A 254,158-nucleotide genomic window follows, 5' to 3' on the forward strand; every position below is an offset into this window, starting at 1 on the left:
TTACTTAAGTAACAGAGTTGCTTACTTCTCCCAGCACTGGCAGCATCTACAGAGCAGATCAAAGTGTTGCAGTTACAGTTGTGTAAGACCCCATGCTTGAGCTGTTTCCACTTTGAGCAGAGTTGTGCAAAGACCACAGCACCACCTGAGGTTATTTTTACACTTCCTCCACAGCTCTGCAGAGCAGCACTCAGCACTTTGTCCTGTTTTGGTCAGTTTTCTGATTACTGAATGTAGGACAGGGGTTTGTGACCTGAAGCTCAGGGGTTTCAGAATCTCCCCATTCCCCGAGCAACTCGCCTAGAGATTTGTGAATTATATTTTTGTACTGAAGAACTCAAATGTCATTACATTTCACTGTAAATGTGAATTTCTCAGAGCTGTCTGTGTGTAGTAGCACCATGGTTTAACACGGGAATGATCTATGTTTTATGTTGTTATGTTTTTTAACTGTACCATTTAACTGGCAGTTTCATTTGCTGTTCCAGTCTGTATCCACCCAGCTCTTCTGATATGACTCTGTGTTCTGTTCTTGGTGTTGTGCTCTAAGTGTAGTGTTCTGGGTGTTATGTTTTGGGTGTTGTGTTCGGGGTGTTATATTTTGGGTGATGTGTTTTGGGTGTTGTGTTCCGGGTGTGTGTTTTATGTGTTTTGTTTCAGGTGTTGTGTTCTGGGTGTTGTGTTGTGAGTGTTGTGTTCTGGATGATAGGTTGTGAGTGTTGTGTTCTGGGTGTTGTGTTCGAGGTGTTGTGTTGTGGGTGTTGTGTTCTGAGAGTTGTGTTGTGAATGTTGTGTTCTGGGTGTTGTGTTCTGGGTGTTGTGAGTGTTGTGTTCTGGGTGTTGTGTTCTAGGTGTTGTGTTGTGGGTGTTGTGTTCTGAGAGTTGTGTTGTGAATGTTGTGTTCTGGGTGTTGTGTTGTGAGTGTTGTGTCCTGGGTGTTGTGTTTTGAGTGTTGTGTCCTGGGTGTTGTGTTCTAGGTGTTGTGTTCTGGATGTTGTGTTGTGAGTGTTGTGTCCTGGGTGTTGTGTTTTGAGTGTTGTGTCCTGGGTGTTGTGTTCTAGGTGTTGTATTGTGAGAGTTGTATTTTGGATGTTGTGTTCTGAGTGTTATGTTTTGAGTGTTGTGTTCTAGGTGTTCTGTTCTGTGTGCTGTGTTTTGGGTGTTGCGTTCTAGTTGTTGTGTTCTGGGTGTTGTGTTCTAGGACTTGTGTTTTGAGTATTGTGTTGGGAGTGTTGTGTTCTGAGGGTTGTGTTTTGGGTGTTGTGTTCTAGGTGTTGTGTTTTGAGTGTTGTGTTTTGGGTGTTGTGTTCTGAACGTTGTGTTCTGGGTGTTGTGTTCTGAATGTTGTGTTCTAGGTGTTGTGTTCTGGGTGTTGTGTTTTTAGTGTTGTGTTCTGAGTGTTGTGTCCTGAGTGTTGTGTCCCGGGTGTTGTGTTCTGAGTGTTGTGTTTTGGGTGTTGTGTTCTAGGTGTTGTGTTTTGAGTGTTGTGTTTTGGGTGTTGTGTTTTGGGTGTTGTGTTCTGGGTGTTGTGTTCTGAATGTTGTGTTCTGAGGGTTGTGTTCTAGGTGTTGTGTTCTGGGTGTTGTGTTTTTAGTGTTGTGTTCTAAGTGTTGTGTCCTGGGTGTTGTGTTCCAGGTGTTGTGTTCTGAGTGTTGTGTTTTGGGTGTTGTGTTGTGAGTGTTGTGTTCTAGGTGTTGCATTCTGAGTGTTGTGTTCTGGGTGTTGTGTTCTGGGTGTTGTCTTCTGAGTGTTGTGTGTTTGTGTTGAGCATGTGTGCCCCACGTACAAAAAGCACAAATAAAACACCCCTAAACTCTGACAAGGAAGCTGTCAGATCTCATAACTTAATAAAAATAAATAAATGTGCCGCAAATGAACAAAATGATAAGTGTGTAAAATGTGGACTGCTAAACATCAGGTCTCTTTCCTCCAAATCCCTTTTAATAAATGAACTAATTGGCGACGTTAATATTGATCTGCTAGCCCTAACTGAAACATGGCAAATGATTATGTTAGACTAAACGAATCTACACCATCAAGTCACATGAACTTTCAGAGTGCCTGGAGCACAGGTCAAGGTGGTGGTGTGGCCGTCATCATGCCTCACAGCAAGAAGGTTTGGTTCGATCCCCGGGTCGCCCAGGCCTTTCTGTGTGGAGTTTTTCATGTTTCTCCCCGTGTTTGGATGGGTTTCCTCCGGGTACTCCGGTTTCCCCAATCAACCAAAACATGAACGCCCTTCGAGACAACTGTTGTTGTGATTTTGGGCGTTACAAAAATAAAATGATTTGAATTGTTGTGTTCTAGGTGTTGTGTTTTGGGTGTTGTGTTCTAGGTGTTGTGTTGTGAGTGTTGTGTTCTGGGTGTTGTGTTGTGAGTGTTGCGTTCTGGGTGTTGTGTAAATACTTTTAGACTATGAGCCCAAAAGTATTTGGGCTCATAGTCTATTTTAATCAGTGGTGTAACGTAACAAAGTAAAAGTAGTAAATTACTGTACTTAAGTGCACATTTCAAGTATCTGTACGTTACTTAAGTACATTTTACAGTGTGTACTTTTTACTTTTACTTCAGTACATTTGAGAGCAGTATCTGTACTTTCTACTCCACTACATTTTTGAACTGGACTTAAAAGTATTGCTATTATTGTCTGAGACCTGCTGAAAAGGCTGAGGGTTTATTTTAAACACGTTCATAATTTGAACAAAACAAAATATATAGATAAAACAGATAGAAAAAAAAAAACATTGATTCAATTGTTTTTGTTCTGTATGAAATATTTTTTACTTTTTACTCTTTAAGTATATTTTAGACAGGTACTTCCATACTTTTACTTAAATAGATTTTTCCATGTGAGACTTTTACTTTTACGTTGGTATTTTTTGCTCTAGTATCTGTACCTTTACCAAAGTATCAAACTTGAGTACTTCTTCCACCTCTGATCTCTGCTCTGTGGGCTACTTACTCCTCTTAAGTCAAGGCTGCCCCCTAGTGGTCGTTGGAGTCTAACATTGTACACGTCGTCGTAGTGGGCGGCCTACATTTCCCATAGTGCCCCGCGCAGAGGTTGGCAGTCATGCGGATGGAAACAGGCGTGGACATCCGCTGATGTGCACATCCATGCAACCGCCGCTCTGCAACAACTAAACTGGAGCAAAGATGCACGAAGAGGAGGACGGCGGCGAGCCGAGTCCGCGCGGCTCACTGCGGATCGGCTCCTCCAAGTCCCTGGACGTGCCCGAGGCGGAGGGCGGGAAGGAGCAGGCCTCCAGACTCTGCGGATACCTCCACAAACTGTCCGGGAAAGGGCCTCTGAGGGGCTACAAGCCGCGCTGGTTCGTCTATGACCCCAGAAAGTGTTACATGTATTACTTTAAGACTCCGCAGGACGCGCTGCCCCTCGGACACATCGACATCAGCGACGCGTGCTTCAGCTACGACCTGGACGGAGAAGAGGGCCAGTTTGAGGTCCGGACCGCGGGGAAAGAGTTTCTGCTCAAGGTAAACTTCTGCCCAAGAATCTGACCTTATTGTAGCGAGACACTGACTCACTGCACAGCGTGACAAGAGCCGAGTGTGTGTATATCTCTGTGTGTGTGTATATCGGGGTGTGTGTGTAGGGGTGTGTGTGTGTGTGTATATCTGTGTGTGTATGTATATCTGTGTGTGTATATGTATGTATATCTGTGTGTATATATATATATATATATATATATATCTGTGTATGTATGTGTATGTATATCGGGGTGTGTGTGTGTGTGTGTGTGTATATATATATATATACATACATATATATATATATATATGTATGTATATCTGTGTATGTATGTGTATGTATATCTGTGTGTATATGTGTGTCTGTGTTGCTGTGTGTGTCTTTGAGTGTGTCTGTATCTTTGTGTGTGCGTGTGCCTGTATGTGTGTCTGTATGTCTGTGTGTGTATATGTGTGTCTGTTTCTGTGTGTGTTTGTGTATGTATCTGTGTGTGTGTTCATGTGTTTGTATGTGTGTGTATATGTGTATTTGTCTGTGTGTCTGCATCTGTGTGTATATATGTGTGTCTGCATCTGTGTGTATATATGTGTGTCTGTGTCTGTGTGTGTCTGTGTGTGCTTCCTCTAGAAACTATTTAAAGGGGCACTGTTTTCAGATCTATATTATGTTTCCTCATCACAAACTTAGACATCACATGTTTAACACACAAACCTGCAGGTTTAGACTGAGTTCTTCTCTCAATCTGAAAACAGTCTGTCTACATCTCCAAAGCTCAAAATGTTCTGTTCCACCTTGTGATGTCATCATGTGGTAATACAGGAAGTGCTCCACTGTGTTTTAAACTCCACACACCACTAGAATCATTTGGATCATTTCAGATGTGGAATTTCCAATCTCTACTGAACTAAAGGTAAAAGGAGCTGTTAACCACTTTATGACATCACAGCGTGGAACTCTGTAAGATTCAAGTTCATAGTTTAAACCGTTGACCACTGCCCCACGGCCTTGACCCTTCTTTGGTCTATAATGTCTGTGCTGCTTCCAGAAAAACATACAAAAGAACAAATGTTAAATGACCTCAACACACAGACACACATACACACACACCCCCACACACAGATACACACACACAGACACACCCCGGCACACACAGACACATGCACACATACAGACACATACATACACACGCACACACAGACACACGCATACACATACACACACAGACACACCCCTACACACCCCCACACACCCCCACACATACACATACACACACAGACACACACACACCACTATGATAAGTAGGCTCCATTTGTGGATTTCTTGTTAAAGGTGACATTTGGAGCCATTTTTTCACCATTCAAAATATATAATATTTTTGTTTAAGAATGTTTGTTTCTGGTGTAAGTGTCAAAGACCACCAAGAGTCTAAAATATAATGTCAGCAGGGTTTAAATGAGTTTCACACAGGTGAAGTGGACAATGAAGCAACAGACTCTACGGAAAGGATGAAAGTCATGAGATGTGCATGTTCAGTTAGTGCCGGGGTGGGTGTGTGTGTGTGTGTCTGTCTGAGGGAGGATCCTCTTCTGGTCAGCAGAGTGCTATCTTCGTGAGCTCCCTCACAGCAGCAGGTCCGCAGGAGCTCACAACTCTGTCCTTGACTCCAAGTAACAGTGTCTCCTGTTGTATTTCATGTATCTGCATTTGACCAGTATTCACATGTTAACTTTAGCGTTAGTACATTGAGATACAAGTTTAAAGTAGCACTCTACAGAAATACTCTACAGGCAACAGTCCTCATTTTTCATTATTCTGAAGCCCACAGACACATTATAAACCTATAGGATGTTGTGATGTCATGTAAGAGTCTATTCATGTTTATTTGTCTGGCACATGAAAACCTCAAGATATCCTGTTGAGCTAGTGTTAAATGCCAGGGATAATTATTATAATGACTTATTAATTACTGCTCACTTGACAGATATAGATTCATGCAGCTAACACGCCCCCTATGAACCAGTTGAGGTGTTACACAGGTCAAGACGTCTGACAGTGTTGAGTCAGTTGGGTTTGGTAACATTCCTAAAAACATGGGTGACAGTGGCTCAGCTGGTAGAGCGTTTGTCCACTGACCCACAGGTTGGCGGTGTGATTCCAGCTCCCACAGATGAATGTTGTTGTGTTCTTTGGCAAGACACTTAACCCCCCCCCCCCCAGTGTACACTGGTGTGTGAATGTGTGTGTGAATCGGCGAGTGGTTCCTTGATGTGAAACGCTTTGAGCCTTGAAGGTGGAAAAGTGCTGTATAAAAATGTGAAGACCATAAAAGCCCACTGTTTACATCCAGTAAAGATCAATTGGCATGCTCACACATGACACACTGACCTTTCACTCCGGGTCTGCAGTCACATGGCTGTCACATGACTGTCACAGCAGGTGCCAGTTTTCGCTTCTCTACCTTCTATATCTGTAAGACTGAAACTGAAATGGAAAGGGGGGTCATATTGATAATTTGCAGCTGATGCCATCAACATGTCCTGGGGGTGTTAAGCTATCTGTAGGTACTGCTACTGAGGCATTTTCTTTTATACGTAGAGCTTTAATTTAACACAATCTGCCCATAAAGAACTGACTTAGTTGGAGTTACAGCAGGTGAGCTGATTTGGCTGTCCCAAGTCCCTCTCTAATAACGATACACTCACAAGCTAGCTAGCATTAGCCAACAGTTTTTCAGTTTGTCAAATGTAAACTCAAACTTAATAGGACCATGAATGCTCGGACTGACCACAGACTCCTGAAAACGTGCTCTTTAAATCACTTTTGCTTTTGAGTTGAGTCTTCAGAATTCTCTTGAAACTTTTTGTCAGTGTTTGCCAATGTGTACATTGTGTCATCATGGTAACTGTAACTGAAGAACAGCTATAGAGATACATGCAGAACTCCCCCCCAATAACGTTATCCAGTCGTACAGGACAGAGCTTTTGTTAGTGTGTGTGTGTTGTGCTGTTTCCAGGCTCCAAACAGGCAGGTGATGCATTACTGGCTCCAGCAGCTGCAGCAGAAGCGTTGGGAATACAGCAACACACGAGGTTCCGGACACAGAGACAGCTGGAGCTCCCCCATCATGGCCCACCCCCCCACAGGTCTGGTGGCCAAAGACAACGGTGAGTACTGCTCCACATCTGTGTGAAAGATGACCTCTAGATGTTTGTTCAGGTTCTACATTTAAACAGTTATAATACTTAATGTTTATTCAAATCACATTTTCTGCCATTTGTTAGAAAATATTTTGTGACATAAATTTCAAAAGCAGTTCTGTATTAAATGTGTGAAAGTAGCTTGGTATCGAAACACTGGTGGTGAATGTCTCTGTAATCCCTCAGTCGTCCGGGTCTGATCCATAGTAAAAAACAAAAGTAAAATCTGTCAATTGGCCAAATCGTTCGAGGAGTGAAGACGTTTCACTGCTCATCCAAGCTGCTTCTTCAGTTCTGGTCAGATTACTGCTGGACACTATATATCTGTTTGAAGGGAGGAGATAACTACACTGAAACTGGAACCAGCTGTTGTTTACAGTTTCTGTTTGTAGGCTAGATCTATTGAGCTACACTAAGTGTGCACTGTGCCTGGTATCGAGTATCGGCTCCATGAGATCGCTTCAGCTGATATTCTTGTTGGGCTTTAACTGGATGCAATGAGACACACAGTGAATGACAGTTACATAACACAACAGATTTTCAGCCCCTACGCTTGAATTGGTTGATACCGATTATCAGCCATAGTATCTATATCGGCATCAGGACTGAAAAAGCTGGATTGATCCAGATGTATTTATTTATCTTTATTTATACAGGAGAACCCAACGAGAACACTTGGGGTCTCTTTTTCATCAGTGCCTTGTTTAAAATAAAAATAAGTTACAAAAAATAAGTTAAATAAAAAAACTTATGCGGTTGCAACAAGAATAAAGTCGTAGCATTTCGACATTGAAGACGTCATTTTACAAGAATAAAGTTGAAGCCAGAAAAAGTCATAATATTACGAGAATAAAGTCGTAATATTATGAGAATATAGGCCACTGTGCATGAATGAGTAGACTAGTGCATTATGCATTATGGAGAATTTGGAGCATTTTGTTCAGATATACTTTCAACTGGGGTTTACACGCGATGAAATACTGTCTCTTTTAGCCCACCAGAGCTGTCCAGAGAGGATTTGGTGTTTCTCAAGAAACTGTTCGAATTTTACTGAAAATATTGGATCCAAATTGGGTAGAGAAGGGTAGAGAAGCATCTTTGGTGAAGATAGTACAGTGTAAGGGGGCCAAACGTATTGTGCCATTTGGATTCATATGATAAATTGAAGCCATATGGTATTTGCATAAATGGCTGTATTGATGGCTTCAGTCGTCACATTATGTGGATGGAGGCATACGTTACCAACAGCAATCTGAAAGTAATTGCGGATTACTATATCAACAGAGTGACTTACATTGGAGGGTGCCCCCAAAGGCCCCGGGTGGATCCAGGTACAGAAAACGCAACATGCAACTGTTCTTGCCCTGAAACCACATTTCTTGGGGATCAAAGCTTCATCTATGGATGCAGCACCGCCAATCAACAAATAAAGTCTTGGTGGGGAGTCCTGCGTAAACAATGCATTCAATTTGGGATGGACATCTTTCAAACTCTAAAGGAACATGGACATTTCACCCCTGCAGTCAAGTCAGTTCCTCTTCCACAAAAATAGAAATTTCTTCCAAATCTATATGGTTCCTTTGACGAAACAAACTTGAACGTTTGCAATGTCGCTTCAAAGCACTTATACTGATGATAGTGTGGCGATGATGGGCTAAAAGACACAATATTTTGTCGTGTTGAATGTATATCCGAACAAAATGCTCCAAATTCTCCATAATGCATAACACACTAGTCTACTCATTCACGCACAATAGCCTATATTCTCATAAAATGACGACTTTATTCTCATAGTACTATGACTCTATTCTCGTAAAATGACGTCTTTAATGTCGTAATACTACGACTTTATTATTGTAGCGCCCTCATAATTAATTTTATTTAATTGACCCTTAAACTCCGTCGTAACAATACAAGCAGGAAAACAAACTAAACTAATGCCTGTGTAGTCCCTCAGTCGTCCAGGTCTGATCCATAGCAAAAGATGGAATTTAAATCAATCAACTGGACAAATCTTTGTAGGATTGATACAGCAATTTGTCCAGTTGACAGATTTATATTTCATCTTTTGTTAACTAAACAAAAGAATATATAAGTTCATATAAAGCATTAAAACAGGTGCAGATGTGTGTATAAGTTCGTTACCAGATTATTAAATCGCCAAAGTCTTCAATTTTGCTTTTCCTTGAACTGTGTTCCATTTTTATGAAGCAAAACAGCTAAAAGCCTCATTCCCATCTCAGTTTTGGTGCGGCTCGTCCTTAGCCTTATGCAGTCATGTGATCTGGTATTAAATGTTCCAGTATCAATGATTAACAAGCAGGTGAGGGATTCTCTGGGTTTTTGAAGTAGTCCTTTATAGATAAATTTCTTGCAGTGCTTTTCTCTTCTAACAGACAGCGATGGCCAACCCTCTTTTCCATAGAGAATACAGTGATGGGGTTAACAATTATTACTTAAAGGAACCAAGTCGTCAACTAGTCCTGAATAATCCACTTTATGCCTGTGTGTGCCAAGCTGCACATGGGACTGTACTGAAATCAAATGGAATCTAACTGTGCCTTAAAAGTGCATCGCCCCCAAACAACATCTGAATGTCACTTCATACTGTCTCATTTTCAGATGGTGTGATCTTTGAGAAGCTGAACGACAGCATGGAGAAGGTGCGCAGTGACTTTGCCATGGAGGCTGAGGCCGACAGCTCAGTGGGGGACAGTCCCTTGTCCAGGGGTCCCTCAGGGTCACCCGCCAACCCACTCAACACACTCAGAAACTTTGGCACTGAGCTTCGGTATGGGCAGAACATCTTTTAAATTATTCTGTTTGTTTACTGAAGTGTATGTTATATTGCCAAGTAAACATGCACTATGGATGTTTATTTTATTTTCCTGCATTTGACAGAACTTACACAACCTTATAACACGTAGTCTAAAGAGATGTTTTTGGAAGTTTTTATTGCACTAAACACACATTCTTACTCTGAGCACGCAGGCTTGCATCTCCACAAATGTTACTCTTAGTTGTCCTGCGGGGGGAGCGCTTCCGGTTTATTTTTCCTGTAGAAATGCTGTTCCTTTGGCTATAATATTCCACATCATAAAGTTCATTTATCACCATGGAGAATGTTTCAAAGAATGGTTTTAACATTCTATATCCCCAGAAAGTTACACAGTGTTGTTTTAAATAGTCTCACTTGTTTATTGATACCACACATGAGCTGTATTTGGGCCCCTGAGACTCGATTTGCACTTCTGGTTTATTATTTTGGTCTGGTTTAAAATCATTATTGCAGGTTACTATTGTGAGAAAGTGCAAACAGAAGGTGCAGTGTGTTTACTGTGTGGTCTGCCTTTATATGCTGTTGTTTGTTCAGAGTCTTTGTTAATCCACCACATCAGATGATATTGCAAAAATCTTTTACTTTTGGCCTTTAACAGTAGCAGTTCAAAAGGCTCCTCCCACATGTGTCCTTGAGCTTTTCCATTTGTACCTGTGTACATGTGTCCCTAAGTCGTCCAGTTCTGATAATAAATAGGAAAAGAAAAATATAAATCTGTCACTGGACAAAAAGTTGTAGCTGCTCATCCAAGCTGCTTCTTCGGTTCTAGTGAGATTACTGCTGGACACTGGAAGGAGCTACTGACCATAACTGCTAACTACACTGAAGCTAACACACTTGTTTTTTACAGTTTCTATTTGTTTGCTCGGTCTAATGAGCTACACAAAGTGTAAACTGTGGATGAATCATACTTGGCATACTGGCTATTAGCATACTGGCTATTAGCATACTGGCTATTGGCATACTGGCTATTAGCATACTGGTTATTAGCATACTGACTATTAGCATATTGGCTATTAGGATATTGGCTAGCTCTCTTACGTTTGTATAATATTGCCTGCATCAGCTCTCTTAGATTTCTATAGTATTGCCTACATTGGCTCTCTTAGATTTGTACAGCGTAGCCTACATTAGCTCTTGGCTCTTTCAGAAACTCCATGTCATATCTTCGGGCCGGGCGCGACAGCCGGAGGAGTGTGTTCTACACGGCCAACAGCAGCACAGTGGATGAATGGGAGCTTCTGGACGCTCCTCCCAAAGACGTGCCCATGGACGTCAAACACAATGAGGCCCACAGACGTAAGTGCCAATGAGAAGACGTTTACGTATGTGAAAACGGGGGTAGATAGACAAAATGGTGTCTTGAAAATACTCGATTAAACATTACTCAAGCATGAATCACTCCAAATACAACTTAAAAGGCTCAATGAGAAGAAACGAGTAGAACCTGGTCAAAGATCTGAAAAGAACAGTTTGAAGAACTGGGCGGATTTAAGATAAATATTGTAGAGTCAGTGACAAATGACTTCCTCTTGTGTGTTACCACAGACACAGAGTTTGTGGTTTTGCCCAAAATGTGTCTTCAACTTTGAACTGTGAAAATGTGTCAAGATGCCCAGAAAATCTGACTTTATATTAAAAAAATGCTTTGATATTCTGATGTAATTTTGTAAATATTAACGACAGTTGAGTCCTGATATGAATTCTGAATCTCGTTTCAGATTCCTTCGGCTCGGCGTTCACTTTTGACTTTGGGCGCAACTCTGGTCGAAATAAGAGGCCACTGTTGCCGGGGCGACTGGGGCGGGGCAGTGCGGACATATCTGTGGAGTGTAACGGCAGCAGACCTGTAGACCTGCACCTGCGACTCCAGAGCCAGCAGGAGGAGCTGTGCCGAGTACAAGAGGAGCAGGCGCAGCTCAGAGAGGAGCTGCTTACTCACAAGGTATTCCACTCCAGACCGGGGCAGCTGATACTCTGCAGCTGATGTCATCAGCATTCCGTGGGGGTGTGATGCTAACTGTAGGCTCTGCTCTGTCTGAGGCTCTCTTAGACTTTAAAGGGCACATATTGCACTGTTTTCTGATTTATGTTATGACATTTTTTCCTCATCAAAATGAAGTTTTGTTTCATTCACACACATTTCACACATGGGTGAGCTTGTCTCAAATGGAAAGCACTTTGCTCCACCTTGTGATGTCATGTGGTAATACAGGAAATGCTCCACTGTGTTTTTAAACTCCATACACCTTGCCAATATCTGCTAAGCGAAAGGTAAAGGGAGCTGTTAACTTCAAAATTACCACTAAATTACATCACAAGGTGGAACAGAGCATTTTGAGCTTTGGAGATGTAGACAGACTAATAGTAAAGTGTTACTCAAACATGTGCGAATGAAACAAAACACAACTCCAGGTCTGTTTTTGAGGAAGGAAGGGGGAAGGAATAGCATTAGAACATGGATTAAAGTTTTGAGAGTCACTTTTGTGTAATCCTTCCCTCACTCGTGAACAAGACCCCGAGATACTTGAACTCCTCCACTTGGGGCAGAGACTCACCACCCACCTGGAGAGAGCAAACCACCTTTTTCCGGTCGAGAACCATGGCCTCGGATTTGGAGGAGCTGATTCTCATCCCAGCCACTTCACACTCGGCTGCAAACCGCCCCAGTGCCTGCTGCAGGTCCTGGCTCGAAGAAGCCATCAGGACAACATCATCTGCAAACAGCAGACATGAAATCCTGTGGTTCCCAAACCAGACCCCCTCCGGCCCCTGGCTGCGCCTAGAAATTCTGTCCATAAATATAATGAACAGAACCGGTGACAAAGGGCAGCCCTGGCGGAGTCCAACATGCACCAGGAACAGGTCTGACTTTTTTGTGTAATTACCCTTACCTATGGTCATGAGCTCTGGGTAATGACCGAAAGGACAAGGTCGCGGATACAAGCGGCTGAAATGGGCTTCCTCCGTAGGGTGGCCGGGTGCACCCTTAGGGATAGGGTGAGGAGCTTGGTCACACAGGAGGAGCTCGGAGTAGAGCCGCTGCTCCTACACGTTGAGAGGAACCAGTTGAGGTGGCTCGGGCATCTGCTCAGGATGCCTCCTGGACGCCTCCCTAGGGAGGTGTTCTGGGCATGTCCCACTGGGAGGAGGCCCCGGGGAAGACCCAGGACACGCTGGAGGGACTATGTCTCTCGGCTGGCCTGGGAACGCCTTGGGGTCCCACCGGAGGAGCTGGAGGACGTGTCCGGGGTGAGGGAAGTCTGGGAGTCCCTGCTTAGACTGCTGCCCCCGCGACCCGGCCCCGGATAAGCGGAAGAAGATGGATGGATGGACTTTTGTGTAATATAGGACCTTAAATCTAATCTGCATTTCAACAGCCTTGCTCCACATTGGTTCTGTGGTTGCTATTATATTTGGATAGTCAGAATTCCAAATATGAAACTCTGCTCCAAATTGGCTCCTATAACTGCTAGCCTCAATGAGCTTCATTTGACTGGAGCTGAACGCTGTGGGTGATGTCACACTCACTTAGTTCATTTCTTTATACAGGCTAAAAGAACAAAGACAAGATGAAACTCTTTGTTCAGCAGAGATTGGAAATTCCAGGGCTGAAATGATCCAAATCATTCCATTGAAGGTGTATGGACTTTAAAAACACAGTGGAGCACTTCCTGTATTACCACATAATGACATCACAAGGTGGAACAGAGTGTTTTCAGTTTGAGAGAAGAACTCAAAGCCTAAATATGCAGAGTTTGCGTTAAACATGTGCGAATGAAACAAAACACAACTCCAGGTCTGTTTGTGATGAGGAAACAACATTAGAACAGAGATCAGAGAATACTGTCATATGGACCAGACACAAGATATGCTACAGTTTGAGCTGGTGTTGTTTTGTTTTAATCACAAATATGTAATTGAAATAGTAGTTTTGGTTTAGTTGGCTTTGAGCTACAACAAATCACTAAACAGGAAGGAAGTCAGTTTCATAAAGAAATTTCCCATGAGCCAATAATGTTTCAAACTCAAAATTCTGAAGAAGTAACTGAGACACGAGACATGAGCCGCTGTAACTTCAGAGAGAAACGTTTTGTAATGTTGTAATGTTTTGGACAGATTTACCATTAAAATGTTTATAATGCCTATATGCTTGAAATGTTTTAGTAGTGTATACACTTGGTGATGAGGTTGAAGTCATCGACATTCCCGGGGGGTGTGATGCTAACTGCTCTGTCTGAGGCTTGTTAGACTTTATGGTCAGACTGTGTTAATACAGTTCAAATCAAAAAACTGACTTAGCTGGAACTACATTAGATGCCCTCACTGTGTGTGTCAGATGCCCTCCTTCCTCCCCTCTCAAATAACATTATAGTCACAAGCTAGCTAGCATTAGTCAACAATTTTTCAGTGAGTCACTCTCACTTTTTTGTGTAAAATCAATCTCCTAAACAGGACCATGATCACAGGCTCCTGAAAATGTGCCGTTTAGATGCATTTTGTATTTTTTCTTGAGTCTTCAGATGATCCTAAAACCATTTTGGCCTGTGCTTGCTAATGTGCGCATTGTGTCAACGTGTTAACTGCTGAATATTCCATCATACACATACTGTGGCTTGCAAAAGTTTTCATCACCCTGGAACTTTTTCAAATTTTGTCAAGTCATAACCACAAATTTTAATATTTTTTAATTAGCATTTTATGTGAATAAGTAGCACGAAATGGTACATAAGTGTGAAGTAGAAAGAAACTTATACATCATTTCCAGATTAAAAAAAAAAAAAGAAAAGAAGAAAAACTGTAAAGTGCAGCATGCAGAAGCATTCAGCCTCCCCTAAGTCAGTACTTTGTGGAACCAACCACCTTTGACTGCAATTACAGCTGCAAGTCTTTTGGGGTATGTCTCCACCAGCCTTGCACACCTACAGACTGAAATTTATGCCCATTCTTCCTGGAAAAAACGTTCAAGTTCTGTCCGATTTGATGGTGATCGTTTGTGAACTGCAGTTTTCAGATCTTGCCACAGATTCTCAATCGGATTTAGGTCCGGACTTTGACTGGGCCATTCTAACACATGAATATGTTTTACTTTAAACCATTCCATTGTCACTATGGCTTTGTGTATAGGGTCGTTGTCCTGCTGGAAGGTGGACCTCCGCCCCAGTCTCAAGTCTTTTGCAGATTCCAACAGGTTTTCTTCCAAGATTGTCCTGTATTTAACTCCATCCATCTTCCCATCAACTCTGACCAGCTTCCCTTTTCCAGCTGAAGAAAAGCCCCCACAGCATGATGCTGCCACCATGGTTTTTGACTGTGGGGATGGTGTGTTCAGAGTGATGTGCAGTATTAGTTTTCCTCCAAACGTAGTGTTTTGCTTTTAGGCCAAAAAGTTTGATTTTGGTCTCATCAGACCAGAGCACCTTCTGCCGCATGTTTGCTGTGTCCTTCAAATGACTTCTAGTGAACTGTAGACGAGACTTCTTCCATAAAGACCAGATTTCTGCAGTGCACGACTAATAGTCGTCCTGTGAACAGATTGCCCCACCTGAGCTGTGAATCTCTGCAGCTCTTCCAGAGTCACCATGGGCCTCCTGGCTGCATCTCTGATGAGTGCTCTTCTTGTTCGTTCTGTAGGTTTTGGTGGACGGCCATGTCCGTGTAGGTTTGTAGTTGTGCCATACTTTTTCCATTTCTGGATGATGTATTGAACAGTGCTCCTTGAGATGTTCAACGCTTGGGAAATTTTTTTTAGATCCAAGCCCCTCTTTAAACTTCACCACAACATTTTCTCTGACCTGTTTGGTGTGCTCCTTTGACTTAATTTTGTAGTTTGTTCTCCAACACTCTTTTAACAAACTTCTGTGGCCTTCACAGCACAGTTGCATTTATACTGAGACAAGATCACACACAGGTGGACTCTTTTTAGTCCTTACGTCAACATTCAATCTTTCCAAAATCATCAGGCAACTTCTAAAAGCAATTGGTTGCATTCAAGAAAAAGGGGCTGAATACTTTTGCACGTTGCGCTTTTAAGTTTTTTGTTTTTTAAAAATTTGGAAATCTTGTAAAATATTTCCTTCCACTTAACACACGTGCCATTTTGTGTTACTCATTCACATATAATGCTGAGAAAATGTATTTAAATTTGTGGTTGTGATGTGACAATATATGAAAAAGTTCCAGGGGGATGAATACTTTTCCACTGTACATGCAGAACACCCCCAGAATTATGTCACTGCAAAGTAGCAGTTGGTTGTTCCTTTGCGATTTTTATTAATATTTTGAATTTTTAGGAGCTGGTTAGACTTCTGCAGCAGACCCTCAGATCGTCTCAGTGTGACTGGCTCCGCACAGCTCAGACCTCAGCTCCTTCAGACCCAAACGCACCGCACCCTGACCTGACCGAGCCTCCTGCTGTGACCCCAGAGGCCCTGTCCCAGCTAGAACGCCTCCTGCAGGACAGAGACACACAGATCCAGTCTCTGTGTGGACACATGGAGAGGTTAGCTTTGGAGAAGGACAGTCTACAAAAGGAGCTGAAGGGGCTGAAGCTCAAAGTGGGAGAGATGAACGAACAGCTAGGGATGCTTATGGAGACCATCCAGGCCAAGGACGAGGTCATCATGAAACTGTCCCAGGAACAGAGCTCGGAGGGCGGACACAGCGAGCCCGGCTCCCCCCTCTCCAGCAGAGAGCAGAGCGAAGTGGATATACTCAAGGTGCACTGCCATGTGTGGTTTTCATTAGGGAGGAAACAAGAACTAAAATACTGTGATCTTATATCATTAAAAGTCCCACAGTAATATCATGGGCCGGCATAATGTTTATCAAATCACAAGGCTCTTTGCTTAAATTTGTTGTTTTGGTACAGCAGCTAAAAACAGAACTACATAGACCGTGATCTAGAAATAAGTAGGAAAGACTTTGGATTATGATAGAACCAAAGTCTTGTCAAGGCATTCCAATCAGTTTCATCTGGTCTTCTGTTAATTTATTGTAATAATTAAACATATAAAATAAAATAAAAATAATTTAATTAAAATAAAACAAAAATGAAAAGATTTTATTTATTTATTTTTTTTAAGGCATTTTAGAAGGAAAAAGTAGAATATTTACAATGTTGTAGCCTACAGAAAATACTACAATAAATATTGTGAGAGATTTAACTGTCAGCCATGTTTTCACACTTTATGCTGGTGCCATACTCAAACTGTTGATTAGATATACTGGTAATTAGATACATTTTAAATAAAAAATTCCCAAAGAAACGCAAATGTAAATCCAGTTAACGTTTTTTTTTTTTATTAATTTTAAATATTTATTTAAATTAATAAAAAATAAATATTCAGTTTAAATCCTTGTTTATTTAGCTCTTTTTGCTTATTGGAAATTCACATAATAGATGATAATAATTTGACCCATTGCCCACATCTACAGTCTGTCTGAAACCCCGTCATTCACGCTGTCCATCTTTTGTGTTTGAATTAACCTGTTTTTCCTTGTTGTGTATTTTAGGACAGCCTTCAGGGATACAAAACTCAAAACAAGTTTCTGAACAAAGAGATTCTGGAGCTGACAGTGTTACGTCGAAACGCAGAGAGCAGAGAACGGGCTTTGGAGGCAAAGGTGACTGAAAGAGGATGTGTGAATGTGTGTGGTGTTTACAGGTGGATCTGGGTTCATGTTTTTCTGTTGTGGTGCTGTAGACTGTATATTTAAATATATAGCTAACCTGCTAGTCGCCGTGTTCTAAATAGGAAATGAGCATGGTCGTTCTTCTGGCTCGATCGACTCTCTCCCCTCCATCGACTCTGGACCCTCTCTCTGTAACTGTTGCTGTCAGATTCGTCAAAAATATAAACCCGCTCTACATGTTCTTTTTTTTTTAAATTTCACGTCTGTAAATCAAAATATGAACATTGATAACAGACAAATCAAGTGGTTTCTTTCCTCGAAAACGCTCACATTTGCGTTAGCAACAGGTTTAATTGACAGCGTTGCCAAGTGCCTGCTCTGTGCTAAACCAGTGGTGCAGACGGGAAGGAGTGTTACCTTTGACAGCCTCACTCCTGATTGGCTCTTTGGTTGCTGTGATACTCTTGGTCAGAACTCCCAATATGGAACTGGGCTCCAAATTGGCCGCTATAACTGCTCTAGCCTCGATGAGTTTCATTTGACTGGAGCCGAACGCTGTGGATGACGTCACACTCACTTAATCCACTTCTTTGTACAGTCTGTGTGTAGAATGTGGCTCTGAGCTCATGTTTTTTCTGTTGTAGTACACATCTCTGGAGGCCAAGCTGTGCCAAGTGGAGAGTAAGTACCTGGTGCTGCTGCAGGAGATGAAGACGCCTGTGTGCGGCTCCTCAGAGAGTCCAGCTCGAGAGGTCATCTCTAGACTGCTGGAGGACGCTCTACAGGGAGAGACCACAGAGCACGACCAGCTCCTGCTCAAGCCAAACACTGTCAGGTCTGTAGAAGCAATAAAACTATACACACGACTGTACACACGAGTGTACACACAAGGCATATTTATTTGTAAAGCACAATTGTTACACAAAGTAATTCAAAGTGCTTTGCAAAATAAGAAAGACATTAAAATCACAATACAACAAAAACATAAATATCATCATAAAATGAACATTAAAATAGAAGTGGCAGAATAAAACCCTTTCAGTCATATACAGCTAAACAGAACCGTTTGTGTCTGGATTTAAACATTGTCAAAGTAGAGGCCTGTCTCACATCTTCAGGAAGACTGTTCCAGGTTTTAGCTGCACAAAACTCAAACGCTGATTCCCCCATGTTTAGTCCTGACTCTGGGCACAGGTGGCTAGGACTGAACCGGGACTACACCGGGAGGCCGGTCCCTGAGGTCCTCAGAGTGAGATGGTTCTTATGGTAGTGCCATAAGAACCAACCACACTGTATTAAACTATACTCAGTTTCAGTCTCTTTTCTTTGTTCCTTTTTACGCTCTCATGTTTTTACTCTTTATACTGTGCATGTGTTCAGACTGTGAAAACATCTGGCCTTGGGCATTGCAGGTGTAACCACCATAACCCTTAGATCAAACTTTCCAGATAAAAAAGTCCCATTGTTTGTCACTCCAGACAGAGAACTGGCATAAAAGCATCGTCACTGACACCAGACTGGATGAAACTGGACGAAACCGAACTATCAAACGTCTGTCTTGTTCTTAAGTCTGCATCTCATCTTCTTTAACAGCATTTAACTACAAGTTCAGACACATTTTAAGGCTTAGCACAGACTGTATAAAGAAATGGACTAAGTGAGTGTGACGTCACCCACAGCGTTCAGCTCCAGTCAAATTAAGCTCATCGAGGCTAGAGCAGTTATAGGGGCCAATATAGAGCCAAGTTCCATATTTGGAATTCTGACCCCGAGTATCATAGCAACCAATGAGCCAATCAGGAGCGAGGCTGTTGAAGGTCACCCCCTTCCTGCACACACTGCTGGTTTAGCAAGGAGCGGGCAGTTAGCAACGCTGTCAATCAGACCTGTTGCTAACGCTAGCAGAAGTGACCTCTGGGAAAGAAGGCTCCTGATTTGTCTGTTATTAATGTTCATATCTTGATTTACAGACACAATAGTGAAATAAAAAATATCATGTAGAGCAGGTTAATACCAACATTTTAAGACCAAAATGACAAGTCTGACATCAGCAGTTACAGAGAGTGGGGACACAGGTTTTCAGTAGAAAGGGAATTGGAGCCATAGTTCCTATTTAGAACGCGGCGGCTAGCAGGTTAGATATGTCCATTTATACGAGGCCTACAGACAATATCTTTGTAGTAGTTGTTATAATGATTGTTCCACTTGAAAAAAATCCTCACAAAAACATGAGGGACTGATGTGGTCGTCTCCATAGAGATACATGTGTTTAATGCCATACTGTTGAACATTCCATGTCAAGCAATAACATCACCCTGGAGACAAACAAGTGGTTGGTTTCAAATGTCAAAATATACACATGGTAAATATACTTGTTTTTCTTTTTTTTTTTTAGTGAATATGACGTGTTTGGCTTCAAGACGGTCCCAGAGGAGGAGGAAGAGGAGGAGAAGTTGGTGGCGAAGGTGCGAGCGTTGGAGCTGAAGTCCTTGTCGTTGACTGATCAGGAGGTGTCTGTGGGGGTGAAATGGGAGAATTATTTGGCAGGAACCATGAATCGGAACCTGACCCGCTCACCAGAACTAAAGAGCCTGGTCCGCTGCGGAGTCCCTCATGAACACCGCTCCAAACTGTGGCAGTGGTCCGTGTCCTTCCACGTCAAGAAGCTACGGGACCACATCGCCCCTGATTATTACGAAACCTTACTGAATGTGGCCAAAGAGAAACCGAATCCGGCTTCTAAACAGATCGAGTTGGACTTACTGCGAACTTTACCCAACAACAAGCACTATTCCTCTCCCAGTGCACCAGGAATACAGAAACTCCGAAATGTCCTCACGGCGTTCTCCTGGAGGAACCCGGACATAGGATACTGCCAGGGACTTAACCGGTAAAGCCACTGACCGCTCCTTTGAAGACAGTGAGGTCAGATTTGAGACAGAAAAGGCATGGTTTGAAAGGGGAATTAAAGACGCAATCTTTGTTAGGAAAGACAATCTAAACAAGGAGTGCAATAGAGCTAGCCAGTATGGTAATAGCAAGTATGCTAATAGCCTGTATGCTAATAGGCAGTATGCTAATAGCCCGTATGCTAATAGGCAGTATTCTAATAGCCCGTATGCTAATAGGCAGTATTCTAATAGCCTGTATGCTAATAGGCAGTATCCTAATAGGTATAAGAGAACCCATTAGGGGCTTGAATGATTATGCTAAATTTGACTCCGGCATAGTGTAGTTGGTGTAACTCATTAGACCTAGCCATCAAACAGAAACTGGTGTGTTAGCTTCAGTGTAGTTAGCTCGTCCCTTCAGACAGATAGAAGGCAGTCTCCAGCGGTGATCTGACCAGAACTGAAGAAGCAGCTCGGAATGTCAAAAAGTTTGACAATACCCTCTCATTTAAAGTGTTTTTCCCTTCATGTTTACCCCTTCTACAAAAAACTTAAATAACTCTGCTAAATAGTTTTTCCAAAGCAAAGGGAGGATACAGACGATCACACATTTTGAAGTATGAAATATCACTACAGAGAAATATTGCGATAAATAATGGCATTAAGTATTTTAAGTTTTTTGTTAAGTTTTATTAATGTTGTACAATCCCAGTAAACATATATAAATAGATTATATGGATTATTATAGATTACCGGTAGTTTTATTAAAAGACAAACAGCAAAATATACCAATAATGAGCCATAAAAGAGACTTATTCACCCTCCACAGCTCAAATATGGTCATATCACAACAAAAATACCCAAATTCTCCCCAGTTTTGCAAAGAAAAAAGCTCAATCTCCTGTTCCAGCTCATATATGGAACGGTAAGTCGATATAGTGATTATGATGACAACTACTTTGAGGATTTGAATATTTAAAAACAAAATAGTTGAGTTATTATTACTCCATATATCTTACTTACATGTATTTGATATCTTCTGTGTGTAAAATGTAGAAAGTAGTAAAAAAAAAAAAAAGCACTGAATGAGAGGGCGTGTCCAAACCTCTGACTGGCCGTGTAAGTGTTACCAGGGGCTGCACGATTTGTGAAAAATGTTATTGAGATTTTTCTGAGAAGCATCATGATTTAAATTGTAGATTTATGTTTTAACAATATGATACTGTTAAAAGTTCATATTTTAAACACAGGCATCTGACACACAGGCATTTCAGACCATGTTTGTACAGATAGAGGTTTATGCAGAATAAGACTCAGGTAGGGCATCTGACACACAGGGAAGGCATCTGTTTGTGGAGGAAATTCTGAAACTTCAAAACCTGCATTCTTTGTGTGATCGAATTGCGCTTATTAAAATATCTTTCTGTTTGTGATTCATCTCACAGCCTTCGTGTCACTGTAGTTTTTCTTTTGTTGGTTCAGTATTTCTCTTACTTAAAATAATAATTGATTTCAGATTGGCGGCCATCGCTCTGCTCTATCTGGACCAAGAGGACGCCTTCTGGACACTCATCGCCATCGTCGAAGTTTTCATGCCGAGGGATTACTACACCAAAACTCTGCTTGGCTCACAGGTAAACGTGCCAGGTTTAGGCTCGGTGTTTACTCACACTTATAGTAGTAGTGGTCAGGTTAAATGTATTCATAAAACACCCACAGCTGCACAAAATGCTGCACAAAGGCGATATAATGTGAGATCCTATAAAACAAAACAATAGAATCCCGCTCAGCTCGAGTTTAAACCCAGTCTCGACAAATGATTTTTCAACAAAGATTTAAAAATATTTACAGATTGGGCTGTTCTAATACACAGAGATTGTTCCAGAGTCTGGGACCAGCTACAGCAAAAGCCCCGCCCCCTCGAGTTTTGAGTCTGAACCTCAGAACATCCAAAATCCTCTGGCGCTGATCTCAACTTTCAACGTTCAAGAGAGGGAGGGGCCAAACCCATGCAGACATTTAAAATAAAATTCTGACTGAAGAGTTTTGGCTGAAGTCAAACCAGTTCTGAACGGCTCACTCTGTTTCCACATGATGACAAGAATGTGACGGTCAGCAAATGACCAACATTTTTCTTCCAAATCGTCCATTTTATCAACATTTACCCTATAGACATTTATTTAAAGCTCTACTGTGTAACTTTCCAAACCAAATTATAGACTACTACTACTACCACTACAGTAAATGCATGTTTTTGGTTTTTTTTTTCATTTTGGGTGTTTTAAGTTCACTGAAAAACATGGAAAAATCTGCATTCAAGATATTTATTATTGTTGTCAAAGAAAACAACTAAATTACATTGAGAACAACACGTACTGTAGAGTTTTGATGAAAAGTACGATACCAAAGGTGCAAGAGCTCATCTCATAATAACCCCATAAAAACCCCAATGTGAACATTAGCATGATAATGACAACAAAGCAGCACGTGTTATAAACAGGGACAGCTGATTTAAACTGTAACTGCTGTTTAAATAAATATTTCAATTGTGTATACAGGTGGACCAGCGTGTCTTTAAGGACCTGATGAGTGAGAAACTGCCCAGACTCCACGCTCACTTTGAGCAGCACAAGGTAGACTTCTCCCTCATCACCTTCAACTGGTTCCTGGTGGTGTTTGTGGACAGTGTCGTGAGCGATATCCTCTTCAAGATTTGGGACGCCTTCTTGTACGAGGGCCCGAAGGTATGGCCCGGAGGGCGTTTCCTCTTCCACCACAGCTTTGAATAAACCCCATGTTTATGTACTGCACACAACAAGTCCAGACCTGCCCCTGTCACTGGAAAGGCCACTGTTTGAGCATTTACACAGGCATATCTTGATTTACAGACACAGTAGTGAAATAATAACCCCAGGATCATGTAGAGCGGATTAATACGAACATTTAAGACCAAAATGACGAGTCTCACAGCAGCAGTTCCAGAGAGAGGGGACACTGTTTTTCTCATGTAGTGAATTGGAGCCAGAGTCGATGGAGCCATAAGTGCGCCCATTATCATTTCCTATTTGGAACGCAGAGGCTAGCAGGTTAGCTATGTGCATTTATACATACAGTCTATGCTCCAGCCACAGCAGTGCTTAAACACACACCACATTCAAACTAATAGCCGTTATTGTCATGAATCACTGTGAGCTGTGCAGGTGTCAGCAGAGCTTCATCTGGATCAAGTGAAGTCATTCTGTGCAGTAAACCTCATAATGTTTTACATCTGTTTTGTTTTCAGATCATATTCCGTTTCGCCCTCGCTCTGTTTAAATACAAAGAGGAAGAGTTTCTGAAGCTGCAGGATTCCACCGCCATCTTCAAGTATCTCAGATATTTCACCCGCACCATCCTCGACTCAAGGTGAGGGTCGTCTCATTGTAATTCTAAGATAAAGATCCATGTATAGTAGTATTAGTGTGTATTATATTAGGATTAGTGTTTATAGTTACAGTATTATTTTGTCTTTAAAGGAGACTTGTGCAAAATTAACTGAGCTTCTAATCTCGTATAAATCATGTTTCTTATTAACTTGCTCAGAGTTTTATTTTGATACATGTTTGAGTAATAATGCTGTTTTCACCTACCCCCTATTCTCACCCTTAGTTGTGGTTAGTCAAAAATTCAGATAAAAACACTTGAATGAAAATCTGCTGCTTGATGAAATGCCATTATGAAGACCCAGGGCCTCAGTGCTGCAGGTTTCAACAAGAAGTTTGTTTTATTAAGGCATTTTAAATTAGTTTTGTGGTTTAAAATGTAAGGTGATGATCTACAATAGTTATGCTAATGTCTTTTCTTGCTCCTTAAAGTGCAAATATTAAACTGTTTTCTGATCTCTGTTGTGATGTTTCCTCATCACAGACCTGGACTTGTGTTTTGTTTCATTCACATGTTTAACACACAAACCTTATTTAGGCTGAGTTCTTCTCAGACTGAAAACACTCCACCTTGTGATGTCATCATGTAGTAATACAGGAAGTGCTCCACTGTCTTTTTAAACTTCATATACCCTCTCTAGAATCATTTGGATCATTTCAGCTCTGGATTTGCCAATCTCTACTGAACTAAAGGTATAAGGAGCTGTTAACTTGAAAACTACCACTTCACGACATCACAAGGTGGAACAGCGTTTTGAGCTTTGGAGATGTAGACAGACCAATAATTAAGTGTGAATGAAACAAAACACAACTCCAGGTATGTTTTGGGGGAGCATTGCAACATGGATTAAACCTCACATGATTCAGTTTTGTGTGATATAGGGCCTTTAAGTTGTTTGCTAATGCTGATGTCTATTTGACCCCTCTGTAGGAAGCTGATGAACATGGCGTTTGTGGATATGAACCCTTTTCCAATGAGGCAGATTCAGAGCCGCCGAGCGTTCCATCTGGAGAAGGTCCGATTGGAGCTGAATGAGCTGGAGGCCATCAGACAAACCTTCCTCAGAGAGAGAGAGAGCAGCCAGGATGGGCGGAGCTTCGTCAGCGATGATGATGAGGACAACTGAAGACAACTCAAGACGAGCACACCTCAGAAAATTATTACACAACGCCAAGTGCTGCCACTCAGTGTTAATGCCATAGACTGTATATAGAAATGGACATAGCTAACCCGCTAGCCACTGCGTTCCAAACAGGAAGTGAGCATGGGTGCACTAAATTTCACTTTCTATTGAAAAACTGTGTCCTCTCTCTCTGTAACTGCTGCTGTCAGACTCGTCATTTTGCTCTTAAATGTTCATATTAACCCCTCTACATGATCTTGGGGTTTTTACTTCACTATTTTATCCAAAACTTAGGATATGAACATCAATAACAAACAAATCAGGAACCTTCTTTCCCCAAGGTCGCTCCAGCCTGCGTTAGCAACAGGTTTGAGTGACAGTGTTGCTAAGCGCCCGGTCTTTGCTAAACCAGCGGTGCAGATGGAAAGGGGCGTGACCTTCAACAGCCTCGCTCCGGATTGGCTTTTTGGTTGCAATGATACTCGCAGCCGGAATGCCAAATAATTCCAAAATTGGCCGTTATAACTCCTAGCCTCGATGAGCTTCATTTGACTGGAGCCGAACGCTGTGAGTGACATGACACTCACTTAGTCCACTTCTTTACACAGTCTGTGGTCAGTGCCTCATTATATAGACACTGTATCTGTTGCCTGAGCAGCCAGTCCCTTCTTCCTGGTTGGCAAACCTCCGTCCAATCACAGTCGCTCGTTTGTGTCTTCTTGAAAGTTCTTGCATCAGAACAATAATTCAAAACTCCTTTTACGTGAGGTAAATAACAGTTTGTTGCTTCACTTGTTGATTCCACACAAATCCACGCTGTTTCTAAGGTCATTTTCACACCTTAATGGCTCTGTGGAGTGCCCCCCAGTGGCTCTAGATTTAGTTCCGTTTACTTCACCGTTGTGCTGTGTATGTCAACAAGACCAACACACGCACACTCACGCACACTCACGCACACTCACGCACACTCACGCACACTCACGCACACTCACGCACACTCACGCACACTCACGCACACACGCACTCACGCACTCACACACGCACTCACACACGCACTCACACACGCACTCACACACTGCGCAGACACACCCAACCCATTTGTGCCATACTTTGGACATGTCTTTTGTAAAGTTTTGTCATAGTTTGTGGTTCTGGCTGGACAGGTGGCGGTGCAGTGTGGAAGCTCACGTTCTTAATCAGTTTTTGCACATCTGGCTGTTTTTAAATGATCGGCCATTTTATCTGTTGAAGGACTTTTTATCACTTTTTATAATCTTTGTAATTCTTAATTTTACCCTTTGTTTACCTTGTATTGTTCTGTCGCTGGTCTTTTGTTGCACTTAATCTAATTGTGCTGAATTATTATGTTTGCTGAAACACTTAACGGTCCTATATTACACCAAAGTGACTCTTGTGAGCTTTAAACTATATTCTAATGCTGCTACCTCCTCAGACCTGGAGTTGTGTTTTGTTTCATTCACACATGTTTGAGTAACTTTATTAGTTGGTCTACATCTCTACATCTCTACAGCTCAAAATACTCTGTTCCACCTTGTGATGTCATATAGTAGTTTTTAAGTTAACCACTAGCCTTTAGCTCTTGTTCAGTAGAGATTGGCAATTCAGAGCTAAAATGATCCATATGATTCTAGTGAAGGTATGTGGAGTTTAAAAACACACTGGAGCACTTCCTTTATTACCACATGATGGCATCACAAAGTGGAACAGAGTGTTTTCACCCTAAATTATGTAGGGTTTTTTGTGTTAAACATGTGAATGAAACAAAACACAACTGCAGATCTGTTTGTGATGAGGAAACGGCATTAGAACACAGATCAGAGAATAGTGTAATATGGGCCGTTTAAATAGCTGGTCACGTAACTCTCATATCACGGATCCTTAAGTATGTGACACGGTTAATTATGACTGCTTTATTATGACTGCTGCTTACATATGGAAAGTTGTACTTGTAGGAGTTGGCCATAAGGGGGCGGTAGAGCATCGTCTGTTTGCTGATTCTGGATTACATGTGGACATAAAATGGTGTTGACAGGTACCGGGATACATATGCAGAGTAACTGTAATCTGGTACAGTTACTTTTTCATTTGAAGGTATTGAGATTACAGTTACTTTACTAAATTTAAACAAATACATGGCGGTACTTGATCACAAAATGTAGGCATCAACCTGCACAGAATCAGTGAGAAAAATCAAACTGCTTTGTGATAAACAGAGCAAATAGAGAACAAGCATAGAGCTGTTTTTAATCCTGTGTTGCATTTTTACTCTAAATGCAACTCAATGTAAAAGTGTTTTAAATATAAAGTATTCAGATATTGCTCTGATTGGACATTTTAAGAACTAAATTTCTCATTCAGTTTACTCGTAGACCTCCAGAAAAAATAATAATAATTGTTTGAAAGCTTAGATCTAATCAGCTCTGTGGAACAACTGTGTGACTACAAGACCTGTACTTTTATTTAAAATTTGCCTCTGAAACTTCATAAACCACCAAGTTGTTTTTGGACTTAAAACAACTGCATTATGGATATTGGTTAGTACGTAGCTGGTTAGCCTGTAGCCATTAGCACATAGCTGTTAGCACAAAGCTGGTTAGCCTGTAGCTGTTAGCACATAGCTGTTTAGCCTGTAGCCATTAGCACTGAGCTGTTAGCACATAGCTGATTTGACTGTAGCTGTTAGCACATAGCTGGTTAGCCTGTAGCCGTTAGCACATAGCTGTTGGCACAAAGCTGGTTAGCCTGTACCTGTTAGCAGATAGCTGGTTAGCCTGTAGCCATTAGCACATAGCTGTTAGCACAAAGCTGGTTAGCCTCTAGCTGTTAGCACAAAGCTGGTTAGCCTCTAGCTGTTAGCACATAGCTGGTTAGCCTGTAGCTGTTAGCACATATTTGGTTGGCCCGTAGCCATTAGCACATAGCTGGTTAGCCTGTAGCTGTTAGCACATATTTGGTTAGCCTATAGCTGTTAGCACATAGTTGGTTAGCGTGTATCTGTTAGCACGTAGCTGGTTAGCCTCCGCGATGCCTTCAATATTTGTTTTCTAAAAGTCTATGGGAAAAATGAATGTCAAATTTATTTGTGGGACCAGAGTGAGCTCACCGTTTAGATCCATTCAGGGTTTGGTTTTTTGGGTTTTTAAAAAAATATATTTTCACAGTATTCTTCTCATCACTGTTGAAATCCCAGTGTTAATACAAGTACAGAATTCAAAGAGTTTACATAAGCTCCAAAAGGTACCACAGAGAAACACAGCAAAAGGTAATATCAAGGTTACTCATAATTACTTAAATTACAAATATTTTTACATGATTTGAGTAGATTTGACTGGACAAATCACACGCATAATACGCATTTTCATATTAAGCACAAAAACTCTTGTTCCATTGGTGTCTAGTCAAATCTGCTCAAATCAAGATCAAGAAAATTGTATTAATTCCAGTAGTTAAGGGTATGCTAGACTAGGTTTGCCTTTTTGCAGGGTCCGGCTGTATTTGAGCTGTGTACTATTCCACATACAAGTGCTTTTAAAGTGCCACTTTTTCACAAATATGACTCAACGATGCTGAAAAGTCTTTGTATTGTCTTATATCTTTTATATACACTTGCCATGTGCCTTTCCAAACTTTGCTTCCATAAATGCTGAGTTATATTTAGCACTTGTGAAAGATTGTGAATGTGAAGTAGATGGCTTTGGGAGCAGGTCTCTCAGACAGATGCAGGTTTAGTTAAGAGTTTGTTTGGTTCATTCATGAGCTGTATTTCACATTGAATAAGCTAAATATTACTTTCTATGCTTTTCTTACCACAAAACAGTATTATGCACTTGCCTTTTGTATATCGATCCATTTTGGGAATCATTATCCTTTCTATTACAAAATTGTACTTGTCAATCAATAAATATCAGCTGACTGAATCTTTTGCTTGCTCCTGGCTTTTATATTTGAATTCTTAGAAGTACAGTGGTAAAATGGTCACATTTTTATATAGCTTCTCCATCTTCAAGTCACTCAGAGCCATCCATCATATACCAGTGTACACAAATGACACGGTGACAGCATTCATCTGTGGGAGCTGGAATCGCACCGCCAGCCTGTGGGTCATAGATTCGCCCATAGATTCTTGGATTCTTGTCATAAGAATTATCTGGGATGGTCTGATACTGATTTTTTCCAATGGTACCACTGTCCCAAATCTGTCTTGCTGTTGTGGTCTATCACTGATACTTGCTAATTAATATAAATATTATTCAAATTCTTGGTAAGGATCAAAATTCACATGTCTTTTTCCATTATAACAATGCATATTCTCACAACTAGTCAAATACATGGTCACACCTTCTTTTTCTATATATGTTTTCTGTTTGTTTACAACTTTCTATATTTTTAATGCACACAGAAGACATCAAATATATGAAGCCGGTATATGGAATTATGTAGTAAACAAAAATGAAATAACTAATAAATATTTGTTATATGTCATATTCAGATCCTCAGTGTCCTTCATTTGCTTTGTGGAGCTCAAACTCTTGTTCTTCTCTCACGGAGCTTCATGATGAAGTCCCTGAAATGGTTTTCACTTCACAGTTGTTTCGCATCAGGGTCAAGACATGACAACAGTGCAATCCAGGGCCAAAGTAAAGGGTAAAGGATATTTTTTGTAATCTAAATCTAAAACATCCTGATGTTTGAAACGATTCCTCGATACCCATAATGCCAATTTTAGCGCTGCTATTTTTCCCTTTCCTGTTGAATCCCATAAGGACTACATAGGTTCAATATATTGTCCTATTTAATTCAAGCAAAAATAACAATGAGTGAAATCCCACTGAAGGTGCACTTTGTAACTATGGTGGAGATACTGCTTTACTTGGAATGTTCCACAGTATGACATTATTTCTGTCTATCTGTCTGTGTATGTTTTATTTTTATTATAAACATTTTATTTTATTATTTTTTGTATTTTTTTTATTTCTAAGTTTTATGTTTTGTCATTTATTATTATTTTATTATTTTTATTGCTGTTAAAACGTGCATTCTGTCTATGACCTGTTGCTTGTCTCAATGGACATAGAACATTTTAAAGCCATATTGTGGAAAATTCCAGGCAACCCAATGGCGTCTCCATGAAGAAGAGCAGGTGGCGGACCTTTCCCCAGAAAAGTTACAGTTACACTTTTAACAATAGTATTTTTTATTCCTGTTTCCTGACCTCCGTTCAACCTTGTGTTTCTATAGAAAATGACACTACCTGAAACCCAATGACCGCCTTTACACGAATGAATCTGAAATGATGAAGTTGAAGCGGGAGTTCCTGAAACGCTCAGACGTGTTTGTCAATGCGGTGATGACAGGAGCAGTGTCATAACAGAGCCATGAGGGGGCGGGACCACAACCCACAAAAGACACACAGAGAGAAGGAGGCTGAAGCAGTGAACAGGACGATGCAGTCATGACAAGAGAGACGTACTGGTAGAGACAAGAGAGGACAAAGGTAAGGTTTATATTTAAAATCAATTTACAAGCTTTAATATTTAATTGGCCAACAAGTTTATGTGGTTTGTTCAGTGTTAAAATCTCAGGGCCAAACACACTCCAAATAACAGGCTTAAAGGTGCAGTGTGTAACTTTCTGGTAGAGAGTATCACTTACTTGTTTCCATGGAGATATTAAAGCTTTGACTGCAATGTTCCACATATCTTTGTAGCATTTACATAATTACAAGTTTATTACAAAAAACACTGAAAGACGTGCATTCTGACCTGTAACTCAGCCTATGTTAAAAACATGTTTTAATGCCATACTGTGGAACATTCCAGGCAAGTCATAACATCACCATGGAATCAAGCAGGAGGTGGACCAACTGTCAGTCCATGATGCATCTTTAGTCATTTTAACTGACATTTCACATGTTTTGAGTGGCCCTGTGGTTTGTAACCTGGGCTGTTTGTTGTTCCTGTTTGCAGCGGTGGATCAAGTACTCAGTTTTGTTACGTAAGTAAAAGTACAGATACAGAGGTAAAAGTTACTCAAGTAAAAGTATCACATGAAAAAAATCTGCTTAAGTAAAAGTATTTACCTGTTTAAGAATGTACTTTAAGAGCAAAAAGTAGAAGTATTTAAGTGTTGTTCATTTGTTAAAGCGTAAATGTTGAGATATTGATTTAAAATTACACATATTTTGGTCAACAGTAACAATATGAATCAATTTCTTAATTTTTCTCATGAATTGTGTGTATTTATTTTTGTTTTGCTCAAAGCAGAAGCTTACTTTTTACTTTTCAGTCCAGTTCAGAAATGTAGTGGAGTAGAAAGTACAGATACTGTTCTCAAATGTTCTGAAGTAAAAGTAAAAAGTACACACTGTAAAATGTACTTAAGTAAAGTACAGATCCTTGTTTGTATCTTGTTTACTTCTGGTCTTATCCTGTTGATAAAATACTCAGAAAGTTTAAGAACGCACATACATAAGTACTCTTTAAATACACAGTACTCTTAAAATACTACAGAAACATATACTACAGATGTTGAACCCAAAACTTGCCTGAGGAGCACATTTCGTCGCACTTACTCACTGAATCACTTGTATTTATTTTTTCAGTTTGGGCATTTCACAATCGGAGCAAAGCGTTCAGACTGTGGCCCACTTACCCAAAACAACCTCATATTTCTAATCTTTGAGCCGAGCTGTACAATTCCACCACACTGAGCGCCTTTTGGCTCCTGTTTGTTTGGAGACCTTTACTGCTCCGTGTAAACCTGCAGTGAATACGTGTTTTCAAAGCTGAGGTGAAAGTCTTTACTGCTGGAATGCCTTCTGCTTGTCCCAACTTGTATAACACATTTTGTATCTCTGGGGCGTCAGATTATTAGAGTGTTTCTGCTTTTCAAGGTCAACAAAACAGAAATTGAAGTCGCTGTCATCTCCAGAGGAAAACCACATCAATGAGGACGTCAGGCATGGCTGTTTTTAAGCAACAAAACGTGGAGGATTTCTACGAGATGGGAGAGGCGCTCGGAAGGTAAGACTGCAGTACTGAGACCGTAGACTGTATATGTAAATAGACATAGCTAACCCGCTAGCCGCCGTGTTCTAAATAAGAAGTGATCATGGGTGTGCTTCTGACTCCATCGACTCTGCCTCCAAATTTCTTTACATTAGAAAACTGTGTCCTCTCTCTGTAACTGCTGCTGTCAGACTCGTCATTTTGGTCTTAAATGTTTGTATTAACCCGCTCTACATGATCCTGGGGTTTTTATTTCACTATTGTGTCTGTAAATTGAGATATGAACATTAATAACAGATAAATTGGGCGCCTTCTTTCCCCAAAGTCACTCCTGCTAGCGTTAGCAACAGGTTTGATTGACAGGGTTGCTAAGCGCCCGCTCCCTGCTAAACCAGCGGTGCAGGCGGGAAGGGGCGTTACCTTCAATAGCTTGCTCCAGATTGGCTCTTTGGTTGCTATGATACCCGTGGTCGGAATTCCAAATATGGAACTGGTCTCCAATTGTCCCCTATACCTGCTCTAGCCTCGATGAGCTTCATTTGACTGGAGCCGGACGCTGTGGGTGACGTCACACTCACTTAGTCCACTTCTTTACACAGTCTATAGTAGAGACGCACCAATACTGGTATCAGATATCGGTGCCAATACTCAAACATTTACTAGATCGAATACTGGCTTTCATATATCGGTTCAGTCGATATCCTGGTTGGACATTTAAACAGAAAGTCTCATAATATTTAAACTTTTATTTACGCACAGATGTTATGTCATTACTTGAGAGAGAAATAACAGCTACATAACAGGTCTGGATCAGTTTTGAAGTACATAAATGCTGTTTTCAGTCTCTGCTCTGGTATCGGTTGATCGTATAGTCGACATTGGTATTGTAACTGAAAAACCTGGATCCCTAGAACTGTGTTGAGGTGGACAATATTGGCAAAAATGTATAACTCTGGTTTATAGGGGGTAGTATCTGAATAACTTTAAAGCCACAGTCAATAATTTTTAACCCTAAAATTAACTAAAATAAAAGCTTGTTTTATAAAATGATTGTGTCAGTTGGTTTATTGCACTGAAAAACATAGAAAGAGTGTGCTTGCATCTCCACACATCTGGCTATTATTTGGGTACTCGTTGCCATGGAAATGTTGTTCCTTTGGCTGTAATCTTCCACAGTATCGCGTAAAATCTCTTTCTATTTCCATGGGATTGTGCAGGTGGAAGGTTAGTGTGTAGAAATATTACTTTGAAAGAGTAGAATTTAAACTTGTTCCATTTTTACTGCTAATCTGCTGTTTTTGCTCCACTTTGAGACCATTATCTCCCCAATATTCTAAGCTTGCTTATCGAGCAGTGAGTTCAGATCTGGCCTATTTCTACACTCCGCTTCGTGAGTGTGGGTCCAGCTGGCCTGAGAACAAGTTGACAACATTAGCGACTTTAGCGACTAAACTTGAAGTGTTTTAGAGCGGTGATGTCCAGAGAAACAGAGGAAGTGTTGGCTCATAACTGTCTCATCAAAAGGAACTTGGCAGTCTGCCCTCTTGAGGTGTGGAGTACATAGGTGTGACGGGGCCGCTAACTGATTTACATGATTTTAGACTGAGGTCAGAATGTTTGTGGCTGATGTCATCTATGTTCCCTGGGGCTGTGAAACTGAAAGCACTGCTCAAGATATGTTACTCATGTTAGCTTGATTTCAATGCAATCTGACCAGAAAGAGCTGACTTAGTTGGAACTACAACTGCTGAACTGATAACATTACAGTCACAAGCTAGCTAGCATTAGCCAACAGTTTTTCACTCTCACCGTTTGTGTAAAATCAAACTCCTAAACAGGACCATGAACGCTCAGACTTATCACAGGCTCCTGAAAATGTGATGTTTTTAATTTTTACATCTTAAATCTATGTTAAATCTTTTCTGACACTGTTTGCTAATGTGTGCGTCGCGTCACCATAGTAACTCCTGAACATTCCACCTTTGACATGCATGTAGAACACCCCTTGAGTGATGTCACTTTACAGTATCTATAGAGGACACACCCAGACAGTCGTTAATATTGTGTTGACAAGAGGAGCAGCTGCAGTAACGAGCTCATGAGGAGGAGGGAAAGTCTGCGGTGGAGCAGGAGGATTACAGGGATTGGCCCAGTGAACCCAGAGTTTGGGTCATTCAATTCTCCTCAGAAACAAAACATTAATAACTGTTTGTGTGTTCAAGATATGAAAAAAATGCTACACTCTCTGACGTAACACGTCACAACAAAGCGCCGGATGCTGTCAATGCCCTTATGGAAAGCTGCACATCACACTAGAGCAGCACATTTTGTACCAAAATGACAACGTGATGCTGCCGAATCCTACGAGTATCACCAATTAAGGAAATAAAACTGGAGAAGGAAGTGCGTACGTCACAGTGGGTGTGTACGTCACAGTGGGCGTGTACATGGGGGTAGATCTCCATAGATCTGACCTGTAACTTGGTATGTTGGTGCCGCCTAAAACATATCTATCTCCAATCCGTTTATAGTAATGTCATACTGTGGAACATAACATCCTCATGGGGAGATAGCACCTATAACGTTAACCCCTTATATTTATTCTATCTCTCTCCTCCTCCCTCTCTCTGCCTCTCCCTCTCTCTCTTCGCTCTCTCTCTCTCCTCCTCCCCCCGCTCTCTTCTCTCTCTCCTTCTCCCTCTCTCCGCGCTCTCCCCCCTTCTTCTCATCTCCCTCTCTCTCTCCTCTAAACTCTCTCTCTCACACACTCTCTCCCCCCTCTTCTTCTCCTCTCCTTCTCTCCTCCTCCCTCCCTGTCTCTCTATGCTCTCTTTTCCTCCCCCTCTCTTCTCTCTCTCCTCCCTCTCTCTTCTCTCTCTCCTCCCTCTCTCTTTCCTTCATCTTTCTCTTTCCTCCTCCCCCCCTCACTCTCTCCTTCTCCTCTCCCTGTCTCTCCTCCAATCTCTCTCTCTCTCTCTTTGTTACTTGAGTAAAAAGTACAGATACAGAGGTACAAAAATCTACTTAAGTAAAAGTATTTAAGTACCTGAAAATGTACTATATGAGTAAAAAGTAAAAGTATTACACACATGTTGTTTATTTGTTAAAGTGTAAATGTAGAGATATTGATTCAAAATTACACAGATTTTGTTCAACATAAACAATAAGTTTATTTCTTAATTTCTCTTCTGTGTTTTATTTTGTGTTTTTATTTTTACTCAAAGTAGAAGCTTGAACTCGCAAACTTTAGTCAGGACTTTTCCACGAACAAGGTAAAAATAACCCCTCAAATCATATGAAAAGTACTTTTACTTTTCAGTCCAGTTAAAAAATGTAGTGGAGTAGAAAGTACAGATACTGCTCTCAAATGTAGTGAAGTAAAAGTAAAAAGTACACACTGTAAAATGTACTTAAGTAGTATTTTCATGTATCTGTACTTTACTACTTCCCTCTGACTGTGTTAACAGGGCACCTGCTCAAACTGTTAGCATAAAGCAGTTGTCTGTGTTTTGTGAGCAGGAAGTCGCTCTCCCCTCGTCGTGTTGACTGAGTAAATGTCATGCTCACATACTTACTCTGCTAACATGTTTGACCACAGCTGTGGTCACATCGGCCTGTCCGTGTGAAAGACAACAGAGAAACAAAGATGATATAACACCCCATACATACACTCTATATATAACCCCATACTATAATATAAATATGAAGATGTAATGGTTAAAACTTAAACATAATAAACATGTCCAGTACCAGTCAAAAGTCTGATGTCTCCTCTCCTGTGTCATGTGTCAGTCGTAGTTTTGATGCTTCAGTGAGAATCTACAGTGTGAATAATCCTGGAAATAAAAAAGAAACAGAAATGGAAAAGTCTCCAAACATCTGGCTGGTTGAGTGTAATATTTCTCCAGCTCTTATAATTTTGCATTACTTTGGTTAATTTGCAGATCACTTGTTTGCAGAGAGCGCCCCCTGTAGCGTTCACATTCACATGCTCATGTTGCGTAACCATAAATAATTGTTGGTGAACTGTTTCTGGTTCTTTAAAGGGACATTATGTAACTTCTCTGGACTCTGCCACAAACAAACTCCTTTTCACCTCTGCCTCATGTCCTGACGTTCTGCTACAACTACTGATATTTTATAGCTGATGTCATCAACGTTCTCTGGGCTGTGAAGCTAACTGTGGGCACTGCTCTGTCTGAAGCTCTTTACTCAAGTTAGACATTAATCTGAGCTTTATTTTGTCAAAGTTTAACCAGAAAGATCTGACTTGGTTAAAAGTTGAGCTGATTTGTGCTGTTAAACAAGTTTCTCACATAACATTACAGTCATGTAGCTCGCTAGCATTAGCCAACGTTTTCAGGATTCAGTAGCATCTCGTTGTCATTTTGGTATCTGAGGTGGCGACTCTTTGTTGTAATGACGTTTACAGCGACGTAGGCAATGCTTTTTTCTATCACAGACATCAGTGCACTTGTTTCTTTTATTAAGTTGTTTTAGATGAATATTTCGATTTAAAATGTGCAAATTATAACATAATGATCTACAGGGTCAGAGATGAGAACTATAGAGACACAAGCTCAATAGGACTGATTTAAAGCATTCATTCTTACTATGACAGACTTCTCTACACATCTGATCTGTAACTTGGCACCAACTGCTTGTCCCTATGAAGTTAAACATTTTAACATCTCCCTGGAGACAAACAGGTGGCCAACTCTCCATTAGAAACATTACGCAATGCATCTTTAAAGGTCGCATTTTACACAAACTGACTCTTGTGAGCTTGTGAGGAAACAACATTAGAACAGATCAGAAAACAATGTAACATGGGCCCTTTAAGGTAATATGGGCCCTTTAAGCCTGAAATCTGATGTAATCGTTTTGTTCCAGGACATAGAACAAATTCGTTATTATCAGAGTAGAACAGTGTGGAATGCAGAGGGGACGAGCCGTAGGAGGAACAGGAAGCTTCACTTCGCCTGAGCAAAGCTAAAAACACTTCTAAATCTGATGTCTAAATGTCCCAAATGATCTGGGAATCAGGTCTCGGGGGTTTGGTCTCGAGATTCGCTGATGACCTCACAGTGTCGTCGTTGTCGTTGATGAGGAAATGGGAATATTCCATTTGATCTCTGAATCATGATAAAAATTGTGATTAATCTGTGAACAAATTTTGACTTTAATTTTATGACAAATTCCTGATGGATGATGGGAGTTTTTTTTTTATTTGGAATGCTAGAGAAGTGATACATCTGAGGCCTGTGATGGTGTAAAGTACGGTACTTATCCCCCGCTACGTACAAAAAGGGTTTATAAATATGAATGTGTTTTTATTTACATGTTGTTTATTATTTTTAAAAATGGCAGTAGTATTTGTATTTTTTCCCAAATTTTTGTTTCCCACTAATACAGGGGACTATAGCACCCCCATCAGTAGTGGAAGATGTACTCAATTTTGTAACTTAAGTAAAAGTACAGATATTGAAGCAAAAAAACAAAAACCTCAAGTAAAAGTGGAAAAATCTACACTTCAGTCCAGTTCATAAATGTAGTGGAGTAGAAAGTACAGATACTGCTCTCAAATGTATTGAAGTAAAGGTAAAGAGTACAGCCTGTGTAATGTACTTCAGTAAACTGCAGATACCTCAAGTTTTTACTTAAGTACAGTACTTTACTACTTTACTTCATTACGTTCCACCACTGCTCCCTAGACGACAACCTGGACGACTGAGGGACTACACAGACACCATAATCTTAACAAATTCATGTGACACATTGCTGTAGTAAAAGCGTGTTTTGGGAGTGGCCTGTGCAGTGATGACTCCGCCCCCTAGATATTGTTGTTCGTTTAAGATCGGGGGTTAAATGCTGGACTGGCGCCACATGTCGACGTCGCTCAAACGTGATGGTGCCTAATGATCTTCAGCTGTTCGAGACAGAACGTGTGAGGAGAGATGGAACTCCCAATTTGATTCAGGACCCCCTCACAGACAGAGGGCGCCGGTGTATCCACAAGTTTAATGATACTTTGCAGCTGATGTCATCAACGTTACCTGGGGGTGTGATGCTATCTGTAAGCACTTCTCTGTCTGAAGCTCTGATACTCAAGTTAGACTTTAACCTGAGCTTTGTTTTAACACAATCTGACCAGAAAGAGCTGACTTAGCTGAACTACAACAGGTGAGGTGATTTGTGCTGTTAAACAAGTCCCTCTTAAATAACATCACAGTCGCAAGCTAGCTAGCATTAGCCAACAGTTTTTCAGATGGTAATAAGAAAACTAGCTGCATGAAGTGTTCCAGTGGCTCAGTGAATAGAACATTTGCCCACTAACCTGCAGCTCAGTGGTTAAACCTGCTCAGTGGTTAAACCTGTGCATGCTGTTGTGCCCATGAGCAAGACACTTCACTTAGGTCATCGCTGAATGATCTTTACCACCAGGTATGGAGGGGCTGAATAAAAGATTTGTGTAGCAACTTTGATCGTCTGGAAAATACTGTAAAATTTCTGTAAACAGGACCAATATAACATGTTTAAAGATATCAGCTCTGATTTTTATCAGAATTCCAAAAAAGATGATAATTTTTTCCAATAATGGCCTGAAACGCTCACTTTAGACAGAACCAAGGGCAGCTCTACCACATGAATGCCCCCCTCTACCTCCCCTCTATATCTTCCCCCTCCATCTCTCCCTCCCTCTCTCCTTCCCTCCTTCTCTCCCTCTGTCCTCCATCTCTCCCCTCCTCCCCTCTTCCATCTCTCTCCCTTCCTTCCCTCCCTTTTCCTCCCCCTCCTCCATCTCTCCTTCCCCTCTTCCATCTCTCCCCCCTCCCTCCCTCCCTTCCCCCCCTCCATCACTCCCTTCCCCCTCTTTCCCTCCTGCCTTCCTCTATCTCTCTCTCCCTCTCTCCTCTCTTCCTCCATCTTTCGCTTCCTCTCTCCTCCCCTCCTCCATCCCTTCCCGCCTCTGCCTCTTTCTCTCCTTCCCTCCTCTGTCTCTCTCTCCCTCTTTCCTTTCCTCTGGCGTTTTTGCTGGATGTTTTGTTCTCTGATAAAGGGACCTGGGCTCGTCTCCAGTTCTCTCTTTCTGATAGAGATCTGCAGCAGCTCTTTTAAATATGTCCTCAGGGTAGTTGTACTATTTCAGTAGTACTCTTACTGTAGTACTCGTACTGTATTACTCTTACTATAGTACTGTTACAGTAGTACTTTCTATGTAGTACTTTCTCTCTCTGTAACTGCTGCTGTCAGACTTGTCATTTTGGTCTTAAATGTTTGTATTAACCTGCTCCACATGATCCTGGGGTTTTTATTTCACTATTGTGTCTGTAAATCAAGATATGAACATTAATCACAGACAAATCAGGCGCCTTCTTTCCCTGCTAGCGTTAGCAACAGGCTTGTTTGACAGTGTTGATAAGCGCCCGCTCCCTGCTAAACCAGTGGTGTGGGGAGGAATGAGTGTTACCTTCAACAGCCCCGCTTCAGATTGGCTCTTTGGTTGCTATGGATACTCGTGGTCAAAATTTCAAATATGGAACTCTGCTCCAAATTGGCCACTATAACTGCTTTAGCCTCGATGAGCTTCATTTAACTGAACGTTGTGGGTGACATCACACTCACTTAGTTCACTTCTTTATACAGTCTGTGGGTGAAGTAAAGACACATTAAAAACGCAACATTTATGGCAGAGACTTATTCAGCACACTGAGCTACTGGTGGAAACAAAAAAATTCAGGCTTGAAGAGCCTTATCAACTCAAACTACACTGAAATAAAAACGCTCAGGGGCTGAGAGTGTGCAGCGTTTACCTCAGAATGAAACAAGTAAGAGCAAAACAATAAACCAAAATCATTTTAAAACATTTTAATTTTTTTCATTAGTGAAATAGTTCTGATCTGTCTGAGGAAGCGGAGTGTTTTAGAACATAAATGTGATTCTAGAAAGTATTATTATAGCGAGATTAATAAAAATACTGTACTCATGTGCAGACTGGGGTCAGAGGGGTAGACGGGGGTCAGAGCCTCCATTCTGTCTCTGGTCTCATCATAATGTTGTTGTGGTCAGTCTGACTAAAATGCTTCTCAGGTTTGGTCAGACTTTTGTCAGATAATAAACTGTATTTGTTGCTGATAGATTTGTCTCTAAATAAAACAAAAGCTAAACTGCACAGGGGCTATACTAACTGTAGGCACTGCTCTGTCTAATGCTCTGCTACTCAAGTTAGACTTTAGAGTTTTGTTTTAACACAATCTGACTATAGCAAACTGACTTATCTGAACTAGAAAAAGTGAGCTGATTTGTGCTATTAAACAAGTCCTTCTAAAATAACATTACAGTTGCAAGCTAACTAGCATTAGCATTAGCCAACAGTTTTTCAGTGAGTCACTCTGACCTTTTTGTGTAAAATCAAACTCCTAAACAGGACCATGAACGCTGAGACTGATCACAGGCTCCTGAAAATGTGATTTGTAAATCCATTTTGGAGTTTTTCTTGAATTTTCAGGGTTAGAATTTTTTTGTCTGTGTTTGCTAATCTGTGCATTGTGTCACCATGGTAACTGCTGAACATTCCACCATAGACATACATATAGAACACTCCCAACATGATGCCACAGCAAAGCATCAGTAGTGTTTCATTCTGGTGTTTATTTCTTGCAGCTTTTAGTTTTTTAACAATAGTGTAGATTTAGGATAGTTTTTTGTGGTTTAAATCTGTTTTTTTATGTCAGTGGCATAAATGAGTTTCAGTATTATCGTTTATCGTGTTGCTGTGGCCGGCAGCAGAGGCAGAAGCGCTTTGACCCTTTGAGTTCTGAAAACAGGAAGTCTTCGGTGTTTCACGGTTCACTGACACGTTGCTTCCTTTAAAGCACATTTGTGTCCTCAGACAAACACTTCCTGTTTTTAACTTGGCCAAAGAAATATATAGAATTTGTGTTAAAGGGTTGATGCAAGGATATTGTAAACATTAAAGGTTCTATATCACACAAAAGTGACTCTTGTAGCTTTAGGCAAGGCAAGGCATGACACTTTATGTGTATAGCACAATTCATACACAGTAACTCAAAGTGCTTTACAGAATAAAAAATACATTAAAATCACACAAATTAAACCATAAATCATCATAAAATTAACATTAAAACAGAAGAGTGCAGAATAGAGACCTTTCAGTCATATGCACAGCTGAATAGAAGTGTTTTGAGTCTGGATTTAAACATTGTCAAAGTATTAACGTCATTTTAACACTTAACACTTTATGTTCTAAAACTATTACCTCCTCAAAAACAGACCTGGAGTTGTGTTTTGTTTCATTCACACATGTTTGAGTAACTCTTTATTATTAGTCTGTCTACATCTCCAAAGCTCAAAATGCTCTGTTCCACCTTGTGATGTCATGAAGTGGTAGTCTTCAAGTTAACGGCTTCTTTTACCTTTAGTTCAGTAGAGATTGACAATTCCAGGATTGAAATGATCCAAATGATTCTAGTGAAGGTGTGTGGAGTTTAAAACACAGTGGAGCACTTCCTGTATCACCACATGATGACATCACAAGGTAGAACAGAGTGTTTTCTGTTTGAGAGAAGAACTCAGCCTAAATATGCAGGGTTTGTGTGTTAAACGTGTGAATGGAACAAAACACAACTCCAGGTGCTGTGTGAGCTGTGTGTTTTTTATCGATTTCATTTGTTGTATTATTTTAACCATAGCTTTACATATTTTAATGTTTTTTATTTCATCTTTATTTACTATTTCATGTTGTTTTTCATTTTCTTTTACTTGTGCAGCATTTTGGAAACTATCATGTTTATCAGATATATTGTGTAAATCATGGGGCTTGGATTACCTGTATGTAAACCCCGTACTGAAGCTTTATGTTGTGTTTGTTTTAGTGTTTTAAATGTGTTCTTGGGGTCGTGTCTGTTTCAATCACACATCCCTTCCTCGTGTTGGTGGTTTTCTGATTCTACAATGTGATGACGTCATACTCCCAGATGGGAACAACGGCCGGATTTCCCTGTTGATACTTTGCAGCTGATGTCATCAACATTTCCTGGGGGTGTGATGCTAACTGTAGGCACTGCTCTGTCTGAAGCTCTGTTACTCAAGTTATAGCTTTATTTTAACACAATATGACCATAAAGAACTTGTTTGTCAACTCATTTTGTGCAGTTAAACAAGTATCACATAACATTACAGTCACAAGCTAGCATTAGCATTAGCATTCACGGTATGTATGAAAACTACCACTTCCTGACATCACAAGGTGGAACAGAGCATTTTGAGATTTAGAGATAGACAGACTAATAATAGTGTTACTCAAACATGTTTGAATAAAGCAAAACACAAAACTCCAGGTCTGTTTTTGAGGAGGGAACAGCATTAGAACATGGAGCGCACAGGAGTCAGTTTTGTGTAACATAGGACCTTTAAAGACTTCTATTCTTGCTCTTTCTCAGATGGAGACCAGGAGAGCTCATAAGAGTCACATCTGCGTAATACAGGACCTTTAGCAGTAACTTTATGAAATTGAACAAAACTTTGTTAGTGCCATTTCACGCAAAAACAGTCAAATTTCTCTCTCGAAAGTTTCAACGACACTTGAGCGAATGTGTGGAGTGTGATAAATTAAAACACGTCCAAATTTCAAACTCTGACAAAAAGGCCTGATCCTCAAAACTAATTTCAATTCTGCATTCACACAACATAATGACAGTTTCAATACAAAACAGTTCCTTTAATATTGTCATGTAGTTCTATTGATACTTTGCAGCTGATGTCATCAACATTCTCTAGGGGTGTGATGCTAACTGGAAACACTGCTCTGTCTGAAGCTCTGCTGCTCAAGTTAGACTTTAATCTGAGTGCCTCTCAAATAACATCACAGTCACAAGCTAGCTAGCATTAGCCAACAGTTTTTCAGTTTCACTTTAAATCTATTTAGGTGAGAGTGAGTCACTGAAAAACTGTTGGCTAATGCTAGCTAGCTTGTGACTGTAATGTTATTTGACAGGGACTCACCTGTTGTAGTTTAGATAAATCAGCTATTTCTGGTCAGATTGTGTTAAAATAAAGCTCAGATCAAAGTCTAACTTGAGTAACAGAGCTTCAGACAGAGCAGTGCCTACAGTTAGCATCACACCCCCAGGTAACGTTGATCAGCTGCAAAGTGTCATAGGACAGGTCAACTGTTGCTCTTTCCATATTATGTTTAATCTGGATACATTTGCGACATCATAAATGTAAAAAATAACATACTGTCTTTGTTTGTTCTGTAGTGGTCAGTTTGCCCTCGTGAAGCTCTGCCGGGAGAAAAGCACCGGATTGGAGTTTGCGGCAAAGGTCATAAAGAAGTGTCTGAGCCGAGTGAGCCGCAGAGGGGTCAAGGCTGAGGAGATACAGAGGGAGGTGTCCATCCTCCAAGAACTACAGCATCCAAACATCATCTCTGTCCACGACGTGTACGAGAGCCGGACTGAAGTCGTACTCATCCTGGAACTGTGAGCATCTGTCTCTATGTGACGACCACAGACTGTATGCATAAATGGACATAGCTAACCTGGTAGACGCCGCGTGATCATGGGTGCACTTTCGGCTCCGTAGACTCTGGCTCCAGTTCACATTCTATTGAAAAACTGTGTCCCCTCTCTCTGTAACTGCTGCTGTCAGACTCGTCATTTTGGTCTTAAATGTTCATATTAACCTGCTTTACATGATCCTGGGGGTTTTATTTCACTATTGTGTCTGTAAATCAAGGTATGAACATTAATAACAGACAAATCAGGCGCCATCTTTCCGCGAAGCCGCTCCCATTAGCGTTAGCAACAGGTTTGATTGACAGCGTTGCTAAGCACCCGCTCCCTGCTAAACCATTGGTGCTGGAAGGAAGGGGCGTTACCTTCAACAGCCTCGCTCTGGATTGGCTCTTTGGTTGCTATGTCACTCGAGGCCGGAATTCTTAATATGCAACTTGACTCCAAATTGGTCGCTATAACTGCTCTAGCCTCGATGAGCTTCATTTGACTGGAGCCAAACGCTGTGGGTGACGTCACGCTCAGTCCACTTCTGTATACAGTCTGTGGTGATAACATGAACATTCAAAACTACACGACCAGTCAAAAGTTTGAACGCACCCTCTCATTCTATGTTGTTTATGTTCACAACTTTCTACATTTCAACTTTCTACATTTTAAATACACACAGAAGACATCAACTATATGAAGTAAGATATGAAGTTATGCAGTAAAGAAAAAGTAAACTCAACTATATATTTTTATATATCTAAATCCTCAGAATCTCTTCCCTTTGCTTTGTGGAGCTTAAAGCCTTGTCCTTCTCTCAATGAGCTTCATGATGAAGTCTCCTGAAAAAAAAAAGTGTAAACCAGGGTCTCTAAGCAAAGGGTAAAGGATTTTTTTTTTTTAAATTTAAAACAAGTTTGGAGTTATTTTGAGTTTATTTTTGTTTGCTCCATTCCACGTGTCGTTCATAGTTTTGACACTTAAATGAAAATCTACAGTGTGAATAATCCTGCAAATAAAGAAGAAACACAAATGAAAAAGTCTCCAAACGTTTAACTGGTCATGTATAAAATTGTCATTTTGCAAAACGAAAGTCACTCTGTGCAAATATCACATAGACATCAGAGCAGTCAGCGCCATTTTGATTCTATCTGTTTTTCTATGGCCTCTCTTTGACTTTAACAGGAAGAGGCAGCTATTTATCTAAGAACAGAGAGCTCAAAATGACATAAAGCTGTTGGATTTTCAGTGTATTTTTGTAAAGCTTGATCGACACGATCATGGATTTAACTTACAGAAAGTTCAAAAATCAATGAAACAGACACTGGTCAACAACAAGAAAACAAGCAAATGAAGAACTGTCAAGGAAAAACAAAAACAACAACAACAACAACAAAAACCCCAGTGGGAAAAAGAGAAACCTCGAGGTGTCCTTTCAGACATTAGATACAGATTATATAAAACATAACTTATAAAGTCACCTCTATATGTTTAAGATAATATTTTAATACCATTTACTGCTCAGTTTGTTTAGACTAGGGGACGCCATCATCTCCATTATGATTGTGAAACACTGGGTTATGGTTTAGGTTTGGCTGATGGTAATTACAATTAAAGCTTCAATGCTACACAGAATTAACTCTTGAGAGCTTTAAGCCATGTTAGACCTAACATATGTGAAATTGTGTTTTGTTTCATTCACACATGTTTGAGTAACCCTTCATTATTAGTCTGTCTACATCTCCAAAGTGAAGTGGTAGTTTTGAAGTTAGCATCTCCTTTTACCTTTAGTTCAGTAGAGATTGGCAATTCCAGACTGAAATGATCCAAATGATTCTAGTGAAGGTGTGTGGAGTTTAAATTACCTGCATTACCACATGATGACATCACAAGGTGGAACAGAGTATTTTCAGTTTGAGAGAAGAACTCAGCCTAAATCTGCAGGGTTTGTGTGTTAAACATGTGTGAATGAAACAAAACACAACTCCAGTTCTGTTTGTGATGAGGAAACAACATTAGAACAGATCAGAGAATAGAGTCATATGGGCCCTTGATCAGAGTCTATGAATAAACTTAAGGTAATGTGTCTCCACAGAGCCTGTTTAGCTAACATTAGCGTTGGTGTGAGCATGTTTAGCTAACATTAGCATTGGTGTGTGCAGTGTGTCTGGAGGAGAGCTCTTTGACTTCCTGGCGCAGAAAGAGTCTCTGAGTGAAGAGGAGGCCACACAGTTCATCAAACAGATCCTGGAGGGAGTCCGCTACCTGCACTCCAAGAACATCGCCCATTTTGATTTAAAGGTAAGTCCACAGTGATGGCAAGTAACTGAATACATGTACTGAGGATACATGGGTACACATTTTGAGTAACTGTATTCTGGTAGAGTTACTCAGAGGAAAACATGGCGGTACTTGATCACAAACTTTAGGCTTCAAACTGCACAGAATCAGTGAGAAAAAGATCAAACTCAGCTCTTGTGGTGAGGCAGGTGTGACTTTTCTTTTAGTCAGTGAGAAATAAACACAGAGCAAACAGTGAAACAAACATAAAGCTGTTTTTAATCCTATGTTGTGTTTTTACTTAATGATAATTTAAATGCAACTCAATGTAAAACGCACTCGCAAACTGCAACTGATGCCCTGGACACGAGTCAAGCATTTTTCTCAGACATGAGTCCACGGCGTTCATGACGAGTGTTGGAGGCATCCAACTAGAGGCGTCCAATGCGTTTTTGACTCCCCGGCCTGAACGCAGCATAAGGCAGAAGCCTTATGCTAGTGTACATGCTCCATGTTACATGGTAGTTTATATGCTACATGTTTGATTTAGACAAAACATTATCATGAAACAAAGAAAAGAGTAAAAGATAAAGAAAACTACTGCTGCTTCATTTACAGCCATATTTCTCAATAAAACAGGTGAACAACACTTTTTTGAAAATGTCATAAGAACGACACATTTTTAATCTGATTTGGCCATGTTCCACAGCTGAACCAGCAACGGAAATGCATCTACTTCTAATTTCTTTCTTAGCTCTTGACAAAGGAAATGTACATTTATCATGTAAATCATATCTTTTTTTTTTTCATTTGTACCAAAATGACTACGCGACGCTGCCGAATCCTATGAGTATCACTGATTAAGAAAATAAAACTGGAGAAGGAAGTGTGTACCTCACAGTGGGCGTGTCACAGTGGACATGTACCAGTGGAGGTAAAAAAGGGGGTAGATCGACAAAATGGTGTCTCAAACATGAATCACTCCAAATACAACTTCAGAGGCTCAATGAGAAGAAATGGCTAGAACATGGATAAAGATCTGAACAGAACAGTTTGCAGGATAGGTCTCATTTAAGGAAGAGGAAAAGTTAAATAGTCCTATTCTTTAGCCAAATTATAAGGCTATTGCACAGTCTGGAGGGGACAAAATCTTAGAGGTATTAATTTACTTTGGGACCAATATTCTAATAAATAAATAAATAATATGGAAATTGCAATGACTAAAACTTTAAGAACATTAAAATGTCAACATTTTGGGTTCAATATTGTGTTTTTTGAGTTTTATGTTCGGCCCCCCTCCCTCTTTTATTAAACTGTCCATTCTTGGTTTTTTTTTCTTGTTTTTCTTTCTTTCTTCAGCCTGAAAACATCATGCTGTTGGACCGGAACATTCCTCTTCCTCGGATCAAAATCATCGACTTTGGACTGGCGCACAGGATCGAGCCTGGGGCCGAGTTTAAAAACATCTTTGGCACACCTGAGTTTGTGGGTAAGATTCTGACCTGAGAGAACTGGGCCCTTATTAATATGTGTAAACAAAAAATATTCAAAACTTTGGAATGGAGGCAAAAGGAGCTTAATGTGACTGATTTCAATGGGAATACTGGGATTAACTTCGGAATATCCCAGAATATGAAAAATCACGGGGACTTTGGGAAAGGAAAACCACGCAGATAAATGCGAGCGATATCATAGCCAGTTTAAAAACATTTACAAGTGTGTTTTGTGTTATTTACGTTATTAAGAAGAGATAATTATAGACGTCACAGACTGTATAAAGGTTACTGACCGTCCACCAGAAAAGTTTCATAGGGCAGCTTTAAAGGGCCCACATTACACTGTTTTCTGGTCTATGTTGTAATGTTTCCTCATCACAAACAGACATGGAGTTGTGTTTTGTTTCATTCACACATGTTTAACACATAAACCCTGCATATTTTGGCTGACTTCTTTTCTCAAACAGAAAATACTTTGTTCCACCGTGTGATGTCATGTGGTAATGCAGGAAGCGCTCCACTGTGTTTTTAAACTCCACACACGTTCACTAGAATCACTTGGATCATTTCAGTCCTGGAATTGCCAATCTTAATTGAACTAAAGGTAAAAGGAGCTGTTAACTTGAAAACTACCACTTCATGACATCACAAGGGGGAACAGAGCATTTTGAGCTTTGGAGACGTAGACAGACTGATAATAAAGTATTACTCAAACATGTGTGAATGAAACAAAACACAACTCCAGGTCTGTTTTTGACAACATAACATGGCTTAAAGCTCACAAGAGTCAGTTTTGTGTCATAAAGGTCATATTTTCCTCACTCATTCCACTGCTGTGTTGTTGTTTTCAGCTCCGGAGATTGTGAACTATGAGCAGTTGGGCCTGGAGGCAGACATGTGGTGAGTCATGTGACCTGGGCTGTGAGTCATGTGACTTGGGCTGGTCGCTGTACAATGACAAGACATAATGACATTACGGTGGATTAACTGGTGTTGTCTTTTTTACAGGAGCATCGGAGTCATCACATACATCCTGTGAGTGAACCGTACACAACATGAGTGTCATTATCCAATTTGAGTCAACCCAGTCTGCATCCGTCATGCTAGTTGTTAGCTTGACTTTATTTTTATTATTTGACTCCAGAAACAGTTAAATGTTCTGCCAGTTAAACCTTAGTTCTCCTTCATTTAAGTGTAAATAAACTTTGATGAGGTTTATTTTGATAAAAAAAACTGTTCATCCCGTCAGGCTGTGATCACAAACACATGAAATGTTAACCTCAGATCAGAGCCTCCATGTTTGTCTCTCACCTGTTTGCTCTATAGGTGCATTCACACTTAGTGTTGATGTAGAATGGTTTTGGTCCTGGTTTAGTCCTGGTTTAGTCCTAGTTTAGTCCTGGTTTAGTCCTGGTTTAGTCCTGGTTTAGTCCTGGTTTAGTCCTAGTTTAGTTTTGGTTTACACTCAGATCAGAGCCTCCATGTTTGTCTGCTCTCATCTGTTTGCTGGAGCCTTTTCCCAGTTAAATGCACTGTTAACACCGACGCTGGGCTCACATTCACCTTTAGATAAACACTTAAAGAATCATACAAACACATAGACTATTACATGTAGTTTGTCCCTGTGTGTGTTGCCGTAGTAATTCACATCTGAGCATGTGCAGACCCGATTTTGACGCAAACAGCTCTGGCTCAAACTGGAGACATGGAAGTCTGTTATGATTTACTGTCTTTAAGGTGCACTATGTAACTTTTCTGGTTGATGATATGTCACCAGCTTGTCTCCATGGAGATGTTATTGTCTCGAAATTTTCCTCAGCGTGGCATTAAACGTTATCTCCGTGGACACCTGCTATGGTCAGAGCTACGGGTCAGGACTGGACAGGTGACGCCACTCACAGTACGATGTTTAATACCACACTGCGGAACATTCCTGGAAAAGCTATAACATCTCCATGGTGACGAGTAGACATAATCCTTCCACCAGAAAAATTACACTGTGCACCTTTAAATGTGACTAAGGAAAACATTTTTTACTCTCTTATACATTGTCTGGCCAAAAAGAAGTTGCCTCCTGGATTTAATTAAGCAAATAGATACGAGCCTCCTATTGGATAATTACTGCATGGGCAATTATCTTTCAGCTAGCAACAACTTATTTAACCCCAGCTGGTGCAATGAGTTGCTTCTAATTTCTTAAACAACTATGTCGAAAGACACATTCTGTGCTTGGAAAAGGTGTTCGAGAAAGTCTGTTTGAGAAGGGTCAAATCATTGGCATACATAAAGCAGAGAAAACATCTGAGGAGATTGCAGAAACTACTAAAATTTAAGAACTGTCCAATGCATTATTAAAAGCTGGAAGGATAGTGGGGACCCATCATCTTCAAGGAAGAAATGTGGCTGTTAAAAAAAAATCGGCCATCACTTAAATCTTTGGTGAAATCAAATCGAAGAAACAGTAGAACTCAGGGCTATGTTTAACAGTGAAAGTAAGAGCATTTCCACACCCACAATGCAAAGGGAACTCAAGGGATTGGGACTGAACAGCTGTGTAGCCTTAAGAAAACCACTAATTAGTGAGCCTAACCGGAAAAAGGCTTCAATTTGCTAGGGAGCATAAAGATTGGACTCTGAAGCAATGGAAGAAGGTCATGTGGTCTGATGAGTCCAGATTTACCCTGTTCCAGAGTGATGGGTGCATCAGGGTAAGAAGAGAGGGAGATGAATGATGTGCCCATCATGCCTAGTGCCTACTCTACAAGCCTGTGGGGGCAGTGCTATAATCTGGGGTTGCTGCAGTTGGTCAGGTCTAGGTTCAGCAAAAGTCTGTGCTCAAAGAATGAGGTCAGCTGACACCTGAATATACCGAATGACCAGGTTATTCCTTCAATGGATTTGTTCTTCCCTGATGGCACGGACATATTCCAAGATGACAATGCCAGGATTCATCAGGCTCAAATTGTGACAGAGTGGTTCAGGAGCATGAGACATCATTTTCACACATGGATTGTCCACCACAGAGTCCAGACCTTAACCCCATTGAGAATCTTTGGGATGTGCTGGAGAAGGCTTTGTGCAGCGGTCAGACTCGACCATCATCAATGGAACATCTTGGTCAAAAATTTATGCAACACTTGGATGGGCATAAATCTTGTGACATTGCAGAAGCAAAATTGAAACAATGCCACAGCGAATGTGGGCCATAATCAAAGCTAAAGGCAAATATTAGAGTGTGTGACCTTTTTTTTTTTTTTGGCCAGACAGTGTACGTCCTATTGGTCTTCCCATGCTACATGCTTCACTGTGATTGGTTAACTCTGCCTGTCAGTCAAAACACAGGGTTCTCACACATCCTGGAAAACCTGGAAAATAATTGAATGTCTCCACCTTTTGCTTTACTGTTTATTGGATCAAATTAATAGAGAATTTTACTTCCCCCTGTTTGTGTCACTTCCTCAGATGGACCTTAGTATAACATATGTGTTCTCCTGTATTAAAATTCAACACTGGACTCACAAAGTTCCATTCACATGTGGAGAATGAGTCATGAACACTCACTCATTCAGTCTAAATCCATATGTTTGGGTTCACATGTTCTAATCTAATCTAAATTCCACCTGAAAATATGTTTGAATCATCTACATAACAGAATATAGAGTGTTTGCCTTGGTGTAGTCATTTGTAATAATTGTTTACTTCAGGTACAGACTTAGGTTAGACCTCATCTTTAATATAACAACTATATATGCTTCTAAATGCCATTATTATATAACTACAAAAGGGTCTGGAAAAGTCCTGGAAAATGATTTCAAGCACAGTGTGGGAACCTTGAAAGATGACAGCACCAGGAGAAGGAGGAGGAGGAGTGGGTGGGGAGAAGTAAAAGGGACATGTTTTTGAGCATATACATAGTGGGATTAGGTCAGTGTTATTTCTAAAGCACATTTGCAAACGGCCGTCACTGCCCCAAAGCACAAAATAATAATGAAACAATGATCAGATTCATACTGTGGTACAATCATATCCCCCAGTCCCATTTTAATGTTGGATCTTGTAAATTCCCATGTTGCAGTTTGAGCGGAGCGTCGCCTTTCCTTGGAGAAACCAAACAGGAAACGCTCGGAAACATTTCTGCCGTTAATTATGATTTTGACGAAGAAGTGTTCAGCCACACGAGCGAACTGGCCAAGAGCTTCATCAGACAGCTGCTGGAGAAGGACAAAAGGTACAACACTTACACACAGGCAGAGGCCCAGGAGAAAATGCTCACGCTTACCCTCACTATCACAAGAAAGAATCATTATGACGGATTAAGTGATAAACATAGACTGTGTAAAGAAGTGGACTAAATGAGTGTGACGTCATCCACAACGTTTGGCTCCAGTCAAATGAAGCTCATCGAGTCTAGAGCAGTTATAGTGGCCAATTTGGAGCCAAGTTCCATATTTGGAAGTCTGACCATGAGTATCATAGCAACCAAAGAGCGAATTCGGAGCAAGGCTGTTGAAAGTAATGCTCCTTCCCACCCGCACCACTGGTTTAGCAGGGAGCAGGCACTTGACAACAAACCTGTTGCTAATGTTAGAGGGAGGGAGTGACACAATAGTGAAATAAAAACCCCAGGATCATGTAGAGCGGGTTAATATGAACATTTTAAGATCAAAATGACGAGTCTGACAGCAGCAGTTACAGAGAGAGGGGACACAGTTTTTCAGTGTAAAGTGAATTGGAGCCAGAGTCGATGAAGTCAGAAGTGTGATCATTTCCTGTTTGGCACGCAGTGGCTAGCAGGTTAGCTATGTATATTTATACATTCAGGCTATGGAGAGAAATCATTTTAGAATCAAAGTTCATTTTAATTTGCCCAAAGGAGCAGCCTACAGGGACTGTAGGCTTCAGAAACATATAAAAAGAAAAGACTCCAACCAAAAGAAGTCATTAATATCACTGTCATTACATCTCTGAGTACAATTTTAAATTATTTCTCTGTATCTCTTTTAGAAAACGAATGACAATAGAAGAAACGCTGAATCACCCCTGGATAAAGGTAAACCAGCCTCTGACCTGCTCAACTCCATGTGTTCCACATTTGACCAGTGCTCCATGTCTGACCAGCATTTACAGCACTAACAGATTCCACCAAAATTGGTGCAAAAACTTGTATTTATTTTATTTATTTGATTGGGACAAAGCATGCAAATGAACAGACATGATACAACATGAATGTAAACACACCGGATAATAACCAAAGGCTAATTTCCATCTGTTGCACAGTTCCCATAATTGCACATTCCACTCATTGCACATTCATTGCACTCACTGCACATTACACTCATTGCACAGTTCCCATAATTGTACCATACAAAATATTGCACATTCCATTCATTGCAGAATCCCATTATTTTAGTCAGTTTGGCCCATTCGAGACAATTACAGTTTATACCCACCCTCTTTATGTTTTGCCCAAGCAAATTTGTCTCTATAGATAAGTTAAAGTCACACTATAGATGATGCATGTTTGCTTTGACCATAACCAGTTTTTCATTTGAGCTTTAAAAGAAAAGCTCAAAAATCTTCTCAAACGTCTAAATTTGACATTGCCTCCCATGAATAATGTCCATAGGTTTTTTTTTTACTATTTCAATATTTTATTTACTCAAACGACCAGTCAAAAGTTTGCACCCACCCCCTCATTCAGTGTTTTTTTATTATTATTTTTTATTTATACCACTTTTGACATTTTATTTACACACAGAAGACATCGGATGTGTGAAACAAGATATAGGGAATTATGTAGTAAAAAAAAAGTTAAATAACTCTGTGAAATATTTTTCCACAAAGCAAAGGTTGGCTATTAACAGAAAATATATATTTTTAAAAATGTTATTCCGTGTTTGGAATTCCGATTGTGAGTATCATAGCAACCAAAGACTCAATCCGGAGCGAGGCTGTTGAAGGTAATACCTCTTCACTCCCCCACCATAGGTTTAACAGGGAGTGGGCAAACCTGTTGCTAACGCTAGTGGGGAAGGCAGCTAATTTGTTTGTTACTAATATTCATATCTTGATTTACAGACACAATAGTGAAATAAAACCCCCAGGATCATGTAGAGAGGGTTAATATGAACATTTTAAAGCTAAAATTATGAGTCTGACAGCAGCAGTTACAAAGAGAGGACAGAGTTTTTTCTATATGGAATGCAGCGGCTATCTATGTCCATTTGTATATAGTGTATGGTAGAAAGTTGTAAAAATAAAGGAAAACAGCATTGAATGAGAGGGTGTGTCCAAACTTTTGACTGGCTGTGCAGATAGGCAGTATTTTGGATAAAGCTGATTCTTAACTGTTAAATAGGCTACACTGAGGTCATGTGACTCAGGTCATGTGACTCTGGGTCTGGGTGAAAAAAACATCTAAAGTTTAAGCTCTGATAAAAGTTGATTTGTGTCATAAATACTGATCAGACTGGACTGGCACAAGTCTTTATGAACTAATAATAATCAGAGCTTCTATCTGCTTCATTCAGTCGTGTTGTGTCCAGTTAAAGACCTGTCTCTATCCACTGCTGTTTTTCCAACTCTCCCAATGCATTGTTGTTTGTATTGACTGGTTTGGTGACCACTGATGCCCACTATTTTTCAAGGTGCATAAGGTGTGGGGAAATTTTGAGTGCACTACTTTTTCACTCCTTGGACATTCAGACACTACTAAAAATAGTGTGAACCCTAAATAGTGCCCCCTGTAGGAATAGTGTTTTTATCCATTTATTTATTATTGTATTATTATTATTTTATTATTTATTTTTTTTAATCAGTGGCACAATATTTAGTTTGTTTTTGCACTATGACACTGATCCTCTGCTTCCTTGTAATTCATTACCGAACAAATACCTTTGTTCTTTGGTGGAGGCAGACGAGACAAAGCCCTAAACTGTGCACTCAGTAATTTAAAACTGGATTTCAGTTATATATTTATAATATGACCTGACATATTGTCCAGTTTGAAACGCAGACTATAAAAGTGTGCTTGTTTGTGTGTCTTAGCTCAATAATTCCCCTATAGACCAAAGTGAAAGAGCATTGTGTCTTTAAACCCAAAGAGACGTTTGGGCTCTGCTCTCACACCCTTCAGCTGGAGACTTGCTCTGGCTCGTCTGAGCAGCACCACGCCCTTCTCCACAGGGAGATCCTCACAGCTGACTCAGATTTCACATCACACTGAAGGACAAATATGTTTGGTTCATGTTAGGGGAGGGAAGGGAATTAATATCATGATTCCCTTTGAGGTGAGGTCATCGTTTGGATTTGAGATCAGTTTATTTATCAGATTTATGTGGCCTTGAAGAGGTTCACTGAGCTCTCTGTTTCTCTTCTGAGTGCACACTTGTTTGTGATTGATTACATTTGCCTGTCAATCATTCAGCGCGTGTCACGGACTGGCCAATAGAAGACTGGTGTGCTTAAATTTGAGCATAGAGCTGCAATGATCTAGCAGTCTCTCTTGATGAGATTTGCCTGGAATGTTCCACAGTATGGCGTTAAACATGTAATGTATTCATTTGCAGGCAGTGTTCTTACCTTGACTTGGAACTTGGAAGACTCACTGTTTGTCTCCATGGAGATTGTAAAGCCTTTTGCAATTCTGTGGATTATTTCAGGCAAAACAGACATGACATGACATGACATAGACATGTATACAGTGCTCTTCCTGTAGTAATGGTCAGGATTATTTCATAACTTTGTCCCTCAAATTGTAAACTGGCAGAGCCTGTTTTATGTTAAAATAAATGACTTTATCAATTTAATGAGTATAGGGACAGTAGGCTACATGTCAATGAGCAGACTCTTCTGCAAACTGGACTTTTCAGAGCTTTGAAACTTGTTTCTTCTCATTAAGCCTCTGAAGTTGTATTTGGAGTGATTCATGTTTGAGTTATCTTTAATTGCTTATTTTCAAGACACCATTTTGTTGATCTATCACCGTTTTCACCTCCATCAGTACACGCCCACTGTGACGTACACGCCCACTGTGACGTACACGCCCACTGTGACGTACACATCCACTGTGACGTACACACTACCATCTCTTAATCGCTGATACTTGTAGGATTCAGCAGTGTCGTGTAGTCATTTTGGTACAAATGAAAAAAAATGTTCTGCTCTAGTGTGATATGCAGCTACCCATAGGGGGCACCGACAGCTTTGTTGTGGTGACGTTTATGGCAACGTTAGCTCCCACTGGACACAGCAGTTTTCTAACGCAGAAGTCAACTGACTTGTTTTTTTAATTAAGTTTATTAAGAAATTTAGATGAATATTGTGATTTAAAATGAGTAAATTTAAACATAATGATCCACAGGGTCAGAGATGAGGACTATAGACATAAGCACGATAGGACGGATTTCACCATGATTTTGGTTGACCTCTTTGTAAACCTAATAACTTGGCACTTGACTGACCGAAGACTTCTATCTCTACAGCATGAGTGTGTTTGGAGTGGGGTTTGTATCTATCACTCACTAACTTGGAAGAGTTGGTCCATGTTTGTTTGAGAGCTTCTTCTGACTCCCTGTCCCTCATCCTTTTATCTGAAGTCTCACATGGTCCACCACACCACACCTGGGATGATCGCCCAACCCAAAGAGGACTCCATGCCCCCCCACCCTCCGTCCAGCCCTGACCGCGCCTACGCCAACCTGGAGCGACTCTCACATCTGGCGAAGGAGCTGAGCATGATCGGGTCTGAGTTGGCAGAGGTCGAAGGAGTTCATGACCTGCTACACAGGGACCTCCAAGCTCTGCTCCGCGCCTGTAGTAATGGAGAGGAATGTGTGGCCAGTAGGGGGCAGGTTTCAGAGGCACGCCATGTGTTTGTCGGAGTGGAGGAGATGAGGAGGGCCATACAGGAGAATGTGAAGGACATGGATGTGATTTTGAACACGATCGAAATGAGCTACAAGCTGAGACAGAGGAGAATGGAAACACTGAGGTCTGACTCGAAGGTCCTTCTGTCAACAATGTTGTCTGGAGAAGATCAGCAGACCAAACCCAACAAGGATTAAAATAACACATTAAAGGGCCCGTATTACACTACAAGTTACAGAGATCAGAGAGTAGTGTGATCATAATTCCTCTGTCACTGTGTGTTTTTGTGCTTTTGGTTTCATCCAAACACTTGAAACTTAAAACTTGCACTTTCATTGATTTATTTATTGATATATTGAAAAAAAATATTTGAAGAGTCTTAATTTATTATTTTTTCACTGTGTTTAATGTGTTTCACAAGAATAAACATAATCTGCACTAAATCTGCATCGTCTACATTTTAATGAAACCCACTGCAGCTTCTGCGGCTCAGTTGGTAGAGTACTCATCCTCTGATCAGAAGGTTCGTGGTTCAAACCTAAAAACATCATTGGTAGAGCGGTCAGATCCACTGAGCCACAGTTTGGCGGTGCGGTTCCAGCTCTCAAAGATGAATGCTGTTGTTCTGTCTGTGGGCAAGACACTCAACCCACCTCGCCTCCAGTGTCTCAGTTGTAGCTGCAAAGTTTTGATTTAATTTATTTTAATATTTCATTGCTATTCTATTGTTTTATTTTCAATATTTTGAATATTTAACTCTTTTAGGACTAGTATCAAACTACGCATTTATCTCTGAGTCTAAAATAAATAGTTTAGTTTTATTTATTTTCAGTTGGTAAAAAAAATACAGAATAAGATACTTTATACAATAGAATGTGAAGGACGGTCACCAAAAACCTTCAGGGGGCTTCAAATGTGCTAACCTCCATATAAATGTATAAGGCTCTAATAAAACCATGTAAAATGTATATGTGCAGCTTATAAGAGATAAAACACATCAATACAAACAGTTACACATCGTTCATAATGAAAAGTTAGGGCTGTTGTCATAGCGATTAACTATTTAAAACTAAATATAATATCTTCTGAATGGAGAAAAACCCATGAATGTCTTTTGTTGTTTTTCTGTGCAGCATTTTGGAATCTGTTTTAATAGATTCTTTTTCCAGACCAAGGTTTAGTTTGTTTTCATACCTGACAGTTTGGACTGCTCACCAGCGTCTCATAGTGTTCGCGTGATGTTGCTGTGACATGTGCAGTCAGCTGATCTAAACAAGTTTTGGCGCTCTCTTGCTACTGGTGGTGTATCCCAGGTGGGTGAGGATAAGAAGCCCACAACAAACATCGTCGTTGTACTATAAACAGGGACGAGGGGGCCTTTACTCTCACACACCTGTGATACTGTCCTGAAAAAGTTGGACTGCAGATGGCGCTGTCGTCCTTAGTCTGAAAAAAGAATCTATTAAAATAAATGATCAGAATACCAGATGAACCTCTTTGGACTATTTTGGAAACTGATTTGTTTATAAATGTGCTATAATATAAACACAATAGATTTGAATTTGACCCCCCTCTGTCCCCACAGCCTCTGAACCCTCGACAGGCCATGGTCAAGAGACTGTCTGTGGTCAACCTGGAGAACTTCAAGAGACAATATGCCAGACGTAGATGGAAGGTAAGAAAAAAATACTGCTGGCTAATGCTAGCTAGCCTGTGACTAAAATGTTATTTGAGAGGGACTTGTTTAACAGCACAAATCAGTCACCTGTTGTAGTTCCAACTAAGTCAAGTCTTTATGGTCAAATTGTGTTAAAATAAAGCTCAGAGTAAAGTCTAACAGGGCTTCAGACAGGGCAATGCTTCTAGTTAGCGTCACACCCCCAGGGAACGTTAATGACATCAGCTGCAGAGTACCAACATGCCGTAAAATGTGTCTAAATGTCATTACTCTGGTCTTCTGCAGCTCTCCTTCAGAATTGTAGCGCTGTGTAACCATTTAACTCGCATCATGAAGAAGGGGCCGAAGATAATGGAGGACGGGGTAAGAACTCAGACGCTCCAGTTTTATCATTGAAACGTTCTTTTGAACAGTCAACGTGAACCGAGTCTCCCAATAAAACTACAACCTCGTTATAATGTCTCATCCCAAAACAAAATCTAACCTCAACTGTCATTTATGGAGGACTGTGGAACTATCTCTGGACAGTGGCTTCTGCAGGATGAATGTGTTTATAATGACGTTTATAACACATTCATGCAGGCAGGTCGGAGGCAGACTGATGCCATAGCCCATAACTGCGGTACATATGCTAACATGCTAACATTGCACACATACTAATATCGCAAAAGACAATTTTTAAAGACTATCCATCATCTGTCTCCTATTTAGAACAACATCCTCAGAACTAAACCTAAACGAGGTAAATAATAGTGCTAGCCAGAATGCTAATAGCCAGTATGCTAATAGGTATGAGAGCACTCATTAGGGGCTTGAGCTATTACGTAAAATATAACTTGGGCACAGTTCACACTTAGACCTAGCCAACAAAGAGAAACTGTAAACAAACAGGTGTGTTAGCTTCAGTGTAGTTAGCCCCTCCCTTCAGACAGATATAAGGCAGTGTCCAGCAGTGATCTGACCAGAATTGAATTGGATCAAAAAAGACCTTTTGTCCACTACAGAATAAAATTTTTCATTTACAACAGTTTTAAGAATGAATACGTTTCTGCTAATATAAATTAATTAAAAACGTATTTGCACCAGTACTAAATCAAGGGCACTGTTTTCGCTTAAAACTAGAAATGTGAAAAGTCTGGTCCGCTACACTGTATATATTATGCTGTATTATACTTACACAGAGATGTTATAACTGACCTCTGTGTTATACAGAGAGGTTATAACTGACCTGTGTGCTGACCTGTGTGCTCCTTTAGAGAGACTGTGAAAGTGACCAGGAGGAGGACATCTTGAAGAGGAGGCCGAGGACCCGGAAGAGGAGCAGCACCTCCTGAGACCCGGCTCGTCCCGTCGTCACGGAGACCAGGCTCTGTTACACAGTGTCTGCACACAGTGATTCAGAGCAAACATTCAGATGCCCCTTTGTGTTGATCCTTGTTTACCTCCAGTCAACAGGAGAGATGCTGCAGGCAAATAGGAAAAAAATCTTAAACTTAGAGATATCAAATTGAAACTTCTGCTGTAGTTCACTCATATAAACGTAAAAACTAAATGCATTACATGTAAAATTTTCATATAAAAACAAGCCGTTTTTATGTGGAAAAATGACCAAAATTCACCATATTTGGGACTTGGAAAACAGAAGCATGAAAAGAGCCAGGTTTGAATTTCTTGCCTCATTTGGTGACATATTAGATATTAAAAACACACAGAGGATTTGTTATTATTTCATTTTTGAGTAAACTAGAGCCAACTGAAAATTTGCCTAAAAATTCAAATTTTGGCTTATTTCTTGGAGTTAAAACTTTAATAAATCAGATTCAGATTTAAACAGATTTTGGTGCTTTCTTCCTACCAGTGAAGGCAGGATGACAGCGCCATCTGCGGTCCGACTTCTTCAGGACAGTATCCCAGGTGTGTGAGAGTAAAAAGATTGCCTCGAAGCAAACATCACACCACACGGAATCTGAGATATAAAAATCCTCCTGTAGCTTGGTCAAAATCTTGTTCAGTCCGAGATTGTACAGTCTGGTGTGTGTAGGAGCTACTTTAAGGGCTGATCCTTGTGAAAACAGCCTTTGAAGTTACATTGTCCCATATAACTCTATGGAGGCAGGTCAATTAAATAAAATATTTAAAATATTTAGTTACAGATTGGATAATTATGTGTTGCTAAGAGACTAAACTGAACAAAGAAACAAAAAAATATTTAAAAAATGGTTTTGCCTGTAGCGTCTCTTCTCAACACTGAGCCAGACAGGTCAGGATTTTGTGGTAGAATCTGCCTCTTTAAAGGTCCATATTACACCATTTTCTGATCTCTGTTCTAATGTTGTTTCTTTATGTATGTTTTTGAGGAGGTAACAGCCTTAGAGCATCACTTAAAGCTCATAAGAGTCAGTTTGTGTGATATAGGACATTTAACTGTCAGATGCAGATGTGTTGACCTGGTTTGTTGTTAATATCTCTGTAATTACTGGGCCTATTCAAATGAAACAAACACTGTCTATAAGTTCAACGTCTTACCTGTCAGTATGAATGCAAACTGTACAATAGTGTTATCATAAAAACACGATTCTTGTCCTGAGGAAAGACTTCAGGGCACAGGATTATTTTAAAATTTCTCTCGCTAGCAAAAAAAATGATAAGGTTCAGCATTTGTGCGTTTCCTGTTTTAGTATTTCTTAAGCTGGTACAGTTCTGCTGGCCCCTGTTTTCCATCTGAAATTATGAGTTTAAATGCTAGAATATTTGAACTATAGACTGTGTAAAAAAGTGGACTACGTGAGTGTGACGTCACCGACAGCGTTCAGCTCCAGTCAAATGAAGCTCATGGAGGCTAGCAGTTATAGCGGTGAATTTGGAATTGAGTTCCTTATTTGGAATTCTGACTGCATCATAGCAACCAAAGAGCCAATCAGGAGCGAGGCTGTGCCCCTTCCCGCCCGCACCGCTGGTTTAGCTAGGAGCAGACACTTAGCAACACTGTCAATCAAACCTGTTGCTAATGCTAGCAGGAGTGACCTCGGGAAAGAAGACGACTGATTTGTCTGTTATTAATGTTCATATCTTGATTTACAGACACAATAGTGAAATAAAAAACCCAGGATCATGTGGAGCGGGTTAATACGAACATTTAAGAGCAAAATGACGAGTCTGACAGCAGCAGTTACAGAGAGAAGGGACACAGTTTTTCAATGTAAAGTGAATTGGAGCCGGAAGTGAGCCCATGATCACTTCCTGTTTGGAACGTGGTGGCTAGCAGGTTAGCTATGTCCATTAATATATACAGTCTATTATTTGAATGCAGTCTATTCTAGTGTCTGGTGCCATTCAAACACTTGGACTTTTTACTGATCGGCTGCATGTTTTTTTTACTGGTTCCAGAGCCGATCGTGAATGTGAATTTTATTTCTTCTTTGAATTCTGGACATGTGCCAAACTGCAGAGAGCTTGTGTTATTCTTCCCATTCAAAGTTTATGTGGGCACAGACAGAACTGGCCCAGCGCCTGTGGGTTTCTACACAGTTTTATATTGTAATGTAATTAACATTTTTGAAATAGCACATTTGTGGCACATAAAAAGGCCCATTGTGGACGTGAACTGGGAAGCATCTGCACATCCCCAGAGCTTCCTCTCCCAATGTCAGACGTGACCACACTCTTACAAATGAACAGCGCCAGTGTGCCGCCTCAAACACAACAATACACGTTTACATTCTGCCACAGCCACAAGCAAGCACATGAGTGTTTACCTCTGCTCCATAACCAGAGTCTGGATTCATAAAAGACAGATTCATTAATGTTAGTTTTATATTTATGTTGTAAATAGTGATGCCGGATGTCTTACCTTTGTACTTAAGTGAAAAAAATGTGCCTTTGGTTTGCACTGTCTGTATTAAATATAATTAAATGTGTATCTGAATGGGCCTCTATTACTTCAGTGTTATGACATAATCTGCGTCTTGTATCTGGACAAGTGGTGGAACATAAAGTAAAAGTAGTGAATTACTTACTAACTTACAGTGTATACTCTTTACTTTTACTTGAGTACTTTCTACTCCACTACATTTATGAGCTGGACTGAAAAGTATTTTTATTATTGTGTGAGACCTGCTGAAAAGGCTGAGGGTTTATTTTTAATACGTTCATAATTTAAACAAACAAAAATATAGAAATAAAAACAGATAGAAAACAAGTATTGATTCAATTGTTTCTGTTGAACAACATTCAGCTCAAATCTTTATCAAAATCACCACATTTGAAGCTTAATAAGACTCGGAATCTGTGAGAAATATTTTTACTGTTTACTCTTTAAATATATTTTTAATACTTTTACTTAAGTAGATTTTTTTGTGATACTTTTACTTGAGTATTTTCCTGCTCCGGTAGCTATACTTTACATAAGTAAATGGAGCACTTCTTCCAGCACTGATCTGTACAGTATTTTTTAGCCACCACAGACTAAAAGAACACATTTAACATATATGAAACTTGTAGTTATGTTCACTAACCAACCAGCAGGTGAGTCTGAAAGCTGTTCACGGGCCACTTCCACATCATGAGCATGTTAAAGCCACATTGTGTAACTTTTAAGATTAAAACCAGAGATTTTAACCATTTTTGGTAATGGTTATACATGTTGCTGTGACCAGTCGTCAACACAGAACATGAGACGTGACTCACTGTAAGAACATGAGTCTGAGTTTCAGTTTACACAGGAAACACAAACCATGAACAGGGGACAATTATTTAGATATCACCCTAGGAAAGTTCTACATGTATGTCTATGGCTGAATGAGTGACTAACTGAAAAGCTGTTGGCTAATGCTAGCTACTTTGTAATGAACGCCCTTCGAGACAACTGTTGTTGTGATTTTGGGCGTTACAAAAATAAAATGAATTGAATTAATGTAATGTTATTTGAGAGGGACTTGTTTAACAGCTCAAATCAGCTCACCTGTTGTAATTGTAGTCAGTTCTTTTATTATTAGATTGTGTTAAAATAAAGATGAGATTAAAGTCTAAGAGAGCTTCAGACAGAGCAGTGATGACATCAGCTGCAAACTGTCAATAGTGTCAATATAAAGACAAGAACATGAGCGTAACACTGAGACACACTCTGACCACAGCTCATAACTGAGAGTCACATGTTGTAGATGTTTGACTAATTGTGCATCCGTGTAACTCAGCCCATTCTTACTCTTAAACACAGCCTCATAATGATACAACCATAAGAACATGACCACACACTGACCATATCATCACAGTCCTGTCCACAGACTGTATAAAGAAGTGGACTAAGTGAGTGTGATATCATCCACAGCATTCAGCCAACTGAAGCTCATGGAGGTTAGCAGTTATAGGGGCTAATTTGGAGTCAAGTTACATATTTGGAATTCCGACCGTGAGTATCATAGCAACCAAAGAGCCAATCTGGAGGAAGGCTGCTGAAGAGTCCCTTCCCACCTGCACCACTGGTTTAGCAGGGAGCAGGCACTTAGCAACACTGTCAATCAAACCTGTTGCTAACGCTAACAGAAGCAACCTCTGGAAAGAAGGCGCCTGATTTGTCTGTTATTAATGTTCATATTTTGATTTACAGACTCAATAGTGAAATAAATACTCCAGGATCATGTAGAGCGGATTTATACAAACATTTAAGAACAAAATGACGAGTCTGACAGCAGCAGTTACAGAGAGGACACAGTTTTTACAGAGAAAGGCATTGATGGAGTCCGAAGCACGCCCATGATTACTTCCTGTTTGGAACTATCCAGTCTATGATCCCTATACTGACGAGCACTCCTGCCTCTGAAGTATTTGTAAATCCATCCATTTTCTTTTGCTTATAAGATACGATATGCCTTTATTAGTCCCACAGTGGGGAAATTCCAGGGCTTATCCAAAGCTGGGTCGTGGGGGCAGCAGTCTAAGCAGGGACTCCCAGACTTCCCTCACCTCAGACACTTCCTTCAACTCCTCCAGTGGGACCCCAAGTCATTCCAGGCCAGCTGAGAGACGTAGTCCCTCCAGTGTGTCCCAGGGCCTCCTCCCGGTGGGACATGCGCGGAACACCTCCCTAGGGAGGTGTCCAGGAGGAAACATGAGCAGATGCCCGAGCCACCTCAGCTGTTTCTCTTGAGGTATAGGAGCAGCGGCTCTACTCCAAGCTCCTCCCGTGTGACAGAGCTCTTCACCCTATCTCTACGGGAGCGCCCGGCCACCCTGCGGAGGAAACTCATGTCCTTTCGGTCATTACCCAGAGCTCATGACAATAGATGAGGGTAGGAACATATTGACCAAGAGCTTTGCCTTTCGGCTCAGCTCCTTCTTTAACACAACAGACCACATCAGCAGCATCACTGCAGACGCTGCACTGATCCAACTGCTCACTCCATCCTTCCCTCACTCATGAATAAGACCCCGTGATGCTTGAACTCCTCCACTTGAGGCAGGGACTCTCCATTTATAAACCCAGTTTGTGTAACAGTTAACTACGCACACACTTAGATATAGGCTTAAATGATATGACCATAAGGAAATGAGCGCGCACTGACCACATACCCTGCGCGCGCCTCTCTTGGCACGGCCGGTGACGCGCCTGAGCCGCGTGTTCTTTTGTGGACGCCGTGGCGCGTGGTACAGTGTTACGTCACTGCTTCTATAGTACTACCATAGACTCACCCTGGGCTGTTCCAGTCCATCCCCTACTCCCTCCCCCATCCCCTCCTCTCCTCCCTCCCGGCTTAATCAGCCTTAGACCAAATCCACTGATGCACAGGGACATTACATGGACACAGCAGGAGCTCATTACAGTTTAATAATCAGAGGTGGAAGAATCACTCACTTCTGTTACTTAAGAAAAAGTACAGACACCAAAGCAAAAAATACTCAAGTATCACATGGAAAAATCTACTTAAGTAAAAGTTTTAAAGAATCTGCTTTCACTCCGAGTCTTATGAAGCTTCAAATGTGGTGATTTTGATAAATATTTGGGTTGAGCTTTGTTCAACAGAAACAACTGAATCGATCTTTTTTTACCTGTTTGTATTCATATATTTCTCTTTTGCTCAAATTATGAACGTGTTAAAAATAAACCCTCAGCCTTTTCAGCAGGTCTCACACAATAAAAAAAACACTTTTATTTTTCATTCCTGTTCAAAAATGTAGTGGAGTATAAAGTACAGATACTGCTCTCAAATGTATAAGCGTTTTTACTTAAGTACAGTAGTTCACTTTTAACTTTGTTACGTTCCATCTCTGACCACAAACCACTGGTAAAAACAACTCAAAAATAATTAAAACTGCAAAAATCTACAAGAATGTTCTTCCACAAACATAGCGAACGTTATGCCGATAACAGCAGCAAAACACAAGGTAAATATAAAGTGGATAAAGGTCAAACAGCTGTAGAACTCTTCCAGTGTAAATATGCTCTTAGTCTCTGCCTCCCTCTGGCGGTCACACAAGTCACTGCTGTTTAAATGTTCACAGGAGAAAGGAGAGGTCAGAGGTTTACACAGTACACCTATGTACATGTTAACATCTACAGAAATCATTGTTTTGTTGGAAGGTGAACCTTTGACCCAGACTGAGGTCCTGAGCACTCTGGAGAAGGTTTTCATCCAGGACATCCCTGTACTTGGCTGCATTCCTCTTTCCTTCGACCAGTCATCCTGCCTCTGCAGCTGAAAAACACCCCCACAGCATGATGCTGCCAACGCCATACTACACTGTTGGGACTGTATTGGACAGGTGATGAGCAGTGCCTGGTTTTCTCTACATATCCCGCTTAGAATTAACCATAAAGTTCAATCTTGGTCTCTTCAGACCAGAGAATCTTATTGCTCACCATCTTGGAGTCCTTCAGGTGTTTTTTTTAGTAAACTCCATGTGGGCTTTCATGTGTCTTGCACTGAGGAGAGGCTTCCGGTGGGCCACTCTGCCATACAGCCCAGACTGGTGGAGGGCTGCAGTGATGGCTGACTTTCTAGAAACTTTCTCCCATCTCACAACTGCATCTCTGGAGCTCAGCTACAGTGATCTTTGGGTTCTTCTTTATCTCTCACACCAAAGCTCTTCTCTGACGATTGCTCAGTTTGGCTGGACAGCCAGCTCTAGACAGGGTTCTGGTCATCCCAAACGTCTTCCATTTATGGATTTTGGAGGCCAAGGAACCTAAAATGCAGCAGAAATTTTCCTGTAACCTTGGCCAAATCTATGCCTTGCCACAATTCTCTCTCTGAGCTCTTCAAGCAGTTCCTTTGACTTCATGATTCTCATTTGCTCTGACATGCACTGTGAGCTGTACAGTCTTATACACAGGTGTGTGGCCTTCCTAATCAAGTCCAATCAGTATAATCAAACACAGCTGGACTCCAAAGCTAACCTGACTTAGGTGCACCTGGTTCTTATCCTGTACAAAAGGTAAACGCATGAAATCAATTAATAAGTAAATACTTTTACTGCACCAGTGTTTTTCCCATTGTGCAATACAACTGTAATAAACTATACATTCAATTACTACATCATGTGTCCAAATTTACACAAATACACATATTTTGTGTATGTTTCATATAAAGACTGTGACATCTTTAAACAGAATTATCTAATCAACTGATCCTGATTTCAACCAGTTAAAATCTGGTTTGCACTAGGAATGAACTTGTGGTTGCACTCTGAAATTTACGGTAATTGATCGCTTTGTCCTTAACTCAGACTATTGAGTGCACCTGAATATACACAGCACCAGCTAAATCTTAAAAGAAAATTCATTTTGTACATATATAAGCAGCAATTGAATATAAGCCGTGTGTTGATGGAGGTTTGAGTTTTAATTTAAGACAAGGTTTTTGTTTTGTTTTTTTACAAACTGTGCCTGAAAATCGGCATCAACACGGGATGAACACAGCTGCAAGTTTAAAAAATAAAACTGCATCAACACAGGCCATCTGGATTTATTTCCTCTGAAAGCTTTTGTCATCTTTTTACATTGACCAAGTTCTTCCCGCTACTGCCTGAAACGTCGCACCATCGGTTCACTGATGCCAAGCTTATGTGCAGTGGCTCCATTTCCTTCTTTGATGCCAGATGGATTGCCTTTAACTTAAAAGCTGATATGCATTTCATGTTTTCCATGATGAGGGTGTGTGCATGATGCGTAAAATGACAGTTCAAAATCAAAACTAGTGTATTCTTCAGCACATAATCTTTCCCAACGTCTGTCTCAGTTTTGCATTTATTGCTTTTAATTAAAAATGCATTATAGGTTTTACCATCTTTATTATGACACACACATCTTCAAATTATTGCAGTATAAAATTTCATTATCGTGCATCACAAAAAAAACAACTTTGCATTAAGATATTGCAGTTCCCCACTATTGTTTGCTTGTACTGCATCTAATAGTTTAACTATGGAAGTGTGAACTGCTCAGAGAGAAGATTATACAAAGGTCATGTCCTGGCCAGAGTCGACCCGGAGGTCAACTATGCCAGGTCAGATTAATCAATCATCACAGCAGTCACTCCATAGATTAAAATATTTATAACTGCATACCTTTCCAGAACACCTTAAATGCCTCCTCAGTCAACTTGACCTCCATCTCCAGCTACATATATGATGTGACTTAAGTCTTCTTTCAGGATCTTTGATTGCATCTACAGAGGAAAAGTGTTTTTTTTTTTTCTTCCCCCAAGCTTTTAAAGTAATGGTGAAGAATCTGGCAATGAAGCAAAGTCCAGCCTAAAAACTCAGAAGCCGGTATTGTCTTTGCTGAAGTGCCATGAACAAGGAGTGAAATGTGCATACATTTTGGAATTTTGTCAGTTTTTGAGCAAATGCACACAGGGTTGGGAGATGAGAGGGTAAGTAAGCAGGCTTTTTGTAAGATTGTTATGACTCCAGCAATGAGTTTACTAAAAAAAAAAAAAAAAACAAAAAAAAAAAACACACTTATTAGAGGTGATGACCGCTAGAGGTGCTACTGGCCACATACATGTAGTCAGTGTTCTAGGGCACAGGTGTGTCTCCAGCGTTCCATCTGTGAAAATAAGAAATTGGTGTCTTTTGTGCTTATTCACAGTCTAATGTTGTAAAAATTGAATACAAGACATACTTTGGTTTGCACATGTCCTCGGATGCGTCATCCAGAAGGTTGTTGATGTAGTTGTTGTAGGTCTCAGCGTAGGAGACAAACACACTGTACTAGCTGTCTTCAATCACTGCTTCAGCTTTGTAGCCTTCCACCCATAGAGCCAGCCATGGTGAAGGTTTTTCCACTGCCAGTGACATTTTAATTCTTCTAATCAGTACATACCATTTTTCCCACTGATGAGGTCCTCCACCAGAGGTTTGGCCACACACTCAAAAAGCTCCTTTTGAGATACAGACACTCGAAATACTTTTTCAAGCAAATGCAGAGTCTGAAAAACAAGAGGGATTTTTTTATTAGACAATTATTATAGATAGTGACATTTAAACAGCAAAACACAGCCTACCTCTTTGTCCTCTCCATTTCAATTTACAGTACTTTAAAGCCCTCTGGAGCATGGAGCTGGACTGTGGAGGTGCTGATCACCTCAGTGCATCACTCCTGATCCTCAAGACCCAAGGGTCACATGCGGCAGTAAACCTGACCAAATGAAATCATGCCATTACACAATTACCAATCACGAAGGTATTTCTTTAGCAGAATTGACTGTCATACACAACAAACTCACCCCAACTGGGTCATTCTGTGAGTTAGACGGCTTTTTCTGAGGTCTTCGGGGAGTTTCAACTTTTCTGATAGAACAAATAACATAATTGCTAGCATCAGAAGCTAACAGTGCATCAGCTGAATGTGGTCAGCTAGCTTTAGGGTAAGAAGATAACCTGATTACACAGACATAGCCTGCTACTTTACCGCTATAGGTCCGCAATTAAAACATGAATCAGTCGCGTTTATGGGTTTACTCCACTAAATACATAGTAAAAACATTTGTCGGCTCATTTTTATCGTTCCTCCTTCATCGTTTTCTTCGCGATTTGAATCTTCCCTCTTCATCAATAAAGCCTGATGGGGACAGCCAATCAGAGTCCAGAACAACGGGTCACGTGTTTCCGCATTCCCCAACGAGAACTGTTATCTGAACATTTCTTTTATTGCACTGGAACTAGATCGGTTAAATGAATTTGTACCTACATCAAAGGCGTAAATAAATCATAATTTGTAATTGTAAACCTTTGCCTCAGATGTGGGGGTATTTCCAGCAGGATGTTTCATAATGTCAGTGTGACTCCTAGCGGCCAAACTGTGTCACATCAGGTGTGTTACAAAACATCCACATTTTGAGCTGAACCCAGTGGAGCTGCGCCTGGCCACCTCTGTCAATATCTAACATTGGTGCATAAGGAAAAGTATACAACGTGGTCCATACTAGGTGCCTCATATACTTCATGGGTGGCGTCGGTGAGGTGAGTATTTAGGGACAGACAAAATGAAAGTACCAAAAGGAAACGCTATGAAGTCCCAGGCATCTAAATCAAAAAGTACTACTAGAAAAGGAGCTAAAGCAAAACAATCACTCTCCAGTAAACTACAAGAGAGAAAAGATGCAGACAAGTCTCCCTCAGCCGGTAAGTAAGACTGACTCATTGATTTAAATGTCCAAATTCTTCTGGAGACAGTGACATAATGTGAACTTGTGTTACAGAGGTTGTATCCAAATCATGTGCTGTGATGGTTCAGAAAAAGGTTGGCAATCAGAGTATCCTGCATTATCTTTATAAGAGCACCCTGGGACAAAGCCTGCACACTCAACTCAGACAGGTAAGATTATGACACATGCTGGACAGTTAGGCCTAAAAAGGGCATATAATTGTCTTCAGTCTCCACTTCACTATGTGGCATTTGAATAGAGAAGTAGGCCTAAGCAGCAAAACCGTAAATAATATTGACTGCTACAATATGTCAAATTGTAGGTTTCATTATTTTGTTGCTTGTAATGAGGGCGTATTATGCATCCAACAACAGGGACTGTAGTAGACTGGGCCTGGACCAGGACGAAATCATATGAGCTTTTGCCCCCCTTGGATATATATTATATACTATTAGAATATGACACTAGCAATATTACAAATGTATTATTTCAACAAAACCGTTTGCATGGCTATATTATTGAAATAAGTATGTTACCCCGTTGAGATATATTGTGCATGTACCCTGAAACTGAGACAGCCTTTGCAATCAAAATGTGTTCTTAATCTAAAAACAAAAACAAATAAAAAATTCTCTGTCTCTGTTTCCAGTGTCTCCAGGAGCCTTTTATCCGCTCACTCTCGTCTTATCATTTACATGGAGCTGACAGTCCGTTTGACCGCAGAATCACCAGTTTGGAGTGGCACCCAACTCACCCCTCCACGCTGGCAGTGGGGTCCAAAGGAGGAGACATTTACCTGTGGAATTTTGAAGACACTGCCAGAAAGAGTTTTATCCGAGGGGTCAGTCCTTTTACATTTGATGGGAATGGGAACATAAACCATGGTGCAAGATTATGGCATACAATTGGAAATGTTTTAAACTATTTCACAATAATCATAACCCTAAAATCTGACATTATGGCATCCATATATGCATCACTCACATAAGTAGTTCAGACAATTTCCTACAAGTATTTGGCTTCCCTATATACTACCAGGGATAGTCTCAAATAAATGATAAAAACTGATGAATACAGGTACCAATACAGGGCAATTGCAACCCTAAAGCCGGATTAGATAATCATTAAAATAAATAGTCTAAAATGTTAAAAGACTGATGACACCCAGAAGAAGTCTGTGTACCACCAGTGAGTCACTCACCATAATTTTCAATATTGCTGTAGTATTTTATGTGTGTAGCCTGAAATGATCATCTTTCTAATGGAAAAGACACTTTTAAATGTTTGGTACTTAGAGAGGACCATCCTACTTTAGGTGCATGCTTCTGGAAAGCTTTGTGTGAATATTTGAGTTTCTACTTTGTGGACAGAGTGGAGCGGGGGATTCCATTGGTGGGATGAAGTTTTGCCCAACTGACCTGTCCAAAGTGTATGTAGCCTCTGGAGGTGGGACAGTATCACTGCAAAGCTTTGAGGGCCTCCCCAGCACTGTCCTGTTGGGAATTCACGACTGTGGCCATGAACATCACAATGTTTGGTAAAAAGTTATAACACAAAGTCAAATATTTTTCTTTTATAATCTACAAAACAAAGCATTCAGAACAACTGGTTGGTCCATAACTCTCTCGCAGTATGTGGTATTGCTGTCTGGATTTGTCGGTCAGTCGTCAGATGCTGGCAACGGGAGACAACATGGGGAATTTATTTTTGCTAAGTATGGATGGAGTAAAGGTGAGGAAAAACACACATTTATTATGGGTAGAGACAGGGGCGTCAGACTGTATTTCCACTAAATACAATTGTGCATGACATCTGAGGGCACCATCACCTCTTTAGAAAAGATGCAAATGGTTTGATCCACAAGTGCTGCGTAACTGGCGCTTATATACAAACACATCAGGAGTCTGAAAGGATGTCTTTTCTGAAGGTCAAACTTAAATTCAAATAATTACGACATAATTATGAGACTTAAGCCTATGTATGCTAATCTAAATATTGTATATTTTTTTATAGAAACAATGCAATAAAATGTTTTGCTAAATTCTGGCACTGTATATAATGTATACACTTTAACACAGAAATACCCTACAAATTAGGATGGATATGCTTTATTAATTGGTGAGATATTGTTATGTGCAGAAACCATAATGGTGTTTTTCTTATTCTAAAATGTGATGATGTCATACTCCCAGATGAGAGGCCAGACCTCTGTATTGATTACACTGTGCTTTACCAATATCCAATATGTGAATTCACACTTATTGAACCATACTGAATCATTTCTATTAGTGTTCTAGACAGCAGAACTCACTTTAACAACAAAAAACATTTTAACAATACTCATTTTGGCTGCCCTCATCTGTGTTAAATATGATTTTTCTATAGAATGTTCTAATGTTATCTGAAACCCAGTGATATAGTTCATATTTTATCAGTAGTGTTCGATCACTACAAAAAATATAATATGCTGGGATAAATATACAAGATTTTCTATTAGGGGCCCACCAAGAAAGTTTGTACCCAGGGCCTACAATTTGGTGCTACGCCCCTTGTTAAAGACTCTTAAAATACTGCTTTTTGGCCTTTTGAAAAAGATTTTCAGTCACACAGATTTCTGGACTGCCGATATTATTTTTTTTTTAGATGCAAAGAACATGGATAAACTTCAAATAATACTATAAATCTTTATTATATTGACCATGTAAAAATATCTTGAATTTGTTGGTTTAGATTTTTGGTGAAAAGCTGCACAAGGCAAAAGTGACGCATGCAGAGTTTAATCCTCGCTGTGATTGGCTGATGGCGACCTCCTCTGTGGACCACACTGTAAAACTGTGGGACCTGAGGAACATCAAGGACAAGACAAGTTTTCTCTACAACCTGACTCATGAGAAGGCTGTCAACGCAGGTGCAGTGGCTCTACTCATGTTATGGTCTGGTATGGCTGTGCAATGCAACAGATTTTTTATTAAATCGAGGGACTCTGGAGGAATACACTGGACATTTTTTTTTGTGTTAAATGACATTGATTAAAAGTGCTATGTAACTATTCTGGTGGGGGGACTGCTACCTTGTTTCCATAGAGATTTTATTGCTTTGCCTGGAATGTTAATTTTACAGATTTTTCAGATTCAAACTTCCTAATATGGTGTTTTAATTACCTGGACACAATGATATGCTACTTAAACTTCTATCTACAACGCTCTCCAGTGCCCCCTGTAAAGTTACATTGGGCTGTAAGCATTTATTTCCAACATGACACTGGAAATATTGAACCACATGTCCAGCTAAGGTAGAAATGTAGCTCTCCCACTGTGGTGTGCTATTCCCTGGTCGAGGGTTGCGAGGGCCCTTCATCGCTGCATCGTTGCATCGTTGCAGTTTAAATTTTTATTTATACTTTTTTTTTTATTATGCTCTTTGAGAAGGAATTTGACCCCTTGAACATATTCAAAACTCACAAAATTTTTCCCAAAATTCAGGGCTATTTTATTTTTTTATTTTGCTTAGCTGGGCATAAAACAATGGTGCGACAGCCGGGTCGGCTGAGTGAAGTGCAACCGCAAGGGTCATTTCTTATGCCACAGTGATTGATTAACCCCTTAATATAGTACAATATATTAAAGTATCCTGTATTTGTGTATTCTTTTCAGCATATTTCAACCCAGTGGACTGCTCAAAGCTCCTCACCACAGACCAGTACAACCAAATCCGCATTTACACATCATCTGATTGGTCCAAGCCTCAACATGTGATCCTGCATCCCCACAGACAGTTTCAACACCTCACTCCCATCAAGGTAACTTAATCTATGTCATTCTATATATTTGTGTTAAGACGGGTGCAGGGTTCGGTAGTAACGTGGCAATAGAGATATCGTCATATTAAAATCTTTACAATATGTGAAATGTTGAGCTCTAGGGGGTTTATACGACTGTTATCATCCTGTGGCATATTAAAAAGTAGCACTAACTGAGCCTTTCTGTTGCTCACTCATGCCTGTGAGGCATGAGTGTTGCCACTCAGCCACTGTGCTGCCTACACACAAAAACAAACAGGAAAATCAAACAACAGGAAAAATCAGAGAAAACAAACAAACAAACAACATAGGCGCTTCTCCAGGCAGAGAAACACTTAAGTCCAAAGCATTTCTGAAATTTCTTGCTGCAGAATGTTTCATCGTCATTGTGAGTTTTGTCAGGGAGAGAACTTACAAACACTTCAGAGTCACGCTGTGACCGAACATTTATGTAAATTTGGCTGAACACATTCTGTCCTGTACAGGAGACACGGCACTGAGGAGACTGATGCAAAATGGTCTACAGTCCCTTAGCCAATCAGGACACAGAACACAATGCACATTCATACACTGTAAAAAAGCATGTACAATTGCACTAAAAAAATCTGCGAAAACTGCGAGGCCGCAAAAGGTGAACCGCAATATAACAAGGGACCACTGTATTTGATGGGGACAAGTATGTTTCACACGCTACAACATTTTAAACTTTTACATAAAACATAATAACACTATGAAAAGATTGTCACTGACAATACAATGCAATACAAAAAACAATGCACATAATAAATTGGAAAACAGGCCAGAGATGGTCACATGTCTGACACTTCCGAATAAATGTATGTAATATAAATGGTGTACCATGATGTGTAATAATATCATATTTACAGTTGAAACCAGAAGTTTACTTACACTAGATAAAAGACACATGCACTTTTTTTCTCTCACTTAAAAAAAAATCAGACTAAACTTTTCCCTTTTCAGGCCAATTATGATTACCTAAATAATTTCTATTTGCTAAATGCCATAATAATAAGAGAAGGATTTTTTGGGCAATTTTTCATTGCTTTCTTCAAAGTCATATGTTTACATACATTTGGTACCATTTTCTTTAAACTGTATGACTTGGGTCAAATATTTTTTATATATCCTTCCACAAGCTTCTCACAATAGTTGGCAGGAATTTTGGCCCATTCCTCTTGACAGAACTGGTGTAACTGAGCCAAGTTTGTATGCCGTCTTTCTTGCACAGGCCTTTTCAGATCTGCCCATAAATTTTCAATAGGAATGAGATCAGGGCTTTGTGATGGTCACTCCAAAACATTGACTTTGTTATCCTTAAGCCTCTTTGTAACCAGTTTGTCAGTATGCTTTGTGTCATTGTCCATTTAAGGTTCTTTCCTTGTGATGCCATCTATTTTGTGAAGTTCACCAGTCCCTCCTGCAGCAAAACAACCCCACAACATGATGCTGCTATGCCCCGTATTTCACAGTTGGGATGGTGTTCTCAGGCTGCAAGTTTCCCCCTTTTTCCTCCTAACATAACGATGCTCATTATGGCCAAACAGTTCAATTTTAGTTTCGTCAGACCACAGGACAAAAATGAAGGTCTTTGTCCCTGTGTGCATTTGCAAACTGTAATCTGGCTTTTTAATGTTTCTTTAGGAGTAATGTCTTCTTCCAGCAGAGTGGCTTTTTAGCCCATGTTGGTACAGTCCTCATTTCACTGTGGATAATGACACACTCTTACAGTGGGGAGCCACTGTCTGTGTGAATGGTCATGTATGCAATTTTGTCTCCTTCCTGAGCGGTGTGATGGCTGGACATTCCCAGGGCGTTTATACTTGTGTATAATTGTTTGAACAGATGAACATGGCACCTTCAGGCACCTGGAAACTGCACCCCAGGATGAACCAGACTTGGGCAGGTCCACAATCCTCTCTCTGATATCTTGACTTTTGCTTTTTCCTTGATGTTACACAAAGAAGCAGTGTGTTTCAGGTGTGTGTCAAATAAATCCACAGATGTGTCTGTAATGAACTCAGATATTGTCAATAAACCAATTAGAAGCTCCCAAAGACTTCACATCATCTGGGTTTTCTCAAATAGTTTAAATGTAAACTTCTGACTTTGAAGAAAGCAATTAAAAATTGTATTTAAAAAACCCATCCATCATCCATCCATCCATCCATTTTCTTCCGCTTATTCGGGGCCGGGTCGCGGTGGCAGCAGTCTAAGCAGGGACTCCCAGACTTCCCTCACCCCGGACACGTCCTCCAGCTCCTCCGGTGGGACCCCAAGGCGTTCCCAAGCCAGCCAAGAGACATAGTCCCTCCAGCATCCCAGAACACCTCCCTAGGGAGGCGTCCAGGAGGCATCCTGAGCAGATGCCCGAGCCACCTCAACTGGTTCCTCTCAACGTGTAGGAGCAGCGGCTCTACTCCGAGCTCCTCCCGTGTGACCGAGCTCCTCACCCTATCCCTAAGGGTGCACCCGGCCACTCTGCGCAGGAAGCCCATTTCAGCCGCTTGTATCCGTGACCTTGTCCTTTCGGTCATTACCCAGAGCTCATGACCATAGGTTAGGGTAGGAACGTAGATTGACCGGTAAATCGAGAGCTTCGCCTTTGGGCTCAGCTCCTTCTTCACCACAACGGACTGATACAGCGACCGCATCACTGCAGACGCTGCACCGATCCGCCTGTCAATCTCCCGCTCCATCCCGCAAACCACCTTTTTCCGGTCGAGAACCATGGCCTCGGATTTGGAGGAGCTGATTCTCATCCCAGCCGCTTCACACTCGGCTGCAAACCGCCCCAGTGCCTGTTGCAGGTCCTGGCTCGAAGAAGCCATCAGGACAACATCATCTGCAAACAGCAGAGATGAGATCCTGTGGTTCCCAAACCAGACCCCCTCCGGCCCCTGGCTGTGCCTAGAAATTCTGTCCATAAATATAATGAACAGAACCAGTGACAAAGGGCAGGCCTGGCGGAGTCCAACATGCACCGGGAACAGGTCTGACTTACTGCCGGCAATGCGAACACAGCTCCGGTCATACAGGGACCGCACAGCCCTTAGCAAAGAGCCCCAGACCCCATACTCCCAGAGCACCCCCCAAAGGACACCACGAGGGACACGGTCGAATGCCTTCTCCAGATCCACAAAACACATGTGGACTGGTTGGGCATACTCCCATGAGCCCTCGAGGACCCGATGGAGAGTATAGAGCTGGTCCAGTGTTCCACGACCAGGACGAAAACCACACTGCTCCTCCTGAATCCGAGGTTCGACTGTCAGTCGGATTCTCCTCTCCAGTACCCTGGAATAGACCTTACCGGAAAGGCTGAGGAGTGTGATTCCCCTGTAATTGGAACACACCCTCCGGTCCCCCTTCTTATACAGAGGGACCACCACCCCGGTCTGCCATTCCACAGGTACTGTCCCCGACCGCCACGCGATGTTGCAGAGACGTGTCAGCCAAGACAGCCCCACAACATCCAGAGACTTGAGGTACTCAGGACGGATCTCGTCCACCCCCGGAGCCTTGCCACCGAGGAGCTTGCCAACCACCTCGGTGACTTCAGCCAGGGTGATGGACGAGTCCGCCTCTGGGTCCCCAGTTTCTGCTTCCTCCTCGGAAGACGTGACAGTGGGATTGAGGAGATCCTCAAAGTATTCCTTCCACTGCCCGACAACATCCCCAGTCGAGGTCAGCAGCTCTCCACCCGCACTGTAAACAGTGTTGGTGAAGCACTGCTTCCCCCTCCTGAGGCGTCGGACGGTTTGCCAGAATCTCTTTGAGGCCGTCCGATAGTCCTCCTCCATGGCCTCCCCGAACTCCTCCCAACCCCGAGTTTTTGCCTCTGACTGCCCGAGCTGCGGCACGCTTGGCCCGCCGGTACTCATCAGCTGCCTCAGGAGTCCCACGAGCCAACAAGGCTCGATAGGACTCCTTCTTCAGGTTGACGGCATCCCTTACTTCCGGTGTCCACCGGGTTTGGGGATTGCCGCCGCGACAAGCACCACAGACCTTACAACCACAACTACGAGCAGCCGCATCGACAATAGAGGTGGAGAACATGGCCCACTCGGAGTCCATGTCTCCAACCTCCCCCGGGATCAGGGAGAAGCTCTTCCGGAGGTGGGAGTTGAAGACCCCCCTGACAGAGGGCTCCGCCAGACGTTCCCAGCAGACCCTCACAATGCGCTTGGGCCTGCCAGGTCTGTCCGGCTTCCTCCTCTGCCAGCAGATCCAACTCACCACCAGGTGGTGATCAGTTGACAGCTCAGCCCCTCTCTTCACCCGAGTGTCCAAGACACGCGGTCGGAGGTCAGATGACACGACAACAAAGTCGATCATCGACCTCCAACCTAGAGTGTCCTGGTGCCACGTGCACCGATGGACACCCTTGTGCTCGAACATGGTGTTTGTTATGGACAAACTGTGACTAGCACAGAAGTCCAATAACAAATCACAGCTCGGGTTCAGATCGGGGAGGCCGTTCCTCCCAATCACGCCCCTCCAAGTGTCACTGTTGTTACCCACATGGGCGTTGAAGTCCCCCAGGAGAACAACCCTTCTCTCATTATTCTGGCATTTGGCAAACAGAAATCATTTTGGTAATCCTAATTGACTTAAAACAAGTTTAGTTTGATTTCATGTCAGACTGTGTCTTTTTATGTAAACATCTAGTTTCAACTGTATATCTACTGATTTGGACTGTGTAATTTTGTCAGTCAAAACACACATAGCTTGTGTTCATTACATAGGCTACATGGCATCCGACCTATGACCTAATCATTGCTGGGTGTTACCCGGATGAGCGCGTGTGCCATGGTAACCTGAGGACCATCGACATCTATGACTCCAACTCTGCAGAACTTGTGTATCAGCTGTACGATCCATCTGTACCAGGAATTAAATCTGTGAGTCTAATAAACACGTACACATAGACTGTATATATAAATGGACATAGCTGACCCGCTAGCTGCCACATTCCAAATAGAAAGTGAGCATGACCGCGCTGCCGGCTCCATCGACTCTGGCTCTAATTCACTTTGTATTGAAAAACTGTGTTCCCTCTCTCTGTAACTGCTGCTGTCAGGCTCATTATTTTGGCCTTAAAATGTTCATATTAACCCGATCTAAATGATCCTGGGGTTTTTATTTAGCTTTTGTGTCTGTAAATCAACATATGAACATTAATAACTGACTCAGGCACTTCTTTCCCTAAGGTTGTTCCTACTACCGTTACCAACAGGTTTGATTGATAGTGTTGCTAAATGCCCGCTGTGTGCTAAACCAGCTTCATTTGACTGGAGCTGAACGCTGTGAGTGGGATGACACTCCCATCGTCCACTTCTTTATACAGTCTGTGCATGTACATTACAAAGATGATTGTTAAGTTAATACATTAACATGATTATCTGTGGACATGCAGGTAAATAAGTTTAGCCCAATGGGAGATGTCATTGGATCTGGAATGGGTAAGTTTTCACAAAATGTAACTTGTACTGACATACAGATGTGATGTGCATATCTATCTTTATCTTCCAAAGTAGGGTTGCATAATTTTGGAATCTAATCTATTGCAAAAAAGTATTGTGATTAGATTTTTGATACATGTTTGCAACATGTATCACAAACATTTTTGTAATGGTCTAAATTGAGGCACAAGATTTTTCTATGAAAAGGATATTTTGCTCTTTGCAGCGGACATTCTTTTATCTAAATAACTGCAGCCTTTGCAATTCACTAATTGTGCTATAGCGAAATATTATGCAAGCCCATTTCATAGTAAAGCAGTCAGTCTGATGCAGTGTGTGACTTATGTGATAAATTAAGCCTAATGTTCCGTGCTCAGGTTCGACTGTGCTGGTGTGGGACAGGAATGAGTCTGTGATCAGTGATCGACACAAACAAACAGGGGAGAGCTCGGCTTATGTGACCTCACTGAGGGGCCAACGCAGGACACAGCCACGCTCCAGAGACAGAGCGCCCCCTGTGGACAAAAAACTCATGAAAACACTCCTTTCTCTGGAGGAAGGTCAGACCAAAACCAAGAGTAAAAAAAGTATATAGCCACAAGTGCCAATCACCTACGCCCTGCCCCACAAGGAGAGGGGGCGCTATTGCAACCTCAATTTGTCTCTTTACATTACACCCACTGTCAATGCTCTCGTGCCTTCTCTTCCTCTTTGCCCAAGATTTAGAGATTTGTAAAAATGTCCCCATTTCCGAAGCAAAGTGTGCAGCTGTGCCACAATAAGGCTAAGACAAATAATTTGCATAACTTTTGATTCCCCTCTCCTCTAGATAATTTTCACCAAATTTGAGCGCATTCTGACAAAAGCCCAAAGAGGAGTTTGTCAAAGTCTCATGTGGTAAAAACCTAACACAGATTTAGTGATTTTACCATTGGAATAACATTTGTCATCACAACGGCAAAACCATAAGAAAAGTGGCATGGGTGTCATTGACTTTTTTGTCAAAACTAAATTTTGTGCAAAATTCGGGAATTTTAGAAACTTTTTTTTTTTTTCCTCAACCAAATGAAAGTTATTTTCTCTCTATAGGGGCACTAATGCACCCAATCCATTCTTTCACTATGAGTAAGTTCACAAAGTAAGTTCACAAAGACTCACAGTCAGAATTCCAAATATGGAACTCTGCACGAAATTAGTTGCTATTACTGCTAGCTTCCATGAGCTTCATTTGACTGGAGCCAAACACTGTGGATGACGTCACACTCACTTAATCAACTTCTTTATACAGTCTATGGGTTGAGTGGGTTTACTTTTTTTTTTGAGGGGTTTACTTTTTCTTGTCATCATCTACTTCTACTTTTATGACTCTGTGGGTATTTTTTCGGCATAGTTCCTATCTCATAATGGAATTTTTTTTGTGTAAGGGTGCTGACATGCCTTTTTTTTTTTATTTTCACAAATTTTTGCCATTGTTCAGTGGGTGAAAATGGGAGGATCGGTCACAAGAACAATATTAAGGAGAAAAAGAATAAGAAAGAAAGAATAATATTCCAATACGAAAACTTGTTCCAGTGTTAGATTTTTTTTTTTTTTTTTTAATGTAATAAAGAACATTTCCGGAAAGCACTCGCACATTCCTGCGTCATGGTGAGGGTCCCTGGTCACTGGCGGGCCCTTCACTTCCCATCAGGGCACTTGCTACTCAATACTAAATGCCAGCTTCTGGTGCTTGGGCCTTATAAAGTGTGAAAGAATACAGCATTCTTTTGTACCTGAGTGCTTTTAACTGGCCATGACGGGTGTTTGTTCGTCTTTTATAAATGTTTTAATGTGTTTGTATTATTTTTTTCAATAAAATTACTATTTTGGATGTTTTGTTGTTTTGGAAAGACCATCTAATGAAAACAATAACATAGGTATGTCCTGAAGCACTCACCCCACTTTCCAGAATAAGGGTAATGTTTCTAGAAGCTTTTAGAATGAGTCCTTTGGAATATATTTTAATAAACTTATCCATAATGGGTAACCATAAAGCTGCTAGTTGGAGTAACCTAATCCCTCAGCTACAAAGTGAAAGACAAACAGACCTAGCAGGGCCTTTCTGTGATGAAGACTTTTCCTCTGATATTGAGTCATTACACTGTAACACCTGCAGTGATAGCCCCTGCTGCAAGGTGTCAGCCCTCAGAAAAAAAAAAGCTTGTTTTCAACTTGGCAAGGGTTGCGCAAGCATGTTGGTGCCATATTTAAATTTTGTTTTCAGAAGTTTACATACACTATATAAACATGCTTTTTTTTTTTTTTCTCACTGTCTGACATGACATTAGACTAAACCTTTCCTGTTATAGGTCAATTAGGATTATCAAAATTATTTCTATTTGCTAAATGCCAGAATAATGTGAGAAGGATTTTTTTTTTTTTTTTTTTTTTAAATTGTTTCATTACTTTATTACTTTCATTTCTTCAGAGTCAGAAGTTTACATACAGTAAGACTACTAGGCCATCAAACAATTTGGGAAAATCAAGATGGTGATTTGGAAGCTTCTGATTGATTTAAAGTTTATTGACAACATTAGAGACACACCTGAAACACTGCTTCTTTGTGCAACATCATGAGGAAGTAAAAAAAAAAAAAACAGCCAAGATATCAGGAAGAGAACTGTGGACTTGTCCAAGTCTGGTTCATCCATGGTGCAATTTCCACATGCCTGAAGGTGCCATGTTAATCTGTCCAAACAATTATACACACATATATATGTTTAAGTATAAACACCCTGGGAATGTCCAGCCATCAGGAAGGAGACGGGTTCTGTGTCAACACAAAGCCCTGATCTCAATCCTATTGGAAGTGTATGAACAGACCTGAAAAGGCCTGTGTGAGCCAGGCGGCCTACAAACTTGGCTCAGTTACACCAGTTCTGTCTGGAGAAATGGGCCAAAATTCCTCCCACCTATTGTGAGAAGCTTGTGGAAGGATATCCAAAACATTTGAACCAAGTCACACAGTTTAAAGGCAATGGTACCACATACTAATGAAATGTATGTAAATGTCTGACTTTAAAGGAAGTAAAATAATAATAATAATAATAAATAATCCTTCTCTCATTATTCTGGTATTTAGCAAATAATATCATATCATTATTGACCTAAAACTGGAAAAGTTTGGTTTGATTTCATGTCAGACAGTGAGAAAAAAAATGGATGTATCTCTTTATATAGTGTATGTAAACTTCTGTTTTCAGCAGTACTGGATTAAATTTTACATTGGATTGGAAAACATAATACTGGGAATTGTGTTAATTGTGAGCATGCCTTTATGGAGTGTATTAAATATAGGGAGGTAAAAATAAATAAATAAGTGAAGAAACTTAATAAGGACTTTAAAATTACATTTGAGCTAGTAATTATTACAACAGCATCCAATTAATGGAAGTTTCAAAGTTTTAGTTACGGTTTTGAGAAAGATTAATTTGCTTAAATTGATTAAATATAGTAATTTTACATTATTATTATTATTGCATTTATTGTTAGTATTTATGTAGTAAGATAAGATATGTATATATTGTTATTAGTATTGCTATCCAATTCATACTCCTTATAGATTGGTGGCGGTAATGCAAAAAAGTTGTTTGCCAACCGCCAATAAAATTCTACAAGAAGAAGAAAAGAAGTTTGTTTTCTTCCGGTGTCCGTCCAGCTGCTCAAATGCGAACGTGGTAAAAGAAGGTACCGTGATCACAGATGTGTGCTGCTCGCTGTGTGCAGGAGCAGGTTCTGTTCATTATCAGTCGTAGTGTTCTGATGTGTCACGTGTTCTGCAGCGGCGCTCCTCGCGCAGTCTGAGCTATGCTAACTCTGGGCTATGCTAACTCTGGGCCCTCCGTCTCACATCCGAGCTGCTTTAGAAACCTTTACATTGTGTATGTTCGTTATTGTCAGCACATTGCTAAATAGAGAAATGAATATTAGAAACCTATATAGTGGTGTGCAAGTTGATAATTTCGAATTCCGTTGGATGAAAGAATTATTCAAATATTAGCCTATTACATGTTAACAAGAATGACTCAAATATGTTCTGTTCAGCAATGCCTCATATCAGAGCAATAGACCCCTTGTTTTCATCACTAAACTAAACTAAATACTCTTGGACATATTGAGTGACGTTTATTAATAGTAAATAAAGTTATATATTGCCGTTTATAATTCTGGGCGGGGTGATTGATAGTAAATAATTAGGGTGACAACCAAAAATTGTAGAAAAAGGGACACATGTTGACTGGCGGACTCATAGATAATAACTGCAATAACACCATATGATTTTTTTTGTTTTTTACCGGTCATAATGCACAGAGAGATTAGAATAGCAACACTTACACTATAAAGATTACTTTGCAAGGAAAAAAGCCTTATCATGTATGTCAATTTCTCTTTTTATAATTCATGCGCCATCAATGAAAGAGTCAAAAGTAGGATATTGTCCAAATAAGTGAGATGGGGGACAAGGGATTAAATAATTGTGCAGGTTAAGACAACCAAAAGAGGGACAGGTGGTCACACCTGCTTGAAAAGCTGTTGCTTTGCCTGCCCTGGAATGTTCTTCAATACAAACTTTTCTACCTTTCATTAATCTATTTCAGGTATTTTATTGCCAAAAATACTCAAATCAAACAAATGCTTATCTCTATGGGAAATGTAAAGTTTTATGTCATTTTGTGGAAAACAATAATTTTGAGGCCATCCACCTAAAAAGTTACATAGTGCCCCTTTAAAGGACCCATATTATGCTATTTTCTGATTTATATTAAACACGCCCGGAGTTGTGTTTTGTCATGTGCTAATACAGGAAGTGCTCCAGTGTGTTTTTAAATTCTATACAGCTTCACTAGAATCATTTGGATAATTTCAGCCCTGAAATAGTCAATTTCTACTTAACAAAGGTAAAGGTAATTGTTAACCCGAAAAGTACTACTGCATGACATCACAAGGTGGAACAGAGCATTTTGAGCTTTGGAGATTTAGACAGCCTAATAATAAAGTGTTACTCAAACATCTATGAATGGAACAAAACAAGTCACAACTCCAGGCCTGTTTTTTATGAGGTAACAACATTCGAACCTGGCTTAAAGTTCAATTTTGCGTAATATAGAACATTTAATAATTTTATTCTTGTTTGTATAGCAGAGATGGAGTCCATAGAGGAGGGGGCCCTCAGTGTGGGGGGCTCTGTGGGAGAGGAGAACTATTTTCTGGGCTACACCTTCACAGACCGGTCCCACTCCAGCCGCGTGGTGAAAAACATCATGGACCTGTGCCTGGAGGATGGCCTGTTTGCAGATGTCACCATCATTGTGGACGGTAAAGAGTTCCACTTGCATCGCTTGGTCCTGTCAGCGCAGAGCAGCTTCTTCCGGTCCATGTTCACTTCCAACCTCCGAGAGTCACATGACCGCACCATCGAGCTGAAGGATGTGAGCGCCTCTGTGTTCCAGCTGCTGGTGGACTACATCTACCATGGCACCATCAGACTGCGCGTGGAGGACCTGCAGGTAGGGCTGGGTGATATGGTGATTAAAAAAAATTGAATTGTTCTTGTTCTCATTCCTATGACGATATGCTATTTTTGTGATCTTGTCAGATTGTGATTCAGTAAGGGCTGCAATGATTAAACATCTTATATTACGTAAAATTCAGTCTTGTGAGCTTTAAGCCATGTAATAATGTTGTAATCCTATCAAAAACATACCAGGAGAGTTTTGTTTCATTCACACGTATTAGAGTAATTCTGCATCTACATCTCTAAAGCCCAAAATGCTCAATTCCACCTTGTGATGCCATGACTCAGTAGTTTTCAAGTTAACAGCTCCTTATACCTTTAGCTCAGTAGAGGGCTGAACTGATCCAAATTATTCTAGTGAATGTGTTGGGAGTTTAAAGACACAGTGAATCACTTCCTGTATTACAACATGACATCAGAAGAGCTTATGTTATTTAGCCCTTAAAGACAATATAGAAATACTAAGTGTACATGAATTGTGATCAAATCTAAATCATGATGTGTGCCTCCAATAGAATCATGACATAACTTTATACTCTTGTTTGAGAGATAACATTATTTTAATATTTGTTTAATTATAGGCAGTATACTTGATATTCTAAATTTGTATGTCTCTGAAATGATAATTGCAATATTATTCATTTTTCAATATATTTCTCACGTCTACTTGAAGGACACGTACGAGATGGCTGACATGTACCAACTCACAGCGCTATTTGAGGAGTGCTCTCGTTTCCTGTCCCGAACCGTGGAGGTCAAGAACTGTCTCCAGGTGTGTCCACTCTCTCTGTCCTGCTCTGCTCAGAATAATATTGTGAGAGGTGCAAGATCACAATCAAATAAAAATCACACTTTGGAATGGTCACATTTAGTAAATTGCTAACACTTTAAGGTAAACACTGCATAACTTTCTGGAGGTGGCACATCACCAGCATGATTCCATGGAAATGGAAAACAGTCTCTGGAGCATTCTCCAAGGAGAATCTGTGGGAGGTTATGGCATGTTTTTCATGTTTTTTCAGTGTGGTTAAAAACCCCAAATGAAAATAAAGCATGATTATTTTTGTGCATTTTTTTGCAAAAAAAAATATACATGAAGTGGAGTAACATGATTTCATCCGGAAACAACCAGTTTTTACTCCTTTTTAGATATTACTCCAAAATCGTTCTTAGATACTGAGTAATAAATATGTGTGTTTTTATGGCCAGGTGATGTGGCTGGCTGACAGGCACAGTGACCAGGAGTTATACACTGCAGCAAAGCACTGTGCCAAGATTCACTTGGTTCAGCTTCACCAGACTGAAGAATTTGCTAATCTGCCTTTCTGCCTTCTTTTGGACATTATCAAAGGTAATAAAACAGGGACCTCTCTTAATAAATATAACTTTGACTTACTTTAAGGTCTTGTTGTGCTCACAGTGATTGGTTGGCAGCATTCAACATGCTAATTGGATGTAAAAACAATACAAAATTGAATGTGTTAAGCTTAATATGGTTAGCTGGATCCTATGTTAGTATTCAAATCATTTGAAAACAACCGAGTGTCACGAGTGTGAGAATCCATAAAAACTGACATAAAATTCGACTGAATCTGATACAGTATTATTCATCACTCTTTAATTTGAAAAAAATAAATAAATATTCAGAGCCATGTTTGAACATTCAATGCCTTTAATGGTTTTGTTTTAAGAAGCTTTGAGATCCAGGAGGTATCTAATACTGACACATTTTTGTCTTTAGATGGAGTTCCCAGTTCCCAGAATCCCACTGTGGCTATTGAGTCCTGGATTAACCACAACAAAGTGGAAAGAGAGGAGTTCTCGTCTGTTCTGCGAGAGAATCTCAAGGTAAATGTCAGATCTGTGACAGCTGTCAGATGTCAGATTAAGTTTATTTTACTTGACTCAAACTCTGTTGATCATCAGGAGATTGGAGAGAATGTGCACATCTACCTTATTGGTAAAGAGGAGACTCGGACGCACTCTTTGGCCGTGTCTCTGCACTGTGATGAGGACGATGCCATCAGCGTGAGTGGACAGAACAGCCTGTGCCACCAAATCACAGCAGCCTGTAAACATGGGGCCGACCTGTATGTGGTGGGAGGATCCCTCCCGCGGCGCATGTGGAAGTGTAACATGCACACGATGGACTGGGAGCGCTGTGCCCCTTCTCCCCGCGACCGACTACACCACACCATGGTCTCAGTTCTCAGTGATGATGTCATCTACTCTCTGGGGGGAAAGACCCTTCAGGACACACTGTCCAATGCAGTCATTTACTATACGGTCAAGGACAACATGTGGACAGACACCAGCTCCCTGGAGATCGCTGTGTCAGGTTCAGCGGGGGTCAATCTAGGGGGCACCATCTACCTGCTGGGAGGAGAGGAGAATGACATGGACTTCTTTACCAAACCCTCTCGTCTGATTCAGTGCTTCGACACAGCCACTCAGAAGTGTCAAATTAAACCATACATGCTGCCCTTTGCTGGCTGCATGCATGCAGCGGTGCACATGGACGTGATCTTCATCGTAGCAGAGGGGGATTCTCTGGTCTGTTATAACCCTCTGTTGGAGAGTTTTACACGGCTGCGCTTCCCAGAGGTTTGGAGTTGTGTGCCCTCTCTGTGGAAGGTGGCCAGTTGTAATGGCTGCATATATGTATTCAGAGACAAGTGTAAGAAGGGAGATGCCAACACGTTAAAGTTCAACCCTGCCACCTCTGTCGTGACTGTTATCAGAGGAATCAAAATCCTGCTCACAAACTGGCAGTTTGTTTTGGCCTAAAGTTTTCTCCACAGTCTGCAGTGACAGACAGGTGGGTCACATGACACTGTGCTGTGTTTACTCAGCTGGTGTGCCGGCCCTCTGGAACCCATCTCGCAGTGTGTCACTTTTAGTTTATTAACCATTTCAAAAGTGTTATCATAGTATATAAATTTACATTCTGCTAACATGGTGGTCAGTTTATTAAGAAACAATGTTTTTTTCCAATATTCTCAAAGGTTTGACTGTGAATAAATGCATTCGTAAATCATTATCTTTCACATTCAGCCACTATTTGTATTACTACATTGTGTTCAAGTGATTTTTCAGTGTTACTGGTACTAATTTCCTCCGACATAAATGTTTAAAATCAGAGATGTGGATTTTAATTGATGAAGTTCCACATTCACAAAGTTGATTTGTGAGTTACTGCATTGAATGTTGCCCTTGATGCAGTAAATGGAGGTGAAGGAAAGAAAGCGCCCAGCGTCTGATCCTACTGATGTGAAGGAGGATTGGAGCTGTAACCCAAGCCAAGGAACATGTCAGACTGTGAGAACTATTCTAAGCCCAGTGAAGGCAGAGGAGGAGGTGTGTGGATGTGTTAGGAAGGAGGGGGGCTCCGTCACAAAACCAGGAGCTGTTCTTGTCTGCAAGTGACATTCGGCAAATGGTTCTTTAATTATATGTACAGACACTTCCGCATCATGCACATGACTGCATAGCTTCATTCACCAACGGAGTGTTACTTTTGTAGAAATTTGCTCCAGTCGATTGCTTGGTTGTAGTGACCTTGGTAGCACTGCTGAGGGCAGGACAGAATTCCAAAAGGGACACATGGTCTGGAGTGACAGCAGCAGGAGGAAGGTGGGTGGGAGAACGGGGGCAGAATTCCTTTGACTGGGGTGTGGATATTCTGCATCTATTCTAGCATAGCACAGCTAGCACTTTGCTGGAAAAGGGATTCTTTGGCGTTTTTGCAGAGGAGATCTGAGTTTGTTTGTGGACAGTTGGTGGATGGACGTTGTTGCAGGATTAAGGGTGAGAGCCTTCCTTCAATAGTATTCTTGAGGATCCTGGGGAGAATGGGTGCTGATACATTTTCCTCTGGGCCTGCGCTCAGAAGCTGAGGGTGGTGCTAGGCCTTCAAAGGACTGACCGAAGCTTCTAACCGTCCATGGTCAGGATCTACCATCCTGCCGGCTCTCGGATGTTGCATGGCCTAAACAAATGATTACTTTTATGAAGAAGCTGGCAGCAGAGATGGGCCAGGACCAAACTAAGCAGCAAATTGAGAAAGGCCTGAAGCTGTACCAGACTAACCAGACGGATCGGGCTCTGCAGACTTGGACCCGAGTCCTGCAGAAGACCTCCGATCCTGGAGGAAAGTTCAGGGTGCTGGGCTGTCTGATCACAGCTCACTCTGAAATGGGCAAATACAAGGACATGCTGATGGTAAGGTTCACCACACATGTCTTTAGTGTAAAACATAAAAAGTAAATTACCGTAAATAATGTTTATTTGGTCAGGCTTTTCCAGACCTATGTTTGGTGTTAGTCAGGTTGTGTGAGTGTATTCATGCTTTAGTCCTCACAGCAGCAGTAGTCTATTACATGTGAAATGGGGATCCATTTGCCCTGTTCTTATAAAGCGGGGACTAATCTGTGGCATTCATGTGATGCAGAGTAAATAAGTGCCCTGGAACCTGAGAGCAGAGTGGGATATCTTGTTGACATAATCATCTTTACTCCAGCAGCAGTTCACGCTCAAATAATCTGTGCACAGGCCAGACAGAACATCCAAATGTAAATGGGATTTCTTGTCTTTTTGTTCAAGCTTTTGAAAAAAGCTCAAGTTAGTCAAATTTAATATCTACATAGTGAAAATATATTGCACTGTTGGTGTTATTTTATGACCTGTTCAGTATAAAATGTGTTTTTGTTATATAGATGTCTGTGTAATCCCTCAGTCATCCAGCTAAATTCCATAGCAAAATAAATTTCAGTTTGAATTGACATTTCTTCTGCTTTGTCATATAGAGGTGATGTGATAACAGTTGATGAAACACTCATCCTATTGTGGATATAAGTGCTACATTTGCACCATTACATTCTTTTATAGTAAATACAGTTGAAACCAGAAGTTTACATACATAAAAAGACATCTATGCTTTTATTTCACTGCCTAACGTGAAATCAGACTAAAACCTTACTGTTTTAGGTCAATTAGGATTACCAAAATTATTTGCTAAATGCCAAAATAATGAGAGTAGGATTTTTCTTTTTTATGTTAAAGAGTTTTTTTTATTACTGGTGCTTTCTTCAAAGTCAGATGTTTACAGACATTTCATTAGTATTTGGTACCATTGCCTTGGTTCCACAAGCCTCTCACAATAGTTGACAGGAATTTTGGCCCATTTCTCCTGACAGAACTGGTGTAACTGAGCCTAGTTTGTGGCCGCCTTGCTCGCACATTTCTTTTCAAGTCTGCTGATACATTTTCAGTAGGATTGAAAGGATTGTGATGGCCACTCCAAAACATTGACTTTGTTATTCTTCAGTCACTTAGTCACCAGTTTGGCAGTATGCTTCGGGTCATTGTCAGCTTGAAGACCCATTTTTGCTCAAACTTTAACTTCCTGGCTGATGTCTTGAGATGCTGCTTCAGTATTTCCACATAATGTTCTTTCCTCATGATGCATCTGTTTTGTGAAGTGCACTAGTTCCTCCTGCAGCAAAACAACCCCACAACATGATGCTGCCACCCACGTATTTCACAGTTGGGTTTTTCAGGCTGCAAGTTTTCCCCTTTTTTCTCCAAATGTAACAATGCTAATTATAGCGAGGCAGTCCAGTTTTAGTTTCATCAGACCACAGGACATGTCTCCAAAAATGAAGGTCTTTGTCCCTGTGTGCATTTGCAAACTGTAATCTGGCTTTTTAATGTTTCTTTTGGAGTAATGGCCCATGTCACACGTTCATCTCTGGGACACAGAACCCATCTCTGGTGTGATGGCTGAACATTCCCATGTTCTTTATACTTATTTGTGTTCTGTTGTTTGAACAGATGAGCGTGGCACTTTCAGGCATCTGGAAATTAGACCCAAAGATGAATCAATCCAATCCACTTTATTTCTATAGCTTATTTCACAAACAAATGCAGTTTCCAAAGTGCTGCACATATAAATAAAAACAACTAATTAAGTGAATCAACATTTAGACTAGAATAAAATACCAAAATTAAAATAATAAATATGTATATAAAAGCAATAAAACAATTACCAATAAAATCAAATAAAACAAGCAAATAAAATCAAAAGGAACAAATCCATAAAAGACAACAGAGGACCATACAACTCACGCAGAGTTAAAATAATGATAAATAATGATGATTCTGATCAAATCAGCAGCTTCCAAAGACATGACATCACTGTTAAACTCCGTTCTGTAACCAAACACTTCAATACTCCAATATTCCACTTTGTACATAGATGTAAATAGTGTGTGATTTTTGTGAGGTGATCTATTTATTTATTTTGTTTAACACTGACACTTTAGAAACACTGACACTTTATTTCTTATTGCATGACACCTATTCTTATTGCACAAATTTTATTCTTATTTAAATTACTTTTTATTTTTATTCTTAAATTCTATCTTGTGGTTGTGGCATCTGGTAACTAAGAGAATTTCCCTTCGGGGATCAATAAAAGTGATTCTGATTCTGATTCTGATTAAAAGCCAGAGAGTAAAAGTGGGTCTTAAGACGAGACTTAAAACACTCCACAGTGGGAGCTGTTTTGACGTGAGGAGGCAGAGCACTCCAGAGCTTTGGACCAGCCACAGAAAAGGTTTTAAGTCTCCTCTGGTTTTAAGTCTCGTCTTCAGAATCAGACTTGTGCAAGTCCACAGTTCTCTTCCTGATATTTTGGCTGATTTCTTTTGACTTTCCCATAATATTACACAAAAAAGCAATGTGCTTCAGGTGTGCCCTCAAATACATCCAGAGGTGTGTCTCTAATTAACTCAAATGTTGTCAATAAAACTAATAAAATAATGATAAATAATGATGATTCTGATCAAATCAGCAGCTTCCAAAGACATGACATCATCATCTGGGTTTTCTCAAATTGTTTGAAGTCATAGTAATCTTACTGTATTTAAACTTCTTACTTTGAAAAAAGTCATGAAAATTTGTCTTTAAAAAATTCATCTCTCATTACTCTGTGAGGAAAAAAAGCCTATGTGTCTTTTTAGTGTATGTACATATCTAGTTTCAACTGTAGGTGTGAAGTATTAAGTCAATATGAAAATTCCACAGGGGTTCCAGTCCAGGGCTATCAGTTCGTGGGGGCCTTCAATCCAAGATGCTGTTTAATTTTCAAAACCATATTAAAGAATTTAAATGAAAGAGGCCATAGTTTTGATGACATAGCTTCACCGTAATAGCATTAGTTATAGTTTTGTGTTCCTTTCACAGTGAATAGACAATGCAAGTTTTTTTATGCTGATAGGATTTATGTCTCGATAAAGGATAGTTTTTGTTCTGATTATGTGTTACAGTACATTGATTGATGAGATGGTCCACAGCCAATACTCTGTCAGTAAAAGCATGTAGCTTGGAGCAGAGTTTGGACTTTGGAGGAAGAAGTTGGGGTATTTTGCGTTAAAAGGCTTTGATTCAATGTATTTCTTTTTTATGCCTATGAAATAAATATTTAAAGTCATTATCGCCCAGTCTTACCTCAAAGTCTGCAACTGTTCTCAATCAGAGCATTTGCTGAATGCTGTTTATTAAAGTCCTATCCTCTGGTCCTCAGTACGCCTTGGAGCAGATAGACACTGCTCGGGAGATGGAGGACCCTGACTACCTGACGGAGGGCTACCTGAACCTGGCGCGCAGTAACGAGAAACTGTGCGAGTTCCAGAAGACTGTGTCCTATTGTAAGACATGTTTAAACATGCAGGGCACCACGGTTAGTCTACAGCTCAATGGCCAGGTGTGTCTGAGTATGGGAAATGCCTTCCTGGGGCTCAGTGTCTTCCAGAAGGCCTTGGAAAGCTACGAGAAGGCCCTACGCTACGCTCACAACAATGACGACAAGATGCTCGAGTGCCGAGTCTGCTGCAGTCTCGGGAATATCTACATACACCTCAAGGTAAGCTCAGATAAACTAGTTTATATCAGTAGTTCAGTTGATAAGAGTGTGTGTCCACTGATCCGAAGGTTATTGGTTCAAATCCCGCTCTCGACATAAATATCACTGGTTGAGAGATCAGACCCACTGGCCCACACGTTGGAGGTGCAATTCAAGCTGTCATTGTGTGTGTGAATGGGTGAGTGGTTTCTTTGAGTGCCTTCATGGTGGAAAAGCGCTGTATAAAAATATGACATTTTAAAAATGACACTGTTGCAACGCAAAGTTCAAGAACAACAGAAGAATAACATATAATCAAAATGAAGATAAATAACTTTCAGTTTAGTTTTGTGTGCACAGGAGTGGGAAATGTTGACAAATATTAAAATCTTGATTTAAAAAAAAAATAGTATGGCAATGCATCAAACATGTGCTCCAACATCCAGTAAATGTCTGAAATCCAAATGTTGCACAAAAAGTGAATAGACTGTAAAAAACAAAGTGCAGAAATATCACCTTATACTCTAATATGGAAGATTATCCAGCAAGGTTCTGTCATTTTTATTTTAGACCATTATTAAAATTATTCTTATAGACAATACTGTATACTTAATATTCAAATTGCTCCAAAACAACATTTTTTTCAATCGGTCATTTGATATCTCTCCCACCTCTTACAGACTAACAGCGCGACAGTAGTTATTCTTTTCAGAGGGCTTTTTTTGGAAGATTAAGCAACAGAAAGAACCAACAAGCTACAAAAAGGCAATCACTATCACTATCTATTAGGGCTGCATGATATGAGAAAGACATGTGATATTTGATATCCATGTTTTGTATTACTGTAAGGTCCAAACCTTTGTGAAGCCATAGTGTAAAATGCCCCAAAAGTGAAACAAATCCACAGAATAATCCAAATGTCATTAAAAACTCTTTACTGAGTGTTCACATTGTTGAGGACATATAAATACAAACAAAAAAGGGTAATTTACAGGGTAACAGAAGGTCAAAAAAAAAGTTTGGCTCCACTCCACTTTCCCATGTTGCACCTCTTAAATAAGGAGCCATAGACCACAAAATAATACAAAAAATAAACATTACAGAGGCAAAACTTATGATTAACATGAGCAATAATTAAAGGGAAAATGTAAATATATCAAATTATTTAGTAGGGAAAAAATTACCAATGTGTTGACCATAAAAATTAACCCAAACCTAAATAATTTATTTAAATATTAAATCAAAACAAAATGGTTACGCTGGGTTTAGGTGTGTGTGTATACAGTTGAAGTTTACTCTACATAAAAAGACACATTTTTTCCTCACTGTCTGAAATCAGACTAAACTTACATAATGCATAGCAAAAATCTATGTTTTTTCTATATAATATGCATCTATCCACTTGCTGTACATGCATTTGCTGATTCATATGGGACTATAGAAATACCAGCTTTCAGAAATGAAAAGTCTATTTTTTCCATTATGGCAATTTGTATGAAAATTATATTCTGAAAACAAGTTCCACAAGTCCTAAACATTGTAAATCTGTCAAAGACACGGCAGTCTGACGGGGCAGTGCCTTGTAGTGTTCTAAAGTCCATCATAAATATTAAAAACTATAACTGACTACAGTGTCATTAGTACAGTGGTATTTACCTGGTGGTGCAGTGGTTTGTGCTGCAGCTTCAACTTCACAGGGCCTTTCTGTATAAAGTTTGCATGTTCTCCCCAAGAATCTCAAAATGAGATTCTTTATCTCAGTAGGACTTTATTTAACTCACGGTTAAATAAAGGTCAGTGCAAAATAAGAAACATGCATTAAAACAGAAATAGAAAATATATTGCCTGTTAAACATCCTATGGATCCCCTGCTGTATGAGTAACCCTACTGTGTTAGTAACATCTTTGGATAATGTATGTGAAAAAGAGCAACAGTGTGCTCTCTGTATTCTTCTGATGATTGTGTGAATGAAACTGGATGAAACCCTCTCCTCCGACAAGGACAGAATGGACATAGAGACTAAAACAAGTCTAGATTATGCAACAGCTCACAGCCCAGACTTGCTCCTGCAATGATAGACTCCAGTGACTATATACATGAATAATTGTTAACATAATAACCCTTTGTCAAGGATTGTTCTAAATGCTTGTTTCACTGCTGATCTTAACAAACCAAAGTGAAAATAATACAAATAAATCAAATAAAAAATAAGAGACACCAAGTGCACCTTGGGTTCATGGGGAGTGCCTGTGTTGTGTCAGTGTTTAGTCAGTTCATATAAACTAGACACATGACTTTCTAATGGAACATGAAGCTCATTGTGTCTGTGGCTATGTTCACATGCACCAAAATCTGATTATTATCTAATTTCTGGACATTTTAAGATTACTTAACTGACATGGAAACCATAAAATCCATAAAATATTCAGAGGGACCATTATCAAAAAGAAAATTGATGATTTTGCTGTTTAATAGTCTTATGATAAAAAAAAAATCAAAAAAATCTGATAAACATATTTACTGCATATGTGACCGCATGTGCAGTAAATATTTTTGCTGAGAGCTCAATATTGGAGGAGTTGTGTTTTAGTCATCTTAAAATCAGAAGCTTCTCGCTGGGGCAAGAGAGCAAGAGCGTGGAGTTAACTTGTCGATGTGGTTGCAACGGAGTTGAGTTGACCGTTGTGCTAGATACGTTTAAGGTGCTGATGTGTGCTGATACTGGACTGGCATAGGTGTAACATACCACTATGTGAGGTATTTACTGAGGCAAGTAGTCCTCATCCGATGGGTCATTTGATAGATCATTTTATTGGCTGGTGGTGTAGTGGATAGAATGAATAACAGTATGAAGTGTAAGTGGCGGTCTGGGTGTTTGGTGGGGAAAGTTGCTTTATCCAATTACTATTGATTGTTGCCTATTACTACTTCTGTGTTTATTTCACTGATATGAATGAAGTAACACGATACAAATGTAAGTGTTTTTACTTGAGATTGGGAAGAATTTATATTCAGAACTTCTACTGTTAGTAATCCAGAATAACCTCCATTATGATTATTTTTTTTTTTTTTTTTTTTTTTTTAATGAACTGTGTTGAATTAACCAATGAAAGCATTTAACTCTAGTATGTTTTACTGATTTGTCCAGAACAGTGTTTCTATGTGTGAATTGACCACAAAAAATTATTACCTTCATACTTCCCACTTAATGTTGCTGTTGCTGTAGCTCTCAATAAAAAAAAATAAATTAATGAATTAATAATAATAATAATAATATGCCACTTGGCCATTTCACAGATGAGTTTCAAAAATATGGGAAATATGTCTTTCTTTTATTGTTAATTGCATTCATAAAGCGCAGTGACTGCTCTGCTGTGTGCAGGACTACGAGAAGGCCCTGTTCTTCCCCTGTAAAGCAGCTGAACTGGTCAATGACTATGGCAAAGGCTGGAGCCTTAAGTATCGCGCCATGAGCCAGTACCACATGTCTGTGGCCTACAGGAAACTGGAGCGCCTGCCTGACGCCATGGAGTGTTGCGAGGTATGTGTGATCCTGCCATTAGCACAGTGTCCTTCCTCAGCACAGGGACCCTTACATAAGATCTGTAAGTGTCCGCTCACATTGTTAGATCTGTGCTCACTGTAGACAGTCTGCTGACAGCTGCAGCTACAGTTGTTCTGGCAGAGGAAAACTTAAAACCACTTTATTAACACTCTGGGCATATTTTTGTCCGGCCTAAGTTTATACTGGCTTTAGACATGAGACTGTTCTGGGTCGTGGTGATTTAGAATGAAGCTGGGTGCATTTCCGATTTGTGAAACCTGAGCCTGTACCCAACATTTACAGTTTGGCAGTAATACGTTTATATCCTGTAGCGTGTATCAGGTGACAGAGCTGCTCCAACACTTTGTTTTCAGGAGTCTATGAAGATCGCACTGCAGCACGGCGACCGCCCTCTGCAGGCTCTGTGTCTGCTCAACTTTGCAGACATCCACCGCTGCAGACGAGATGTGGATGTAGGTTTTACATTTTATAACACCCATCATTTTGTGCAGATTAAAGGTGCACTATGCAACTTTTCTGATGGAGGGCACGCCGCCTGCTTGTATCCATGGAGTTATGTTATTGACCCTGCTCATAGTCAGAGTGCAACTATTATACAAAAACACCCATCATCAAATATATGCAGGTTAGATAGGAGTTAATGTCATTTCAAATTGGAACATTTCAAAGCAGTGTAACATCTCCATGGATTCAAGCAAGATGCCCTCCACCAGAAGACTTAATAATGCATAATAATATAATGCACCTTTGAGACAACTTATTATTTAACACATTTTTATTTTCCATTATTAGAAAGCATTCCCTCGGTATGAGTCTGCTCTGGGCATCATGACTGAGATCGGGAACCGCCTGGGACAGGTCTATGTGTATTTGGGAGTGGGAAAGTGCTGGCTGCTGCAGAAGGACTATGATAAGGTCTCTACAATGAAAGACTACTGTTGTATTTGAATTGTGATAAAATTGTATTTGCGACCTAGGCTCTATAGCAAATGCGATTTAATGTTTTGTCATATTGCTCACCCCTGACGTTTACTATGGAAATACAATGTTCTATGTTCATCATCTTGTTTTCTTTTCTTAGGCCCTAGATTCTTTGCAGCGAGCACAGCAGCTAGCAGATGCAATAGGAAATAAGGTTTCATTCAACATTTGAAAATATCTAATAGCAGATATACCGGTAGTTACAGGGATCAAATATGTGACAGATGTTTTGTGTTGGACCACAGCTGTCCACACTGAAGGTGCACTGCATCAGCGAGGGCATCTACCGGAGCAGGGGGCAGCAGGAAGAGCTCCGGGAGCAGGTTGTGAAGTTCCTGCAGTGTGTGGAGGAGCTGGAGCTGTACTGTGGCATGTGTGGAGAGAGCATTGGGGACAGAGACCAGAAACTGCAGGCCCTGCCCTGCTCACACATCTTCCACCTCAAGTGAGTACAAGAGAATGAATGTCAAAATGAAAATACAACAGGGCCATGTGCAAACTGCTGTTACTTATATCAAATAAAAGCTTACAATGAATGATCTTTGTACACTGTCAACATAATAGAAAATGTTGGAAAAGTATTGGTAATTTATTTTATCTGTAACTCAAAATCATCATCTTCTCATTCTCATTTAATTTTCAAAGATAGCCAAATAGCATTAATTAATTTTCAAATGTAGTTTTAACAGTTATAAATGTATAAACAGTTGTTGATTAAGTGAATTGCCCTCTGTGTCTGTTTTTATGCTGTAATGTCACTTTTGATTTTAAGTGATGAGAGTGGAGTGGGTCATTTTTGCACTTTGCATTTTATTCACACATAATATTCCACCATAATCTCTGTTATTACAGGTGTCTAGAGACCAATGGCACAAAGGGTTGTCCGAAGTGTTTCAAATCATCTATGAAGCCTGGATTTGTGTGAGATTTTTCTGGCATTTCACTTGGATCTGCCTGACGGGGGCGGTGTAGAGCCTCTGATTCTCTGGAGCTCATTAGCTCAGGCCTGCCTCAGACTTGGCTCAGTCTGTAGATGCCCTGTGACTGTGGACAGCAGCACACATGAACCCACTAAAGCCACTACAGAACGTTCAGAGAAGGAAGGACTGATGTGTCTCTATACACACACATGCCACAGAGCTGGGGTCTCTTTGTATTGTTCAGAGGGGAAAAAGCATTTACACTCTATTTTTTGGACTACAGTTAGCCTCGTAGCATAATTGTCTAAGTAAGTTTTTTGGTAAAAAAAAAAAAAAGAAAAAAAGAACCTGCCTAAGTCAAGAAGATAATAATACGCACAAATGCATGCAATAAAACTAAATATTAGTAAAAATTAGTGAAAAGCAACCTTAAACGCAACCAAATGCTTATGAAAATAATATGTTTTGAATCTGGTTTTAAACAACAAAGCTAGAGTCTAAGTGTTTGCTGTTGAATCGAAATTCCAATTTGAACGGACGCTATTAGCAAATCGCCAAGTCTTATTCACCATAAAAACTGTTAACTGTGTAGTATCTATTTCAGTGTTTTTGTCAATTCTCTTGAATGCATTTAAAATGTGACTTTTGAACAGAATCTAATCGTTATGCTTGTCAGAAAAATCACAATTAGATACGTCTCTGACAAATGTTTTAAATCGCTGTCAGTTATTGCTGCTATTATGACATATAGTTATTCCAGCACAACTACTGCAGCCAGCTGCTTATAAGGTGGTGGTAATAGTAACGGTACTAACAAATAACTATTCTATATTTGTAATTTATAATGGCAGTAATGAATAATATTGCACATTGTAAAGTATTGTTATTGTTGCATCCAAAATGGCAGCTCACAATAATGATAATATAAAAAATGATAATAATGGTGATGATGATAATAGTGACTATAATGAATGTTCTTATCATTATCTTTATAAAAAGGGAAATCAACACAACCAAATTGAAAATATGTATAAACTGTACCCACCACCTCCTCATCATCCCCCCTTTAATTTTTTTGTTTTTTTGTGTGTGTGTTTCATGTGTTTGTCATACATTCGTTCTGTATTATATAATATTTTGTATTGTATTCTGTGTTTGATAATGTATTATATTTTGTCTTGTCTCTTGTTTGCAAAAATCTGTTGTTGTTTTTTTTAAATTAGATATTTTCCCCAAATCTTTCAGCCTTACTTGACTTAGATGATTTGTCTATGGCTGTACAAAAAGAAAAAATGACTTGGGCAGTTATACTATGAGGCCAGCAATATGCTAATCAATGTTTGGGATGTAATGTACATAACATTATATTTTATGATTTATTTATTTGGAGTGCTTTGGAAACTCTCACTATTTGTCATCTCTTAATGCTTTAGAACTAGTAAGTCTTCTGTAACTTGTATTTAGAAACTCATACATTTGTGTGATCAAACGCAGGATATTTTTGTATTGTCTATTCCAGAGTCGGATAGATACAATATTAAATGACATCTGTGAAATACTGTAATATCAGATACATTTACTGCACAGGCACTTATGGTTTTCATTTAAAATCACATATAGTCATAATTATGTATAAAATGTTCTTGTTCTAGTGTGGCTTAACAGTTAACTACCTCTGCTCCGTCTGTCTCCCCATCGAAGAACTGTGCAACATGTATGTTTTTAGACAATATTTTTAATAATCACTGTAAACATTGAACTCGAACATGTAGAGGCAAAGTCTATTTGTGATTTGACTTTTCAGTTTGCTAATAAAGTGTAATTAAGCAAACAAGCTGTTGATTTTTCTTCCATATGTTGATGATGCCAAAATCTCAGGAAGGCAGAGGCTACTACTTGAAAACAAAATCCAAACTCAAAATTCACAACTATTGAACCTGGTCATTTTCTGTACACAACTGAACTGACAATCCCTTCAATTAATATGTTTCATTGCTCTCAGTTTACACTTGGTAAGATTGTGTATTAGGCCTACCACTGTATCACCACCTCTTTCCACTTCAGTTTTTGTTTCATGCGGATAAGCCCAGTAATTACAGGGATATTAAAAACTAAACTTGCAAACTTAAACCGTATTTACTTAATCAACTGAGGTGGATCAGAAAGCATGAAAGCATTAGATGTAATTCTTGTTGTATTTAAGTCATAAAAAATATATGACAAGTTTGTGGACCCTATTCTCAACAAAAATACATTGAGAGGAGAGGTGAGGGCAGCTATGTGTTTACACTGGTGCAAATAATATATATAATGTAAATTTAAGCCCACTGTCGCCAACTGAGCACATTCAAATCCACCAGAAACAAAGAAAACATGTCTAGTTTGTGTTCTCTGGTAGTTGTGACATTCTGGATGTTTTCAGTCTGATGTTGGTCATATAAACACAAATACGATTAGTCAAGGTGATGAGAACAGAGTCATAATGTGTCAAATGTGAATCACTAATAGCTGAGCCAGGAGACATCTGCTGTCAGGGGCCCCAGACACTAATTCAGCTCAGAGCCCTCTGAAAGCTAGGACCGGCCCTGCATACACTGGTGAATTTTCTTACTGTATTGTTCCTTGATGAGTGATTCATGAGCAGCTCAGACCAGGTCTACAGGTTTGCCAGGATTCACTTTGAGTTACTGTTTAAACCATGTACTTTCCACAGTAGCTCTTCCTGCAGACTGAGAAGTGAACCTTGAACAAAGATGGAAGCACAAGTTGTATTCTGTGATGACGACCTGCTCTGTCCACAGTGCAGTGGTGTTTACAGCTATCCCGTCCTGCTCAAATGTGGACACAATATCTGCCGCGTTTGTCTCCAGACATTTTGGGAATTGAAAGGATCTCGAGAATGTCCGGTGTGTGGAGCACTGTCTGTACTGGGGAGGCCTCCTATAAACCTGCAACTGAAAATAGCAGCAGAAGAATATCGGACACAAAAGGCTGTTAAGTGCCCTGACATCTGCGCTCTACACAATCAGAAACTGCAGGTATTCTGTGAAAATGATGAGGAGGTTATATGCCTGGTGTGTCGAACATCCAAAAGTCATAAAATCCATCAGTGTTGTCCAATGGAGGAGGCAGCTGAAGAGAAAAAGGTAAATTAAAGCTCTGCTGTTGCTGAAAAGATGTAACTATGTAATTTTTCTTGTGGAGGGTATGCCATTTTGTAGACACGGAGATGTTATGGCTTTGCTTGGAATGTTTGACAGTATAAAATAATAAGAATAATGCCTTACACTTGTAATGCACTTCACAGGCTTGTCAAAACCTCCCAAAGCACTACACTATAGTCATTATTCATTCACTTCCACACTTGGTGATGGTAAGCTACAACTGCCCTGGGGTAGATTGACTCATTCACGTGTTCTGGGCAATGTGGGTGACGTGTCTTGCCTAAGGACACAACGACAGAACTTGGTCTGAGCGGGACTTGATCCTCCGACCCTCAAGCTGGGGCACTAACCACTGAGCCACTGATACACTAATAGCCACTAATAAACTGATGGTAGAACATTCAAGACAAAGCAACAGGCTATGATTTCCACAGAGACAAGCAGGTTCCATACATTAGAAAAGTTTCATAGTGCTTCTTTAAATGATGAGGACATGAGCATGGAGCCGGGTTAAACTGTAATGAATTGTGTGGAATGTTCACTATTCACTGAACTGAATTGAGTAGATTATTGTAATTATTCTAATTCATATTCCAGAAAGAAGTAACTTCAAAGCTGGAAAACATGAAGAAAAAGCTTAAGCTGTTGAACAAGAGACATGAAGAATGGAAAGAAACCAAAAACTACATCCAGGTGAGAGTTAATACCTCAAACTGTACCCTCATGAAATCTGGGGTGATGAAGGTAACTTAGTTGTATTTGAGACTTGAATTGTTTCCCCTGACGTTGACACTTAATTAACTTGGACACAACACACTTACAACAACAAAATTCTAGTAAAAGTACAAGGTTATTATTTATGCTGCTTTAGACCCAGACCCTACAGAGTGAGGGAGCCATCAGAGAGGAGTTTGAGAAGCTGCGTGTGTTCCTTCAGGACGAGGAGGAGAGCAGACTCACACTGCTACGACAGGAGAGAGACGTGAAAACGGGGGTCCTCAGTGAAAAGATCCAAGACATCCAAAAGCAGATCAAAAGTGTGGCTGCCCTCATAGACCACATCGAGGCCACACTCAGCCAAAAAGACCTGCCATTCTTACAGGTAAATCCTTGGACACTTTCAGTAAGAACCACCAACATTTGTTAAGTCCAAAAATCTAACTTTATGTTTGTTTTCAATAGAACTACAAGGAGACAAAGATCAGGTAATTATTTTCATTATACACCACAGCAATTACTGGCACGTTTAACTCCAACCCCAAGACCCAACTCATTTTCTTTCTTTGAGTTTTTTTAACTATTGGAAAAATCAGCCTGACACAGCCATTCTGGCAGGGCTGGTCTTATATTACATTGCCTGGAATGTTCCACAGTATGGCATTAAACATATTCATCTCCCATTTATTCAATTTTAGATGTTTTTATTGCTCAGAAATACCGAGAAAACACACCTTACTGTGAACAGGCTTGCCCCTCCACAGACCCGGCCTTTATGTTGGCCCGCTGGCATCACCTGCTTGTCATATGCCAATGTCTGTATATGTATGTGTGTGTATTGATGTAAATGTGTGCGTGTATATATGTGTGTGTGTATATATGTGTGTGTGTATATATATATATGTATGTGTGTATTGATGTAAATGTATATATATATGTGTGTGTGTGTGTGTGTGTGTGTATATATATATATATATATATATATATATATATATACACACACACACACAAACACACACACCTATATATATATATATTGATGATTTATACACACACACACACACACACACGTGTTTGTGTGTATGTAATATGTCATGGTGCCAATGTGAAGTGTATCTTGGACCCACTTGTCATGAAGCTCATTTGTAAATATCATATATCATTTGTAAATATCATATATCATTTGCAGAGCCAAGGAGAATATTCATGAGCCCTTGTGTGTTCGGGACATCTTGATAAACTCGGCTAAGCATTTGGGAATACTCAAGTTTGAGGTGTGGAAAAAGATGGGAAACACCGTCAAATCTGGTAGATCAAATCTTCCTCTTTTTCACAGTGCTGTTTTTTACAACATCATCCTCATCATTTTTTAAACTCACAAAGAATAACAGTAATAAACGCATAAGTCCCCTGCCACTTGTCTCCACCCACTCTAACATACTTGTACAGGCCTCTCAACCTCATCAAATGATCCTTGATGACACAGTATCACAGTCCTATCTTTCCTAAGCTTATAATATTTAACTTGAATGAAACAACAAAGTAATTTATCTTGGCCCCCAGGTTTTCCCGTAAAGTACTTTTTACTGCTAGTTTTAACAGTGGTGGATGGTAAATGGTCACATTTTCTCAAAGCGCTTCAAGTACTCAGCTTTGTTACTTAACTAAAAGTACACAGAGGTAAACACTTAGTCAAGTAAAAGTATCACATGAAAACATCTTGATTGATTAAAACAAAAATAAATAAAAAAATGCATATTTTGGTCAACAGTTGCAGTACAAATCAATTTCCTAATTTTTCTCATGTATTTATTTTAGTTTGCTCAAAGCCAAAGCTTGAACTTGAAAACTCAGGATGTAACCACCACATGATAAAAATACCTAAAAATGTTATTTAAAAACAGCACTTTACTACTAGTTTTAAATTCTCTACCATTATAACAAACTATTATAATAATAAATAGTTTGGGTGTGAGACAGACCTGATATTAAGGTTCTGACACTCATTAAGTTGTAGTGGCACTTTAAAACTTAAGATAAAAGATACTTTTTTGAATGATTCACGGTGCTGATCACGTCCAAGGCCCTCCACGTGGTCTTAAATATGCAACGCACCATGAAAAAAAAGTTTGGACACCCTGAGCTGGATAATAAACCTAATTACAAATGTCAAACAGTTAACAGTAATACAATATAGACCCTGTGCTTCAACCTTGTTTGATTTCAGATGATCTCACAACATTTTACAGTAGCAACAGTAGCTCAGGTAGATATAAAGGTTGGTGGTTCAAATTCTGCGGTCACATCCACTGACCCACAGGTTGGCGGTGCATTTCCAGTGCGCAAAAATGAATGATGTTGTTGTGTCCTTGGGCAAGACACTTAATCCCCCTCGCCCCCAGTGTGTGCGTACACTGGTGTATGAATGTGTGAGTGGTTCCTTGATGTAAAGTGCTCTTAAGAAAGTGTCTTGAAGGAGGGAAAGCGCTGGATATAAATGTGACCAGAGATAACTGTATTCATTAAAGTTGAATACTGAACATTCTAGGCAAAGAAATAATATCCATGGAAACAAGCAGGTGGCAGAAGTTACAAAGTGCACCTTTAGCTAGTGTAAAATTATTTATTCAATTTTCACTTGTGATTTTCCAGCTCCCATCACTTTTGACCCAAACTCGGCGCAGTCCAACCTCAGCTTCTCGGACGAGCTTACATGTGTCCAGTACGGCTGTAGGCAGAGTGTTCCTGACAACCCGGAGCGCTGTGTGAATCGGGTGTGTGTGCTCGGGACCCCCGGCTTCAGCTCTGGACGCCACAGCTGGACCGTGGACGTGGGACAGGGGCGGAACTGGTATATTGGTGTGGCACGGGAATCCATCCAGAGAAAGAACACAGTATTTCTAGACCCTAATGAGGGATTCTGGGTAATTGGGCAGACTAGTGGAGATTCGTACTGGGCCCAAACGCCAAATCGCACTAGTTTGGTAGTAAAGCAAAAGCCAGAGAGAATTACTGTGGAGTTGGACTATGGCAAAGGCAAAGTGGTGTTCATTAACAATACGGACATGACAATAATGCACACATTTAGAGACAAGTTTACAGAGAAGATTTTTCCTTATTTTTCCCCTGGATTGTATGAGAAAGGAAAGATCTCTAGTCCTATCATAATCTGTGCTCAGACTATTAACATCAGTATGGAATAAACTAAAATTAAACATCATGGAAAACTTGCATTCTTAATAAATTCTGTGACTTGATTTGAAATATTTAGATTAACCTTTAAGGTGGGGAGTCTGCCACCTGCTTATCTCGATGAAGATGTTATTGCTTTGCCAAGAATATTCCAGTGTATGGCATTAAACTTATTTGGACCCAAGCAAGTGAAGCTACCACGCAACGTCATTTCTAGGGAGAGGTGAATTTTAAGATTTTCTTAGCAATAAAAAAAGCCTGTAATTGAATACATGTAAATTAAATAAGTTAAATGCCATACTAGGAAACATTCCAGGCAAAAAATGCAATCTACGACAGGGGCGACAGTGGGTAGAGTGTTGGTCCCCCAACCCGAAGGTCGGAGGATTGAGTCCCGCTCGGACCAAGTTCTGTCGTTGTGTCCTTAGGCAAGACACTTCACCCACATTGCCTAGTATGAAAGTGGTGTGTGCGTGAATGATAGGTGGTGGTTGGAGGGGCCGATGGCGCAGATTGGCAGCCTCGCTTCCATCAGTCTCCCCAGGGCAGCTGTGGCTACAATAGTAGCTTACCATCACCAAGTGTGGAAATGAATGAATAATGACTGTAGTGTAGCGCTTTGACAAGCCTGTAAAGCACATTACAAGTGTAAGGCATTATTATTATTATCTACCCTTTCAATTAGAGAGAGTAGGTTGCAAGCTCCTTACCAGAAAGGTTACATAGTGCACCTTTAAATACACCTCACCTGGGAGCATTAATCAAAATATTAAATGATAAACTAAATGATCAAATACACTGCTGGACATTTTTGTAGAGGCCTAAACCTACACATTTTATACTTTACATAATAGTCTTGCTGATTTTGATCATTAAAATTGCAAGTTTATTTATATATTTTTAATACATATAATATTTCTCTTGATTTGTAAAATAGAAGAAAGTCACTTGAAAATTGTAATTGCAACCTTGTAGAGTAGAATTTTATAACTGAAACTGAAAGATCTCTGATCATTAACCCAAATAAGGAATAAAAGCACATAGGTGAGGGGCATTAAGGAAGTTTACTCATGACAAATAAATGACACTCGTTTGAGGAGCTTTACCCATCTTTTTCTTTGTTCTTTGTTTTCCTCTGTGTTGCCATGTCTTTTAATTTGGAGTCCAGTTTCCTCTGCAGATAGGCTTTCTTATTGGGGTCAACTGAAGTGTCCTTTTTCCCACTGCCAGCATAAAGAACTCCCTCTTTACTGATTCTCATCCTGGCGTGAGATTTGGCCTTGTCCCCACAGCCATGGACCTGAAATCATGTTGAGTGTGACAATACTGAACATGTAGTTTTTTAGTTTATAGGTGCTTTAAAGAAGACATAATATGCTTTTTCTGGTATTTAGTAATAAACCACTGTCATTATTTTACATGCTGTTCTAGGTAAATCAATAATAGAACAACATTGTGATTTTAATAAAAGGATTCTAGTCAAAGTTCACAAGTTAAATACGTCCATGAGAATTGACAAAAAAGACTGACACGTGAACCGACAAAATAAGACATTTTAGAACATGTTTGTAAACTACAGAGTTAGCAGTTTTTATCCAGAATTAGAAATGGTATTTTGTTGTTTGATGAGGGAATAAAAACATGATTAAGGGCTCTTTATAGTTAATTTTGTTTAATATGTCTACTCTAGGAAAAGACACTTAAAAGCATATTGTGTGTTTTTTAAGCTTGGTTGTGTTACCTCTGGGATGTGGTGGCTGAGACAGTATTGCCGGTTGCAGAACATACAGAGCTGGCCCAGAGTTAGAACCGAAGCTTTACATTTGATGAAACTGCACACACTGTCGGCCTTCACCACCGCACTGATGAGAGTGTCAAAGTCTGTGTCACTAGAGGAGGCTGCAGCAATCTCACACGCTCCTGATTTGGTCTGCTTCTTAGCTACAAAAATAATTCCACAAATATGTATTAGTACAAATCTACCAATGTCAAGTATTAATTTTAAAGTGCATATGACAGATTTTCATGTTTTTCTATTAATTATTTGATTTGATAGTATCTGAGGTAAATATTTATTATAGTTTTACATCAGTTAATTAGCAGTTTGAGAAATAAAGAGAAGAAAAGTGCAAAAATACAGAAAGTAGCGTTCTAAAATATAATATTTCTACCTATATCATAAACACAGAAATACCATTTTTTGTTTTTAAGTCTAACTTGTGGTTGCCCATGTGAACCAGCAAGTTTTTTTTTTTTTTGTAAAATCTTAAATACAATGATGTTAACCATGTTTTACTGAGAAATCTAACCTGTCATTTGCACTTTAAACTTGTTCCATTCTCACCTTTTGTGGACTTTTTAAACGGTGGTTGCACTGACTGAACATTACTTTGCTGCTTCTTTTGTTTAGCATTTTCCTCACGTTTTTGTTGCTCTCGTTTCATGCGCTCTAAATGAAGACTTTTTAGATCTATGGATGTCTGCGTAGCTGGATCCGTGGCACTTTGTTTTTCCACGACTGTTTGAGGTACTTCCAATTTTGCCTCCACCTCTTCTCTCCTCTTTTCTTCTTCCTCCTCCTTAGCCGGTGCTGTAGTATGTTGTGTTTTAACTTTGGACACAGAAATACTGCGTTCTTTGCCCTCACCTCTACTCTCATGCAGTAGACCCATCTCCTCAGCCATCTGGTGCACTAACATACGATCATGGGAATTCAGCGATGGGGGGAAGTGTTGTTCATTTAGACTTTTGTCATTCTTAAATGTCTCCAACTGCTTTCTTATTTCACTAGATCTGCTCTCGTTCTGCTCCTTTGTAGATGGTTTATGATTCTTGCTACTACTTGCCTCTTTACCACTGGGATCTGCTTTGACTGGCTTGGTCCTGCTTGATGGAATATTTTTCACTTTCTGATCACTAGAGGTAGACTTGACAGCTGCTTTTGGTTTGGTGTCTTTCCGATCGCGAGTATAATTCTGAGGAACAATGTCCTGGAGATATTCAAACGCTGTTTGGACCTCGCCAAACTGGGTGATATGATCAATCAGAGACTTGAGGAAAGGGTGGTTCTGAACAGTCTGAGTGTCGCACACTACGGCGATGTGACGTCTTGCGCGAGTGACAGCTACGTTTATTCTTCGGTTTTCAGCTAAAAATCCAACCTCACCTAAACAAGAAAAGAAAAAGTAGCTGTCAATATTAATAGACCGTGCCTTTGGGCACATTGGGTACATACATTTACATGTTCCGAAAAAAAAACTGTTCAGTAGAATAACAAGATAACCCAATAATAAGAGATATAAGAGAAATCTAATCATCAAAAACACCTGACAGTGTTTTGAATTTTTAGAGTAACAGTTGTATTTGGTAGTGAAGTGACAGACATTGGTTAATTCTCAGGCTACATACACATAATATAACGCTATGAATGGGGGGTACTGTACGATACCTTTCCTGTTGGAGCGGACTAAAGACAGTACAACAGCTTCTTTCTCACGGCCTTGAAATCCATCCACCGACTTGATCTCCAGATGTGGGTGTCGAGCAGACAGCTTTTGCCTCAGAAGATCCACCTGAAATAAAAGAATGAAAAGAACATACAACTGAAATGTAAAACGCTGATAAGATGATCCACACCCACAATTAATGAATAGTTAAAGCTGCACTATGGAACTTTTCTGGTGGATGGTCTGTCACCTGCTTGTCCCTGTGGAGATGTTATTGTTACTTTGACAATGTTTAAATCCAGGCTCAAAACAGTTCTGTTTAGCTGTGCATATGACTGAACGGGTTTTATTCTGCACTTTTCTCCTTAATCTTATGATGATTATGTGTGATTATTTATGTTTCGATTTGTTGTATTGTGATTTTAATGTCGTTCTTATTCTGTAAAGCACTTTGAATTACCTTGTGTACGAATTGTACTGTACAAATAAACTTGCCTTGCCTTGTTTTGCCTACAGTGAAAATGCATGTTTTTCAAAGTGAGCAATAAAAGAACATGTACCTGAATAAATGCAAGATAAATAAGTTTAATACCATACCAGGCACAGCTGTGAATAGTATTGTGAAATGTGGATATCATGATTAGTTTGTAGTATTTTGCTCAGAGCACTGTATGTATAATAAGAAAATTGCATTAAAAGTTAAAGGTGCAATTACTAAATATAATTTACACCCAAGAAAACAAAAATGGTCAGGAATTGCTGCTCTCTTTGGACGCGGAGAAGGCTTTTGATAGGGTCGAATGGGACTACCTTTTCTCTGCCCTGTCGAAGTTTGGATTTGGCCCTACTTTTGTATCTTTGGTCAAGTTGCTGTATGTACACCCGAAAGCATCCATACGAACTAATGACATTTATTCATCCTACTTTCCTTTAGGCCGATCAACAAGACAAGGTTGCCCACTGTCCCCTCTGTTATTTGCTATAGCAATTGAACCCCTGGCCATAGCATTAAAAACAAATGTGGGATATTCTGGCATCATTAGAGGAGAAATGGAACATAAAGTATCTTTGTATGCCGACGATCTGTTGTTATATGTATCGAATTCCGAACGCTCCCTACCAATTATAATGTCAGTACTGAAGGACTTTGGGATAGTATCGGGATATAAAATAAATTTTTCTAAAAGTACCCTTTTTTTAATCAAGAATGTATCTAAACAGCCCTGCCCCCCTCTTAATGCATATCCCTTTACAGTTTCAGATAAATTTAAATACTTGGGAATTAATGTGACACAAGAGTTCTCTGGTCTCTTTAAACAAAATTTTGTAGCGCTGTATGAACAAACGAAACAGAACTTGGACAAATGGATGAGTCTTCCAGTCTCTTTGGCAGGGAGGATTAATATTGTAAGGATGAATATTTTACCAAAATTTTTATTCTTATTCCAATGCATACCTTACTTACATTTTTTTCCAAATTAGATAGTTTGATCTCGCAATTTATTTGGAATAAAAAGACCCCCCGGATTAAGAAAGCATTTTTACAAAGACCCAGGGAACTTGGGGGGATGGGATTGCCCCGCTTCAGATTTTACTACTGGTCATGTAATATACGATCTATGTCCTTTTGGTGTAATGCTGGGGAGGCTGACTGGGTTGAAATTGAAGAAAACAGCGCTCACCCAACTTCACTGCGAGCACTTATTTATGCTTCTTTAAAAGCGACTATTCCCAAATTTAAGAATCTTATCGTTTCCCACTCAGTTAAAATCTTGCATCAAATTAGAAAACACTTTAAATGGAAAGAGATTTCCACAATGGCACCAATAACATATAATCATGAGTTTATTCCAGCACTTTCGGAAATCTCTTTCAATCAATGGACAACCATGGGAATAACTTCTTTGCGAGATTTATTTATCCAAAAAACATTTGCCACCTTTGATCAACTCTGTGGAAAATATAAGATAGAAAAGAGAGACTTTTTCAAATATTTGCAGATTCGCAGTTTTGTAAAATCAGCGTTCTCATCCTTCCCCTGTCAGCCTCCTGAGTATGAACTTAATACTGTACTTTTGAAAGATCCCCTGAAAAAAGGCTCAATCTCCAGAATTTGTAACGGATTGTTGGACTTGGAAGATATGCCTACGCTAGATCATCTCAAGGACGCTTGGGAACAGGACATTGGAGTGGGCATAACTGACAATCAGTGGACTAAAGCCCAGGACAACGTCCACTCTTCTTCGATTTGTGCCCGTCATGGTCTACTACAATTTAAAGTTTTACATAGACTACATCTGTCAAAGGTGCGACTTTCCAAAATGTTTCCTGGAGTGGACACAACTTGTGAGCGCTGTGGGCAGGGCCAAGCCTCACTGGCTCATACTTTTTGGAGTTGTCCAGAAATGTCCCTCTATTGGACAAAAATATTCCGCATGATGTCTGACGTTTGCCAACTTCAGTTAGATCCTGACCCTGTGCTGGCATTGTTTGGTGTACCCTCAGCTGGTGCAAACCTCCGGAATGAACAAAAAACATTTGTCAAATTTGTGACATTATTGGCTAGGAGACTTATTCTGTTGAACTGGAAACAAAAAAACCCTCCAGCCTATACTAATCTGTTGTATGATATATTGAAACATGTCCAGCTAGAAAAAATTAAATTTGAACTTAGAGGGAAAGTGGACACTTTCCACCTGACATGGGATGGGTTTCTGGAGTACTGTGATAGACAGGATAGACAGGTGAATATGCAGGTATAGAATATGCTACCTGAACCCCGCCCCCTCCCCTGTTTTTATTTTATTATTTTATTATTTTTATTAATTATTTTACTTATTTAATTTTACATTTGTTGTCTCGTTTTATGTATTTACTTTGTACATTGCTTTTGTTTTACATTTGTTCTAAAGAAAAACTCAAATAAAAAGAACTGAAAAAAAAAAAAAAAAAAAGTTAAAGGTGCACTGTGTTACTGATCAAATCTGTGGAGAGGTGAAACATCAAGGCATTTATTAACAATAAACACATCTGTATTTCAGTAAACGTCTCTGTAATCGCTCAGTCGTCCAGCTCTGATCCATGGCAAAAGATGAAATTAAATCTGTCAACTGGACAAATTGTTGTAGGAGTGAAGACATTTCGCTGTAGCAAAACATCTTCACTCCTACTCCTTGACAGATTTAATTTAATCTTTTGCTATGGTATTTAAGTAAAAGTAAGATGGGTATATTTCATTCCAAGCAAAGAAATATCATCTCCATGGACACAATAGCAAGCTACATAGTGCTCTATAAGATGCACAGATGACCACTTACTTGTAAATTGTAAGGAGCAATAACTGCGATATCTTTGTCTTTAACTCCAGCGTCTGTCAGAGCCTTTATGTGCAGTTCAACAATGTCCACTTCACCTGGGGGGCAGAAATAAACCTGTGATAACTACTCAACTAATGACATTATTTTATGGTATCACACAGATTTTAACACGTATCTGACCTGTATTTCCTTTGGACAGTTCGTCGGTGTCTTCAGTCTCATTCAGACCACAGCCTGCAGTGTCAATGAGGAGCAGTGGTGTACACGTCACCTCCACTTCACTCACTCCAGGAAGATCTCTGCTCCCAAAGAGGAAATGCGTCAGTCACTTTCATTCAAATGTCTTAGCATGTGACCAGTTTTTGAAATCAAACTTATTGTGTGGAAAAGTAAATGTGACACAAACAGTCTGATAAAAAGCACTTTACAGTTACATTTGTTTGCATTACTTTAATAAATGAGCCTCTACGGAGCTGTGTGCAGTGAGTCTGCCCTGGTACATTTCTTTGGAGGCCCAGTCCATGATGGCACTGTTCATTCTGTACTGTATGGTGAGCATCTGGACCACTGCATCCCCATACAGCTGAATGAGACGCTCCATCAGACTCAGGGACAGGCCTCTGGATGCAGCACTGTATAAGACAAGCATAAATCAAATCAAACTTTATTCATAAACCACTTTTCAGTCATAACATGTAACCCAAAGTCCTTCACATAGACGATTTATCAGTCATGCATTTAATCCAGTTGCATTTTTTTTTTATTTCTCAAAAATACATTGAAAACATGCATTACTACTGTGAGCAGTGTCACCTCTCCATAGTTCTGACCTGTAACTTGTCCTTGTGGACTGGGACAATGTACATGATTCATGAATATAACAAAGTGACACATCCTCTTCCAGAATAGTTAAATAGTGCACTTTTACTATGACATAAACCTTTTTGATATGTAAAGTAAGCTGTAAGCATTTATAACCTCTTATTACAACCCTTTGGTCATGAAAAGTCCTGTGTTTTTATCAATAACTCAAATTTGACTGAATATTCATGTAATATTCAGTGTGATAGTGAGTAGTTCTCCACATAATCTGTTATTTGAAAGTATTTAACTCAATTTGGCCTAAATGTAACTTCCAGCTGTACCTTTGAGACTTGATGGTGGGGGGCAGTTGTTTGTAGTCCCCTGCCAGCACACACTTGCGAGCTCGGAGCAGAGGGATCCAGCAGCTGCCCTCCAGACCCTGAGCACACTCGTCTATCACCACACAGTCAAAGTGATCAGGGGCCAGCTGCTTCAGGGGCCCCTCTGCGTGGGCACCTGCATAAAACAAACATTTATTTACACTCACTTATATTCTTAATTACAAATTGTGAAAGTTTTAAGTCAGGTAAAAAACTGAAACCTCATAATTTTCAGTTGTTGACATTTAAATAGCAAAGCACAGAGGAACTGCAAACAGCACTTTAGCGTTTATAGATAGATATATTCAGTATTACATAGACCCATGTGAATGAAACAAGATTACTCCAGATATAATGATTACACTAATAATAATATATGATAATAATATAATGAAATTGGAACTTCATTATTCAATCAATACAGCGATTGACAAAATGCCTAATTAGTACTGGATATTACACTCCAAGGAACAAGCCCACAACAACATCACTTTTGTTTGAAGATAACTTTGAATGTGCCTTACCTGTGTTTGTGGACAGCACTACGTCGGCTGTCCGCAGAATCTCTGAGATGGCTGCAGCTTCTCGACTTCTCAGCTCTTTTCTCAATTCACCAAGTTCTCTTTTCAAATCCCCTCGCTCACCTTTGTTTTTCTTCAGCCCCAGCTAGACAAAAGATAAATCCAGAAAGGATTTTCACAATAACCAATTTTGAAGTACGATATATTGCTCAGGAAAAATATCACAATACATGATTATATGTTGTGCATATAACAGATTTTAGAATACTCATTTCACCAAAACATAGTTAACACAAGTTTTTCCTTTTTTTTTTTTATTTTGTTGAGAATGTTTTTCCTTGTTTGACCAAGTAATAATTAGAAACATTTGAAAAACTGTCATAAGAACTTAAAACTACTTTATACCACTCACGCAATAACCCTAAAGCAGCATAACATGAACCTTTTTGTAAGTGAGCCATGTTGCAAAAAATGGGGCCAGTAAAAAAATGCTCTACTAGTGCAAAGAAAAGGTACATATGATAATTATTGAGTCTGAAAAACTACCTGTTTTACCAATCACGTATTGAATAAGAAGTTCCTATAGTAAATATCGAAGTATATGTAAAGTTCGAGTGCACTCACAATAGCTTTGTCCATGTCATTGCGGATGTCTGTGATGATGCTAGCGCTGTGGCTGTTAGCAAGCACTGCATCCAAAGAATGCTTTTGAATAGACTCCAGTAATCGGGCAGGATGACCCAGACGCAGCACCTTCGCCTTACACTGGGCCAGTCTCTCCACCAGGTTATCTACACCCACGTTTGAAGGCGCACAACACAGCACCTACATCAAAAACATAGCAATTTGGACAATATTATTAGTTATTTTTTAAAGCATTTGAGCATTTGAAAACTGAATGGTCAGAAGAGGTCCCTCATCCCTGCCTACTTTTCTGTACTTATTTGTAATCATTAAAAAAAAAGGACTCTGGGTCAAACATATAGGTTTAAAAATGTCATCCAGCAATTTTTTCAACAATAAAAACATGTCTGCTGCTTGCTACATTGAAATATAATGGCTTAGTACTAGAAACAGGCCCATTGACTTCCTGTTCAAAACTGCAGAGCTGACAGGTCCCTCCTCATAGTGAAATTTCACCTTTGCCAGTTATGGATTTTCATTTGTTTTTATTGTTGAAAAACAGCTATGTGATACTTTTAACTATACATGCATCACCCACAGTCAGCTTTTTTTTGAATAACTACAAGTAAGTACAGAGCAGTGAGCAAAAGCAGCCTCAAATGCAGGACAGTACAGGATTACTCAAACATGCATGAATTACTATAAATGAAATACAACTAATGATGAGGGAACACTGTTATAGCATGGTTGAAAGCTCATATAAGTCAATTTTACACAATACCCCATGAACTAACCTTGTGTCCCTGTTTAACAAGTTGCAAGATGACCTCTACAACTGTGGTGGTCTTCCCTGTTCCCGGGGGACCGTGGATTATCGCCAGCTCTTTTTGGGACAGAGCAAATGACACGGCCTCTCTCTGAGACTCATCCAGATTTGGGTTCAAGAATTTTATTTCATCTACAAGAATAAAGTTAGTTTTATTAACAGTTCAAAACAAATCGCTAGATTTGTAGTCTCAGGCGAGGTTGGAGTATGAATAAAAATCACTGATGCATTTGAATACAGTACGTCTGTCACAGTAGCACATTTTGAAGTGTGATGTAATGTTACACGCCACTAAATCCTTGTCTAAATGAAACAATGGCTCCAATAAATAAAATGAAAGTAATGAAAATGAAAATAAAATGAAAATTGTTTAGCAACTCGGGGCGACAGTAGCTCAGATGGTAGAGTGTTTGTGCACTGATCTGAACTTGGCAGCTCAAATCCTGGTCTCAACATAATCAGTGGTTGAGCAGTCATCCACTGACCGACAGGTTGGTGGTCCAATTCCAGCTCCTACAGATGAATGCAGTCATTGTGTCCTTAACTCACTCACCCTAAGTATCTGTGTACACTGGTGTGTAAATGTGTGTGTGAATGGGTGAATGGTTCCTTGATGTAAAAAGAATGTAATAGAATGAATGTAATAGTTGGTAAGTTTCTAATGAATATAAATGTTAAATGTTCAACTCTGTACATCCCAAATGTGCTACAAAGTTATGGTAGAAGTTCCCCATTATGCAAAGAACATACAATACTGAGCCCCCAAAAATATTGTTGATCTATCTCTCATACAGACAATACATTTTCTGAGAAAATTAGTTACAAATCCAGCAAGTGATGTTTCATAATGAAACGATCCAAATAAGTAATGGCTCCACAAACACCTGAGTTCTTTGAACTACAGTGGTCCCTTGTTCATCGCGGGGGTTACGTTCTAAAAATAACCCGCAACAGGCGAAATCTGCAAAGTAGTCAGCCTTATTTTCTACAATTATTATATATGTTTTAAGGCTGTAAAACCCCTTACCACACACTTTATACACTTTTATCAGACAGGCGTTAACATTTCAACACTACATAGATTAAAAAAAAAAATAATAATAAGCACAGTATTATAGAATGAAAACAAAGATCAAGACCTGTTTTCAGGCCCAAAATTTGTTTGAGAAATAAAAATATAAATGTCTTCCTACAATATGTGCTAGCGATCAAACATTTATGTAAATTTGGCTGATCGCATTCTGTACTGTACAGGAGACACAAGAGATTGACAATGGTCTACAGTCCCTTAGCCAATCAGGACGCAGAGCACAATGCACGTTCATACACTGTAAAAAAAAAAAAAAAAAAGCATGTAAAATTGCACTAAAAAAATTTGTGGAACAGCAAGATCGCGAAAGGTGAACCGCGTTCTAGTGAGGGACAACTGTATTTCCTTCCTGATGCATTGAACTGAACTGTTTAATTATTATCCGAGTGGATGAACCTACCACATTTTGTGCGCATTGCAGAAGGTTGAGAATCCCCAAAAAGGACACTGATGAGACTGGCAGCTGGTCCATTACTATATCCATTCAACATGTTCAATGCACTGCAAAAAGAAAACATGCCATAGTTTGCATACGATTTGATAGTTCGATTTTGAATGAGCTCTTACTTCTTCATTCGTTTGTATGTGACATCATTTGCTAATTTCAGTATGTTGTAGAGAGAATCGGTCTCTACATTGATGCCGTCTTCAAAAGCCACACTGAGCGATCCCTGGGCAACTCGAGTGACGATACCTGAGCCGATCTGAGAAGAAGCACTGCAGCCTCCACTGTCGTACAAGCCCACAATGTCCCCTGGAGGACAGAAAAAGTAAAGGAATACAAGGAAGTGGGGTGCAAAATATTAGAGGAACCTGAACAGTGTAAAATAATGAGATAGTCTTTGTGTACTCCCAGGCAAAGATCACAAAAATAGGGTGGTACAAAATATGCAATTGTTTGTAATATATTTTCAAATACGATTTTATATATGATCATTTTTAACCCTTTGCGAGTGAAATTAATTTCTATGGGAACAAGCAGGCATGCCACCAGGCCAAGATACTGGTCCGATCTGTGTAGAGGCAACCCTGCTCACAGAATTTATGTTTTAAATAAAATAGACTAGTTTAATGCCATACTGTGAAACATCCCAGACAAAGCAATGACATCTCCATAGAGACAAGCAGATGGCAAACCCTCCATCACTAAAGTAACTAAGTGCACATTTAAAATAAATAGCTAAAACCTGGTCTAAACCTGGCTTGAATATAGTAAGAAGAAAAATATAATTTAGCTACAATGCTGTCCTACAAAAGATCATTAAGTACATGATTTATTGTGTAACATTTGTTTGCTATTACCTGGGCTGAAGCTGTTGCTGGGCAGAGCAGCGACTCCATAATGTTTCCTGGGCTCAAAGATGACCACAGTGCGTCCATAGAGACCAGTGGACTGAGACCCCACCTGCAGCTTCAGCAAACACACACCTTTACTCTGGAGCTCCTTCAGGGACACACTCTCCTGCCACAGTCTGTACGCACCAAGAACACAAGAAACACCTATTTAAACATGTACATGTACAGTCAACTATTGATTGAGTTGATATTTTTGATAGGGATTCACTGATACTGATACTAGCAGTGCGTATCAGCCATTCTTCATTCGAGGTTCATACTGGGATTATAGTGGCACAAAAGGTCCATATTTGAATGATCTCATTTAATACAATATTTTGGGAGTATAAATGTCAAAATAGATAGTATATGTTCATGACTATACTATATTATTATATACTATCATATATGTACTATTAATTACCGTATTTTCCCGAGTATATGTCATACTCAGATGTGATTTATATGTCAAATATATGTTTTTTTCTTCATTAGCCACTTTTTGGCTGGTACAAGTTGCACCCCCGGCCAAATTATGAAAAAAGTGCAACTTATAGTCCGGAAAATACGGTATATACTATACAGAATAATTTTCATTCCCATTTTTGTTCAGCTTGTTTTTAGTCTATGGGGGCAAAGAGTAGACTATAGGGGAGCCACTACAGTCTCCTCCATCAATAGGAAACAATGAACAGGATAGAGACAGATGGTCAGAACATAAAGTTTGAACTTTTTTGCTGTAGTTACCAGATGAATAAAGAAGAGAAAATTACCAAATGAACTATGAGTGTGTTGCCTTAATCCAACTGGCATATATATGTAATGTAGTAAAGTTATAATACACACCTTGTCTCCTGTATCTCTGCCTCTCTCTCCTCCAGAAGCAGCTCTAGAGTCTTATAAACAAACTCTTCCACTGTCATCTTCGCTCACTGGAAAAACACACAGTAAAAAAAATGCAGACTATTACATATTTCACAGTAAAATATAACAGTAAATGACAACAACCTGATATTATAGCCTCTAATTTGTTGCAGTTCAATAACATTTCCATTACATTTTACATGATTCAAATGGAGCCTCTGACCAGTCTGAGCTCAAACACTGTGGCTGGTTTCTGGATGATCTTTGACACACAGGAGGATAACTTACACTTGTGCCAACAGTAGAACAATCAATGGAAACAACTGAACCAAGCTAGCAGTCCTCAATAAGAAACACATCTAAATCCACAGTGCTGGTGCCCTGCATGAGGCTGTGGAGTCCTGAGCAGTGCTAATGAAATGACTGAAGCTAACTAACATGTTTGAGCTAGTGTATTATGTAAATAAGGAAACACTCACACTTAACCAAGGCCCCTTACGACGAAAAACAACATGTAAATCAACATTTATATCACAGCAGTACTGTTTATGTCAAGCAGCATGTTCGGTGCCCAATTTGCTTCTAAAGGCTAGAGGAGTATAATATTCTGTTACCGTGGCAACTTTGGCGGCCATCTTGTGATTGGAGGAAGAGCAAAAACAAAGCAAGAAAATGAATTCATTAAAGGGTTAAATTCTACTTTTCTCTGATGTTTTCTCGAAATTATAAAAAATACAATATTCAACACACTGTACTGGTCCATGTTTTGTTTTGTGTATCTATGGTAACTGCTGAACATTCCACTGTAGAGATGCACGCAGAACACCCTTAGCGTGATGTTAGTATCAAGTGTCAATTTGGAATTAGCTGAGTCATGTTCAGCTATCCTCGCTTTACTTATTCTTATCTATGGTCATGAGCTTTGGGAAATGGACAAGATCACGGATACAAGCGGCCGAAATGAGTTTCCTCCACAGGGTGGCTGGGCGCGCCCTTAGAGATAGGGTGAGGAGGTTGGTCACACGGGAGGAGCTCAGAGTAGAGTCACTGCTCCTACACATTGAGAAGAGCCAGCTGAGGTGGCTTGGACATCTGCTCAGGATGCCCACTCCCTAAGGAGCTGGTCCAGATATGTTCCACCGGGAGGAAGCACCGGGGAAGACCCAGGACACGCTGGAGGGACTATGTCACTTGGCTGGCCTGGGAACGCCTTGGGGTCCCACGGGAGGAGCTGGAGGAAGTGTCTGGGGTGTGGGAAGTCTGGGAGTCCCTGCTTAGACTGCTGCCCCTGCGACCCGGCCCCAGAAGAACATGGGTGGATGGTGTTCAGCTATGCTTATATGTCACAACATGGACACAATCCTTGTTTGACTTTGTTTACTTCACCCCAGTTATTATATTAAAGAATTAATTGTTTACATTAGTAAAGTAATAAATTACTATTTGATAACGTGGAATTATAACGGGAAGGAGAACATTATTTTAGGAGAAAATTAGAATTTTACAGTCAGAACATGGCTGCTGGAACTATTGGTTACCATAGCAAATGTTCCTCTAATTTTATTATAAGAAATTGCCGGGATCACATTGAGCTACTGCTGCCCCCTACCGCTGGGGAGGAGTTTTCTCCACACAAGGCGGAAGTGTTGTGCAGCCGCTCATGCGCTGAGCTGTCATTGTGCACTGGACACTGTTTCATTTTACTAACTTGTGGCTAAAAGAGGAGTCAGCAGCTCTGTGCTCGTTAGTGGATGGTGAAAAACCACAGCGCTGACATGCAGCTGTACTATCTCCATCACAATCAGGAAGGAAGCGCATGTCGGGCATTACAGCTCCACATCTTTGCAGAGACATTTTGAATATTGTACATTATTGACTGGTCTGATTGACTTTGGACATGAGAACCACGTTGGTCCTGGTTCTACTTGCTCTCTGCTGCTGCTTGGTCAATGGCACACTCTCCAAAACGGATGCAAAGAAAAGTCACAAAATTGAAGTTGAGGTAAGCTAATATAAACAAACCTTAAAACTGTTTCCTGTCTAAGTCTGGAGAGCTCGTTGGCCATAAAAGCATGTTGTTCTGTGCTCAGAGCTTCCCTTCAGACTTGCTTGTGGTGGAGAGGGGGCTGGTGGTCTCAGATCCACACTGGAAAGACATAGTGAAGGAGGAGAAGAGGTACTGTGCTCATGTCAAGAAAGCTTTCAATGGACAAGTGCTTGGATACGTCACACCGGTAAGAAGAAAAAAGAAACACTCGTTTTTGTGCATTAATGTTGCACTATGTAAAACTTTTCTGATAGAGGGTCTATCACCAGTTCGGCTTGAATGTTCCACAGTATGGCATTAAATGTATGTATTTAACATTAACAGGTTTTCCATATTGTTCAAAAAGTACCTTGAAAAACATGCATTCACACTGGTTGCAGTCACACTTTGACTTTGACGTTTTCTGTTTCCTGTTCTACTCCGGGTTCAGCCCTGGTCTGGTCCAGGTTCAGCTCTGGTTTAGTTCGGGTTCAGCCCTGGTTTAGTCCGGGTTTAGTTCAGGGTTTAGTCTTTGTAATGTGGTGTTTGTGGGGTGATAGGGTGATTACTCTTAACCTAAGTTACAGTTCAAAAGAGAAGAGAAGACAAGAGAGATTATTTTGTCTCAATATTGAGGAGAAAGGACGGGGAGTCAAAACCTTCAGCTACAACCTCCTTACCCCTTCTGAAGTCTCCACCTCCTTTCACCTCCTTTTATTAAAGTTAGGAACCCTGGTTACAAATGCACTGCCCACTCTCGAGGGAAAGGGGGAAATATATTTAGTGAGCAGTGCGTAAAACAAATTACGACATGCAAATAAAAATACATTCCGTTCCTGCATTTCAAAGGTTATTTCCTTTTGCATAAACACCCTCCCAGGATGTTCAAGAAAAGACTTTGCAAGTTCACAGTGACCTCGACCTCCCCCGTGTGGTCCTGCAAACTTCACAAGACATTTTCTGCAAGACTCAAGAACAGACATTAGTGCAGATTACATAGTGAATATAATGAATATAATGAATATAATAAGAGTGAACATTACATTACCTTTAAGATGCACAGTGAGATTAATAAACATAACTTGAATATATATTTTGAATCCATCATGGGGTTTCAGGTTCACATTTAATGCCATACAGTGGAACATTTGCGTTTTATAGTGCCTCTATGTTCTGTTTAAAAAGTCACCAAATAGTCTTGAGTGCAATGCTAAATGATAACATGTGCTCAGATAACACTTATCTTCATCAGTTTGAGGATGTTCAAGGCCACATTTCCTGAGACACAAACAGTATGTGAAGTATAGACAAATATAACACTATGACACATTCAAGTCAATTCCCTTAAATACATTACTACCTCACTTTACCTCAAAGCCAAAAACTTCTTACTCATCCAGCCGTAATCGTCACATCTGGCAATAACAACATTTTTGAGTCTTACTTTGTCAAATTTGATTGTGAAAGTATAGATATTTAAGTTTATTTGCATAAATTAAAGTTTGGATTCTTTTCTGTGCATCACTCCAATAAAAGAGACAAACTTCAGAAGGATTCATTTCCAGTTAATTCCTTAATTAATGTTAATTCCCATGGAGATTCATTCTGTGTGTTTCTTCTCCAGTGGAACGCTCATGGATACAACATAGCCAAGCTGTTTGGTCCTAAACTGACCTCCGTGTCTCCAGTTTGGTTACAGCTGCGCAGACGAGGCCCGGAAACATTTGACGTCTCTGGACTTCACGATCATGACCCAGGCACATTTCAGTTATAATCAACAGTCATTTGACCTCTTCATGTTACTAAGGTCCACATTTCTGTGCATTTCTAGGCTGGGTCAAAGCTCTACGAAAGTCCAACAAGAAAGTCCGAATAGGTGAGTGATTTTAACCACAGCACTCTTGAGTCAAGGGTCAGACTGTGCATCTTTTATTTGTTTACCTTGGCTTGATGTGAACTCTGTGTTAGATTTTTTTTAAACTATGTCATCACATGAAACGTCACAACTATTCCTAAATTAAACTATTATTTGTCTTATTTTTAATTGTTACTTTTTGAGATCCTTCGGCTGTAATGCATCGTGTTACCACAGGTGTCGTATCATGTCTGTCCATTAATATACACTGTCCCAATTAAATAAATAAGTAAATAAATACATGTAAAATAACCATATACTCAACTCTTTACGACTGTAGTCCTTTAGTACATTAGTTAATTAATCGGTCAGTAGTGTCTAGCCAACCACATTTGTTATTAGATGACTCATTATTTTATTTGTGGATTATAAAGTTTTTATTCTCAACAGCAGAAAGGAGATGAGCAAAAAAGTAATAATGATTTTCACTCTTCCGCTTAGTCCCACGAGTGCTGCTGGACGGCTGGTCATATCAGGACTACATGAGCGTTCTGGGCAGCGAGGACGAGATTGAGGAACTGGCCTCTGAACTGGTCGATGTTGCTAAGGTAAATAACTGTTTACATGTTTAGTCTCTGTTTTAAATCATCTGTTTTTTCTTAATCTTGGGTTTTTCAGACAGAAGGATTCGATGGCTTCACTTTGGAGCTATGGAGCCAACTTGGAGGCAACAAACGAAAGTAAGCAAGGTTCTTTCTAATGTAAATATTTGCCTTTATTGTCCTAATCGTAACTCTCTGTCTTAACAGGGAGCTCGTTCACCTTATCAAACACGTCTGTGAGATGTTAAAAGCCAAGAAACTGGACTGCATTCTTGTCATTCCTCCCTCTATCACCAGGTAAAGAAGTTTGTATTGTCTAATAATGTCAAATCATCAATGTTGTACGGCACATTTGTAATAAAAAAAAATGTTGGTCTAGTTTTGGTTGACTAAATCTACAATTACTCAAGTTAGTCTTTTGCATTTCAATTTATTTTTATTTTTTTATATCCCATGGGGAAAATTAAAAATAATGAATAAATTGAATGTTTTATTTGGAGATTTATTTTTGTCTTTATTTATTTCTTCTGTTAATTTTTGTTATGTTTTTACTATTTTATTTTAATGTTATGTGAACAAAAACTATGAAATCTGTATGTCAACAGCATGAATGTGACTATCTCTTCTGTGTGTGTGTGGTTCAGTGCGGGGCAGCCAGGAATGTTTGGTCCAGAGGAGTTTGAGGAGCTGGCTCCGGCTGTGGATGGGTTCAGCCTCATGACCTACGACTACTCCAGCTCCAGGTACAAGACGCAATTCACCACCAAAATGAACAACCACAATGTCATACACTGCCTGGCCAAAAAAAATGTTGCCACCAAAAAAAGGTCACACACTAATATTTTGATGTTCCATCTTTAGCTTTGATTACGTCACACATTCACTGTGGCATCGTTTCGATTTCGCTTCAGCAATGTCACAAGATTTATTTCCATCCAGTGCTGCATTAATTTTTCACCAAGATCTTGCATTGATGATGGTCGAGTCTGACCGCTGCACAAAGGATGGGTCCCCCACTATCCTTCCAGTTTTTAATAATGCATTGGACAGTTCTTACCCCAATTTTAGTAGTTTCTGCAGTCTCCTCAGATGTTTTGACAGGGTTGACATGGTTGTTTAAGAAATGAGAAGCAACTCAATGCATCAGTGTATTATTCACACTAAACTGCAAACAAGAGGCTGGTTTCCAAAACTTGCCTGAACAGTTTCAACTGGAGATAATTTGCTTATGCATTTTGACCCAGCTTTTATTAATTAAAAGGGAATTTTTATGTAACTGAATTGGAATAGTATGAAAATATTGCCAAAAATATTAGTATCACAAAATGTATAGAATGTAAGAATAAAAAATTAAATCTGAATTTGGTTTCTCCATTAAGGCCAGTCCATTTTAAACTCAGCTATAAAAGATCATATTTGTCTAATAACACACCACTTTGCTTCACGATATATACATTTCTTGACAGGTCTGGTCCAAGCTCCCCCCTGCCCTGGGTTAGAGACTGTGTGATGCAGCTGGCCCCCACCTCTCAGTGGAGACACAAGATCCTCCTGGGACTCAACCTGTACGGCCTGGACTTCTCTGGGCAGGGAGCAGAGCCCATCCTGGGGGGCAGGTGAGGCAGCAGGAGGCGTCTGGCTTGAATTTCAGAAAGATTCAAAGTTTTTCTCTCCAATTTACTACAAATTTACAACAGCTGTATTTATTTATTTATTTATTTATTTTTTATGAAATTGTCTTTATACTCCAAATTTCATAAACAAAATCGAAGCTTTTACAATGTCAGACAAATGTATGCCATTTTCCACCTTTAATCATGTGGAACAAAAGGACCATTGCAAACATTAGATCAAACATTCACCCATTAAAATCAGGGGTGGGTGGCATTGACAAAGATTTATCAACATTTATTTTGCATATCGCCATGAAAAAATCTTATGGCAACAAATGTGCTAAAACATCTTGCACAACTTGTTGCAGGTACATTGAGCTCATCCGAGAACATCGACCGAAACTTCTCTGGGATGAAAATGCAGCAGAGCATTATTTTACTTACAAAAGGTAAATGTACTGTGGATTATTAAGACATAAGCCTACTATTACAAGTATTAACATTTGTAAGATATTTTTTCAGAAACAACGCAGGTAAACATGTGGTGTACTATCCTACATTAAAGGTATGCACTGCCTCTACATTTTTATTATTATTATAAAATGATCTGCCTGATTGATCTGTGTTTTTCCTCCTCAGTCCATCTTCAAGAGGATTTCTTTGGCCACTGAACTGGGAACTGGCATCTCTTTGTGGGAGCTGGGTCAAGGACTGGATTATTTCTATGATCTACTATAGAGCATTCATGGGTTTTAGCTTCTTGTTTGTAGGTGCCATTCTGAGGACTTTTCATCTATAAGACATAATTTGATTGCTTTGAATTGTCAATTGTTAGGGATACTAGGCAAATTTTTTCCATCATTCTGAAAGCCATGGATATTATAGAGCACCTTATGCAGTGGAGAGCTGGACTTTGTCTTTTTTTTTACACTTTGAAACATACTAGTCCTTTTAAGATTATGAACAATAAAACACAGGTAAGTTTTTGTTTGCAATCATAACAGACAAGTGGATAGGACAGGTATTCTGTTATATTGAGACATAATATTATTATTATTATTATATAAACATGTACAAACACAATAATAGAGGATGAGGGTGTCAATAGTATATAATCAATAGTATTGAAAATCAGATACTAATCAATACTAAAACTTGCAAACTACACACTCATTTGAGCAAGTATAGATACTAACCAGACAGAAATGTCTAACCAGACAGAAATGTACCTTTTCTGAATCACTTTACAATGATCTTGGGATGTATCAGATCTAGTATCAGACACATAGACTAGTATACACCCATGGACCACCATGAACCTGCCCCGAAGACTCAGCGATTACACAGACCGCATAGAAATATAAAAGAAAGTACTTTTATGTTGAAAATCACATTCTGTTGTCTAAAGAGTGTTTTTTATCATGGTTTCAGAATCGGTATTGTGTATCGAGTCTATTCCTTAGAATCAAAATCAAGTTGGGAATTTTAGTATCATGAAACACAGCTGGCCACTGTAAAAACGTAAGGTGATCAGGTGCTTTTCAAAAATGTCTTTTCTTCAATAAAGGAATGTTGCATTTTCACTAAAGTGGATCAACCTCCATGTGTGTAGACTTTTCCATATCTGCATGTGGGGCGGTGACGTTATCACTTGTTGGAGCTGAGCAGGATCAGATTGTTCACAGCCAACGAGGTGGACTGGATATTCTGCCCCGTGATGAGATGTCTGTCAATAACGACATGCACTGCGTCCTCCTGACTCGCTGAAATAACAAAATACATTTTAAGCACTTTATTAGTAATAATAATAACAATAATAATGTATTTTTCAAGACTCTTGATGACAAGTTGTGGGTTTTTTTGTATAGTTTTTATCACAAAATACAAGGTTAAAAGACAAAGGATAACTCAGCAGCAATGGATGGGGCTGGTTATTTCATGTTTCATAGGTCTGAAGAGGTGGGTCTTTCAAAACTATTTAAAAGTGTAGATGTGTTTTATGTCAGGGATGGTTGATGGGAGGGAGTTTTAGAGTTGGAGGCGGGGAGATGAAAGGTAGATCAAAGGCAGGCAGGAAAATTTTACTGGAAGTCAGTGGACATTGTTAATAGATGAAATGTGAGTTGCAGATATTCACCTGTGTATGATCCGCCACTGTCCTTAACAAAATCCTCCACAATCAAAGGCAAATTGGCAAAATCTGGTTTTCTCACCAGCTCAAACACAGATGACTTCAAACAGAGGATGTTAGTTATTAAACATGATGCCATGCTGTGGTTTATGTCACTTATCAATAGCCTCATAGCATAATAGTCATAAGTCACTAACTGACATAATTCGTTTTTCAAGGTTTTTGAGAGGATAAAATAAACTGCTATGTCAATAAGATGACCGGTGAAATTTGTGTTTTTTAATCTAAAAATATTTCTGATTGGCCAAAGACAGAGCCAAAAACTATTTGGCCATACTGTTATTTAGGTAGTTATGCTATGAGGCTGATCTTATGTTAAATACTGACCCCTGTTAGACTGTAGCCATTGAAGATCCACTTCTGTCCCTCTGTAGCACAGCACAGAGCTGCAACACCTTGGCCCACAGCGCACACTGGTTCTATACAAAACAAACTCATAGCAGCTCACATTATTTTACTATGATAAACATTATTGAGACAGGCCAGTACTGACTCTGGTTGGATATGAAGTGTGTGAGGATGCGGTGCAGGGAGCCACTGTGGGCCAGATCAGTGGGGGCCCCAGGACAGTCTGGGATCAGGAGCACCTGGTACCTGGCCCCTTGAGGTCACATGACATTAGTTCACTTTAAGTAAGCACTTAAATTAATATTAAATAAATAAAATACAACAGAAATAACCTCACCATCTATTGATTCTAGTTTAGCTGGTGTGGCATAAGGTTTGATGTTGAAGTCCTGCACCCATCTGGCAGTGCTTTCATCCACACCTACAAAGTCTATGGGTTTCCCCTGTAAAATATTCATGTCAACGTGGAAAAACTGTACATCTGAAAGAGCTATACCATCTCGCATTTCTCTGAATAATAATTAAGAACCCAGGGTAAAGTGCACATTACCCCCGGAGTGGCGGTCTGCAGGTTAAAGACAGGACTGCACAGACTGAAGGCCTTTAGGAAACACTGCACTGACACACCTGGAAAACACAACTCACTCAGATCACACGGCGTGAATAAAGCTACAGATCATGAAACATCAGGACCGCTGTCACAGCGATAAAAGTCCTCAAAATGAAAATAAAAGAGAAAACTGTACAGACCCTGCGCACACGCGCTGGCCACGATCAGACACGTGGGCTTCGAGGACATGTCTGCTGTGATTTCACCTTTTCACAAAGAAACACTTTTGCTTGTCTTTTGGTTAAATAAAATTCAGAGCTTGAACATGATGAGGTGTGGTCACCTGACAATAACATCCTCTACGTAACACCCGGTTACAGACTTTCACAATAAAGTATTCAAATTAAATAAATGACCTTAATAGTAGCAAATTAACTATTACAATAATAAGCAGACAACACTAGACAGCAATATTTTATTTCTTTCAACAATGTATCTAACATGTAGGCTAGAGTATTAAAGAAAATAAATTCAATTCTTGATTTGGGTATGCATGAACAAAGTGATTTGTAAAATCATGCACAAAGTGACATAACACTGCTGTCCAGCAGCACATGAAAGGCTTTAGCTTTACAGTTTCTATAGTCAAATCATCGTCTCCTCATGTAATTCTGTTGTATCAGTCACATCTGGCCTTGAAATGTATTTGAGTTTGTCAGTATGGGTCCTCTTTTAAACTCCTATATAAGCAGCAGGTGAACAGCATCCCCAAGAGCTGGAAGAGACAGAAGCAATTACACAATATTAAAACAATAAAAAACAATGATAAAACACTCTCTCTCACACATCAGTTTTAGCTGTTACCAAAGTCTATGGCTGTTACCTGCAGAGATGCGATGGTGATGCTCAAAGCCCCCAAAACATAAAGCTGCTTCAGGATAAACATCTCCAGCTTCTGTATACACCCGCCCTGGAAGCACACACACAGTGAGAAGAGCTAAGCCCAGAGGAGCGGACAGGGCCGGGCTAGTACCTCCACTCTGTAGATGTTGGATGGGTGGTCTCTGCGTCCACACAGATCTCCAGGAGTTTTACAACAGCTGTCAGGAACCAAGCGCTCATTACTGCTGTCCTGAATCCACAGACTCTCTGCCCAGTCTGCTGAGCTGTTACTGCCACAGCACTTGAACTGAACACAGACAAATAAGATCTGTAGAAAAGTGGACTCAAATCCAGTCTTTTACATTTATATTTAAATTTAGATACTTATAACCGTCATATGTGTTACCAAGTTTAATTAGTGTTTAAGCGGGTTAAATATGTGAAAAGGTGCACTTTACCTTACAATCAGAACAGTGAGGTAATAGAATGGAAATAGCACAGGATGCCAAAAGTGTAATTGCGATAGTCATGTCATCTTATTCCTGTGCTGTATAGAAAAATGCAACTAAAAAGATATTTGTTTTACCTAAAGTTAATTCATGTTTATTAAACTAAGCAAAAGCAAAATATTGAAGAAGAAAATGAAGCAATTTGACATTTTTGGTGATCCTAAACTCTGTGCTCTCACCTCTTGATGCAGCCTGTCCACGGCCTGGGTGACGCTGTCTTCTCCCGGCTGATGATACTTCTGCTGCATGGTCTGCTTCAGGTTCTGTTGGAGCTCCTCGTCCAACTGGCAAAAATGTCGCACATTTCATTAACTTATGAACAACACCATCCCTACCCTCCCAAACTAACTCTAATTCACTGACACCAAACAAGCACTAAAGGGCGAACTAATGCAAAGACAAAAATGAAAGAAAAGGTTAAAGATTGAAAAAATTATTCTGACATTCTTTGTACTTTGTCTTCCAAATATAACAATGAATCCAAAAATACACTGATTAAGTAATGATGAAATTTCTCTTGCGCATGTAAACACACACCAAAAGCAGCTTGGATTATTGGGATATCTGATTTCTCCAGTTATCTGTTGTTTTTTCTGGCCATGTAAATGTACCCATTGACTAGTACTGGTATCTAGTTGCAAAAAAACAACAAAAAAAACTGGAATTTAATAGGATCATGCTGAGGAAGATGCAACATTATTGTGTACAAAACTTGACTTTTTGGATAAATGTTTTTGAACTTTGGTTTTGAAGTTAAGATTTTTGTGCTTCCTCCTTTATGATTCAAACTGACTCTGGCACAAACCTCTATATAATCCATCCAATGATTCAATTCCAGGTTGTAAAGCAATGATAAAGGAATACTGCTAAGAGAGTTACAATATGTATGTCCAGTTATTGTGCTCAAAACGCAGTGCATAGCGTCAAAAAATACACATGACCCTGTCATAGCATCAGGCAGATTACCTGGTGGCAGAAAGGGAAACACTGGGGTTGAAACAAGAGAGACAAAGAGAGAGGAGTGAGAGATGGATACACATGAAGAAATGAAAGGCAGAAATACACACAGATAGACAATATATTAAAATGAAAAGGACTATATCCATATGAAGGCGGGACATGTAAACAAGAAGTGAACACATATTTACAATACGTGTGAATAGACATGAGTCATTACAAATAATCCATAAATCCTACACAATAATATACATATACATACATTTAAAGTTCTTACCTCTTGGTAGTTAATAAAGGCAAGGATTCCAGCAATAATTTCCAGAAGAAATATGGCTAATAATAGCACCAGGTACTGTAACAGAACAGGACAAAATGGGTCATTTTTAGTGCTATAATTATTACATAAAAAATGACCACAATGTTACTCACAATTACAGTCAGTATGACCAAAGACAAGTAAAACTTAACTTAAATCTTTTGACACAAATAGATTGTTATAGCTCTAGTTTATAGCCAGCTTTATGAAATCAAACTTTCTGAATTAAAATAATAGTAATGTTAGCCAAAATCTTTTGTTTTTTTCCCTCTATAAATCAAGACTAAGATGAAAACTATTTAGAAAAAGTCACATTTTGCCCTATTAATAGGATTTTTAAAGTCAACCGTGACAGCCCTACAGAGGAACTAAACACTGGGCTGTCAGTTGTGTCTGAGCCGTGTGAGGCCTCTCATTCCTCTGGCATGAGGTGTTTTCTAAATACAGTCTGAATGACTGTTAGACTGGCACCAGGTTCAGCCGTAAATAGTTTTCCTGATATATGTGAGGATGTGCTCTTGGTCGGAGTATCTGTACCACGATCAGAAGACTTTTGATCTCTTTAAGTGTAGCACAGCATCCAATCAGACCAGTGAGGATGACAATGGTGCCAGCAGCGATGAGGAGGTATGCAGAGATAGAGTACAAGCTGGAGCTGAGTAAACTGATGTAGTCGCTCTTCTCCACCAGTGTCCACACACCCACTGCCAAAACTGCTCCTCCAGCCAGCTGAAAAACACACACTTCAGGAGAACTGAAAGCAGATGTGATGTGAGGAATGTGTCTGGATATTTCGACAGTTTCAACATGAAGCAACTGTGGCAACGCCTGTACTAGAACTGTCACAAAGCAAAACATTCAAGCTATTTAATTTCTTTAATATTTCAATAATAAGGAAAATGTTTGATCCACAATAGAGTGACACAATATATCACAATCAAAATCAGAGTTTGAGTTGGTGCAAATCAAATCATAAAGGCTGCAATTATTAGATAATAACATTTTTGCAGCAAACAAAATATACAGTTTTTGTAGAAAAAAAAAATGGTTGCACCTGTAAGTGAGACAAATATGTTTTGAAATGTGTGGGGTGTTAGTTTATCAGTTCATATTTCAGTCTTGTCTCAAATGTTGTAATCATGGAGTTGTTGATGCACTCGGAATCCTACTTTTAAGACAGATTTTGCAAATCTAATTGCAATCTCAATAGATTTTATTTATTTATTTTCATAATTAAGCAGCCCTAATAATTCAACTGAAGTTTGCCAGTTTCTCAAGTGTGGTTTTAAACAAGTTCTGATATAAAGCATGAAAATAATTCAGAAAATGTTAAGCTTTGTCCAATTATTGTTTGGGTTTTTTGTCTTTTTTTCTATATCTGTACTTCAATAGTGTGCATTATTTTTGGTTTTGAAAATTCATCTAATCTAGCACCATATTTGAACTCACCAAGAAGAGAATATTGAACAAAAAGAGGAGATATTTCAGGCAAATTGTCCCACAACTGTTTTTTTCTGCATGAGCCTCCATCCTGCAAGAAAGTCAACATAAGGCTTCATGTGTGGCAGTCGAGGTAAAAATAGACAAGTTATTCAAAGCTATAATATCCTTATATTCAACCTTGTAGATTGAATTGCAGAGTGAATATCTTGGTAACGTAATCTAAGGTTGACATGCTTCAGTCATGAGAGCTCTGGTTTAAGCAGCAGGGAGTTTAAGACGTGTGAAAATATGGCAAATGTCATGTGTCACAACTTCATGATTGGAAATAGTGAAACTGGTATTACGCACTTCATAATCTATGTATTTTGAGTATAAGCCACTAGACTAGTTATTGTCAGGGGAAAAGAGCAAGTAAGGACTCCATTGCATGGTTTAATTTGAATTTTTCCATCTTTAAAAGTATGTTGTCAATAGAAATGAATTTAACCTTTTTGTATTTAAAGCTTGTAATGAAGACAGCTCTGATTTAAACCTGTGTAGTAACTAACTGTGTGGAATACTGTTAAAGCCATCAACAAGTACCTCTCTCCTAGACTATTTACTCTCACCCCAAATAATCAGATAATCTAAGTTAAGAAATGATAATCTGTGACAGCTAGGAATAACAGTAAGATAATCACTGTTTTAAATTAAAATTGTGAAAAGTTCATATGTCAATCAACAGTAACTTTTTATTTATTTTTAAACTAATGTGTCAGACCGGAGTAGTGCTAAGAATAGTCCTACCTGATCTGTGTCTAAGAATAGTCCTACCTGATCTGTGGCAGAGACAGGGCCTGAAGGATCCAGCTGTTCCAAAGCGGTGCTGCTAACCCAACAGTCACCTCACTGTTATGAAGGTTACCTCTGAATGTTACCCCAGTCTGTTCTGCCCTCAGCTCACCATGAGAGCAGCGCTGCCCCCAACTGGAGCTGCAGGAGAACTTACACAACACAAGGAGTTATTTTCAAGTAGGCCTAAACAAACAAATAAACTACACATCAGGGACGTGCACAGACAGAGCTGCCCCTTTGACTTAAGTGCCCTCATGGTCAACAGTTTTCAGTTTAGGTTGATATTTGCCCATTAAGACAGCAGATGTGTAAAAGTAGTTTTAAACACTCAACAAAAGAATGCCACTGTTGTTTCTCTCCTCTTTCCTGCCTCTCGCTCGTGAGATTCTGTTTCAGGATTACCAAAATTATTTCAATTTGCTAAATGCCAGAATAATGAGAGAAGGACTTTTTAGATAATATCTCATTATTCTTGAGATGTTGCTTCAGTATTTCCACATAATGTTCTTTCCTCATGGTGCATCCCTTTTGTGAAGTTCACCAGTCCCTCCTGCAGCAAAACAACCCCACAACATGATGCTGCTATGCCCCGTATTTCACAGTTGGGATGGTGTTCTCAGGCTGCAAGTTTCCCTCTTTTTCCTCCAAATGTAACTATGCTCATTATGGCCAAACAGTTAAATTTTAGTTTCATCAGACCACAGCACATGTCCCAAAAAATGAAGGTCTTTGTCCCTGTGTGCATTTGCAAACTGTAATGTGCCTTTTTAATGTTTCCTTTGGAATAAAGTCTTCTTCCAGCAGAGTGGCTTTTCAGCCCATGTTGGTACAGTCCTTGTTTCTCTGTGGATAATGACACACTCTTACAGCTTCAGCAGCATCTTCACAAGGTCTTTTGCTTTTGTTCTTGGGTTGATCTGCACATTTTGGACCATAGACATTCCCATAATGTTTATACTTGTGTATAGTTGTTTGAACAGATGAACGTGGCATCTTCAGGCATCTGGAAACTGCACCAAGGATGAACTAGACTTGGACAAGTCCACAATTCTCTTCCTGATATCTTGGTTGATTTCTTTTGACTTTCCCACAAAGAAGCAGTGACTTTCAGGTCTGTCTTCTAATACATCCACAGGTGTGTCTGTAATTAACTCAAATATTGTCAATCAACCAATCAGAGCGTTCCAAAGACATGACATCATCATCTGGGTTTCCCCAAATTGTTTAAAGTCATAGTAATCTTACTGTATTTAAACTTCTGACTTTGAAGAAAGTCATGAAAAATTGCCTAAAAATCTTCTCTTATTATTCTGGCATTTAGCAAACAAAAATAATTTTGGTAATCCTAACTGACCTAAAACAGGAAAAGTTTAGTTTGATTTCATGTCAGACTGTGAAAAAACATATGTGTCTTTTTATATAGTGTATGTAAACTTCTGGTTTCTGTAAATGTAACATCTTGCCTCTATTTGAACATGCATCGCCTATTTGGGCCACTCCAGCCAAGTCATTTGTGTGATTCTCTAGTCTCCATATGAGCAACCACTCGATGATAATGACTATTTAATGTTAAAGCTGACCACTAAAGCACAGGAGGAATTTCGCCTTAATGTGTTATGGATATAAACTGTTTCATAAATGCTACCCCAAGCCCTCTGGCCAATGTGTCTGTTAAACCTACTCCAATATTTTTGACTTTTGGAGAGAAGTCTACGAGCTTATCTCCCATTATTCTGTATCAGACTGCTAAAAATAGGATTTCTTCACCTAAAACCCACATCACAGGAAATTACATGTTTCATTTTGCTCTGTTTTTCTCATTTAAAAAAATATTCTTGTTGGTCTTTCAGGTCATACACCTATGCACAAATCTTAAGTGTTAACCTCAGCAGGCACAAACCTGAATGTAAACTCTCAAGAAGCTAAAGCATGTTTGCTTACATTTAAAACACAGGGATAAGTTCATTTTAAGAGCTATGGGAAAAAAATGCCCTTCTTAAGCACCTGCCCTTCAAAATGTCTGTGCATGCCTCTGCAGAGCATAAATGATTCTGCCTGTTAATTAAAAGATGCACTATGTAACTTTTCCAGTGGGGGTTTGGTCATCTGCGTGTCTGTCATGATGTTATTACTTTGGCTGGAATGTTTCAAAGTATAGTATTAAACATAACTATTTTATTTAATTACAGGTGTCATTTCTATCATTTCAATGAATTCCAAAATTCATATATATATATATATATATATATATATATATATATATATATATATATATATATATATATATATATATATATATATATATATATATATATATATATATATATATATATATATATATATATATCTTACAATTGTATTGTGGCCTAAATAATCACAAACTGAATAATCTTCACATTCTTAGCAGCATTGAAAACATAAACTTTATAGAACAAAAAACATTGAACATAATGCACCCTGTTAAAGCATTGTCACGACTCAACATAGTCACATGTTTTTTATCATTTTGATCCATTTGGTGGTGTTAACAAAAATAAGCATCATGGCTGTTAAATGGTATAAATAACATTAAAAGTATAAAGTAGATGAATTTATAGAACAAGGCAATTTATAATTGTACACATGGGTTGTACACGCTGAATGTTTGTAAAACAAACAGACCTTCAATATACTGTGCAAATACTTTTTTTTAATAAATCATGCAGAAATTCAGACTTTTATTAGTCTAACTCTCACTTAAAGGCCATAAACAACAGTTCAAAACATGACACATTGATATACAGATATAATACTGTACTTTTCTTCTACTGACCCTTCATTGAAAACAAGTACTTGCTGACATCAACATGAGCGTCAGCGTCCTTTTGATAAATTAATAACCAAACTTGAACAGAGCAGCACAAACATAGGTAACAGTGAAGCGTTCTGTTATGGGGGGTACAGGTACTGAGTCATGGGACGTCTGTGAATGACCCTCCTCTGAGTCTCCAGCCGGGCGTCCTTCTCATCACGCAGTCGTTTGTTCATGTCCCTGACACACGGGGGATAAAGGAAAAGGAATACAATTATCGCTTAACTATATATTAAAGTGTATATATTTCACTTTTTCTTTTTTCTTTTTTTTTTTTTTTTGGTGTAGCTTATAGTTTTGATTTGGTTGGACATGGGCAGCTGATATTACAGCTGACTGAAGTAATACCATAACTGTTATCTAGCAACCACAGACAAAAACTAAAAACTGCACTGGAAATGACTAGACTAATATACCTATATATGCCTGGATAATACCTTTTTGGTACATAAAGGTTTAAACTTCCAGGATTTGTGTGTAATGTAATGAACTGTCCTTACATTTTGAAGGGACTTTTCCATGTTGATGAAATAGAGGTAGGGGCACTCAGTTTTAGAACTCACCACTACTTCCTCTATTTTTGTATTTTTCTTTTCAACTTTATTCCACAAACTGCTACTTAACTGACTATGATAAATATTTATCTAAGCTGCTATCCCAAAAAACACATAATAGTAAGAAAAACATGCAAACCTATCATAAACTCTCTAAAGCCCCAAATCAGCCCTCACCTGAGCAGCTCCAACTGTCTCATCAAACTGTCCTTTTCTTTCTGCATGTTCCTGGAGACTTTCAACACATTTCTGTAACGCAGCAGAAAAACAAAAAAATCATATACATTGATGTGTTTCCGATGACATCTCAACATTCTACAGGCTAATAATATTTAATACACGTGTGGACCAGTGAAATGATTGTTGGTAAATTGCAGGTTTTTGTTGTAATACAGTCTAGTCTAATCAATAACTGAAATGATCAGGTTCAATATTTGTGAACTTACCTTATGGATATTTCATGGCAAAGTACAACGTTATCAATGGGAAAAATTGACTCTTGCCATATCTGGGATTATGATATCACCACATCCTAGACTCTAAAAAACACCAATTTGAGCAGAGTGCTCTATTCCCTCTGACGCCGTGTTCTTACCTGTGTTTGGTCTGAGCTTCCTGGTCGGCCATGTCCTGCAGGAGGCTGAGCTGGTTCAGTGCCGTCTGCAGATGCTGCTGGCTGTTCTCTAGTTGTTCCTGAAGCTGTGCGGTGGCTTTGTGGAGCTGCTGATTCTGCTCCTTGACTTTGCTCTGATCGTGGCTCATCTGCCTCATACGGTTCTCCATCTGTGCACAATCACACCTGTTGCAACTGTCCTGTACCACTGACAATACCACCGACAACATATGGATTTAAAGATTGTGCTTTAATAACACTGATAACTGTTCATGTGTAGTGAAGGAAAAAGCCCAACAAGGAACAGGAGTTGAGAATCAATAATAGTCTAAAAAACAAAATAAGGAAACTTTCTCAACACACCTCTTTATTTTTGCTCAGGGAAAGCTCCAGCTCCTGCGTCCGTATCTTCAACTGCTGCTCAAGTTGTTGGTTTCTCTGCTTCTGTTTAACACTGTCCTTAGAATTCATGTTAATTAATAATATATTATTCACAATGTTTAAATTGAAAGGGTGAACAGACTATATATCTGTACCTCTGCTGCTTGTTTGTCTCTCTCTTCTTTTATTTGGTTCTCCATTTCTTCATATAAAGAGCGAATCATCTGATCATGTTCAGCTTCTCGTCTAAAATAACAATACGGCTGTTACCATAGTAAATTCAATCAATGATACCTGTAACAATCATTTTTGAAGCTCAGTATTTATCGGGAGTACTTTTCCCGTGTACTACTGGAGCACTCATTATTTTTTATTAGATTTGAGCTGTAGAGGGCTGAATAAATAACTTTATGACTTATTATAGATAACAAACTAAAGTGTTTCATTCTTCTATGTATGTCAGCTCGTGTATATTAATGACACTGTACATTTAGAATATTTTTGGGATAATACTGCTTTGTGTAATCCCGTTGTCATCCAGGTATGTTCCATTACAAAAGAGGATTTAATTCTTGAATTATCTTTTGCATAATGGTACTTTCTTGTTATTGTGCCAGTTGTATAAATTAGTTTCAGTACTATCCTTTACTGTCTATATTTTCTTTTGAAATATATCGCACTTCAAAACTTGTTGTTAAAATTGTTATTATTATATTATTGTTATACTGGCCAACATAGTGCACCTGTGCAGAGCCTGTTCCAGACTGTCCTTCTCCCTGATGGAGTCCTGCAGGTCTGACAAGGCCTGGGCCAGGACCTCCTCCAGCAGAGCCAACAGAGCTGGACTGTCCTTCTCCAGCTCACACCACAGACTGCACAGCTCCGCATGACTACAACCACCACACACAAGAAACACTTTAGCAATCACATTATTCAAGATGTATTAGCTCTCAAATCTTACAAGCTATACCCAGAGCTTTAGAGATTTTTAAAGAAATGAATTTAAAAGAGAAATGATAAAAGACAAAGTTGAACCGGTCTCCAGTGAAACAGGCTTGATTCTGTGAGTAAAGGTACCTCCTGAACAGTCTGTCCCCGCCCAGCTCAGACAGTGTGTTGGCGAATCGCAGCGCTGCGGCATCATGGGAGCTGACTGTGTGCCCGTCACAGTCCTCCTGCTCTGGCTGGTCCTCTACCGTCTCTTGCAAAGACATCAGCTCTCCTGTAAAACATACATTTTAGTGAACATATATAAGACATATGCATCTAAACATGTCAGACTGGGGCTATGGGCTAATTTCCAATGTTGTCCTAGTTCGCTCTCACCACCACAACATAAAGTGAAGTGTTTACATGCACAAAATAACTCTGATGACCCTAAACACCAGGTGACATGTGTCAGTTAATCAATTGCCACATTTGTCCTTTGCTCTTTTTTGTTCTTGTGTCAAAACCTGCACATGAGTGATAAAAAGAAAAGAAGCACAAGATCCGATGACTTTATCAGAAGTCATTGTTTACATGGAATTTCTAATCTCATCGTAACTGTGAAATCAAATAATGATCAGATTTGTGGTGTGCAGCCACTGAGATGCACTGACCCAGTCCTGTGTTGAACTCCAGTGGGGTGAGGAAACCATTGCCCTGACGATCTAGACTCTCAAACACTGTCTCCAGCTGCTCAGGGGAGAGAGGGACCTCACCTTCAAGTCTCTGCACAAGGCAAAAGTAAGATGTGTGTTATCATACAGGAGATGTGTTATCATACATGAAATGCTGAATGTTGTAATCTCATAAACAGCAACGTTTATATATATATATGTATATAAAATATCATAGGGTGGTCTCATCCTCTTTTCCACGCTCGGGTCCTGCAGTATCTTTGCTGTTCTAGTACTGCACTTTTCTGTCTGTCTGATGTTTTTCCTGGTATCTGCTGTAGCCACTCCTCCAGTTTGTGGGCACCACTGATACCTTCACCTTTCGGGCCTTCTCTTCTTTGAGCCCCTGGTATTTCTCTAGTTTTTCATGTTCCTTTTTCCTGATGTTCCCATCACTTGGTACTGCGATGTCCACCTCTTCGGCTTTGCTCTGTTGTTTATCCACTACCACAATATCCGATTGGTTCGCCATCACCATACTCTCAGTCTGTATCTGGAAGTCCCACAGGATCTTGGCTCAATCATTCTCCACTACCTTTGGAGGTGTTTCCCACCTTGACCTCAGGGTTTCCAGTCCGTACTCTGCACAGATGTTTCTGTACACTTTGGCTCCACTTGGTTATGCCGCTCCATGTTTGCTTTCCCTGCCAGCATCTTACACCCTGCAGTTATGTGCTGGATTGTCTCAGGGGCCTCTGCACAGCCTACACCTTGGGTCTTGCCTGGTGTGGTAGATCTGGGCCTCTATCGCTCTACTGCTCAAGGCCTGCTCCTGTGCAGCCAGGATGAGCCTCTGTGCTGTCCTTCAGACCAGCTCTCTTAAGCCATTGGTAGGATTTCGTGATATCAGCCACTTCAGTTATGTTCCGGTGGTACATCCCATGCAGGGGCTTGTGATGCTATTCACATATTGTCCCCTGTCCCACTCCCCCTGTGGAGTGTAACTCTTTCAGATGCCCCGATGGCAGCTGGACCCTCTCCTCCTCCCCGCCTGGCCCTCTTCCACCCGCCTCCCTCTACTCCTCGCCTGGCTCTCCTCCTCCTCACCCGGCTCTCCTTCTCCTCACCTGGTCTTCCTCCTCCTCGCCTGGCCGATTTGTCTTGTTTTCTCTGATTTTTCCTGTTGTTTGATTTTTCCTTTTGTTTTGTTTTTGTGTGTAGGCAGCACGGTGGCTGAGTGGCAACACTCATGCCTCACAGCAAGAAGGTTTGGTTCAATCCCCGGGTCGCCCAGGCCTTTCTGTGTGGAGTTTTTCATGTTTCTCCCCGTGTCTGGATGGGTTTCCTCCGGGTACTCCGGTTTCCCCCATCAACCAAAACATGCACACCCTTCGAGACAACTGTTGTTGTGATTTTGGGCGTTGGGCGGACAAAAATGAAATGAATTGAATTGTCCTCCCATGATGGTACCTCCAGCACCTCGTCCTCTGCCTCCTTCGTTATGGCTCGCATACAGTCTCAGGGTGCTGGAATTGGGATGAAACCCATCATGCATGGTCAGGAGCTTTCGTATCTTTTCCTTTGGCCAGCTTATGATTCCTGCTGGGTATCTGATACCTGTTTATTGCCTGGGTCTTGTTCTTGTCATTGAGCTGACTTTTTAGGACTTGCCTTACTTGTCTGAGGTATTGGCCATGGCTACTTTTGGCTACTTTTGTTTCCTCTTCAAGGTTGCCATTTGCTTGTGGGATACCAAGGTACTTGTAAATGTCCTCAATGTCTGCTATTGTCCCTTTTAGGAGAGGATCCCCTTCTGTGAGGACTACCCTCTCTTTGTCACTATCCGGCTACACTTCTCAAGCTCGATTGACATTCCAATGTCTGTGCTGTAGATCCTGGTGGTGTGGATCAGTGAGTCGATGTCTTGCTCATTCTTAGCGTACAGCTTGATGTCATCCATGTAGAGGAGGTGACTGATGAGAGCCACATTCCTGAGTAGGTATCTATAGCCAGTGTTGTTGATGATTTGGTTGAGGGGGTTCAAACCTATGCAGAACAGCAGTGGGGACAGTGATTCTCCTTGGTTTGATGGTCACCTGTGCAAGTGGCTTGCCATTGGCCTCAAGCGTGGTTTTCCACAACCTCTTCAAGTTTGCAATAAAGGCTCTTAGAGTCCTGTTGATAATGTATAGCTCCAGACATTCAGTGATCCATGTGTGTGGCATTGAGTTGTAGGCTTTCTTGTAATCAATCCAGGCAGTGCACAGGTTGGTCTTATGGGTTCTGCAGTCTTGGGCGACTGTTCGGTCTACCAGGAGCTGGTGTTTGGCTCCCCTGGTATCTTTGACGATGCCCTTCTGCGCTGTGCTCATGTATTGATCCGTGTGCCCACTTATCTTAGCCACAATGATGCCTGACATGAGCTTCCATATTGTGGAGAGACAGGTTATTGGCCGATAATTGGATAGTACTGGATCCTTCTAGGCAAGGCAAGTTTATTTGTATAGCACAATTTGTACACAAGGTAATTCAAAGTGCTTTACAGAATAAGAAAGACATTAAAATCACACAAATCAAAACATAAATAATCACAAATAATCATCATAAAATTAACATTAAAAGAGAAAAGTGCAGAATAAAAACCTAAACAGAACTGTTTTGAGCCTGGATTTAAACATTGTCAAAGTAGAGGCCTGTCTCACATCTTCAGGAAGACTGTTCCAAGTTTTAGCTGCATAAAACGTAAATGCTGATTCCCCATGTTTAGTCCTGACTCTGGGCACCAGCAGGAGGCCGGTCCCTGAAGTCCTCAAATTGTGAGATGGCTCATATGGCACTAACATGTCAGAGATGTACTTTGGACCTAGGCCATGGAGAGACTTATACACAAGCAGAGCTGCTTTAAAGTCTATTCTTTGAGCCACAGGAAGCCAATGCAGAGACCTGAGCACAGGACTTATGTGCTTGTACTTCCTGGTTCTAGTCAGGACCCGAGCAGCAGTGTTCTGGATGTACTGCAGCTGTGTTAAGGCTCGTTTGGAGAGGCCAGTGAGCAGGCCATTACAGTAGTCTAACCTACTGGAGACAAATGCATGGATAAGTCTCTCTAAGTCTGGCTTTGACAGTAAACCTTTGATTTTTGCAATGTTTTTAGGTGGTAAAAAGCTGCAGATGTTATTGATTTGATGTGGCTGTTAAAGTTCAAGTCTGAGTCCATTATTATCCCTAGATTTCTATCCTGATTTGAAGGTTTTAGAGAGAGAGACTGGAGGTGACTGCTGACACTTTCTCTATGTTTCTGTGGGCCAAAGATGATGACTTCAGTCTTGTCTGAGTTTAGCAGAAGAAAGTTGTTTTCCATCCACACACTGATCTGTTGGATGCAGTGGCAGAGTGAATCCACTGGTCCATATTCACCTGCTGCTAGTGAGATATAGATCTGAGTGTCATCTGCATAGTTGTGGTAAGACACATTACTGCTGCGTATTAACTGGCCTAACAGCAGCATGTAGAGATTGAACAGCAGGGGTCCCAGGATTGAACCCTGGGGCACCCCACAGGTCAGGGACATTTTATCTGATAAGCATTTTCCAATTTCAACAAAGTACTCCCTGTTTTCTAAATAGGACTTGAACCAGTTTAGTGCCGTACCAGAGATGCCCACCCAGTCCCCTAGTCTCTGTAAGAGGATCTCATGATCCACAGTGTCAAAGGAAACACTCAGATCTAACAGGATCAAGATTGAGACTTTTCCTGCATCAGTGTTCAGGCGGATGTCATTTGTCACCTTGATAAGAGCAGTCTCAGTGCTGTGGTGGGGTCTAAAACCTGATTGGAAGACATCAAAGGAGTTGTTCATTTCGAGGAAGTTAATAAGCTGTTGGTAAACAACTTTTTTCGAGGACTTTGCCTAAAAATAGCAGATTTGAGATCGGTCGATAATTGTTCAATATTGCGACATCAAGACTGCTCTTCTTTAGGAGAGGCTTGATAACCACAGTTTTCAAAGCGCTTGGGAATGGTTCTAGTAACTATGTGAGTGAGTGATGATAGCAAACTGTTGAGCACAGACTTTAGAAATTTAGTGGGTAACACATCGAGGCAGCATGTAGATGAACTCAGACTGGTGACAATCTCTTGGACAGTTTTGTCAGTTACAGGTGCAAAGTGAGTCAGCTCTAAGTGTCTAGGTGGGTGCTGGGTTGTTATTTGCGTTGTGGAATTTATGGCATTTTTAATGCCCTGAATCTTGTCATTAAAGATACTGCAAACTCATTGCACTTAGAGGTGGAAATTAGTTCTAACGGCAGTGGAGCTGGGGGGTTTGTTAATCTGTTTACCGTTGCAAACAGGACATGAGAGTTGTTACTACAACTTCCAATAATGTCAGAAAAATACCTTTGCCTTGTCAAAGGAGGAGCTCCTGACCTTGCATGGAGGGCTCCATCCCAAATCCAGCACCCTGAGACTGTACGTGAACAGAATGAAACACCCAAGACCTGGAAGGTGAAGGTATGAGTGGTGCCCATGGTCATTGGAGCACTCAGGGCAGTGACCCACAAACTGGAGGAGTGGCTACAGCAGATCCCACGAAAAACTTCAGACATCTCAGTCCAGAAAAATGCAATACTAGAACATCAAAGATACTGTAGAACCCTCAAGCTCCAAGGCCTCTGGTAGAGGAGATTTATGGGCAAACATCATCATCATTTATGGGCAAATTTCATTAGGGCAGTCTTTTGCAATAGAATCAATTACAGTTGGTTAAATGATCAAATGCTGCAATTATTTAGATCAAAGAATGCCTTTGCAAAGAACAAAATATTTTGTCTCTTTATGTAAACATCTTCTTGTACCTATAGTTTAGACTTCTACAAACATGCTGTGAAATTCATGGGATTCTTGTATTAGTTTATCAAGTCATATTTCAGTCTTTTCTAAAATGTTAATGCTCCTGGAATTATTTAAAATGTGCATTCTGAACAAGATTGTCATTTTCAAACATAAATTGCAAATCTGATCACAATCACAATACGCTACAGTTACTTTTTTCAATTTTTTTCTTCTCACAGTTTGTATTCAGTATCTAAAGAGTGTTCAGTTGTCTTTTTTTCTCTATGGTGACCTGCATGTCCCGTTTGGTGATGAAGCCTTTGCCCTCCTTGTCGCACAGTTCAAACAGCTCTTTGGCTTTGCCCATGAGCTCCTCCTGTGGACTGAGGCGGCACTGCGGTCTGCGGGGGGACCATCTGGACCTGGGGCTGGCAGGGATGGCTTCAGCGCTGCCTTCTCCCACCAGCACCTCCCCAAACTCCATCCTATGGGACATGTCACTGTAAAAGAAAAAAAACTCTGTTAGGGAAGCAGTGGGACTTATAATGGGGTTTAGAGGTTGCAGATATATTATAAAATATATAATTAATGTGCCCTGTAAGGTGACCTAGAAATAAAATGTATTATTATTGTTATTATTATTATTATTGTTATTGTTATTGTTATTATTATTATTATTATTATTATTATTATTATTATTATTATTATTATTATTATTATTATTAAAATATCAAAAAGAGACAAAAGAGTATAAAGCAATATTTCTAACCCTCTTGTGGTCCATTTTCTGGTCCATTCATGTTTTGTGCTAAATTTGACCCTCAAGACATTTACAGCTGGATTTAAGTACAGCCATTATTCATTGTTAGTATCACTTGTCTGATTAACATTTTTTAGAATATAAAAAAAATAGATTGAGATTGATTGTATAATAATATGTCTGTAATGTACACTTTTGTTTTGCTCCAATAAACCACATTCACAGACATAACATTTTTATCTAAATCTTAAACATACGGCCAAGATAATGAAAAAAGTTTTATGTTGTCACCATACTAAAATTTCAAACCTTAATTTCGATACAAAGGAACAGGCTCAATACTCGATACCAATTTCAATGCCATAATGATAATAAAAGTGATAATAATTTATGTGATTTTCTTTTAGTATCTGTAACAGTTTTTGTTTATCTGCTTTTTGATACTTTTAACAAGTCAAAGTTAATTGTATTTAATTCAATTTAATTTTGTAAATGCATAGTATGATTAATTACAAGAAACAGAGGTCACATAGAACTATATCTGTGCTGTGGTCTGTCATGTAATACAATACAAATAAATACATTTACACTATAATCTAAATTTCTTCCTGATATTCTAAAGTTTGACAATACATTGGTATGAAAGTGGGAAAGGGATAAAAAGAGTAGACAAGAATTATTTGTGGGGACATTTTATACAATCTTGATAATCACCAGCACAAATAACAGTCATTATACCAAGAGAATGTGCAGAAAAAAGCTGCCTGATGATCTCTTCTGGAGCGATGTTGTTTTCCCTTATAACAAAGTACAGTACTATAACATTTGTTTAAAATGATAATTATTCATATCCAACATTTTTAAACTGTCAGAAATGTTTATATTTATTGTGATATAATCATTAATTACAATTACTTTGGCCGTGATAATCGTGGCACCAAATTTCAATATTGTCCTATACCTATATGAAAGCATAAATATTAAGTGTCAAATTCCAAAACACATAAAAGGGCTACTCTAAAAATTTGAGATGAAGTACGGTATTAGTGACATTAATCACCTTTGTTTCCTTGATTTAAGCTATGAGAAAGAACAACTGCCACTGCAACCTCACTCTCACTGAAATCTGTATGAAAATATGTCAATATCCCCTCCTCAAATATCATAAATCAAACATTTTACAGCCAAAAGGTACAAAGCATCAGTAGTAAAGTGAGTGGGAAAAGTGTTTGTTTGGACAGTAAAATGCTATCTGTTATTGGATCATCCCTTGCAGGGCTAAAAGTTTTTTTTTTTTTGATGTGGGTGCTGCATAGTTACTCCCTTGTCAAACATGGAGTGCAAACTAAGTGTGAGCTGTGAGCGTACGCATTATCTACAGCTGTTAACAGTTTGGTCATAGCAGTGCAGGGCTCCAGGGAATTTACCCACCAACCATCAACACACTTTTGTACAGGGCCACCTTTTATTACTATTAGCAGTGAAAAACATTAACTGCAGTTTGTCAAACATGAGTTCACTGTTCACATGTTTGTAAAGGGTTACTGCAGTGCTACCAGGATGTGTAAAGGACACAACAGGATGAAGTCATGTGAGGTGCGCCCTGCTTCATATAAGCCCAACCAGAGGAGATGCAAAACAGCACATTTGCAGTACTTTGCATTCCGACCAGCCTCCCACATTTGTAAACAAATTTTAGTAAAACAAATCTTTTCTCAGATACAAAAATTGATTTTGTGTGACAATTCCCTTCATTTTAAACTGCAGAATAGGATTACTTTTTATTAAACATGAGGTGTCTGTACTAGTCTTGCCAATTCTGATTGAAGAGACGTTGATTGTAAGACTTCCTTATAACTCAGGAGATAAGAGACTTGTAAAGAGTGTAATTTGATTTTATTTAGGGCTTTAAGTTTCTAATTGGCCGCAGCCACAACAAAGGTCAAAAAAAACACACGCCTCATACTTGCATTATGTGTGTCAAGAGAGTGTTCAGATTACAGCAGTACACAGTAAACCTCTTCTCTGAGAAAGATAGGGCATGAACTTAGGGCTAGTGAGATAAAGTTAAAATAACAACAACTGCAACGCTACTTCACTTGTAAATAGACTAATGATCCAGTGAATAGTGGTAGACTACTTGTGCTGTCCTATCCTGAAAGAAATTCAGATCAACACAGGCTGCAACAATCTCAAAGAAAGCTGTTTGTTTAGTCTTTTTAAAGATAGACTAAAATAAAAAAAACACGAAAAATTTCAGTCGTTTAGTTTAGTTTATGAATATAATGCACTGGGCAAAAGTCCTACCTCCGCCGCTGTCCGCTGCACTGACAGGTGCCGTGTGCCTTTCACGCCCCGTCCTGTTCCACACCAGGCCACAAGGAGGCAGCAGCCAGAGGCCGCACGCACAGGCCGCAACCACGGCGCAGCGCACGCTTACCGTAATGTTTAGTGTAATGACACATAACTAAAATATTGAGAAATTTTGGTAGTAGCAGTAATTGGTGTTGACTAAACAGAATAATTATCTATGGTTGTATCTACATGGTAAATTGACCTATACAGTTAAATTCTGCTGTGAATCTGAGTGAATAGAAATATCCTGACAGATACAAGTAGTGCACTATATTATTAGGCCATAAATACATTATATGTCAATTTAAACCCTTTAATCAATGTTTTTTGTTTGTTTTTACATTATTTTATTTTACACTTTTGCTGCTGTTGGATTGCCAGGGCAACAGAATCCTTGATCTCACACTACAGTCGCACTTACGGTAAAGTTACGTTGCCATGGAACTGACGGAAACACATGGGCTAGTACTGCTCAAAATGCTACTCACAAACTCGAGATTTGAATGAGCAGCTTTGTTTTTGAGTTTTGATGATCGGACAAACGTATAGCCTTCAATCTCTAAAATCAAGATGAAGGAGCTAATATTTAGTATTTTTTTTCTATTTGCGTTAACCTTTTGACTGTTTCAGATGTTGATTACGACAACAACAAAACAGTTGTCTGCAGATTGCCGGCAGATTATGTAGTTAATCCAAACTGTGAGCTTTTATACGTCCAGGAGTTTGACTGTGAGGTACAATCCCAGGCTTAGCTTTATCTGTGTGTGTTTTGTTAGTTTGCTGTCTTTACCCGCTGACATGGGTCTGTGGACTGTTGGGATTTCAACACCCGGGATTTAGGGGCACCACTTTTATGGATATCGTACCGTGAGGATTCAATAATGACAAGACTGCTCTGTGCCAAAAGCTTGGTAGTTGTATTCTGCGTGAAGGTTGTGTTTTTAGCTAATTAACGTGTTGAACGCTGTGAGTGAAGATGCTGCAGACTGGAAACTACTCCCTGGTGCTGCTGATCCAGCTGTCTCTGTTGGCATATGACCTGTTTGTCAACTCCTTCAGTGAACTTCTGAGAGGCGCTTCTGTCATCCAGCTGGTGCTGTTCATGTAAGTTTTGGTTAGAGTTATTTATTATGTGAGGCTTTAATGAAAGTTGAAGAAACAAAGATCCTTACTGCAGTTTGGTGTCTTGCTCTTGCAGAATTCAGGACATAGCCATCCTCTTCAACATGATCATCATTCTCCTGATGATGTTCAACACTTATGTGTTCCAAGTGGGGCTGGTGTCGCTGCTTATCGAGCGATTCAGAGCTCTCATTGTGTTTGCATCTTTGTATTTGACCCTCAGCATTTGCCTCCATTGCTGGCTCCTGGTATGTCTCACTGTAAATATATATCTTGTTGCATTAAATTAGCCTTCCCCTTGATGTGTCTGATTAAACATGTTTCCTTAGAATCTGAGATGGATAGAGTCAGACTGGTTTGTTTGGACTGATGGTCTTCAGGCTCTCTTTGTGTTCCAGAGAACAGGTGAGGTCCATGTCCATCTCACTCATTGCACACTTTAAAGAACTAATTAATCATGTGTTTATATTCACAGTTGCCGTGTTGTATTATTACTTGTACAAGCGCACTTCAGAGTTTATGGGAGACCCGAGGCTCTATAAGGACTCGCAGTGGCTACGTGAGGCCTTTTCTAAAGGTCGAGAATGAAAAAAGTGATTTAGGGACTCGGACAATTTATCAGAATATATTATTCTGATTTTGGACAAGCACCGGCAAAATGGGAGATCAGGGTGGGTCGAGTGTCATTCACCAAAACAAGTGGATCGTTGGCTTCAGCACTGTTCAATTTCAGTCTCCACTGTGGCCTCACATCCTAATCTATTTTTATAGTTAAAATGCCTGTATGCACAGGAAGTTTTACATGTTTGGATACTTGCACTGTTAACTACAAATTTTTGTGTATGTTTTGCCTTATGTCTACTGATCACATTTTTTTATTCCATAGTGCCACTGTGTTTTTTTAATCATTAAACAATGCCTGCATCATCCTGGTGTAATCTGTCAATACCCCAATACCACGTGCGTCAGTATTAACCTGTAGACAAGGTGAGCCAGTCTGCTCTATTTGTGACACAAAGATTAATGGAGGATTGGGGTGTTAAGGGTCATTTACGGAGGCTAAAAATAGGTTTTTGAATACCCAACGAGAATTCTCTGTAGTAGCAGTATTCTCTTAAAACCTTCATTATGCCTTTATAATAAATAAACTTTGACATTAACAATCATAAGTCAAAGTTATACATTATTTAAATATTTACAATCTTATTTAGAGACTAGCACAGAAAACAATATTTGAAATAAAAAAGGAAGGAAGATAGATAGATAGATAGATAGATAAAATAGAAAATAGGTGATTGGCTCTCAAAACATGTGCCCAGATGAATATATTTCTATTTTTCTACAAAAATTTAGACATGAGCAGTCATAAACACAAACTTAATACAATTGTTTTTTTATTTCCTTAGGAAAAAAAATCAGTCCGTATGATCCCAAAACAATGTCAGTGCAGTCCCATTAACTCTTCTCTCAGATCCAAACTGCGCATGATGTTATCCTTGCCACTGGAATGTCATCTTCAGGCAAACTATCTAAAGCTGAAAGAAAAAAAAGAACAGTTACACAACGGATGTAGAATTTAAGTAAATTACAAACAGCTAGAGGGTGCCATCCTAGGGTCACAGAACTTTAATAAAACCTTTTGCTCTTAATACGAATTTGTGTAAAGCAAGAGTGCAGCAGAGGGGTACCTCATAATTATGTAAAACAATCACACAACAAGCACAGACACACATATTTTGTTTGCTTTAAATATATCTTTTACATTTACTATGCAACTTTAAGTCATGTTTTTCCTCTTGCATTAATATATTAAAAAATATTCTTGGGAATAAATTGTGAATATTACTGGCATGCTCCATGGGACTATTGCAATGATGCCACAGCATGGTCGATTTTGGGAAGTGCAGGTGAATAGGAACAAACTCCTACTATATCTGCAGGTTCTCTGTCCAAAATGTAATGTAATATATGCTGAATTTCTGGGGAGTTTTCGATAGAGTACCCTAATTTAGAGTGCATGCATCTCTGGAATAGTGGTTTCACCTTCATACGTAGATGCCGACCCAGAGCAGCAGAAACAACACACCAAAGCCCATGAACAGAGAGGCCACCAGCGAGATGAGCAGCTCTTTGTACACGTCCCTGGTGTACTTTGTCGATGTCACTTCATAACTGAGCTGAGTTCAGGAACAAAACTTGACAAGAAATGTTTTTTAGATTCTAGAAAATTAAAATGCACTCTCTGAAAAAGGGCAGGAGCTGTTATACCATTTACTAAAATTATATCCACATATGCCTAACCCTGTAGCCTAAATGCATGTTAAAGAACCCTTTGCTATTTTTTGATAAATGTTCTGATGTTGTTTCCTCATCATACTTAATCACATAGTTGGAGTTGTGTTTGTTTCATTCACATATGTTTAATACACAAACCCTGCATATTTAGGCTGAGTTCTTCCCTCAACCAGAAAACACTTGTAATGTTATGTGGTAATACAGAAACTCCTCTACGGTGTTTTTAAACTCCATACACCCACACTAGAATCATTTGGATGAACTCAGCCCTGGAATTGCCCTGGAATCTCCACTAACCTAAAGGTAAAAGATAGCCGTTTGAAGATAACTTGAAAACTACCAAAACTTGCATCACAAGGTGGAGCAGACTATTTTGAGCTTTGAAGGTGTAGACAGACTAAAAAAAAGCAGGTTTACTCAAACCTGTGAATGAAATAAAACAACTCTGGGAAGACTTTTGAGAAGGTAACAGTACTTTAACATGGCTTAAAGCTCACAAGAATCCATTTTGTGCAATATAGGATCTTTAGTTGTTTTTTTTATCCTTCCATATTTATCCAAACAGAACACACTGCAAACAATAGATATTTGACCTACCCTCATTTCAAGCAAACAATACATGTAGGCCAAATGATGTCATCTGAAACATACCTCTTCTAGCAGAAATGTATAACTTATTATATTATTACTTAGTTTGCATATAGGGTTACATTTAAGGTTTACTTAATTCAGTAACAGAATTATTGTACTCTATTAGGGCTGTAGTTCTTTAGTCATTTAGTCAATTAATCAGTCAATGGTGCCTTTATCAACCAAAACTTGTCAAGCCATAAGCCACAAGACAGATTAAATTCATGATTTCATCTGTCTTTACACAAATACACTGTTAGTACATTTCTCTACATAAATGGTTGTTTTTGCATGAGCTCCCGTGCAGGTGTAGTGTTGTGAGGGCAATTTGGGTCAGCTACATGGAGCTGTAATATTTTTGAGAGCTTTGCCACGCCCCTTTTTAGTCGACTAACCGATTGGCAAGACATGTCTTTAGTCGACCAAGAATTTCTTAGTCGTCTACAGCCCGGTATTATATTGTATTGTACGGTGCACATTTAGTTGAAAGGGATACACGAAGAACCAGGCGGTGAAGAACATCCCGATAGCCAGCAAGACGACGGTCAGATGCGGGAACACAGCGGGGTTCACCGGGCTGGTGTACCGCGTCATGGCCTCTAGTTCCTACAGACACGGAGGCAATAGGATCAGGTTATGTTTGCATTTACTCATTTTTTATTTTCAGGCTTCTTAATGCCTCCCATTGTTTGAAATATCTATATCTGTGTCATGTGTGTGATGTCTTCATTGTATTTAAAGCATTTGCCCTATTATCTATCCAGTTGCACTTAGATCAACATCAATTTATTAATACAACAAGCGAATAAGATCAACGAAGAAATACACTCATTTTGAAAGAAGAATGAATGAATAAATACAGTAGCCAGTAGGATTAGCATGCACTGTGCACTGTACTCGCCTCGCAGTTTACATGTGAATTTGACAACAAAGCAGCCGCCAAAATGCAACAGCCAGGTACCCGTATGACATTTACAACCATACATGCAAGTCATGACTGCAACAACACGTTTGAGGATAATACAAATCTGAATATTACCATTTTGAAGTAGAGCTTCAGTCCAGTTCCGAAGAGCAAAGCTGAAAAGGCCACGTACTGACTAGCACTTCCTGGTTTTGCAGTGACGCGATGACGTACAGCGTCTCTTACGCCTCGGTGTTTTCCTTTTTTCACGCTCGCTTTGAACTGAAATGTGCGCCTCCTATTAGTTCTGCCATTCTGTGTAACATTTTTTAATATTTGTCTAGTTAAAGGATCAGTTATAAATGATAGGAAGGAGTAATGGATGGTTGTTTGTCACTGAATTATAACTTTTTTTAAATTTTAGTTATGATGAAAGTAGCCTAGTTATGGTAAAAATATTAAAGCAGCTTAAATAATAGTTAAATACTGTCTTGACCCAAGCCTGTTGGGGTCCGGGACAAGATGTACATTGTAGCCCACTGAAAATGAAAGAAAAAGGGTTCAATTCTGGGGCCAGGGACAACAAACAGCTTGAAATGACAATGACTCTTCTCAGGGGTTATGTACATTATCAATGAATGAAATAAAATGAAATAAAAGACAAGAGGGATGATACAATCCTAATTCTTATTTGCACAGCTTTGACATTATTTATGTGCCCAGATATTTTATTAGAAATCAGACATTAGTTTGATTTTATTCAATGTTTTATGTTTTACGTAGCCCATGTTTATTACTTTGCTTATATATTTTCTGACACTGGAATATTTTTTATACTAATCATCTCATTCTATATCAGTTTCCAGGCCATCCGACCATGAACACCACCACATGATAAATATTATAGTGGCATAAATATTTCAGCGGTTCAATGAGACGTGAGAAAAAGGACCCGTGGAACACTGTATTGGTTTACACACCTGCGGCACATGAAGGATGAGCCCTATAGACAGACAACTTTATGGCTTCCCTATAAAAACTTCCTATTAATGAATTGCCATTTAAGGTGAGGTGCCCTGACCATTCATCATCCAATACACTCTGCTTACACAACATGGACTCTCAGTTATGTTTAGAATGTCATAAATATTTGGTATACCACTGAATCTCATGTACACATTTGCATGTAAAATTAGAAGCATCATGCTGTGCCAAAGAAGCAGACACTACAGAGCTGTAGTGTTTCAGAATATTAGTAGCCTACATTTTAATACAGAAAAAATACAAGTGTTATAACATGGTAATAAATATTTATTTTCACAGTTTTCAGACAGGCTGTTATTGACTAGATACTTCCAGACATCTAGGCTAGACTGCTTCAAATTTATAAATACATGAACAGTGCCATAACGTAATTTAAAATATTTAATTCAAAATATATACAGCACACCAATATGAAAAATAAAAAGTGTGTTACACTGCTGGTGATTGAATTTTATATTTAGTTAGAGTTTATAATAGCTTTGTATTATTGTATTCATTACTTACATACTTATACTTTTTATGGTTACGTCTTCCATTAAATCAGAAAATAAACACACAGTGCTTAGTAGGACTATAGGAAGATAAACATTACTGTAATTCAAGCACACATACATTTGTATTACCTAAATATACATATTTATTCATAAACCTACTGCTAACATGATATTTTATATAAAGCAAAGTAGGTAGTCAAATTAAACTATATTTGAAAGGAGAAAAACAGTGTTATGTGTTTGTGTGATGCTTGCATGAAATGTAATTGCTCCTGCATAGCCTATTTGCATTGATTGATATGTTGATTAATGTGCAAATTAAAAGTATATCATAAAAAGTGCTAAATCTGAGTAATACCAACACAAGCTTTGAATATTATTTAGTTATGAATGCATTTTTTCCTCAATCAAGTACAATTAAAGGCCCTGTACGCAATTGTCTGCATCTAATTAGAAAGAATTTTATAGTCCAATAATCACGTTGGCATGTTAGTTGTTTGTTGTTGTCGTTTTCTGTGACGACGAAACTCTGCTGCGGTCTTCGAGAGTTGTGAACACCACTTATAAACCTCATAGCGGTGAATAATATTGATGCTCCGAATGCATAAGATAAGTGAGGAATTACTGCAAACCATTTAAAATGAAGTTCTTTTTTCACATTTTAAAAACAGTAAAAGTCAGGTACAGCGCCTTTAATGCCTGAGATTGGGACATTTTAGTGGAGAGCATCAAGCCCTTTGCTCTTGTCTCCCAACCTCCTCCAGCTCTGGTCCTTCTTCATATTCATAATCCATCTGCACTGTGTCATACTCTAGCTCATCCCCCTCAAACTCCATCATGTCTCCATCACCGTACATGTCCTGAGTCTCAAACTGTGATTCCTCCTGATAGTCCACCAAAGGTCCTCCATCCTCCTCCTCCAGCATCTCCTCCTCTTCTCTCTCCATTTCTCCATTCCCGTCTGTTTCCTCTGCCATCTCACTCTTATTTGCATTGCTATTTTTTAAGATGCCATGAATGACAGGTTCCTCTCCAGCCTCTGCAGCTAGTGCCAATTCAGCCTCCTCCTCTGCAGCTTTTCTCCTTCGTTCTATCCTGGCTTCACGGATCTCCAAAAACTCAGCCGCTCCCTCTCCGACTACTAACACCTCTTCTCTAACAGGAGGAGGGGCTTCTACAGGGTTGTGATCATATGAGAATAAACGTAAGGCATGTAAACGTCTCAAACTTGGGAATTCTGAGATCTTGTTGCGATCCATATCGAGAATTTCCAAGCCTTCCATTTTCAACAGAACTTTGGGGAATGTTTCGAAACGATTCCCATAGAGCCAAAGTCCTCTTAAAGCCTCCATCCTCACCAAATCAGGAGGCAGAGTCTTCAACCGGTTGTCCCCAATCTGGAGGGACTTGAGATTGGGTAAATCATAGAGCTCTCGTGGGAATCTCTGGAAGTAGTTGCTTTCAACCCAGAGACAACGCAAATTTTGCAGATTTTTCACTTCTGCAGGTAGGTTCATAAGTCGGTTACTGCCCAGGTATAACCGCGTGAGGTTTCTAAGCTCGCAAACAGCCGGTGGGACGTCTTCCATCTTGTTGAAATCTAAAGCCAAGGTGCGGAGACCTTGGAGTTGTGATAGACTGTCAGGTAGATTTCTCAGACTGTTCCCACATAAATACAGCTTCTCCAGGTGCAGAAGACTACAAACACGAAGAGGCAAGCGTTTGAACTTTTTGTAGCTGATATCCAAAACTGGATCACCACTCTCAAACAGTTCCTCCACTCCTAAAGGCAACTCCACCTCCTCCTCCTTCTCTTCCTTCTTTTTCTCTGGAATCTCGTCTTCTCCATCCTTCTCCTCCTCTCCATCAGCCCCCTCAGCCCCCTCAGCCCCCTCCTCTTTTCCAGAGGAGTTTCCCATGTTCAAAAGACTTAACCCTCTGCCAGTTTTGCACTGTTGGTTTGAGACGACCCCGATCCAAAGAGGCCTCCTTGGTAAGGGCCACTCCACAGAGCTGCCGCCATGCAAACCTACAGTTATTTAGCCACGTCTTGTCCTCAAATGCACTTTTTATCCATTAGAATATTTACCTAAGAGTGGAATAGTAGTAGTGATAGTAGTAGTAATAGTAGTAATAATAATAGTAGTAGTAGTAGTAATAGTAATAGTAGTAGTGGGGTTGGGAGTTGAGTTCAACCAGTGGCAGCAGAATTTTGAGCCAGTCCAGTCCTCACCAATCCTCTGCTCTGTGATCAGACATAGCTGTCTTTCCGAGTTAAAAAAAAACAAAAAAACTACAAATCCCACCATACAACTTATTGCAGCTGACAGAAAGGAAGGTCAACCAATCCAGTTATAATCCACGCTGGTGAAGAAGTTTGTTTTGAAAGTTTTGCAGTTGTCCCAGCGATGAGAGATGAGCGGTGCTCCTGATCTGGTTGTATGTGTTGTGTAAAGGTTTGCACTCCGCTGCCTCCCTCAGTGTAACCGGAGCAGGACTCACTCATCTGACAGACACACGCGCAGAGAGGGAGAGATGGTTAAACAAGGCTTACTTGCACTACGGTAACCTATGCCCACATCATTCCCACAGTTAGTCAGAGATGAAAGACACTATCTATATATCTACTGATTACACAAACAATTGCTGTGGTAGGACCTTTATTACCAAAAATCTATTAGGATCATTATTCATGTAATACAGCCTTTACAGTGTTAGTGAATGCCGAATTAGTAGCAGGATAAGGTTATGCAGATTAAGGCTTCAAAAAGGGTCAAACAAGTACTAATTAACATCCAATTAACCACTTATATGTATTCAATTTAGCAGCTTGTTAGATGTTTTAATAAGCATTACCAAAACAGTATGCATGAAGACTTGTGCTAATATCCAATGGGAAAAAAGAGAGTCCAACAGTTGAATTAATCTGTGTGTATATGTCACAAGAAAGGTATAAGGAGGTATATTTCTGCAATATTCATCATTCATTCATGGTCATTTTGGTTGTTTTCAAAGTCCGTGCTGTATGAGGGTGTCTAGTGAACACTGTAACACACACTGGGCAGGTCATGTGACACTGATCCAGAAGAATATTTGAAAAAGCTGTTGGGGTCAGATGTCTGAGCATGTGTCAGCCCAATGAGACAAGCCACATGTTGCACAAAGATGAGCTTCTGTGACAGGCCGACATGAGGAGCAAAAGTGCTGATTTGCAAATTAAGGCCTCAGATTGAAATGTCATTGGATCTGACAACTCTGCATGAAGGAACAGTGTGGAAGTATCAGAACTGAGCCGGGAAGCTCACAGAGACAAGGAGAGGAGCAGAACATTGATATAATCCACATGGGCCATAGAGCCCGTAGCACGGTGGCTCTTTTAGCACTGGTCTTGTTTTTCTTACATCACTTTAAACATAAACTAGAGACATAGACTATCACACAAATGCAGTGGTGGAACATAAAAAACTAAAAGTACTGTACTTAAGTTAAAAAAAAATAAAATAAAAAAATCTGTATCTGTACTTTACTTAAGTATATTTTAAAGTGGATACTTTTTTTTTACTTTTATTTCACTACATTTGAGAGCAGTATCTGTACTTTCTACTGCACTACATTTTTGAACAGAACTGAAAAGTAAAAGTTTATATATATATATATATATATATATATATATATATATATATATATATATATATATATATATATATATATATATATATATATATATATATATGCTTTAATACTTTTGTTTAAGTGCATTTTTTTTTTTTTTTATGTGATACACTTACTTTTACTTGAGTATTTTTTGTTCCAGTATCTGTACTTTTACTTCCACAAATGTATTTTTGTTTGGTGTCTTTTAGACCTAACTAACCTAAAAGATCAATAAAACATCCTAGAGATTTAAGTGAGTTCTGTCAGGCAGCAGCTTGAACAATGGGCGTAAGTCTCTTTGCAATGCAAACAAGTGTCAAAAATGGGACTATTAAACACAGTGACCTCCAGTGGATTCTAAAACCGTCATTTAGAAACAAGACTGACACAGTCCGCTTCACTCATATGTAAACAGGAGACACTGTAAAGGTAGGCATTTTCTGACACTTTGAGGGGTAGAGTTTGTCTTCACATGTGACTCTTGGGCTGCCTGGTTCTGATTCAGAGCACATCTTCCATGCTGATCGTGACTGCTGTGTGCTTTTGTTGGTATGTTTAAAAATGTTGAAATGTATCTTCCTGCATGATCAAATGTGTCTGTGAATGTGCTGGTTGGGTTTGTTTTTTCAAATGTTTACTACTACAATGATATAAAAGTAATCTACAGAAGTCTTCAGAGTTTTTTTTATTGCTTTGATAATAGATTACTGTACAGGACTTCAATCATTACTCGAGGAATGTTTGTTTCTGGTGAAAGTGTCAAAGACGACCAAGAGGTTTAAATGGTTTAAATGAGTTTCACACAGGTGAAGTGGACAATGAAGCAACAGACTCTCCAGAAAGGATGAGTCCTGAGATGTGCATGTTTATAGTGTCTCAGCGTGTGCATGTATGTGTGTGTGTGTGTATGTCTATGGGTGTGTGTCTGTGCGTGCGTCTGTGTGTGTGTATGTCTATGGGTGTGTGTCTGTGTGTGTGTCTGTGTGTGTGTGTGAAGGAGGATCTTCTGGTCAGCAGAGAGCTATTGTCTCCATGCAGGACCAGAGGAACTCACAGTTCCCTGCTTGAGTCCGAGCAACAATGTATTCTATTGTATTCTCTGTGTCTGCATTTTGCTGGTTTTCAGGTTTAAAATAGATAATAAATGTGGATACTATATATTACTTTGGAAATTCATTATTTCATTGCAACTGGGCCAACTAAACCAGATCTAAAATTCAGCTGAAACAGATTAAAGAATCATGAGGTAAAATCTAATGAAAAGCACCAAATGAAATGACAGAAGGTTAAATACATAGGTCTACATAGACCTACATAGGTCTACATGAAACTGAATGTATTCAATGAAGAGCAGCCTTATATTTGTGGTATTTCGGTCTCTAGACATAAATACCACAAATATGACCTAAATATGTCACTTTTTCAAATTGACTATTTTTATTCAAAGCCAGAATATATCACTTTTTAGCCCCAAAATATACTAAAATGCAATTATGTTTTTCATTTTGATTGAATTCCCATTGGACTGAAAAAGTAAACTATAGGCTCATATTCCACAGTATAATTATCTTTGGATTAATGTAAAAAAAAAAAAGAAAAAAAAAAGAAGAAAAAACAGAACCTGAGAAAACAATTAATCTATTTATTTATTTTAGTGTGTTGAGTTTGAAAACCACTGCGACATTTTACAGCACAACACACCATCTGCTGGAAAAGGAGGAGACTGCACTTCGGTGTAAGGCTGAGGAACTGCTGAGGTTTAGCCTAATCGGAAAAAAGAAAAAAAAAACACACAAACAAACAAACACACAAACAAACAAAAAAAAAAACAAAAAACAGTCTTCATAAAATAATAAACCCGCTGAAAACAGCTGCAGACTTGGCCTGTATAAAATAGGTTACACTAAAGCGGCCCGAATTTATAAATCTTGAACTAATCCTGACTACAGTTCTCTAGTTTCCCAATCTCAACATGATCTACAAGTAAAACTCTAGTCCAGTTGAAGAGCACACACAGGAGATCCGGGGCAGAGGGGCCACTCCAGGCTCCTGACAGTGCGCCTCTGAGATGGGCTTTCCTTTGGGCCAATTACAGACCTGCCAGTTGGTCTGGGGATACTCCATCCCGATTGGCCAAAAAAGCTCGAATGATCTCTCAGCATTCGTCCCGTATGATTCACTGGACAAATTAGAAAAAAGTGAAAAGGAGTTTGCTGCATGTTGATGTGATAAGATGGTGGGCTCATAATAAACACGGTTTGCGCGGCGGTGCGCGGACGCTCACGTGAGTACTGTGCTGCTGTAGGCTTTGTAGGCTTTCCTCTGCACACCTGCTCTGCTCTGTTCATGACTGCGCTAAGTTTCACTGTTTAATACGCTTGTTTTAAGATCAGCTGGCTACAGAAAGTAGCCTCACATTTGAAGCTGGAAGATGAAACATTGTATTTTCTCCTGCATGGTGATGAATTATTTGTGAGTCGTTGTTGTCTTGTGGCACTGCTCCGGTTACTTCAGCTTGTTAAAGCAGAGAATATCAGGTCAGACACTGGGGCAGAGTGGACAGGCACAAACTGGGTTTGATCTTCAGTGGGTGAACAGCACCTCTCTGTTGTAAAGAATTCTCTTTGTATTTTTCACAGGATTAGGAGAGATGGGCAGAGGAGCTGAGCTGACAGGACCTGGAGCTGGGAGCCCTGCAGTCTTCACCTGGGAAGAGGTTCAGAGACACAGCCACAGGGGCGACCAGTGGCTCGTCATTGACAGAAAAGTGTACAATGTCACACAGTGGGCCAAGAGACATCCCGGGGGGTTCAGGCTGATCCAGCACTACGCTGGAGAGGACGCCACAGTAAGGAGCACTCATAACCACGGAGAAGTTTGCGGCTCGGGATCTCACTGTGTTATGTGTCTCTGTAGGAAGCGTTCACAGCATTTCATCGTGATGTGAAGTTTGTTCAGAAGTTCCTAAAGCCTCTGCTGATTGGAGAGCTGGCAGCCGATGAGCCCAGCCAAGACAACAATAAAAACGTGAGTGTTCATTAAAAATGTGTTGAGATGACAAAGACGCTCTGTTTTATTCATGTGCCTGAGGTGTCACGCACCCATTTACAGTAAGAGTAGTTACCCTGTACTTTGGCTGACAGGCAGCAGTGGCGGCAGATTTCCGGGCTCTCCTGACCCAGGTACAGAGTGAGGGGATGTTTGAGGCACAGCCCTGGTTCTTCTGCCTGTACTTGGGCCACATCCTGCTGTTGGAGGTAGGGGCCTGGCTGCTGCTGTTGCTCTGGGGCACAGGCTGGGGGCCCACACTGTTGTCCATCATCCTCCTCACCATTGTACAGGTCAGTAGATGAGTGCACATTCTCTGCTCCATGATTTGTGTGTCAATTTAACACAGAGTCTCTCCAGGCACAGGCATCATGGCTGCAGCACGACTTGGGGCATTTATCTGTTTTCAAAAGGTCACGTTGGAATCACATTGGCCAGAGGTTTATCATTGGTCATCTAAAGGTAAATCTTGGTTTTCAGATTCCAGACTCTGATGAGATCATATTTCCAGATGAGGGACAAGATGCAGTTTTTCGTATTGATAACATTATACTTTCCTATAAAATATCTAAAAAGTAAATTCACAATATCACAGGAATGGCAGACCGGGGTAGTGGTCCCTCTGTATAAGAAGGGACCGGAGGGTGTGTTCCAATTACAGGGGAATCACACTCCTCAGCCTTCCCGGTAAGGTCTATTCCAGGGTACTGGAGAGGAGAATCCGACCGATAGTCGAACCTCGGATTCAGGAGGAGCAGTGTGGTTTTCGTCCCGGTCGTGGAACACTGGACCAGCTCTATAGTCTCCATCGGGTCCTCGAGGGTTCATGGGAGTATGCCCAACCATTCCACATGTGTTTTGTGGATTTGGAGAAGGCATTCGACCGTGTCCCTCGTGGTGTCCTTTGGGGGGTGCTCTGGGAGTATGGGGTCTGGGGCTCTTTGCTAAGGGCTGTCCGGTCCCTGTATGACTGGAGCAGGAGCTGTGTTCTCATTGCCGGCAGTAAGTCAGACCTGTTCCCGGTGCATGTTGGACTCCGCCAGGACTGCCCTTTGTCACCGGTTCTGTTCATTATATTTATGGACAGAATTTCTAGGCGCAGCCAGGGGCCAGAGGGGATCTGGTTTGGGAACCACAGGATTTCATCTCTGCTGTTTGCAGATGATGTTGTCCTGATGGCTTCATCGAGCCAGGACCCGCAGCACTGGGGCGGTTTGCAGCCGAGTGTGAAGCGGCTGGGATGAGAATCAGCTCCTCTAAATCCGAGGCCATGGTTCTTGACTGGAAAAAGGTGATTTGCCCTCTCCGGGTGGGTGGTGAGTCTCTGCCTCAAGTGGAGGAGTTCAAGAATCTCGGGGTCTTGTTCACGAGTGAGGGAAGGATGGAGCGTGAGATTGACAGGCGGATCGGTGCAGCGTCTGCAGTGATGCGGTCGCTGTATCGGTCCGTTGTGGTGAAGAAGGAGCTGAGCCGGAAGGCGAAGCTCTCGATTTACCGGTCAATCTACGTTCCTACCCTCACCTAGGGTCATGAGCTCTGGGTAATGACCGGATACAAGCGGCTGAAATGGGTTTCCTCTGCAGAGTGGCAGGGCGCACCCTTAGGGATAGGGTGAGGAGTTCAGTCACACGGGAGGAGCTCGGAGTAGAGCCGCTGCTTCTACATGTTGAGAGGAGCCAGTTGAGGTGGCTCGGGCATCTGCTCAGGATGCCTCCTGGACGCCTCCTTAGGGAGGTGTTCTGGACATGTCCCACCGGGAGGAGGCCCCGGGGAAGACCCAGGACACGCTGGAGGGACTATGTCTCTCGGCTGGCCTGGGAACGCCTTGGGGTCCCACCGGAGGAGCTGGAGGACGTGTCTGGGGTGAGGGAAGTTTGGGAGTCCCTGCTTAGACTGCTGCCCCCGCGACCCGGCCCCGGATAAGCGGAAGAAAATGGATGGATGGATGGACAAAATCATAAAAAACATTACTGGCCTTTAGAATGTTGTGAAATCCAGTAATACAAAAACTACAGTTCAGTTCATTATTTTACAATTTGATTTAAAGTTTGAAAATAGTCTTTGAGTGATTAATAATTTTTACTCATTGATATACATCTTTTTCATACTTGCTGTTGCTCTTACAGGGGGCTTCTGCAATGTGGTGGAATCATCGACATTTCCAGCATCACGCTAAGCCCAACATCTTCAGCAAAGACCCGGATATCAACATGGTGAAAGTCCTGGTGGTCGGCACTGTTCAGCCAGTGGAGGTTAACACAGCACACAGAACAGTGCAATGGTTACTATGTACTACTATGTTTAACTTCTCCTGTCTGCTACAGTATGGTATCAAGAAGATCAAATTTATGCCTTACCACCACCAGCATAAGTATTTCTTTTTAGGTATGACTCCTTTTATTATTCTTATTACTTCTTGAGTTCATTCAGGAACTTGAATACTAGGAACTGGCTTTGGCCTCATGGTGCAACCTAAAACAAAGAATATTAATAGTAAATACAAGCTATGATAAAATATAAATAAGGGCATGCATTAAAAATAGACTTTGACTGAATATAAATAAAATATACAAAAACAACAGTGCAAAATTTCTGATATAGATGAAATTTAGGCAAGTTATAATTACGGTTAAGGTTAGATTCATTCTTCAGGAAGTAAATTAAAGTTAATGTTCCCACAAAGCATGAAAGCGTAATGTGTGTGGACTTAAAGACAACCTTGAGCACTTCCCAGAATAAAATAAATGTGGAACTGATCATTTTGACTCTAATAATGAATGACACAAAACTTTAACCTGTATTAGTTTATTAGTTTAGCTAATTATCGAAAAGGCCTAATTTAAGCCCACAAGCCTGGTTTGCTTAGCCTATTCTAGTACACATATAGGCAGTTAGACTACGCTTGAAAACCAAAAATAAAAGTGTAAGAGTGTATACACAATTTCAGGGTTTCAGTTAGTGCATAATCCTAGAGGGTGAATTGCAGCATAGTGGTGACCCACCGCTAGAAGGTCTCATATTTGATTCCCAGAAAAGTCAGTGCGTTTTCAGGGTTAGATAACAAACATATGAAATATTAATCACAACATTCATAGTCTTTTAGTGTTTACTTCAAATGATAGATAACGTCTATATCTCACGACTCATTCAGTGTAACAAAATATAATATCAAATAAAACTAGCTCTGCAACCTTTGATCTATATTTTAATCTTTTGTAGTTGGGCCCCCTCTGATCATCCCAATTGTGTTCCACATCCAGGCCATGTACATCACCATCACACGCAAGAACTGGGAGGTAAGATGACCAATGTTTTAAGTGCTGGCAAGTTAGATTACCCACTTAACTAAAACATAGTTAAAGTAATTATATTGAAGGTTTGGCTAAACATATTTTCTCTATAGATTTACAGTTTATATGTGAGGCTTAGTTTAGTTTGAGATAGAGGTAATCACAAGTTACATAGCGATCACATAGAAAACAGATCCAAAAACAAATTCTCTAATTTACACAATAGTTATTATGTGCCAATAAAAATACATTACAACACCTACTATTTTTATTATGTTCAGTGAATGTTTAAACTGTCAGACTTCACACAAACTTGCGTGTAAATTGTTTATGTATTGATGACATATAGATGAATTACTTTTTAGTGCTACTTTCTGTTATTTACAAGTTTTCTCAACTTCTGTTCACAAATTGTTGGTACACAGGTATCCCATCAAAGATAGTAATTGGTAAAATGTAAAAATAAAAGTCATATACACTTCATTTGAGGAATAAAATCAACAACTACATATTTGCTTTTCTTAGGACTTAGCCTGGGCCTTGACGTTCTACATCCGGTACTTGTTGTGCTTTGTGCCTCTTTATGGTGTGTTGGGCTCTTTGGCTTTCATCACTTTTGTCAGGTCAGTAAACAAATAAGTTCCCCCCATTTAGTTAATATAAAATTAGTAATGATGTTGTTGTTTTTTTTAAGGTTTTTGGAAAGCCATTGGTTTGTGTGGGTGACACAGATGAATCACCTGCCCATGGACATAGACCATGAGAAGCACCAGGACTGGTTAAGCATGCAGGTGACTAATACAATATATATATATATATATATATATATATATATATATATAAAATACCATATATACATACCTCCTTGTCAAAGCCTGATCTCGTCAGATCTCAGAAGTGAACCAGGGCTGATTCTAGTTTGTACCTGGATTGAGGACCCCCAGGAATATCAGGTGCCACAGTGGGGCGCCAGTGGCAACAGTTGTCACCAAACACACATCAAGGCAGGAAAATTAATGACAGATTTAGTTATGGATCCAGAGCCGACTTTGAAGTTGGGTTGGGGGCTATTGAGCTCCATTATTGTGATAATCTACTGGAAAGTCTGAAGAAAGTATGTGGAATTTGGGATTGAATTTCAAAAACTATACATTACTGATCTGGCATGCAAAACATCTATAGAGCTGCATTAACAAAAACTAGGTAAAGTAAACAAAAAAGCCATGGAGCATGGAGGGTTTCTACTGGTAAATACATTTATCACATTATATTGTCATAATACTTTTTGCTTGAACATGACGTTTAGTATTTATCATCTTAAAATCTCTGTGTTTAACATTAGGGTAACTGAAAATTCTGATGTGATGACACTATCTCAAGCTCTAGATTAAAGATTGAACTTTTTTAAGGTTATGTTATACTTTTGTTTGTTTTATTGAGTAGTGTCAGTAGTGTCAATAATTGTAAAGTCAGTGTGCAATGTTACTTTGTTGCAGTTGTGTAGTGAAGTGCCTTGCCCAGTATTGATTGTCAGAACTAGAGTTAAACCCCCAACCATTGAATGAGAGGGTGGATACACTTCCACTGTGCCTCTACCACCCCACTGTATCACTAAAATGCCATGTCTTACACTTTAAAAACACTCCTGATGCTTCTGCCCTCAGCTCCAGGCCACCTGTAACGTGGAGCAATCTGCCTTTAATGACTGGTTCAGCGGACACCTCAACTTCCAGATCGAACACCAGTAAGTCCTCTTTGACCCTTTACTCCTACAGTTCTAGCACATTAAACAGTTTGAATATGTGTTTCTTTGGTAAAATGCTTGGTTTTGGTAATCCGTTTCACACCTGATTGATATGCAGTCCTCTGAGTTGACATCTACACACAATCTGGGATGGCTCTTGCTGAAAGTGATCGGGAAAACACGGCACGCCATGACAAATATTTTAATCTGATTGGGTGTCACAACAGCGGAAGAAGCCAAAAAAATCTAACTTTTGTACTTTCAGTTGAGAGAAAAGCAATGACATTTTCCCTGTCACCAAATGCACAAACATTTTTATGGAGATTTTTGTGGGTTTATTATCAGAATCAATTTCATATTCTATCTGACCAGGTATTACATTATCTTAAATTGAATTTCTGTTTACAGCCTGTTTCCAACAATGCCGCGCCATAATTACCACAAGGTGGCACCACTGGTCAAGGCACTGTGTGAGAAACATGGGATTGTCTATCAGAAGAAATCCCTGACCACTGCCATTGTGGATGTTTTCTGGTAAGTTTGTCTGATCCACTCTTTTATTTGATATTCTGCACTACTATTGACTGAATATAACTATGCACTAACTCCTCTGAGATGCATTTACAGGTCTTTGAAAAACTCGGGAGAACTCTGGCTTGATGCATATCTTCACAAATGATTTGACACCCAAGTTGCACTCTTTTGTTCTAGTGTATCGTTTAGACTTTCTATTGTAATTGCTTAAAGGTGCATTATGTAACTTTTCAAGTGAAGGGCCCTTCACCTGCTTGACTCAAAAAATGTTATTGCTTTGCCTGAAATGTTCTACAGTATGGTACAAACTTTTCTACCTTTTTAATTTATTCAATTTCAGGTGTTTTCATTGCCAGAAATACTTGGTGGACTCACCTGCTTGTCTCCATGGAGATTGCAAAGGTTTATGTCATTTTGAAACATTCAGACAAAACAATTTCGAGACACTTCACCTAAAGTTGCATAGTGCCCCTTTAATGTTAAGAAATCTATTTTTCTGTTAGGGTCTTGAAGACATGTACAATATCTGCTGGACATTTTCAAATTAATCTCTAAGACAAAACAGCTGAATAAAACCTGGTAGTCATCTGAACATGTGTCAAAAAATCCATTAGATGATATTGTTGGAATATATTTTTGCTGCTGTAATAAAAAAATGAAAAAACATGATTATTAAAAATATGCGTTTTTATTGTGGCACAGATAGAGGTTTGCATTATGATAAACCGGTCATACAGTTATAAACATCGGCCACGCGCACACATCACTCTACAGAGCCATACTGTTAATCATTTTTACACCATAGAATTACATAAACACTGATATAAATAAATATACAGTCAGAATATACAGGACTTGTGCAGGTTCAGTCCTTGGAGCTGGAGTTGATTCTTTCCTGTTGTCTCTTCATTACTTCCTGCAGCTCAGAAGTCCCACTGTTGCTCTGCTAAAGACACAGAACTAGACTTTAAAATGTGATCTACCACCATGGGGCGCCACAACACAGTCCACAGAATACATGGAAGCGCATACCACCATTTTTCATTTTTTTTATTACTAGTAGTAATTATTGTGGTAAATATTTGTGATAGTTTTACATCAGTAATGGGGCAGTTTATATGAAACACCTGTGAAGAAAGTTACAAAAAAGATGCCGTGGAGAGTTCTAAAACAGAATATTTCTACCTTTGTCATCCACACATGATTCAAAATCCAAAATGCAGAGTTACGCCCAAGCAGGGCATTTTTCTGACAAATTAAACATAAACCTAACAAAGTAAAAGTGTTCTCACCTATTTTTATTTGTCTAATCAAAACTGTTGTGCAATCTAGACAAATTGTGGTCCTTGTTAACATTATGCTAGGTAACAGTAATTACCTCTATGTAGCCTAAGTCACATCTGCTACCTGTGTCCAAACAGGAAGTAAAATGATACACAGAACATCCAGAACACTGCTGCTCAGGTCCTGACTAGAACCAGGAAGTACTTCACACATGTGTCCTGTGCTCAGGTCTCTGGCTCCTGTGGCTCAGAGAATAGACTTTTAAGCAGCTCTGTGTGAACAAGTCTCTCCATGGACCAGCACCAAAGAACATCTCCCACATGTTAGAGCCACATGAACCATCACATGGTCCTCCATGAGGACTTCATGTACCAGCCTCTTGCTGGTCCCTGAGTCAAGACTAAACATGGGGAATCAGTGTTTCAGTTTTCTGCAGCTAAAACCTGGAACAATCTTCCTGAAGATGTGAGACAGGCCTCTACTTTGACAATGTTTAAATCCAGACTCCAAACGGTTCTTTTTAGCTGTGCATATAATTGAAAGGGTTTTATTCTGCACTTTTCTCTTTTAATGTTAATTTTATGATGATTATTTGCGATTGTTTATATTTTGATTTGTTCTATTAAGATTTTAAAGTCTTTTTTATTCTCTAAATCACTTTGAATTACCTTGTATCATTGTGCTATACAAATAAACTTACCTTGCCTTTTTGAAAATGACAAAATTATGTTAAATATGTTTTAGTGAGAAAGTACTCTGTAACTTGTCATATGCACCTTAATTTAGTAACATGGGTGTCTTCTAGGGATGCAGTTCTTTAGTAGTTTTGTTGATTTATCAGTATAGGATGTCATAATGAACCGATTTTAATACTCAATTAATTATTTAGGAATATAATTATTCAAGTGGACAAGAACAAAAAGGAGTAAGCACGGCTTGAGTTGGCTGGAGTTTTGGGAGTGACTGGACAGTTTAATCTGCCTTTTTACTGATTCACTTCTCTATATAGAGTTGCTTTTGGTGAGATTGTAAGTTCACTAATTGATGCAGAGAGAATGTCTTAATTGTGAACATATAAATACCAAATCCAGCACCCTGAGACTGAGGCAAAGAAGGAGGCCAAGGGTTAGTGAGTGTGAGAGCCACAGTCCAGGATGAAACATCCAAGATCCATAACTACATCAAGGACAAGGCCCCAACAGATGACGTGCTCAGAGAATGTCTCAGACAATGGAGCGCAGAGGATGAGGTGCTGGAGGAACCATCATGAGAGGACAAGCCCCTGCATGGGATGTACCACCGGAACATAACTGAAGTGACTGATATCAAAAAATCCTACCAATGGCTTGAGAGAGCTGAACTGAAGGACAGCACAGAGGCTCATCCTGGCTGCACAGGAGCAGGCCTTGAGCAGTAGAGCGATAGAGGCCCAGATCTACCACACCAGGCAAGACCCAAAATGTAGGCTGTGCAGAGGCCCCTGAGACAATCCAGCACATAACTGCAGGGTGTAAGATACTGCAGGGAAAGTAACCATAACCAAGTGTCATGACCAAGTGGAGCCAAAGTGTACAGAAACATCTGTGCAGAGTACAGACTGGAAACCCCGAGGTCAAGGTGGGAAGATATTAGTTCTGTTGTATTTAATAGATTTCACAAAATACAGATTAATTAATTATGATTTTGTACATGCACTGACATACGGAACTGACAAACGTGAAAGTGGTTTAATAATAAATCAACATGTGTTGAAAGTAGGGAGTGGACGTACACCTTATGCCTAGATATTGTGTAAATAAAATGTCTGGTGGAGTGTTCATGACTAATCAGTGAAGTGATTGATCAACATTATGGGCATATATACACCTTCAAGGCACTCAAAGCGCTTTACAACAAGGAACCACTCACCCATTCACACACACATTCACACATCAGTGTACGCAGTGTACCGCCAACCTACGGATCAGTGGATCTGACCGGTCAACCAATGATGTTTTTATGTTGAGAGCCTTCGGATCAGTGGACAAACACTCTACCAACTGAGCTACTGTTGCCCTGGTAACCGATTAGGCAACTAAAAAGGGGCGTGGCCAAAGCTCCACTATTATGTATCTGACCTGCGCTGCATTCCCAAGTGCAAAAACTACTCAAGCAGAAAAAGTTCTAAGAAATAATGCATTTATATAAAGACAGATTAAACTTAAATCTGCCTTTTTAACAAAAAATGCCTATTTTTTAGCTGACCCACTCATTTCTCCTTTCTGACCGAATAATTGAAAAATGAGTGTGGACTGGTGTGATGCAGTGGAGCAGACAAACCTCTTGCTTGGCCTTCTCTGCAGTCACCTGGCTGTACACGCGGTTTCCTTCCTTCCCGCACACGGCTTTCAGCTCCTCTTTGTTTAGAGAGAACAGCTGAGCTCCTGTCAAGATGCCCAAACATTCAACCGTCCTACAAAAAAGAAACAAATATGCACTCAATTAAATTCATTAAACTGATTGATTTAATTGAAATAAAACTCAGGAATATATTGTTTTTTTCATTTCAAAATCAGAAACAGTTTTATTGCCATTGTCAGTGAACAAAACTAGGAACTTGCTTGGGCAGTGAGGGATGGATAAAAATAGTGTGTGTAGGGGGCCTCAACACTTTTTATTTACATTATTTTATATTTTTCCTTTCATTGTATCATTGTTTTTTTGGAACTACAGTTTCTCAAGAGGTGTAATCCAGTCCAAATTAGTGTTGTCATGATACTAAAATTTCAAACTCAATTTCGATACTAAGGAATAGACTCTATGCTGAATACTTCAGGTATCACGGTGATAATAAAAAACAAAGTCTTTATTTAGACAATAGTATGTGATTTTCAACATTAAATTGTAGTACTTTGTTTCATATTCCCATGTGTGTTATATGTGTGTAATCCTCAGTGTGCAGTAGGTTCATAGTGCTCCATGGGTGTATACTAGTACTACTAGGACTACTATGTGTCTTATGTGTCTTATACTTGTGAAAGATGCAGCTCAAGATCATTCTAAAGATATTCAGGAAAGGTTCATTTCTGTCCTGTGAATGTGACTTTTTTAGTCACAATACTTGCTGAATATAGTTTTGATAATAGTTTCAATATTGATTAATATCACATTTTTGATACTTTTAATAACACTAGTCCAAATGTAAACACATGAAACAAATTTCATTTTTCTCCTGTGTGCACAATATTGTCTCACAAGGTCTTGTGGCGTGAGATCTTGTTCCATCCCTATAAAAGCAGACTTACGGTTTAGAGAATTCCTTGGAGTTGAGCCAGTCGATGACCTGCTCTGGGCTGGAGTTAGGCGCCAGAGGAACCTGAGGCTTTTGTGGCACGTGGATCTTCTTCACAGGCTGTGTTTTGCTCGTTGTAATTGCCCATAACAACTCGGTTTGCACTTCATCCATAACTGCAAATACAACAAAAATGTAAAACTACTGGTATCTTAACATTTTATAATAACAAAACTATTTACAGTCTCCATAAAGCATAACTAAAGAACAAATAGTTTATTAAGAATGATACCGGCTCAGTAACTCCAAAAATGATGAGGGTCTTAAGGGTATTAAGTGACTAAGCCTGAATCATTCTTAATAAATGTTCATTATGAGTGAAGTCTATTCATGCTTTATCAAGGCAAATAAGGTGTAGATATTATTGACACTTTGCAGCTGATGTCATCAACACTACCTGGGGGTGTGATGCTAACTTTAGGCACTGCTCTGTTTGAGGTTTTAGTAGACTTTTATCTGAGCGTAATTTTAACACAATCTGATTAAAAAGAAGCGACTTAGTTGGAACTCCAACAGATGAGCTGATTTGTGCCATTAAACAAGTCTCTCTCACATAACATCACAGCCATATGCTAGCTAACATTAGCCAACTGCTCTTCAGTGAGACACTTTCATCTTTTCTGTTGAAACTCAAACTCTTAAACAGGACCATGAATGCTTAGATTGATAACAGGCTCCTGGAAATTTTCAGTTTAAATTCATTTTGCATTTTTCTTAGGTTTTCAGACAATATGATTTTTTTTGGCTGTGTGCATGGTGTCACTATGGACAATGCTGAGCATTCCACTATAGACCTCCATGCAGAACACCCCCAGGGTGATGTCACTACAAAGTATCAATAAAGTGCCACCGAATTTTCTGAACACTGGATGAGAAGGGAGGAACAGTGTATTGGAATCACCTGCCGATATTGATATGGATGATATTAACTTTGTTTTCATCTGTTGGTTTTTTCCTTGATTTTTTCCTATTTCATGTTGATGTATATTTATTGTACAGTTTTATTTACATATATTTGTTGTGAGTGATTTAATATTTGCAACTTGTTTTCATTTCTAATAGAAATATACAAGCAGTAAAGGTAATAAAGGTGACTGCATGTTCACACAGTCAGTCATCATAAAAAGAACACATCATATTACATTGTTTAAATGTTTACAAACGTTAATTTGTAAACTTTACTATAACTTTACTTTTTTAAATTTTTAAATAATGATATACATAGTGGAAAATATTGGTTATCAGCCACAACAGCAAGACAATCAAATATCAGCATCAGCTGAAAACAAAGATTAGATTAATTTATTGTCTTTATCAGGTAAAAAAAAACAAAAACAAAATACAGTTTAGCAACTCCCAGGTCATTCAGCAATATGTAAAAGATATTAGGTGGATTAATAAATATATCGAATTAAAAAAATTAAATTAATATCAAACCATCCCTACTATTCTCACAATCAATAATGTGATTTTGGTCTGTACACAGTTAAACTGAATTGAACATGTGTGTTAAAAACTCACTTGTGGGGTTGTGCGCAGGACTCAGAGGAGTCAGGGGTGGCATGTAGCCCTGCAAACACACACATCCAGTATCTATTATTTTAAAAACTGGTTTGTCTATCAACATTTTTGTGTGTAAGCCAAAGGTATGGGTGAAACAGCACAGGGTGTGTCCACTCTCACTGCTGAGCTACAACCTTTACTCTCAGGGTATCGAGAGGTTAATTATGTGTTAGACTTCCTTATTACTCTATTGTAAAAAAACAAATAAAATAAATCAACCTGCACTATAGAAGAATGGCTGGGGCTTGTTCATCTTTCAGTCCTGCTTTTAATGAGCTCAATGAATCAATGCATTTTTGTAACACAGTTACTCACACCCATCAACAAACGGCCATTGAAAACTCCTGTCAGCTGAGCAATAAACCAGCAATTCCTCTGTCCCTGGGTCCGAAATAAAGAAAAATAGAAAACTGTTGCCATAGCAATTAACAACAATTTAAAAAAAAAAAGATATCTGTTGAATGGAGGATAACTGACAGTAAACCCCTAAATATAACAATGTTCAAAGTCAAAGAACTCAGATAAAAAGAAAAGTGAAAAGTCAGCTGAATTTGGTCACGTGTGTGGAAGTTGGGCTGTGATTTTTTTTGTGGTGTGTTTTTTTTTCCGGCTTGTGCATTTTTGAACATGGAAGTACATTTTCCTGAATTCCCAAGAGAAATTATGCAGATGATGTCACATGATTTGAACTTCTGACAGTGCGCTGAAAGTGTCAGTGGAAACTAATGAAATGTGAAAAAGCTGCTACAATTGAATATCAATTATAAACATCTGCCCTGTTACTGCAATAGATTCATATAATTTAATGTTTAATGCACAAGAGTTCAAGCAAAAAATTCTCACTACACTCCTGCATTTGATTTTTTTTCTACCAAGACAAGTACATTCACAGGTCTGTGTTTAGGAGTAAACAGGCCTGATCTAAATGACACTGTCCTTGTTTACTGATGGGAATAATCTTAGGGATCATGATCTGCCAGAATTCATATGATTTTGCTGTTTACATGTCATTTTAACAATGTTCTAATACCAAAAATCCCTCAATAGTCAGATTTTGAGTGCATATGAAAAAAACACAGCCACTGATGTAATACAGCTTTTGTGATGAGCCCAGAGCTATGGGAGCTACAGATTAAGTAGTACATGATAAGGAGGTACATGTGGGAGGGGGCCTAAGAGTCTTCCCCCAGAAAAATAGAAAAAGAACAGATAAAATTTCCTGTATTTTGGTGTATTTTAACAGCTGTAAAGGCAACTTTGATGTGAATTCTGGAAAGTGATTTGCAGTTAGGAAAAAACCTATCAAAGGGGAATTTCTAGCCTTTAATTGCATGTAAAGTTTTATTCTCTATCTGTATTAAGAAGTAACTGTGAAATAATAAGTAACTGTGAAACTGTACTGTAAAATCAGTGAAGTCATATTTTTATCTTATCGTATAAATAAATAAGATAAGAGATCTTATTTATTGTGTTGCAGCCTTGGTATTTTTGGACAATAAATAAATTGATAAATTTCACAACGAACAGAAAGTTCTTGAATGGGTCACCTGTACGTCGGGCTCATCCACCACTTCCAGGATGTTAAAGGGGACGTAACCTGCCTGCCCACTGCGATTCCTCAACTTCCACCACTGTTTGTCATCTTCAATTACCTGCAACAACAAACAACACATAAGCCATTCAATCTACAAACCACTATATCTACTGTGGTTGTAAGTGCTATCTCACCTCCAGGACTTCATCTTTCAGCACTGAGAGCTCATTGGCATTTCGAGCCACAAAATGGTAGCAAATTTTGGCATATTTACGAGAGTGAGATCTATGTAGTAAAATGGTTATGGTTAATAAAATTAGGGCTGTTAAGAACTATGATAGCTAATATTGCCATATTAATACTTTAGCAGTATATTGTGCAACCCTAATTAGAATGGTATTTATGATGCTCAACAGTGAAAGCCTGTTGATTTTCCAAAAGTAAAGTCCCCTTTCCTTTTCCCAATACACTAATAATCAAATATTAAGAATTTAAAGGTATAACAAAAGCTAATCAGATTTGTGGTGCTGATTTTCCAAAAAAAAAAGTTTTTTCCAGTTCTGAAGATGGCTGGCAGCTAGCAGTCAAAACAAGTCAACAATGTAAATATATCTCCTAGATTTTGTTTAAAATTTCTTGTGGTCATTAATTACCAGATAGATGATAAATCCCAAACTTTTATTTATTTCTTTATTTTCAGAAGGTCTATTGGGAAAATGAATGGAAAATGTACTGTTTGGAACCTCAAAGTGGGCAGTCATTGTTGAAGTCCATTATAGATGTCAGTACATATTTGCACTTACCCATTTGAAGAACCTGAAGATTGTGTTCCATAAAACTGTGAAAATAGATACATGGCTTAGTGTGAGACTCTTGGGGCAGGGATAGAGAACAAAGTGGGCATAGACATATATGATAATAAATATGTTTACATTCGCTGAGGGTCTCCTGTAGTTCAGACCCGGCCCCTCTGTTTCCCACGGAGCCGTCCTGAAATGGTCCATTGGAGGTTTCCAACCATTTCGAAACACAGGGAAGTAAGGGGGCCCACACAGGTCCGGCGGCCACTCTGCTCTGAAGGATAAGAACAGGTTGGATTAAAAACACTAATGCAATCTACCAGCAAACCCTTCCTTAAAGTGTGTGAGTAGGTTTATAGGGTTCAAATATGTTGCATTAAACCATATATAACATAGTAAATGCCAGAGTAAATGACAATGATAATTTGCTGTTTGCAGTAAAATGCCACTGAAGAGGTGCGGCCGATAGCAGGAAGTCAGTTGACCTGTTTGTATTATCAAATCGTTACAGCTCAATATAGAAGTTCACAGAGAACAATAAATAATAAATAATGACCTACATATATGATAGATTATTACTAAATACCAGAAAAAAAAAACATACTACATAATAGCTCTTCTTACTATCAGAATATACAGTCACTGGCTCAAGAATATATTATTCACTGCATCCATCTAATCTGAATATTTCACCTGCACTAGGGCTGAACGATTCGGGGAAAACACCTAATTGCCATTTTTCAGACAAGCACTGTGATTAGATTTGCGATTTATGTTTTAATAATAGGATGTTTTAATAATAGGATCCTGTTCAAAGTTTAACATGTATGAATGTTAAACGTTAAACGTGTCCAGAAGAATTGACAAAAAGACTGAACTGACCAACTGAGAAACTTATACAAGAATCACATTTCAGAACATGTTTATGCAGATCTAAACAACAGGGTTAGCAGTTTTTATGCAGAATAGGACTGCAGAATATTTTGTTGCTTGTGGAGTAAATGATGGTACTTCAACTACTGCAGCCTTTGCAATTTGCTAATTGCGTCCTTTCAAATTGCGACTTAGATTTGATTACGATTAATCTTGCAGCTCTAACTTGCACTTTGAATGTGTAAGTACCGGGGTTTGGTCCAGCCTTCTCCAAGGAGCTCAAAGATTGTCATCTCTTTGGGTGTCAGGTGACCTCTGAGGAAGTCTACTGTGTCTCTGGACAAGTGAGGCGAAATGACAGAGCGCGCGAGCTCTGGACTGCCACAGCTCTGTAGCACCTGGGCCAAAGCACACACACTCATTTGTGAAGAAACAGGGCTACAATCATTAATTAACTAATCATAACTAGTCAACCATTAAAAAAAATTATATATATATATATATATATATATATATATATATATATATATATATATATATATATATTAGAAGTAGTTTGATAGTTGTAATCATTATATGGATTATATGGACTCTGAAACACACATGAAAAGAGTTTTTATAGGAAAAGGCAGTGACATTAATAAATCAAAAGCGCAAACAAACATTTTCAGATTTTCAACTTTTCATCAATAATAGACTTTATTTGTAAATAGTATTCAGTCGTTCAGAAGCATTCAATTACCATATTAAAAAATTTATTTCATAAAAAATGTGCTTTGAAAATCTAATTAGAAATAATCGTTTAACTAGTTGACTAATCCAAAAAATATCATTTGACTAGTCGCCAACTAAAATAATGGTTCATAGAACACCCTAGAAACAGGCCTGGTTATGTCATTTTGGTTTATCTCTGCCTTATCATGATGTGTCCAAAGGTTTCAGGTAGATCAAGTGACCCATCAGTCATACTGACACACTATTTTTTTATGCACACACTGCTTCAACTGGACTAGAACTGTGATACCAACTGCTATATACTCAAAGGTGTATGACCTGGAATATGCCACAGTATGACACTGAAATGATCTGTCTCCATCACTGAGTTTCTGATGGTATGTATTTTGTACAGACGAGGAGCAGATAAAATACAGTGAGTTCTTGGCTCTAGTCAATAATAGAAATCGTCAAGTTCAACATTTCTGAATTTACCTTTTAAATATTTCATGGCAAAATACAAAATAATGAAATCAATAGAGAAACCAGGCTCTTGCCCCATCTGAGAGTATGACATCACCACATATAGAATCTGAAAACCACCAATGGAGACAAGCAGTTAACAGCTACAGGTCAGATCTGTGGAGAAGCAGGCCTGCCTTGAGCTATTTTTGAGCTGTAAAAACATCTGCAATTGAAGCTTAATGTCATACTGTGGAACATCATAGGTTTCACAGTTGTTTTTTTTGTGTTTATTTCTCATACAATAATCTAGCAAATAATAATCTTTGTACACCAAATTATATAATTTATTCCTGGTGCTGCAAGACTCTTGTCACTGCAGCCATTATTGTTTCTGAGAGAGAATGAGAGACTAATAAGATATATATATACATATATATATATATATATATATATATATATATATATATATATATATATATATATATATATATATATATATATAAACAACACAGAATCTGTGTCAAAAGCTATACTTTCCCATTCTGTTTACCCTATGGCTATGGTGGAAAAAAAACCCCACACATGTTCAAAGGACTGTCATTCAAATGGATGAATTGTCCTTTTGCACACTTCAAAAGACTCACTGTTCACTATTAAAATCCAGAATCTCAGTCAACAAAAGCAGTCAGGCACTACTTGTGATTTTCCACTGTTCTGGTGAAGTTAAGTATTGTCTGTGTGTGTGACTCACCAGCTCCAGAGGGCCAAACAGAAAGTGGACCAGCTCAGCCGCATTGGGGTTCTGTATGTGCTTCTTCAGTTTGGCCTGCAGGGGGAGGTGTGACAGACCAATGAAAAGATGGTGCAAGACAAAAGAGCAAAGTGAAAGAGCTGAAAAATTTTACCAGGAGGTTGAGGGCCAGTTTGAGTTTCTGTAGGCTGTCGATGAACTCTGCCTCAGATGGAGGCTTAGCCCGCAGAGTCAACATGCCCTCTGCAACCAACAACACCAAATAAGCATACAGACAATCACATGGCCCACCACATAGGATCACATGACCATACATGGACCTTACAGGGCAGTATACTTTTCTTACACAGGCACAGACACTAATGTTTCACTTTATAAAGATGTGGTTGCCATGGGCAACGCGAACAGATTCAAACTGTTTCTCAACTTGTGGACCCAAATTGAGTTCACTAAATTACTCTTGCATTAGTTGGGGCAAAAGTTGAGAAAGGGATTCTCACAATTAAGTGAATCCCTTTGAAGTGTTCATTACATAATGGCCACTAAATAACAGCCAAATAGGATGAACACACAGCAAACAAGCACCGCATTCGACTGTTCAGACATATTATTACTAAAACATGTCATCCACTACAGAGGTTTGCAGACTCAGGGACCTGGTGTTGCTGACACCAGGTCATGCCCCAGTAGCAGCACACAATACAGAAACAAAACCTTCAACTTATATTAAGTATTCATTTGAGCAGTGTGTGGAAGTACTAATACTGCTTTAAAGATATTACTGCAGAGGCAGTCCGCAGATACATGAGGGCGTCCGAACCAGAGAGACAAAGACAGCGTAAGAATAATACAGACCATCTCAGTGACTGAGCAGAGCAGAAGAAAGCCACAGACCTGCTGGAGCTTTCTTCTTGTTCTTCTTACTCTTGTTGCGCTGGTTGAGCTGAGAGAAGGCTTCCGCAGCCTTCTGCAGCCGCGCCACAAAGATCTCGATATCGTCCAGGGCACAGTTGAGGATTTGCTGAGGACAAAAAGTTTGTTTAAAAAGATCCACAAATCTGAGAGCTGTGCAGGCGACATACGCACCACATCCTTCTCAATGAGCTGTGCCAGGTTCTCTCGAGACTCAGGTTCACTGGAGGAAGAGGGTTTTCTGTCTGTGATTTAATCATATATCATATATTATTATTATTATTATTATTATAGATTATAATTTTTTAAAATGTAACATATAAATTGTGATCAAAGCCAAATGACAGATGTGCACAGGGTGTGTACTCACCATAGAATTTGGAGGCGGCCACGTGACTTTTGGGGGCAGGGGTCTTTGCTGAGGGAGGGAGGATGGTTTCTCTGTGTCGCTTCATCTTCTCCTGGTTCACTCTGACATCAGAGAATTACAGATAACCATTAGCAATGGTCTGACCACATACATCACATAGAACCTTAAGTTCAACTGTGTTCTCACTTGAGTGTCTGCAGCCTCATTTTCTTGCCATGTTTGCTGTCTCCAATGGCACTGTCAATGTCAGCATGGACCATTTCAGCCTGAGGAGACATAACACATGTAGCATACACACAACACATGTAGCATACATACTATTTGCAGTGGAGCCTGTATTAGTGGTCGGACTGTCAGACTGACCTCCACCTCATCACAGTGGAAGAAGTGCACATCTGGGTGGTGCTGCTCGCGGTCCTGACACACCAGCAGCAGCACTGACGGGTACCGCGTCTGGTTCAGCACAGGCTGACACACGTGGATGGTGGACATAGGGAAGTTCTCCAGTTCTTCCTTCAACAAAAAACACCAACATTCAGAAAAGGCACTAGGGCAAGATTCAATTATTTTAAATCTTAAAAGATCAGCTTGGTCTACAGCCAATCCTCTGCCTATAAAAGCACATGGTTTGGAGCATCATTAAAAAATTGTCTCCTTAGTTTTCAAAAAATAGAAAATTAAGGAGACAATAATAAGTTGTAGAAGAAGTACCCACGTGTTACAATTTGGGATACAAATGTGGGATATAAAAATATTTACAGTAATTTTGTGTCAGTTATATTGTAGATCATAATAAAAATAAACTAATATATCAAATGTTCTAAAACTCCAAGGAATATTGTTTTATTAGTAGGATATTTGATAATCATGTAAAAGAAGTACCTTGGTGTCACAGTCCAGGAGCCTCACAGCCTGGTCGGTCACCTGCAACAGCATCTCCTGAGTCCAGATCTTGTCCTTTGTGTCCAGCAGAACCAGCTTCTTTATGGCATCATCTACTGTCGCAATGGACTCACTTTTGTCCATTATAAACGTGGAGAGGTGCTGTGTAGAGACAGTTATCATTTAAATATTTCAGAAACCAAGAGTTACTGTCATTAAAGCCAACATATTGTGCTTGAGCTTGCTATATAGGTATAATCTATGACACCCGTGGATCATTATGTTAAAATTTCCACATTTCAAATACCAAAGTTAATCTAAAACAACGTAAAAATGAAACAAGTCCATTGACTCCCAACGGTGCCCAATGGGAGAAGACGTCACCATGAACGTGACCACAACAAAGAGCCGTGACATTTTCAGCCCCTCCAATAGATAGCTGTACATCACGCTGAGCAATTGTTGTTGTTTTTTTTCATTTGTACCAAAATGACTACGTGATGCTGCTGAATCCTACGAGTATCACGGGTTAAGAAAGTAAAACTGGAGAATGAAGTACGTACAGAGCAGGTGTATGCTAGTAGTGATGAAAAAGGGGGGTGATCGGCAATATGGTGTCTTCAAAATAAGCGATTAAAGTTTGCTCAAACTTGCACAAATCACATCAAATACAATTTTGAGAGTGTAAATGAGAAGGAGAACCAGCTATAACATGGTTAAAAGCTCTAAGAACTCAGCTTTAAAGCCAATAGAAGGTTATATGTTTAGCCCCAAATTGCTATAAATGACTTGACAAAAAGGACACATACTAGGGCTGCACTTTTTTTGGAGTATTGTGATTAGATTTGCTATTTATATAAATACATGTTTTTTGTTTTCACTGAAGACACATTGTTGTTGGTCGTAGAGGACATTTTTTGGCATAATTGCATATCAAATCACAATTCTGACATCAGCATACAGTTTGATGTTAATAAAGGACGCATACAAAACATAGTCCAATGATAACAGTGGAGCAACAGTATTTTTAATTTAATGATCAAAAGCCAGTAATTTAATATGTATATTTGGTCTTATATTAACAGTCATTTGTGTCACATGCACCAACCACATTCGCTGTATTTGTTTAAGCTGCACTTGCTAAACAAAATCTCACAATCCAAACAATATTTTAAATTTCACTCAGAAAAAAACTAGCTTTGCATCAGATGAATATAGTAAAGATGACACTTAAAGGTGTTACCTGCTCATCTCCGTGGAGATGTAACTGCTTTGCTTGAAATGATCCACACTATGGTATTCAGCTTACCTATCCGGCTTATATTAAATGGCTAAAATTACCCTGATATCACACAATCTTTGAGCAGGGTAACCTCTCCATAGATCTGATCTGTAACTTGACATGGTGATGTCTCCATAGAGATAGGTAGGTGAAATGCCATACAGTAGAACATTCTGTATTAGAGTTGGACGATATGATGATAAGTGTGTACCACAGTATAGAAAAAGCATGATGTGTCACTGTCATTACGTTTGTTAAAAACATCCCCTTTAGAATGAAGTTTACGTTTAACACTGCAGCCAATACTTTTACTCCATCTGCCCAAATATACACAGAGAAGTGATGTTTTCCCTCGCTCGAACACATTATATTTCCATGCAATTTCACAAATTTACTTGTGAGTTGGAGTTTAAAATAGTAAAAAATAAGAAAAAAAGCAGAGTGAGGTGACAGGAGCAGGCTCGAGCAGACATGTGTGTGCGAGCGATTGACATACAACAATGTGAAAATAGGTTGCTTACCTCTACATGGTACTGTGAGGTCTCCTGCATGATACAGTTGGAGTTGGAATATTTCTTCCTCTGTTCTATTGACAAGGAAAATAAAAATGTCAATAAACAAAAATGATTATTTAAAAACCCAATCCCATCCACCAACCCTTTGTGTATAGAGTGTTGCTGTTGGCCTATGTCAGGGAGAATGGGGCAGTGGTGATGCGGAAGTGCACGTCTTTATGAGAAAAATGACTATGTAAATGATTGAACCGCAGGGTCAAACCAGGTCTTTTAGATTACACTCTCAGAGCAGTAAGTTTATGACAATATGTCTATCCATAGTTAATCATTATTTTCATATCACACATGCACATCTGATTCAAATTAAACCGGCCCATCTGCCGCCAACCACAAACACAGATTTATCACAGGGTCAAAGATGAGCCAGTTTTTTTTTATGTATGGCACTTTGAAGTATAAGGCCTATTATAATATCAAACCAGGAAGTAGATTTTGAACAGTCCTCCCCATCACGGCTGTATAACAGACAGTAAAAGGCTGAACAATCACTGGGTTTCAGATGACATCACAATAGTGTATACCGTGACTCTATAGTCGTGTATTGATAAACTGAGATGGAGGCGAGTAAATAGTTAAATAGTAAAAATAGTAAATAGTGCAGTGGTGTTGGGTCAGTTTCGCAGATTAAAGTACTGTGCCAAAAAATACATATTCAGCATTTGTGGAAATGTATTTTGTATATTTATTATGAAAGTACCATATAATTAGCACAAGGGTGGGCAATAAGCTAAAAAATAATTCTTAGAATCATATCACATTTTCAATTTTATCACGAGTCATGTCTTCTTAATGTCTTTTATATGTCTTTATGAGAACAAAAAAACTATCTGCTGTTTCTAAACTGCAGCTGGTTATATTCACCTGTCACTATCTCAGACGGAGGCTGACCAATAGGAGGAGTGGGTGATACAAAGTGTTTTTGGCCATAGCGCTGAGTTAAATAAACAAAAAAGCAGGGAATCACGATTAAAATAGACTATTGTCACAGAGATGAGATCACAATTAGATTTTTATCACCATATCAAAGGGGAGCTTAAGGTGATCTCTGCAACTTTGTGGATCATTTTTACAATGCATTCACTTTTTGATGATTCTTGAATCTGAAGGTACAATTGTTCCAAAAAGTTTGAATGTGTAAATGTTTGTACACTTATTTGTATACTGATAAATAAAAATAGATAAATATTTTTTACACTTACAAGTTTCATTTTTCACTTACAAAGTACAAACAATTTGTAAGACAGCAGGGGCGGGGATAGAGGAGAACGTTGTTGCTGTGGCAATGGCTAAACTGGTATATACTGTATACAGTAAAATGATGGGCATTATTCACCTTTTTAATAAGTTCTATACCAAGGTAATTTGCGTAGATAACACTTTTGTAGCCACACAGTGGGTTTTACAAGTTTTTCAGAAAATGAGAAAAAAAAAATACTTGTTCTAAGTTGTGGCTTCTTCCAGTGCAACTGCCTGAGCCCCGCACCCATTAACTCAGCCAACAAAGCTGAGCCAGGAGTCTTTTTTTAAATTTTTTAAATGAATAAGAACAGATTTATACTTTGTTGATCCCATGGCCAAATTGGAAAATACTAGTTTACCCACCCCTTTTTCTGTGACAGTCACGTGATTCTTGGTAAGCCCCACCCCTTTTTGCCGTGACAGTCACGTGATTCTTGGTAAGCCCCGCCCCTTTTCTCTGTAACAGTCACGTGATTCATGCGAAGCCCCGCCCCTTTCCCCACAACAGTCAAGTGATTCATGCTAAGCCCCGCCCCGTTTCTCCGAGACAGTCACGTGATTCATGCTAAGCCCCACCCCTTTTTTCTGTGACAGTCACGTGATTCTTGGTAAGCCCCACCCCTTTTCGCTGTTACAGTCACGTGATTCTTGGTAAGCCCCGCCCCTTTTCTCTGTAACAGTCACGTGATTCATGCTAAGCCCCGCCCCCTTTCCCCGCAACAGTTACGGGATTCTTGGTAAGCCCCGCCCCCTTTCTCCGAAACAGTCACGTGATTCATGCTAAGCCCCACCCCTTTTTTTCTGTGACAGTCACGTGATTCTTGGTAAGCCCCACCCTTTTTTGCCGTGACAGTCACGTGATTCTTGGTAAGCCCCGCCCCTTTTCTCTATAACAGTCACGTGATTCATGCTAAGCCCCGCCCCTGTTCTCCGCAACAGTCATGTGATTATTGGTAAGCCCCACCCCCTTTCTCTGTAACGGTCAAGTGCTAAGCCCCGCCCCTTTTCTCGGTGACAGTCACGTGATTCTTGCTAATCCCCACCCCTTCTCTCCGCAACAGTCACGTGATTCTTGGTAAGCCCCGCCCCCTTTCTCCGAGACAGTCATGTGATTCTTGGCAAGCGCTGCCCCTTTTCCTCGCAACAGTCACGTGATTCTTGGTAAGCCCCGCCCCCTTTCTCTGTAACAGTCACGTGCTACATGCTAAGCCCCGCCCCTTTTCTCTGTGACAGTCACGTGCTACATGCTAAGCCCCACCCCTTTTCTCTGTAACAGTCACATGGTTCTCTCATATGATTAATGCTATATATAAAATGCTATAGCGTACACTGTTATGTTGTTTGGAAATGTTTACACCCTGGAGGTGGGGTTTGAACCCAGGTCTCCCGTGTGAAAGTCACATACCTTACTAGATGAGCTAGCCAGCCACTAGCATTTGCGCATGCATATACACATACATAAAAAACAAAGGTCTACTCCTGCGTTCATCGCTGAATCTTCACTCTTTTGCCACGAAAAGAAAGAAACCACACTGTCGTACTGATGTTCAAGCAAGTCCAGCGGTATGAGTTACACAATTCTCCTGATGGTAGTATGTCCGGCTACAGCATGTGCACATACCTCAGAACTGTGTCCAATTCAGGAGAAGTGCAGTGCACCCTAAAGGGTAAGGCCAGAGTTGCTCCCTCAAAGATGACAACTGTCTCAAGACTGGAACGCTCAGATTTCTAAAAAGAGAGTTGGAAATTCCAGATCTACGAGAACACTACTGGACCAATTCTAGAGTCATCCTTGGTCACATTAATCATGATGCAAGATGATTCCATGTATTTTAGCCAACACAACAGTGAATCAGATTAAAGCACAGAACCAAGTCAGTTTACTTGACTCGTTTAATTTTTATACATTTCATATTTAATTTCTTATTATTTATTAATTATTCATAAGACCATAAACGTGATCATTTTTCATTTGGAATAATACTGTAAATGGTTGGTTTATCATAAGTCTAGTTTAAGGTCATGAAAACTACTTCCTGTTTTCCAGTTCAGCCTTTTACGCTAATGTGAAGTCTTACTGGACAGAAAACTATTTAAGAAACAATTGAAAAGTTAAATATAAAGTTTTGGGTTCAGTAATTTGTTTACTCGCAGGCCAAAGTGGTATGTATATTTTCCGTGCATTCATGTGAAGTTTTGTGTGTATATGTGATATGAGCCAGAGCTTAAATTATATTTGATGTGTTTGCTCGTTCTACAGTGTGAACTGTGATGAAGAAGTAAATCCACAGTAAACATCAGTGAAAAGAAAAGTGTGGACAAGCCGGCAATATTGTCACCTGAAGAATAAAAGATCATGTAAGATCTTCCTTCTTCTTCTTTGCACTCCTTTTCATTCATTTTCTTGAATGTTTAATTTTATGGCACTGTTGATGCCTTATCATCTTTTATGAACGAAATAAAACAAATAAAAAATAAAAAGTTGCACACTTCTCCCTTGCTATATCGCGGTTCACCTTTCGCGGCTTCTCTGTTTTGCCGATATTTTTTATGCATTTTTACATGCTTTTTTATAGCATATCATGAACGTGCATTGTGTTCTGCGTCCTAATTGGCTGAGGGACTGTAGACCGTTGTCCATCAGTCTCCTCCGTGCCGTGTCTCCTGTATAGTACAGAATGTGTTCAGAAAAATGTACATAAATGTTGGATCGACACTACAGTGGAGCAATGCCAGGACGGCCACAGTCAGAGGAACTGTGAAATGTACGAGAGTCATTATTAGTTAATTAAACAAGAGAGAAATGTGAAAAAATGATAACGCCTGTCTGAGAAAAGTGTGTGAAGTGTGTGGTGAGGGGTTTTACAGTTGCAAAACATATAATAATTGTAAGAAATAAAGCTGACTACTTTGCAGATTTCACCTGTTGTGGGTTATTTTTAGAATGTAACCTCCACAATAAACGAGGGACCACTGTATATAAATTATGGCTAATATTGCAAGAACAAGGTTAGCTTCAATAAAAGCAGAATAGTAAAAATATCAGCCTTTTAAGATACAAAATTATCCAGATCTTCTCTTAATATCAACAAAGTTTTTTTTCCAATTATATACACACACATACATTCATCAAAATAACCCTGATTAGTCCAGCCCTCCCACTTCCACACTGACAGTAATGCTGTGTTCACTGACCCAATTCAGCGCGATATAGATAATGTATAAGCAGCAAACGCCAGTCCAAGGTCCAGACTTATCAAATGCCCCCAGCTGTCTGAGTGGACCACTGCACTGTCAACATGTAGGCAGGACTTTATCACATTTAAATAAACATTGATATAATCTCATCAGGACCTGCCTTCTTTACGGGGACAAAAATCAGGTCCCCATTACGTAATTCATTTATTATTAGATCAACAACATGATTTAAAGTTCAGACATGAGTCAAAATTAGATTAGGTGAGTAGTGACTGTGGTTAAGGCCAGGATCAGTCTCCAGGAAATGGATGTAAGTGAATGTAATGTCACCGAGAAGCATGGAAACTCAACAGGTCAAGTGTACCTGCGTGTGAGCTATGGATGTAAAATGTGTCTATATACTCAATAATATCACAGACTTTGATCAATATCACATTAAAGACATAGTATGTAACATTTTTGCTCAAATATATATATATTCATTGTACCTCTGAATGGGCTTTTATCTCCACAAAATAGACTTTTATTTGGCCTGGACGAGGGCTTTCTCCTGCTTGTTTCCATGGAAAAGTTGGCTATAATCTTCCACAAATCTTCCACAGTATGGCATGAAACTGATACTGAACTGAGCCATGAAGAATGTAAAAGTATGGTTTTAACTTTCTGTTTCCTTGGAACCATGCAGTCGACTTTCCACCTCTAGAAAGTTACGTACTATACCTTGATTTCTGGGTCAAAGGCTTTATTGTTGCATCTGAATGATAAAGAGCAAGACACACCACAATATCAGCGTCGCTGATACCCATATATTACACATAAGAAATGTCTAGTCTTTTGAATGACGACAGTACGGCTAAAAGATACTAAAAGAATTACAGAATTTCTACAGTCTGCCCACATTATTAATATTATATCATTCTTGCAGCCATACACAGTATCACCATAAATATTTCATCCATATTGTGATGACTGTGGCGTTTTAATATTGTCACGTCCTCCACAACCGAAAGCTATTCAAAGTGCAGGCCCAGCAATGACGTAAGCTCTGCCTTCCTTTGTTTCTTTCACTTCCTCTGGGGCAGAGACTTCACAGGTGAACAACAGGCGTCAGGTGCTGCTCTGAAAGTGGAGCCCCTCATGTATTATTAAGCACTGACATTTGTGCCAATCAATTCACAGCCTGCAGCAGCCTGCAATAAGAGCCACTTAGCAGCAGATGGGCTGTTCAGGGAATCAACAGTTTATAACATGCATAGCCCGGACTTTACAATAGCTTGAACACATTACTCAAAGGGAATACAAATGTATCTACAGGATGGATTCATGTTCTCAATATGATGACGTCATCATTTCAGACGGAGAGCAGGGGCAAATATAACTCTATGGGGATGTTTTTGGATGAAATAACATAACTGATAATTGACAATTGTTGAAATGTATTAGGGACGCAAAACTAACAATACTGCAATACTGGATATTGCCATAATCAATAGGTGATTGCATGAAAATAAGTAGTACATCACAACAACAGAAAGTTCTTCATCCGACTGAAATGTACTCATATCATGCAGGTCTAAACTCTTATTTGTTAGAGACTTGTTCCTGCTTATTCATCTTATGTCTTACACATTTTCAGCTGGCAACAATCATGTCTTTGATGTTGAACAATGGCACCACTCTCTGAAACTATTGAGAAAAAGTAATCCCACTTTTGTTTATTTGTGCTGTCAGAGAAGACGTCAAACTTTGTACCAGTTTTTGTTTAAAGCAGACCTATTATTCTAATGACGTTTACATCTGCTCCCATTGGGCACCGCAGAGGTCAGCGAACCTGTTTAATTTATTAAGTTGTTTTAGATGAATATTGCACTTTATTACATAATACTCCACAGGTGTAGATTATAACTATGCAGCAGGCTCCATCACTATATGTCTTCTTTAATATAGCCTAGATATGCCCAGTAAGTACAGAGATATTAACCATGACTAGAAGAATAAATCTACAGTCTGACAGTTAATTCCGCTAATTCTGCCATAGAAATTGTCCTGCAGCTCAATTTTAAACTATAAGGATTCTACAGTGTTGTAATGTCACATGAATACAACCTATAGTCATACAGTAACTAAACAACATCAACTTACCAGACTCTCCTTAGCTAAACGATACTTGATGATGATATTACACTCCTGCTCATTCAGAGCCAGTGGACCTTTAAGTCAAAGTACTTTAAAGAGTCATACGGTCACAGTAAAGATGCATGTTTCTCAGTGCAATAAACACAAAATTAAATGCCTTTATTTTAATCTATTTTTTGGCAAAAAGGTTACATACAGGGACTTTAAATAGGACTCTGAAGCATACATGAAAAATATTGTTTGTACTATAACTCACATTCATAAACATAATTAAGTATTCAAATCATTCTTCAAGTATAACTCTAAAAACTCACTGTATTTATATTATTTCCTGTGTGATTACCTATTTGACTAGGTCTATTTGTACTTCTCTATATTATGTTTCACTCTTCTCTCTTTCTGAAAGCTTATGGAGCGGCAGTTTCACTAGACTTGTCATGCGGCTTAATGGTCTGTCTGCTGACAGATATCTCACTTTGATGAGCATATTCAGTAGTTTATTATAGCTATTTCAACCATAACCATTAAAAATCTCAAGACTGACACAAGACGAACACATTTTACTATCAAATTTTGGCTCCTAAATTTCATAGAGAATTCACCACAAACTCAGCAAGAAACATATAGCCAAGTAGGCACAACCAAGCCAATCACTTAACCTGCTGAAAAAGTCTAACCCAGCACCCCAGTATAGTCATTACATGTACAGTCAGTATTACTGCTGTGGCTCTGTAATGGGAGGGTGCCGTCTGCAGTCTGAGTAAGCTGAGAACCACCTCAGAACTTTTCCTCTACCTTTTAAATGCCCTCTTTATTTACCCACAGACATTGGTTTCTCCACCCAGTGCTGGAGTACATAAAAACAGACACTCCCTATGAACACATTCAAGTCTGGAACATAGACGCTGGCAAAAGTATCAAGAATCAAATACTAATCGATACTAAAACTAGTATGAAAACTAGATATTCATTTGAGCAGGTATCGATACTAAAAAAGTCATATTCACAGGACAGAAATTAACCTTTCCTGACTATCTTTAGAATGACGTTAAGCTGTATCAGAAGTATAAGACACATAGACTAGTATACGCTAATATTCCACTGTGGAACTTACGTGAATGACTAAGGGATTACACAGATATAACAACACATGGTAATATAAAAGAAAGTACGATGACTTAATGTTGAAAATCACATTCTTTTCTCTAAATAAAGAAACAACAAATTATCATCATGGCCTTGGAATCAGTACCGAGTATCGAGTCTATTCCTTAGGATCAAAATCATTGACATCAGTGACATTTTAGTACCGTGAGAACACTATGTTAGACAGACAGAGAATAGAGACAGACCAGAGGTAGAGGCCACTGGAATACCATTTGTTACCTGTGGGGCAGGTCTGTAGCAGGACCTTGGCCCTTCTTATCAGTATCTGGTTTGTACACGTCCACTCCACTGTCACAGCCCAGTGTGGCCGCTCCCACACATTTCATTTGCATGGTGGTATAGCCGTGATTTGCATGTGCCGCTTCATTTTATACTTTGTTATGAAAATACATGACATAGAGATACAGTCAAATGACCCTATTCAAAGTCAGTTCACCCCAGATTGTATCGCTGAGGTTGATTTTGATGCAAATTTGTGCTTCTTTGTTCAACAAAAACAACTGAATCTGTCGAGTTTTCTGTTTTGTTCAAACTATGAACGTGCTGAAAATAAACCCCTCAGCTTTTTCAGCAGCTGTCTCAAACAGCAATCAAAATACTTTACTTTTCAGTAAAGTTATAAAATGTGGTGAAGTAGAAAGTACAATTATCTGTTCTCATATGTAGTGAAGTAAAAGTGAAAAGGATCCACTTTAAAATGTACTTAAGTAAAGTACAGACACCTAACATTTGCACTTAAGTTCACTACTTTTATTTCGTTATGCTCCACCACCGATTGTTAGTAGCTCTAGATAATTTATTTCATTTTATAAATTTAATGTCAACGATTTTAGTTTTTCTGCTTAAATTACAGCCAGTAAAGTGAGAAAACTGTGCTTAGTTACTTTGGTAGGACTTAAGAACATTATACGTTAAAATCAGTACACATACATAGACAAAAATTAAAATACTGTGAAAAATAATAATTAACAAAAAATCATCTAAATGCAAGTCATTTTAACTCATGGAGCAGTGGGTAGATGATGTGTATCACCCCCATAATTCTCATGATCTTGATAAGTACTGCATAGCTAGAAAACAAGCTTACTGTGCATGTGTAGGTTGACAAGGGAGACTATAGTACCTGATGGAAACCCACAGACTGGTAAGGAGGAGCGTGCAAACTCTACACAATAAGATCTCAAATTCTGGACGTTCTTGCTATGCCGCTTTGCCACCAATTTAATCCAAAATCCATTTAATCCCTGACTCACAATTTAACAGTTAAAACCAGTAGGATGGTGTGGCATGCATGTACTAACCTGATGTGAAAATAAGACCTTAACAGCATTCCACTCACCGTAGAGGGCCTTGGCGCTGAGTTTGCTGTCCGAGCGGGCCACCCCACTGCAATAACAAACAGAGGGAATCGGGTTACGCTTCATTGTGCCACCTCTCTACCCTAAAGGCGCCCACAAAACACAAGAACCTCAACACTAAGATGGGTAAAGAGTAAAACCTGCGAGTATGGGAATACAGGTGAAGCAGAGAGAGACGGGAGGAGAGAGGGGGAAGTGGGGAGAGAGGAGGGTGGAGAGGCCAAAGTAAACACTGCAGAACACTGGCCCTGTGTGCTGGAGGTTCCTGACCCGTCCACCTCCACTGGGGCTAGCAGCAGTCGATATTAGTACAGTCGCATATGTGAAAGGTAAAAACATGTACAACACTTACTTGGATAGCCTCGACGGAGGTCCCCCGGCAATCATGGTTCAAGGCATCCACCTAAAACAGGAAGAGTACACAGGATTATACAAAATTATACATGATAAATGGTTCAAAAATGCGATTAAAGTTTTTTTTCAGTGTTTCTCAAACTGTCAGCTCCTTCTAGTGATATGCGGAGTCCTTTACAGTTCAAACATTACTTTAATTCTGAATATGTTTTATTCATGTTTTTGTCCTCCATGGGCTAGTCCTTGTACTACTTCAGTCATGGTGTAATACTATTCTAGACCGCTTGGATGAGCAGCCAAATGTCTTCACTCTAACACTTTTATCCAGTTGATAGAATTGTTTATTTGCTATTCTAAACCTGGTTTTGCCATAAATTCAGGTGGGTGTTATTTTCAAGCAGATTAACCAATCAGAGAAACACATTGTCCATCTATATTAAAACAAACAAGGCGCCTCATGAGGGAAAAACTGAAGGAAAAAAAAAAACAAACATTGCTGCTGAGTGCTGACACTGAACTGAGGTGAGAAGGCTGATTTTGTTCCAAATAATATAAGACCTTATCTTGTTTGTTGCAATGTGTCACTAAAATAAACAAACCAGGCTCTGAGATGTAGCAGAGAGAGTGGTGATTCAATACGGGAGGATTTCAGTTCAGATTTAAGATTTACCAGACACGATTACTGCGTCCGAAATGTTACATCCTGGATAACAGACTGTCAGTGAATCTGAGGTCTGTTCAGTCCATTAATTGGTCGATGGTGTCTTAGTCGCACTTTTTTTCATAGTTTGTCCGTGGGTGCGACTTATACTCAGATGCGACTTTTATGTGAAATTATTCAAATATATAATTTCGCATCTTAGTTACTGTCACACTGACAACTACACGAGGGCACTCTAGGCTTGTGTTCCAGTATCTAATCCTGTACCATTGAAAATTAAAAATTTCAACATTATGCTAATTTAAAAGATATCTGAGAAAGACTGAATAAAAATGCCCCTAAAAGAAAATACCAGCTCTGTCTATGCTTCATGTAGCTGAATAAATATAAATGTGTTACGTTAGTGTGCTGTACTGATATTCAGCCTGTTGTTTGACATTTTATTGTTATTATTATATCTTGCCTTTAAAGATATAATGTCAGTTCTTGGTCTTGGATTTTGTAAAATAAATTTCCCCAAAAATGCAACTTATAGTCCAGTGTGACTTACAGTATGTATTTTTTATTTTATTTTATTTTTATTTTATTTTTTTTTTATAGTCCGGAAAATATGGTATAAGGATTTATATCGGACAAAACAGCACCAAAGTAGAAGTTAGTGCATGAGTGAGTAACCTGAAGATTTGGTATATTTTGGTATTTATATGTAAAAAGGCAGATTAAACTCATGAGTCACAAGTTTTATCTGTCTTTATTTAAAGACATTGTTTCTTAGCAGTTTCTTTCTTACTTTCTGCTTTTGTCACACCCCTGTTAAGTCGACTAAACAGGACATGTCTTAGTCGACCAAGGATTTAACAGACCTAACTTTGGTCTGTTAAAAGGAACAAAGTTTGACATTTTTACTTGTACAAATGTAAGCTGACAATTAGAAAGCTACTGTATCACTGGGGGATCACACATTATTTACAACAGCTGGTTTATAACAGGACCTCACTGTCTCAGTCACAGTGGAGCTGCTCATATTTGCATAGAGTTTTCCAATGTATTTGATTGCACAGATGAATTTCACCAGTTGCCATACTAACAAAAATTCAAACTCAAATTTCCATGTCCACAGAAGGCTACTCTGTGTTGTATGAAAACAAAAGTGCACAGATGTCTCAGTGCATGCTTATTTCAAACACAGCAGGGTTCTCAGGGTTCTCTCTCTTTTTTTCAAATCTTTTTGCAGCCTTTTAGTTTTTTATAAACCTACTCAATATTCTTATTCTGCATATCTCCATAAAATGAATCACATTATCAATTTTTTTTTATATATCTACCACCTTTAAATACAGTATACTCACATTTTTATCTGGAAGCAGGTCATTTGAAGTAAATTGGACATACATCCAAGCCCCCTTAGTGATATAACATATAGCATGTCATAAACACTGTGAATATATGATGTATGATAAGTCATTTTTACCTCTCCATGGGATAAAACTTGCAAAACTGTCCTGAAATGGGATTGTTGGAATTACTTAAGCAGTTTTCAGTTTTGCATCAATGTGTTATTGTATTTGGACTATTTGAAGAAGAATGTAATTAGAAGAATCACATTATTTCAACTACACAAAGTGTAAAATCTGACTGCATAGAGTTTCATGAGCACTAACCAGGGCTGCAACAAACCATTATTTTAGTAGATGACTAATCAGCAATGAATTCTTCTATATGTAAATACATTTTTAAACAAATAAACATTGAAATATGGCAACAAAGAGCTTCTAGATAAAGACTATTTATGACTGTATTATTAATGAACAACAGAATGAATGATTGATTTAATAAAGCAACTGGCAGATCTTTCTAAAAAGATCTTTTGAAGTCGTTTGAAGTCTGTATTATCCAGATAACAATTAAGGTTATTAAAATACCACTTCTAATTTGCAGCCCTAGCGCTAACCCAGATCAAACTAGAAATGAAATAAAGTAAATGAGTATTAAATATTTGCTCTTCTATCCTCATCCTATGACACTGTGGTACATGTGACTGACAGTTTCCAAATGATGTGAGGCTTTGGTATGTGGAAAGGTCTGACAGTGTAAAGCCAATGTACATACAGATGATGGATTGCATTGAAGAGAGGAATGGAAACACCTCTTTCTCTCTCTCTTTCTCTATGCCTCTCTCCCTGCTGTCAGACATGAATGCTAAAGGTATTATGTAAGAACAAGGCATATCCATATCAGTCTGGACACACAAGCTGTCAGTCATATGGACGGTACTATAGTGACTAATATATATAACTGGCTAAAATATCTAAGTTGTATGCTTTAATATTTTCACTAAATGGCAGAGTCGTAGTGGTTGTAGAGTTTAATTAGAAGTACTAATTGTGAGCAGCTTTCACCTCATGTGACCTGAGCACAGCAGGTCCATGTCTGTTTAACCACACGCACAGACTGTATTATTCATCACTGCTGAGAGCTGGCCTCCCATGGACCCAACCACACAAATCTTCTTCAAAATGCAGCAGGGTTGCACAATTAATCAAAACCATCATTTTTATCACAATCATCAAATTGTAGTCTGCAGTTATTGAGGTAATAAATAAATAGTATGATAAAAACTTGCTAATCCTGCAGTTTAGACGTCTACAAACATGAAACACATGGGACGTGTAAGAAATGTGCGTTTTATAGTGTGAACTAAAGCATGATTTTACAACATAAATCACAATAATTGTAATCACAATACTGATAAGATAATATAGAAATAGTTGTTTTGAATATATGCAAAAATAGAATAGGTAGAATACATCACCTAATATGAAAAAGTATCAAAAGCTGCAGAAGTGTAGAATGTATTTGGCAGCTGTTGTATTTAAAAATATAAATAATAAATAATATTATTATGCTTTTTCAGGTATTTAGTATTAAACTATACGTCATACATAGTTTACTATTATACATTCTGTTCATTGCAAACTGCACTTCTCATTTCAAACAGCTTCATAATATAAACAGGTCCTTTGAGTTCATGTTCAAACCTGCAGAGTGAGAGGCTCCTCAGTCGAGTCCATGCGCACTCTGCTGGCAATACTTCTGTTTTGTATACACAGAAATGACATAAGAGCTACCACATAATGACATTTAGTTAATATTTTAAAAGGCATCTGTCGCAGTCATCCTCCATGCAGTGTAAAAACAGAAAATGTTTTGTGTTGAGTGTTTTATGGTCATAGAAAATATGAGTTTGCCCTCTGCTCTTAAGTACATTTTTTTTTTTTTTGTATAATTCTAGATCAGATCTAGATTTCTAGATCTAGATCTAAAGGCAAGAAAAGAAAATCAGAGATAGATATACATGTAAAACACAACACACACAAAGTTTATAGTGTCACCTAAAGAATCGTTTCAAAATAGGCTGTTTTTTATGAGATCTCTGACATATCTGATCTGGTAGTGATGTGTTATTCATACACTGTCAGTGGATGCATGTTTTCACACATTTATTCATCATTCATTCAACATTGTAGGTGCATTCAAGGTCTAATTCCTTTAAAGGTGCTCTATGTAACTTTTTTTGTGGACAGATGGTTCGTCACCTTTTTGTCTCCATGGAGATGTTATTGCTTTGCCTGGAATGTTTCTCAGTATGGCATGAAACTTATCTTTCTCCAGGGAGGAGGCAAGTGACGACAGCAGGCCAAGTTGCAGGTAAGATATGACGAGCGGTGACCCCACTCACGTTGAGATGTCAAGTTTATCAAGGTATTTTTATCAAGGAAAATACATATTACTGAATGAATACAAGATAGACAAGTTTAATGCCATTCTGTGAAACATTCAAGGTTCTCCATTGTGACCAGTAAGTGGCAGATCCTCCGACAAACAAGTTGCATAGAGCACCTTTAAGCTGCTGGCTGACAGAGAAAACTTATTAGGCATGTCTAAGTCTCACATTAAATATTTAGGAGCATTAACACAGTTGGTTCACTCCATAGCAGCATTAAAACACGTGCTTGTGAATTTAACGCCCAATTTACTACAAACTTGTGAAATGAAGTTGCTATGACAAAGGTGAGTGACCACATGTCCCTCTTCTGGTCATCCTGCACAGCCACAAGCCCCTGTCCCTCAGCCCACTTATTTAGTTAATGATACACTTTATTATTGATGCCACATGAGTTAGTTATAAAAAATTTGATTTACATAAGCCTACATAAGAACTTTTTCCACGCAATGAATTCAACACTTAGGGAGTTGGCCACTGGCATTCAGGGTTTAACATGTTGGCACCTGCTATTCCAATGTAGCTGAGAAAAACAAACACAAAACTCATGTGAGGTTATTGTAGTTATTATATAACCTGTGACCTTAATGTCCCGAGTCCATCTGTCCATGTCTCAGCAGCATGTCTCCTCTTTTTCTACAGTTTGAGGCAGTGACCCTAATGACACTTACACCTGTTGAGTTACACACTGCAGACATTACTCACTGTTTAATTCTCTCGCGGGATCCTCAAGTCTGAAGTGATCTAAAAACTTGTCCACGTTCAGCCTCCCATCTTGGAATCCACCACTGCAACTTGAAGACGAAGCACAGTCCACGGGAGCGCGTCGGTTTCGGTCCCCGTTGCAGAGTACAGGCCCTGGCCCGGAGCGCAGACGGTGGGTAGGTTGGTTCCCAGAAAAAGTGACTGTGCAGGTGAGAGACAAGCGAGTCTATGTGGGCAGGTAACTGTAGACGAGGTAGGCGGGGCTTCACGGACACTTGGGGGGTGCGGGGGCCATTGTTTTGCCCGTGGTGTCGTGCGCGCGCTCTAATGTCCCCTCTGCGCGTAACAGAGAGTACGTTTACGCCATAACAGCTGCTGCAGGTCAGACATTAGAGGTCTGAAACAGTCAGTGGAGGAGGTAAGACAGGAAATAATGTTTAACTACTGTAGAACTGGACGAGCTGGCACAGCAGTAACTCTCCTTTACAAAAATACTCCTGTTAAGTGCCCCCATACACATTAAATATTATTGGCCAGTAGAATGTTGTGATGTCTTCTGAAACCCAGCAGTTAGCCTATTCACAGTTACCATGGCAATTAACAAATTACAATAACAAAATATAATATCTTTTGAAAGAGGAAAGTAATCTGGTATAGTGAAGTCAAAGAACATTCATTCAACCCTCTTATAGATTAAAAAACATCACTGCCACCAAAAAAAAGGTCACACACTCCTTTAGCTTTGATTACGTCACACATTTACTGTGGCATTGTTTTGATTTTGCTTCTGCAATGTCACAAGGTTTATTTCCATCCAGTGTTGCATACATTTTTCACCAAGATGTTGCATTGATGATGGTCGAGTCTGACGCTGCACAAAGTCTTCTCCAGCACATCCCAAAGATTCTCAAAGGGGTTAAGGTCTGGACTCTGTGGTGGACAATCCATGTGTGAAAATGATGTCTCATGCTCCTGAACCACTCTGTCACAATTTGAGCCCAATGAATCCTGGCATTGTCATCTTGGAATATGCCCGTGCCATCAGGGAAGAAAAAATCCATTGATGGAATAACCTGGTCATTCAGTATATTCAGGTGTCAGCTGACCTCATTCTTTGAGCACAGACTGTTGCTGAACCTAGACCGGACCAACTGCAGCAAACCATAGCGATTTACTTAGTTAAATCCAGGTGGCAACTTTTTTTTGCCAGGCAGTGTATAAAGAGTAAGCATAAAGGGTGAGTCATATTTCCTTTCTTTCCTTTCATCATGATTTGTCAGCGCTCAGAGAGAGCTGGCCTCTAACCCTGCACAGTGACTTTAAACTCACACTGACACATCTCTGGTCACTCAGGAATGTCAGTTTAGTCTGTGTATGACATAACTACTAGAAAGATAAATAAACAATAAGACATTTATTTAACTGTAATATTTTTGAAGTATCCTTGTCCCTTATATGTGGAATTATGCAACAAAGAAACAAAGGTAAATAACTACTACTCAGTATTTGTTTTACATTTTATATTCAGATCCTTAAAGTAGCCACTCTTTGCTTTGTCAAAAAAATATTTAGTACTTATTTGTTTAATATCTGGGCATCAATCTTCAATAGCTGGACACTGGGTTGACTGTAAAAACTTGCATTATTATAAACACACTGCAAATGCTGGAAAAAATGTTATTGATGCGGTATTATTATTTTAACACATTATTCAACTCAAAACCAGTGCCTAACTCGCTTTTTTATCTATTGTAGTTTCATTTGTAGAAGTAATGAATCAGGTCGAAGTACAGTGCCAGTCATTATTATTAGCATCTGTGATAAAATCCACAGTGATGTATTCATGACCTTTGTGTAGTAGTTTGGAGACTTTGTAACCTTAAGATCCAACGCATCTGTCCTGAAGTGATTCATCAAGAGGCCACTGGAACAATCCTCCTGATAGTACATCATTTATTTTACAGACTCATAACGCCCACTCAAAATGCATCTTTAGTCATACAGTTTATTTTCCTGTTGCTTGACGTCATGGTATAACAAAGTAAACACAATCACCTGAAGTAACTCTTTTATTTATCAAATTATAACTGACAAAAAAATAAATATGATCACAATTAATTACTCTCAGTGTCATCATAACTACTTATATAGCCAGTGGTGGAAGAAGTAAAGAAGTACTCCAATTTTGTTACATAAGTGAAAGTATAGATACCAGAGCTAAAAAAAAATACTCAAGTAAAAGTATCAAAAATATACTTAAGTAAAAATATTGAAGTACCTGTTTAAAAATAAGTACTTAAAGATCAAAAAGTAAAAGTATTTCTCGCAGATTTTGAGCTCTTATAAAGCTTATAATCTAGTGATTTCATTATAGATTTATGCTGAATTTGGTTCAACAGAAACAACTGAATCAATACGTTTTTCCTGTCTGGTTTTATTCATAAATTTTTGTTTGCTCATATTATGAAGTTGATAAAACTAAACCCTCAACCCTTTCAGCAGGTCTCAAACCATAATAAAAAATACTTCTACTTTTCAGCCTGTCCATGCATTTTCAATACTTTACAAAGATGTTTGGGTCTAGAACTATACTTGTCTCTCTGATTTGCAATGAGTGTGACTGACAGGCAGACTGAGTGTAGAAGAAGTTACCGGTATATTATTTGTTCTGAATGTTGAGACTAGTCAAGAGGTGTCAATGTCTTCCACATTTAAGAGGCACGTGCTGCAAATCAGCATCTGCGATAGGCATGTCCCACTTTGTTGTTTGATGCACTTTATATCCTGGTTCCACACCCATCTCCATTCAAACAGAAAGTGGGAGGGACTAACTTGCCAAGCAGCATCAGCAGTTTCACAGTATGGTGGGAGGAGGAATCCACCTACCAACCTTCAGTGTTAATTGGCAAACACCATACCAATTCCGCCCATCGTTTTGTTCACCTTCTTTGCATTGTTTTATTAGTGCACTGTGCAGTGGTCATCTGAAGTGATGTGAGTACGGTACTTGGATATTCTGGCTAAAGCTCCACAGGCGAGCACACCACTGAGCCCATACAAGAACAGCAACACGGAGCTCAGCACGAGATCAGCCCACATCACGTATGTCTGCCACCAGAGGAAGTACACGGACAACACAACACTGCCCCCAGTGAGCAGGAGGTGACCTAGACAGTAGGGCTCTGATTCTGTCAGACTGCCCTTCACTCCTGCAGGAGAGACAGAGGCGTCAGAAAGAGTTTGGCTGCAACCTCATGTGGAGGTGTCACGAGAAAGATGGAAAAGAAATGGGGCCAGGTATCTCTAAATGCATTTGGGTATCTGTTAAAAGGTGTACAATGTAACCTTTTAGTTGGAAAGTCGGCTACTTACTTGATTCCATTGAGATCTGATTGCTTTTCCTGGAATGTTCCACAGTAAGGCATTAAACATATCTATCTCCAGGTGAAGCCTAGGTTAAACTTAGACATAAAACACACATAATTAAACACAATATCGATACGTTTAAGGCCATACTGTGGAACGCTCAAGGCAAAGCAATTTCATCGCCATGGAGACAAGCAGGTGGTGGACACAAGGTTACATAGTGCACCTTTCTTATATCTATTCTTGTATTAAACAGAGCCACAAAATTGAATAATAAAGTTAATCAGTACCATTATACTGTTTCTTCATTCATTTGGTGTGATATTATCTAGGGATGGGCAAATTTGACATTTTTTTTGTTATCCCTATGACAATAATCGGAAAACATTTTGGCAATCCAACAAAGATGAGTTCCTCCTGCTTCATTCATCACATCTAACATCTAAATCCAGAGTTCAGTTCCTTTCTGAGTTACACCTCATTTCATCAGAGCAGTTGAGTGATATAAAGGCAGATACTCACCACAGAAGAAAAGAGAAACTTCTAAAAGAGCCAGCAGAAAGAGGAGGGCCACGTCCAGACTGAGCGCCCCCACAGGATAGGACAGCTCCAGGCCTGAGACACGCACAGGTTTGGTCCACACTCAGGATGTCCATAAAACACTCTACAATCATTACTCACTTTTTCTGATGATCAAACCCAGAGTGAACATGAAGTAGAAGACAAAGTACGCCACAGTCAGTCTCAGTAGGAGCTGGAAACACGCTGAAGAGAGCTGAGGAGCGCGTAAAAGTTAAGGTTTTTACGAGGTTTGCACAATCGTAACATCTCGAATCTAAAACGTTTCCAAAACAAAAGGATACCTCACTCGTTGATCCTGTTAAAGAGAAAGAAGCAGATACAAAGCACAGACCAATGCACAAATAATGTTAGTAAAATATCAACATACAAGCTAAAATGTTGTCACTGTTTCTCTTGGAACCATAGCAACGCGCTCCTCACCTCCTCCAAGACGCGCCATTTTGAACGTTTCCCGTTTGGACCGTGCAAGAGGAGAGCTGGCGCCATCTACTGACAGAACAGTGCAATTCTCTCTAGCAAAAGAGTTAAACATCGTATTTATACAGTCTATATTATATTTCTACGGTTTTTGTAATCAATGGCTGAACTCTCCAGAAACAATAATCTTTTCCTGTCACCATCTTCTTGGAGCATGACATAAATAAATGGGGACATATACATCATATATCTTCAATGGACGCTCAGTAACTACTCCTTCTGTTTTAATGTTAATTTTATGATGATTATTTGTAATTATTTATGTTTTACTTTGTGTGATTTTAATGTCTTTCTTTTTCTGTAAAGCACTTTGAATTACTCTGTGTTCGAATTGTGCTGTACAAATAAACTTGCCTTGCCTCCACATCCATTCGTTCAAGGAGTATTTTGCCCAAGAACAGTGTGGAAGATTTCACATGATGGAGCAAGGATTAAACAAACCCTCAGGTCTGTGGGCAAACGCTGTACTACCTGAGCCACTGCCACCCCGATGGGGAACAGAAATTTCAAAAGAAAGAAAAAACAAACAGTAATCTGTTGAAACGATTCCAAAAAATGTTCATATTATTGACTTTCTGTCTGTTGCACTCTATACACATCCCAGTTAAACATTACAAGCCTAATGACAAAATATTTCAATTATTTTCTATGCACCTGTCTTGTTTTTGAGACGAATAAACCAAGTGGTGACACAGGCTGGGAGTGCAGGGATCCTAAAGGTAGGCCTTACCCTCTGGTAACCACCATCCCCATGCACCTGAGCAGTCCAACTGCACATACAGTGATGCTTCCCTCAAGATTTATTTTTTATTTTTTTTAGTGCACCTATTTTATATTTTATGTGTAAAACATGTCACAACTACATTTAAAATGTAATTAATTTTTCAACCATGAATATGATCTAGTGAAGCATACAATGCATTTCTCAGCATGTGTTCATTGTCATATATTACTGTACATTTATGGCCAAGTTGAAATTGGTGTCCAGAGATATTGAAAGGCAGCTGTTGGATTGTCCAGCGGCCTCTGTTACTCCCTTGTTCTTGGGGACAATCTGTGTAGTGTGGAGCAGTGAACAGGGCCTTGTGCGGGCCCCTCTGCATGGCCAGGGAGGGGCTCCAGCTGTGGGCCAACAACACCTCACACATGTGGGGGGGTGGGGGGTGAGGGGCCTGGGGGGACACAGCAGTATTGTTATTCATACACTGTGAGGGAGTGTGTGCTGGAGTAAGGTCTGATAAGGAGAGACTGATCACTCCCTGCTCCCCCAACGAGGAGCTCTGTCATGAATCATGATTTAAATTCAAGAAACAAGAAGCAAAAACTCCACAGGACCTGTCATCAATATTATTAGACCCGTTTCAGTTTGTCACAACATTTGGCTACCTGTTCGTCTCAGTGAGTGAGACAATGAATCACGTATCATTTACTTGAGAAATCATTTTATTTAAATTTAAATATGCCAGTTTCTGCGCAGTGCTTTTTACATTTTAACATTGTTATATCATATTATTGTTTGGAGGCAGGCAGCTGCTTTAAAATATCAAATGTCACAATAATGAATGATCTCCCCAAAAGCTTTTTCATTATTGCTCTGTCTTTTCAATTTATGGGCTAATTCAGAAGGCCCAATTATGTAGTTCCCTTTACTTAAGTCATTCGATTTTCAGAGGTTTTCAGAGGTTATAACATGTTAATGTTTTCAGGATAAAATGTTATGTTTTACGTCAGAGGCAACTTCATGCGTATTGTCAACTGTATTATTCTACACAAGTTTGTGTTTTTCAATGAAATAAATTGATTTAAATCCAGCTTTGTTAAAACGCACCATGAAATATGAACCTTCGCGTTTATTGAATTATCCGTCACATTTCACCGTTTATTAAAATATCTGGAAACAAATGGTGCAACTATTTAAATCTGAGGCTTATTGTATATTTTTAAAAATGTTTTTTATTCATTGGTTTGTACAAGACCTAAACAGATCGTGGTGACGGTGTTCTTTTCTGTCATTAGCTCGTGCGCTCTGGAGTGTCCACTGGCACATCTCACCTGCCAGTGCGCTGCGGCTGTGCGCACAGAGCGCAGCAGCAGAGGCGGCGGCAGACAGAGAGTACTCTCTAAACGTCCAAGTAACTTGACCCTTACGGGTTTCCATGGAGGTATGTTTTCCCATTTAAAAGCTTTGTGAACCAGCCTGAACATTTTGAGGCTCATCCAAACCTTAAGTCCCCACAGCGCGCGCACAGTGGATGGGAGAGTGCAGAAGCGCTTCGGATGTGGATTAGGACTTTATGTCGGCCTAAAGGACATTCACCCGTTCCTCAGTCATCTCACTCGGACAGAGACAGAGGGACCTTGATGGAGTTTTTATGTGGGATCCGCTAGGATGGACGTAGTAGATGAGACAGAGGCGCTACAGAGGTTTTTTGAAGGTAAGGACATTAACATTTCAAAACGAGAACACGTGCAAATCATGATCATTTATTTTCATTTATGAAACCTTACCTTACCTGGTGAAAAATGTGGGGGGGTTTAAATACCAAAAATGTAGACTTCCCTGATATTACTGTAAGACTGTAGCTTAAATGTGACAGACAATGACACTTTTGGGGGTAATATTGGAGTTGCATATTGAGCCTCTGTGTCTCGGGATTTTTCCAAATCAGAATTTATTAGTTTCATAGGTGAAATGAGTAGGATATTTAAAATGCCCGAAAAAGCCAAATGTACCAGAAACACAATACAGCCACCTTAGGCCTGTAAAGGTTTGGCACGAGGGCCTACCTCTGTACCGCTGTACAAGATAAAGTTTGGACTTTGGCAGAGAGCCTTAAGGCTTGGTTTTGGAGCGCGTGTTGAAACAAAGTTAAAGGGGTCGACAAAGAGGGGCAGCTGATGCGCCCCAGACGAGCTCAGAGGAGGAGGTGAGGTGGAGGAGGTTTTGGGACAGGACTGAGTGACAGGATGCAGGGACACGTGCAAGTGCCATAACATTCTTTGGTATATGCTTTTCAGGCGCCTGTTCATATTTTACTCAATCACATGGTATGTTTAAATGAGTGAGTTAGTGAGTTTTAGCCAGTTTGACATTTGCTCACTTTATATTGTTAAGATTTTGTTTTATTTTTTGCTTTTTTGCTTTTTGCTGGGCCTCCTAACAATCCAAGGCAACAGTATATAAGTGATTCCATGGGCAACATGTTTCCATCAACTATGAAATCATTTTACAAAAACGTATACCAGACCCGCCCCCAGTGCCTTTACAGAATAAAATTGAATAAAGGTGCACGATGTAACTTTTCTGCTGGAGGTTCACCTCATTCCAAAGTGGCAGAGGTGTTCACAAAAAGTCAAATTTGCATTCCCATTTTCGTTCATAGGGGTTGAATGTTTTCCCAACATGAGGAAGAGGAGACTTGAGGACTTACTGTGAGGTTAGTGGTGGTCAGTGGAAAGAAACAGAATCTCTGCCACTTCCACGTTTCTCAGCCCCAGGGCAGCTATGACCAGAAATGTATTTAGTAACACTTTGACAAAACCCTAAAGCATTGACCATTAAGTCCTCATACAGCCAAATAAAAACGTGATAGAAATGGTTTAAGAACCTTTTAATTCAGACTGGCCTTTGTTGAGCTGTTCCTTAAACCACTATGCCTCTTAAATAACTGATCTTTTTTTTAAGCTGTTGATTGCATTTTGTCCAGTTTGTGAGTTGAAGACAAGTATAGGCCATGTGTCAGATTTCATACTGCATGTTATATTTTTAAACCAGTATTTTACATATGCTTTATTGTTACTCAAGCGTTTTTTTAGCGAGTATAATTAAAGTGTAGATGTTGTTGTCTCATTGATGATGTTGACCTGTACTTGTGCTGCTGTCTGATCCAAAGCTCTGTTTACATTCCTGCCCTGGGAGTTAGAGAAGTGTCAGTATTTTAGTCTCTTTTTAGTTTTAGCTTAATCCAAAGACATTAGGTTTTACACAAAAGTGTGCTTGATAAAGTTTCCTTTAACAGATCACAGTTACTTTCATATGACATTATATTTAGCTGTAGGTAAGCACACGTCTTAGTGATAATAAATGTTAACAGAGATGAGACTGAGGCCCTGAACTGATGAACTGACTTAATTTGCTTAGTGCTGGAAGGTAACGAGGTAGAAGTATTAAAGTACTGTACTTAAGTAGAATTTTTAGGTATCTTTACTTAAGTACATTTTACAGTGGATACTTTTTACTTTTACTTCAGTACATTTGAGAGCAGTATCTGTACTTTCGACTCCACTACATTTTTGAACAGGACTGAAAAGTAAAAAGTAATTTTCATATGATTTGAGCGATTATTTTTACCATGTTCTTGGAAACATCCTGACTAAAGTTTTCGAGTTCAAGCTTCGGCTTTGAGCAAAAATAAATACTAAAATACATGAGAAAAAATAAGAAATTGATTTGTATTGTTATTGTGACCAAAATTTGTATAATTTTCAAATCAGCATCACTACATTTAACAGTTTAATAAATGAACAACACTTGGATGAAATACTTTTACTTTTTACTTCTTATAACATTTTTAAATGGGCACTTAAATACTTTCACTTAAGTAGATTTTTTCATGTAATACTTTTACTTGAGTAACTTTTTTCCTCTGTATCTGTACTTTTACTTAAGTAACAAAGTTGAGTGTTTTGTCCACCGCTGCTTTAGATGTGTGTACAACATGGGACTGATTTGACTTGACTTAAACCTGAGCCTGAGCTTGATCTGAGATGAGTTTTATCAGGCTCAACATTTGACCTTTGATTAAGTTACAGTGAGTTGAGTTGAATCTGTGCTAAAAACTCACTCCATAGTTGAACTGAATGTGTCATAATAATACTAATCATTCCTTGGTTTTATATAGTACCTCGCAAGACACCCAAAGCACACCAGTGTCTGTGTACACTGGTGTGTGAATGTGTGTGTGAAGGTGTGTGTGAATGTGTGTGTGAATGTGTGTGTGTGAATGTGTGTGTGAATTTGTGTGCGAACGTGTGTGTTCCTTGATGTAAAACACTTTGAAAGCCTCAAAGGTGAAAAAACACTATATAAAATGTGCCCATAATGACCATTGTCTGTGTGATCCCTCAGTCGTCCAGGTATATTCCATAGTAATCTGTCAATGGGACAAAAGGTTTATTGAGTGAACACATTTCGCTCATTTCTTTAGAACTGAAGAAGCGACTTGGATAGGATTAGAGTTTTTCTTTTCTTTTATCATAGTGACGATTATTCATTCATGTCATATTCCGCTGTGGTATTTAACCACAACTGTCCTATGGGAGATATCATCACCACTGACTTCCTTTACTCACTCATCACATTCATACTAGGAAAGTGTATTACCTAAGGACACGACAACAGTTTGCAATAGAACCTCCACCTGGTATTCTCAGCGGTGCCCGATCCCGTTGAGATCTGACCAGAGTGAGCTTTCTCAACGTAATATGGCTGTTGATGTTGCCAGCCAATTTTTAAATCAATTTGCATTTGTCCAGCTGGCGAGTGTTAACGTCAAGTCCAACCTATGATCAAAACAAGGATAGTGTGTTCAGCTCCTCATCTTAGCCTCACGTCATCACATTCTTCTCTGTGAAACTCCGAATGATGTGAATGTGTTTACATATTCAGTGAAGACCTGCACATTCCGGGGTGTCCTGAGCAGCAGAGCACCCTAAGGTCTCTGGATCCATTACTGTGACAGGAGCAGACTGGGGCTGACACAGAGCAGGCCTCACTGCCCCTCTGCTCAAAAACACCACAAAAACATGACCTTCTGACGCACTCAAGACATAAGCCAGTGGACCACACCCCACAGAGGTGTCAGCTTCAAAATATCCACAATGAAACGGGCTGAAATTGAGGATGGGTATCAAATGAAAACTTAGAAGGAGCTCGATCCACTGCTTATTAATGTATCCATGATACTTAAACTTCAATCTTTTCACCTTCAGCACTAAGGAAAAGGCCAAAGGAAACAGATTGAAATGTAAAAGAAATTACAAAATATTTCCTTAAATTTAAAATGTGGTTCTATACTAACTTTGTCTTGTCTATTTCATCAAGCCAATTATACAAAATCCACTCTTGAAACAAAATCTAAAAATCTACTTCACAAAAGTAAGGTACAGACACAAAGAGTTTTAATTGTCATTTGAAAACATGAACTTGAACTAAAACAGAATAAACAAGGGTTTAACCATGGGCCCACGTTCTCCGTGCAGCTGTCAGACTGTACTGTGATTTACAGACTGATTGTGAACTCACCTCAGGAGAATGTATTGTTTCAAAGCAGCAGACCACTCCACTCCTGCTCACTGCCAACACCAAACAGACTGGGACATCACAGCTCTTTAGTACGTCTTATGGTAGAGGTCCTGTAGGTATGTGCAAACACGTGACAAATTCATCATCCAAACTCACTTTTTAGTACATTTTATAAATACACAATTACAAAATGATTTAGGGATCCACTAAAAATATCAGTACAGCTGTATATTGTGACAGGTGTCCTGGCAGTACATGTATCAGTACAAGAGGCTGCACTACTGCATTAACAGTATCACTTAGATACTGATGGGAGACTACTAGGAATATGCAGTGGGGCAGTGGTGGCTTTAGTAGTGAATGTGTTGCTGTGTCTTTAGGCAAGACACTTATCTAGCTCATGTGTGAATATAGTCAGTGAGTAAATGGGGGTTGGAGGAGGCTACAGTGCAGCTTACCATTACCAATATGGAGTGAATGTTTCAATGTAAGGGTCTTCCCGATGCCTTTCTTGCATCTCCTCTTCTTGGAAGCCCTGAGTCCAGATATAGACTGTATAAAGAAGTGTACAAACTGAGTGTGACGTCACCCACAGTGTTCAGCTCCAGTCAAATGAAACTCATCGAGGCTAGTAGTTATAAGGGCACATTTGGAGCTGAGTTCCATATTTGAAATTCTGACCATGAGTATCATAGCAACCAAAGAGGCGATCTGGAGCAAGACTGTCCCACCTGCACTGCTGGTTTGGTAGGAAGGGGTGCTTAATAACACTCGCTAGAGGGAGCGACCTCAGGAAACGAAGGCACCTTATTTGTCTGTTATTAATGTTAATATGTTGATTTACAGACACAATAGCAAAATAAAAATCAGTATCATGTAGTCATGTAGAGCGGGTTAATACAAACATTTTAAGACCAAAATGACGAGTCTGCCACCAGCAGTTATGGAGAGACGGGCAAATTTTTCAATAGAAAGTGAATTAGCGCCACAGTCGATGCAGCCAGAAGCGCGACAATGGTCACTTTCTATTTGGAACATGGTGGCTAGCAGGTTAGCTATGTCCATTTATATTTACAGTCTATGAGCCCGACATGGGTGCAGCTCCTCCTCTCGTTACAGGGACCTCAAAGCCTTAAGCTAAGGGCCTCAGGTCACATGTTCCAGACCACACATCACAGCGAAAAGATTGCCAGCATTGAGAGACTTAGGTTTTGGTTTGGTTTAAGGCACTACGTAGCTTTACTAGTGTTGAGTCCACCACCTGCTAGTCTCCATGGAGATTATATTGCTTTGTCTTGAATACTCAAATACAAGTGTTTTTATAGCTCAAAAATACCCCAAATATTCACATCTACATTAACGTGGCATCCCCTGCATGTCTCCACAAACATAGATCAGTTCACTGTCGTATACTGTGAAACATTACAGGCCAAGCACCAATATCTCCATGGAGACTAGCAAGTGGCATATCCTCCACCAGAAAAGTTACGCAATGTATACCTTTAAGCCTGTAAATGGGAGGTTCTGGTTGCTGTACTCCTTCTCCTTGCCCCTCTTTGCTAATATACGGTAGTGTTTTTCCACCTTATGGCTGCTCTGGCCCTACCTCACTTCAGACCCTGAGCCCGGTGTAATCCCAAAGTGCCGGAGCAACCAGTGAGTGACACGGCTGTGTGTGGCAGCCTGGTACAGCCCTTTCTCATGACCGAGAAATAATCCTCAATACAAGTTTCACACACGCAAGAACACACGGCCGTCCCTATACCTCTGATCCAGAAAGATTTCAGACGGGCAAATCATGGCTAAAATAGAGGAATAATTCATTGTATTTCTAAGTGAAGTCATCACAAGGATATCATCATGCTCTGGCTACGTGCAGGTACTTTTGTGACGTCTCTTTGTCTGTGGTCCAACGTCCCCTCTCATCTGTCTTCTTTCCTTCTGTCCTTCTTTGTACCCTCTCTTGTCACCCCACCCTCTCTCTCTCGTGTTCCTCTGTCTCTTCTTTTGTGGGTGTATCTTAGGCTTAAATATTTTTCTCTAACTGTATGAAATGTCCACGCTAAGGCTTCAGTTCTGAGTGTTTGCAATAGACTAGAGGGTGAATGTCTGTTAACCTGGAGTGACTTAACTGAGGAAAGAAGTGAAGTTGTGATTGATTCTGTAATGTTTTGAGCTCTGCAACATCAGTGTCAGGGTTAGGCGGCGGTGAAGAAGAGGAGATGGGGAGTCTGAGGTAGCTGAAAGTTCTGCAGCTGCATTGGGGTAACAGTAGTTCAGTGTTTGTCCTGCTCTCAACATAAACATCAGTGGTAGAGCAATCATCTCTACTGACCCACAGGTGCAGTTCCAGCTTCCACAAATGAAAACTCGTTGTGTCCTTGGGCAAGACACTTAACCCGCCCCCAGTGTGTGTGTGTATACTGATGTGTGAATGTGTGTGAATGGGTGAGTAGTGGAGTGCCTTGAAGGTGGAAAAGTGCTATATTAAACTGTGACATGGGTGAGAGAGTTGGTAGAGGTTGCAATTGGCTGCAGTGACAGGTGAAAGGAGTTTTGTTTTTTGTTTTTTTTTTTTCCAGCTTCATTCCAACTTATTTGATAACTACTCAGAGGCATGATGCTACAAAAACAGAAACACTGGAGCACAAGTTGGCAAAATTGCATTGCTATAATAGAAAATCTTGAAATGAGTGGGTGTGGTTTATTTTCCTTCTTGTATGGACTTTGCTCCTGCTTCTTCAGTTTTCTGTGTAAATAGGTATTATGCACTAGGCCTTTGTCGATGCAATAATTAACAGTGTGCTTTCTTCTGGGAGTCATTTGAGGCAGCGCACGTTCTCATGCTGACTGGGTAACTCCATTTGTGGAATGTAGCGAAGTAAAAGTAGTAAAGTATTATTTTTAGGAACACTTTTTTTCATCTGTAATTTACTAAAGTCAATTTTAACGTGGACACTTTTTACTTTTACTTGTCTACATTTGAGTCAAGGTATCTATACTTTCTACTACTTGTCTGAGACCTGCTGAAAAGACTGAGAGTTTATTTTTAACATGTTCGTAATTTGAGCAAAGAAAAATATACAAATAAAAACAGCTAGAAGACATCTATGTGCCTCTGGATGTCCACATACCCACCCATCCATGTCTGTTATCAGTGGTGCCAGCCCTGATTTAGTGCACTTGGGAGGGGAGCACATCTGGCTCTGGTTTGGGGGTGGCCGGCACATTCCCTTGTATAACTGACGTGTGTGAGGAGACATTATCCATCTGCGTCTCAGCCAAGTCATTAAACAGTGTTGTATCCAAACACTAGAACAGCATTGGTTGATATTACTATTGTGATTTTCAGCATCACCTAATTCCTGTCATTAGAATATTGTGCACTTCAGGGATTGGTTAGTTAGGCACCAAAATTAAAACAATGAAATAAATCCCAAATGCAAACCTTCCTAATGCTTAGTGAATTCCTTGCATTCCCAACTGACTAAGTGTGGGCCTAATCTATCTGCGTGTAGGGGAGAGGAGGGGCAAGTGGTCCAGGGGAGAAGGGGGAGTTTGTGGGCTTTGCGAACGGCAAAAAAACGTACCCACTATCAGGGGCGTCGGACTGGGGGGTAAAGGATACTGTTTACCCTTGGGCCCAGCGCAGGTAGGGGCCCCTTGATTAGACCAAATGTAGTGTAGGCCCACCAGGGGTCAGCGTACCAGGGCACCCAGGGCTCAGAATTTGCCCATTGTTTTGATCTGGGCAAGCGTTATGCCTATTTACAATCCGCTCTGCTATAATTAACAACTATAATACAACAGAGCTAATTTATAGACAATTTTACAGAAATTATTAAGATTTTTGGTCACTGGACTGGAACCATGACCACCTGATTTAAGATGTAATGATTCTTTTCCAGGTTTAATTTAGACAAAAAATTGAAAGTGCAAAGAAAAGGGATAAACTATGGCCAAATGCATATGGGAACAATGATAAAATGGCTCAGTCAGTTGAATACACATTGGCCGGTGTTAAGAGCCTGGGGAGAGGTTGAGGAGGTTAATGGTTCTGCTGCTGTGTTGAAAACAGTAGTAAGGAGGCATGGTTCATGGTTCTAGGCTCTTTACCAGGTTCAGCATTGTAATTATGATTCACGACTTTGACAATTTGTCTTTTCTTCACCCTAATTTAACTTTCAAACTCAGCCAGACCAACTGTGTCAAATTCTGTTCAATAATTTTCGTTTTAGAGAACATAAAGGTCAAGTTTATTATGATTTAGTTAACCAAATCCAAAATACATTTCTTAAACCCCCCCCCAGTCTATTCTATTATGACATTCATATTGCTCAGTACAGGGCTCTGTGACTGAAAACGAGGAGCTTGGATCTAGTCTCTATACTTCTCACACATTTTTGTTTCGTTTGACAGCAAAGTTTTCTGTTTTTAAGTTGTCATCATCTCTGATTATTTTTATTTAGTTTTAGACAGGCCAAATACTGATAAGAAAGATTTGTGAGGAAAACGCTGCAGGTTATGATAACAGTATTGGACAGGTGACAGGAGGCATAGGAACAAGAAAACATCCACTTACTGAGAGCTCATAGATGCTCTTAGATAAACGTGTCAATTGCTTGTGGGAGTAAAGCGCACAGGACAGGCAAGTGTTGCGTCCTCCATGTTGAAACTGCCCAAACTGCCCGCTGAAGGACTGCTCTGATTAAACCAGATGTGTTCCCTCTCCCTCCCACAGGTCATGATATTAGCAGCTCTCTGGAGCCAACCAACATCGACACCAGCATCCTGGAAGAGTACATCAGCAAAGAGGACGACTGCGCAGACATGTCAGTACCCCCGCCATGTTCATTTCATTTATAACTGCCAAATGTCTAAATTTGTTAGCAACTGAATACAGGATAACTTAACTGTAGCTTCACTTTTTTGATGTCTCGACCATCTGCTTGTCACCTTGGAGCTGTTATTATTACTTTGCCTAGAATATTTAAACATAACTTGAACATGATAACTGCCTTCACATAAATAGACTGGTTTAATGTCATACTATGGAACATTCCGGGTAAAGAAAAACAATCTGTATCTGTATCTGTAATCTGTTGCTATAATTCTATCATTTACAGCTGCTTCACAGAGGTGCACAGCGGCCCCGGAGTGCAGTACCCTTCTCCCCAGGCAGGCGTGTCCTCTGGGGGGCTGCTGTGTGCGGTGAGCCCCCCTGTCCCTCTCCGACACACCACTACAGCTCTGTCCGGGCCCAACAACTGTCCCAGTTACCCCCCTCCTCCACCCGTGCACCGCCAAAACTACCCGTGCCCTGCCCTGGGACCACAGCAGGCTCCGGTCAAGTCAGAGCACAGAGGCCCCTACGCTCCAGGGTGAGTAGTTTCATAATCACAAGGCCCATATAAGCAGACTCATGTGTTACTTTTACAGGTGGAGAAAATGACTGCCTTACTCAAAAGGAATATATACACGGCATGCAAATTTGAATTATAAAAATAGTAATGTAATTTGAAGGGGCTGTACCTGATTCTAATATATTCTTGTTTATCCAAAACCAAAACCATCCAAATCATTGATTTGTCCCAGTTTTATACAAGAAATGTCCGAGGTGCCCCCATTTTTGACCAATTTGACCCCTCCCAACAGTAAAGAAGGTGATATATTGTCACTTGTTTAGCTAAAATACACAAAACCACACTTGAAAATGAAGTTCCTCAGATTATATACAGACCCACAAGCCCACAAGTGCGTTGAGACTGGACAATGTTCTCTTTTCACATTTCTGGTCACTCTATCTTTACATCGTGCATTGTATGGTAATAGCTGCTAAAGAAGAAAAACACTGAGACTGTAAAATATACTCATACCCATAATACATTATACTATACTCATACTAATATAGTCATTTTACATATGCATTTTTGTATTTTCTTGGGTCACATTTTTCATCCAGTCAGGCACACTGTTACATAGAATCATGGAAAACCAACTGCCTAACACCAACCCAGACACTTGATTCTCTGTGTCATGGTGCGTTTTCAAGAGTGAGTCGTGGCAGAGATTGGAGAACTATAAGGAAACGACTGTGTGACATTATCTCAGACCGTTTCATTACTGATCTCAAATTTTCTGGTGCAAGTAGTTGTGCAGTAGTTCTGGATTTTGACTTTAAGTGTTGATTGAGATAATAGTCGTCAGAGTTTGGTATCTAGAAAGTACAGCTCCAGCGTCTTTATCAAACTTCCTCGATGTCTTCAACACCAAACATAAGTTTACTGTAAACTCATAGGTAATAATATAAAATGAAATAAGTAGAATAAATGTCTTGCCACAATGCAGACTTTAAGGAGCTTTTCTGGTGAACCACTTGTCTCCAAGGATATTTAGTTTTTTGCTTGGAATTTTCCACAGTATGACATTAGACTTATGATGCTTTTACACCAGAGAGTCAAGAACATGCTGGACGCCTGCAGTTGAACGCCTGTAGTTGGGACTCTAGTTGGACACTTCTAGTTGGACATCTCCAGTTGGACACCTCTAGTTGGACGCCTCTAGTTGGACATCTCTAGTTGGACACTTCTAGTTGAACGTCTCTAGTTGGACATCTCCAGTTGGACGCCTCTAGCTGGACGCCTCTAATTGGACGTGTCTAGTTGGACGCCTCTAGTTTGACACTTCTAGTTGGACGTGTCTAGTTGGACGCCTCTAGTTTGACACTTCTAGTTGGACGCCTCTAGTTGAACCTCTTGTTGGACGCCTCTAGTTGGACACTTCTAGTTGGACGCCTCTAGTTGGACGCCTCTAGTTGGACACTTCTAGTTGGACACTTCTAGTTGGACACTTCTAGTTGGACGCCTCTAGTTGGACGTCTCTAGTTGGACACTTCTAGTTGGATGCCTCTAGTTGGACGTCTCTAGTTGGACACTTCTAGTTGGACACTTCTAGTTGGACGCCTCTAGTTGGACGTCTCTAGTTGGACGCCTCCAGTTGGATGCTTCTAGTTGGACACCTCTAGTTGGACGCCTTTGCATTTGAGGACAAACTCCTCCGACACATGTCATGGACCCTGTGGACACACATCAGAGAAAAATACTTGACGTCCATCCAGGGCATCCGGTGCAGTCTGCGAGGGCCTTTGGATGTTTTGTTTTCTTAGTCTCTTTGTGAACACAAGACAATATTAAATTTACGCAGAGTTCTTCTTTTTATACATCTCTATTTAACAGACTGATAAGGAAATATGAAACGTGTCCAGTTTCACACCAAGGTTGAATTGTAGCACATAAGAAAAATAGGTGATTAGTGCTTTTATTCTCTTTTTCACAAAATTGCAACTCTTTTCTAGATTTTAAAGCACAATTGAAGTAATTGTTTGGATGGATATATGTTATTCATCATTTTGTGATGTGTTTATTTTACTTTAGGAGTGATCTCAAAGGACAAATACATAGTGCTTCTTTATCACATTTATTAAGTATATCATTTTCATTTTGTAAACCATGGAACATTTTACCTGTTAGACTTCTTCTAATGAAATAATTATTACATGTTCTGTCTATTATTGACACAAGTTGTACTCATGAGGCAGGTATATGTGGTATATGTGGTATATGATGTATATGTGGTATATGATGTATATGTGGTATATGAGGTATATGTGGGTATATGTGGTATATGTCTTAAATGTGGTAAATGTGGTAAATGTGGTATATGTGGTGTATGAGGTATATGTGGTATATGTGAGTGGATAGTTTGATTTGCCATAATGTTACTTGAAAGAAAAACAAACTCTTTAGGGAGTGCATTATGTAAACACAGGAAGTGTTTACATAATGCTGTTTATGGAGTTGATTGCAATTTAGTACATTTCCATCATCATCCATTTCCAAGTGTGCGATAGACCAAATATTTCTTTCAAACCAGTCTTTGTAAAATAATTATTTGTTATGATGTAATCTGTTATTCCATATTATTGTGAAATGTGGAGAATAGTTATGACACAATAAAATTTGCTTATAGAATCCTTATGAGGACACAGGAAGCTCACTGATGTCAAAGTCACAAACAAGTCAAAGGCTGAGTCCTCCGAGTTTGTTCAAATAAAGTTAGAGATACATAACCATAAGGAATGATGGTGTTTAATTTAAGATTTGAGCCAGTTGATTTTAAGTCACATTGAGGAGTTCTAAATTGGTGATGTTTATTCCACCTTCTCTTGTTTCCATTTGACTTTCCTTCATATAGTGGGCTCTATTTCTCCATATGCAATTTAGATTAATTTGATTTATGGATTTAAATAGTTGGAAATGGCATTTGAATAAAGTGGGTGAATACATCTTTATAAACTTTCCATTTTGGTTAAATAAATACGTCCTAACATTGACAGATCTCTTTGGAGCCAAATATTCAGTTTAGCTTTACACTGGTTAATCTTACTTTCTATATTGAATCTTTGTTCTTTACAGAGCTGGATACATAAATATTTAATTTCAGTTTTAATTATTCATGTGGTAAATGTCTTTTAACTGAGTATCATGGATAGAGAAAAGTTCACATTTTTTCAAATTTAAAAATTATGGACTAATGGACTGATAACGATTTCATTGCCCAGGACATTACAGTTTTTAATACAGATGACTAATAATTCTGTGACCAAAATGAAGAGATGTGAAATTAGACAAGCCTAAGGAACGCCAACATTTAACTGAAGCGTTGAGTAGAGCCTTTGTGAGAAGAACACAGCTGTTTATGTTTTATATAACCCATCAATTCAATTTCTATATTTAATACCAAACCCAAAATGCTCAAGTGTAGAAATAATAATGGGCGTTCTACTGAAAAAGGCTTTGTAAAAGTCCAAAAAGAAAATAAACTCATGGTCTTCAGTTAATCTGTAACCTGTCTCATAGTATTATGGACTGATCTGTCCTTTAAAAAATCAGATTGTGTCTCCAGAATAATATTTGAAAGCTCTGACTGAAGACGAGAGGCAAATATGTACAGTATGTTATGAGCTTGTAGTCAGAAGTGTAACAGGTCTGTAATAGGTCTATTTTCTACGATTCTAGAGTCTTTGTCATGTTTAGGAGCAGAGAGTTTCATAGTTGGAAGTGAACAGGTTTCAAAAATGTCTAAAACACAGGGTAAAGTAACTGCTGCACGTGTAGAAGTTTCCAGTGAGTGAGACAGTCTGAGCCTGGTGTTGAGCCATAGTTTGACAATTACATCATCGAGTTGATCAGTAGAGAGAGGACAAGCACAGGTTTGTTTATAGTCCTCATTTATTTTGGGGGTGTTATGTGCAACGTCTTTAAGAAGGTTTCACAGTCCATTTTGAGGTGTAAAGAGGCCTATAAAATTTAAAGGTCTCTAAGAACATATTTTTTCATCAGTAATTTCTTGATATTTAATGAATAAGGATTTTATGCAGTTTTTTTCTTGACGTCTTTTTTCTAGATCACAAAAGAAAGCAGAGTTGTTCTCTTCTTCTTCTGTCCACTTTGTCCTAGACATGATAAATGCTCTTTGAGCTTTATAAATATAAAGCTTCTAAAGAGAACTGAACTTTTACAGTGTTTGTTTATCGTCCTCACTCTGAATGGATTTGTAGTAGAAATTCAGTTAATAATGTTACGTTCAAGTTAATTTTTTTTTTTTCTTTACTAAAATGGATTAAAAATTCATGGATTTAAAATTTTAGGAAGCCCCATTTTTTAACTGGGGATGAAAGTTTCATTAGTCAGTATTCTCATGTGGAGGCAGAAATCCAAATTAAACTTCCAATATTTGTTTGAATAGAATCTGCTCTTAGATTTATTATGAAAATATATCACACTGTGATCATTCAAAGGAGCTGCAGAAATATCACAGCTAGAATCAAAAGAATTAAAATAAATCAAATTGTTTGAAATTAATCAGTGATCAATCCTCGATTTATAAATAAATAAATGCACAAAGTTTTCCTTTTTGTTAACTCTAAAAGGCTCCTTGCAGTAACAGATAAAAGAGAAATTCAACTTTAAAAGTAATTAAATGTAAACAATAGAAAAGTAAATAAAGTTCTCAAAAGTGTTACTAGTGAAAAAGGCGGTAGCAAAACCCTGAATACTTGAACAGACTAGACCTACAGGACCATTTCATTTAAGGCATAACTCTCTGACCGTTGACCTCAGCGTAAGGACCACGGACCATAGTCTTGTGACTGGCTCGTTCCACCTGAGGCCAGTCCACTTTTCTTGCTTCTCTGTCTTCTTTGCTGAGGTCTTCCACAAAGCAGATACTGAGGTCTGTGCAGGTCTGATGTTTTTTTGTCGCTCACCACAGTTCGTCCCTGTAGATCCTCAAGGTGAACTGCATGGTGTCAGTGTGTCAGGGGGTTGGCAGTGTGTGGACAGATGTACAGAGTCCAGGATGGTGTGGGGCAATCTTTATGAGAAGGTTTGCAATAAGCTCCTTTTCTCTTTCTCTTTTTTAATCTTAAATTCCATCTTATCTTGTATCTCTCTGCTTCTGCTGTTAGATTTTCCATCTCTGCTGCCCTTTTCTCTGGCTGTGCATTCTACTCTTTAAATTGGATTATTTCACTTTACAACCTTCTGCTTTTTTCCTTGCAATCTTTTATTTGGAATGAGTTCTACTCCTCAGATTTGGTGAGGTTACTTAGGGTCATCGTGTTTTCTTTCAGATCTTTGTGCACGTCGGTCAGCAGCACTCGGAGACCCTGGGTCTTGTCTGTCTGGGTCTTGATTACCGCCAGAACAGTAGCATCATAAGGTGGCTCCGGTGATGAGGGAGTGTCAGTTTCATTTGGTTTAATCTTTTTCTTTAAAGGTTGTAGAGGTTTCTTGGGAGAGGTTAGGGCGTTTTTGGCTCCCTTAGCATCAGTTTTCCATTTCCATAAGCTCACAGTTTTCATGGAAGGCAAGCGCTTTAGCCCTTAGCATTAGTGTTAGCGTTGACCATCAGTTCAGTAAAAGGTGAAAATAGTTTTTAGTTTTACTTTTTCCGGTCCTGATGAGGGTTGGTGTGTTTTCAGTTTGTCAGCGAGTTTATCTCAGTGAAAAATATTGGTCCAGTTTGAACTTATTCAGGTTTAGGCACCAGAGAGCGGTCACTGAGCATCTGATCTCTACGCCATCTTGCCCGGACCTCAAGTTTGCCGCTTGTTTTTAAGTGATGTCTTTAAATTTTTTTCCGGATTATGATGTCTCTACATCACTGTGTGTATTCTCTCAATAGTTGACGCTGCATGTTAAACACTAAAAGTTCAGCTTTTTTCATCTGTGGCATCTGACACTTTACCTACGTGAATTTGTGAACACTCAAGACACACCAGGTCAACTCTGCTCTGATGCTTGAAAACACGCTGCAGAAACAGAGGGAGGCCTAAACGTGTGTTCACCATAAACTTTACGTGTAAACTCAACGCCCCTGACAAACAAACTTTATTCCAATATAATAATAATAACAAACATAATATATAAATGGTAATAATACGTTCAAGATAAGTAGTAAAAATAAAAAAAAAGACTTCAATTGTATTAAAGTAATGAACATAAGGTGACAAAACCACCTCTAGAAAAATGTCATAGTTCACCTTTAGTAAAACAGAGTGAGCTTGACATGAACTTGCACTTAGCGAACTGTCCGAGGTTGCATTTATAGAGCTAGACTATTTTAAACCAGAGCAGCACAGAAAGGGAAAGATTGCGTTGCTGTTATCATTAAACACTTAAGTAGGGTTACACACATTCCTCGAGCACTATCTTGTGTAAACACCAAATCAGGCTTTCAACAAACTGAATTAGGCACATGGAGTTGTGTTACACTGTTGTGAACAATGAACATTTACAGTACTGCTAATATCGTTGTATTTCCTGTGAGTTTAGGACCCTGCCAGAGTCACCTCCAGACTCCAGCTCTGAGCCCTACTCTCCTCAGCAGGTGAATGGTGAGTTCTGCACTGATTTTGTGAAATTATTTTTTATTATAAGTCTACATGAGTCATCATTATCTGCCCACAAGAGTAATAATTTGGGTCACCTTATCCTTATAAGTATGGAAAACAGGCACACGATTTATTAAGGCTAAAAGTAATAGCTGCTATACCTCAAAACATAAACCATGTATGATTCCATGGAAAGTTAAAACTATTCTTTTTTTGTTTTGTTTTCCTGTGTTTCAGATCCTCACATGATCAGAACGATGACCCCAGAGAACATGTGTCATATGACCCCGACCCCACCCCTCCCTCCCGGTCACTATCCCAGCATGCAGCGGGACATGTTCCTGAAGCCGGAGCCCATGATCTCGCAGTACTCCATGGGCCCCACCACCAGCGCTGGAGACATGGGCCAGACTCACATGCTGCACCACATCATGCAGCATCCACAGGGACAGGAGTGAGTCGAACAGTAATACATTTGTACAGTTGTATCTTACAGGCATTTACCAACTCTGCATAAAAATAGTATATTTCTAGGCATTATTTCTTTACAGTCTTGCTGTATTGATTGACACTGTGCTGCTTCTGTGCTGGTATAACTTGTCCAGGACCCCATATTGACAAGGTGGCCCACTAGTTGAATGTATGCCCTATTCATTTAGTTACAATCCAAAAATATCAAACTTGATGGCAAGGAAAACACTGTATGCTCGATACTAATTTTGATATTATAATTGAAAAAAAAATAAAATAAATTCAATGAACGTTTGATGCAATGATATTTAGTGCTTTATACACAACTATGAGTTATCTGTTTATCCATCATATGATTATAAAGTTGCAACTAGATTCTTGTTATGTCTTCTCAATAAACTGACTCTCCTCATATACGTTGCTGAAGAGATTCAATGGTGGAATGTAATAAAATAAAAGCACTGCACTTAAGAATGCATTTTAGGTGTCTGTACTTTAGTTAAGTAGTTTTTAAAGTGGACATTTTTAGCTTTTACTTAAGTACATTTGAGAGCAGTATCTGTACTTTCCACTATACTACATTTTTGAACTGGACTGAAAGGTAAAACTATTTTTTATCATTGTTTGAGATCTGCTGAAAAGGCTGAGGGTTTATTTTTTAACACATTTGTAGTTGTTTCTGTTGAACAAAATTCAGCACAAATCTGTATCAAAATCACTACTTTTTACTCTTTTAAGTACATTTTTAAACAGGTACTTTCATACTTTTACTTTTTTACTTTTACTTGAGTGTTTCTTCACTCTGATATCTATTCTTTTACTTAAATAACAAAACTGAGCACTTCTTCCACAACTGAAGAGTTTGCACACTAAAGACTTGCCCATGAACAGTGATAACTTGAACTGAAGCCATCCCAATTACTGGGTTATAAAATATTGTGAAATCATGTAATGAAACACTTTTTTTTTCTTCTCCAGTGGCATTCCATCTCATCAGGCAAAGAAGAGGAAGCACTCCGATTCTCCCAACAGCACTTTGAATTCCAATCTCCTCACAGGTATCATCAAACAGGAACCAGGTAGGCTCTGTCCTCTCTGCTGCTCTCTGGCCTGTCAGAATGCCCATGCAGTGCCAAATCTTACCAACACACTTTTTCTCAACACTGGTCACACTTTTCATTACAATTATATATTTTTGTCTTCATTTCCCTCAGGATTGATGCAAGATTCAGACAGCGCTTACTTGGACCCCAACTATCAATGCATCAAGTGGCAGCCGCACCAGCAGAACAAGTGGAGCCCTCTGTATGACACAGACTGCAAAGAACTGTGGGTATATTTCACTGGCACCTACAATACAGATCAAGATTGTTTTGTCACATCTAAAGTAGAGTCATTCTATCAAGGAGTTTGCTCAAAAGTAACCCAATAGAAATTTTATTCATTTAAAGGGGCATGATGTAAGTTTTTTAGTCGGAGCGTCCAAAACCTTATGTTCTCTACGGAAATGTGATGGTTTTGCCTTGACTCTTCCACAAAATGACATAAAACTTATTAGTCTTTATGGAGACAAGCAGGTGACACAGCTACATATAATAAAAAAAAAAAAAAATCGCTTGTATTTGAATGTAAATGAAAGACAGACAGACTCCACCACAGGACTCATGTCGTCAACCTTTGCTGTAAGATGTGAACTCAGTTAGCGCTCACTCAAATGAATATACAGTGAGTCGGATGCACTCAACAAAGTAGTTTGGGTTAAATTATCTCAGTTGCCATAGCAAAATTGCAACATCGTATCTTTTGAATTGTGATAGGTTCTCAAAATGGCGCTCATGAACAGGAAACTTAAATCCATTTTTTTACCGTAGAGATTCTACCTTTATGCAGGATACATGGGAGATTTTGCCACTAACATTTAACCCCGATCTCTATATATCATTTTGGGCTGTACATACAATTGAAGTGCACTTTATTTCTAAAAGCCTATAGCAGCAGAGTATAGATGGTGCTTGGTGAGGGCAGGGCAGTTTGAGAGCTGAGTACATTCCAGAGGAGTGAGCGGTGCGTGGGAGTGCAGGGTTTCGGCTCCGAATGGGGAGTAGCAGGGGTAAAAGTTAGTGCGCACCTTGTGCTCTTCAGATGCCAAAGTCAAAAAGAAACGAGGGAGGGAAGTTAGCCTGAACTCATAGAACTCTTATCTGCCCCATCTGTTTATCACACGGGATTGCATAAATCTCAAAAAGCAATGTCTCAAGTTCTTTGTTTAAGCTTAGCAGAAATATAGTGTGTATAGCAATGGTTCTGTTCACATCAAGTACCACCAAGAAAGTATTCGTCCTTCGGAGTACCACCAGATTTTAAGTAGGACTGTAACAGCACTATTCCAGGCCCAAAACAGGTCTAAACAAGCTCTAAATTACGTCTAAACTACGTCTAAACCAGGTCTAAATCAGACTAAACCAGGTTAAATATGACTACATCATTGCTACATTTGTTTTTAGCAAGGACTTACCCAAAATCAGTAAAAAAAAGCTGAATAATTTGTATATCAACTGTATATTAAGCAACTAAAACTGTGAACGTGCAGGTGGCTAGACCATATTGGATACTAATAGATGTATTATGTTATATTACTATATTATGCTGCTCTGATTTTTTTTAGCTTTCAATCATTATAACGCTTCTCCTTCTCCAAAAAAAACATACCAATTGTGTTTTTGTTTGACCTGTGCATGTGTTTCTTGTGCAGTTTCTATTATACAGTGTGTTGGAGAAAGATGCTGGGATTCCTCTTGAACCTTTGCTCTTTAACACTGATGTCCATTTGTTGTTTTTTGTTACAGTCCAATGCCAACATACCGCGTAGATGCAGACAAGGGCTTTAACTTCTCCCTGGCTGATGACGCGTTTGTTTGTCAAAAGAAGAACCACTTCCAGGTGACGGTGTACATAGGCATGCTGGGAGACCCCAAGTACATCAAAACACAGGAGGGGCTGCAGCCAATCGAGTGCTTCTACCTCAAACTGAACGGGGTCAAGGTGAGCAAGAGATCACACAGCTCACATAGGATGGTATTTATCACATTGTGCAGACTAAAATCTGTATACAGACTCAGTATGAGGACCTGGCTCTCTTATGGGGACAAAATCAGGTGTACATGATGCAAATCCATCATTATTAGATCAACAATATGATTTAAACATGCACCATATAGCTTTTATGGTGGAGAGTCTACCACTCCATGGACATGTTAATATTCAGATCTTTGGAAAGGTGCAAGTTTGTCAATATATTGTTTTAGCAAATTAAAATAGGAGATTTGAAGATTTGGATTAAAATAGGTTAAGGTTAGGATTTATGTTAAGGTAAGGCAAATAGCTATGGTTAAGTTTAGCAGTGGTCTCGAGAAAATAAATGCCTCAATGTAATGTCCCCAAAAAGTACGGAAACCCACAGTCTGTGTGTACTAAGATTATATGTGTTCAGGTGGAGGCTATGAACCAGTCCATCAGTGTGGAGCAGTCCCAGTCTGATCGCAGCAAGAGGCCCTTCAAACCAGTGCTGTGAGTGCTCAAGTCATACTCTTGTGATGGTTCCATCAATCAGTATAATCTCTTATGGTGTGTTCACACATCACATCATTTGGTCCTAGTTTGAGCTCAGTTTAGTCCTGATGTAAACTTGGTTTGGTTGTATTCTAGTCCCGGTCTAGTCCAGGTTTAGTTTTCATTTTAGTCTAAGTTTTGAGGTGGTTTATTTGCAAGTGTGAACACACCTTAAGTTTAGGATTGTATCAATAGTCTAATAATTTATAATTATTATCATTATTGGATAGAGAAATGTTTCTCCACAGGGTCACGTTGCCTCCGGAGCAGGTCACCAAGGTAACGGTGGGGCGACTTCACTTCAGTGAAACCACAGCCAACAACATGAGGAAGAAGGGCAAGCCTAACCCCGACCAGAGGTATTTCTGCAATACCAATATACACAACACAACCTGATTACTAGTACTACACATACAAGTACTTCATGTTTGAGAGTAGAGCTTATTTTGTGTACATTTAATTCTGCAGGTACTTCATGCTGGTGGTGGCCCTGCATGCTCAGGCCCTCTCTCAGAGCTACACAGTGGCTGCTCATGTGTCAGAGAGGATCATCGTCAGGGTAACATCATGTTTCTATGTAAATATGAAGGACCATCATTTACTGAATAATAACATTTTGAATAGATATTTTTAACTCCACATTGTAGTGTTGTACTTATATGTGCCATTTATAGTATTATTTCTATATTTTTGTTATCTATATAAATCTGTATTTAATATATTTTATGATTTAGCTGATTAAAATGACTTGCCTTACTCTCATGACAGTTTTAATAACTCACTTGTAAGACTGTTTAATTCATGGGTTTCAGTCAAACAATTTCTTCTTGATTTGATATTTTGTGAGGACCTTTCTCCATTGAAAACATTACATTTTGTTCTGATATGCTTAACTGCTATGGCGAACATTTCCACAGCTTGAAACTAATGAATCAAGTAATACTGTAAATGTGTACAGTCCAATATCATTAGAAAAGTAACAACAAATGTTTTTTGCAGTGTATTGATGTAATATGTTCTTTTATTTTTTATTTCTATAGCAAATGAAGGATTCATACATTTCTGTTTTGTCAGTTGTTTTTACATCTCCATATCTACAGTCTACTTTAAATGTGTGCATATTGTTTGTGCAGGCTTCAAACCCTGGTCAGTTTGAGAGTGACTCGGAGGTGCTGTGGCAGCGCGGGCAGGTGCCAGACTCTGTGTACCATCACGGCAGAGTGGGCATCAACACAGACCGCCCCGACGAAGCTCTGGTCATCCATGGAAACATGAAGGTCATGGGGTCACTGGTGCATCCGTCCGACCTGCGTGCCAAGGAGAATGTCCAAGAGGTAAACTGTGTGTCCAAACAGGTGGTACCTCATAGCGTGGGCAGGGTTAGGGGCAAGAAGGGAGGGCATCTCTTTGTGTATTATGATTATGGTACTTTTTTGCTATATTTTGGCAAGCCGTTTATGAAATTATTGCTAATATTATAATATTCAAGATGAGAAAATGTTTAGTAATGTTGGTCTGTGCAGTTATCTCCACTTTTATTCCATGGCTCTACAATGAAATTATAATCAGGGCAAACTTACAGTTGTCTATATTGTATAATCCATCATTAACATTGGGAGACTTTTCAAATTGCAATATTATGATGTTGTCACTCCCAGTCTTTACTTTTATGATAATGTGGTTGTAATGATCTGTGTCACTTTGCAGGTGGACACCACAGATAATTTAAAGCGGATATCACAGATGAGGCTGGTCCAGTACCAGTACAAGCCTGAGTTTGCTGCTACTGTGGGGATAGACAACACTGCAGAGACTGGTAATGCATCTGATTTGATTTTAGATGAAGTTATCATGATTGACATATAACCAGACCTTCTTGTGTAATCACTGACAGGGGTGATTGCTCAGGAGGTTCAGAAGATTCTGCCTGAAGCCGTGAAGGAGGGAGGAGACGTGGTCTGTGCGAATGGAGAAACAATTCCAAATCTGTTAGTCGTCAACAAGGTAAAACCACACAGACAAATTTGTTTTTATCAAGCAGTTTTATCTAACCTTTGAGTTTTTGTCCAGAGTTTAGAGAATATGCTGATTGTGTTTGAAATAACTTAATTTTTAACAATCTAATGAATTAGGTTGCATCTAAAAGACTAATACAAAATGCTTCTAAAATTGAATAACTGAGAACTTTGAGTGGGAATTGGTGTGCATTTTAGCCATATTACTCTTAGCTACGTAGCCTGCGCTCTGTTATCCTACAATCATAACTGAACCTGTGTGTCCAGAACCTGCAGATAGAGGACACACTCAAGTTATTCTCATTCTCATTATATGGATAGGCCATATCTCACGTGAAATCTCAGAACCTCCAGAATTCACTCACTGAGCTGCAGAGGCTGCACTAGCATGTATGGCCATGCATTCATCTGTCCATTGTACGACAGGAGCGTATCTTCATGGAGAACGTGGGTGCGGTGAAGGAGCTGTGTAAACTCACAGATAACCTGGAGACGCGTATCGATGAGCTGGAGCGCTGGAGCCGAAAACTGGCCAAACTGAGACGACTGGACAGCATGAAGAGCACCGTGAGCGGAGGGACTGCCAGGTCAGGAATCTAATGAGGAAGAAAATATATATGTAGCTCAAATCAGCTCATTTGGGCACATTTACATTGTTACTGATTAGTGTGCAATGTCCCTGTTGAAATGAATGAATAAATAGGAAACAATATGTAACTATAACTTTGAATTTTATCTACAGTCAAGCAGGAAGTTATTTCAGCCGGACAGGGAGTGGGCCTCTCAGGAAGAAAAGCACCAAACCTGGGACCAAGGTATGTGCTTTTCTGCTTCTGACTCACTGTATGTAGCACTGACTCCATCACATATAATGTGGCCAAACACCTGAAGACCATCCTGGATCCTCTGTTGGGCAACATGGAGCACCATATTGAGAACACAGCAGAATTTGTGAGCAAAATCAAGCATCTCCAATTTGATTCAGATGAGACCGGTTCAAATATCTATTTCAAACCTACAAACACAAGACAGAAACTGGTTCACCCAAAGGACAAAACCTTGAGCCATAAACAAAGTAATGTAATCTACTCCATTCAGTGTAGTGAAGAGTGCAGGGAGCATGACACTGGAGAAACTAAACAGCCACTCCATAAGAGAATGTACCAACACCGTCGAGAGAGCAGCTCAGGACACCAATCTGGTGTACATCTCAAATTCAAAGACACTAGCCACTCCTTTGAAGATAGTGAAGTTCAGATCTCAGCCAGAGAAAAGAGAATGAAAAAAGAATGGTTTGAGAGGGGACATAAAGAAGCTATTTTTTAATAGGAAAGAGAATCCTTCCTTAAACAGGAATGGGGGTCTCAGACATAATCTATCCCCCATGCATAACCCCATCCTCAGACCCAAAACAAAGAGAACAATAGCAGGGTTGTTAAAGGTTGAATAAGGTAGTTTCAGCTGAAACTACAGACAATAGCTGTTTACAATTTCAGTGTGGTTAGCTCTTCCCTTCAGACAGATATAAGGCAGTGTCCAGCAGCATTCTGATCAGAACTGAAGAAGCGGCTTGGAAACATTGTCACTCCTACAACAATTTGTCCAGTTGACAGATTTAAACTGCGTCTTTGGCTAATTTCTGCTTCTAGATAATGCAGAACAATAGAGAAGTTCACTGAATAAAAATATGTATGTAAATAATTAAGTAAGTTCATAGATAAACCTGGAGGAAAACAGAACAAACATGCCTACTATGATTTCTTTAAAATAACTTAACTAACACAAATGTTTTCCCTTGCAGACCCCAACTGCAGACCAGGGCTGCATCAGCCAAAAGTTCATGCAGGGGACTATCCTGGCCCTGGTGGTGGTGATGGCTTTCAGGTGAGCTGGGATGGGACTGAAATTTGACTGTATGATAGGACTGAAATAAACTTTTCCTTCCTGGTTGTTTCGATGGCATGATAGGTATAATAACCCAACAATCTATACATGAACTGTGAGGAAGCTGCTTTTTTAAAGAAATAAACAAACTCTGTCTATACTGTCAGAAAGACCAAACCTCACGGCATTGACAGGCAAGGCAAGGCAAAGCAAGTTTATTTGCATAGCACAATTCGCACATAAAGTAATTCAATAAAAAAGACATTAAAATCACAAACATCAAAACATAAAATGAGCATTAAAACAGAAGAGTGCAGAATATAAACCTTTCAGTCATATGCACAGTTTTGAGCCTGGATTTAAAGTCAAAGTAGAGGCCTGTCTCACATCTTCAGGAAAACTGTTGCAGGTTTTAGCTGCACAAAACGAAAAACGCTGATTCTCCATGTTTGGTCCTGACTCTGAGAACAACAGGAGGCCTGTCCCTGAAGTCCTCATGGAGGACCATGTGATGGTTCATATGGCTCTAACGTGTGGGAGATGTACTTTGGTGCTGGTCAATGGAGAGACTGCTTTTTTAAAGTCTATTCTCTGAGCCACAGGAGCCAGTGCAGACACCTGAGCACAGGACACATGTGTGAAGTACTTCCTGGTTCTAGTCAGGACCCGAGCAGCAGTGTTCTGGATGTACTGTTCTGTGTTAAGGCTCGTTTGGAGAGGCCAGTGAGCAGGACGTTACAGTAGTCTAACCTACTGCAGACAAATGCATGGATCTCTCCAAGTCTGGTTTTGACAGTATACCTTTGATTTTTGCAATGGTTTTTAGATGGTAAAAATCAGATGTTATTCATTTGATGTGGCTCTTAAATACCATAGCATTTGAATACCACATATGGTACAGCTTAATACTGGCAATATGCCCATCCCCAGGTGAGACATACACAAAGCTACACAAAAAAATACTACACGAATAACTCTTTTGAAGAACACTTAAAGAAGCATTTACTCAGTCACTCTCATAGCCATTCATTCACTCAGATCACACACACTTGAAGTAGATGGAGGAACACAATGGCGATATGCAGTGATAGTAGGAACCCTCAGTTCCAGGTTGGATTCCTCTGCCACCTGGAACTTTCTATGTGGAGTTTTCTTACTTCTCTGCTTGTTTGGGTGGGTTTCTTCTGGTTACTCGGTTTCTCCCATCAAAAGGTAAAGCTCTGGAGATCAAGAATGCATTGGATGATGGGTCTATTACAGAGGACAAATGTTCCTATGGGGCAATAAAAGTGCACCTTAATCTTAACCTAAGGATACAGCCAAGAAGACATTTCCTGATTATTCACCCTTATTTCTTCCAGTGTAATATCCATGTCCGTGCTGTACGTGCTGACTCTCCACCACAAAGGAGACATCACAGAGCGAGATGGGTATGTTTCTATTGTAAATATAATCGTTCATGTGTGTCCCATTGTCTTCTTACTTCTGAATGGTAAACTCTGTGCTTCTTCAGCCTTGTGCCTCCCTGTGTTGTTTTCATTTCTCGGACACCCTTCTTCACTGCCGCTGTACATTTCTGTCCACCTGTCTGTCCTTGGTAGGCATCTACAGCTTTCTTTCAGCTTTATCTCTTCATTTTCACCAAACCTTTTTTTAACCGTTTAATGTTTTGGTAACATTTGAGAATGTAAGAGTTGCCAGATATAGTTAAGCTTGTTCTCTGCTCAGGACCAAAACTGCGTTGGGAATCTTCCGTAAAAGTACTTTCGCTCCCATGTCCACCACTCCTCCACCAGGTGAGTTGCCATGACATTTCTATTGGTAATGATCTTAGGAAGAATCAAGTTATAGCCAATTTTTATAACTGTTTGCTGCTGATTTCTTTTCAGCATCATTATCTACCAATCACACAACTACAGTTATAATGCCAACCATCAACCAGTCAACCACAGGTAAGTTATGAAAAAAAAATCTATGGCATCTTAAAAAGGCCTTGAATTTTTATAGACAAAACACTCACAGCATTTGTTTACTAAATACTGCAAAATGCATAATTGTCATTTGTCGTTATAGCACAAAATATTCACGATATTTTTTAATAGATGCACAGTAATCTAATTGAATGTTTTCCCAATGTAATATTCAACTGTAGTTGTTCATAAGTTTTTATGTCATTTAATTATTATATTCAGTTTTATCTAAAATGTGACATAGGCCCTGTTACTGCATCATTTTATGTCCTACTTCTGTCACACTTAATGCAGTACTTTGTATCTGTTGGGTTGAATAGAAGTGGACACACTGCTGCCCACACAAAGCACCGTGAAGAAGGCCAAGTCCCGGCCCATAGACAAAGACGGACACAGAAACCGCCTCAGTCACACTTCACCTCCATTTTACTTCCCCAAGTCCAAAAAAAGCCCCGACCAGCAGGGGGCAGGAGCGAACCATCTACCCCAGGGCCAGCAGCCAGGGACCAGGCGACAGCGCAGTGTGCCCCCCAGTGGTGAGTCTGCAGCACTGCGTGGAGAGTAGACTGAGCATATAGCACTGATTCTGTTCTGACTGTTCTTCAGGAGGAAAACGGCCCTCCCTCCTCTCTGTGCACATCCCAGAGACAAACCAAACAGTCGAAGTGCAAAAATGTGTAAGAGATGACAACTGCATGTAAGTCCATCACATGCATTTAACTGACTATTTGTTCTGGGTAAATACACAGAACACTAGAATATCTGGTGCAAACATCAATTTGTCTCAAACAGGAAAACATTTACCTAAGAATTTTTTTTTAAGTTGTGATAGTGATGTAGGATCTTACGAAGTAGCTACCACAGTAGGAGACTAAATGCTGGATTGTCCTATACGCAGACTTGCGAGTTGCACTAATTTATTCATACATTTGTATGCATATTATGTCCATATTGATATATTCAAAAACACGCAAATTATTTACCCATTCATTTTTCCTGCATTTGTTGAACACAAATAACGTGATCTTGAAGCTCTAGGATCAATAATGCATTCAGTGGTAAAGTAATGACTAAAATGTATTGCACAATGTGAAACTGAATATTTGCAATAACTATATAATTAAAATGCTTCACAACTTTGGCCTATTAGTGCTAATTTCAGGCTTGTTTAAAACATTTAACAGTATCATGAGCAATATGATATGACCCAGTGTTATTTGAGAGTCTATAAAAGCGTGATTTGAGGCTGATGATATAGTACATCATTTACTCACAAGCTAACTTTATGTTTGTAGATACACTGTGTCACTGACTGGGAGCAGAAACTCATACATTTCCAAAATCACATTAAATTTGAGGTAAGTTTGTCAGAAGCGTTGGATCCATTGCACATTATAGACAGTGACCATGTTGTGCTGCAGGTTTGGGAACAGTGTGTGGCTGCGACAGTGTGGACAGGACAGAGGACACACTCTGGACAGTGGACAGCACACAGGGACAAAGGTATCACACATGAGCCCTGGGAATATCCTGATGGTATTATACATTTTTACAGTATAAGAGAAGCACATATGACATATGATTCAGGAAACAAACATAGGCTATCACAGCCAGTTCTTTTAGGTAGTATTTGTGTTTCTATGTGATATACTTCATATACTGTATCTACTTTGCAGATTAAGGCAATGGGCAGGAGCCTGAGTATGTAGTTATGACAGTATTATACTTACAGGGGTTTGGTTAGATCATGCCTCTGATAAATACAAATAAATTTTTATAATTTTTTTTTAAATAATTTTGAAATCACTAGAACATGAATTCACCTGCAGCATTTAACATTGTTTCAATGATTTTATGTATTTTTAGAGCAGCCAGCACCTGCTGTCAGTGCCCCTGCGATACTGGGGTGCCACCCTTCACCTACGAGCCTCTGTGTCTGTAAGTGTAACCAAATGTTTCATATGTTTGCTTCTTAGTTTATTTTATTAAAAGCACACTATGTAACTTTTCTGGAGTAGGGTCAGCTGCCTGCTTCCATGGAGATGTTAGTGCTTTGCCTGAAATGTTCCACAGTATAGCATTTTCCTCCTAGGCATCCACATATGTGGACAACACCTTTTGGGTTGTCTAGGTCACAATGCAAATTTTTAGAAGAAGAAGAACAGCACACAAGAACAGCAACAATGCAACAAATTTAACATTTTGAATATTTTTAAGAGTTCAGAATGTACAGCATTCTACTGCTGTACTGCTGCCAGCAGCACTTCAAATGAGGCACAATTGTTGTTTCTGATTTTGTTTTTACTCAGGACAAATGTTGCTGTGTTCAGGCACTTAATAGTTTTTGTAAATCATTATTGAAATGTTTTATCAAAATGATTAAATCGTAGAACAAATGTCCTCATATGTGGACATAATTTTTCTCAGAAATTACATAATGTAAAAAGATAATTCTTTATTCTTACATTCATCAGTTCTCAATCAATCAAAATAACAAAGATAAATTATTAAAACATGTCATGCAAGGGTCCTATATGTCCTATATGTATCTATTTTGTATTAATTCAGTTACAGGTATTTTTATGGCCAAAACATATTGAAAAACATGCATTTGTACTGTGAGTTAGGTCACCTCTCCACTGATATAACCTGCATCATTTAACCTGAAACACTGTTTGTCGAGACACTGTAGAACATTCCAGGCAAACCTATAACATCTCTGTGGTGGACCCTTCACTAGAAAAGTTACATAGTTCACCTTTAATATTTTGTGTCATGAATCAAATACATCATGTTTGCTCTTGTGACTGATAGGGTGAAGTTATCTGTTCTGCTGACGGACACAGCACTTCCACAGATTACTATTTCCGGCTCCGTAGCAGCTGTGCTTGAGGACTCTTTGTTTGCTGGCCCGGGGTGACAGCATTCTTGTACATACAAAATTCCCACTCAAATGTTTTTATTTTCTGTACATGTACATTTAATCACGTCTGACTTCTGTTAGCCCTGGATCTTTATCAAAACATTATTTTATAGTTTGCATATTCGTAGCACTATAGAGTTCCACATTGTCTATTATGTCAGATATACAAATCTCACTGTGCGGCATTATCAGTATCCATGGGTTTCAGATTAAAATTAGAATTGTTATCATAGCAATTAACAGTTCAAAACTATTTGAAGTAGTAGTATTATTTGAGTGGTCAAAAGTCCTCAAAATGGCATCTATAAACAGAAATCTGAAACTCATGAATAACCCCATGGTATAATAATTATTTCAAAATTGTGGAGAGGTTCATGGTATATTGTTTAAATTATTGTTTTTAAATGCCATGACAAACCTTTTGCAATCATTATTTCAAAAATATTCAAACTAAAAGTGTTTAATAACAATAATCAAGTCTTCATGTTGGCTGCAGCTAAACAGAGCAAAGGATCATGGTATGTGCTGTTGTCATACTACACCAAAACCATGAATTTAAACCACTTTTATATACTGTAAGTCCATGAAAATATTATGAGACTTTTGATATCGCAATATTGCCTGTATTGTTACTTCCCTACTAATTGCGTAAGGTGACCAGTGCTGAAAATGTAACTTTTGGTTTCTATATGATTCATTCACAGACACAGTGAGTATTGGTGGTGGATGACAAATGCAGAGGGCTCAGCTGAATGGGGGCAGTTATATTGAACATACTGTATACCTCAGTCGTGTACACTGGTAAATGAACGCTCACAGAGGGGCTTTGTGCTGTACAAACTGACCACTGTGTATAAATATGTGTGTGTGTGTATGTGTGTGTGTGGGTGTGGGGGTGTGGGGGTGGGTGTGTGTGTGTATGAGGCCAAGAGAACAAGAAAGACACTGGTCGTACAGTGTCCTCAACTAATACAGGCACGCTTGGCCAATATTTGAGAGAAGGATATTAGATCATTTTCTTTTAAAAATTCAAGATTCAAAAATGTGTAAATAAAGTTAGAACAACATTGTGAAACATGTATGTGATCCACAATATGTTGCAAGTTATTTCTCATTTTTGTCTTAAGAAACAGAAGATATTCCAGCTATAATTTAACATCATTGCAATAATTGGTGATTTTGTTTAATCAGCCTGGTATTTCTCTCAACAGATTGTCAGGAGGGTAGAAAACTCCAGTTAATTTAGTCTTAGGTTCAAAAATTCTCCAAAACAAATACACAAACTTACTTGAATGATTTTAGATTTTATAAGTGACGCTTGTATTAGTAGAGGCCACTGCGGTCACACTGGAAGACTTATTGACACTGGACTGTGAACCATCACTGGAAGCACACATAGAATAACACTGACTTTTATTTTGTAATATTGTTAATACTGTAATGTCCCCATACACTGAATAACTGGACAAAATGCTTTTGCTGCAGAGATGTTTCGCAAAAGGTTGTATTCATGTGATGTTGTTTTTTTCTAGTACACCCATCAAATTATATAAAGTTTTAAAATGAATACCTTCCATACTGTGTTCATAAATCAACAAAGCACACTGGAAAAACAGCCATATGCATATGTAATATTGTAAGTATAAATCAATGCCTTATTTATGACACCAGCTCGTAATTAAACGACTGGAGCACTTTCTTACACACTGTATAAACATTGTCTAGTAATCCCAAGCTTTACACTAAGTCTCTTGTTCACTTAATCCCTAATGTTTTGTAGCCTGTTGCATTGCTTTGTAGCTCTGTCTGTGGATTCAATGTAGGCCTATGTCTTCTCTCTCCCTGTGTAAAAAGTACGCCATCATTAAGTGTCTTAAGTTTTGTATGTAATTTTAATTTTTGACCAATAATTCCTATGCTCTAATACTGCAAATGCATTCAATAAAGCTATAATTTGTAACCTGGTGGAATCATACACTGTTATCCAAATGTTATGGCCTTGATTATTGCATTACTATATTGCAACATAACTATATTTGATTAAATATCAATTATATGCACATTGGCACTCAGGGGTTCTAGGCTCTATCATCTGCTGATAACTTTTGAAAACTATATGAAATTCTACCTAGACATCTGCCATTTAAGATTCATGGATTTAACCCAGGATTTTAGAATGGCATCTAATATTAGGTAAATTAAAAATAAGTAAATAAATAAATAAATAAATAAATAAATAAATAAATAAATAAATAAATAAATAAATAAATAAATAAATAAATAAATAAATAAATAAAATAATAAAATAATAAAATAATAATAATAGTAGTTGTAGTAGTAGTAGTAGTAGTAATAATAATAATAATAATAATAATAATAATAATAATAATAATAATAATAATAATAATAATAATAATAATAATACATAAAAAACTGCCATCATCTTGAGTTGTAATAAAAAATAAAATGAGTATATAATGTAATTTAATGTTCTCATAGAGGTTCATCTAGACATTGTAAGCCAATGAATTCAACTCTTGATATCTTAAATTGTGGAAGGCTTGTGCATTTGATTAAACAAGATTCCTGTTGAGGAACATTGGCTGAAATTCCATGCAGTAGGCATGTTAAATAGGATTTAAAATCGATTCTACCTTTTTACAGAAGCAGTTGTGTCATTTTTTGGGCCTTTGCTCCATACTTCCTCGTTGCTGCCCCTGAAGTTGACTGTTGGACGCACATTCTACCAGCAGGTGGCGCTGTGGTTCATAACTTCGTCTTTGACTTCCGCTAGCATTTCCGGGTTTCAGAATGTGCACGATTCATAACAAAAGCGCAGATTATATTTCACTCTACATTGGAGACGCAAAATAACATAAATAAGCGGAGTTTGCCCGGTGTCCCTGCTGTCCCGGACAGTCCCACAGGAGGACAGCTGCACGAGGCCAAACGGTGCGTTTACTCCCCAACTGTAGCACATAACAACTGACTGCAGCTAACTACAAGGAGAGGCAAAAGGACAGAAAAGCAAGGATAAACATGTCTTTATAATACTGCAATAGAATGTTAGTGCAATACTGTTGTATTACAGTCCCATTATGGCACAGACAGCACTTTCAATGAGCTGTCAAGACCAAGAAACCTCCTGGAAAAGAGGCTCAAAATAAGACAAGTATATATATATATATAATTTTTTAGTATGTGTATACCTAAAGCTTATTTTTACTTTTCTTCTTACTATGGCGATGGCTGAGACAATGAGTGCAAAGCTGTCCTGTTTAACACTACATTAGCCTAGACTATGTACAGGGGACAGGTTTACTTACCAAACATGCAGAGACCACCACTGATTTCAATACCGTGGTCAATTTGTGGGAGGCTTGAAAAGCAAAAAAACCCAAAACAAAACAAATTTTTTTTGCTGACCCTGATGTGCGAATAAATATAATTTAATTGATGCATGATGTGCATGCTGTCATTAAGGTTGTAACTAGACGAGTGTTTGTGAAGACTATGAAGAAGAGGAGCAGGCAAAAGAGATCACGTGAGGCCACTAAACAGGTGTACAGGAGCCGGAGTCCAGCCTCAGACAGTGAGGACCAGAACTTCAGAGCGCCTGTTCCAGAAACCCTCGGTGAGAACAACACACACAAGGTTTTCTGTCATGTGGTCTGTTTATTTATGGCAGAAGTTGTAAAGATGTCAGAACTATTATTATTAGACCTGTCACAATAGCAAGTTTTCAAAAAAATTGCATAACTATACATAGAGTTGAAAATATCTTGAGATATGTTAAGATCCCTGGTTCAAAATCCAGGAAACTTAGGCTTTTCTTTTCAGTTTGCATGTACTCCCTGTGTCTTGGTGGGTTTCCGTCTGGTTTCCCCTATCAACCTAAAATGTGCATGATGGGAAATATCCTCCAGCTAAACTAATCTTGACCAAGCCTAGCGCAAGATGCATTCCACTGCATTGAAGCATGGCTCAAATGCTGTAGGACAACTTTCCCTATCAATAAAGTGGACCTTAATCTTAACTTAACCTTAGTTCATTCATATTCTTACTTGAAGATTGCTGTAAGAGACTAGACTCAACATTTTCATCCTTTGAACTTTTCAGTATTAGCAACATTAGCATCTGTCACTGGACAGATGAAAAATTGCCTTTTTGGCTATTTCTGGCATATTTACATAAATGTTTACTAACTGTAGTATATACATACACATACTTATTGTGTCCTTTGTTGTAAGAATACTTCATGTAATTATGATGTCTTTATGTCCATCAGGTCGAATGCCCTCCGCCTTGTGCCGCCTCTGCCATGGGAAGTTCTCATCTCGTAGCCTGCGTAATGCCTTCAGCAGCTCCTCTCGGGACCACGTGGACTGTGAAGAGGAAAGGTCTGTGGTCTTTCACTCAGATTTCCAGCGGCTGGTGGGAGTAAAACTCAACCAGGACCCCCGATTGTCAAAGTTTATCTGCAAAACCTGTCACTCCAAATTCTACAAGTGCCATGGCATCCTCCTCAGGTTCCTTCAAAGAGTCAACCTCCCACCCATGGGTGAAGAGAAACGCAGGTGAGTTTCAACCAAAAGGAGGTCAGTTTTAGATGAATATTGTCTTTTCATTATTTATTTATTTATTTATTTCAGAAAGAGTAAGAAGTCTGTGGAGCCTCTTGAACAGCGTGAAAGTAAGGCATATTTCAAAATATTACAGCAGAGTAGCCAAATGTAAACTACCATAATGTAAATAACTAGAGATGCACCGTCAATATATCTGCGTCAATACAAAAAAATTTGCTGGATTGGATATCTTTTCCATGATATCGGTTAAGCCAGTATCCTGGTTGGACCTTTTAATTAGATGTAATATAACTATTTACATGCTGATTTTGGCCTAGGTTGTCTCATAAGGTTAGAACTTTTATTCATATGAAGCTGTTCCGTTGTGATTTCAATGATTAACAAGTGATAATAATATGTAATTAACTGTGTTTTAAGGAAATACTTTCCATCCGTACTCTGGTATCGGCTAATAATGGGAATCAACAGATACTTTAAGTCAAAGTATCAGTATAGGTATCAGAAGTGAAAAAGCTGGATAGGTGCATCCCTATAAATAAACAGAATAGTCGTAGAAGTTTATTGATTTCAATCTGCGTATGCGTATCCTAGTACATAATCACTATAGGGTACTTGTTGTGCCCTGATAATTGTTGTGCTTCCCAAAGTAATGCATAACATGTCGCAATATCAGTAACACCTTTGTTTTTTACTAGAGAAGAAGTTTAACTTCAACTTGACAAATGCAATAACATTCTAACTCTGTATGGATGTGTTCCAGTGCCGTGGTGCTTCACATCAGATCACCAGTGTCTCCACAGCCTGGTGTCCTGGGCCCACCATCACGCTGGGGCCTGCAGTTCCTGTCCTGCCCTGATGGATGTGCTGGAGAGTCAGTGCAGGGGCTCAGTCAGGGCCTTGTGGGGCTGTGGAGACGGACACAGTTATGAAATGGACACGTACTTTTCTTGTCCCGAACCAGAACAAGAGGGAGACGGGGATACCACAGAGGAGAGTCCTCTGAACCAAGAAGATCATGTAGAGAGCTCAGAGCCTAACAACTGCAGCAACAAGGAGGGTTTGTATGCCATCATTAATCATAATATATACAGACTCTAAAACACATGCCAAAAGATATTGTATAATGCAGACACAGACAGTGACGATATTGAATCAAAATGTTTACATTTTTTGTCAATAAAACAATATTCATAAATCTTTTACCTAGAAGCCATCATTGTTATTAGGCTACAAAAGTTTTAACAAAATCTCAACATATAATAGACATAATTGTTGCATATCTATAAAATGAGAGAGCATTTGTGTTGTCTTTTCCGCTTTCCTTTAGCTGATGCAGATCTGTCAGAACCAGAGGAGGCCCCACTCTTTTCATTCCCTCAGTCTGAAGAGGCAGAAGAGGAAGAGCTCTGTGACAGGTGAGTTCGTCCAAATACACAATCTCCATCCATAACGCCCCCTGCTGTTCACTGAAGCTACGTACATGTGGTATTGTCTAGAATGGTGATGGGAGGTGAGGCTGAGGAGAGCACACTGGGACCAGACGATGAGCTATTCAAACCTTATTCCAACAAAAGGTACAAGGACACCTGTGTTTTTTACAGCAAAAATCATGGAAGTATTAAAAAGAAAAGTAATCCTTAAATAATACCCAGAGTCTCAAGAAAGAAGAAGCAGAGCCAGGACTCAACAGATGAGCCACCTGTCAGAAACAAACCAGGACCCAAACCCGGCTGGAAAAACAAGTTTAAAATCAAAGGGTACAGATTTACAAAATACTTGGGGAATTGTGTATGCTTTGGTTTATTTTAAAATAACAAAATTACTATGGTATAATAAAAACAAGGTATCCCAAATGTGGGAAAAGACATAGCAGTACTCACATTTTCTAGTGTAGTGTATTCGAATGCATTGTTACTTTGTGTTTTATCAGGGAGGAGCTGCCCAGTATGTTCAAGTGCCCCTATCTGGGCTGCACTGCTGTCTACAGAGGCCCTGATGGACTCAAGGTGAGCCAATAATATAACCTCCTGCACAGTGAGAGTCAGTGTGAAATGTGCTGTTGTGCAGAAACATATTCGGGAACACCATGAGGAGGTAAAGGAGCGCCCCTGTCCCCATCCAGGCTGCAACAAGGTGTTCATGATCGACCGTTACCTGCAGCGCCACATCAAACTCATACACACAGGTGCGATTTTTGTATTGGATTTATTTTGTAAGTCACTATTGCAAACTTGATTGATTTTAGTCAATACAATGCACATCAGTTGTACATTTTAAGTCTTTGAATTTCAACAGAGGAAAGAAACTACATTTGTGACGAATGTGGGCAGACATTCAAACAGAGGAAGCACCTGTCAGTGCACCAGATGAGACACTCAGGGGCAAAGCCGCTACAGTGAGTACCACAGTGACACATCTAGTCTTTAAACCTGTTATTGCCTGGTACCTCCTGTGCCATAATAGACATAAATACACACAAACGGATTTGAAAGGAGCGCTTATGTGACTGCTGAGTAACTCGGTTGGTAACAGGTCTTTGCTATTGGCTCAGCAGACATGAGCTTTTTGTTGACCATAAACTAAATGGAGACTAAGCCTATGTGTCTCTGTGTTTAAAAACTTAATTTTATTAACCCTTTTCTGTTTTCAGATGTGAGGTGTGTGGGTTTCAATGTCGACAGCGCGCCTCTCTCAAGTATCACATGACCAAACACAAAGCAGAGGCAGAGCTGGAGTTTGCCTGTGTGATCTGTGAGAAACGCTTTGAAAAGGCCCACAACCTCAACGTGCACATGTCCATGGTGCACCCACTGACCCAGCCAGAGCCCAGAGGGCCGCAGCAATCCCCCTACTCCGACTTGCAGACCATAACCCAGAGCAGAGAGGTGGTGCCACACAGACAGGACAGATGACTGCAGGGGTCCTGACTCCAGATCACACTGAGAGTAAAAGTACTTTGGAGGGCTCAGGACATGGGCTAACACTCAGCAGGGGGCTGTCCTTTACGCAAGACCCTGTTAGTACTGTCCCACATAGCAGAGGACTAATCTGACGTCAATAAAAACTCTGAAAAGTGAAGTGGCTCACCCATACAGGACAGTCAGTGATGGTACCTCATGTTTAAACAGACCCTTATGTGTTGACAAAATGAGTGCAGAGACTGAGGATTGTTACTAACAAAGTTTTATTGAGATTATTCATATTACAAACCATTGCCGATTGGGTTTTTAAATATTCGTATCTGAATGTCCCTTGCTTAACTGAACGTACATACAATAGACAAATGTTGGTATCCCTGTTATTGAAAAGCCTATAAGCCTCTGTTACAGAACTGTGGTGAACTATGCATTTTTTTACCTGTTGAATGTTAACTGATAACAATTACACTAATGTCTTCAGATGGCTGAATTGAGACATATTTTATTAAGTTATTTATATTTAATTTCTAATGGGCATTTGTGCTGTAAATAAAAGTTTTTAACTTCAGCAGTCTTTGGTGTGGTCAGATGAAGTCCATTTCAGGGCTGAGGCTCAGGTTGTCATGGTAACCAAGGGCGGCTGTGACTTCAGGGTCCAGCTCGGCACACAGGTCTTGCAGCTGAGGGCAGGGCATCGTGAGAGGAGGCAGGTGAGAGGGGAAGGTGCAGAGTCTGTTTTATTTTCACTATAAGCAAGTTACCTGTCTGCGGTGAGAGGACGACAGAGCAAAACCTGACATCTGAGATATACATCTTAACAACAGCTTTTTACTTTGGACCACTACTTCTGAAGGCCCCACCTGAGAGAGGAGTATATTTGTACTGTTAATATATTGTGTAGTTGCACTTTACTTATAATTAAGATCAACCGTAGAGGGAATAACCTGGTTGGACGTCTGTGTGGGGGTATGTCCGTCGATGAAGAGGCGCAGAAGACTGATGTAATGGAGCACAGCAGTGTGGATGAAGCCTGGACAACGCACCGCTTTATTCAAGAAGTCTGAACTCTGCTGACACAAGAGGCTGCAGAGGAATCCATAACAAACACTTAACAACTTATTACTTACACATTAAAGTGTACATGACAGGTTTTTATGGGTTTTTTTATCATGAGTTAGCTTGGTGGGTAGTACCTGTGGTGAATATTCATCATAGTTTTACATTAGTTAAGTGATAGTACAAAAATGCAAGAAGCGGTGAGATCTAAGATTTTACTAAAATTTTTAGTAAAATCTTAAATATAATGAGGTTAACTATGTTTTAGTGAACTGGCTAGTCTAACCTGTTATAAGTACTTTAAGTTTAATACTTTTCATATTAATGAGTAAAAATATACAGCATTTTGCATAAATACCTGTAAAAAGCCCATGGCATTAGCCGATTCATATCATCTGACACCAACATGGCAGCAGGCTGATAAACTCCTTGTTCTGGTCATGACAGAAAAGAAACTAATGACTATAGACACCATATGTGTTGTACTGAAATACAGTAGCATGATGTGATACCATTAGTTTTAAGGATGCTTAGCCAGTCAGAAGAGTGCACCAATTCACTGAGCAGAGCAGTGCATGTCCCAGCTGTATGCGTACGTTTTGTCTGAGGAATTAAATACATTGTCAAAATCATAAAGGATGTCCCATTAAATACCATATGGACTAATGTTTACAGCTGAAGTTATATTTGACAGTAAGTAGAGATTTTCAGGTCAGAAGGGTTACATATATATAGAATCCCATCCAACACTATAGTTAACTACTTCAACAGGTCAGGTAAATCAGTAAATATTAAGTTGTGTGTTTGTATGTGCTCTTTCATGCAATACCTCAGGATGCAGCAAGGACGACAGGTGGCGGTTGACACACAGAGAAAGTAGGAAGACCAAAACCTGAGAAAAAGGTGAACATAGTTATTACAATTTGATGTGACAAGTCTTCCATTTGATCATATCAATCACCCTAGCTGTTTCACATACTATGCAGCAGGAACTTTATAAACTAATGACTATATCAAATAGTAAAATGAAGAATGTCATAATATTAAATCACTGACGCAACTTTATATTAATTCTGTACATGCAATTTACCCACCTCACTTTGCTGCTCTTGTCGCAGCACTGAAATGTAAGCATTATTGGGACGTTCACAGTCGTGTAGGGCCCGATACAGACAGGCCGCCAACTGCAGAGGTGGAGCTGAGGGGGTGGGTTCTATCTGTCCACACAAAACCCTGACAGAGACATGTGGTCACACAGAGCAGAGCACAACATTATAAATATGAGTCTCACCTCTGAGCCCATTGGTGGCACTGAGACAGCGGGGCAAGCAGATGAGGGTAGCGCCTCCACATGTAGTACAGGGACGCACATATGTGATCCCACCAGTACTGCACGTACAACAAGCACATAGTAGCTCAGCTAAAGATGTGTGTGCTTTAAGACTGAGGCAGTTATATTAATAGTGTAATTAACAGCATTTCTACTGAGTGACCGATATTACTCTTCCTTAGAGTTCCCCTTAAAGGTGCTATTACTTTAACTATATTTATTTTAATAAAATAGGTTTTCAAAAAGCCATACCATAGAGGAGACAAGGAGCAGAGGGCACCGAAAGATGAACTGAGACCAAGCTATGTTGAACCATTGAGATTTCTCATCCTCCTTAAGGTGAGCATTTGCACACAACACTCCCTGTGAGACAGACACAATCACACAGTGTAGCTCAGTGTACAGTGTCCTGAGATTCTCCTCATTCACGAGGAACTATCCCTCTGTGTATTAACTTAAATGTAGAACTGCCCCTGTATCACCCCTCTTACTTTAATTATGTGTGTAGTTGTATGACAGGGCAGCACGTTGTCAGCACAACACACCATTCTCTAAAAAAAAAATAATATAACCAATACAGAATGATAAAATGTAAACTTTATGAACAGAGGGGGGGGGGGCAGACCTGGTGCTGATTGATGTGTTCTATTAGGAGATCATACTCCAGAGTGGACCTGTCTCCTTCCACTGCTGCAGACAGGAACAGTGATGAAGGGAGGGCCAGGAACACTCTGCAAAACCATCATCATCAAGGTAAGTCTGATAAAACACTACTATCAGAATAGAAATGATGACAGACCTGTTCCATGATTGCATAGTGCGATGCAGGACAAGCTCTGAGCTGGTGCTGGGAGAAGCTGATGGGACAGAAGACATCCTGTGGGACAGCAGCTCAAAAGCGAGCCGTCCTATTTCGGGTCTGTCAGAGCGTCCAGACAGCCAAACATCATACATACACGTCTGTGAACACAGTACTCGAGATAGTGAGCGCCATAATGCTTCAACAGTTGTAGATTAGGGGCTGCAAATAATTATTTTAGTAGTCGTCTAGTCAGTGATTCATTTTTTGATTTGTCATCTTGTCAAAAGATTATTTGTATTCTACTAAACTTTAAATATATGTTTTGACTGAATAAAGGTTGAAATATGGTGACTGGTGGCTTCCAAATAGATAAAAAAAGAATACATCATGAAGAAAATAGTTTATTATTTTTTGACATTTTGTTATAAAAAGTATAGTAGTATAGTTGTATAGCCCAGATACCAAAAAATTTTAAAATGTTTTTTTTTTTTTTACAGTTGTCTAGTCACAATTAGTTCATTTATTGTTGGCCTTAGCCTGAGTAAAAATTTGATAAACACATACCTGCAACCTAGAGATGATGTCTGGAAGAATTGACAGTGTTCCTCTGCGATTTGCACCATATTTCACCTCACTGTACAACACCAAACAACAAAATAATTATGTAATATCGTTACTGAACAATTTACAGCAAAATCTAAAACAAAAAATAAAAATTGTGAATATAATTTTTTGTATTATTTTGCTATAATTTGTGAAATATGCTTTCTGAAATATGCCAACAATATTACATAAATATTCTGTTGTATGGTGTTGCACAGTGAGGTGAACAATGAAAACTTGTAAATAAAATAAAGGTGACACAAAATTGCACTGACTTATCGAGGACAGCATCGAGCAGTTGGCAGCAGAGAGTCTTCACTTCTCCTCCAAAGCCTCCCTCCTGCTCGGGGAGGGGCAGGAACAGCTCTGTGAATGTCCACTCATGGTAGTCCTGCCTTTAGAGACAAAAATGTTTTGTCTAAACTCAAATGATGATCAGTTAGGAACAAATTTTTGACTTACCGTTCAGGATCAGACAGGGCATCGTCACCTCTGCAAACTTGGAGCTCATTATGTAGCCATTCTGAAAAGGTTAGCTACAAAAAGGAAGAAAACAAACAAAACAAAAACAGTTACTACAAATGTGTCAAGCAATAAAATGTGTGTTTACTAATCTGGTGTAGTGAAAAAGCACCACTCCAATCAATATTTTTTAACAGTGAAAAAACATCATTATCACAACAGAGTTAATCGTCACAACAGTGGTGTGCAGGGCTTAACAAGTGAACTATGCCATCTCTAATCTGAACTAATTTTACAAAAGTAGTGCTATTATTACTATTTTATTACAATTTTTACTATTAGTTGTATATATTTTTTTGTTATTTTTTGTGCTGTCTGGCTTGTTTTAGTTCTATTGTCAGTGTGAATGTGGCACATGTGCATCCTCTCATCTGTTTGTTGTATGTCAAAAAAGTAATGCATTTATAGCCTGGTACAGATGTAGACCACAGGAAGAAAAGCAACTGTTTTTATTTAAATTTCCATTAGCTACTGAAAAAACAAACAAACCATAAGAGTTAAAAGAAACTATATACAAGATTTTGATTTTAAACTCTGTGATAGAAATTTAAGTATAGTCATGTTGTGTATTTAAAAAGCATTTGATCTGTGTCAGTCTGCCAGACCCAGACCAGACATTAACATGTGTGAAGCTCTGTCTCCATCCCACAAGAAACTCGCTGTTGTTCTACCTGTCTAAGTGTAAAAGTTCATTATCATATGGGTGTGAAACAAAAGTCACTCTGCTTTGAAATGTATGTAGCATTGTCATTCTGGTATAAAATAGTGAGAGCTCGGATGCTCGGGGAGGTGGCTGGTGGGTGGGTTGTTGAGACTTGGACTTAGAGGGAGAGGGGAACTGGGGAGAGGCCGGGAGGCCACGAGTCGGTGGCCAGGACAGGCCTGGGCCCTGTCCTGTCTGTATCTGCTGCAACAAACAATAAACCTTTTTTTTTCCTGTATTGCAAAACTCACCGAGCTTCGTAAATGGATTACTTTTCATCTAGAACTGTAATTTTTCCACAACAAACTCCATAACGGTGTTCATAGATACAAGGCAGACATGCTCAAACCAAATATAGCTCTGTTACCAATTGTAATGCTGACTTATTCTTATTTACAAAAACATTGGGCATTATAGCCATGTTGTTTATGATATAATTTGGCATTTTGGTTCTCAAGACAACTGAAAAATTCAATCAGAAAGCAGAATCTCAGAGTCTCACGCGAGTTTCTTGACTGAGTTGCCAACTTTAATACTCAAACTGTAAGAATGCAGGCTACATATGCTCCTTTAAGTAGTCATCTTGCTTTATCTAATTCTTAACAGTAATCTTCTGCATAAACATTTTGTACAACTACCTGGAACTGTGTTTTGAGCTGGAGGGACCGAAAGGCAGGGTTCCTCCACAGACTAAGGGCAGTGTTCCTCCAGGACCCTTCCTCCTCTGTGGCTCTTGCCCATGTGACAGGAGCGTCACCCACAGACTCATCAGAGACAGACATCCGGGCATGAGGCAACAACCGCGGGACAAGGTACAGCAGCTGAAAACAACCAGCAAATCAAGGCAATAAAAAATATAATTAGTGACTGACAGCTGACCAATACTATATAAAAAAAGCTGTCCGTGTTTGCTTATAATGACAGTGTCTATGGACTGAAGATTGACAGCTGTATTCACATATTTTACATTGGTTTGGTCCTGGTTTTGCTCTGGTATAGTCCTAATGTAGACATAGTTTGGTCCTATTCTAGTCCATTTAGTCCTGGTCTAGTTTAGCCTTTTAATGTGATGTGTAGGCAGTGTGAATATTGAAAAGGCAATCTAAAAGTTAACACCTTTTTATACACACTGCTGGGAATGAGCTGGTCTAGATCTGCGTTTCCACTGCTCATGCTATAGCAGACAGCCACAAGACAAAACCTGACACAGAAAGGGAAGAAAGACGTCACATTACATTAAGATGCAACATTTCAAGATTTCATTGGGCTTACCTGAGGCTGAACAGCATGTGTGTATGGGTGTCACATCGGAGCCCAGAGCACAGAGCCTCGGTCGCACACAGAGGTCTGGGTGCACTTGGCTGAAACTCCACCAGGGGGCAGTGGCTAGAGCAGGTATGTATATGCACCAACAAGACTGCCAGCCCCAGTACATGAACAGCACTCAGAGAGGATACCTGAACACACCTGGAGGTTTTAGTCTATGGTTTTCAGAATAATGACAGTAATTAGAGGAGTGACATCATCAAACCTGGTTATGAAAGAGGTCCCACAGCCTGTGCACCAGACAGGAAAACACTGGTCTGTTTTCAGTCAATGCCAACACAAATCTGGAGGCCCAGATATGTCTGAAAAGAAGAGGTTTAGTTAGCATCCATGATAAAATACTTTATGTAGAAACACAGAGAAATATTTCTCTTTCATAAATGTATTTAAATTTAGAGGCATTTTACAACTATTTAAAATGAACAACAAAGGACTTGGGGGTTTTCTGGATCTCCTCCACTTCTAAACCTTCGTCACTTATTATGTGTTTTCTAACCACTAATTTCCAGCACCAAATCAATATTTATGAAGCATGTAAAATCCAGGCTGAATGATATTTGTATAGTTTAGTATACACTGTAGCATGCCTCTGGATAGTACAGGAAAAGTGTGAAGTCTTGACCAGCCAAGCTAGTGTTTAAGTGCTGTATTAAATGCAGTGTTTCTTGAGGACTAAAACATTTTAGCTACCCAATATGTCCAGTAAACAGATATGATGCATTTTTTTAAAAATAGCAAAAAATGTAATTTGCCATTTTCTTCCTGGTCCCAAAATTACTGTTACCTGCACTGCAATTAAAAGACTTAATTTCAAACACTCCATTCACCGAATGCTTACTTTGTGGGTGGTTCTTTGGATGTGTCCAAAACACACTGACAGAAGCTCCTCAGAATCATATTGACCACCTTAAAAATGAATAAACAAATACATGCATTTATAATGACACACTGTGCTAGTTGTTGACAGGTGAAGATGTTACACACCTGTACATGGAGGTCAGGGAGCGGGCTGCCCGTGTGCAGTGGGACCACATCAGTCTGACCGGACAGAGGAGGACAGAGAACACTCAGAGTGTGGGACATCCGGGATATCAGCGCCGACAGCTCTGAGGACAAAATGTATAAAATCATATCATTCACCGGTTCAACATTTGCCTTCTAGAGTTTCTTTTTGCTTGTACCAAATTATTGTATAGACATTTTGATTTTTTCTAGAAATACACTTTTTCTTGTTCTTTTTAATTTGACCTACCTTCTAATGCCATAACTGAAAAACACATGTTTTTCAACATGAACATGTTTTTGTATATTTAGTTTCATTCTATTTACTGTATGAAATAAGGACTTTTAGTCTTAGCCCAAGTCCAACCACATCTGATGAAAGTTATTCCTACCTCTTTGGTCCTCAGACAGAACCATCTCTCTAATAGAGTTGAGCTGACCTCTCAGGACATCTACAGGACAATCATGTGAGTCTGAAACTACAACAACACATCGAGTCACTGCTCCAACACAAACATATACTGTATGTAGATGAATGGGATTGAGGTGTACCTGTGTCTTTCTGCTTTTCTTTCTTACAGGACGTCACATATGAAGAGTACTGAACCTGGGGAATCTTATCTGCTCTGAAGACAAAGGATAAACCAGTTATGCCAAGAAATATTATGATGAAAAAAAGCTTAAAAATACAGAAAATTACTTTTTCAGTGCTTCTATGAATTTCATGCGAGCATCTTCTTTGGAAGGAAGCTATAATAATACAGGAAATAAATGTAAAGCTTTGCCTCATTTGTGTTGAAGAGTCATGTTGATAATTGAATGGAAATATAACTAAGTATACTAACCGCTCTTGGAGCCAGTAGAGCAGGTAGAAATCGGGTCAAAAAATATGGCCGCCTGAAAATACTGTCCCAGAATATTCACAGGTAAGATGAGGTTGATAGGCCACCAACAAATGTAAACTAACATCTGTTTTACTCATTTCAAAACCATTGTCTGCTATGGCTTGATGTGATTATACAGATGACTGGGTAAATTTACCTGGCTTCCATGACTGTGGCTGAGATCCTCCCTGTGCTCTCAAACAGAGACACAGCCTTTTCCACATCCTGCACCTCATGACACTGAGCCTGTACAAACAACAGTTCAAGTACAACCACTCTGAACTCTAATGCAATATTCAAAACTGTTTAATAGCTCTAGCAGTAATGCAGAGTAAATGGTGGTTTAATGTAGGCTAAAAGGTTTCCAGTACAAATGGTGCTGCTACCTGTTCTGTTGGTGCTGCAGACACATCCTCATAAAGGCCCATGTCCTCCAATGACTCCTGCACAAAGCAAAAACAGGCTACAATTTACAATCTAAAGGAGTCATCTGTTATTTTTACTGTTTAATTGTAAAATGACTTTGAGTGCACCAAAAAAGTACTATGCAAGTATGCACTGTATGTATTGTTGATGTATTATTGTTGTACAGTGCAAAGATAATAAAAGTACTTGAGTAATGAATCTCAACAAACCACATTGCTGGCTGAGCTTTCATAAGTAAAAGTGAAAAGTTTTTAGGAAAAATGTTTATGGGACAAAAAAAGGAGGCTAATCAGCTATGTAGTAACTAATGTGTATAATGAAATTACTTTCGGTCCAAAAAACATATTTGAAGCCTAAAATATGCTAAATGTTTTTATATGAATGTACATACAATTTACAATATATTGTAAATTTAAAAAAGTGTGCATTTTATTTTTCAATAGTCACCACAGATGAGCTTTCTAAGCGTGTGGAAAAATGTATGCAAATTTTAATGGGGTGATTGAGCTCTATGGCATACTATTTAACTTTTTTCTTGGTACTTGGTGTAACAGTTAAGTAAATGTTTACTTTAAGGTCTGCCAGCCTGGTTTTGGCCAAGGACACATACTCCAGGAACAGACTGCGATGCTTCGTTGGAACAAATGGAGGATGGAGCATATGAACCTGCACAGTAAACAAAACAGAGAAGAAATCAAATACCTCAACTTAAAACACAATACTTAAAAAGTGTATCTCAAAATCTTAACTTCTTAAACACAAAATGGTATCTTTGTATGCATAAATAAATATATAGCATAGAGTTACATGGCTGTTACCTTCAGGTACTGGGGGGGTTCAAATGGCACCAGGTCAGACAGGAATTTCAGGAGAAACACCAGAGCTTTCTTACTGCCCCCATGAGGGCTACTGCTCCCCCCAAAACACTTCTGAAAGTCCAATATAAAACAGGTAACATTAGTAATACTGCATTTCTATGGGACAAAGTGTACTTTTTAGCTTAGATTTTTTATTTTTTTTTAAAAGCAGAACCAGCACAAGAAGAAATGTAACGTAAGTAATGTAAGAGATCAATCAGTAAACAAAGGAGAAATTGTATTTTATTCAGATTAAGAAATTGTAAATATCACATAATAGTGACTAGAGACCAATTAAACCGCTATTCAAAAAAAAAAAAATAAAAATAAATAAATAAATAAAAAGAATTGGACAGTTTTACCATATTCAAAAGTGGACAGTGTAACTTTTCTAGTGAAGCGTCTGCTACATGCTTATCTCCATGGAGACTTTGCCTGGACTGTTACACAGTATGGTATTAAACATATCAATCCACATGGAGACAAGCAAGTGGCACTACCAGGTCAAATCTGTGGAGAGTCAAGCCCGCTCACGGTAAGAATGCATATTTTTAAATGATTTTTGTTTTTGCAACAAAATAATAGTGAATTCATGACACGTTTAACGCGATGCTGTGGGACACTCAAAGCAATGCAATAACACCACCATTGAGACAAGCAGGTGGTGGAACCAGTAAAGTTACCTAGTACATCAATATTAACCTTGAACCAGTCACTGTAGGAGGGGAACACTGCAGGTCCTTCCAGGGCTCCTTGTCGTGCCAGTAAAAAGGCCGTTATGACACTCTCAAGATCGTAACTTTGAAAAGCAGCTCTCAGCAAATCATCCAACATCTCTGACAAAAACGCAAACAGAACCATGACATATAGACAATGTCTAACCCTCAAGACTCAAATATTTGCCAAACCGGTTTTAGGTATGGCTTACCTGTGAAAATGGTTTGGGCAGAGGAGTTATAGACCAGCACAGTGGAGAGGAAGCTGAGCACATGTCTCCAGTTCACTTCGTGAGTGGATAAGATTTGTTGCAGGTCAGAAAATAGCTGCTCCATACTGAATACCACAGTGAGCTAGGCAAAACAGAGAACAATCATATTTTATATCTTTTATCCTCATAAAAAATATGCCATTTTTCAAAGTTTTTCAGAAAATTATGAAAATAAACCGCCTATGTCAATAAAATGACTTAGTATATTTTTGGCTGTAAAAATCTTTTTAATTGGTTGAGGACAGACACAATGATACCTACATACGCAGCAGGAGTGTGAATGAGATAGAAAAGTAAATTTGGCCAAAAAAATAACTGAACGGCAATTATATTATGAGGCTTAAGATACAGTAAATAGCAACAAATGACTGGTGCTACCAAGTATTTTGTACACCTTTATTGTAAAGGGTTACGAAAAGTATTCCACGTTAATGCTGGGAAATATAAAGGTTCATGTTATAACTTAAAATGAAATAGTGAAAGGAGAAAAAAATTGAAAAAAAACAAAAAAAAACAAAACATGGTAAGGTTGGATAACTATTTAAAATGGTTTCAAATGAAATCAATCTTAATTTCATGAATATAAACAAAACAAACATTTCAGCAGTGCTATTTAATTTATTCTTCCAAAGTCAGAAATTCGCTCCAAACTACTTTTTTATTGACAGAATTGGCTGTAGACTTTTAGATTAAAAATGGATTGATTGCATGACTCTATGTATATTATTCTTGATATGTGGAATTAGGCAGGCATAAATAAGCTTAGCTCCAATGCCTTTCAGTCACAATGAACAAATTCTGTGTATGTGACTGTGACAATGTTTTATTTATTTTTCTATGTGTGTCTGAATAAACTAACTAACTAACTAACTAACTAACTAACTAACTAACTATGTTTCAGTATGTATAACGATGCAGAGAAATGGACAGAAGGAAAGCTCTTATGATGTATTACCTAAACAAACAGAAGCAGGGTAAGCTCTCTAAGCTTTTACTATAGAAACTAAGTAAGGTATGTTTTAACACAGGCAGTAAAGCTAATTTGTGTTATATTTAAGTTTTAATTTAATTCCAAAACACAGGTCTGTGTATCAAAACATAATATAGTAACACATAACTGTATGTTAACAATATTAAAGTGACCGAATTGAATATAAGAGTTACCTGACGAAACAGGTTTGTGAGCAGGGGGCTGGTTTTAGCAAAGGTCCACTCGTTCTGCAGAGTGATGGCAGAGGACACTGAAATAATGTGAAAACATGTTAGCACAAGACACAAGATTGGGTGGACGAGAACGAAACAAGATAAGATTTTCACATAATTTATAGTTAATAAATTGTTCAGTTCACCATTATGGACACACAATTTTGATTTTATTTCCTATTTTTGTCTCTCATTGTAGTATTTTGTAATTTCTCAAGAGGTGTCAAAGGCAAAAAATAATAATAATCTCAAGATAATTTTCCACTTGTGCATAATCTTGTGTTTTATGTTGCAGGGTAATCTAGCAGAATCTGGTCCCACCCCTAGAAGTTAAACATAATGTGGTCTTTACCTGTGAGGCGAGGCTGATAGGTGAGAGATTTTGTGAGGCAGTGTTTGAAAAAACGCATAAGTGCTTCTGTGGACACCAGCGTTCCACACAGAGTCGTGTCAAACAACTCAATCCTGGATAAAACAATAAAATCAAATTCACTATTGGTATAAAAACATAACGTATAGATCACTATGTTTCAGATTTGAGAAACTATATGGAGATTCTGAAATTAACCAGCAAGGTTCAGGTTGCAATGCTGGAAGAATCTTTATGTTATTAACTACAGTTAGCGTACGACAACCTCCAAAAAACACAGACTGATTGGCTCCATGTCACACTGCAATAACTCATGTACTAAATATTCAATGGTGGATTGTAATCTCTAATCTATAAATATGGCCAAACAATATTCTTTTAAACTGTTAAGTAAAATGTGCTTGAACCATGTTTGTGGTCCTGTTGCTGCAGGTGATGTGGTCTCACTTTTCTCAACAGTCTCCAGAAGCCCTGAAAAATGTGCATTTGTCGAGTTTATGTTGCTTTAAGTGATTAGGCTGTGTTTTATTTTTGTCGTGCGTTTGTGACTCACAAAAGAGCATGTGGTCCAGGACAGAGCTGCAGAGTCCAGACAGTCTCTTGTTCTGAGACACTCCCTCCTGACTGGCATCAAAAGCAGCTCCTATCAGGACCTGCAGCACCACTGAAAAATACAGTGTATGAGGGCACTGTGAACATGACACAGATGGATTCAAGTCTTACTCTCAGGACAACAGAACACGGGATTGAATGTGAAAAACTTGTACTTATACTTATTACTATATTAAAAAGTTAACAAAAAAGATGTGGTGGAACAGCCAGATAAGTAGCTGGGTCACTGCTGGTAAATACAATTAAGACTCTACATTTGAATGCAGGTTAAATTTAATATTTAGCATCTTAAAATCTCCACTGGTTTAACACTAGGCTGAACTAAAAATTCTGACAATGTGTGATGACGCAATTTCAAGCTCTATACAGCAATCTGTGTCAGTCCCAGGATTGTTCCAAAAAACCATTCATTCATATGAATGTTTTTTTTTTTTAATTAAAAAAAAACATTCATTTCAATTAGAAATCCTAGGTTACAGACAGGTGTGAGATGCACGTACATATCAGGACACGCTGTTGGACCTTTTTAGTCTCGACTTCTCCAGGACTCCAGCTGCAAAGGGCCTTTAGCTCTGACACAAGCCAGGGCCTCACTCCAGGACTGAAATGACAAACAACATACAGCACGTTACATCAACTTTCCTCACTCTGTGTAAATATTACAAACCCTTGGAGCAATGATAAGGAAAAAAAAGTAGTACAACTGTGATTATGTTATACTATTATTTTACAGGTGCACAGGGTACTTTTTCTGGTGGAAGGTATGCTACTGGCTTGTCTGTATGGAGATGTTAGTCCTTTGCCTGGAATGTTCCACAGTATGGGAATACTACTATTTTTAATGCTAAAAATAGCACACATTCTGTGAGTGGGGTTGCCTCTCCACAGATTTGACATGCAACTTGGTCAGGTGGTGTCATCTGCTTGTCTCCATGGAGATATATAGCTTCAATGCCATACAGGAAAACATTCAACATAAATCAAAAACATATCTTTGCGACAAGCAGGTTACAGACCATAAATTAGAAAAGTTAAATAGTACATCTTTAAACTGTATAAAATTATAACTTTCATTCAATTCAATCTACATTTTACTTAAATAACAAAGAGATGTACCTCTTGGACTACAACCATAAAACATGTATATGGTATGGCAACGTATTAAACAGTGAGAATAAAGAATAATGTAAAAAATGAAAAAACACACCTTTCCAAAATATACTGGAGAGAGATAATGTTGTAAGAATGAAGATAGAATGCCACTTCCAATTTTGGGAAATTCTGTGAACACAAAAGAATCCAACAACAGCAAGATATTTTTGATTTTATTTAGGTGTAAATATAGAAATTTGAAGAATATTTAACCATATAAATAAATGCTTTATTTCTTGCTTACCTCTTCCCTGGTGAGCTCCTTCCAGAGCAGCTTGGGACATAGCGCCCCCTGGGACAACAGTTCATGGCTCGACTCCAACAACAGGTGACACAGCTGGGCCTGCACCAGATACATTTACGTTTATGATTTTTACCTGGTTTTACATTTTCTACAGGATGCACCAACATCTCTGAGTTATGTGGTCACAGTACTGTGTTAAAAAGCAACTCAGCAAAACTGATACGATGTGAGAAATATCACACCCTGTCTATACTCCACAGGTTCAAACTGAGACCTGACTTTACCCACAGTAAAAAAAAAATGGAATTCAATATTTAATGAAAATTGTATCTACTTCTAAATAAGTGAATGGTGAATTAAATGGGGAAATTCCTCCTTTTATAGACGCTCACTCTGCATGTAGCTGGCAGTATCTCCTCTTTAGTGTGAGTTAGCTCCTTCAGTTTTGGCACAAGCGCTGCCACTGTCACAGTTGTCAGGGAAACATGGCGCTGCTCAGCCTCATGCTTCAGCTCACCCACTGTAAACACAAATATAGAATTAACTAGCTGCCTAGTATTACTTCTTATTATTTATAATATGTTTTTAATAACAAAATAATAGCAGGAGTTGGTACAAGACACAAATACCATGAGATGTGACAAGACACAAGATTAGGTTGACAAGAAGAGGTGAGACAAGAACAATGAACAAAACATATTTTCCTAATTGATGGCATCATATATTTTTGTCAAAGAGCACTTACTCAGAAGAGAAGCAGACACAGCTGAGGGAATGAGTGGACATTCTGTAGAGCCACTCGGTGTGGATGAATTCTGAAAGTGTAATGCAGGTATAAACAAAGTACAAAAAATACAAACATAGACAAGCAGTAATATAACAAAAGCCATTTCACTTAAGCAGGCCTGTGTGATATTACATTGAATGAGATTTCAGTGAGCAGATCCTTCACACTCTGATTCTGCAGCAGAAGTCGGACAGCCGCTTCCTGCAGCGGTCCTTCACACTTCAGCCGCTTCACAACACGGCCAGCTGCAGACAAAGACAAAAGTTCACTTTTTAGTCAATTTCATGTTGCTTATATTATTGTAAGTATAAAGAAGTAACCTTAATTAATCTTTAAGAAGTCTCTTTTGAGTAGAAACAATAAGTGACATTTAATACTCCCCAAAAATGTAGTTCATTATTCACAGGGACTGTCTGTGTTGTGCTGGTAAATACATATTTTTACATAATCTGAGCATTTATACTGTGAAGGTCTATATGATCCTCCATCTCAGAAACCTATTAACTGTAAACATCTTTTCAAGCTAAGTGCATCCTCGTGTTGTTGTCAGTAGTTGTAGTGGTCCCACTTGAACTCTCTATATCCGTGCGTCCCCGTGCGTCCCCGTGCGTCCCCGTGCGTCCCCGTGCGTCCCCGTGCGTCCCCGTGCGTCCCCGTGCGTCCCCGTGCGTCCCCGTGCGTCCCCGTGCGTCCCCGTGCGTCCCCGTGCGTCCCCGTGCGTCCCCGTGCGTCCCCGTGCGTCCTATTAATAGCTGTATGTATTAGATTCAGCTGATCGTCACTGTCAACACTGTTCACTAAAAATAACTCACCGAATAAACTGGACACAGGTCTCTTCTGTGACATCAAACTGCACGAAGCATTGGGCGTTAAAGCCATAATGACACGGAATGAAAATGATTTGATTTTAATAGTAAAACGTATACATTTCTCAGGTTCTCACTCGTCGTTGACGTTGGCGGGCTCATTGCAATTTTCTTCCTCATAGTATTTTGCAACCAGCTTTAAACGTGCTCTACTGCCCCCTACAGGTTTGGGGAGGCTGAGATAAATTGTGAAAAGACTTAGTTGACAAAAGTAATGGAGTTCATTTCATGGACCCCCAGAGCAGCTTGTTCACTTCAGGACCAGGGACAGTGGCAGGTCACCAACTCAAAATCTCGAGATCCTGTATTGTGTATTACAAGAATATTATTTTGGATTTTTTCAATCATGTTTTCACAAAATTGTATGTGTTTCCACTAGGCCTAAGTAATTCTGAATAACTGTGAATGTTGCTGACATATTGAATGCACAAATAAACAAAACCTCAATATGGCAATAAGAATAAATAATTCTGCTGTGAGAACCTAAAAATATGGTTTAGATCTTATAAGTCATTCCCAAGTCAAGTGCCCAGTTATTGATAAATGGATCCAAACTAGATTGTGAGATTTTTAATGAAGCTATGGCATGTTAATTGTTTCTATATTTCTACTTCTATATCATTACTGTTCTATAACATACTTGTCCTTATAAGACTGGACTATGGTAAGGTAGGAGAGGGATCGCCAGTCACCAGTATTATCTAGGGGTAGAATAGGGGGTTGCTGGGAGAAAAAGATTTAAAATGTTTAGGAGTTTGTTTAGCTTGTTTTAAGCTGTATTATTACTTGTTGTCAGGTCATACAGGTTGATTTTAAGAAGATGGTTAAGACAAAGTAGTAAAAAGCTTAGGGTTATGCTTCATAGGGTTTTGGCCTTTCTCAGTTAACCTCGTTTACACACACAAATTTGGATAAAATATTTTATGCTAAATTCATAAAAACATGCTATGTATATTAACTATAGACTGCAAAGTAATGTTTATTTC

At 39.3% G+C, this 254,158-nt stretch overlaps 20 protein-coding genes and 1 non-coding gene across 29 annotated transcripts; 11 read left to right on the forward strand and 10 right to left on the reverse strand.

Moving 5' to 3' along the window:
- The first annotated feature begins 3,124 nt into the window (after positions 1–3,124).
- On the forward strand, positions 3,125–28,537 carry tbc1d2b (TBC1 domain family, member 2B). The gene is made up of 13 exons (XM_033968098.2): positions 3,125–3,498; positions 6,507–6,657; positions 9,313–9,481; positions 10,680–10,828; positions 11,251–11,474; positions 15,823–16,248; positions 17,045–17,155; positions 17,809–17,999; positions 19,560–20,054; positions 21,572–21,689; positions 22,614–22,799; positions 23,339–23,460; positions 24,409–28,537. The coding sequence occupies exons 1-13, from the start codon at positions 3,157–3,159 to the stop codon at positions 24,602–24,604; spliced, it is 2,880 nt and encodes a 959-aa protein (XP_033823989.1). The 5' UTR covers positions 3,125–3,156; the 3' UTR covers positions 24,605–28,537.
- Positions 28,538–30,029: 1,492 nt separating this feature from the next.
- dapk2b (death-associated protein kinase 2b) lies at positions 30,030–61,401 on the forward strand. 2 transcript variants are annotated; one of them, XM_033967796.2, is made up of 12 exons: positions 30,030–30,116; positions 31,515–31,644; positions 42,912–43,133; positions 45,317–45,455; positions 46,794–46,923; positions 47,782–47,830; positions 47,939–47,965; positions 51,006–51,158; positions 51,935–51,980; positions 57,384–57,473; positions 57,762–57,839; positions 58,733–61,401. In XM_033967796.2, the coding sequence occupies exons 2-12, from the start codon at positions 31,568–31,570 to the stop codon at positions 58,808–58,810; spliced, it is 1,089 nt and encodes a 362-aa protein (XP_033823687.1). In that variant the 5' UTR covers positions 30,030–30,116; positions 31,515–31,567; the 3' UTR covers positions 58,811–61,401. The 2 variants fall into 2 exon arrangements, with proteins under 2 accessions (XP_033823687.1, XP_055078697.1); XM_055222722.1 differs by lacking the exons at positions 57,384–57,473; positions 57,762–57,839; positions 58,733–61,401 and adding an exon at positions 55,528–56,009 and having other exon boundaries at positions 30,032–30,116.
- Positions 61,402–66,907: 5,506 nt separating this feature from the next.
- On the reverse strand, positions 66,908–67,002 carry LOC117372933 (Z30 small nucleolar RNA). The gene has a single exon (XR_004541542.1). It is a non-coding gene; the product is annotated as a Z30 small nucleolar RNA (small nucleolar RNA).
- Positions 67,003–68,777: 1,775 nt separating this feature from the next.
- On the forward strand, positions 68,778–80,272 carry ddb2 (damage-specific DNA binding protein 2). Its single transcript, XM_033967797.2, has 10 exons — positions 68,778–69,098; positions 69,176–69,291; positions 69,771–69,962; positions 70,492–70,658; positions 70,753–70,852; positions 71,852–72,029; positions 72,775–72,920; positions 77,687–77,842; positions 78,358–78,403; positions 78,781–80,272. The coding sequence occupies exons 1-10, from the start codon at positions 68,960–68,962 to the stop codon at positions 78,996–78,998; spliced, it is 1,458 nt and encodes a 485-aa protein (XP_033823688.2). The 5' UTR covers positions 68,778–68,959; the 3' UTR covers positions 78,999–80,272.
- A 1,791-nt stretch (positions 80,273–82,063) lies between these two features.
- kbtbd4 (kelch repeat and BTB (POZ) domain containing 4) lies at positions 82,064–86,989 on the forward strand. The gene is made up of 6 exons (XM_055222721.1): positions 82,064–82,134; positions 83,585–83,949; positions 84,631–84,729; positions 85,167–85,308; positions 85,699–85,805; positions 85,884–86,989. The coding sequence occupies exons 2-6, from the start codon at positions 83,587–83,589 to the stop codon at positions 86,742–86,744; spliced, it is 1,572 nt and encodes a 523-aa protein (XP_055078696.1). The 5' UTR covers positions 82,064–82,134; positions 83,585–83,586; the 3' UTR covers positions 86,745–86,989.
- Positions 86,990–87,953: 964 nt separating this feature from the next.
- rapsn (receptor-associated protein of the synapse, 43kD) lies at positions 87,954–97,674 on the forward strand. Its single transcript, XM_033967929.2, has 8 exons — positions 87,954–88,178; positions 91,543–91,881; positions 95,244–95,402; positions 95,780–95,878; positions 96,219–96,341; positions 96,508–96,561; positions 96,653–96,852; positions 97,260–97,674. Exons 1-8 carry the CDS (start codon positions 87,954–87,956, stop codon positions 97,330–97,332), a joined length of 1,272 nt encoding a protein of 423 aa, XP_033823820.1. The 3' UTR covers positions 97,333–97,674.
- Positions 97,675–100,062: 2,388 nt separating this feature from the next.
- LOC117372453 (zinc-binding protein A33-like) lies at positions 100,063–104,411 on the forward strand. Its single transcript, XM_033968269.2, has 6 exons — positions 100,063–100,473; positions 101,089–101,184; positions 101,363–101,593; positions 101,674–101,696; positions 102,398–102,516; positions 103,861–104,411. Exons 1-6 carry the CDS (start codon positions 100,081–100,083, stop codon positions 104,409–104,411), a joined length of 1,413 nt encoding a protein of 470 aa, XP_033824160.1. The 5' UTR covers positions 100,063–100,080.
- ighmbp2 (immunoglobulin mu DNA binding protein 2) lies at positions 104,235–118,191 on the reverse strand. The gene is made up of 16 exons (XM_033967928.2): positions 118,087–118,191; positions 117,590–117,675; positions 116,711–116,880; positions 115,976–116,162; positions 115,809–115,909; positions 114,287–114,450; positions 113,493–113,693; positions 112,872–113,013; positions 112,309–112,483; positions 111,613–111,795; positions 111,344–111,462; positions 111,164–111,258; positions 107,849–107,972; positions 106,745–107,566; positions 106,142–106,341; positions 104,235–105,700 (listed from the first exon to the last, which is right to left on the reverse strand). The coding sequence occupies exons 2-16, from the start codon at positions 117,664–117,666 to the stop codon at positions 105,503–105,505; spliced, it is 2,958 nt and encodes a 985-aa protein (XP_033823819.1). The 5' UTR covers positions 117,667–117,675; positions 118,087–118,191; the 3' UTR covers positions 104,235–105,502.
- A 1,029-nt stretch (positions 118,192–119,220) lies between these two features.
- On the forward strand, positions 119,221–124,441 carry chid1 (chitinase domain containing 1). The gene is made up of 12 exons (XM_033967807.2): positions 119,221–119,609; positions 119,698–119,841; positions 121,258–121,390; positions 121,465–121,509; positions 121,990–122,096; positions 122,167–122,228; positions 122,298–122,387; positions 122,735–122,833; positions 123,557–123,706; positions 124,072–124,152; positions 124,226–124,268; positions 124,343–124,441. The coding sequence occupies exons 1-12, from the start codon at positions 119,505–119,507 to the stop codon at positions 124,439–124,441; spliced, it is 1,158 nt and encodes a 385-aa protein (XP_033823698.1). The 5' UTR covers positions 119,221–119,504.
- Positions 124,442–125,231: 790 nt separating this feature from the next.
- On the reverse strand, positions 125,232–127,155 carry gatd1 (glutamine amidotransferase class 1 domain containing 1). The gene is made up of 7 exons (XM_033967810.2): positions 126,993–127,155; positions 126,793–126,869; positions 126,580–126,685; positions 126,388–126,495; positions 126,222–126,313; positions 125,841–125,934; positions 125,232–125,466 (listed from the first exon to the last, which is right to left on the reverse strand). Exons 1-7 carry the CDS (start codon positions 127,039–127,041, stop codon positions 125,351–125,353), a joined length of 642 nt encoding a protein of 213 aa, XP_033823701.1. The 5' UTR covers positions 127,042–127,155; the 3' UTR covers positions 125,232–125,350.
- Positions 127,156–127,298: 143 nt separating this feature from the next.
- cd151 (CD151 molecule) lies at positions 127,299–131,810 on the reverse strand. Of its 2 annotated transcripts, XM_055222724.1 has the most exons (9): positions 131,713–131,810; positions 130,906–130,987; positions 129,994–130,185; positions 129,418–129,492; positions 129,150–129,170; positions 128,363–128,467; positions 127,826–127,981; positions 127,676–127,762; positions 127,305–127,567 (listed from the first exon to the last, which is right to left on the reverse strand). In XM_055222724.1, the coding sequence occupies exons 2-9, from the start codon at positions 130,984–130,986 to the stop codon at positions 127,508–127,510; spliced, it is 777 nt and encodes a 258-aa protein (XP_055078699.1). In that variant the 5' UTR covers position 130,987; positions 131,713–131,810; the 3' UTR covers positions 127,305–127,507. The 2 variants fall into 2 exon arrangements, with proteins under 2 accessions (XP_033823705.1, XP_055078699.1); XM_033967814.2 differs by lacking the exon at positions 129,150–129,170 and having other exon boundaries at positions 127,299–127,567.
- A 2,295-nt stretch (positions 131,811–134,105) lies between these two features.
- Positions 134,106–145,674, reverse strand: cracr2b (calcium release activated channel regulator 2B). Its single transcript, XM_033967809.1, has 10 exons — positions 145,634–145,674; positions 142,859–143,066; positions 137,734–137,845; positions 137,210–137,354; positions 136,876–137,022; positions 136,288–136,378; positions 136,115–136,210; positions 135,734–135,921; positions 135,316–135,387; positions 134,106–134,764 (listed from the first exon to the last, which is right to left on the reverse strand). Exons 2-10 carry the CDS (start codon positions 143,060–143,062, stop codon positions 134,662–134,664), a joined length of 1,158 nt encoding a protein of 385 aa, XP_033823700.1. The 5' UTR covers positions 143,063–143,066; positions 145,634–145,674; the 3' UTR covers positions 134,106–134,661.
- A 656-nt stretch (positions 145,675–146,330) lies between these two features.
- On the forward strand, positions 146,331–147,774 carry tmem138 (transmembrane protein 138). Its single transcript, XM_033967811.2, has 4 exons — positions 146,331–146,785; positions 146,880–147,051; positions 147,133–147,208; positions 147,279–147,774. The coding sequence occupies exons 1-4, from the start codon at positions 146,658–146,660 to the stop codon at positions 147,389–147,391; spliced, it is 489 nt and encodes a 162-aa protein (XP_033823702.1). The 5' UTR covers positions 146,331–146,657; the 3' UTR covers positions 147,392–147,774.
- Positions 147,775–148,188: 414 nt separating this feature from the next.
- tmem258 (transmembrane protein 258) lies at positions 148,189–150,841 on the reverse strand. Its single transcript, XM_033967812.2, has 4 exons — positions 150,768–150,841; positions 150,225–150,334; positions 148,847–148,975; positions 148,189–148,338 (listed from the first exon to the last, which is right to left on the reverse strand). The coding sequence occupies exons 1-3, from the start codon at positions 150,768–150,770 to the stop codon at positions 148,849–148,851; spliced, it is 240 nt and encodes a 79-aa protein (XP_033823703.1). The 5' UTR covers positions 150,771–150,841; the 3' UTR covers positions 148,189–148,338; positions 148,847–148,848.
- Positions 150,842–152,898: 2,057 nt separating this feature from the next.
- On the reverse strand, positions 152,899–154,089 carry LOC117372776 (leucine-rich repeat-containing protein 10B). Its single transcript, XM_033968622.1, has one exon. It carries the CDS (start codon positions 154,087–154,089, stop codon positions 152,899–152,901), a length of 1,191 nt encoding a protein of 396 aa, XP_033824513.1.
- Positions 154,090–158,002: 3,913 nt separating this feature from the next.
- Positions 158,003–165,032, forward strand: fads2 (fatty acid desaturase 2). 3 transcript variants are annotated; one of them, XM_055222367.1, is made up of 13 exons: positions 158,003–158,108; positions 158,464–158,672; positions 158,741–158,851; positions 158,968–159,165; positions 159,233–159,334; positions 160,999–161,124; positions 161,197–161,257; positions 162,092–162,168; positions 162,688–162,785; positions 162,857–162,953; positions 163,827–163,906; positions 164,315–164,440; positions 164,534–165,032. In XM_055222367.1, the coding sequence occupies exons 2-13, from the start codon at positions 158,475–158,477 to the stop codon at positions 164,583–164,585; spliced, it is 1,326 nt and encodes a 441-aa protein (XP_055078342.1). In that variant the 5' UTR covers positions 158,003–158,108; positions 158,464–158,474; the 3' UTR covers positions 164,586–165,032. The 3 variants fall into 3 exon arrangements, with proteins under 3 accessions (XP_055078342.1, XP_033824108.1, XP_055078343.1); XM_033968217.2 differs by having other exon boundaries at positions 158,085–158,361; XM_055222368.1 differs by lacking the exons at positions 158,003–158,108; positions 164,315–164,440; positions 164,534–165,032 and adding an exon at positions 158,235–158,361 and having other exon boundaries at positions 163,827–163,910.
- Positions 165,033–165,109: 77 nt separating this feature from the next.
- On the reverse strand, positions 165,110–194,590 carry eps8l2 (EPS8 like 2). Of its 2 annotated transcripts, XM_033968220.2 has the most exons (21): positions 194,379–194,590; positions 189,227–189,277; positions 188,856–188,902; positions 179,723–179,787; positions 177,920–178,081; positions 177,401–177,550; positions 177,224–177,303; positions 177,038–177,138; positions 176,842–176,912; positions 176,650–176,776; positions 175,910–175,998; positions 175,756–175,830; positions 174,075–174,223; positions 173,085–173,226; positions 172,956–172,990; positions 172,347–172,437; positions 172,166–172,270; positions 170,577–170,625; positions 169,009–169,171; positions 168,044–168,176; positions 165,110–165,386 (listed from the first exon to the last, which is right to left on the reverse strand). In XM_033968220.2, the coding sequence occupies exons 2-21, from the start codon at positions 189,259–189,261 to the stop codon at positions 165,306–165,308; spliced, it is 1,950 nt and encodes a 649-aa protein (XP_033824111.1). In that variant the 5' UTR covers positions 189,262–189,277; positions 194,379–194,590; the 3' UTR covers positions 165,110–165,305. The 2 variants fall into 2 exon arrangements, with proteins under 2 accessions (XP_033824111.1, XP_055078341.1); XM_055222366.1 differs by lacking the exons at positions 188,856–188,902; positions 189,227–189,277; positions 194,379–194,590 and adding an exon at positions 179,859–179,883.
- Positions 194,591–197,312: 2,722 nt separating this feature from the next.
- Positions 197,313–198,634, reverse strand: LOC117372454 (transmembrane protein 80-like). Its single transcript, XM_033968270.2, has 4 exons — positions 198,608–198,634; positions 198,426–198,519; positions 198,267–198,359; positions 197,313–197,587 (listed from the first exon to the last, which is right to left on the reverse strand). Exons 2-4 carry the CDS (start codon positions 198,454–198,456, stop codon positions 197,340–197,342), a joined length of 372 nt encoding a protein of 123 aa, XP_033824161.2. The 5' UTR covers positions 198,457–198,519; positions 198,608–198,634; the 3' UTR covers positions 197,313–197,339.
- Positions 198,635–200,878: 2,244 nt separating this feature from the next.
- myrf (myelin regulatory factor) lies at positions 200,879–231,893 on the forward strand. 4 transcript variants are annotated; one of them, XM_033968546.2, is made up of 26 exons: positions 200,879–201,238; positions 209,849–209,939; positions 210,234–210,488; positions 217,005–217,066; positions 217,301–217,517; positions 218,513–218,613; positions 218,749–218,863; positions 220,381–220,576; positions 221,025–221,101; positions 221,392–221,502; positions 221,612–221,720; positions 222,277–222,477; positions 222,851–222,959; positions 223,038–223,147; positions 223,585–223,745; positions 223,901–223,973; positions 224,960–225,042; positions 226,404–226,472; positions 226,771–226,838; positions 226,932–226,994; positions 227,333–227,548; positions 227,619–227,709; positions 228,308–228,370; positions 228,434–228,515; positions 228,879–228,950; positions 229,827–231,893. In XM_033968546.2, exons 1-26 carry the CDS (start codon positions 201,193–201,195, stop codon positions 229,902–229,904), a joined length of 2,919 nt encoding a protein of 972 aa, XP_033824437.1. In that variant the 5' UTR covers positions 200,879–201,192; the 3' UTR covers positions 229,905–231,893. The 4 variants fall into 4 exon arrangements, with proteins under 4 accessions (XP_033824437.1, XP_055078565.1, XP_033824438.1 ...); XM_055222590.1 differs by having other exon boundaries at positions 218,513–218,592; positions 221,612–221,702; XM_033968547.2 differs by having other exon boundaries at positions 221,612–221,702; positions 229,827–231,075.
- Positions 231,894–232,727: 834 nt separating this feature from the next.
- Positions 232,728–237,756, forward strand: znf276 (zinc finger protein 276). The gene is made up of 12 exons (XM_033968552.2): positions 232,728–232,887; positions 233,419–233,569; positions 234,224–234,512; positions 234,588–234,628; positions 235,282–235,578; positions 235,849–235,936; positions 236,018–236,095; positions 236,174–236,278; positions 236,452–236,527; positions 236,589–236,706; positions 236,817–236,916; positions 237,172–237,756. The coding sequence occupies exons 2-12, from the start codon at positions 233,449–233,451 to the stop codon at positions 237,431–237,433; spliced, it is 1,575 nt and encodes a 524-aa protein (XP_033824443.1). The 5' UTR covers positions 232,728–232,887; positions 233,419–233,448; the 3' UTR covers positions 237,434–237,756.
- A 213-nt stretch (positions 237,757–237,969) lies between these two features.
- Positions 237,970–253,290, reverse strand: LOC117372455 (Fanconi anemia group A protein-like). The gene is made up of 42 exons (XM_055222514.1): positions 253,119–253,290; positions 252,439–252,551; positions 252,265–252,334; positions 251,912–252,039; positions 251,520–251,618; positions 251,331–251,404; positions 250,624–250,724; positions 250,065–250,175; positions 249,919–249,982; positions 249,494–249,606; positions 249,103–249,179; positions 247,879–248,020; positions 247,653–247,786; positions 246,912–247,022; positions 246,664–246,759; positions 246,054–246,110; positions 245,825–245,913; positions 245,629–245,689; positions 245,484–245,533; positions 245,336–245,409; positions 245,176–245,262; positions 244,766–244,887; positions 244,620–244,687; positions 243,987–244,083; positions 243,728–243,912; positions 243,572–243,656; positions 243,094–243,276; positions 241,693–241,766; positions 241,506–241,625; positions 241,192–241,261; positions 240,625–240,785; positions 240,451–240,556; positions 240,317–240,376; positions 240,078–240,188; positions 239,787–239,884; positions 239,590–239,728; positions 239,325–239,387; positions 239,008–239,098; positions 238,854–238,929; positions 238,384–238,522; positions 238,201–238,299; positions 237,970–238,119 (listed from the first exon to the last, which is right to left on the reverse strand). Exons 1-42 carry the CDS (start codon positions 253,183–253,185, stop codon positions 238,024–238,026), a joined length of 4,161 nt encoding a protein of 1,386 aa, XP_055078489.1. The 5' UTR covers positions 253,186–253,290; the 3' UTR covers positions 237,970–238,023.
- Positions 253,291–254,158: the final 868 nt, after the last annotated feature.

The sequence above is a fragment of the Periophthalmus magnuspinnatus genome, chromosome 6 (genome assembly GCF_009829125.3).
Source record: "Periophthalmus magnuspinnatus isolate fPerMag1 chromosome 6, fPerMag1.2.pri, whole genome shotgun sequence".
In the NCBI taxonomy this organism is placed as follows: domain Eukaryota; kingdom Metazoa; phylum Chordata; class Actinopteri; order Gobiiformes; family Gobiidae; genus Periophthalmus; species Periophthalmus magnuspinnatus.

What these genes read in the sequence shown, in the direction of transcription:
- tbc1d2b (XM_033968098.2), top strand. Translation starts at nt 3,157, where the DNA reads ATGCACGAAGAGGAGGACGGCGGCGAGCCGAGTCCGCGCGGCTCACTG. An exon ending in AACGGGCTTTGGAGGCAAAG is followed by an intron (nt 17,156 to 17,808) that starts GTGACTGAAAGA and finishes TTTCTGTTGTAG; the next exon opens with TACACATCTCTGGAGGCCAA. An exon ending in TACTGCCAGGGACTTAACCG is followed by an intron (nt 20,055 to 21,571) that starts GTAAAGCCACTG and finishes AATTGATTTCAG; the next exon opens with ATTGGCGGCCATCGCTCTGC.
- dapk2b (XM_055222722.1), top strand. Translation starts at nt 31,568, where the DNA reads ATGAGGACGTCAGGCATGGCTGTTTTTAAGCAACAAAACGTGGAGGAT. An exon ending in TCGCCCATTTTGATTTAAAG is followed by an intron (nt 45,456 to 46,793) that starts GTAAGTCCACAG and finishes TTCTTTCTTCAG; the next exon opens with CCTGAAAACATCATGCTGTT. An exon ending in TGAATCACCCCTGGATAAAG is followed by an intron (nt 51,981 to 55,527) that starts GTAAACCAGCCT and finishes TTTTATCTGAAG; the next exon opens with TCTCACATGGTCCACCACAC.
- ddb2 (XM_033967797.2), top strand. Translation starts at nt 68,960, where the DNA reads ATGAAAGTACCAAAAGGAAACGCTATGAAGTCCCAGGCATCTAAATCA. An exon ending in CATGAACATCACAATGTTTG is followed by an intron (nt 70,659 to 70,752) that starts GTAAAAAGTTAT and finishes ACTCTCTCGCAG; the next exon opens with TATGTGGTATTGCTGTCTGG. An exon ending in TAAGTATGGATGGAGTAAAG is followed by an intron (nt 70,853 to 71,851) that starts GTGAGGAAAAAC and finishes TTGTTGGTTTAG; the next exon opens with ATTTTTGGTGAAAAGCTGCA.
- kbtbd4 (XM_055222721.1), top strand. Translation starts at nt 83,587, where the DNA reads ATGGAGTCCATAGAGGAGGGGGCCCTCAGTGTGGGGGGCTCTGTGGGA. An exon ending in AGGTCAAGAACTGTCTCCAG is followed by an intron (nt 84,730 to 85,166) that starts GTGTGTCCACTC and finishes TTTTATGGCCAG; the next exon opens with GTGATGTGGCTGGCTGACAG. An exon ending in TCTTTTGGACATTATCAAAG is followed by an intron (nt 85,309 to 85,698) that starts GTAATAAAACAG and finishes TTTTGTCTTTAG; the next exon opens with ATGGAGTTCCCAGTTCCCAG.
- rapsn (XM_033967929.2), top strand. Translation starts at nt 87,954, where the DNA reads ATGATTACTTTTATGAAGAAGCTGGCAGCAGAGATGGGCCAGGACCAA. An exon ending in ACGCCATGGAGTGTTGCGAG is followed by an intron (nt 95,403 to 95,779) that starts GTATGTGTGATC and finishes CTTTGTTTTCAG; the next exon opens with GAGTCTATGAAGATCGCACT. An exon ending in TCACACATCTTCCACCTCAA is followed by an intron (nt 96,853 to 97,259) that starts GTGAGTACAAGA and finishes CTGTTATTACAG; the next exon opens with GTGTCTAGAGACCAATGGCA.
- LOC117372453 (XM_033968269.2), top strand. Translation starts at nt 100,081, where the DNA reads ATGGAAGCACAAGTTGTATTCTGTGATGACGACCTGCTCTGTCCACAG. An exon ending in AAACCAAAAACTACATCCAG is followed by an intron (nt 101,185 to 101,362) that starts GTGAGAGTTAAT and finishes ATGCTGCTTTAG; the next exon opens with ACCCAGACCCTACAGAGTGA. An exon ending in AAGACCTGCCATTCTTACAG is followed by an intron (nt 101,594 to 101,673) that starts GTAAATCCTTGG and finishes TGTTTTCAATAG; the next exon opens with AACTACAAGGAGACAAAGAT.
- ighmbp2 (XM_033967928.2), bottom strand. Translation starts at nt 117,666, where the DNA reads ATGACAGTGGAAGAGTTTGTTTATAAGACTCTAGAGCTGCTTCTGGAG. An exon ending in ATGACATGGACAAAGCTATT is followed by an intron (nt 113,014 to 113,492) that starts GTGAGTGCACTC and finishes TCTTTTGTCTAG; the next exon opens with CTGGGGCTGAAGAAAAACAA. An exon ending in CCCACCATCAAGTCTCAAAG is followed by an intron (nt 111,796 to 112,308) that starts GTACAGCTGGAA and finishes TGTCTTATACAG; the next exon opens with TGCTGCATCCAGAGGCCTGT.
- chid1 (XM_033967807.2), top strand. Translation starts at nt 119,505, where the DNA reads ATGAGAACCACGTTGGTCCTGGTTCTACTTGCTCTCTGCTGCTGCTTG. An exon ending in GTCACAAAATTGAAGTTGAG is followed by an intron (nt 119,610 to 119,697) that starts GTAAGCTAATAT and finishes TTCTGTGCTCAG; the next exon opens with AGCTTCCCTTCAGACTTGCT. An exon ending in ATTCCTCCCTCTATCACCAG is followed by an intron (nt 122,388 to 122,734) that starts GTAAAGAAGTTT and finishes TGTGTGGTTCAG; the next exon opens with TGCGGGGCAGCCAGGAATGT.
- gatd1 (XM_033967810.2), bottom strand. Translation starts at nt 127,041, where the DNA reads ATGTCCTCGAAGCCCACGTGTCTGATCGTGGCCAGCGCGTGTGCGCAG. An exon ending in TGCAGACCGCCACTCCGGGG is followed by an intron (nt 126,686 to 126,792) that starts GTAATGTGCACT and finishes AATATTTTACAG; the next exon opens with GGGAAACCCATAGACTTTGT. An exon ending in CAGTGGCGGATCATACACAG is followed by an intron (nt 125,467 to 125,840) that starts GTGAATATCTGC and finishes TTGTTATTTCAG; the next exon opens with CGAGTCAGGAGGACGCAGTG.
- cd151 (XM_055222724.1), bottom strand. Translation starts at nt 130,986, where the DNA reads ATGGAGGCTCATGCAGAAAAAAACAGTTGTGGGACAATTTGCCTGAAA. An exon ending in TCAAAAGTCTTCTGATCGTG is followed by an intron (nt 129,493 to 129,993) that starts GTACAGATACTC and finishes GTTCTGTTACAG; the next exon opens with TACCTGGTGCTATTATTAGC. An exon ending in CCTTTATTAACTACCAAGAG is followed by an intron (nt 129,171 to 129,417) that starts GTAAGAACTTTA and finishes TTTCAACCCCAG; the next exon opens with TGTTTCCCTTTCTGCCACCA.
- cracr2b (XM_033967809.1), bottom strand. Translation starts at nt 143,062, where the DNA reads ATGTCCCATAGGATGGAGTTTGGGGAGGTGCTGGTGGGAGAAGGCAGC. An exon ending in GGAGTTCAACACAGGACTGG is followed by an intron (nt 137,355 to 137,733) that starts GTCAGTGCATCT and finishes TATGTTTTACAG; the next exon opens with GAGAGCTGATGTCTTTGCAA. An exon ending in GAAGCTCAGACCAAACACAG is followed by an intron (nt 135,388 to 135,733) that starts GTAAGAACACGG and finishes GCTGCGTTACAG; the next exon opens with AAATGTGTTGAAAGTCTCCA.
- tmem138 (XM_033967811.2), top strand. Translation starts at nt 146,658, where the DNA reads ATGCTGCAGACTGGAAACTACTCCCTGGTGCTGCTGATCCAGCTGTCT. An exon ending in ATCCAGCTGGTGCTGTTCAT is followed by an intron (nt 146,786 to 146,879) that starts GTAAGTTTTGGT and finishes TTGCTCTTGCAG; the next exon opens with AATTCAGGACATAGCCATCC. An exon ending in GCCTCCATTGCTGGCTCCTG is followed by an intron (nt 147,052 to 147,132) that starts GTATGTCTCACT and finishes ATGTTTCCTTAG; the next exon opens with AATCTGAGATGGATAGAGTC.
- tmem258 (XM_033967812.2), bottom strand. An exon ending in TTCACCGCCTGGTTCTTCGT is followed by an intron (nt 148,976 to 150,224) that starts GTATCCCTTTCA and finishes AACTCAGCTCAG; the next exon opens with TTATGAAGTGACATCGACAA.
- LOC117372776 (XM_033968622.1), bottom strand. Translation starts at nt 154,089, where the DNA reads ATGGGAAACTCCTCTGGAAAAGAGGAGGGGGCTGAGGGGGCTGAGGGG.
- fads2 (XM_055222367.1), top strand. Translation starts at nt 158,475, where the DNA reads ATGGGCAGAGGAGCTGAGCTGACAGGACCTGGAGCTGGGAGCCCTGCA. An exon ending in TTATCATTGGTCATCTAAAG is followed by an intron (nt 159,335 to 160,998) that starts GTAAATCTTGGT and finishes TTGCTCTTACAG; the next exon opens with GGGGCTTCTGCAATGTGGTG. An exon ending in GCACTGTTCAGCCAGTGGAG is followed by an intron (nt 161,125 to 161,196) that starts GTTAACACAGCA and finishes TGTCTGCTACAG; the next exon opens with TATGGTATCAAGAAGATCAA.
- eps8l2 (XM_033968220.2), bottom strand. Translation starts at nt 189,261, where the DNA reads ATGATTGCCGGGGGACCTCCGTCGAGGCTATCCAA. An exon ending in TCTTCAGGTTCTTCAAATGG is followed by an intron (nt 172,438 to 172,955) that starts GTAAGTGCAAAT and finishes TTTACTACATAG; the next exon opens with ATCTCACTCTCGTAAATATG. An exon ending in TGGATGAGCCCGACGTACAG is followed by an intron (nt 170,626 to 172,165) that starts GTGACCCATTCA and finishes GTGTGTTTGCAG; the next exon opens with GGCTACATGCCACCCCTGAC.
- LOC117372454 (XM_033968270.2), bottom strand. Translation starts at nt 198,456, where the DNA reads ATGTTCACTCTGGGTTTGATCATCAGAAAAA. An exon ending in GGGTTTGATCATCAGAAAAA is followed by an intron (nt 198,360 to 198,425) that starts GTGAGTAATGAT and finishes TGCGTGTCTCAG; the next exon opens with GCCTGGAGCTGTCCTATCCT. An exon ending in AGTTTCTCTTTTCTTCTGTG is followed by an intron (nt 197,588 to 198,266) that starts GTGAGTATCTGC and finishes TCTCTCCTGCAG; the next exon opens with GAGTGAAGGGCAGTCTGACA.
- myrf (XM_033968546.2), top strand. Translation starts at nt 201,193, where the DNA reads ATGGACGTAGTAGATGAGACAGAGGCGCTACAGAGGTTTTTTGAAG. An exon ending in AAGCCTAACCCCGACCAGAG is followed by an intron (nt 221,503 to 221,611) that starts GTATTTCTGCAA and finishes TTAATTCTGCAG; the next exon opens with GTACTTCATGCTGGTGGTGG. An exon ending in GACAGCACACAGGGACAAAG is followed by an intron (nt 228,516 to 228,878) that starts GTATCACACATG and finishes ATGTATTTTTAG; the next exon opens with AGCAGCCAGCACCTGCTGTC.
- znf276 (XM_033968552.2), top strand. Translation starts at nt 233,449, where the DNA reads ATGAAGAAGAGGAGCAGGCAAAAGAGATCACGTGAGGCCACTAAACAG. An exon ending in ATGGGTGAAGAGAAACGCAG is followed by an intron (nt 234,513 to 234,587) that starts GTGAGTTTCAAC and finishes TATTTATTTCAG; the next exon opens with AAAGAGTAAGAAGTCTGTGG. An exon ending in CATCAAACTCATACACACAG is followed by an intron (nt 236,707 to 236,816) that starts GTGCGATTTTTG and finishes GAATTTCAACAG; the next exon opens with AGGAAAGAAACTACATTTGT.
- LOC117372455 (XM_055222514.1), bottom strand. Translation starts at nt 253,185, where the DNA reads ATGGCTTTAACGCCCAATGCTTCGTGCAGTTTGATGTCACAGAAGAGA. An exon ending in CCTACAGTGACTGGTTCAAG is followed by an intron (nt 247,023 to 247,652) that starts GTTAATATTGAT and finishes TTGGACTTTCAG; the next exon opens with AAGTGTTTTGGGGGGAGCAG. An exon ending in ACTATGCAATCATGGAACAG is followed by an intron (nt 240,557 to 240,624) that starts GTCTGTCATCAT and finishes ATGGTTTTGCAG; the next exon opens with AGTGTTCCTGGCCCTCCCTT.